Genomic DNA, 288358 nt, shown 5'->3' with positions numbered 1-288358 from the left:
GTTAAAGGTATATGCATAAAAATCATGGTAGGTCATAGCTACTCTTCACTGAGGAACGACTATGGGCTGAGAAGAGTTCTATATATATGTTTGTTTGTCTTTTAAGAGAGAGAAACAGAGAGCAAGCGAGCTCACATTTACAGGAGCAGGGGCAGGGAGTGAGAGCAGGTGGGGGTGGCGAGGAGGAGAGGCAGAGGGAAAGGGAGAGGGAGAGAGAATCTTAAGTAGGCTCCACGCCCAGCATGGAGCCTGACCCAGGGCTCGCCCTGAGATCATGACCTGAACCGAAATCAAGAGTCAGACGCTTAACCAACAGAGACCCCAGGCACCCCAAGAGTTCTATATACTATTTTTAACCCCTACAACAACCTTGCAAGGCCATCAACATTATCAGTGATTCCAGGGGAGGAGCGTCCTCCTGCCCAGGTAGCAGAACCATGAGCTGGAACAGAGCTCCAAGTCCTTCTGACTGGGAGCTGATCCAGTCGTCTAAAGGTTACAAATCACATTTAAGAAGAGATCAGGCAACTGGAAGGTCCTTAGCCATCTCCTAGCCTGAGTCTTTTAATTTCGGAGATGGCAGGGAGAACGCCAATGCTCTGACAAAGACTGTGGAGCTAGGTTGGGACCGACGTCCTTCCTCCCAGGACAGTGATCTTTTAAGCACATTTATGGGTTTGCCTGTCTGGGGCCACAGAGGGGCTTCTTCCAAAGAACATCTTGTATGAAACATCTAAACTCGGAGCCCTTCTCCTTAAATCAAAGGAGGAGGCCCAGACCCTGGCTGTCCCTCGTTCTCCATCCGTTCTCTCTCTCTCCCCGCACTTTTGGGGAGCAATTCAAAAACCACTGGTGTGGAAGCCACCACTGCGGCATTAATCATCCTTGGTGTACCGGGCGACCCCCAAAGCTCCAACTTCTTCCTCCAAATGGCTGCGTAGGCCTTGGAGGCCACCCTTCATGCTTTGGGTTCCCTGGCCCTCGTCCTCCCCCTTGGGGAGGACTTGGTCATGGGCCCGCGGGTGCTTCTTGCTCGCTGGACATGTGATGACCCAAGATGTCCCTAGGACCCTGGGGTTATAACAGCCCACATTTATTCATCCTGGAAGAAAAGGGGGAAAGTAGGAGGAAGAAGAAATAATCAAAACATTTTTAAAACGTGAAACTTCCTTCTGCTGCCTGGGGTGGCATTGGTGGAGAGGGACGGCTGCTAAGCTGACAAGTGTGATAAGCATTCTTGGGCCGGATGCACCATGAGAAGATGGGTAAAAACACCAGGAGCCATGCATCTCTAAAGGAAGCCAAACAGGAAATTTGATGTGAATCATCAGCAAGCAGACTGTACGAGAGAGGCCATGAGGCTCAGTCAGAGATAAAGTACGTGTTGCCTTGTCTAGGGGCGGTGAACAGGAGAAATCACATTAGCCAAATCTGAGATAGAGATGCAGAGCGTCTGGGTTTATGTCAAACTGATATGAACGGATTCTGCTGTTGGAGGCAGGACGGTTTAGGAAATTGGAAATGAACTTCAGCTTTAGGGACTATGAAAAAGGCCATATTGATTTCACCACTGATGCCAGGTGTTGTTTCTGAGGTGCTGTAAAAACCCTCGGTAGACCGTGCAGCCTCGGCTCATCTTGTGTCCATTTGTCCACCTATTTCTGTGTCACCTGCCACCGTGGGGGGTTGGGAGGCAGTTAGCACTGTCACGCGTGCTGGTAGGCACAGAATAATGGGGAGTTTCGCACAGACAAGCAGGGTTCCACTCAGTAAGACCTCCACCGGAAGTGGGGGTTGCCTGCACTCTCAGGCCCTTTGGGGGAGGTCCCAAGAGTTGTCTCTCTAGGATAGGGTCTTCTAGTCCCCAGGCTTCTACTCTAATTGGTCTGTCCCACAGAAGTAGCAAGTGAGAGGGAAAGGTGGGAGTAGATCCCTGAGAACTGTGAAGCTGACTGAAAGCTGGCCAGCCCCTAGCACTGAGAGAACCTGGGGCTCCCTTTCCCTAAAAGGGAATTTTGGAGGCAACACTGCCTCCTGCTCACACCAGCTCCCACTCTGAGCCTCAGAACGGACAACGGTTGTAGGTCCATCACTATGATGCCAATAAGAGGATATCAAGATGGTTTTGAAGATGTTCAAGTCATATTCCATGAGGATGCTAATGGAACACTGCAGGTTGGAATGGAAATCAGTAGAAAGTGTGGTAGAAGGAGCCTGGTCTTGGACTCTGGAGCAGCGGCTCCAAGGGCCCCTCTTGCCGCTGGGCCCTTGGGCCAAACTTTTTGTCTCTTTGCTTTCTGGTTATATACAGAGGCTAGACTAGAAGGGTCTCTGAGGCTATTCCCACCAGCCCCTGTGGTAGGATGCTATCTCCCCACTCTTCCCGCCGCCCCGCACTCCATCCTTCCCCTCTCCAAGCCACCGTGTTTAGTAATGAATCTAACACTTCCTGCGGGTCTGCTATGCTGCTATTCAAAGCGCTTTATAGATACAAACTCAATCTTCATACAATCCTGTGTGGGCAAATACTATTATTTTTGTCTTACAGATGAAGAAACCGAGAGCAATTATGTAACCAGCTCTGGGTCACACAGCTAGGAAGGGCCCAAGCCAGGACAGAAACAGCATACTACCTCAAAAGTGTATGGTCATTCAAAAGTGGGCAAAAGACTTGAATAGACATTTATCTGAAGAAGATACAAAAGGCCAATAAGCACAAAAAAGATGTCCAATAATAACTAATCATTAGGGAAATACAAATCAAAACCATAATGACATACCACTTCACCCATTAAGATGGCTATTATTAAAAAAAACCCAGAAAATTACAAGTGCTGGGTGAGGATGTGGAAAAATTGGTATCTTGTGCTTCACTTCTGGGAATGTAAAATGGCGCAGCTGCTGTGGGAAATAATTTGTTCTTCAAGAACTTAAATATAGAATTACCATATTGATCCAGTAATTCCACTCCTAGATATATACCCAAGAGAACTGAAAGTAAGAACCTAAAAAGATACTTGTACACCAATGTTCAGAGCAGCTTTATTCACAATAGCCAAAAAGTGGAAACAACCCAAAAGTCCATCTACAGATGAATGAATAAGCAAAATGTCATATATCCATACAATGGAATATTATTCAGCCTTAGAAAGGAATGGAGTTCTGACTCATACTACAACATGGAGGAACCTCGAGGACATTATGCTACATGAAATAAACCAGTCACAAAAGGACACCTATTGCATGATTTCACTTACACGAGGTACGTAGAATAGGCAAATTCATAGCTACAGAAAGTAAAATGAAGTTTACCAGGGGCTGGGAGGAGAGGGGAATGGGCCGCTGCTTAAAATGGGTGCAGAGTTTCTATTTAGGATGAGGAAGAGATTCTGGAGATGGACAGTGGAGACAGTTGCATGAGAATGTGGATCTACTCAATGCCACTGAATTGCACACTTAAAAAGGTTCACAGTGGTAAATACCATGTTATGTACATTTTACCACCACAACGGAAGTGTGCAGATTCACCCCCTGCTGCCGCACTGTTGGTGGTTCCTGTCTTCCCCTCCAACTCAGTGCAGGTGGGCGGTCCCCTCAGCAGTACCCTACCCCGGGTGCTCTCAGCCCAGGTCCACCACCCGCAAGAGAAGGGGCTCAGCCCTGCTCTTCACCAAGAAGCCTTTGCCCGTCTACACTGGCGCTCAGGGCTCTTTTAGGAACTTCCCTAAGACTTGGAGCCTGTGCTCCGATCTTAACGCTGAATTACACATTGTCTTGTACCAGCGTCTGCATGTGTGTAATGATGACCCTGTGTCACCATCTAGATTGTACTTTGGATCCGGAGCAAAGGACAGAAGTGGAAATGCTGCAAATGATAAATAAGCGCTTCATGACTTGCCTCGAAATGAAAAGTACTGCTGACTTTTATGTCCACTCTGGCCTCTGTCTCGCCTTTGCGTTGGTCTGTGTGGAAAGAACTGCAATTTCCGAAGTCAGGACCAAAGAAGGGATGGATGAGTGTAATTGGGAGACGCAGGAAAGGAAGAGTAGAAGCTGGCCAGGCCGAGCTCTGGTTCATTAATAACGGCCTTCCATTCGGACGCTGCTCTTTGAGGAGTAGCAGCTTTAGAAATCTCCGCAGCAGGCAAGGCTGTAACGGCTTACAGGGTTCTCAGCTTTTTATTTCTTAGCTGTTTTATATTCTGGGCACAGAACCGGCTAGGAGGGATACAAACCCAGTGGTGTCAGTGGTAGTAGCTAGCCGCAGGTATGGCCTGTATTGAAACCGTGGCTTTGGTTCAAGTCGTTCTTATCGTACCTTCTTCAAATTGCTTGTTGGGTCACCTGCAAAGAAGTGATACAGCTGGGGAGTTGAGGAGGGGAAGGCAGGGGAATAGGGCAAGTGTTTAAAAGGTCACAAATTATGCAGCACTTGTGAAAAATTCTAATTAATTGGAAGCCCCTTTGATGATAGCCCCCTCCCCCCTTTTATACTTCTGTGTAACGAAGGGCAAACGTCCTTGCAGGTGGATGCATCCCGACATACCTGGCCTGGGCGTTACCCAGCAGATTTTCCTGCCGCCAGAGCCCGCAGGTCGCTCCCCCTACGGTGAAGACGTGAGGCGGGCGGGCCGGCGGACCTCACCGGAGGCCAAGTTGGATTGTGATGAACAGCGGCCTCTAGCGCGCGGCTCGGGATTTGCATGCGGCTAAGAGGACAGCGTGAAAAAAGCCGCAGAGATGGGAATTCTTACGAAATTTCCCACAAACAAAGGCGAGAAAGACGTTTCCTCATTGTTTTCCGTGGTAAAGACGCTCGGCACTGACCGGCTGAAGATTTCGTTCGTTTCTGCCGCGCACTACCAGCAGTGCCCGAGATGCTACTCAAAGGTGGCTGGGTTTGGTTTTGTTTTTTGTTTTTTTGTGGGTTTTTCCCCCCCCTCCACATGGATTACGGGGATTTGTTTTTTAAAGCCTTCTCAGTTGCCTTTAGGGCTTCACCCCGGGGAGTTCACCCAGGACGGGGTGTGCGCGCCGCCGCGTGCAGCGGAGAGGGCTGAGGCCAAAGGGGGTGCGGAGGGGCGCTCAGGAGGGGCCACAGGTTGTGTCCCCTGGGAGCTGTAGGGACGGTCAGGGGCTCCTGCTCAGCCTCCCTCAGCGACAGCAGCTTTCAGAGGCGCTACTTACGGTGGCAGGCTGTTGAAGCCTTCTTTCCCCGCACCCTGGTGCTTCCAAGGGCAGTAAGTAGCCTAGAAGGTTCTTACCCTCTGTTCTTCCCTCGCATTGTGCCCCTCCCACTCTTCTGAAGCCAGGTTCTGAGTCTCCAGGGCCAAGTTTAGGCCAAGCTAGCTCACAGGCTGCTGGTGTTCATTCCCTCTGAATAATGGGGCCAGAGGGAGACCTCCCAGCTCTGTTAGGAGCCAGGAGGAGATGCTTCGGAGAAAGGCTAAAATCACAGTTCCTGGCCCATGACTTTGCTGTTTTGTCGGGGGAATAGGGGCTTGGGGTTGGGGAGGGAATACATTTTCCTGTAACTTCAACCGATCAAAGGTCGATAGATTGAAGTACATATTTGCTGAATAACGGGGTTTGCCCTGCTGCTGCTTATTAACAAAGCTTCAGAGTGGAAATGCTGCATTTATTGTTTGTTTGTTTGTTTTGCTGTGGTTTTTAAGCTGCGAGCACATCACTGTGCTTAGGCTGTCCCAGTTTCATGAGGGCTCCCTCCTCCCTACATTATTAGATCAAGGATCTAAGCAGTTGCTTAAAGCAGGACCCATCCTCCGAGTTGACAGATTGAAGCCAGAGATTCACACCGTCCCCGGCCACATGTTCCCCTAATGTCACAATTATGTGCCAGGAGCAGGAGTGACTGGTGAGGGTGGGCACACAGATGAAGGGGGAGGTGGCCATCACGTGACCCGATAGAGCCAGGGAGGCCTGTGGACGGTACTGGATCAACCAGCACGTTTGCCTAGATGGCATGGCTGAGCCTGTGGCCCCACTTGGGAACAGGTTTGGGGCAAAGAGATGGACAAGTTCAGGCCAAGGGGGAGGGCCACAGTGAAGAGGCTAAGATAGGCAGAGCTCCCTGGTTCCTGATCCAAGGGTTCAACAGCCTGGGCTTGGTCTTTGGTGATGTTAGAATCCCAGCCCCAAAAAGGAAGAAAAGTAAAATAAAAATGATGGTTGGATAAAAGCAATACCAATAGAAGTAGGTGATTGTGGCTGAGGTGGTGGGGCTCAATGGGGGGAGGGTAGGTAGAATCAGAGGGAAAAAGTCTGAGGAGGAAGACGGTTTCCCTGGCAAAGTGTCCATGTCTGTTCTCAGGCTGTGACAGTGCAAACAGAAAGATAGGTAGGAACACTAAATATCAAGAGAGGAAAGGACAGCAGGATTTGCTAGCAAACTGGATTAGGAATTGGTCAGGAAGGATTTGGAAAGACTCAAAGGGAAAGGAAGATTTCTCAAAAGTTCTCTGTCAGGGAGTTGGCAAATGGTGGCATTGACCAACTGGGCACTCTGGAAGGGCCAACTTTTTCTGGAGGTAGACGGTGAACCAGGTGAGGATTGTGTCCTGGAAACAGAGTCCCTGCTGGAGGAAGTCCGAGCTCACTCTTGATTCTCGAGGTCTCCCTTCTACAGGACCTCTGCCTCTGCCTGGCACAATTTCCATTCATCTGGCATGTGCAGCCCCCTACCTGCCCCCCAGCACGTGACAGTGGCTGTCTCTCCTTCCTCAAATCTCCACACTGCCTCTCCTTCCTCATCTCATGTTCTTACCACTTACCTGTCAGAGCAGGCTAAGACACCCAGAAGGAAGCTACCATGCCCACCATTGTCTGGCTGTTTCCAGACACTTGCCCAGATATTTACATGGCTCGTTCCTTGACTTCATTCAGCTTTCTGTTCAAATGTCACCTCCATGGTGAGACCTTTCCTATCTAAGATAACACCCCTCTCTTTCTCTATCTCCTTACCCCACTTTTCTTTATGGAGCTTCATTGCCACCTGCTATATGTTTATGTGTGCTTTTTCTTCTTCCCCACTGGACTGTAACTCTTCAGGGGCTCTATTATATTTAACACTGAATCGCTAGCACGTCCAACAGTGCTGGACGCATAGAAGATGCTCAATAAACATTCATTCAGCAAGTGACTTATAGATGTCTCTATGTAACATTGTTGGCATTTCTTTCCTTCTGGAAATGCTGTTCTCTTTATGACATTAGTTCTTGTCCCTTACTCTTTGACTGCAACTTCTTTGTTTTCTGTTCTATTTTTCAAGGCTCAGGTTCATCACCTGTGCTTTTCTCTTCCTCCATATTATTCGCTGAGGACCCCATGTACTCTCAGAACTTTCTCTCTCACGTCTGTGCCCCTGTCTTGGCATCTTATCTGAGACTACCAGACCCATATTTCCAGCTGCCAGGTAGCCATTTCCATTTAGAAATCTTATTGTCACCTAAAGCCCCCAAATCCCTTTCCACTGTCAGAGTCACTGTCCCCTCCCAGTGTCACTATTTCCTTCCACCTAGCTAAACCTGAAACCTTTCCATTTCTCCTTATTCCTATCTTTAAATATTTTTTCCAATCCACACCAAGTCCCATAGTGTCTTCTTTCAGAATTCACTAAGGAAATATTTATTTATTGCCTAGTATGTGCAAAACACTGTGTAAATGCTTTGGGGTTGGTGCTATAAAGATTCATTTTCTACCCTCGGAGAGTTTGTAACCAAAGCCTAGAGGTAAAACATGTTCAGGAAGAGTAATTTAAGGAGGAAAATAATGAGTTACAGATTGATTCGGGTTATGAGGATGCAAAAGAGGGGAAAATTACTTCCACTTGAGTTCAGGAAGGCTTTGAGAAAGAGGGACATTTGAGATGGACTGTGAGAATTAGGTCATGCTTGGACATGACAACCCTGGGGTTGGCCTTTCAGCCAGAAGGAACAGCATGAACAGAACCCAGGAGGCAACACAGCCACCAGTGAGAAGGGAAGATGATCGCTGAGCGGGGCTGGAGCCTAGAGTCGGGGAGGGGGAGAGTGGGAAGGAAGGTGAAGAAGACAGGAAGGGAACTTATTTCTGTTTGGAGGCCTTGGAAAAAGATTCAAAAATACCATGCAGGTAAATAATGCATTGGAGCTGTGTTTCAGGAAAGTTAATCTAGTTACAGCCTCAAAAATGGGCTGGAGATGAGAAATGCAAGAGAGGGCATAATCATCTAGGCTGGAGGTCGCAGTAGCCAGAATGTGGGTGGTAGAAGTAGGAGCAGAGGTGGAAATGCAGGCATGGGGTTGGCGGAGATGCTGGTGAGGTAGAATGAACAGAACTTTGCATCTAATTGAATTTGGAGAACAAACAAGAGGGAACAGTAGCAAAAACGATGCTGGGATGTTGAGCCCAAGTGTCTGATCCCCAAGTCAGAAACAGGGAAGACTAGAGGATCAAGTGTGAGGAGGCCAGCAATGAGTTTAGTTGCAGTCACAGTGAGTGGGAGGTGCCAGAAAGCTCCATCCAAGTGGAGCTTTCTAATAGGTAATTAAACCCATGAGCCCGAAATGCATGACAGTGGTCAGACCTAGAAATGGCAATATGGAGGTCATTACCAAGGTTAGAGTTTAGGTCAAGAGATTGATCACAATTGCCAAGGTATTGTTAAAAAGAGTGGACAAGATGGTCACTTACATTGATGAGCTAGGAGGAGGAAGGATCCAGAGAAGGAGCATAAAGAGAGGAGGGAGGAGAGAAAGGGTCAGAGAAGATGAGGGTTGCAGTTTCAGGAAGGAGTCACAGACATTATAAAATGCTAATATGACCTGGGAAGGGTGAAGGTTGAGAAGGTCCTGTTGGGTTTGTGTGTCCGTCCTTCCGTCATCCTTCTCTTCCCCATGTTCCCCTGGTGGAGACCCTTGCCTCCCACACCTGGGAGCCTCCCTTCTAAGGTCTCATCCCTGCTCCCATAGTCCACCAACTAGACAATCTCTCTAACGCCATTTCCATGATATCTTTTCTCTATTCTGTATGGAGGCAGAGAGGAGTGGTGGGAACAAGGTTAGACAAAGGGTCAAGAAACCTGGTTCTCTGGCGCTACCACTAACTAGCCATGGGCGCTTGGGCAAGGTCCTTGAATTTGTCAATCTCTAAGTTCTCTTGCTTCTAAACTCTAGGATCTCTTCGATAATGTTAAGGTTTAAACAATCCTCCCAGGGTTTATTGGGGTCTCCCCCAATTCCATCCCAGTCGGCCTCTCCAGCCTTGCTTTCCAGGTTTTCTGAATGCACCCTGCTCCACTCAGACTGGTCTCCTCCTGGTTCTGTAAGAAGACTGCACACATGCTTGCCTCTGGGCCTTCTTCTGCTTGGCTTTTCTTGCCTGAGTTTCTTCTGATCTCTCCCATGCCTGTGCTAGTCCTCAAATCCTCCCCGGGCCAGCTCAACCCTCACTTCTTCCATGAAATGTTCCCTGACCCCTCCAGTTCTCACTGATACTTCTTTCGGCTGAACTCCTGGGCATCTGCACAAAACATCTAAACCCTACTTTTATTATTATTTTTTTAAATTTGCCATTGTTTTAGGCACTATTAGTTCTGGTTCTCCCATGAACTGTAAGCTCTTTGGGGGAAATGGACCACATCTTTTGTGTCCTTTGTATTTCTTACAGTATATTGCTCAGCATGTCACTAAACACCTAGTGTGTTCTCTATGTACATGTATCAATCAGGGTTCTTCCAAGAAATGTAAAAAACAAACGCACGCACACACACATACACACAGACTTGTTTAAGGATTGGTGAATGTGATTGTGGAGTTCTGGAAAGTCCTAAATCATTTAGGGCAGGCATCAGCCTGAAAACTCAGGCAGAACTTCATGTTACAATCTTGAGGCAATATTTCTTCTTTGAGCAACCTGTTTTTGCTCGTAAGGCCTTCAACTGATTGGACGAGGCCCACCCACAATATTGAAGGTCATCTCCTTTACTTAAAGTCACCTATTATAGATGTTAAACACATCTACCAAATGCCTTCAGAGAAATGCTTAGATTACTGCTTGATTAAATGACTGGCTACTATAGTCTACCCAAACTGACATAAAACAAATCATCATAAAACACTTGTTTATGGAATCATATTGACGAGTAATTCGTTGTACAGGATTCAGCAAGGTGGAATCTTCAGAATAAGAATGGAGAAAGATTACTGAGACACAATGATAAGAAACAGTGAGTCTCCAGGATGTTCAGAGAATGGAAACCCTGTGGTGCTCCTGGGTGAGCTAGTTGGCCAGAAGTTTGTGAATTAGCAGGAATCTGCAGATTCTGGGTATGTGAGGGTTAAAAGGAAAAGGGGGGACACTACTCTTAGAAGGTACTGGAAATATGTCTGTGCAGAAAATGGAGTGGTGTGGAGTTGGGGCAAGATGGGGAGAGAAGGAAGGAGGAGAGAGAGGAAGGAAGAGAGATTAGAGAAGGAGGGAGGGAGAGAGAGAGAGGAAAGGAAAGAGCGATCAAGTGAGAGACCCAGAATTTTAAAATCCCAAGTCTTTGTTTGTTGTATATGGTTAAATGAAACTGAGGTGAATTTAAGTGGCTTCCAAATTGGGAAGAAATTTTGCTTTCTTCTTAGGCAATAAACAGAAACTAATGAGAGACTGGAAATATGAGAATGAAGTCCATAGGAACCTACAGAAGGCAAAGCAGACACCTCTAGTGAGCAGAGAGTTCTTGACAGTTTTTCAGATGACATAAAGCCAATTTTTATCTGGAAAGGTTTATTTCAAATGAATTTGTGTAGATAAAACCTTGAGGGAATAAAAAAAGAAAAGCCTCCAAACAACCCAAACAAATAGAAAAGCCAAACAAAACTGCTTAGAGCAGAAATCCAGATATTTGCTGCAAAACAATTAGAAACAGCATTGCTGAAGCATTCCGAAATAGATGAGCTTCACCATTAGCCTTCTGCGAATTCAAGCAAAGAAGCATCATTATACAAATTATATGCCTAGAGAAGGGGCTTCTGCCCCAGGATGAACTTGTAAAAAGAACATTTAAACCAAAGGCAATTTCGCCTATCTGTAATTTGCTCTATTCCCCTTGCTATCATTGAAGATATTTAATGCTTGAGCAAATTTCTCACTCTCAATCCGATTTCTCCTTTTTTCTTCATCCAGCCATGAAGTCATAAAATCCCCTGTTTGGGACAATATGATTTGCTGCCATGGAAACAATTACGATATCATAAATTCATCTTGCCCCATGGGATGAAAGAGGAAAAGCCATAATACTGTGATTTTGCAGTTCGATAGTGCCATTCATCCAGCAGTCACCAACTAGTAAATATCGTCAATGTGCAGATGTGGAAAACGGAGCCACAAGCTCTCATGCCTTGTGTCAAGCGCTGGAATTTTAGACCATGGCAAGAACATCCAGATACTTGTAATTCCCACCCAGAGTAGCAGCTAAGGAGCCAAACTCTTCGTCTCCATGACTCTTTTTGGATGAGGATGGAGTGGCGGCTCTCCTCCCAGCCCCTGCACTTCACCAGCTGTTCCTAATTATGAGAGTATTTGATGGAACCTAGTTTGATAAACAAACAAAAAGCTCTTGGTAATTGTCACAGTGGTGAAAATATTTACAGATGTAGGCATCAAGAAGAAGTTTTGGAAAAGTGCACCAAGACTTCAGCACCCACATCCAGCTCCACCTTGGCCTGACACCCCATCCTCCATCCCCCTCCAGATGCTCATTGTCTTGGTTCCCGGCCATTGTTGAATTTACCCAGAAGCTAATGGCATGTCAACTCCCAGGTCTTTCACTTGAACAGACCCCTGCCGAGACTCTCGGAGGTGCCCTAGCAATGTGTGCACCTGGGCAGACTTTTGAAAACATCTACACTCTAACTTCCTCTTGGGTTCGGTGGTGTTGGAATAGCCTTTTGAGATTCTGGTAAGGAGAAGTGAGTTAGGAATGCCTTTGGATTAAGTGGTGTGTAGTCACTTCTGTTTAGAGTTGAATTATTGCTAGCCATTTCTGAGGAAAAGTGGCTTCCAGGAACACTCTTATTGCCTAATTGCCCTGACCCCCATGCCTGGCGGGAGGTAGTCCTGTGTCTCAAGAACCCGTTACTGGAACCAGGCATCATTAGCCTTCATTTTTTGTGGAGACTTGTGCAAGATGCAATAGTTTATCCTTTATTTTGGAACGAACGCCCTGGCATTGCTCAGATCACTGGAAACCTAATTTTTTTTACTGACGGGGTGGGTTCCTCAACCTGCGTACCGTTTATTTCCTAGCGTCCTGAGTGCACGTGGCTTAGTTAGGCTTGCAATGTCCTAGCCACTTCCTGCTCATCCAATCCAATTAGCATAATGCCATTAGTATAATGGACCAGTGTGATATTCTGTGGGATGTTTAATCAGTCCAGGTTTTTATTTTTGACTGTATTATGACAGAAGGTAGGCGAGTTATTATTGCCCTCAAACCAGACTATAAATATATATGTGCTTCTGATCCTCTTTTTTGATAGGGATGGAAAATAATACATTTGCCAGATCAGTGGCTGCATGCCATAGACCCAAGGCTATGTTCATTTGCTCTAGCAAAAATGCCACATCTGGTAGAGCAGCTGCATTTGGGCTCGATTGAATGGTGGCCATCTAAACTGCCATCCTTCAGGATCTGTCTGCTTTTTGCAGGGGCCAGACTGGTGACATAAATGGAGGTAAGATGGGGTTCACCAACCCTCTGCCCTTTAAGTGTTTTTTTCCTGCCATTCCTCCAGAAAGTTATCTTGGTTTTGATTTACTATTTTGAACTGGGTTTGGGAGGAGTGTAGTTTCCACTTGGCTTTCCCACAGTCCAATGTGGGTGTGTGTGCATCCAATTTTTCACTTGGGGACTATGGAAATGACAATTGATGGGTCCTTGGATTCAGTGGGTCCAGTGTAAGCCAGACCTGGGCCATGCTACCTTTATTTATTTCCTGGGACCCATGTGTTCTCACTCTAAACGGAGGGGCATATTGATGCTTTGAGTCTCCAGTTAGCAATGTCGAGTCAGATCTTGTATTTGGTAGACCTCAAAATGTTTGGGTGTCTCCCTTTCCTTGGTGTGCCCGTGGCAAATGGCCACACAATCTATTTGGGGAAGGACTGGAGGAATTGTTGCTGGATACACTTGCCATGATGTTGTGGAGTCCTTCCTCCCAGGACCTAGTCTCTCCTTTATTAGGTTCCAGGTCCACAAAACTTGTTCATTATCTGGAAACTGGGCAAGGGATCGTAGCTTTTGATTGGGATGACAATCCTCAGCATCTTGACCATTCATCCTTGATTACTTTTAATTTCAGATTGAGTAGCATCCTTGCCGGGTGCCCATTAATTTTGTCCTAGGGATGTTAATCCTTAAGAGAGAACAACAGGTGCTTCTGAAGTCTGAGGATTCAGAACAATCTGCGAAGTGAAGACGGTTGAGGGCATTAGCCCAAATATCCCCATCTCATGTATCACTTGGACTGGATGGACTCCAAAGTCCATTTTCATCCTGAAATATCTTTCAAGAGTGACCTTTTCATCCATGTCTACCCTTCCATTAAGGGGCAGCCAGGCACAGGCTGTGAGGGCAGACCATGAACGTTTGAACTGTGGCTCTGCCACTTACTAGCTGTGGACCTTGAGCAGCTTACTTAATATCTGAGCCTCAGTTTCTGTATCTGTGAAATGTAATAACAAAAGACCTCCCCCAGAGGATGACATGAGTCAACATGCGTATAGCATTTATAATAATGCAAGGCACATATTAGGTACTTTTCTCTAAGTATTTTGTCATCCCGGTTCCTTCATCCAACCAGCTCACACTCATTTTCAGAGATGGGCATTGATTTTGGCTGCCTCTGTGCCCCCGCGGCGTGCTGCATTTACCTTTATCACTGCCTACCGTTCTTCTTAGCTCCCGGCCCCAGCTGCACGGCTCTGGGGTCTGTCAGACTTTAGCTACCAGGTCTCCCCAGAATCTGCCACAGTTATGCCTATTATGGGTCAAAGATGACTCTTGGCCTACAGTCCGTCTACCACCACCGTTACTGTACCGTGCCTAGAAGCAGCTTCTCTGCTTGAGGTTTGAAGGAGGCCCAGAGAAGTCACAGATCCTTTCTGAAATGTACCAGTTTCTTTTCTGTACCTGTTTGTAGGATTATCTTTGGGACAGAGCCAGGTCAGATTAATTCAAAGTGTTTTCCCAGGAATCACTCTTGTAGATAGGGTCTACAAGAGGTAATCAAATTAAATGAGGTCATAGAGTGGACACTGATCCAATATGACTGAGATCCTGATAAAAGGGATGAGCACACAGACACAGAAGAAAGACGACGTGAGGATAGTGAAAAAGTGGCCATCCACACGGCAAAGAGGGAAGCATCAGAAGAAACCAAACATATCAACTCCTTGATCTTATACTTCTGGCATCCAGGACTGTGAGAAGACACCTTTCTGTTGTTTAAGCCTCCCCAAGTCCGGTACTTTGTTATGGCAGCCTGAGTAACCTAAGACAGGTGGGGATGGTCTGCAGGGGGCCACGCTTCCCACCACCGCCCCTGCCTGGCCCACTTCAACCATCCCATCACTTCTCTGACCCCTGCAGGCATGTTGCTCGTGATCCAGGCCTCACAGGAACAGAGAGAGTGTTTTTTGCTGGTTGAGGGGAAGGGACCTCCCTCTTCTTCCCTCACAATCTTACAGAGTGGCAGGTTAAGAGATTCTGAATCTTGGCCAAATATCTATACATTTCATCCCAAATAACCCTTTTAGATACTTAGGATTCATTTATATTCAGAGTGGCCTTGGGTAGCATGGTCAAGTTTATGCTTCTTGGACTGGCGGTTCTGGGACTTCTCTGACCAGGTCTGGGATTTAGGAGCCTGAGCTGGTGTGGGGGGAGGTGAGGGTGGCTCTCAGGGGGCAGAGCATGGAATCAAGAGAGATCCAAAGGAAAGTTCTGAGGCCATGTCTGAAATGAGGGCCATGCAGAGGCTACACATGGAGTGTTCACCTGAAGAGGCAGGGAAGAGTCTTGGGAAACTAGGCATGAGACCATAAGACACGGAATGGAGATACAGGTCAGGGTGAGGGAGGAGGGCAGGAGAACTGGCCTGAGCTGGACAAAAGCCACAAGTCATTTGTAGAGCGCCTATGGCTCTGTCCCTGGGATGGATGGGAGCTGTTAAAGGTTCAGAAGAGAGCCCTATTGCCCCGCATTCAGGGAGGAGGAGCAAAGACCTTCCTCTTTGCTTCTCAGTACAACTTACATAGGTTGTAGGTCTATATTTGGAAGTCGCAAACCAAATTAAAGTGTACAAAGTTCACAGAGGACAGACATCCCTTAAGACCTCACCAGTTCACACACGCAGGATGAACAGGGAACTGGTGTTGGTGGTGATAGCATATACCCTCTTCCTCCACCACCCTATCATGTTGTTTTTGTCCTGGAATATAATATTCTTATTTTGATACCTTCTGTGTGAGAGGATAAGGTATTTTTCCTCCTTCCGAGGTTTCTGTGAGGATAGTTTTGTTTATGCTAGTGGAGGAAAAGCAGGGTGTTTGAGTAATAGGTTGAATAAAGGCCAGCCTTTGCCCAGGGTGGAGCAGACCATGCCCATAATTGTCCTCATCGCCTGTTTTCTAGATTTATCAGTGCTCATGAAGCAATGCTGACACCATGCCTTTATTATTTCAACTATCCACTCTGAATGGAGAGAATAAATCATTTTTGTCCTCTCTGTACCCTAACCTTATACACTTAAAGATTCATGGCTCCCCTTAATCTCTTTCCTTACAGACCAAACATAGTCCTTCTAACTTGTGTTTTCTTGTAAGACCTTAGTTTAAAAAAATGTTTCTTGTTCTCATTTTCCTGTGAAACTTCTTTGGTCTACGGTGATTTTGAAATTTGGAGCTTGAAGAAGAATATAGTTAGTGTCCCCACTGGGTTTGTCTTTATGAAGGCCAAATCAAGAGTAATAAACACATGCCTATTTGACCTTGGAGTGAATCCCTGCATCCCAGCACGACACGCCACGGTCTAGTGTTGCGGTGGGGCCCTCTGTGGACCTGCAAACTATTTATTACTCACACTCAGCCAGACACACAGTCCCAATTCTCAACTTGCTTCCATATTTTCTCATATGGGAATCACTTTGCTGTTTTAAAAATTGAGTCTCATTTTATTGATCTGAGCCCAATCTCTAATTTTGACAATGTACATGTTTTATTATCCTCTCTCACACAATAGGCCATTATTTTCAGTGCCCTGATACTTTATCATAAATGTTTTGGCCTGACAAGAATCACATCTTTTGAAAATTCGAATAATAGAATTCCCAACTGCAAAAGAAATGTACCAATTGTGTTTTAATCCCCTAGCCATATCTATTTTTTGAAAGGAAGCATTTGCTTCATTAAATAAATATTAGTTTGAGTTTTAATGTCCCCTCCCAAATCACATCTTTAGAATATGTACTAAGTTGGCTGAAGAGAAATTTTCACTAATTTATTCATACTTTCGGTAATTATTGAGATTCCATTATAAGCAAGGACGTGGAGGACATAAGGGAGATGAGACATGACTACTCAGGCCTTAAGGAGCAGGCTCCTCTTTTCAATTGGCCATGAATGATAACAGGGACTGAGTCTATATTCTCTTCCCTCCTTAGACATAATTCAGATTCGTAGTACTCAAGGCTTATTCTATAACTGAGAACAGTGGGTAACTATTTCCAATAAATTACCCCCCTTCCATCCTCTTCCCCAAACCCACATTACTGCCATGTTTGCCTCTAGGCTAATGCATGGGAAAGGAAGATAAGATAGATGGAGGAGACGCTGTCCCCACCCAACCCAAGGAGCCGATGAGTGCTGTGGTTGGGGTTGGAGGGATACATGTCAGGAGCTGGGGGAATCATTCAGACCGTGGACAGAAGGTCAGGTTACAAAGCATGGCCCCGAGTGGCAGAGGGGAGGGCTACTCTCCTGGTCACACTGGGAATCTCATGTTGTTCTGGAGCTCTGAAGACTGGACTTGGGACCATTAGGAGATAATGCCCTTAAAATGGGGCTTTAGGTTAAGTATGGCCATTTGGGGTATATGGGAGAGGTGAATTATTGCTCACTTTGCTCCCCTCCTGAGAATTCCTAATAAATGTAGGAAATGGGGGTGCAACAACTAGCTTAGAGACTTACTGGGCTGTATTTTGGGCAAGACAGGTAGGAATGGGGAGTAGGAAAAGGGGAAAACCAATATTATCTTAAGTTTACATTACATATCAGCATATTAGGTACTTGACATATTTTGTCTTACCTTATCCACACAACAGATATTGTCATCCTTATTTTCAGATACGTAAAGGGAAATGAAGAGGGGTTAAGTAACTTGACCAAACCAGGATTTGATTATGAGTCTGCTTGGCTCGAAGATTATACTTTTGCCATGATATCATTGGATTGTTGTTATGAATGGGATTCCCTTGTATACTCTTCTGTTGTCATGTCATATGACCTAAGCATGTAAACATGGTCAACTGTGGGAGGGAGGCCTCACTTTCATGACTGTAGAACGATAATATGACTCATCATCACTCTCCCCTTATAGAACATTTCCAAGGAAACAGCGAGAGAGTACATAGTGTGTTAGTATACTTCTTTCCCGTAATAGAAAAAGTGTCCCAAATCTGGTCTGGGGTAAAACTTTTCTATGTGATAAAAATCGATATTCTCCTTCTAGAAAAAAAATACTTATGCAATTTTCTGCTGAATTTTAATGGAATGAAGATTTGGTCTAGGAAATCAGTTACCTACCCACATAGTTGACTCTTAGGTGATTGTAAGAAAGGAGTTCAGGGACCTTTAACCAGCTATTCTTTTTATTTTGTATCTAACAGTGATATTTTCACTATTCTCTTTTCCTGTAAAATATCTCTGAGTTGGCCTGCTATAGGCCTTTCCCCTTGCAAACATGATGTTAGCACTATTTTGATACTTGTTCATAACTAAATTATCTGAAAATTTTTCTTTAACATAAATAATAATAAACATTAATAGTTAACATTTATTGGATTCCTACAACACATTAGGCAAGGTTCTAAGCACATTATATGTGTCATTTTGTTTTCATAACAACCTGATGAAGTAGGTACTGTTAGCATCCCCATTTCACAGATGAGAAAATCGAGACCCAAGGAAGTAAAATAATTTGTCCAGAATCTCACAGCTTGTTATATGGTGGAGCTGGGTTGTGAGTCCAGACAGTCTGAGTCTTACTTCTTTCCCATAATGCTTGAAGTCTACTCACTTTTATTTTTAAAGGTTTGATTACTTTTGCCTTCATGGAACTTTTATGTAGTTATATTCTCTGTCGGGTTTTGTTCTGGCTTTTCAGTTAGAGAGAAAAGAGGCAAAATGTTACCCTTAGCCTTCATTTCCTTATCTGGTTGAAATGTGTCATAGTCATTCCATCTTCTTTATTCTGACCAAATTCAAATTTTGGCTTTTGTTGGGTGAGATGGAGAGGTTTTGAACTGAGGAATGATATGGTCTGAGCTGTGTTTTAAAAGGCTCACTCTGGGGTCTACAGAAGAGATTAAGGAGGACACGGGTAGAATCAGGGAGGACACTTAGGAGACATTCACAGTAATCTACATGAGGGCTGATGGCGTCTAAGACCAAAGTGTGAGAATGAACTAGAGGACGAACTGAAGAATGAACTTCAAACTATATATATTTTGAAGATAAAATGAAATGGATTAGGTGCGTTGGCTGTCAGGTAAAGAGTCAAAGATAGCTCGATTAGAAGCTCTGTCTGTGGATGGGAAGGGGAAGATGGCTCATCCTCTGGGCATGGTTTCTGGACCATCCGAATGAGGAGAAGAGCAGTCTACACCAGCTCCTCTCCACCTACTGGAATCTCTGCAAACTTTCACCTCTACTCTGTTGGAATTCTCCTAAACCTTGGGGTAGAGAATAGCAAGTTTTTAATGGTTCAAGCTAGTCATGGTTCTTTCTTCTTGGCTTTCTCTTTCACCTGTTTCCAGCACTGTATGTTCTCATAAGGCTCATGGTTTTGATTTGATTCTTATTTTTATTAATTTTCCCTTTTTAAGTTGTATTTTCCATATTGCGTTAAACATCTTTTGAGGTATCCTCCCAGGCCATGATCCCCTTCTTCTGAGAGTTGTTTCTCCTAATCTCAGGTGAGGGCCTTGATTGCCATATAATTCTTTAAAGACATCCTGTGTAATCCTTAAGAAAAAAGGAACTATTCCTTAATTTTTAAAAGATTTTACTTACTTATTTGAGAGAGAGAGAGAGAGAGAAAGAACGCACACGTCGGGGGGAGAGACAGAGGGATCAGCAAACTCCCCGCTGATCATCACGGAGCCTGAGGTGGGGTTTGATCCCAGGACCCTGAGATTCGGACCTGAGCCCAAATCTGACGCTTAACTGATAAACCTGGATTTTCTTATGGAGATTTATCCTGTCAGTGGGATAGAACTTCTTACTAATACTCATAAGAGGGTTGCCTTCATGTTGGTAATTAGATAGATAGGTACAGATATATACTTATGTATCTGTATAAGTTCGTGTATATTACACATATATGAGCAGGACCCACCAGTCCGTCTTACTGAGTGCTCGACAGAGGGAGGGAAACCCAGCTGAAGCTGACATAAGCGCAAACATGAATTCATTGGCTTCTGTAACCGAAACATCAAGGGCAGCCTAGCTTCAGGAATGGCTGAATTCGGGCACTCACAGTACATAATTAGGGATCCGTAGCTCGGCTCTTTTCCTCTGTGCTCTCAGGCAGACTCTCCTGACCTCACAAGCCCCAGCAGCCCCAGGCTTACATCCCACTGGCTGGAAACTTTGGTGAAAAGAGAGCCAAGTTGGGCAATAGGGTCTCACTGGGATGACTTGGTTCATTTTCTGAACCCTGCTCCCAGCTCCAACACCCTTTGGCTCTACAGAGTGGGAGTGGAAAGGGGAGAGTTTTCTGATAGAAAATTACCAGAAGAAGGGAGATGGATGCCAGGCTGCCTATCAGCAGGTATCCTCTCTTAAGATTTCACTTCCGTTTCTGCCCCCTTGGGCTCTCTCAGTAGTGGACAAGCATCTCCCACTGGGGCCTGGGTTCCCAAGTGCCCACTGAATTCCCAATTCAAGACAGAAAGTGCCTTTTGAAAGTGAAACAATGAGGTTGTTTCTTAAGGAGCTTTAAAAAAATTACTTCCTCCTCCATGCCCTGCTTGAATTTAATCTTTTATACTTCCATCAGAAATAATTTCTAGTGTTCTTCCATCTGCAAATAAGAGCTGATGTTGTCTTTGTCTGCATATATTATTTATCATTCAATTCATGGTGTGTCTTTGTTGATCAGCCGGTGGGTGTATGTCCCTGAATTTAAATGAGAATTTATCTGTGTGGTCAAAGAAATCGTTTAGGAAATCACCTCCCAGAAGAGGCTGGGAAGGCAGCAGCTTGGCCTTGTGCTGGGTTGTATCCGAACCCTTGGATCTCCAGCGGGCAGGGAGCCCCTCTCAGCTCTAAGATCACCGGGAAAGTGGGGGTCCAGAAGCAGTGAGGGCATTTTATGGATGAAACACAGCCTCAATCCAGCCCAATGAAGGGTTTCTAGATTCCATGATGGTGATGATGCTGGGTGGATGGTTAGCTTGCCTCTCACAACTGATGAGAACTCACCGCTTCCTGCTTTAGGGTTTATAATTTCCCTCAAAAGGGACAACTGCAAGGAAAAGGAGCTGAAATATAATTCACTAATTCTCTTTTACTCTTAAGTGGTTATGAGTTTTCGTAGTTTGTCGAAAAGCTTGCCTGGGAGTAGCCAGCTTCTGAAAATAATATTCTCCCCAACCCCCCATCAAAGGATTTCTATCCCCATGGCAACAGGCAAACTCATGGATAGAAGCTGGAGTGACAAACCCTTCAGAGGCCTTTTGCTCGCTCTGTGGACCCTGGGTTTGGTTTTATTTGTCCTGGCTGGAAACCCTCCACAGGGGCAGCAGCTAAATGAGAGCAGCCCAGACTTTACCTTGATAAATCCCTGAGTGCAGACCTCCTCTTTGGATGCACCTTTAAAGAGATTTTTATTAAAAGGCCAGACGCTTTTTAAAAGAATCACAAGTTGGAAATTTTCCTTTAGCGTCGTTGAAATTTTTAGGTGTCTTTCCCCTCCTTCTTCCCGTCCCCAAATGTTAATGGAGTGAGTGAAATACAAGGCAGAGCTGCCGCCAAACCAGAGAGACCAGACTCGCGCATGAACAGCTACAACCTGTGGCCAGGCGCACTCCCTGCGCCCTGTGGCACACGTGGCAATTCATACCCGGCGTCGTGGCCCAAGAAACTGGAAGGAACGTCAAACAACAAGAATTGCCTTTGTGAATCTCATTCAAGAAAACATTTCGACATCAAACTAGTCAGAGCATTGTGCATTGTGTGTGTTATTGAACAGGCTGTCCCTATAAACGCTGCCAGAACCTGTGCTGCGTGTGAATTATGACTCCAGGGATAGGATTGCCTTTCCTTAGCCCCTTTGTTTCCTTTCTTCCTCCTGCCCCTCCTGTCTTCCTTTTGCACTATTTAGAGAATCTCTTTAGTCCCTCACTTCATGGTGACTTACGTTCATTCTTGATGGAGAACGTCCTCCCCTTAAATTTCACCACGGAGAAATGTTGCTGATTTCAGAACGACTCACTTCCAGCCAAGTGTGGGACCTGACTATGTTCCCAATGGAAGCTCCCTCTTGGTGCTTGGATCACTTGTTTTATTTTCTTCCTTTAGGGGACAGAGTTCACGGACAGCCTTCTCTTTGTCTCACAAACACAACTTTTCTTGGATATAAGATGGGCTGTGCCTTCTAGAGCCCCCATCAGGTGCCATAGAACTGGGTGGTTGTGGTCAAGAGTGTAGATGGAGGGACCAGGCTGGAGTTCGAGCTCTAGCCCTGCCATCGACACACGGTAGTACTTTGGCAAATCACTCCTCTCTTTGCTTTCATTTGCTTCTCTTCCAAACGGGGACAACGCACATCATAGGGTCATTGTGAAAATTCCAAGTTAACTTATGTCAAGTACTCAGAACAGTGGTCGGCACTGGGTAAACTACACATTAAGTGGAGCTATTATAAGTTAGAGAGGGATAATATGGTAGCCAACATCTTTTAAATGTTTACTAGGAGCCAAGGATCTTGCTAAGGGTTTCATAAGAGTTTTCACATCTAATCCACACAAAGCCCCGTGGGCTACGTACTCTTGTTACTGTGGTCTTGTAGATGAAGAAACTTGTTACCTGATGTCCGTCAATGAACTAGTAGCAGAAACTAGCTACTAACCTGATTCTGTGTATGAGTTTGTTGTGTTTGGTGCTGGGAAAGGTTTGGGTGGGCAAAAGCAATCTTTCCAGAGAGTGATTTTTGTCTTAGTAGTAGTACCTCATTTGGGCTTGAAAAACTAACTCCTATTCCATAATTATTAGATCTATGCAGTTCATTTTAACTAACAAAGATATAAGTGGGTCCTCCCCGTGAATGTCTGGGTGTGTACACACCTCTCAGGTTCCCGGTAGATCGCACACAGCCTGTGTAAAGCTTGGCCAATTTCAGAGAAGGATCCGAAGCCTCATTAAGGAAGAGGAGTTGGTAGTGGCTTGAATGGGTGCTTCTCCTCCCTGAAAACACCAGTCCTCCATTCTAATAAAATCAGTTTGGTTGTCACCTTGGAGGACACTGAAAGTAATTGAGTCCAGAATACCAATTCTGCTGAGAGCAAGAAAGGGCAGGAGAAGGGGCTCTCAACGGGGGAGAGGCTGGGCCATGGAGAATACTTGAGGGTAGCAGACATCCTCTGAGGTTGTCTGGGAGCTCCTGCGTGAAGAAGATGTCAGGCAAAAGAACCACTGAGGATAACTTTTGTTTTTTACAACTTTGTTTAGTTCTGGCCTTGGGTAGCCCGGGAAGGTTCTGGGAGCCAACAGCTATTGTCCTCATGTGCCAAATCTCAGCTTCACACGCACCATCTATTCTTTGGGAGTGTTTGGTACTGTTGTGTTAAATTTCACCCGTTAAAAATAACTGCTGTACTAATTAAAAAAAATCCTGCTGGGCACATAGGCTGTCTGGAAATTGAAGGTGTCCTTTGTTTTTTCCCTCTTTAGCATGCATATTCCGGCTAACTGATAACCAAACCCCAGCCTCCTCCAATAAACTCAGTGGACCGCTCTGTCCAGAAATGAGTATCTCTGTATTTACAGGGAGCCATCCCTTACCCCTCACCTTCTATGCCGTTTGTGGCTCTGTCTCAGTTCACAAAGGAAGCATTTCATTATCTTTTTCTAATGGACAATTGCAAAGGATATTGGCTCTTGCCGAAGCATTTTCAGATGCCCGGCAATGAAGCAGGTTGGTTTTCTGGACACCAGACCTCTTCTCCAGCTCCTGGCTCCATCTTCTTTTGTGCCCTGCAGTCATGTTACTTCCATAGAAGAGGCTCTAACTGTCATGCTCCTGCATTTATCTGCTATTCCTGTGAGAATGGCATGAAGCTGAGCCTCGTTTTTCCCAGCTGTAAAATGAGTCCAACAGAAGTAACCAGTGCACAGAACTCCCATGAGGATGAAATAATAATGTGCAGAATATCTGTCCCAGAGGAGCATCTCGTCCCAGAGAAGCATCTCGTCCCAGAGGAGCACTCAGTGAACAACAGCTAGTATTCTCCCTCCAGTCTAGTTGGAGCCTGGTCTTGTGTCTTCTTAAGTGTCATAGTTATGAAAAGGTAAGTAGATTACAGTATCTTCTAGAGACTCACGAGAGAACCTTAGGATTTTCTTTAACTAACTCCTTGCAGGCTGGTGCTAATTTACTTATGCCTCTTTTCATTAGCATTACAGTAACACCTCACACTTTCTCAAACATAGAATTAAAATCAGGCTGTAGCTATTGCCCTCAGTTTTAGGAGGCAAAATAAACTTCTCTGAGAGACTTAGAAACTTGCCTGGTTCAAGGTTAATTAGCTCCACAGCTGCAGTGTGCATAATGGTGCACTGCTCGCACCAACTTAGAAACCTTGTGATTAATAGATCTTTTGGTGCTTGGGAGGAGGCTGCATAGCACATCTCTAAGGGTTAAGGCATCTCTGCTTGTGTTGGGTGAGGGTGTGGTCCATCTGTCCACAGTGATCAAAGGTTTCAAATTCAGGGACATGCCTTCTATGGGGAGTTTTCAGAATGTAGTCAGCCTTAGCAATAACAAGTACAAGGACTCACAAGGCAGTAACAAGTACAGGACTGTTTTGGGCAAAACAGACAGGTAGAATCCTCTTTGGATCCTAGAATCCCAACGAGGACACTTCCAGCGGGCATCCTCTCTGCTGTTCTAAAAGTCAGGGTAGATAAAGAGATTCTTTTCGGGGGGCAGGGAGAGGATTCTTTTCAGGACTGCCTTTTAGGACCAAGCACCTTGTAAAGTTGTCAGTGCGGGCTATCTCCAGTTCCTTCTTCCCATCCTTTTCCAGGACCTCTCGCATCAGATTTGGTCCCTGCCTCTACATCAGACTGTTCTTGTTTGAGAGCAACGGTGACCTCCACGTGGCCAAGCCCAATGCTCTAAGATCTCATTTTACTGGACCCATCAGTGCACTTGACATGGTCAACCACTCTCTGCTGTTTCAGAACCGTTCTTTGCCTGCCTCTCAGAAGCCTCCTGATTGTCCTCTGGCCTCTTCAGCAGCTCCTCAGTTTCCTTTGCTGATTTCTCCCAATACCGCAGACCTCTGAGCACAGCCCAGGTTTTTGGACATCTTTTTTATGTGCACGCCCTCCCTGGGCGGGCCAGTCTCATGACAGTAAATAATACCACCAGGATGCTGATGACTCTTCGACTCCTACCTCGGGCATGTGCCTCTTCCCTGAGGTCCAGACTGTATCAGGAATTGCTTGTGCACCATCTCCACCAGGATATCTTCGATAGGCTGAACAATGGCCCTCCAGAACCTCTCCATGTCCTAGACAGTCCCTGCCGCCTGTTAGGTTACCTTAAATAGTAAAGGGGACTTTGCCCATGTGATTATGTTAAGGAGGGGGAGATGATGTTGAGATGGGAAGATGATCCTGGTTATCTGGGCGGGCCCTAAATGCAATCACATGTAACCTTACAAGAGGGATGCACAGGGAGATTTGACACACAGAAGAGGAGAAGGCAATGTGACCACGGAGGTAGAGATGAAAGTGATGCAGCCCCAAGCCAAGGAATGCCAGCCGCCTCCAGGAGCTGGAAGAGGCAGGGAATGGATTCTCCCCTAAAGCCCCTGGAGAGGACACCTAGATCTACTGACGCCTTGATCTTGGCCCCATAAAACTGAGTTTGGATTTCTGGCCTCTAGAACTATGAGGAAGTAGGTTTTGTTGTTTTAAGCCACCTAGTTTCTGGCAGTTTGTTATGGCAGCCATGGACACCTAACCCTGTATCTACTGGACGTCTGGAAGACTGTGATTCCAGGACCATACTCCTGGGATTCCCCGCAAACCTGCTCTTCTCATAGCTCTCCTTGTCTTAGAAAAACAACAAGTCGGGGCGCCTGGGTGGCTCAGTCGTTAAGCGTCTGCCTTCGGCTCAGGTCACGATCCCAGCGATCCTGGGATCGAGCTCCGCATCGGGCTCCCTGCTCGGCGGGAGGCCCGCTTCTCCCTCTCCCACTCCCGCTGCTTGTGTTCCCGCTTTCGCTGTGTCTCTCTCTGTCAAATAGATAAATAAATAATCTTAAAAAAAAAAGAAGAAGAAGAAAAGAAAACGACAAGTCTGTACTTCTAGTTGCTCAGGCCAGAAACCCTGGAATCATCCATAACTTCTCCCTTTATTGCATATTTCACATCCCACCTGGCGAATCCTGCTTGCTCGATCTTCCAAATAGATCCAGAATCACCGTCACTGTCACTACCATCCTGAGTTGTTGTCTCCCTTTGGGATCATTGCAAAAGCCTCGAACTCGTGTCCCTGTGTCCTCTCCTTGCCCCTGACACAATGAGAAGACTGAGCAGAAGCCAGAGATCCTTCCAATGGCTCTTTCTCTGCACTGAAGGCAGAAGCCAACGTTCCTGTGACCCCGCCCCCCAGGCCCCTGTCACCTCCCTCCCATGCTCCTCGGCTCCTCTCACGCCACTCCAGCCAATCTGACTTCTTGCTGTTCCGTAACACTCCTGCCTTGGGCCTTTGCACATGCTGTTCCTTCTGCCTGGAATGCTCTTCTCCCAGACAGACAGCTCACTCGCTCACCTCTGCCAACGCTTTCAAGTGAGGCCATTCAGTGAGGCCTCCCTGCTCATCTTGTGTAAAATTGTAAATCCTCCACCCCAGTGTAAATCCTGCACCCCACACGTCCCTGCTTTCATTTCCTCTTTAACATTTATAACTATCTGATGTACTATCTATTTTACTTGTTTATTGTGTCAATCATCTTTTTCCCCTCACCAGAATAGGAGTTCCATGAAGAAATGGATTTTTTTTTCAGTTTTATCCTTTGCGATATCCCCGTGCCTAAAACAGCACCTAACCCATAGTAAGTGCTCAATAAATACTTGTCAAATGACTGATTGAAGGAATTTCCTGGTGGTAATTTTGGCCAGGAGAATAGAGAGATTCTCAGTCCTTTCCCAAAGAACTTGTGCAACCCACACAGGCTTTAAGGGAGGTCCTCCAATGACCTACAGCTCAGAGGACTTTTGGTAAGCAAAGGATCCTTTGTTTAAAGTGAAAAGAGAATGATAATTCCTGAATTTTCTTTGGCCTCAGCCACTCCCCCATTTACTGTTTCTGTCCTTCATTCACAGGTGTTTTATTTCTCTTAAAGTTCTCCTACTTTTCTGAGTTTCCAGGGTTGCATAAATTATGAGAAAGCTAGAAATATGCAGCAGAAACTGATAAAAAAACCTAGGATCATTTTGCTTTTTAATGGTTCAGTATTAGAAACAATAAAATGCTATGAAACATTCTTCCCAGCAAGGTCACATCTGGCCACATGAGATCCTTAGCTCTGCACCTGGCATGGAGAAGGTGCTCAGTTAAGTCTCTAGTGAATACAAGTAATTGCAAAGCACTCCAGCCCCCACCACTCTCTCAGTGAACTCTCGAGTCCTTTTATGTATCCATGCTCTACACAGAAGCTAAAGTATGAAATGCCACAACCCAGCAATGAGTTGTAAATTAGGACTCACTATGTCAGAATTTATCACATTTGGTTCTGTCACTGCTGCGTGGAAAAGGCAAGAGTCTTGACCATTAGAAGAACCTTGTTGGTCTTCTGTGCCAGGTATCATTTCCAAGCACCCTCCAAATATCAACTAATTTAATCCTCATAACAACTCCATGAGATAGGGACCATGACTAACCTCATTAAAAAAAAAAAATGGAACCGAGGCGCAGCGATTGATTTGCAAAGGCCACCGTATTAAGTTTCCCAGGACTGCTGTAACAAAGTACTAGAAACTGGGTGCCTCACATAACAGAAATGTGTTGTCTCATAGTTCTGGAGGCCAGAAGTCTGAGCTCAAGGTGTTCACTCTCAAGACACTACGGAAGCATCTGTTCCAGAACTCTCTCCCAGCTTCTGGCAGTTCCTTGGCTTGTGGCAGAGGAATGTCATTCTTCACAGGGGAGTCTCCCTGTGTGTGTGTGCGCCTGTGTCCAAATTTCCCCTTTTTATAAGGACACCAGTCATCCTGGAGGATGAGCCCACCCTATACTAGTGGGATCTTATTGTAACTTAACTAATTGCATCTGCCAACAGCCCTGTTTCCAAATAAGGTCCCATTCTGAAGTACGAGGGAGTTAGGACTTCAACACAGGATCTTGGAAGGGCATCATAATGATCATCCACCAGTTAGTAAGTGGCAGACCTGGGACTTGAACCCCGTTCTGTGTTGTTGACACCACAATGGGCTATGCCCTATGCATGGACGGAGTAGAGAACACATGGTGGTGGTCATACAGGGTGGGCCACTAAACACTTCACTCTGATACTTGCATTTATTGCCATCACACGGTGTTCAGGGTAGCTGCTCTCATTTTCTGCCTTCATGAAAAAAATAGAACTGGGCCAGTTGTTTCATAATTTTAAAGGATTTTATGTGCTATTGACTGTTCATTACATTTCTGACAGTTTTGCTGGTTCTCCTCTGCGATTTTAGAATGTGACAATGGGATGGCATTGAGTAAGGGATGGAGGTGGGTGGGCGTGATTCCCCTTACCCTGGGACTAGCCTGAAAGCTAATGGTTTATTTTTGCATTAATTAGTCAGTAAATAATTACTGAGCTCTCTGATTTTGCTTGGCTGTGTGCTGGGCACAGGAATAACCTGTGACTGTGTCAGACATAAGGCCTGCCCTCTCAGAGCTCACAGTCTTGTAGCAGATGGGCAGCTATGATGGGCGCTGAGCGGAGGGGTTGCTGCAGTCCACGAAGGTCCAAGATCAAAAATCATGCAAGGAAGGCAGCAGTGAAGAGGCAACTTTCATATTGATGAACAGCAAACATAAGTACGAGAAGTTCTGAATATATTTTCGTACATAAAATGAAAAACAATACTGTGGATACTCACGTCGAGGATTTAGATTGCTTTCCTATTACCCAGTGATGAGGAGAACTGAGAGTGTGTGGGGTGATTCGGAAAAATGCAAATGGCTGCCTTTCTGTGCCTCTTCATTGTGATTTTTTATGTCATGCCTTTCATTCCCCTACCCCTACCCAACCTACATGATAGCTGGTGTCAAGACCAAGCTGGAAAACAAGCCACTGGACAGTTAATAGTTACACAGGTAGTGTCTAGAGTCTCGTTTCTGCTCAAGGTAGGATCCATTTTTCTCTCAGTCCCCAAACAGGGGAAATGGCTCTTTCCAACACACCCTTCCCTTCCTCCATTTTACTAAAGGGTGCAGTGGCGCAGAGCACTGGTCGCCATGCCCAGAGGACACACCTAGGACAGCTCTCAGAGCAGTGTGTGTGTGTGTGTGTGTGTGTGTGTGTGTGTGTGTGTGTGTGTGTGAAGCCAGTCCCCAAGGGACAGGGGAAAAACTCTGGGATGGAAGAAGCAGCAACTCCGCCTGGCAAGATGCCAAAACAGGCACCAGCCCTCAGAGGAGGCGTAGTCTGGACAGGGTGACACTAGGAGAAGAGAAATCTGAACACGTCACAACACAAATCAACACACTGTTTTTCACTAGTTCTTGACTGAAAAAGAGGTGAACTGGGTCTTAGGTCCCAAGTCACGCCATCATCTGAAGTTGTGAGATTTCTAAGTGAGCTGCGTGGCCACACACATCTAGTTCCCATTCCAGTATATTGATCAGTCCTTTCCCAGCAAACGCTTTTGGTATGTTCCTGAAGTCCTTGATTAAAGAACCCTCTCGGGGATCACTTTTGAGGGTTGTCTGGATGGAGTGGACCCTACCTAATAATTCAAATCTATTTGGTGGCCACAGCAGGAAAACTCAGAAAGCCCCACATTCCCTCCAGAATGGAGTTTAAACAAGGCTTATTTCAGTCTGAGTCTGTTAAACCTCATACCCTGATTGCACAGCAGGGACTGTGTCTTGATTTTTACCTCCCATCATGCCAAGTATCGTGTATGGTAGGCATTAAATAAATATAAATATATAAGAGATATATGTTGAATTCAACCACATGTTCTGACATTATCAGTAAAGCCTGCACATTTTGGGCAGGGGTTTTCAGCCACCCTGTTCCATCTAGCTTTCATTGGGCTACCGAGACCTACGGATCTTTGAACCTCTAACCACATCCTGTTGTGCATACGTACTTGCAACTAACGTGCTTGTAAAGCAGCTGACTCTACCAAAGTCTCAAGTGATAAAAGATTACCCCCAATGATGTTAGATGATTGCCTCCGGAGTAGCGGGAGGACTGCTGTTACTGTTGGTTCATCGGGAGTGAGCTGAGATGGTCCCTGCTGAATGTGGAAGAGGCAAATTCCAAACGTGCCTCTCATGGAAAAATCTCTACCTTCCAACAGGTCTTTAAACGGTTCTCTCACCTTGAAAGGCAAGATATTTCGCACACAGAGTAGTACATAACCCCAGTTAAAGGACATAGCCAATGGTCCAGGTGTGGATTTTAATTCCTCATGAGGGGGTCAGAGGACTGCCACCCTCCTCATGGGGAGGTTTTAGCATTGTGAGTCTGGGTCGTGAACTGCAGGGTGGTAGGGTGATTATTGTCCTCCAAAAGGCAAAGTCAGAAGAACCTGGCTTTGGTCAGCCTTTGCCCTGCCTTTGCCGCTCCCTCTCTCTGTTCCACCCAACCCTCAGAACTCACTTTAACAAGGAGCGCTCAGTCATTAAGCATCTGCCTTCGGCTTGGGTCATGATCCCAGCGTCCTGGGATGGAGCCCAGCATCGGGCTCCATGGTCCTCAGGAAGCCTGCTTCTCCCTCTCCCACTCCCTCTGCTTGTGTTCCCTCTCTTGCTGTGTCTCTCTCTGTCGAGTAAATAAATAAAATCTTTAAAATAATAAAAAAATTCACTTTAACAAAGCATGGGCTTGTGAGGTCGATGACTCTGGGATGTCTACCCAGGTACACAAGTCAATAAAACTTGGACAGAGTAATGGGTTTGGAATTTGAACTCAGTAAATCTATCTAAAAGTCTCTACTGGAAACTCCTTCCTTTATATTGGCCAGAGGAAGTGCAACCCAACAGCTAAGTGTGCTCCAGGGAAGCTACGGGCTTAGCCAGCATTAAATGATGGTTCAGTCAGGTGGCACGAAGAAAACACAGAAGCATAGGACCTTCGTGGAAAGGCCCAGCTTGAGCCTCACATTGTGAGAAAAAGAAGGACTACTGAAGAAATGCCTTGCTCTTTAACTGCTCTGACCCCTCACGTCCCTCACAGATGACCCTCTGCTGGTACTCATGGCCGACTTCTTGTTCATGAAGATGATGACCTTGGCCCAATAGGTTTTCTTTTGTTATATGTTCAAATTATTAAAGGTTGAGCCAGTACACAAAGTGGCAGTTGCCTTAGGACGGGTCTGAGGGTCGGATACACGTGGGGCCATGGTTTGTGTACAGAGAGAGGGCAGGCGGAGGGATAGGGGAGGACTATAAGATGCCCACAGTTGCTCCATTCCAGAAGCATTCCGATGGGATCTCTGCTGAAGGCTGTTTGGAAGCATGCTCTGTGAACTGGCACACTCTTCATCTGGAAGACTTCCCTGCTTAAGATTCAGAAACCATCCAATTTACTCCTCACTGTGCAGATTGCTACATCTTCTGTGTCTTTGACACTGTCAAGATACACAAGATACCCTTGGGTGCCTGGGTGGCTCAGTCGGTTAAGCAACTGCCTTCGGCTCAGGTCATGACCTCAGGGTCCTGGGATCAAGTCTCGCATCGGGCTCCCTGCTCGGTGAGAAGCCTGCTTCTCCCACTGCTTGTGCTCTCTCTCTCTCTCTCTGTTGAATAAATAAATAAAATCTTTAAAAAAAAGATACACAAGATACCCTAGAAAGGGTTTTAGGGTTAAGAAGGCACAGGAAGCAGAGCACGTAAGTCTCAGTGGTCAGTACTGACCATCGTCTGCAGAGTGCCTGTGCAGGGGTGCACACGTGCATGTGAGTGAACCTGGTTCCCCATCTTTCCATTCTCTGTCCTTGGGAAGACCTGGGGACCTGCTTAGGCAGGAGGAGAATCTGGCCATAGACTTCTTTCCTCTCTTACTTATCATTTCTCCACTATTCTGCTGTTAGTAGGGTTCGCCCATTCCATGCCGAGCACAGTTGTCTCAGCTTCTCGTCCTCTGTTTCCAAGTCATCCAAATCAGTTCAGGGAGCCAAAAGTCACTGTCTTCAGGAAAAGAGTAGAACTCTACCCTTCCCTAATCTCACAATAATTCTATGAGGATGTCAGTATGCTCATTTAAAATCATTTCTGCATGCATGCATTCCATGGATTTGGGCACCTACCTACCCACAAGACTTTAATGATATCTTTTTACTTAAACTCCTCTCTCTTTAGGCCTTTTGTGATGTGGCCCTGCCCTGCCTTTCTGATCCTACTTCCCACTCAGGTATATAGTCTTTCACCGTGTACACACAAGGGTATTATCACAAGCATGCTGCCGGAAACCAGCAAGCCTGTTGTCTGTGATGCTGTTGATCCTCACCATGGTGCACCTCACCTTGGTGAGCTGCAGCACATCCTCAATAAGAACGTGGCTTCACAGATTGATTCATCTGTGAAGCCACAATTTTTGAGCACCCACGAGATCATCAGGAGGGAGTATCTGGAGCTGCCTAGTGCAACAGGAAAGGGAAATATTGAGAAACAGGAATCTAGGGCAGTTTCTGCTTTGAATTTGGGCTTGAAGCTAATTTTTTTCCCCCTAATTTAAAAGGTTGCCAGAAATCTGGAACCACTTTGCTGGCTGGAAGTTGTTGGTGAAAGCACAGAAAAGAGTGTTTCCTTTCCTTGAGGCCAGTTTGTAACATCCTGAAAATGGCCCTTGGATCCCAAGTCGCTGCTCTCCGTGCTCTGATGTCTTCACTGGGGCCACGTCCTCTTTGTTGGGCTGTCTTCTCACCCAGACTGAAATTAACCTCAACCTCAGTACCTTCCTTCAAGTCTTGCCCGTTATCCTGCCACCTCATCCCCCAGTATTTGTTGTTAATCCTCTCTTTTATTCTGGCTCCTGGAATTCATTACCCTCCTTTCCCCCTTCCCCAGAGATGACCTGAATGCTTACCAGCATCAAAATTATCTTCCTTCAAAGTGCTTATTAAACGACTCTTCACATGCAGTGCTGGGCTGGGCAAAGCACCAAGTCAGCTCAGGAAGCGAGGTCCATGCTCCTTGGGGTGTTGCCCTTCTGTAAATGCCAACATGGATAGAATGCTCAAGACTTTTGGTCAGGGGAGCCTAGCTGGCTCAGTCAGGGGAGCGTGTGACTCTTGATCTCGCGGTTGTGAGTTCGAGTCCCACGTTGGGTGTAGAGATTACTTAAAAATAAAATCTTAAAAAAAAAAAAGACTTTTGGTCAGTTATTACTTCCTTTTCCCTTTACTGTTTCTTGTGCATTATTTCCTTTTTTTTTTTTGTCTGTAAAATGGGAATAGGATCACTTGTCTGTTAGAGCTATTTAGAGGAACAAATGAAGTAATTTACCTGAAAGCGCTTTGACAACTATAGAGTCCCATGTACGTGTTTGTCATTATTTCCAGTACCCTGCATAATGCCTGGCACCTTGGCGCTTGGTCATTTTTTTGTTGAAAGAATCAGTGAATGAATGAGTGGAATTAAAAACATAGTCTCTGCACTCTGGTCAGAATCAGGTGGGGAAGAGGTTGCACACACGTGAAATACCATGAGAACAGCATGTAATGATACCTCACCGATTGAGATGCCTTTTTGGGGGTAGCAGCAATTATCTGGAACATAGTTGAAACCAGTGTCCCCAACTCAGCCAGAATCAATGTCCTTAAACAGATACACCAAAGTGCATGCATTTTATTCATTGAGGAGGTCTTCAAAAATAATCCGCTTACTCTTACGGTTTTGTTCCTTGTTCTAACAAACATGTTTCTTCGGGCTCCTAAACTCCCAGCAACATTTTGGAGCAACTGGAACGTGGAAACCTCTTGCTAAAGGGACTTTATTGTGGGTCCCAGAGGTATCACTGTAGTACAGCCTAGTGTCATAATCGATGTTTTTAAGGATGACTCTTTGTGATCAAGTAAAATCTACAGCAGACTTAGTATCTTCTGCAATCATTTAAGTTAAATAGTACATTTTGGAAATGTTACAAAAGAAAGGAAATTTCCATACTTACAATGTTCACTCCAGTGGTCAGAAAGAGGCAGGGTAAGTGGGACATGACCAAGTCATGGCTGGTTAGGTGAGTGTCTCTTTCCTCTCTCACTACTCCATGTACATGGTTGAATGCATAAGTGCTGAGAAGCAGAGGCTTCAAAGCAGAGGCGAATCACAGAGGTTGTCTCTTCTCAGAAGAGAGGATGGAGCAAGAACAGTTGTTTTAGCAGGTAACTTACTCTGTGCTCTGCAATGTTCTAACTTCGTCTGTATTAACATATGAAATGCTTTCGACAACTCTCTGAGGCAGCCTTATTATTGCCACCCTTTTACAGATGATGGGACTGAGACCCAGAGAAGTTAACCTGCCCGAGGTCCCACGGTGGTGGAGGTGAGTCTGGCTCCAGACTCTAGGCCACTTATCACTGTGCTAATTACTTCCCCCTGTTTTAAGAGAGGAGCATACAACTCATTGATAAGGGAGAACAATAGCAGCAATGCATTGCGTGGGAATAATGAAGGAAAAAGAATTATTGAAGTGGTACTTTAACAATCATGAGATCACAAAAGAGCTGCTGTGAAAAAAAATCTGTGAAAAAAATGGTGGTTTGGGGAATTGTCTGAATGATGTACCTGGAGAGACCATCATTCAAAAATAGGGCACATCCTATATATCAGGGAAGACTATGATTTCATAAAGCTCTTGTTTCGTGTGTGTGTGTGTGTGTGTGTGTCTGTGGTCGTGTGTGTGTGTTGGGATGTGATGTAAAAAAAAAAAAATATATATATATATATATTGTGACTGAGAGTCACAGTCAAGAAAGTTTGAAAGCCCTTGCCATATAGAGTTCGGCTGGGGCAGCCAGCAATTAGGTCCAGATTTGCTGTCTTGCTGCCCTGTAGACTCTGTGACCTAACAGCTCCATCCTCATTGCCTGCTCCTATGTCCAAAGGGAGGGACCATATGGGACTGACTTGCTTGGGTTCACCAGGGGCTCCTATGGCAAGCTGTTTCCTTAGGTCCAGGGTGAACTGTGTTGAAAGACCCCTCAGGTGATAAACAAACATGGATTAAGCACCCATTGTGTGAAGACCCCTGTGCTAAGGTTTCTTGGGCTCTGGCATTTTTGGTTTAACAAAGGTACGTCTTATGTAAATGTTAAAATGGCAGAGAGAAAATTTTGTTTTGAAATAGGAGAAAGAAAACAAAGTCCTTTTTCTGTGTGTCTCTGTGGCTTGACAAGCTTCAGTTTAAGGGTTGGCTTTAACTCTGTTTTCATTTCCAGTGGGTATGCTTTGAGTTGGCACACAAATTCAATGTGTGAATGGTGTAGGAGTTGAGAAAGTTGCACTGCTATTTCTCTTCTTAAAATTAACAGTGGAATCCTTATGGGAGCAGTGTAGGCTCCGGAATGGGCCACACATGGCTCTCTAACTGCATAATTAGGGAGTTCTCCAGAATAAAATAGTCCTCATTCTTGCCAGAATTGATACCCCTCCTCCGAGGCCTCCTTTGAAAGGCAACTGACTGACAGTTGCTCTTCAGGCTTGTCCAAGGCCTAGAATTTTGCTGTCAGTGTCATATCCACACCCTGGTCATTAGAATTTCTTGGGTGAGCTTTATGGATGTGTCTGCCCGCTCTCAAGTCCTGCTGACTTTAGCTTCCTGCCTGTTCTGGATTCCCTGTGGATACCTCACTGATCTACAGTATGCTCACATGCACTCCCAGGTGAGGCCAGTCCCCAGGAACTCATGGCTACCTTCAGAGGGAAAAGCTTTCTACACAAACGTGGTCATCATGGAAGCTTGCTAAAAAAAGCACACTCTCAGGCCCCACCCGTGCCCCACTGGGTCAGAGTCTGCATTTAACAAGATGCCCCAGGTGATTTGTGGGCACATTAACGAAAGAGAAGCACCACAGCAGACTCTTGAGAGCAGCTCAGAAGGCAGTCCTGATTTCTCTATTGAGTCTCAACCCACCAATCAACTAACCAACTAGTCAACACCTACATTTCTATGGAACACCCACCATGTTTACCATGATAACCAATGTACGTGATTAGCAGTGCAGAAATCAGAGTAATAACAAAGTACTGTCCTTGGGTTTCCCAATGAAATCTTCCTCATCATGGTCATAGGGTAAGGACAACAACTTAACCCTAGAAAGCAGTAATGTGGGAGGCATCCAACAATTCTGTGGTCCCTGCAAATGCACAAGTTGGAACACAGCTTAGGCTCCTGCAGTTACTATCGTGATGACTTTTTTCTGGGTGGTCAGTGCTGACAGTAGAGAAAAACAAATCTGGTTTTGGTGTTTGACAAAAAAGCAATTGTCAGGGCAGCTGAACAGGCATTAAGGTAGGCACTGTGTCCTGTTGCAGCTTAAAACCTCTTCAAGAAATCCATCATCTAGAAGTTTGTAGTTCTACAATGGTTGGATGTAAGGGTGATCTGGCTGCAACATACATCACCCCCACTGATAGCCAGAGCTGAGCCAGCTCATCTGGCTGGTTAGGTGAGTGTCTCTTTCCTCTCTCACTACTCCATGTACATGTGTCCCTCCCTAAGCTGCAAGCTCTCTCGTTGAAGAGGACGACCTTCCCTCATAGAAGAGGACCGTTCTTCAGTCAACGGTATAACAAATAGCTGTGCTCCCCTTCTAGAACCCTCAAACAAGCTCACAAGGGCCATTTGTAGGAGAATGTAAGGTAGTCAAGCTTCCAAGACTCCAGACACATCCCAGTGTTAGGTGCTGCCTGTGACAGTCTGCTTTTCTTAAAAAAAAAAAAAAAAAAAATTAAAAAAAAATTAAAAAAAATAAAACGGTTATCATGGTCATTTCTCAGGGATATACCCATTATATATTTAAAGCCTTCTTTTCAAGTTCTTGAAGCCATGCTTGGCCCTTCACCTTCTGCAATATCCAGCTTGCCTGCAAGGTTATTAATTATCCATTATTTTTTAAAATTAAAAAAATTCTTTAGAAATGCTTTTCCATTCACTTCTTCCCCCCTCACACCCCACCCCTTCCTGTGCCATCACTATAGTCCAAGCTATTCTAGCTTCTGTTTGTAACAGTTTTTAGATGACTTTCTTGCTTCCAAAATATTTCCCCAAGTTCATCTTGAAAATTTCTTTAGCTGCACAGGGTTTCCTAAGATGATGTTTATCAGGTCACCTCCCTGCTCCATAACCACATTGATATTCCATCTAAACTCTCCTTGGTCTTCAAAGCTTCTGTGACTTGGCCTCATGTCACCCGGCCAAACTTATCATTTATGCTCAAAAATGAATTACAACTTCCTTCCCACTAGCATTTTCTCAGAAAAAAGAAAAGTCACTTTATATTGAAGTCTTTGCAAAGTTTGTAAAGAGCACCTGCAATGTGGGTGTTTTCTGAACTACTTTATTTGGAACTAAAATCACTACCTGGAGGACACATATTAGACTAATGTCAGTGCTAGTTTGGGATGTTTATTGAGGTTACCTGTTAGGATCATAAAGAAAAATGCAAGCAAAAAAACAATTTAGCAAGGTTCAGTAATTACTTCTGAGAGTATGACCTCACTTTTAAGATTTTTAAAGTGATTGTTTTTTAAAGATTATTTAGAAAAACACAGTATACAGTAAGAAGTTACTTGGTGGCAATCACAAGCTTGCAACTATAGAAGGAAGGTTAAAAACAACAACAACTGACCTAAAGAGATGGAACTGGTAAATTACAGCTTGGATAAGGCGTTCAATGACAATTTTGCATGCGGCTTATGTCAAACTGTATGTCCAGAACCTTCCATGACTATAAAGATGATGTGCTCTGTAAATTGTGATGCACGACTTGAAATAGAACTGTTAAGTGATGACAACGATGCATACGAAGATACGTAAGAAGTGTTTCAAAACCTGAGTTATAAAAATTGAGAATGGAGACAAGCATTTGTACACTGTGTGGGACAAGATTCTAGAACAGCACACGCGTTAGAAACAGAGATGTGTTGCCCAGGTTGCCTTTAGGGAGTGAGTTGCATCCAAGCTATCAGCGCCATTGGGCCTTTCCGTGAAGACTGCTCCCCACCCAAGGGCTCACTCTCAGGGCAGCCCACAGCCCGGGACTGAGCAAGGTGGAAAGGCAAAGACCCAGACACTTGGCTTTACCTGGGGTAACTGATAGGCAACATCTCCCCCACCCCTCAGCTCCCTGCAGGTTGGTGGCATCTTTGTCAAGCCTATCTCACAATTTAATGCCTTCCTGCCCAATCCTGCTCCCTCCCCCTTCCTTCCATGGCTGTTAATCTCTAATAAACATTTTGCACCCCAAGCTCCCTCTCAGCATCTGCTTCCAGAGAACTCACCCTGTGACAGTAAGGGTATGATGTTAATAATATTGTGCTAAATATACAATGGAATATTATGCAGCCATCAAAAAATGAAATCTTGCCATTTGCAACGACATGGATGGCACTAGAGGGTATTACGCTAAGTGAAATAAGTCAATCAGAGAAAGACAATTATCATATGATCTCACTGATATGAGGAATTTGAGAAACAAGACAGAGGATCATAGGGGAGGGGAAAAATGAAACAAGATGAAACTGGAGAGGGAGACAAACCATAAGAGACTCTTAATCTCAGGAAACAAACTGAGGGTTGCTGGAGTGGAGGGGTGTGGGAGGGATGGGGTGGCTGGGTGATGGACATTGGGGAGGGTATGTGCTATGGTGAGCGCTGTGAATTGTGTAAGACTGATGACTCACAGATCTGTACCCCTGAAACAAATAATACATTATATGTTAATTAAAAAAAAGTTCTCCTAAGTATCGTGCTAAGATGTTGATTAGTTTGTGTGCTTACAAGTTTATACATTCAGGATGGCGATTAATTTTTTAAAAAATCATCTCACTGGGAAGAAGGGGTATCACCTTATGAGCAAGCTCTTTGATTTGCATAGACTCAGTATTCCCATCACTACTGTATCCAGGCCAGTCCACTCCCTATCCTCACATCTCATGCCGTGCCCCCGATAGCCCATCTCACCCCACTCATCCCTGCTCTGAGGTTCTGCCTCATGTTGTTTCCTCTACTGCAAATGCTCTTCCTTCCACTCTCTTGCACATCCAAATCCTACTCATTCTTTAAGGTCTTAAAGAAAGGGATTACATCCTCCATGAAGATCTCCTTGCCTTACATAGCCCTCTCTTACTATTCCTTTATTTTTTAATTAAATTAGATTCTATTGTGTGTTAACAATATGACTCAGTTAAGCCCAGCTATTCTCTAATTATTCCTGTGAATTAGACACCAAATTTATACATCCCAGTACCTGATATTGCACGGCATATATGGTAGTTACCTTTTCAAATGGCATCTATTAGCATCCCTGTGGGATTGGTGTTGTGTAGAAACACACTCTGGGAGCCACACACCAGCAGAGAGCAGAGTTAGTGTCAGACCTGAGAGCACAATTAGGCTTGATGTCAGAGTGATGGACTCTCCTGGGAGAGGAGCTGATGACTGCTATTCCCAAATCCAAGGTGGGGAACATGGCCCCCCAGGCAGGTGGAGTAGAGGGTCGTTGCAAACATAGGAGGCCAGGAGAAGGAGCAGGGAGAGGGAGAGCGGGCTGTTAATCTCAATGACTCATGGGTAAAGGTTTGCTTTGGGCAGCCAGTCTCAACTCCGGCTGCATGTTGGAATCACCTGGGGAAGCTTTAAAAATCCTGACACCTAGATCTCACCGTGTAGATGCTGATGTCATTGGTCAGAGGTGGGTCCTACGATATTTAAAAGTTCTCCCAGTGATTCTAATTGCAGCCAAAGTTGAGATTTCTCCAAAGCCACGGCTTTAGGGAAATGGGAATGAGAACGTTTAAAACACTTTTTTCTTCTATACTCCAGGGTATATTTATCCTTTATTAATCCTATATTAATCCTTTATTAAGTATAGCTGCTGTACCTGAAATTGCTCTGGGAAACTCAGCCACCACTATCTAAACAGCTGTGTTGCTCACCTTGGAGCCTGAGCCTCCTACTCCCAGGGGGGTCTGAGGACCACCAACACTGATGCCACCCCAGAGCTGGTAAGAAAAGCTCCATCCAGATCCGGAGCCATGATCCCCACACTCTTTGTATTGTTTGAGAAGCACTAGGCTAGAGAGAGTTGCCCCGTGAAAAGCAGCTCCACTCAGCTTCACACCTGTGATCCAAACCAACCAACCAAAAAGCCAACAAACTCTGTGATGCAGCCTGTCAGCCTGTGTGGCTGTGTCTAGATTTATCTTCAGGTCAAAGCACATCTCACCTTGTCAGCAGTCACCCTGGCCTCCTATACCTCATGTCCACTATCCTGGTGGATGGCTGCTATCTCTTGAAGGAAAGTCTAGGGTCCCCAGACTGAATCTTTCAGACCAGTTGGTCAATGTTTTAAGTTAGGCAGTCTGGAATTCATGAAAATCTGTCTAGGTGTGTTCCCCTGATGTGGTCAAAGCAAAAGGAAACAGAAATGTAATTTTACTTATATAGATAACAAGTGGTGTCAGAAATGGTTCTTTTCCTCCTTTGTTTTGGATGAACTAAAGAATAGGGGAAATCAGAAATGTAGTCCCCAAGAGATTAGTCAAATCATCCAAATTGATGTGAGCCGGCTACAGAGTCTATTATTCCAGGTGTTGCTGGAGAGCTAAGCTGGATGACGGAAGAGACAGGAGTGAACGAGAACCCTCAAATGCCAGAGATGAATTCCTCCCTGCACAGAGGTGTGTGTTCGCATATGCACCGCCATACATGATCGTGACTTGCCCCATCACTGAGTGCCTTATTGCTTGAGTCCAAGCCTCCCGTTGGGTGAGCCTGTAACCTTAACAGAAGGACTTAATTGTAAATTTTCCTCACAATGAAAAACAAACAGATCAAAACAGCCTCATATTTTTGCAATGAGTAGATGTTCTGGATCATCAGCCTTGTTCTTTCTTTCTCCATTACCAAGCTCATGGAAGGTCTGTCATTCCAGGGCAAACACAAATAGCTGACTCTTCATTTTCCTCTGGTATACTGCTTGTACACAAGCTCATTAGCTTCCTTATTTATTTGTTCAACAAACGTTTATTGTCACTTTTCTCTAGGAACCATGCTGGGGAGTGGGGCTATATGCCCCTGTCTACCTAAAGGTCAGAGAAGAACACATTGTGGATAAACTGTCAAACTAATTTTTTTCTGGAAGAAAATTATAGGAGAAGGTGAAACTATATTGTGTCACCAATAGAGAATACTAATTTATTAATATAAATGATAAGAATGTTGTTAGAGATGTTCTGGCACATCCACTTTAAATAGATGAAAATTAGATATTTATATAAATTCAGTCATTCTGAAGACAACTTATTTTCTTCTCTTCAGAATAAAACACCAGCCCCAAATCTGATACTGGTAATTTTGAAAGCAGTGTGGCATGCCTGGTACCTGCACGGTCCTTCTGCCTTCTTCCATCACAGTCTGTGCTATGGTATAATAATCAGGCCAAATGTGGCCGAGTGGCAGTCTGAGCACCACAGGATTGTGCGAGAATCACCACAAATGTGACCACCTGGGGTACTGGAATAGTAATGTTAATGGTGACACAGCCTAGGCCCAGTGAGCAGGCTGTGTTCATTTTTGCTCACTTAATTACTCAAGAGGGTGAAAAGGAAAGGCCCCCCCCCTCCTGGCTAGTTTATGCAGAGAAGGAATTCATTGACAACATGTTGGGTAGCTCACAGAATCCACAGGAAGGCTGCAGAGCTAGGCACAGAAAATGGGAGTTTGGACAGGGGGAGCCTGTCTGTGAGGGTCATATGGCAGGAGCAATCTGGTCAGCACATTGCCATTGGTGCTGCCCCCTCCACAGCATGGCTCTGGACATCAATACCACCATCACCATGACAACCACAACTCATGTCTATGTTCTTTCCAAAGTCCCCATTGGGAGCATTCAATTAGCCCAGCCCAAGTTTCACATCCACATGGTAGCTGCCAATGGATGAAGAAAAACATTGTGTGGCAACTTCTGGCTCCTGTAGTAAGAGGTGGGGCCCTCTCTCCCACCACGATGCATATTCTCGAAGGTTTATTCCCAAATAAGAAGGGTATATGGGTTCTGGGCAACCAAAAATGTAGCATATGTCCATTAAGGGTTGTGTCCACCTGAGTTCTCCTATCCCATGGCCCTCCCCTGTGGTCAGAGTCTACAGAAGGTTAGGTACCCTTGGCTTTCTGCAGAGGGAAGAAAACAAGTTGGAATTCCAAACAAATGGCAGATGAGTGACATCTCTGCTGGATACAGTTACCAGAAACCCAACCCAAATCAGATGAAGCCAAATAGAAACACTATTTTAAGAATATGGGGGAAGAGTGTATCTCATGGAGCCCAAGGGCTGACGATTGCTAAGATTTTGGCAAATGCCACAGATCTAGCAACTTGAAGCTGGCAGGATTCTGCCACTAATATTATTATAATTAATAGTAATATTTGTGAAGTACTTATCATGGGCTCACAGTTACTTTTTTATAACGACTCTATGAGATCTGAACGAAAACCACTCGCATTTTACAGAAAAGGAAGCCTGGAGAAGTTAGGACATGTGGCCAATGTCACAGTCCTAAGTGTGAGAACAGGTGCGGACCCAGAACCTGTGTGTGCGATCCTCACCACACTGCATTCCCCTGCCTTGGTGCCGACCACAGTCTTCTGCCCTTCATTCTGCAGACCCCAAGTTTCACACCTGCTGTCCATCAGCCCTGGGAGAGATCACACCTGCCTATGTCCCATGTCCAGTCTCTCAAGAAAACAACTGTGATTGGCCTGGCTTAGTGTTGCCCTGAGGGCTCTGCCATAACCAAGTAAGTGGGGTGAGGGTGTGGGGCTTCAGGGTAAGCCAACTGCTCCCAGAAAATAGGGGTTGCTGGTAGCCAAACAATTGTTAACTACAGATTTCAGTGTTGCCTTTTGCGTGACTTTTCATTTTGCCTTAGTCTCTAGCAATTTGGTCATAAATTTAATTAAAAAGGCAATGACTAATTCCTTCCATGTGTCTGGGAACATCTGTGTCTCTGCTCACTTTTTCAGAACTACTTTCTTCTTTTATTGTTTTCATTAGAAAATCTCAATTTTCTTATTTCATGCTGTGTTTGAGTTTTCGGTAAGTTATCTTAGAACCTTTATGGAAGTGGATGAGGAATAAATCATAGCTCTTTGTGCTGTCCAACACGGTAACCTCTAGCCACACCTATTTAAATTTAAGTTAAACTAATTAAAATTAAAGAAAATATTAAATTCCATTTCTCCATTGCACTAGCCATATTTTAAATGCCTAATAGCAAGCACAATATAGCTCTATAGTATGGAATATTTCCATCATTGCAGAACGTTCTACTGGACAATGCTGCTGCAGAGGGTTCCAACAATGGCATGGATGGGCTTTTGAAATATCGAGCTCCCAAATGAAAGTGGCTTGCTAACCTGGGGTGACCCTCCAGTTCCCAAGAGCTGTGAGTTCCAGTTCTCTTTCCCGCTGCTATGCTTCCTGTTGATTAATTCCTGATTTGCTTCCATATTCATTTTCTCAAAGCCAACATTTGCATCACATAAACTTGAGTTATTTCTTTTCTATAGTAGAAAAGGTGTGCAACTGTAATAGAAAGTTCGTGGGCTGGAGGGACATTTGTTGCTGGTACTGAAAATTTAATGCACTTGCTTAATTACAGTTGGGACAGAAGGAATGTATGAGCTGGAAATGCTGGTTAACAAAATGAAATGTTTAGATGTGGAAATGCTTCAAGAGCTCAACAACAGAAACCCCATGTTCTGCATGGTGAGGAAGTTTCCATCCTCCTCTTTTTAGAACTGTCCAGTTCTAAAGACAAAATATTCTTGGTTGAAACTGCTCTGAATCTTTAACATTACGTTGTCTCCATTAGAACAAAATTTATTTCCATGCAGTGCCAATCCACAAACTCGGTTTCTACCACCTATTCCTTCCTTTAGATCCCGTCTGAAAGGATTTACTGCTGGTACTGTTTACAGTAAATTCTACCCTAGAGTGGGAGGGGAAAGAGGCATGTCTTAGGAGGCAACTGGGCATTGAAGGAGAGACACCCCTCAAAGAGGAGTCAGAGGTCTTTTGAGAGTGGGAGCTGCTCTCCACTCCTTCGTTGTGTGCTACAGAGATGGAAGGACATCCCCAGGGGTGACTTGAGTCAGAGAGAGTAGACCCCAGATGCAGGACCTTCCAGGTCACAGATGATTCTCATACCCCGAGAGTGGGACAGAAACAGCAGACTCCAGATCCAAAGGAACACAGGGGCTGGAACAATGTGGCCTATGGGTTGCAGGAAGTACCCTGACAAAAGTCAGGATGGAGCAGGCACCCAATAATAATTGATCCAATTGCCCATCATCTCTGTGGAAGGGGACTTGGAGTCACATTTAACTTGATTTACAGGATGCTAAAAATATATGCTATTTATCGTGCACCTGAATTTCAGAACTAAAACCCTTGCTTGCTGCAGTTGAATATACTGAGTTCAGACATAAAATCCGAGGGGCCGGTAAGGGCAGTGTCTATGCGACTAGCACACGATGGCCTTCTAGCAGCCAGCAGCCAGGACTGGAGAGTTGCTTTCCATACTCTGAAATGTTGACATGCAACTCACTTTTGGGATGAGTTTTGTGGATGAGCCTCATCAGCTGACAACCTCGCTGGGGCTAAGAATGAGTTCATTTTTGTTCTGCCAGGTCTTAGGATAGCATGTGATTTAGCGATTGATTCAATCACACTACATGTGGGTTTGGCTAAGTGATAGGTTAGTATATGTATTTATCGGTCTTTGGAAAAAATTATTATTTGTCTGGGTTCAAGTAGAAGCTCTCATAACTGACCTCCATGTAACTGATTGGCCAGATTAACTAACTCCCCATTTCCTTTGTGAAACAAACTGATGGTAATGGAACCAATGTTTGTATCCCCTCAAAATTCCTATGTTGAAATCCTAACCCTCAATGTGAGGGTATAGGAAGTGGGTCTTTAGGAAGTTATTAGGTAATGAGCCCTCATGAATAGGATGACTTCCTTGATAAAAGAGACCCCAGATAGCTCTCCCCTCCACCGTGTGAGTACTCAGTGAGAAGGCGGCAGTCTATGAACCAGGAAGGTGTCCTCACCGGAACACAACCATGCTGCCACGCTAATCTGGGGGCTCCCAGCCTCCACAACTGTAACAAATAAATTTCTGTGGCTCAGTAGTCATCTAGCCTATGGTATTCTGTGATAGCAGCCTGAGCTAAGACACTACTGCCCACAGCCCACTGAGGGCTAGAGGCTGCTATGGCAGGAGGATGCTGTTTAGTAGGCCCACTGTGTGTGTTTGCTTTCTTCCTAACCTGTCCGTTCCATCTGACTGCATTCCAATAATTACACACTTTGACTACATATTATTAAAGCTGGCTATACTAGAATGCCCAGAGAGGAATGTGTTACCCATGAAAATTAAGCTTACTGCTCTGGAAAGACTCAATGAAGGGAAGTCGTTTTAAAAAGTGTTGTTGAATTATATTTGGTGGTTCTCAGTACAGTGTCTAGAAGGATTCTTGAATCGAGATGCTTTGAACTGTCTTTGAACTCTCATTTCACTAAGGTAACCCAAATGATAGAACATAGAGGATGCATTATGTGTGTGGTTCACAAAGAAAAGGGACAAGACAGCACTCCAATCAGCAAATCCATATTCAAAGACAGGCACTGGCCAAACAAAAGGATTGGTGAGTGAACACATTTTAAGATTCCTGTTAGAACACAATGTTTGCTGCACATTATGTACATTTGGGTGTGTGATCCCCCTTTTTGTGCGAATGCATTACCGCCCTCTGCTGGTCAGAAGGGAGGGATGCCGCCCATGAATCGCGTGGAAGCCCCACCCACTGTTTAGTTTCAGAGCATCTGTTTTCATATAGAATGTGTAGGTTTCCGGTTAAAATGCTGGCTGAACCTGTAGCGGTAGATACATCAATATAATGTTATTATTTTACATCGAAAGTATTTTCATATATTTGTATAAGAACGTTTCATACCTGGGTGATGAACACCCTCACCCCACCCCCCAAGCGATTTTATTGCCTTTTAATTACACGGGGTAATATTTTAAAATCGATATTGATTTCAGAAGCAGTGGCTTTCACAAGGTACAGCTGCTGTCCTTTGGTGCCGCTATTCACAATGACAATGCGAAAGAAAAATGGTTCTGACTACTGAAAGGTCCGATCCTCCTATGAATGGAAACAATAAACGTGTGCAATCGGGAGCTCTCTCCTCACACATCATAGGACTTTCCACAGGAAAGGAAGAGCTTCTCGAAGAGAAGTCGGCGGTGCGGCAGCCTTGGCGAGATGGCGGCGGGCTCCGCCCACCTCTGCGGCAGCGTAACGATCAATAATGCAGGGCTCTGCGGCAGAGCCGCACCTTCTTTACCCCCGGCGCCCGCCGTGCGCGCTGGGAGGCTGCTAGGTTAGCCCGCTGCGCCATCTAGAGTCCGCCGGTGCTCATCGCAGGCTGGCCCTGGAAAGTCAGAAACTGCCCTCTAGGTTGTGTGTGGAGCCACACTTAGCCTTCAAGAGTGGATCTAATTTTAAAAGGCAAAGAAAAAAAAATAAGTGTGGTGCTTATGCATTTGCATGTAAGATGACTCATTTTTAAGGCTAAAAACGCCAAGTGCCGGTCGTGTAAAGTAAATAACGATTATCAAACATCTCTCTCGGTCATTTTGTAAGTACCAGGCTATGCTGATGATTCTCTAGTCTCCACTGTCACCTGACACAGCCTAGGAGGGTAAATCCATATGGATTTGGTAGGACAAGCGACGGCAGGAGGCTGGGGGGGGTTACCCACAGCACAGCAGTTCTGTGCTGCTAGAGCACAGGGGTGAGGAGCAGAGGGGCCCAATGGGAGCTTGCTGCATCACAGAGGGCCCCTGCCGTGTTACCCAGGAGCTGGATTTCAACCTGTATGCGAGGGGGAGTGAAAGAAGGGGGTTGTTGTTGTTGTCTTTTATTAAAGATTTTATTTTTAAGTAATCTCCACACCCATTGCAGGGCCCAAACCCACAGCTCTGAGATCAAGAGTCCCACGCCCCACCGACTGAGCCAGCCAGGCACCCCGAAAGAAATGTTTTGAGTAGGACTGTAACGTGGTCACATTTGTGTTAAAGGAGGTACATCTGGCAGCAGTGCGGGGGGGGGGGGGGATGGGAGGGGCTAAGAAGCCGGAAGGTGGGGCTGGGGGAAGACTGAGGTCAGGGAGCTCCTAAAAGTAGCAGAGCTTGGATGTGAACTGGGGTCTTCCGGCTCCAAGCCCAGCTCTGCCCGGCACCCTGCCAAGGGGCTTGCGCTTCTAATTGGATTCGGAGTCACGCATACAGTCATTTTTCAGATCAGGAATGACACACCACATTAGGCACGCTGCTCCTTCTCTGAAAGATGAGCTCCACTCGCATGCAGAACTACGGAAAATAACCCGTCCTTGCCCTCTCTCCCTTGCTACTTCTCCTGGGGCGTCCTCAGTGTCTACCTCTCCATTAACTCAGACCTCTTTCCCACACAGGGGTCCCCCTGCAAACCAGACGAACAGGGCCAAGCGACAAAGTGAATTACATCCCTCTGAGCTATTTGGCCTTGTTTTCCTTGGGCCCCAGCCTGACTTTCTGACGCCCTGGGAATGAGGCGAGGGCACCTGCTTCTTTGCAAAAAGACGGCAGATGGCAGGGCCAGGCGTTTTGTGGTTGTGGGGGGGCAGCTCCGTCTTGGATCTGGCTCACTAAAAGCTGGATGGGAGGAGCCAATGGCAATGTCTTAGCGCAGGGCAGCTCCTCAGAGAACACACAGGTGTTGGAAGACCGAGCTCAGGAGGGTTAGGGGAGGTAGCAGAGAGAATACATCAACTCTCTCAGGCCCTAGCACAAAAATCACGGTGGGATCGTGAGGCAAGAGCTTTGTAAAAAGATTGGGTTGCGTTTAAGATGAGGACATCTAGGAAAAAGGTGAGAAGTGCCATAATTAGTAATAGAAAATGAGCATAAAAAATGCAGTGGCTAAATGCATGCAAAATGATAATCATGCTTAGCTATGGTAGAGTGTGATTTTAAAAGGAGTCCTTTTAAATAACCAGCAAGTTTTTATTGAACACCTGTCATGTACATGTCCTTCAGCGCTGTTATGTTTGCATTGTCAATCTGGCTGGAAAAATCACTGAATTATTAGAGATCTGGCTGCAGGCCCTGCTGGGAGAGAGCAGAGAACCAGAGGAGGTCGTACAGAGGCCCCAGCTTTGGTTTTGGTTCTAGGGCCTGTGACTTTTCAGGGAAGAAAACACACACAAGGAGAATAGCAATCTTGTGAGACTTAGAGTATTTGGAACAAGTATGAGTGACTCTCCAAATCATGCAGTAGAGTGTAGGAACTGTCCATTTCTTCATTTTCTTTGAATTAAAATTAAAAATTTATTAAATTTAATTGTTTAAACTTTAATTACAATTACAATTAAACATGGCTCGGACCCCCTCCTCCATCTCCATCTGGAGATCAGTTTGTTCTAAGCTCTCACCGGTGTGTTCCCCGCCCCCGCCCCACCCCAATGCCAGCACAGGCACCACCACCACCACCACCACCATCGGCGGAGGCTGAGCAACAGTCCAGGAGGTCTAGCTGGTGCCCAGACAAGAGGCCAGGCTTTTGGTCTTCACTCTCTGAGCTTTCTGCCCACACCCTGATGCTCCATGTCTGCGCGCAGAGGTCTGCGGGGAGCTTGCGGATGGCAAGCTGGGTCAATCTCCAGAAAGCACCATGGAACACCAAGTCCCTCTGGGCTTTGATGCTGTCACCAGATGGCCTGAGCATCCAGTCCTCACTCAACCCATGGGCTGCACCCGCTTCTTCTTCTTCTCAACTGCCTCACATCCATTCTCCACTCTCCTCTCTCAGCCTCCCCTCTTCAGTGAGATCAGGCCTCCCTAAAAGACAAGATAAAGGCATGCGTGGGTGGCTCAGCTGGTTAAGCACCTGCTTTCAGCTCAGGTCATGATCCCAGGGTCCTAGGATAGAGTCCTGCATCCAGCCCCCACATTGGGCTCCCTGCTCAGCAGAGAGCCTGATTCTCCCTCTCCCTCTGCCACTCCGCCTGCTTGTGCTCTCGTTCTGTCAAATAAATAAAATCTTAAGAAAAAAAAAAAAGATGAGATAAAGCGTTCCAGTGGCTTCCATTTTCTGCTTGGAAGATGGATCAGAGAGAAGTATAAAAGGCCTCACTAACTTCTTGAGGTTAGAGGGAGGAGCAGGAAGAAGAAAAATGTTGAGAACTCAATGCAAATTAATATCTCAATAAATCATCCTGCTACAGATTATCATGGAATGTATAGGCCAGGCTGAGAGGGAGCCGAGCAGAGGGAGTAAATACTTGGAATCTCCGTTCTGCTTCTTGCTACCCATGTGGCCTCATCTTGTGGCTTCCTCATAAGTGAAAGGAAGATGCACCCGCCCTGCAGTGTTGCCTTGAGGATCAGATGAGTCAATATTTACACAGCAGTCGGCACAATGGAGACACACCTGAGCAGGCATTGTTAGCTGTTAGTAGTACATCTCCAGTTCCACTGATGCAAATGCAGACCCTCCCTCAAAGCACACTTCCAGTGTGTTAGCACGCCAGCATGTCTCCCTCCCACAGACAGTATGAGAGGAGAAAAGGAAGAAGGTGTGGGTTTGGACCTTTGCCTGTCTAGGTGGCTGATCCTCCTGGGAGAAGGGAATAGTCTAGCTGTGATGATGTGCCCGATAGCAGGATTTCAGGCATTTTATGCAAAGGTCAGTGGGCTGTGCTCTTGGCAGATGGAGCTCGTCACCATCAGCGGTGTGCATTTCGCCAGTGGAAAGAGCACGGGGCAGAAGTCTTCCCCAACTCTCTAGTTGGTTTCCTCTCTCAACTCATTAAGGGCCATTTCCTCAGCGATGTCCTCTCTGCCCCCTGAGCTCCATTAGCTCCTCCCTGCCATTCTTTGACTTTCTTGCTCTTATTTTTAGCCTTTATTCAGTTTTTAGTGATGGATACTTTGTGTGTTTGTTTAGTGACTTCTCTCCCAGTAGATTATATGTAGCTCTGGAGGGCAGGGATTAAGTGTGTTTTATTGACCAAGTACAATCACTTAACTTCAAGTTTTTAATATGTTAAATGAGGATAGTTAATACTGCTTTTGCCTACCTCACTGAGCTGTGAAATTAATAAAGATAATAATGTGAAACTTCCTCATAAATCATAAAACCTGATGCAAATGTTAACTATGCTCAGTGCCATGTGTATTTGAATGCACATCATGAGCTGAACACTTGTGCAATGGGTTCCTAGCCAGATGAGTATTTTGTTAAATGAGATAATAAAGGAAAGTGCTTGGAACAGGATGCACCCCGTGACAGCTCTCATTGTCAGAAGTCAAAGATGGCAGCCCCAACCTCTAAAAATATCATATTCTCTTAGTCCATCTGTAGTAGGCGTGAAATAGTTAACTAGGAGCATGCCCTGGGGTGGAGATGTGTAAACATGTATGACAGTGAATAACCTGGAGCCAGTCAATTCTGTACACTTCGGTGGGGGAGGGGGCTCACAAGTTAGTTCTCAACCAAGATGTTCCTTCCCCCTCAAGAGGCAAGGATACTGAGTATGACATCTTCTCCTCCCCTTTGCAGAGAGATTACAGAGGGAGGGAAGACATTTCCAGAAAAATGGAGGCTGCTACCAGCGTTTCACAGAGAGTGAAGGGGGAGGAGCATGAACCTCCTTAAACTCAAAGGCTCCACAGATATGGATGGCATCACACTGGGAACAGGGCGCGCAGGAGGGATGGAGTTGACCGGTACACTAGCCCTCACCTGGGTTTCCTCTGCTTTGGACAGACCAGCCAGGAGATGAGAAACAATCCATTCTGATGGCCAGTGTGTGACAGGAATCACTGAGGTTGGGAACCCAAAGATCAAACAGTGTTACACCAGAAAGATTAAAGAAATAGATTGGATTGGACCAGAACAGATACGTTTTCCTTCACTGGGTGGTTCTGAGGTTTTTTCCTATTTCTTAGGGAAGAAGGAGTAGGAATTGACATCACAACCACACTGGGTATTCCTTGCTGTTTTGGTGTGATTATAATTTTGGTTTAATTGACTATTTAGTAATCTATGTAGAGTTTGTTTGCACCTTATGGAATCCCTGGCTCTCCGAGGAACCCCAGATTCCCTATTGTTGGCAGAGAGCCCAGATTTTCCCCAGACCCTCAGCACTAGGCTTTATTTACCGTGTTTTTATATAGCTGGGACTGCTCTAATGAAACACAGGTGAGCAGAGCACCCAGGAGAGGTAAGGTAACAGGAAGAGAGAGGATGTGTAAAGGGTCAAAGAGAATAGAAATAGGCCCTTGGATGGGGGCAAGAAGGTGGACCAGACACAGGATCCACAAGGAGACAAAGCCCCAGTGCAGATGCATGTCAAGAGGCATAAGCAAAGACCAAGGCTGAGAAAGTGGGATGAAGGAAGGTCACACACACACACACACACACACACACACACACACACACACACACACACACGTGAGATTTAGGAGGAGGAAGGGTACAGATCTGTAAGAAATTGTTTTCTTCCCCCAATCTTAATTTGTTAAATGACTCCCACCAGCATAATTGTTTTGTCTTAGCCCAAAAAGATTGGGGTTAATTTTACTTTATCTGTCATGAGACCATGGCCACAGAGAGAACTTCTCTCAAGCCAGATACTCTAGGTGTCCACCCCGTTCCCCCTCCATTTTTTCTAGTCATGAGCCAGCTGGTGTGAGAGATGTGCTGTGAGGGAGGTAAATGCCGGGCACCCCGTGGGCGTCTGAGGCAGAATCCAGGGCTGGGGGAGTCAGGGAAGGCCTTTGGAACCCTGTTATCGCTGTGGAGGGAGAACCCCAGAGCAGGCTGCCTTTGGGGCTGGGGACAGAGAGCAGGCGGGCACTCTGTGCTCTGGGGCCTGGAGGGCCTGGGGCAGGGTGAGCCTAGAGCGAATGGGGAGGCTGAGGGTGAGGAAGGTGAATGCCTCCAACTGCACCATTTTTTTACCAAAGGGCAGACTCTGATCTCTGGGAACTGACAGAACAGCTGCTCAAAGAAAAGTCACCGCTTGACCTATCCTCCTTAGTCCTGGAGGAGAGCACTCACACCCTCATGACGCACTCCACGACCCTGCGAAGGTAAATATGAGGCAAGAGGCAGGAAGGAAAACAGGGTATTAAAGCAGATGCCTGAGAGCGAAAGCAGAGGCTGAGAGTGTGAGCACAAAGTCGGTGGCGTGGGAGGTGGAGGCGTGTGTGTCCTGCTGAGGAGACACAGGGGCCCTTTGTGCGGGGCCTGAGCCGCCTCCTATGTCCCTGCTGCCGGCTCCTGGGGAACATGCCGGGGCTCCTCCTCTCCACGCTGCTGGGCGCTGCTCTGGCGCAGGTAAGCTCCCGCTCCTCCTGCGTCCCCTCGGGAGGCTGCGGCGGTTCCGTATTTCTTCAGGACAGAAATGAAAAAGGAAGAAGTCGTCGGGGGAGGCGGGGGTGGGGGTGTGTGTGTGTGGGGTAAATTCTTTGTGGAAAGACTTCATACCCAACAGGGAGCCATTTTCCTCTCCAAAGAAAGTTGGGTTTTAGTTTATTAGCTTCAGGAAAGAAGTGGAAAACATTTCTCCCTCTCAGGTAATGGCACTAAATCCTACTTTCGATATGTTTGAACAGCTCTCAGACTGGAATAATGTGTATTTTTGAGGAGACTGGGACACACACCACGGAACTGGGAGGCGCAGGCCTGCCTGGTGCGGGCGTGGTGAACGGTGCCTCTGAGCCCCAGGCTGGGGCTCAGCTTTCCATGGCTGTGTGCAAAACGTGCAGACAGCCACTGGAAAAATTGATTCTGACAACCCTCTTCAGTTAAGCCTGTTCTTGTTGGAGAGGAGCACTTCGGATACACATTTATATTTTTAAAACATTCTGTTGCTTTGTCTTTCCTCAAATCATGTGTTTCTCACTTTTCACGAAAGGGAATCAAGTCCATGAAGACTTTGAAATAGTTCAAGCAACAGACCAAAGGGAAGTTTAATTTGATAGGAGCAATTCATTGTCTTAATATTTTTTACCAAGAAGCTGAAAACAGGGTGACTTATTTATGGATTTATTTACACGGTGGAGGTTATTGCTTGCACAGAGGATGGAGCTTTTGAAACCTTCTGGTGATTTGGAAAACCTGGGACGGGTCTTTGAGTTAACAGTTGATTAGGCCAGTAAATTGTATTTTAGGAAACAAGAGATGAAATATGTTGTATTTTATACGGAGAGATCTAAGATTATAAAAGAATCCTAATAAGAATGCTGGTGGTACAGTTTATTTCCTTTGTTACGTGGAGGGCACATTTCCCCAGCAGAAGTGAGATGGGGCTACCTATCTCCCAGTCCACCCTTCTTGAGAAAAGGCCTATCATTGTTGTGAATGGAAAGTCTACAAGGTATTCCCAAACAGCAAATATTCCATTATAGAGAGATGTGTCCACAATTAAAACAAACGAACATAAAAAGGTGCTAAAATACAGCAACAAGAAAGTATTATTTTGCTTACTCTTGCCATTATGAATTTTTGGGAAGAATACCTACCATTCGTTGAACATCTGCCACATGCCAAGCACTGTGCTAGGTACTTTAGTTATTATCTTAATCCTCAAAATAACCTTATAAGGTGGATATTAATAATCCCATTTTACAGAGGAGGATTGAGGCTCAAAGATCAAATAAATGATAGAAAGTCATCGAAGATCACTCTGTAGGTAGAGAGAGCTATACCAAAGCTCAGCTCTGGTTTCAAAACCCTTTCTGCTACACCAAAAGAGCCTGTTGGGTGTACCAAAAGAATTCTGTTCCATTTCTTTTCTGTTGCACCAAAAGAGTCTGCTGACTGTTTTGTTGTTCTGAGATTTTGACTTTGAAAACAGTTAAAATGTCTGAAGAAAAAAGAAATATATATATGTATATATATATCTCTTCATAGTTTCCCACTATTTGCCATTTCTGGGACTCTTCATTTCTTTCGGTATTTCTGAATTACTATCTCTTGTAATTTTCCTTTAGACTGAAGATCTTCCTTTAATATTTCTTGTGAGGCAGGTATGCCAGCAATAACTTCTCTCAGTTTTTGTTTAACTGGAAATGGCTTTAATTTCACCTTCTCTTTTGAAAGACAGTTTCACTGGAGATAGAATACCGGCTTGACAGTCCCCCTCCCCAGCCCCTTTCAGCACTGGGTCTTGTTCTCCTCTTCCTCCTTTTTTTTTTTTTTTTAAGACTTAATTTTTTTTTTAGAGTAGCTTTAAGATCACAACAAGTTTGAGGGGTACCTGGGTGTTGCAGTGGCTAAGCATCTAACTCTTGGTTTCTGCTTAGGTCATGATGTCAGGGTCATGAGACCGAGCCCTGTATTGGGCTCTGTGCTCAGCATGGAGTCTGCTTGAGATTCCCTCTCCCTCTCCTTCTGTCCCTCCCACTTGTGCTCTATCTCTCCCAAATAAGTAAACAAATCTTAAAAAAAAATTACAGCAAATTTGAGAGGAAGGTACAGAGATTTCCGGTATACCACCTGCTCGTACACATTCATAGCTTCCCCATTAACATCATCCACCAGAATGGTACATTTGTTACAATTGATGAACCTACACTGACACATTACTACCTAGAGTCCATAGTTTACCTTGGGGTTCACTTTTGGTGATGTACATCCTATGAGTTTGGATAAATGTATAATGACATATATCCACCATTATAGTATCATAGAGTATTTTTGATGCCCTAAAAATCCTCTGTGCGCCACCTGTTTACCCCTTCCTTCAACACCTGGCAGCTACTGATTTTGTTACTGTCTCCATAGTTTTGCCCTTTTCCAGAATGTCATGTAGTTGGAATCAAACAATATGTAGACTTTTCAGATTGGCTTCTTTCGCTTAGTAATACGTGTGTTTCATGGATTGATAGCTCATTTCTTTTTAGCACTGAATAATATTCTATTGTCTGGCTATATCTGAGGCACCTACTGAAGAACACTGTGGTCTCCTTTTGATGGGGAGTCAGATCTCATTCTTTTTGTTATTCTCTTGTATGTAATGCTTTTTTTTTCTTCTCACTTTGCTTTCAAAGTTTTCTCTTTATCTTTGGTTTTCAACAGTGCTACCTTGTGGCCTCAGAGATTATATAGAAATGTTCCAAGACTGGAAAGAGAAACAGGTGTCCCCAGGTGGGCAGTTTTAAGAGTAGGCATTTCCTTAAGAGGCAGCCGTATGAGGAAAAGTATGGAGGAGGAAACTGACCTGGGTCCAGTAAGCAGCAAGGTGCAGAGGAGAGTGCATTGAGGGTGAAGTCTGGAGAGGAAGGCATAAACCAGCACAGGCTCTAGACAGCATGCTTATAATTTCGGACTGCACAGTGTAACCAGTAGGGGACCACTCATGGGCTTTAAGGAGAGGAGTAGTAGAATCAGATATGTTTTTTAAAGAGATCCCTCCAGCAGCAATGTGGCAGATTAATTTGGGAAGTCATTCTCGAGGAAGGAACGTGTTGCAATCATACTCAGTAGCAGTGCAAACGGCGAAACACCGACTAGTTCTAGGAATATGAGGACACTAAGCATTAGTCACTGAATGGCTATCTGGGAGGTGAGGAAGGTACTTTAGTTATTATCTTAATTATCTTAATTGGAGGTGAGGAAGAGGAAAATGACCTGGATGACTCCTGGCTTCCTAACTCCAAACTTGGAAGAAGCTGTCCAAAGGGGCAGAGGTGGGTGAGGGATGATGAGTTTGGGGAAATGAGCTTTTCCCACAGGACATTCTAGTGGCGATGTCCAGTAGGTAGTGAGCTATATGGCTCTAGAGCTCAGTGGAGAAATCCTAGATGGAAATTTAGTTTTGAAGCTTGCACAAGGTGGAAATGGAAGGCAAAGGAGTGGACGAGATTGCTAAGAGACAGTGTGCAGAGGGCGAAAAGCAATACATTAAGGTCACAAAACACCAATTAGTCCAAATGTAAGTCATAGTTGGGGTAACAGGAATCTGCTTAACCGACTGAGCCACCCAGGCGCCCCCTGCCTCTCTCCTTTTTAAGGATTCTTGTGGTTCCACTGGGCCTACCTGGTTAATCCAGGATAATCTCATCTCAAGATTTTTAACTGCATCTGCAAAATCCCCTTTGCTTTGTAAGGTAACATGTTAATAAGGTTCCAGGGAATGGAATACAGATATCTTTGAAGGGAGAATTACTATGCCTATTACAGGTGGATAATAACTGCTCCCCACTATTCTTATGAAGGTTCAGTGATGTAATCATATAAGGCACTTTGGCACATAGGAGGTCCGATGTTCTTTCATTCAATACGTTTTATTACAGGCGATAAGACAGACACTCAGCAAAGAGCTTGCCCTTCAAGAAGCTCACGTTCTTGATGCATGCTTCAGAAAATAAACAAGTAGAACATATAGCAATAAGATAGGTGGTAAGAACGTCTATGGGGAAAAGGCTGGGGCAGGGTGCTGTTTTATAAAGGGTGGTCAAGAAGGGACTCACTGATAAATGTGAGCACAGACCCAAGCAAGTGAAAGAGTGAGGGTCGAAGGTACCTGCAGGCTTGGAGTGTTCAAAGAAGGAGGTGGGTGTGGTGTGGAGGGAAGCAAGCCAGTGGGTGTGCAGGCCTTAGAGGGTAGTTTGGCTTTTTTTTTTTTTTTTTTTTAAGATTTTATTTATTTGAGAGAGAGAGAGAGAGAGAGAGCGGGTGAGCAAGCATGAGCAGGGGGGTGGGGCAGAGGGAGAGGGAGAAGCAGACTCCCCATTGAGGAGGGAGCCTGATGCGAGACTCAATCCTAGGAAACTGGGATCATGACCTGAGCTGAAGGCAGACCCTTAACCGACTGAGCCTGGTAGTTTGGCTTTTACACTGAAATGGGAAGCCATGAGGAAGCCACCTCTTCTGAGGAAGGACTGACAGGAATTAAAGTATGATTGTAAAAAGATATACATAGTTAATGTATACCATTTGATAAGCTCTGGGATAAGTACATACTCATAAAACCGTCACCACTACCCAAGCCATAAACATATCCATCACCCCTCAAAGTTTCCTCCTGTCCCCTTTATTATTCTTTGTGTGTGGTTAGAACAATTAACCTAAGGTCTACTCTCTGAGCAAAATTTAAGTGTATAATAGTATTGTTAGCTACGGGGGCTGTAGCTTATTTTATTTTAACCATTCTGCCGGGTGGAGGACATAGAGGACAAAGAGGGAAGCAAGGAGAACCTTTAGGAGACTATTATAATCCTCTTAGGTGAGAAATAATAGTGGCTTGGATCACTAGCATAGCAGTGGGGGTGCTAAGAAATGATTAGAGTGGGTACATTTTAAAGATATCACCAACAGGATTTACTGATGGGGTGGGATGTGAAATGTGACAGAAGAATCAAGGGGAACCGCACCCCAAGGTATTCTGAAAAAATGAAATTGGCGGGTGCTCAAGCGGGGGTGTGCGTGGAAGAGTAGATGGGGAGGGAAACTTGGGAGATTGTTTTGGTCACGTTGAGCTTGCTAAGCCTATCAGATCTCCACAGGGAGATCTGGCAGGTTGCATCGGAGTCCAGAAGGGAGATGTGGCAGGAGATACGAGATACAGTGAGGGGAGAGCCTTGGGAGGTATTCATTCACCACAGGGGGCTCCAGTTAGGGTTGAAGAGCGTGCAAAGAACCCAGCAAAGCACACGGAGAAAGAGCCATTAGCGAGTAGAGAGGAGGAAGAAAGTGATGTGCTGGAAGCTGAGTGAAGAAAGGTTCAAGGAAAGATGGATGGGGTCAGATACTGATAAATATTATCACAACTCACCTCACTGTATCCTACCCGTTTAGGGGAAGGCTTCTATTTCTAGCAATCTCTGAAATTAGTTTGAGTAATCTAATGGCACCTGTGTTACCCACTGAAGTTCTGCTGCAGGGCGCAGGGCGGCGGGCCATTGGCCAGGGCGCCGGAAGGAAGGCCCGGAGAGGAACCGGAAGTGCAGCCTCGCAGACAGTTTTGTCACTGGCCCTGTAAATGCCCTCGTCAGAAGCCCAGCTGCCCTCCTGGAGTGAGCTTGCTGAGGGACGGCTGCGGGTGCTGTAAGATCTGTGCCAAACAGCCGGGGGACATCTGCAACGAAGCCGACCTCTGTGACCCCCACAAAGGGCTGTACTGTGACTACTCGGCCGACAGGCCTCGGTTCGAGACCGGAGTGTGCGCGCGTAAGTGTCTCCTGCTCGGACCGCGGGAGACGCTCGAGTCTGGGCGGCAGTTCTTCTCCTGTCGTTGTCCCTGTGGAATAGTCAGCTGAGTTAGGCCACATGTGAGGTGGGTTTCGGCGGGACCGGCTTTGTCACAGTGGACAGCATGGGACACTGGCAGATGTTTACACGTGGTCAGAACCCCCTGTTATTTATATTGCATTGAAGTCATCTTGTAGTTATTCTTAGGTGATTGCTTTTAGGGAGAACAATAGCAAAGATTATGTAAATCGAGTCTGACTTCTAACAGCGCCACACAGTGACAGCTTTTGATAACTGCGGTCAAACGCAGTCTGAATTTAGCCTTCTCTGTAACTAAAAACTTAATCTCGCTTCAGACGTAAGGATGTGTATCTAGTATGCAGACATCCTGCTTCCATCTCAGCCTTTCCAGATAACCAGCAAGTCACTGTACTCTTTAGCTGAAGCAGATGTGTAAAAAGGAAGGTGGGGGGGGCTACTCCAAATCACAGCCTGACCCTCAGTTTGAGGGGCTTTTAGCTCTGGAGACACTTTGAGACCCTCTAAATCTACACCTCGACGACAATTCAGGATCCTGATTTACCTGGGATTAAAATGAAAATTTCCAAGGGAAGAGAAGTACGCATGTCAGCTGGACATTTTAGTCAGTCTGTAGGAAAGACTGCGTGGGCAGGCAAATTACTCCCGGAAGTGTGGGTGTGAGCGTGGACCGAATGTGTAGAGCGTTCAGGTTTGATAGCCTGATACCCGGTTTAGTGCTGACTAACGCTGGGTTCCAACTGTGGGCTTTATATGCTGAGTGACCTACGTCATATATATTTCCTACCTTACAGAAATGCCAGGAGGAGCAAATGAAATAAGGATACAAAACCCCAAACACTTAGCAGAATATCTGGTCGGCAGTAGACTCCTAAAAATGTTAGCTATTATTAAAATTTAACAGGGAAAACATGTCCTATCAGACTCTGGCATGACGATACCTCTTTCTCCCAAACGGTGCTGGGCACGTTATTTTATTAACCTCATAAGCACGTAGTGAGCAGCCACTACCACGGCAGGCACTGTGACCAGCAGCTGGGGAGAAAACAAAGAAAAAAAAATACATATATAGGCCCTGCCCTTACAGAGTCAAAGTTTATTGTGTCAGATCTTTCCACATGTGATGTCACATACAATGTGGTGAGTATTTTAACAGAGCGTAGCCATGAAGATGGGGGTGGCGATGACCTCTAACTGGGGTCACAAACTATGGCCCAGGGGCTATATTCGGGCCCAGAGCCTGTTTTTGGAAATAACATTTTATTGGAGCACAGCCACACCATCTAGTTATATGGTCTATGACCGCTTTATGGTCCAGAGCCCAGTAGCTGCAACAAAACCCCAATGGTCTATAAATGCTAAGATATTTACTATTTGGCTCTTTATGGAACATTTTCTGATCTGTGATATAGAACGATGATTTTTAAACTTTGGTCTGAGGACCCCCCCCTTAGAAATTAATGAAGACCCCAAGAGCTTTTGTTTATGTGGGTTTTCTCTATTGGTATTTAAATGGATTAGAAATTTAAAAATACTAATTCATTTAAAAATAGGAAACTCATTGCAGCTTGGTGGGAATATATTTATGAAAAAATATTTTCCAAAACAAAGGAAAAATTAGAAGAATGAAATAGGTTTATATTTTTGCACCTCTCTCTAATGTCCAGCTTAACAGAAGATAGATTTCCCCATCTGCTTCTGCTTTCAATCTATTCCTGTATGTTATTTTGGTTGAAATCTATGAAGGGAATCCAGCCTGACACAGATAGGTCATTGGAAAAGGCAGGAATATTTTAACAGAATTTTCAGATAATTGTGAATATTCTTTTTGATATTAAAACTGGAGAAGTGCTAATTTCTTGAAAATTAGCTGCATCATGGACTCTGCAACCGTATCAATGAACTTGTCAAACTGTGACAATAAAATGGTCTATCCAAGACCTACTTGGAATGGGTCTTTTACTCATACATAATTTTGTAATACCTTGCATTGGTTATTTGGAAAATGCTAGTTTGGAACAATGGTTATGTAGATGTTCCAAATATTGATATACTTAATTATATAATATTTTTAAAAATCACATTAATTAATACTAATATGATCAGAAAAGTCTGCATATTGGGTAGCTATAAAGAGCTCAGCGGTGGATACAGGTTTTCCAGAATTCTAATTCTGGCTTGAAAGCCTGAATTCTGTCATTGGCCAGAAAGTTGTTTTCCTTGAAGTGACAGGCTCACTGTTGATTTTCAAGGAAACGTCTGCCAAGTGCCTGAGTAATCATGGCTTCTCTGTCAGTCATTTCTTTAGGTGAAATTCCTCCTGAAAAAGTGGCTGGTTCAGCCCAAAACTCAAGCAATAGAATAGGTGCTTCTCCTCAAGATGATAGAATATTTATAGAAATGCTCTATGAATACTTCTTATTTTGTCTCACAGGATATTAAAAAGACATATATTTGATGGTTAAGATTTAATAAAGTTAGTAATTCTTACCGTGCTGTCAGGACATTATTAAGTAAAACTAGCTTTTTTTTTTCCCCCAAAAGTACATTTATGGACAAGTGCAGTGGCAAGGCAAAAATACAGTGATGACCCTGTATGGTCTGCTTCACGCTAAGGTTCCAGCAGCAGTTGTAGCTGCCATTGCTTTTGTACCTTCAGTGCAAATATCAACACAGTGAAAACAGGCACCTCTTAGTATTCTGAGAAAGAGTTTTGACCTTGCAGATGCTCTCGAAAGGGCCTCAGTATTCCCAGGAGACCCAAGGGGTCACACTTCTGAAAACTGTTGATCCAGGTCAAGAATGCCTCTCAGAGGAGTGAAAGTTTCCTCCGATTCTCTTAACGAAAGAAAATAATTAGTTACCATGGAGTACTGTAATTAAACCAATTATAATTTCTTCAACCATTCATGTAGTCTCATTTCCTACGAATATATCCCTGCCTATTGTTGGACAGCTGGGGACACCTCTTACCTGCCACCAACCGATCTCTCAGACTTACAGTCGTTACCTCACTGCTATCCTCACAGTGATAGAATAGGGCCTGTATTTGGTCTTAATTCTGAAAGTGGCCAACTGGGGCCAGTAGCCTACAATAAAATGAAAATGTCTAATTTTCACCTTTTATACATGTTCTGAAAAGGAGGTTCCAGATGGGGCCTAAGAAGTTGAGAACGCTACCTCATGAAGGAGATAGCCATTAACTCTGTGGTTTATCATGGGAGGTCTGGACTATCCGTTATGGCTTCTTTGGTGATTTTGCTCTTCTCTCTTTTCAGACCTTATAGCTGTGGGATGCGAGTTCGATGGGGTACATTATCATAATGGCCAAGTCTTTCAGCCCAACCCCCAGTTTAGCTGCCTCTGTGTGAGTGGAGCCATTGGATGCACACCTCTGTTCATACCAAAGCCGGCTGACAGTCACTGCTCTGGGGCTAAAGGTAGAAAGAAGTCTGATCAATCCAACTGTGGCCTGGGACCATTCCAACAGCAGCTTTCAACAACCTACAAAACAATGCCAGGTGCTTAGAGGCATATTTAATTTTCATGTATGGCTTCTCGTGATTTTCTTTCATGTTCCTTTGATGTATCACAGGTACTCAGTAAGCACTTATTGATTAGTGGTAAATGTGAGATTTAGTTTGGCTGTGCCATTACTCAGTCTGCCTCAGAGAGGTATATTCTAAGTATCTCAAAAGGAAACTTCGTAATGTTTTAGATTTTTCCAGTTTTTAAAAGCTCTGCTGGGTCAGAAAAACTCTTCTATGCCTCTGCTCATTCCCACTCAGCCCCTTCTCAGGAAAGTTGACCAATTATTTATTGTTCACGTCCACCCTGGGAAAAACTTTTACTTGTATTGTTATATTATGGGCAAGAAGTCCGAACCATCCAGTCCCCAAAATTTTCAAAGGCAACTTTGCTATATGATGAAAGCAGAAATGGAAGCCTACTGATTAAAAATATTTAAGAATATGTTTAGAATTTGTAAATATTGTTTCTAAAAACAGAAAATTGCTGACATAAGATTATCCTCTGGGAATGAAGCTCTCCAGTCACCAACCACTCTCTAAATCAACACACGTACAGGTGTTTTAAAGTAGGTTCCCCAGGTATGTGAGTAGTCAGAAACCTATAATGAGACTCATCACTCATCTTGAGCACCGGCCATTTGCGGTGAGTGTCCATATATGCATAAAGGCTGTACTCTCTTCAGCTCTAAGTTAATATCTTATTTAAGTGCCAGGGCATTTTGGGGACAGGAGTTTCAAAAACACCAACCAATGAAGCACAGATGAGGAAGACTCAGAAGGGTCAGTATTCATGCCTGGTTATTATTCACACCTCTGTGTTTTCAACCAGAAATCAAGAATGCCTTTTTAATGAAATTTAGAGCTTAGGAAATGAAAGGTACCATGGAGATACAGAAGGGATATTCACCTACACTAAAAACTCCTAAGTTCACTTCTGTTATGTGGGTATTTAATAAAAGCACCTATCATCAGAGAAATGAGTTTTAGATATCTAAAAATTAACTCTATGAAAGGAACATTCTCAGAGACTTCCATTAAGCCAATTAATTTGAAAATAATTTAACAGGGTGTGGTGAATTTGCATTTACCATACTTAGTTTTTCAGCTAATAGCAAGACACTACTAATGCTCTAAAACCTCTCAAATTATAAGCCAAACTGTTCTTTTTTTTCAAAATGTACAGGAACAGTTGATTTTCTGCATTGGATCTGAGGGACTCAGTGTGAGTTCTTGGGACCCATGCATGAACCTCACCTTAGCCCAACAGCTTCCACAAGTAAAGCCCTTTGGATCAAGTTCAGTCAGTAGTCTCCTTTGTGGAGGTAGAGCAGTTCCAGATGATTCACTCGGAACCTGGTTGGAGGGGGTGTTAGATGGTCATTCTTAGTGGTTAATGCTTTGCTACAAAAAATGGGAACATCTGCCACTGTGCTCTTGGTAGTTGAGATCATAGGCCTAGATAGGTTTCAGAGGAACTGTATGTTCAGTCTAAAGTCTCTCCTCTGCTTAACTTGGAAGCTGTGTTTATGGGCCCAAACAGAAGTTGGTTTTTAAAATTAAGCACAATGACAAACACACACTTTAAGGTATATTTGTGGTAGTAATTTATATACTTAATGCCAGACAGCCTGTGGTTGGAATCTAGCCTTTGTTTGCTCCATATGAAGCATGCAGTGACATAATGCCCCTATGCTTTCCTCACTGCTCACCAAATACTAAATAAACTCTTTAAAAGCTCTTCTAGTTTTCTTGCTTTTTAATGAATGTTAAATTCCTGAACTGCAGCTCTTGGCTTAACTTTAAGGGGGTTATTGGTAATATGATAATCTAACCTTCCTTTATTTATTGCAGATGCGTGCCGTGCTTTTAATCTGCTTCCTGCATTGAGGTCTTTAAACTGTTGTCTACCTTCCAGGTATCTTCATGTTTCTGCTTCCTCTCCCTCAGTTCCTTGTGCAATTGCAAGATCCTATTCTAATAACACCGAAAGCAGTAAAGTATCATTTTATTCCAAGACAGCAGATACTTCAAAGTGACTGATATTTCCTATTAAGAAGGCAGTTTTTGTGGGGGTGGGGTGGGGTGGGGAGTATCTTTTCAGAGTTTTAAATTGGCATTTTGAAGTAATGTAGCCAGTTGCTATGTTCAACTGCAGACTCAAATCACAACCTTATTCCAAGAATCCATTTTAGGATGCATATTAACCTTAAGGAAATACTTTGAGACAATAAACCAATATGTAGTTTGTTTAAAATGAAGCAATGGTCTGATTCATTCATGAGCAGAACAAGAAGCTCCCAGTGGATTTATAAGATGGAAGAATTATTATGCACTCATTGTATTCTCATTATTCATCCCCTTCTCCTCCCTTCTGCTAAGCCGGAATCAGTGGAGGGGGCTCCATCTATCCACCAACTTACCCAGCCACCCAGAGATCTATCCATCTTTTCCTTTGCCATGTCTTTTTCTAGAACTGATTTGAAATGGCTAGCCAATGGAATGAATACAATGGGCCTGATACCATAGTGAATGTAGCAATTAAGCTGAATGAATAAAATAGATTACACATTTGCCATGACTTAGTATATGATTATTTTGATTAGTTCAATGTAATGTAGAGAATTTTCTAAAAGACTAGATTAAAATAAGGGGAGGAAAAATAACTGACCTCAATAGTTTATTCTCAAATACAACTTTTGTATTTTAGATTTTAACATAATATGAAATTTAACGTTAAGACATTGTTCTGATTAATATCTTGAACTCCTTAATCCTACTAATGTCTGTTTCATTGTTGAAAAGAATATCCAGCAAGAGGCAAAAACCAGAGAAAACACAGTAGTTTACTCCTTAGATGAGCTAAGCAGAAGCAAATGGATGCATCTACTCAGATTTTCAAAGATATTTTTATTCTTCCTAAGACATTGGACTGTCACATTTGATTGGAAGGTAATTTGGAAAGCGGGAAAAAGAGAATGATGAATTAGACCTGAAGCTTATTTTGTGCTGAGTTACATTACATAAAACGTTCTGATCTATTAAATATTAGCTGAAAAGTAATGATTAAAAGTGGCCTATCGACATGAGTACATATATGTATACCCGTGTACTTTCCCCCCTTTATTTTAGCTTATAGGAATCTCCCACTTGTTTGGAAAAGAAAATGTCTTGTGCAAGCAACAAAGTGGACACCTTGCTCCAGAACATGTGGGATGGGAATATCTGATCGGGTCACCAATGAAAATAGCAACTGTGAAATGAGAAAAGAGAGAAGACTGTGTTACATTCAACCTTGTGACAGTAATATATCAAAGAGAGTAAAGGTAACATTTAATTAGATTTAACTTCATTATAATTCAATATTAAGAGACTCCTGAAAAGTGCCCATGTGTTTTAGAGGGATAGATGGTATGTGATTCTTATAAAAATAAAATCACCTCATTGTAACCCAAACTATCTCAGAGGAGAATAAAGATTAATCTAACTGCACTTCATGGGGAAAATCTTACCAAGCGGAGAGGTAATGTTACCCTGCTGATTCAAGATACTCTAACAACAGTGTGGGTCTTGATCAGCCTGATTTCTTCTGGTACACCCAACATACATGTTTTTTAAAAGTTGATCCTTTTCAGATTTTTTTAAAAAATATATTAATTTTATGTAGTGGAATCAAGGCAATGGATAAAAGATTTTGGTTGCTACATCGTAATTATAAAAACAGACATTGTGAACATCAGAGAAATTCTGATCCTGGTTATCAAGCTGGAGGGGGAAACCAAGTCCAAAACGCTCTGTGCTTAGATAGTAAACTTGCCAAAGGACTGGGACAAAATATTTACTCTAGACTTGTTTGGTATAACTAGAGCTGGTCTTGCTTCTAGGACAAGGCATGATAACGGTCTCAAGAGTAAGGTTTAGGAATGCTAAAAGGCTTCTCATCTCCAAGTTATTCCCTATCATATTAAGAAGTTGACAACTCAATTTTAAAGGGATTAAGATATGTATTCATTTATTTATCCACTCAAAACTGTCTGAGCTGCGTTAGGGAATTTGCTAAGTCTTAGGTAAATAAACATTTAATAAGACATGGCCCTTGATAACAGAAAAGACTGGGGAGCGGGTCCTTTATTATGATGGAACAAGAACAGGGAGGACAGATCTCTGGCGAGGGGATTTCGAAGGTAGAAAAGAGAGTGCTGAAAGTCACTAAATGGGAAATATTAATGCCCCAGAAATAATTTATCTCTGTGTTTGTGTTTCTATATAGAGTATCACTTTTCTAAACTGTTGTAACCAAATTAAAGAATGACTTCTTAATGTTACGTACCTTTTCAGATCCCCAAAGGAAAAACATGCCAACCTACTTTCCAACTCCTCAAAGCTGAAAAATTTGTCTTTTCTGGATGCTCAAGCACTCAGAGTTATAAACCCACTTTCTGTGGAGTATGCTTGGATAAGAGATGCTGTGTCCCTAATAAGTCTAAAATGATTACCATTCAATTTGATTGCCCAAATGAAGGGTCATTTAAATGGAAGATGCTGTGGATTACATCTTGTGTATGCCAAAGGAACTGCAGAGATCCAGGAGATATATTTTCTGACCTCAAGATCCTATAAAACCTAGTATATATGGGAAAAGTTAAGTTCAGGTAATCATGTCATTACATTAGAAAATTAGAGTGGTTTTAAAAGGGTGGCATATCTACCTTATTGGCTTAAAAAAGGGAAGAATACCTACCTACTCTCAGATGACTCTATTTAAGGCATTAGAAGTTATTAAAAAGGTTCTCTTGGGGCATCTGGGTGGCTCAGTCGTTAAGCGTCTGCCTTCGGCTCAGGTCATGATCCCAGGGTCCTGGGATCGAGCCCCGCATTGAGCCCCACATCGGGCTCCCTGCTCGGCAGGGAAACTGCTTCTCCCTCTCCCACTCCCCCTGCTTGTGTTCCTGCTCTCGTTAGGTCTCTGTCAAATAAATAAATAAAATCTTAAAAAAAAAGTTCTCTTAAAAATACATGTAAAACTTGGTGCAGCTCTTTCTGCTCACAGGTCTTGTCCCTGAGCTTTAATAAAACCTTTTTTGCACCCAAAAAACTATATATATATATATATATATATATATATACACACGCATATATATATGTCTTAAAAATCTTAAAACTGAGCTCTTACTTTAAATGTATAATTATGAAATACACAGATAGTTGCTTCCATCTACATATTCCATACATAATGGAAAAATTATACAATTTATAAGAAAGCATTTTATTCTATAAAATAATCTGGAATACTTTGTTGAAGATGTGTAAAAGTTTAGTAGAACTTTTTTAAAACTTTATTTTTTTTAAAACTTTATCTGTACTTTGACAATGTAGCCAGGATTCCATCAGATGATCATCACTACATGGTGAGCAAGATTCTGGGTTTAATTCTTAAATAAGATAAATTAAACTGCAAATATAATTTCCACTATCCTATCCTGAGTATCAGTTTATTAAGATTTCTTTTGAAAGAAGAAAACAGAACTTCTTTGGCCATTACTGACAACTGTAATCTAAAAGTTTTTATACCAAATACTGTACAAAATGAAGTTTCTAAGATAATTTGGCCATTATTGACAAGTGTAATCTAAAAGTTTTTATACCAAATATTGTAAAAAATGAAATTTCAAAGATAAAGATCAAGAGCAGTATCCTTACTTTGAAAAGGAAAGAAAAAAACTTAGCACTAAAGAAAGCAAAGATTATTTTGGCTTGAGAATAAATTGTTCCTAAAAATTACTTCCTTAAGTGATAAATCCACTTCTGAATTTAAAATATAAATTGTATTTAAAGATAAATTAATGTTAAAACTATAACTGGAGATTATAATAACTGGAACACGTTCACTAGACTATTACAGCCATTTTCCCGTGAAGTTTGGAAGATGTCAAGCTAAGTAATGTTCTGTTTGCTTATATAAATGGTGACAAGCAAAACCAATAATAACAAGCAATACTGTTTAAAAATATGGACATTTATTATTATGAAATCAACTGGTTTAATAAAACATTATATTTAAAGATAATATATATATGTTAAAATAAGTGTAATTTTGATTCTTTTGAGTGCAAACGTGGTTACCCAAAGAAACAAAACCTCCTTCATAGTTGTAATAAAACCTATCCTAGAAAAGTTAGTGGGTATTACACAGAAGTATTTATATTGTGTTCTAATACTCCTTGTACTTTTAAAAAATCAGGATAATTTAAACAGAATATAAAAAATAAATTATAAATATAAAAATATACCTTGTTAAGATTTTTCTTGCATTGTATTAATGCCTAAATAAGAGACTATAAATTATTTTCCTGAAGACAAATGTTTGAAGTTAAGGTAGTAGGACTTCACTAATTTCACAGACTGGTATCACCCACAAATTGTGATGAAATGAAAATCTTTTTTTTTTTTTAAGACAAAATGCTTTCTAATAGGAAAAGTGCAAACTGGGTATTCTGAAACAGAAAAGGTGACAAAATCCAGTGTAAAATTAAGAAAAGTAAAAGTTCTATCTTGGGGTTTCTTTTTTACACAGCTATGCTTAGTCTAGGAAAATCTTCCACAGGCATGCTTTTCGTGGCATCCAGTTGGTTGTATTCCTCTATGAGCCCTGATAAAGATGACACAGCTTCCATGAAACTGCTTTCTTCCATCCCTTCAATTTGTAGATAGTGATGAAGATGAGCCTATAAATAAAAAACTGGATAATGTTGACCATTTTCAGAAAATTTAATACATAAATAACTATCCTAAAACATAAATAATTCTTTATTAAAGTGATACTTCACTCAGCTTTACAAGAGAAAGGAGAACTCAAATCCCATAAACTCACGAGATTTCTCCTTTAGATAGTCTGAGTAAACCTCTCCTCTTCAGTTATAATCAGTACAGTGAATAGAGCAGTCAGGATTGCCTTTGATTTGTGATAGTGTAATTTGTGAGAAGACATCTTAAACAGCCAAAATAAACACAGATAGTTACAAAGGTGTACTGATAATTACCTTTTTCTTGTAGAGCCTCATGAATCTCTCTTTCAGTTCCATGAAGGTAGGCTTCACGCATGTGTTATTTGCTAGAGCTAATAATGAATGGGAATGGCCCACAGGAGGTACTGAACACAGGCTGGTTTTCCAGCCTTCTTGATTCCAGGAGACAAACTGTAGAGAAGGTTTTAATCTGAGATACAAAAACCCAAAGGTGAGAATGAAGGTACTGAATGTATCTGCCATATATGGCAGCAGACATTACTGATGGTACCATTCTAATTGCTCAGTATGTAACATAAGTTACCTACTTTTTACTATTAGCAGTATCATGGTACAGTCTGACAGTGAGCTAAGGGACATTTAGTTAGGAGGACATTAAATCTGGGGATGAAAAAGAGATGAAAATATTACAATTAAAAAAATTACAATTTTCCTTACTTTGTAATTCAATAGAGTAGTTTTCCTAAAAAGACTGTCAAACAATAGTAAAACATAAACTTAGAAGCAGTGTAGTGGTAGTAATAAAACAGTTAAATTTTCTGAACACTTTCAGAAAATAAAGTATTTCCTATATCATTCACTGTTCAAAAATAACAATTTTGTACCATTATTCTTATTTTACATTTGAGAAAAATAAGGCTAAGTAGTTTGCTCAAGGTCACCCTTTAGTTGAGTGGCAATGCTAGAATTCGAAGAGAGGCCATGTGAACTACTATGCTACACTGTTACAAGTAGTACACATAAATTACCATGAAAATATAAAATCAAACCTTTCAATATTTCTGCGAAGATCTGAAACCTGTACATTTCCTCTAACCATAAGGGCACAGGCGAGGTAGAGACTATGTTTGGGGTCAGCCCGAATTAGCTGGTGATCTTTACTAAAGGCATCTGAAAACATCTGATCCAACCTAGAACAATGAAAGAATCACTGTTTATACAAAATATTATTTCTTCTATGTAGAACTACAAAGTACAAAGATAGTCACCTACAGGTAAATAAACTTCACATACAAACACCTTCTACACTTCAGCTATCATTTTCTCAAAACAATCTTGATGAGAAATATGAGAAGAGAGGAGGACATCTTTTATCCTTTATTTAGAGAGGAAGAAAAAGGTGCCAACATACGTATATCTAATAATATACAGGATCCAGGGTCTTTAATATAGCCCCAGCCTGGTTCTTAAATCCCACTTAACTCAATACAAATATAATTAGGTTCCCTAGATAACTCTAGATTCTGTGTGCTGAATCTATATCATGTCTGGGAAGAGCTGCAGAAATCACAGTGTTACCTACTCATTCAAGAGATATTTACTAAATGCCTTCTATGTGCCAGGCACTACTCTTAAGTGCAAGAGACCCAGCACTGAACAACAAACATTTCTACTTTACTGGAGCTTACATTCGATCTTGGTTATGTGACAGCAAGAATAGAAAACTCCTTTAGGGAATGGTGAGCTGTGGGGTGTTCGTAAATCCTCTGCTACTGTGTTCAAAATTTTGGTGTATATGTGCTTTTGGGCATTTTTATAGAGTTAAGGAAACCCAGAAAAGGATAAGAACCACTATACAGCAAGTGGGCAAACTCATTCTTGATTTATCCTCTGCTGCAAAATATAAAAACTAGCAAGGAGCTATGTATAATTTTGGGATACTTATCTTTATTTACATTAGAAATATGGGATTTCAATAAACATATACACACTTCTCATATGTGCTTATTTTCATGTGATAAAAATGGGATGAGGTACAGGACTGACATTAATAAAAGGTACAACAAAAACCATTCTCACTACTAATAAGATATTAAAGAGTTTTAAAACTGACTTTTAATAGTACAATTTTAAAACAAATTATTTTACTCAAGGATAGATAAACGTGTTCATGTGCTGATATGACAGCCTCTGAAATATCTATAGTACAGCAGAAAAAAAAGGGAAAAAAGAACACAAAGAACACTGTGCCAAGTTCCCTAAGAGTATAAAATCTTTAAAGTCCCTTATACATTTTCACAAACAATTTTAAAAATAAACCTTTGTAACAAATTATGATTATATGAATACAAAATGCTGCAACAGTATAATTTTTATCAAAATATGCCAAAAGCAGAATTGAAAGAAGTTTAATTGGCTTTGAAACATTCAGGTTGAAGGACCAAGTCAGACATTTTTTTCTTTATGCTGAACTTAATTAGAAATTCCCTGTCTTTATTTTTTAAGAATTAACTTTAAATGTAAAAATGTCTGGACTATCACTATTGTACAATAAGTAGTTTAGCACCAGTTTACATTCTATGTGTCCACATTTTATTTAAATACACTAATTTTTAATATGCGGGGCTGATAATAACAGTGAACATTTAGTGAATGATTACCATGTTCCACATACAATGCAAGTTGCTTAACTTAAGGTCATCAGCATTCCATGCAGAAAGAGTCCTATCTATTAGTTGGCATAACTGTTTATTTGTTAACAGCTTAAATAAAAGGTAATAGCGCTGTGACATTTACAGTGTAGAATTGTTATTTTGCCAAAATTTAAACTATAGGAAAGATCTTTAATCTGGTTATCATTTACATACTTTCCTCTTACAGAGTTTGACAGGACCTTTTCCCTCAGTCAACTGTGGACGCCAGTGGGACCTTTTCAAGCTTATCACTGTATATGCTCAGAATATTTTTCAACTACATTTTTTTGTTAAGTAGACTAAGTTTTATGCTTATAAATGACACACGGTTACAAAACAAGGTGTTCTGGAAATTATATATAGCAGCTACCATAAACAGTAACACTGGAAAGCCTTCTACGGTGCTGGACTGTGATAAGAGCTTTAAAGATACTCTTATTTAATATACCCAACAAGGGTATGAGGTAAGTCCACCTGCCCAAGGTCCTATAGCTATTGACAGAATTAGCATTCAGACTTAAGTATGTCAGACTTCAAAGCCCTGAAATCTTTTTCAATAAAAACCAAATCTTTATGAATTTCATTAGCTTAAAAATTTAGATTTAATGTCAAATGGTTTAATATTCACTTTTTAAACAATGACTTGTAAAATAAAGGATTCAAAAAATGAAAATGACACAAAGAAAATGACACGAAAAAATACCCAGAGTTACTACAAACTTAAACAAAATTTTTTTTTAAAAAAGTAATTCAAATTATCAAGTTATTAGAATAAAGTTACTGCATCTTACCTTCGGGTAGGAATGTTAACATCTGCCAGTGTATATAGAGGTGTTAGGCTTGACACAAGATAATGCAGTTGAGGAAAAGGAACTAAATTCATGCTGATTTCATTAAGGTCCATATTAAGGGACCCTTCAAACCTTGCAGAGCTAAAAAATTAACATTAAAGCAAGAGAAAAAAATTTAATGTTAAAATTTTATACTTTGAATGTAGCTTTATTCAGCAGGCATTCTTAAATCCTTTTGTACACTGTTCTTCAGTAGAGAATATATGCTCCTTTTTTCTGTATTAGTGATATTTAGTATCATGAATATCATGTATAAAGGTAATTAAAATATAACACACAACATCTATAGCAATTCTTATTTGTGGATTATATGACGTGTAACCAACACACTATCATGTTGCACACTACACATATAAAAATATCTTACTTAAAACAGACTGAGTTAAACACATACAGGTCAATATTTAATAAGTCTATAAACTTCACTAAGTTCTTCAAGGGTCTGCCTAATGTGCTCTATAATTTGGAATATAATAATGCCAAAGCAATCCTCTAGATCAAAGTCAAGGATATATTTTGGACCAACTAACAATAAGGAGGTAAACATTAGCTGCTTTAAAAAATGAGGACAGTCTACAGCAAAGAAAATATGCTTACTGTTATCTAACCAAGTTCTCAAGTGTTTATCTGTGACAAACTTTTTTCATTTAACACCTATTAATATTCTCTGGAATGCACCTGGGAAAATGCTGCTTTGTAGTAATAGAAATGAAAGTTCTGGTGTATCACTCCAAGATCTGAAAACGCTAGACAGAATAAAATAAAATAAAATAAAAAGAAGCTCCTGTGACTTAGGAAAACTGAAAAATGCTACTACAAAAATGCTACTGCAAGTATCATCAGAGGCCAAGTGAAGTTTTTAAACTGTCCTAAGTTTTGCAATTAATAGGATTACCTTGTTAGGTTCAGCAGCAAATTGGCCACGATGTTGTTCATTGCATCAAAGGGCTTCTGGTGCCGCTTTTTAACAGCCCCAGCACTTGAAGTAACCAGACTCTTTGGCTTTATAGTTGTGCCCAACTTTCCAGAATTCACCATGAGGTCAATTTTGCTAATGATGTCAAATAAAGACTTTTAAAGGAAAAATATTGGGAGAGAAGCTATTAACAAGAGCAGACATAGATGACATTTTACCAGGAAGGAAAGAAGAGAAAGAAAAACAATTTAAACTTATTTCTCCTCTTAGATAGGAAGGCTGAAAAGTGAAGAGAATGTTTCCTATGCACATATAAGCATAACACATGACTGAATGTTTAAATACTCATAAATTACAATGTTATTTCTTACTTGGTTGTCAATGGGCAACACACAGTCTGCATGCTCATTAAGTTCCTTCATTGCCAAGATGCTATTGTAAGGTGAGGTTATGACATCATCCTCACCAGAAGGATAAACTGATGTCACGAATCTGTATACTTCTGGGAATTCATCCTCAAGCAACTTTAAAAGAAATGTGCCAAGTCCAGATCCTGTTCCTGAGGATTAAAATTGCAAAAACAAAAACAAAAAAACCCAGCATAAATGATTCAAAATAAAATTGTGAGGAACTTGGAATTTTATGGCTTTTTTGGGTAGGAACATACATTAAAAACCAGAGCATTATATAGAAGACAGTTTTGATTCCATTAAAAATTAAACATATAAACACATACATATATAAAACCTATAAACAAAATGAAAAAGGCAAACTAAGAAAAAAATCTCCAACACATATGATGGACTAAATTTCTTTAATAAAGAGGTCTCACAAATCAACAACCAAAAATACATGAATAATACAACAGAAAAATGGGTAAAGTATGTAAATATGTAATTCATAATAAATGGTGCATAGATGTGAGGATGCTCAACTCTTCTTCTAATCAAAGAAATCCAAATTTAAACAATCTAATTTTGAATGTATTAATGTTTTAGAATACTGTTAGTGACAAGTGTGGGGAAATAAACCTGTGTATACATTGTTTCTGATAATATGGATTGGTGAAATAATGCAGGAAACTTTAATAATATCAATCAAAATTTAAAATGTACATATTCTTTGGTCCCATTTTCCTTTTGGGAATATTACCTATAGCTATAGAGGCATAAATGAGCAGAAATGTTATGTACCAGATGTTCAAGTGGGGACTGTTTGCAATAATAAATACCATAAACAACTTAACATCCACTAATGGAAAATGGACTTCAAAAATTTTTATATATTAACACAATTGAATTCTAGGAGACAGAGAAGATACTGAAAGGCATTTGGGAAAGACATAAAGTGAAAAAATGTTGGAATAATATGCATTGCATGATCTTATGTTAAAATACACACACGCACTTTTAAAGGCATAGAAAATATCTGGAAGGATATAGACATAGGCAAACTTGATTACCCGTGAGGAGAGAGACTAGGATTTAGATGTGGGACAGGAGACCATTTTTAACCTTCACTATTATTTATTTTTGCCAGTGAATTATGAGTATAGTCTTCTGAGATTCTGAGTAATAGAGGGATTAAAAAAGGCACCATAATGAACTATAAATCAAATTGGTTTTTTGAAAACTTATCCAAACCTGCAGGTTAATTATACTAGTACAAAGAAAATTTATTTCTTAATTTAATGATTATGATGGTCCTCTAAAGGCATGGTTACATAACAATTATAACTTTAATTTTAAAATGTTATCACATTGAATAATACGTATAAAAATCAATTTATAGAACTTGCTGAATATAAAATCTTAATCCGAGCTTGGAGAAAAATAGCATGATGAATTTTTCTTTTAAAACTCACTAATCCTATTGGAAATTAGCAAAATACGGTATGTTTCTATTTCATAAAACAGAGGAGCAAAATACTTCATTTGCAAGGTACAGGCTTCCCTGGGGAAAGAAAGCAATACAGATCATTTATTCTAGGTCAAGGTAATTACTATGTAAGTAATGATTTAAAGGAGCTGACTAAAAGGATTTCTTTTATCTATATTTCTTATTGGACACAAGAAAGGTTGGGAAGGCAGTTAAAGAGTACTGATATTTCTTAGCAAGGGTACCTATGAACAAACCAGAAACACTTAGCTTCTAGGTGGGATACGAGACTACACAAGCAAACTTTAGGAGAAAGTCAGCATTCCCAGAAAGCTCTCATGTACTGAAATGCAGCTGGAAATTTTAAAAAAGAAACTAAAAGTGGAAGAAGAAAAAACTTCAGATTCAGTTGTACTGACTCTTAAAAGGCCTTCAATTTATAAGCAATGGTAATAGCAACAAAATTTGACAAGAATTTAAAGAAGCAGTTATATATATACTCAATCACATACAGTGTTAAAAGTTGTACCTTTATTAAGCATAGGTCTGAAAACAGATTACTGTTTGCAAAATGAATTCCCACTTACAACTGTCACATTATTACAGGGAAATGAGTGAGTAACTTTACCTCCTCCCATGGAATGTATTATAAAAAAACACTGCAAACAATCACAGTGCTCTGCCGACTTTCTGAGTTTCTCCAAAATCTGTTCTTGATAAAGACTGCCAAAAACTTTGTGCCCCACAGCCCTGAAAAAAAGAATATAAATCACAAAAACACCCTGGCATTTATTACTTCAATATTTTATTATTTCTGATCTAAATGAAAAGACTACAGAAAACTTGAAAAAGCATTTTTACTATATTAATTCTTGTTTCATATGTATAAATCATATTGTGACATTTCAGAGATACTAGATAGAAAATGTAACAAATATAAAGATCTATAATCCTCAAATGTCCTGATAAAATAGCTCATTATCAATGGATATTAAGCTATGGTTTTCTAAATTTATCTTTTTTTTTTTTAGGTATAAGACTTTACATAATTTTTTCTCATCTCCATTTAAAATGAACTCTGATCACAGTAAGTTTTACATATTAAAAAGCAGAATGTGGTCAACTAGAAAGACATTAAAAATAAAAAGTTTTGAACTAACATATTGGTTTAATACAGGCGAAAACATTGGTCACACCATGTTTTCATTAGTTGAAATGATACACAATAGAAAACTGATACTCATAAGGCTCTGCAAGCCTTTTTGATTAATCAAATTTGCAAGGAGCCCTTTGATGCATTAAAAATTGATGAGAAAATGAATGAATGACGTCCACGGTTGTGTAACTCAAAAAATTACAGAAAAAGTTACACAATTAGTGAAAAGCCAGTTAAGTGGGCAGGTGAATTCATTTAGTGGCTGGTTCTCCCCAGATGGATTTCTAAGAATGCAAAATGTAAATTCACTTTAAAGGTTCATTTATTAGAGTCATCTCTACCCTCAACGTGGGGCTCGAACTCATGACCCTGAGATCAAGAGTTGCACGCTCTTCCAACTGAGCCAGCCAGGGACCCAGTAAATTCATGCTTTAGTAAAATGATATTACTACACATTAGGAACCTGAGAGACAGACTGCAAATAGATAAAATAGTAAATATTAGACTTGCAAATAATAAGAAGCTACTTAATTTTTAAAAAACAGCAAAAACAGTCTCAATGTAAATTTTCAAATGATCATTGTTAAAGCTTTTTACCCCATTAAGGAGAACAGGTATATAATTTAAGAGCTAAACATAGCCTTAGGCTGAGCTTAAATGCTGGGATACTGGTCTGGCTTGCACCTCTTATCAGTCCATTCAAGTCTGACCAGCTGGAGAACTTGAGAGAGTCATATAATACAGGTAAGAGAACAGTTTATAAAACTAGTTAAAAATTTGTTACTAGTATTATGTAAGAATCAATTTACAAGGAATTTAGTAAATCCATTTTTCATGATTTTTTCTTAAAAAAAGGTGAGAAAGAACTATGATACAGGTGGCTTTTCAGCATTGAGAAATCCCATCATTCATCCAGGAAAAGATGATGGGCTGAAAAGCCTAGAGGCAGGTCTGGCAGGTTAGATCTTGCTTTCATGTCAGCAGGACCTATTAGAATAAAGGAAAGATCATTCATTTTTTTCAGATGACATTCAATTTTTGCATAGAGCATATTCTCACCAATTATTGCCTGAGCCAGAAATATCAGTGATGAGCTGCTTGCTATCAAACACATCTCTCAATGGTCCCTGCAGAATTTCATTTACTACCCCTTCCTCCATGTCAATCAAGACAGCCTGAGAAAGAAATAAAAATTGAATTAGCGTATTTTTCTTTAGAGCTAATAACTCTGTAAATAAATTTACGAACTAAAAGTTGCATTGTTCTTTTTATAGTTTAAGCTTAATCAAATCTTTATGTAGAATCTGTTATATGAATGAAAAAGTCATTTCACTCTGCTCAGGAGGTGGAATACAATTAAAAGGTGGGTTCTAAACTCTTATCCTACTCCGAAATACCATGTGGGTGCGGAGGGAGGAACTGAGTAAGCCCCTCAACTGATTTTCTAACAATTCTTTTATCATGTGCCTATGTGACTGTAAATGTTTTGAGAACAAGGTCTCAGAAATTTAAAAGGTGCCCTAGCCAGAAAAAAATTCTCAATAAATGTAGGGTATGTTAATACACTTGCTCACCAGGAACAACCATGCTGCTCTTCATGAATTGCAACCCAAAACTGTCCAATTCAAATCAGTAAACTTACTATCAGGTGCAAACCAAGGCCCTGGATAGAAGTCAAAGATGACAATCGGTCTCTACACCCAAGAAAATCTAATTCATTACCGCAAACATTATTGACATGGGAGATAACCTTTATAACTAAGAAGAAAATGAGAATATAAAACATAAAATTAAGTATGGAAAGAAAAATAGAAAAGATTGAAGGAAAACATAGCAAAATGTAGGCAAGGATAGCTTGGCAGTAGGATTATAAAACCCCTACCCTCACTGTTTTGTACTCCCCATCTTTTCTACACTGAGGAAGATAAGTGAAAAGGTAAAATAAATACTTAAAAAAGCTGAAAAAAGTTCTGAAATAACAGAGTACACTACAAAGCTATAAACTCTTTGATTCAGTGTCACAGAGCAAGTGCTTGGTTTACAGGCTTTTTTAGTTCTTGTGACTCTGTGACTTTAAGCACTTCCAGTATTCTAAGTGCTTTGTTATGTATTACCCCATTTGATCCTCACAACCTTATGCATAGGTACTATAATTACTCCCGCTTTGATCACCCAGCTAGTAGTGATGGAGCAGAGATTCAAACCTGGTTAGTCTGGCTGCAGAATCTTCAGTCTTAACCACCAAACTCTATGCTCTTCTTTTTTGTGTGTGTGTAGTTAACTACGCTACTATAAGCAAGCAATTGAAATAGTCTTACCCAGTATATTAGAAATATTCTAACTGTACAATAGTATATCACAGTAGTATATTAGAAAGACTGTAAAATTATGTATTACAAATGTGCTCTTATATACAGCAAGCAATATACATACACTTTATGTATACTGGACTATATAGGGTTATTTACTAGCAATTTAGGGTTTTTCTAGGATATTTTATGATAATATGCAGTGTTACCTAGATGTTGACCTTAACACCTAATCAACCATAAGAGAGACTTCACTGTGTGGGCAAACTGTAGTATATTACAAGTTGTGTTAAGATTACAAAAAGAAAAAAAAAATTAGCTTATAATGGCCTTGTTCCAAAACAGACTTATTTAAGAGAATTTGTGGAAGATTACCCTCAGTTACCTTGCAGTCTGGCAAAGGAAGGAACAGGCAGAATACAAACTGACATTCAAGCACCTCTTTAAGTCAGTTTTGATAGAATCATCACTGTCATCGTCACTGAGCATTAAAAACGCTGACATGGTATAGAATTTTAATTCTAGTCACATCAAGTCTTTGTTTTTCATTTGGAAATTAACTGAGGAGGAATTATTCTGGGTTCCTCATGCAGCCAACCAAGGTCTGGAGTCACAACTGTTCCAGGATTTGATGTTTATTGTTTTCTGCCAGAGCAACCTGGTGATAGCTTTCTGGTCTTTGAGCTCTCCCTTAAATGTCATATAGGATTTACAAAACTCTGAGTATTTGCCCGTTAACCTAGGATACTGGACACAGTGGAAGGACCTAACCACCAAGTTATCTTGTGAAGCCTAGACTCTTCAGTGATCACAGCCACATAATACCAAGACTCCTAAGGAGAAATGGAAGAGTACCTTCCTAGGACAAGTCAAAGGTGACAGACACACAATGATTTATTCTTTCCCAAAGGCATTTCCTCCACCTCCTACCTTGCTCACTGATAGGGTCCTGGGAAAGAGCTCAAATTAGGAGGGCTCTGGGAAATGTCAATGTCACTTTTTCTGTAAGATTTGGATTGGGATGTTGGCGCTCTCCATAGCAGGCAGGATACCAACTGTTAATCATCTGAACAGCCTACGAGCACATGGTCTCTGCCACTAAATTTTGTTTTCTAAGGACATCAGAGATTACAGATACAAGGAGACAGTTCCGAGATACCACAACATGATTGCTTTTCACTCTTCCAGGCACAATTCCAGGTCTGATCCTTATTGTCTCAATTCCTTCCATCCAAACTGCTTTTCTGTTAAATTTATTGATCTACAACTGGAAAAAGCAGTTTGTTGTAGAGAAACAATCGCGGAAGTGTTGTTGGAATGAGATTATGACTAAATATGGGCTACTGACACAAAGCATTTTTGTTCAAGAGGTCTTACATGGTTATGGTATTCACTGTAACGTGGCTGGATCTGTGCTTTGTACTGGGAATAGTAACTGATGCAAAGAAATGTTCCATTACCTTCAAATGAAAAATTAACCTGCATTAGTACGTGTTTGAGGCTTAGAATTAAGAAAGCTCCTTTTGTTATCATTTGCCCAGATGTGTATTTCCCCTGAAATATTTATAAAAAAATGCTAAAGATAACGGTGTTTTTAATTTAAGCACAAAATTTCCCCCCCAAAGTTCCAGGTAGATATAAATGTCTGCCTAATTATATTTATATTAAAATGTGGCTTAGTAAATATTTTTTAAATTTTAGAAGTTAATAGTTTATTCTGATAGTTACAGAAGTATAGTTATTTTTAAAACACACAGAATATAAGAATCCAAGTATACAGATCTTACTCGTGCTTTCAAAGAACAAATTTTCCCCTTGGAAATACTGCCACCATCACCAACCACTCTGAAAGATAAAAAACGAGAAAAGGTCAAAAGATCTTCCAAGGCTAATGCTACTGTTAGGTAATAAAGTTAATTCCCATTTATATAATAAAGCTACTTACATGCCTGGTGAGGTAGACACAAAAGGCAACGTAGAAGGTGCCAATCCCATTCTTCTCCCTTGTCTACCCTCCCCTTAGGCTGAAAAGTAAGGTACTTTTTTCCCTGGCTTTTTTATAGTTAGGGCTGGCCATGTAATCCAGTTCTTATTAATGAGATAAAAAGGAGATATTCTGGGAAGCTTTTCTGATAAGGACGACCAGATGCAGTTGGTGCCAACTCTTCCCTCTTCCTACCTTGAACATGAATAAAGATATGATGCATGGAGTGGAGGCTGCCACTTTATAGTTATAAAAAAATAAACATGAGGACAAGAAGCCAACACAATAGGAATAATGAAACGAAAGTACCTTGGTCTTTTAAGGCATTTCTCCAAGGCTAAATCACCTGATTTCCAGATTTCTTTATATGGGATAACTGGATACTTTGTGTAAGCCACCATTAATGAGGTTTCCTATTGTAGCCAAACATACATCAACTGGTATATCAGTTATATATCATTGAGTATCTATGGCTGTTCCTAGAATTTCATGTTGAACTAAAGTAACTACATCTATGACCAAACACAGGGTATGAGTCAATACAATTTACAAGACAATGTATAAAAGGAAGTTGAATTGAGCATAGATGATGCTATAGATTGGGTTGGTAAACTATGGTCCTTGGGCCAACTCTGACCAGCTGCTTATTTTCGTAAATAAAGTTTTATTCAAACACAGCCATGCCTACTTGATATGCACTAGCAAGCTATACCTGCATTCCTGTTACAACAGCAGAGTCAAACAGATGTGACACAGACCTTATGGTCTGCAAAACCTAAAATATTTACCATCTGGTCCTTTGCAGGAAAGGTTTGTTAACCGCTAGTATAGGTACATTCCTAGTATGCTATTAAAAAGGTATGGTCATGGGCGCCTGGGTGGCTCAGTTGGTTAAGCGACTGCCTTCGGCTCGGGTCATGATCCTGGAGTCCCGGGATCGAGTCCCGCGTCTGACTCCCTGCTCAGCGGGGAGTCTGCTTCTCCCTCTGACCCTCTCCCCTCTCATGCTCTCTCTTTCTCTCTCTCTCTCATTCTCTCTCTCAAATAAATAAATAAAATCTTTAAAAAAAAAAGTATGGTCATTTCCTCAAATAGATATACAAGTATACACAAAAATGTGGTCTTGTTTTTGAAATTTTTTTTGTACTAACATGGAACAGATGCTGGCAGGTGTTGCTAGTACATAGAAAGAAGAGTAAAATGCCAAGACTCATCTCCCCTTTTTGGATAAACTTGGGATTGGGGAAATAAGAATGCCCTCATGTTAAATTATCAAACAGAGTACAGGAGAGTACAGTTATGTAGTCACCTTATTAAGAAAGACTAGCTCCCTAACTGAGTCTTAACTAAGTAATACTTAATGAAAGGATTGGCCATCAAGAGTAAAGGGGATGAGAGTGGGAATTTACTAAGAAGGGAAACACATAAAAGGAAGTATTACAAAAGCAAATTTGAGTCTCTTAACAGTATTTAGGGGAGAAATGTTCTAGTTCACAAACAAGAGGGAATCCTAGATAGCAGACATCTCCACATAATAAAGATAAATGACACCAATCATTAAGGCAAAACACCTAACTCCCCTTGGTCTGATTCCATGATCACCAAGCAACCTTCTATTATTTAGCTTTTCAGGTAGATTTCCTACAGAAGAGAAAGTGCTTTTGAAGGGAAAGGAAGATCTGGTGCTCTTGAGTTATGGTTCCTACTATCAATTACTACCTTGACTTTCTGCTTTTTAATCTCCCATTCTCTTTGAGTTTGGTTTATCTGCCTGTACTGGAAAGCAATGTACTCATTCTCAAGATGTTAACAAGTTTTCTGAGTTTTCAAGTCTGAGGGTCAGACTCTGGGATTCACCAAGGAAGTGGAGACTAATTAATTAGCCTTCCCTAGGAGATAACTCACCTTAAATACCCAACCAACTAATTCAAACTAGAACTAGAATTTTTACTGAATTAGATAAAGGTGGATATTCATGATATATTATTTAGTTCAAGTCCACCACAGTTTAGTTTTATTAATTATTTTCAAAATACACAAACTTTATGATTAAACATTAAAAGCTTATGGACATACCTTGAATGTCAAAATTACATTCAGATAAAAGATACATATGCTCTTTATTATATAAACAAAAGCAATTTGACAACTGTTGTTCTCCTTTTTAGCACATTCCATTCACAGAACAAATATTCCTGACTACAGATAGCGTCACAGAAGTGTAAAAAATATATTTTTCTTTCAAAAGTTAGTCATTCTTGAATGCATTAACAATATACCCTGAGGGAAACTTTCAGTAGTCCCTCAGTAAAACTTTATTTCAAGGTCATGTTAAAAGAAGGCACATGAGGGCCACCTGGGTGGCTCAGTTGGTTGTCTGTCTGTCTTCCGCTCAAGTCATGATCCTGGGGTCCTGGGATGAAGTCCCGTGTCGGACTCCCTGCTCATCAGGGAGTCTGTTCTCCCACTCCCACTCGTGCTAGTGCCCGCTCTCTCTCAAATAAATAAAATCTTTAAAAATAAATAAAAATAAGAGAAGGCACACTAACGGTTCTTTTTGTTCCTTCATATGGTCTTAAAAGGAAACCTGCTGTCCTGCTCTGCAGAATAATATGAGAAATATTAATGATATGGGAATAATGAGAAAAAAAATATGCCTTCAATAATGAGAAAAACAAAAAAGCCAGACAACTTCTTTATAGTTATCAACTGTTTTACTGTCCTTTGAAGAAGTCTCACCCAATCTGATGACATGAAAAGAATCATGCTACGTGATAGACTTCAATCCCATCTTACCTGGTATCCACATTTCTAAAGAAGCTGCTTATTGCCTCATCATAAATTCCTTTCTAAAAAGAAAAAAGTATATATAACATTGATTAAGTTTTGTCTCTTTCCCAAATGAAATCCTTTCGATTTAATAATCTCACAATACTGTAATGCCTGATATTTGGCTATGAGAACAACAGCAAAAATGCAAGTTATCATAAAGTGCTTAGACTGATTCTTCCTACCTAAAGAATAAATGCCATAAAACCTATGGATTAAGTTTAGCAGAGGGTGCTGAAGAAAGGAGTCCCCATAGGATTGTAGAACAGGTGCGTCAAACGAGAGCTTTGTCTGGATTCTTGGTGATCATTTTAAAGTTGATTAAATTCAGGAATATAATACCACACATGTTACCTACTTTACAAAGTACTTCCCAATACTATCTCATTGCTCTTCACAAGAATCCTGATAAAAATGAGACCCTGAGAATCAGGGAGACTTAAGACTAAGGTCTTTGGCCAGCGTTTGTTCTAACGCCAACAAAGGTTTAAAAACCAGTTTGTTCTTTCCTGAGAAGATCCCATACACCTTATGCCGGTCAGCTAAAAGGTCAAACGGACTGATTCTTGCTTAGGTGGCGGGGCCGGTACCTGGTTGACCGCGGCATGCTCCCTCAGCGCCAGATCCCAGAAGCAGCAGCCGATCTGGTTTCCGCACTGGCCGACTGCGATCAGCGAGAGGAGGGAAAGAGAGTAGCCATTAGGTGGCAAACAAGGCCGCTTGGCTGCGCGGCGACCGAGTGCCCACCCTTCCGCGCAGCTTACCCTGTACGACCACCGACTGGGTCATGCTGCGGCGCAGCAAACCAAGGTACTAGAGACAGCCCGCGCCCACTTTCGTACTTCCTTGCAAGCCCCGCCCACCAGCGGCGCGCCTGGAGGAGCCGCGAAGCCGTAAGTCACGCTGCCGCCGCAAGTCACTGCCGTCGCAACGCTCTTCCCTAGAATGAAGCTAAGTTTTTCCGTCAGAAGGGCGCGCAAAGGTACTTGCGTCCCACCGTTACCATAGCGACTGGGCCTCCGGACCGTAGATCCCGCTGCTTGCCAACATCTTTGAGCTTCTGCAGCTCCGGAGGCTGGGGTAACTGCCGGGTAGCTAGGCTTTGGAGTGGGATTTTAAAATGTGTGTCTTCAAAAGTGTTTATGGGCTATCAGAGGTTTAGTTTTTGTTCACAGTCTCAACCCCCTGGGAGGTGGGTCAAATTCCGTTTAATCAGATTCCTCGGGACGCTCTGCTTTCGTGCGTCTATCCAACAAGCCCTTTCTTCTAACAGAAAACTGTCGATGAGCAACAAAGAAACCCCAAATAGGCGTGTCAGGCTACAACCGAAACTAGGTAGTTTATACACTTTGACAAAAAAGCGCTTCAGAGACCCAGTCAATGTTCGTTGAAGCTGGATACTCCCGACATTAACTTCCAGGCCTTCTGGAGTATTCAGAAGAAATCAAGACATATATCCAGCTCCAGGAAGCCTACCATCTAAGATACACACGAAGTACTAAAACAGTTTTTGTCTTACAATATTGTGTGGTGCTGACTGTAAGTTCAGTAGGATTCAGTGGATGAGGATGTAGATCAGTAAATAGAAGTCTAGTGGAAGAGATGAAATTAAAACTAGGCATTTGATTTATGTAAATTAGATGGAAGGAAGAAGACGGAAAAATCAGACATTCCGGAAAATTACCGAGTACCGAAAATTGTCAAACATTGAAAAACACTCTGAACTCTTACTGACCAATTTAGACCAGATTTCAATTAGGAACTCCATCACTTCTTTACTGACATAATAATTTCCACAAAATTCTGAGGAACTACAAAATCCTAGGAAGGTGGTGGGGGGATGGTGGAGAAAAAACAATTAGGGTTTGTTAGACTCATCTATAGCACATTCAGTACTGGAAGACATTGAAAATATATTGCAAAGTTCTGAGGGGGAATAAAATGTGTCCCAAGGAAATTATACACCCTTGACTCTCCAAGTTGTCACTTGAATATAATTGGAATTTGTGGGGGCTCTATCCATTTTTATTTCTGTTGGCACACTGCGTTTCTGAGCCCATCTCTCTTTCATATAACTTGACTAACACAGCCATAGCAACCAACGTTTTACCAACATTGTCTTCTAACCTCTTCCCCTCGAATTCAAGTTCATTAGTAAATAATCTGTCTTCTAGGTTATCGCAAGAATTTTGCAAAGGTCTTTCCCAGTACATTTGCCACGAATAACATAAATAACTATGCTTTCAGCTTCCAGTAACAGATTTCTTGTCACCTGCTGCCTGACCACTATGCTAATGACTTATATTTTAGATTTTTGTTACGGCAGTTCTTAAGGCTGGACCTAAGTCTGTGTAAGTTATAAATTTTGCTGAGTTATGGTTACAACTAACCCCTAAATCTCAGTGGTGTAAAACAATAAAGGTTTATATTTTTGCACATGATCCATGTCTTTGGGAGGTCTCTGTGGTTGTGCTTTATGTTTACCCCACTTTGGCACCCAGGTTGCTGAACTACCACTATTTGGTACATTCTTGGCTTTTGTGGCATAGAGAAAGACAACTCAAGAGGATCTTGCCCTGCAGTTAATGACTGTTGTTAACTCACTGGCCAAAACTAGTCACATGGGCTCTGAGTAATCATAGGGGGACAGGAATTGCAATTTCCAGAAGGCAGAAAGCCAGAAATGTTTGATGAACAACATTTATAAGTATATTATAAGTATTCTTAGACATGGTATCAGAATACAGCATTCCTTCTCCTTGAGTATGGACTAGACCTAGTAACTTCTTTCTTTTTTTTTAATTTAATTTTATTATGTTATGTTAGTCACCATACATTACATCATTAGTTTTTGATGTAGTGTTCCATGATTCATTGTTTGTGTATAACACCCAGTGCTCCATTCAATATGTCCCCTCAATACCCATCACTGGGCTAACCCATCCTCCACCCCCCTCCCCTCTAAAACCCTCGGTTTGTTTCTCAGAGTCCATAGTCTCTCATGGTTTGTCTCCCCCTCTGATTCCCCACCTTCATTTTTCCTTTCCTACTATCTTCTTCTTTTTTTCCTTTTTAACATAAAATGTATTATTTGTTTCAGAGGTACAGGTCTGTGATTCATCAGTCTTACATAATTCACAGCGCTTACCATAGCACATACCCTCCCCAATGTCTATCACCCAGCCACCCCATCCCTCCCACACCCCCACCACTCCAGCAACCCTCAGTTTCTTGAGATTAAGAATTCCTCATATCAGTGAGATCATATGATACTTGTCTTTCTCTGATTGACTTATTTCGCTTAGCATAATACCCTCTAGTTCCATCCACGTCATTGCAAATGGCAAGATTTCATTTTTTTTTTTTATGGCTGCATAATATTCCATTGTATATATATATACCACATCTTCTTTATCTATTCATCTGTTGATGGACATCTTGGCTCTTTCCACAGTTTGGCTATTGTGGACATTGCTGCTATAAACATTGGGGTGCATGTACCCCTTCGGATCACTACATTTGTATCTTTGGGGTAAATACCCAGTAGTGCAATTGCTGGGTCGTAGGGTAGCTCTATTTTCGAATTTTTGAGGAACCTCCATGCTGTTTTCCAGAGTGGCTGCACCAGCTTGCATTCCCACCAACAGTGTAGGAGGGTTCCCCTTTCTCTGCATCCTTGCCAACATCTGTCGTTTCCTGACTTGTTAATTTTAGCCATTCTGACTGGTGTGAGGTGGTATCTCATTGAGGTTTTGATTTGGATTTCCCTGATGCCAAGCGATGTTGAGCACTTTTTCATGTGTCTGTTGGGCATTTGGATGTCTTCTTTGCAGAGATGTCTGTTCATGTCTTCTGCCCATTTCTTGATTTTTCTTGATTGGATTATTTGTTCTTTGGGTGTTGAGTTTGGTAAGTTCTTTATAGATTTTGGATACTAGCCCTTTATCTGATATGTGATTTGCGAATATCTTCTCCCATTATGTCGGCTGTCTTTTGGTTTTGTTGACTGTTTCCTTTGCTGTGCAAAAGCTTTTTATCTTGATGAAATCCCAATAGTTCATTTTTGCCCTTGCTTCCCTTGCCTTTGGCGATGTTTCTAGGAAGAAGTTGCTGCAGCTGAGGTCGAAGAAGTTGCTGCCTGTGTTCTTCTCTAGGATTTTGATGGATTCCTGTCTCACATTTAGGTCTTTCATCCATTTTGAGTCTATTTTTGTGTGTGGTGTAAGGAAATGGCCCAGTTTCATTCTTCTGCATGTGGCTGTCCAATTTTCCCAATGCCATTTGTTGAAGAGACTTTTTTCCCATTGGATGTTCTTTCCTGCTTTGTTGAAGATGAGTTGACCATAGAGTTGAGGGTCCATTTTTGGGCTCTCTATTCTGTTCCATTGATCTATGTGTCTGTTTTTATGCCAGTACCATACTGTCTTGATGATGACAACTTTGTAATAGAGCTTGAAGTCTGGAATTGGTGATGATGCCACCAGCTTTGCTTTTCTTTTTCAACATTCCTCTGGCTATTCGGGTTCTTTTCCGGATTCCAGACAACTTTGTAATAGAGCTTGAAGTCTGGAATTGGTGATGATGCCACCAGCTTTGCTTTTCTTTTTCAACATTCCTCTGGCTATTCGGGTTCTTTTCTGGTTCCATACAAATTTTAGGATTATTTGTTTCATTTCTTTGAAAAAAAGTTGATAGTATTTTGATAGGGATTGCATTGAATGTGTAGATTGCTCTAGGTAGCATTGACATTAGTAACTTCTTTCTGATGAACAGAGCTCAGACACAACCCAGCAGCCATCCTGGTTGGGGAGACAGAACTGAAAATTCTGTGGGACTAAGGCAGCTATAATTTTCAGAGCACAATGCCAGGAGTGAGTATATAGAGAAAGCTCTGGAGATCTTCAGGGAATTTCTCTGAGCCTTAAACTGAGTACTGATCAGTATATGCCTGTGGGGAAACTACTCAAGACTGAGGAATGAACCACTGGGAAGAAGCAGGCAGAACAATTTTGGGGGTTCACACAAGGCTGGGACTAGTTTACATTCCCAGTATCTTTAGTGGAAGAGCCCTGTAATGTCTGGGGGTGTTGAGTACAGTAAGGATATTGCCTTAGTAGTGGATAGAAATTAGCCATAGATGAATGGCTGTTCTGATCTAGCCTAGGAGAGCGTAAAATCAAGCCTCCAAAGGGCCAAGCTATTTCCAAGTAACTGTGTCCCAGATTAAAACTTGAAAGTGCTTGGAGGACTAAAAATAAAATCCAGCATTCAACAATGTAAAATTCTGCCATTCGATGAAAAATTGCAAGATAGGTGAAGATGTAGCAAACACTCCATATGTGGTTAATAAGAATCAGTAAAAGCAAACCAAGAAATGGCACAAATGAAGGAATTGGTAGACGAGGACTTAAAATAACATAAATATACTTCATATGTTCAAGAAGGCAGAAGGAAGCATGGAAAGATTAAGAAGAGACAAATATAAAAGACCCTAATCAGACATCTAGAGATAAAAAAGAATGCAATGTCTAAGATGAAAAGTACACTGGATGGAATTAAGAGCAGATTAGACATTGCAAACAGTAGAAACTATCCAAAATAGAATGAAAAGAGAATAAAAGAGGATGAGTGAGCTATGGGACAACTTCAAACAGCTTTATATACCGTAATTGGAGTTCCAGAAGGAGGAAGAAAAAATACTTGAAGAGATCATGTCTGAAAAGTTTTCACATGTGACAAAAACTATGAACTCACAGACCCAAGAAACTCAATGAAACTTTAGACACAGGAAACAGGAATAAAACCACACCAAGCACATTATAATCAAATTAATACCAGTGGCTAAGAAAAATATTAAAAGCACCCAGAAGAAAAAAGGACACACACACTACATGTAGAGGAACAAAGTTAAAAATAAAAGCAGACTTAGAAACAATGCAAATCAGAAGACTGGAGCAAAATCTTTAAGTACTTAAAAAAAGCCCTGCAAAACAAAACTGTTGACAGGATTTCATAGTCAGCAAAAATATTGTTCAAAAATGGAGATGAAAAAGTGGAGATGAAGTAAAAACATACAAAACCAGAATGAATTGATTGCTAGTAGACTAGAACTGTTAAATAAAAATCTTCATTCGGATAAAAGGAAAATGATGTTGAAGGGAAATCTGGACTGACTGAAGGGGACCAAGAACACTGAAAATGGTAAATATGTGGGTAAATATAGAAAACAATAAATATGTGGGTAAATATAAATATGTGGGTAAGTATAAAATTTTAAAATTTTCTTCAAAAACAGTTGCTTAAAGAGAAATTTATAATGTGTTGTGGGGTTTATAATATATGTGGAAGTAAAATGTATGATAAAATAATACAGGGTGGGAGAGGGGAAATGGTTCTTTTAGTGTGAGTTTCTTTCAGTGTAAGGTTCTTTTAGTGTATGTGAAGTGGCATGATGTTATTTAAGGCAAACAGAAAAGTTAAAAATGTATACTCTATACCTTAAAGTAACCAAAAAGAAAACATAAAGTTGTGAAGCAATAAGCCAATAATGAAGATAGAATAGATTCATGAAATATACTCAATTGTTTCAAAAGAACAGAATAAGAAAAAAGGGAAAAAAGAACAGCACAAATAGAATACAAATAGGAAGAGGGCATACAAATTCAGTTATATCTATCACATTAAATGTAGATAATTGAAACGTTAATTAAAAGTCAGAGATCATCAGAGTAGATAAGAAAAAGCAAGACTCAACTATATACTGTTTATAAGAAAACCACATTGGATATAAAGACCAAATAAGTTAAAAGTAAAAAGACAGGAAAAGATACATTATACTAACATTAATGAAAAGAAAGTATCTATATAAATTTCAGACAAAGTAGATCTCAGGGCACAGAATATTACTAGAGATAAAGAGGGATAGTTTTTAATAATAAAGTTGTCAATTCATCAGGAGGACATAACACTACTAAATATTTATGTACCTAATATCAGAGCTTCAAATTATATGAAGCAAAAACTGGCAGAATAGAGAGACAGATACATTCATAATTATATTTGGAGATTTCAACATCCTTATTTCAATAATTGATAAAGAAGAATACAGGAAATCAGTAAGAATGCAGAAGATTTGAAGAACTCTGTCAACCAAGTAATTCAATGATAGAACACTTCACTCAATGACAGCAGAATACATATTCTTTTCAAGAGTAGGTGGAACACTTACCAAGATAGTCCATAGTCTGACCATAAGCAAATCTCAATAAATATAAAAGAATTATAATCATATAAAGAATGTTCTCTGCCAGCAATGGAATCTAAGAAATCAGTAAAAGAGAACTAGCTAGAATAATTCCATATATTTGAAAACGAAATAACACAGTTCTAAATAACTCATAGGTCAAAGAAGAAACCAAGAGGGAAATTTTTAACTGAACGTAATGAAAATACAACATTTCAAAATTTGTGGAATGAATCTCAAGTAGTGCTTTGATGGAAATTTATAGAATTAAATGCTTATTTCAAGAAGGTAGGTCTCAAATCAATGATCTAGGCTTCCATTTTAAGATACTAGAAAAAGAGAAACAGATTAAGCCCAAAGTAAACAGAAAAAAAGCAAATACTAAAGATTGGAGAAGAAATCAAATAAAAAACAAAACAGAGAAAAATAAATGAAAACTAGTAAGTTTCCTGAAAGATTAAAATTCTTTTGTGAGCTCCCTTGCTCATAAATTCTTTAACTTGGGTTCATGTGCCTGCTTGGTTTAGCTTCTACTTATTTCTCTGACCTTATTTTTTTATTTTCTCTACCATGGTTATGCTGGCCTTTCATATTTTCTGTTGTCTTCTCTACTGGCACATGATCTTTGCACATGCTGTTTCCTCTGTTTGCCCCATCCTGAACTGTGTCAATGTTTTTACTTCCCACCCATTTTCACCTAGTTGATGTCTACTCGTTCTTTAGACTTAGGTTTGATATCCTAGTCTAGGGCATATACTACCCTACCTGTAAACTCTACTAGGATAGACACTGTGTTTGTTTTGCTCAATATTTTATCTTTCGCACTTAACATATGTCTGGCTCATGGTGGATTCTCAGCAAATATTTGTTGAAATGGGTAATAGATGGGTAATAGATCTATTGTCTTAGGATATGACAAGTTTGAGCATTACTCCTTTCCTACATCTCATAAATCAATATTCTGAGGATTGAAAGATCATTATTACTCTCAGGCTTATGAGGATTAAGAGAGAGTATTTAGAGATTTCACCATCTCCAACATCCCCCGCCCCCAACATTTATACTTCATATATTCATCCATTTCTCTGTGAAGTTCTGCTGGAGAGTTAAGTTCATTTTGTGATGTATTATTTCTCTAGTACTAGAAAGTTTCATCATTAAGGCTACTGTTTGGTTTGTTTTGTTGTATTACCCATACCAAAAAAAGAAACTTGGTGCAACTTGTGCCAAATACCTAGTTAAAAATCATAATAAATTAGAGGAATTTATGAATATTTCACATGCAGATACTTCACTTTGTAGTTTAAAAATATATCAATGATTAAAAAGTGAAATCAATGCTTCAACACTCTGATTTTAAGAATTATGCACAAAGAGAAAATAATGTATGCTGGTGGAATTTTTGTATTTCAGACATTGGCTTTATTACATGTTAGTTTTTTTTATTCCTCAAAACGACTCTTTGATAATAGAAATTCATACCTTTTTTTCAGGTAGACTTTTAGTGATTTGCTCAAAGTCTCAGAGTTAACATGCTGTTAAAATTCAAACCTAATTTTCATGTCAAAACCTACCGTTTTCCCACAGGCACCTCCACTAGAAAATGTAAACTATTAAAAATTTTTGCCATCCTAAGGATCAAATGTTTAGGTCCTAATGATACATTAGCTAACAATGGCTAGCAATTATTTCAGTTTGTCTAACTATGACACAGTCAGTTAAATGGTTTCTCTAAGCTAAAATTGTGATCAACTATTCACACATAGCACCCTAGTAAGAAAAAGAAGGTAGAGGTAAGATTTTGTCCATCAACTAAATTATGTAAAATGCCAACTTCCTGTAATGTAAATCATATAAAAACAGAACAGTGGGAACTTAGAAAATGTGGGTAGTAAAAAAGGTTTTTATTAAATGAAAAAAAATGCTTCATGTCGTTTAATAGTTTGTCATCAACTATGAAAATTGAAAAAAAAGATTAGCTGAAGAGAAATGTTCTGGCTTAAGGGTTATACTTTAGCATTACATTCTGTGAGGTAAGCTATTGCTACAGAAGTTGGGAGAGGGAAGGCAGGGGAGAGAGTTCAGAAGATAAGTTTCATCTTGTTGCTGGGGCTATGAACTATGAGACATTTTATTCTTTAGCAGATAGGAGGAACCTATGTGAAAGAATTATTTTTTTTCAAGATTTTATTTATTTATTTGACAGAGAGAGAGAGAGAGATTGAGAGAGAGAGAGAGAGAGTCAGCACACAAGCAGGGGGAGTGGCAGGCAGAAGCAGAGGGAGATGCAGACTCCCCGCTGAGCAGGGAGCCTGTTGCGGGACTCGATCCCAGGACCCCGGGATCATGACCTGAGCCAAAGGCAGTCGCTTAACCGACTGAGCCACCCAGGAGCCCTATGTGAGAGAATTCTGATGTCATAATTTTGGGGTGTTACTGGGACATTTGATCATCATTCCTTTGACAAAGATGGTACAGAGGAGAGCCTCAGGGTCCAGGGAACAGAACAGAGAAGACAGTATAAGATGTATTCTTGTTTTCTCAGTTGTCCTTATTTCTGTCACTTGGGAATTTCAAGGTTCTTGGGGAAATAGAAAAGAAGAGGTAGTCCAGGCATTAGGGAGATGTAAAGAATCCCACATAGGAAGAGCCATAGGGAAATTTGTAAAGGTGCAGTTTGAGGCCTTTGGTGTGGGATGAGGACATCGTTAGATTGGATTAGTTTGTATTAATAGTTAAGGGAAAAACTGGAAGATAAAGATAATGAAGAAAATGGGATATAAAATGAGAAGAATCTCATGATTTTGTACAGATTAGACTGTAGGCGTAGAATATAAGTAAATTCATTCATAGATTAAAATATTTCATATCATTGGAGAATGAGGCAGTGAAAAGAATAAGACTGTCAAACAAACTTCAGAGATAATTCTTTGCTGAGTTTCAGCTTGCTGCTGGAGCTATGAATTGTGACATTTTATTCTTTAGCAGGTAGGAAACTATGTGAAAGAATCTTCTGATGTAATAATTTCTGGGTGTCACTGGAACATTTGATCATCATTCCTTTGGCAATTCCAACCTTCTATGGAAGGTCAGTAGAAGCAGTTGATTTATTCACCTCTACAGGAATCAGACTCAGCCTATTTTGGTAAGTCTATGTATCCTTGATCGAATTAGCCAGAACTTGGTATCTACATAAATTAGATAGTTATACTAAACCATAGATTTTACTGTAGTTTTACTAACTTGTCATTGAGCATACCACTTTTTTTCCTTGATAAAGGAAACACAGTCTATAAAAACCATTATATATAATATTCAAATTCCTAAACTTTAATAATTTAGTTTTATTATTACCACAACAAACACTTATTAGGCATAGAATACTCTTCTAGGCATAAAAAAACAGTTATAAGACATATTTCATTTTTCCTGTCTTTTGTTGAACACATATAAATTTATACAAAAGTTATTAATTACGGTGTGCCAGCCACTGTTCTAGGTATTAAGGATTCAGTGAGTGGTGACAAAGATAGGTATGAAAGGTGGGAGGGGCAATGATTAAGTAAAAACATTTACAAAAAATTAGGGCGCTGGTTCTCAACAGGGGATGATTTCTTCCCCTTCTCCACCAGGGAACATATTGGCAATATCTGGAGACATTTTTGATTGTCACAGCTTTGGGGGAGGTGCTATTGGTGTGCAGTGGGTGGACGCCTTGATGCTACAAAACATTCTACAAAGCACAGGGCAACTTCTCTCCCCAACAAAGAGCTATCTGGCCCCAGATGTGCATGGTGTCACAGTTGAGGAATCCTGAATTAGAGTGATAACTGTTATAAAGCCAAAATAGAGAGTGCTGTGAAAACTTCTATAATGGAGTGGTTATGGATGGCTTCTCTGAGAAAGTGAACTGTAAATTCAGACTTAATGAATGAGTTGGTCCTAGCAAGTAAGGAGTGGGGAGCAGTGGGGTAGGGAAGAGTTCCAAGTAGAGGCAATAGTAGGCAGTAAAGAGCTTATTTTATATAGTTGTGTGTGTGTTTGTGTATCATACTTATATCTGACATATACATTATGTTATGTGTGTGTTTGTGTACATATATTTAATAATGCCCAGTAGCATCCACTGGGTACTAATAATTAACATTTATGGAGCACTAACTATGTGTTAGGCATTGCATTTTACATGTATTACCTAATGTAATCCACACTATTACCCTGGAAAGAGATACTATTATTTCCAATTTATCCTTGAGAAGCGTGCTTGGTTAAATACCTTGCTTAGGATTACATAGTCTGTCCAACTCTCCCACTTTCTTAACTAATGTGCTGTAAATGTACAGAGGCGGGGGGTTGAATGATCATCAGGAACAGGATTAATGGAACCTATCATGGAGGATGTGAGGCTCGGCTCTACTTATAAGGAAGAGAAGGGTTTGACAGAGAGGCAGTGGGGAGTGGAAGTAGGAGCTCAAGCTTGTTTATTGTTAACACCCATTTCAAGCAAGCTGGGTTTTTTTCACATAGCAGAAATAGACTTCAGTAATGTTAACCATAGGGCACAGTTTACTTCTACCATCTAATGGCTGTTTTATATTTGTTGCTAGACTTCAAATTGTATGTAAAGGGGAGTTGTGTAATATAGCATTTATATACTTCTATAGATACTTTGAAATGTCGTTTCTATATATCTGTATATAGTTGTGTGTGTGTACAAAATAATAACATTAAATAAAAAATAAAACATCCAAAGAACTTTCTGAAGACAACTCAACCCAATGCCATTATTTTAACTTTCTGATCTAGGTTTTCAGTGAATTATGCCTTTTCAGTTTGGGACCCAGCCAAGGAGGTTTCCAGTGGAAGGAGGAGATTCTTCAGCTGGGCTGGAATCGGGGCTGAGCTCCAGTGCTGCCTGTAATGGGAAAGAGATGTCACCAACTAGGTAAGGTCTGCTCATCCTGATGACTACGGAAATGCGTAATGGCTATTATCAATATAAGCTTTAGTTGGTGTTCAATATTAGCAAGAAAAAAATCCAGGACCATTAAATTAATATTAACAAACATTGCTTATGAAATTAGTATTAACAGATTACAGGTTTTCTTAGCCAGTCTGTTTTTGGTACCTTTGTTAAGTCTCAGTGATAGACCAATTCTTTTTTTGGTGAATTTTTAGCTAGATTGTTGTTACGTTGTTGTTGATAGATAGAAGAAAGATAGCATTCATTTAAACAAGCAAACCTTTAGGGCTCCTATATGCTAGGCATAAGGCGACAAATATGAAGAAGACCCCAACCTCAGATTTAGTGTCACTTTGGCTTTGATTCGACTTTTAACAGAAAGATAGTAATATAGAGTATGAATATTTTATAAAACAAAATCATTTTCTGCAAATTGAAGAAAACTATGAAGAATAGGAGTTGTTTCACTTTTCTGCTGCTTACCATAGCAAAACATCAAATATACATTGTTAGATTTCTCATGGCTTAGAAATTTTTAGAACACAGATTTGAGCTTAATAAGGCAGGTACTTTAAAAATCAGAGTTGTTCAAGGATGCACTACTATTTTGGGAAGTACTAAGCACTTGTCTTTAGAAATGTCTGAGGTTAGGTGATTATCTGGTGGGAATGTTGGAAGAGAAATTCAAGCACTAGTTGTATTTTTGGACTAGATGCCATTTAAAGATTCTTTTATTTTTTAAAGATTTTATTTATTTATTTGACAGAGAGAGACACAGTGAGAGAGGGAACACAGGCAGGGGGAGTGGGAGAGAGAGAAGCAGGCTTCCCTGCTTCCCGCTGAGCAGGGAGCCCTATGTGGGGCTCGATCCCAGGACCCTGGAACCATGACCTGAGCCGAAGGCAGACGCTTAACGTCTGAGCCACCCAGGTGCCCCTAAAGATTCTTTTAAACCTGAAATTCAGTCAACATTTGAATAGTGTATGGAATAGCATGTTCAGTTTTATATTTTTCCACAAATATTCTAGTTTTTAGATCACTCAATTGAAGTGATTTTAAGGTGCCTATATGCATAAATTGCCATAGTATTATCACTATGTTTAGAACTATGCACTTCCCCACCCCCCGCCTTTTTTTTGCCATTTAGCAATCACTGCATACCTTTCAAAATGATCATCCAGAGGGTTATTTTATATTTATAAATTTCCTGTGACTAAATGTATGGCAACAATCACAATTTCTTTGCAACATAGGTCTAAAATGTCTGGCTCATCAGTGCCACTGTGTTATAATTATATTGTGACATTCAAAGCTTTCAAAATGATTTAAAACAGTTGATATGCAAACTTTGCTCCTCTGAAAAAATTTCCTATTTAGTATCAAACCACATGTCATTTGCTCTCTTATTCAGGCAACTCCGAAGATGCCCTGGAAGTCATTGCCTGACAATAACTGATGTTCCTATCACTGTCTATGCAACAATGCGAAAGCCACCTGCAAAAAGCAGCAAGGAAATGCATCCTAAATAGCATCATTAAGCCTTTTGTAGAGGTTTGACTAGGTCAAGGGTAATGGGCCAGTATCATCTTATGATCTGATAAACAAATAAAAGTGGTGGCACCTTTGGATGATGACAATAGTGGAAATATTTTCTTTTAGTAGGAAAAGACACAATGTCTTATAAAATTTGTAGTGATAAGCCATCAGTTATGTTTGATAGATAAGACAGAATAATATTTCACAATTAGAAAGTACTTTAGAGATCATTTTGCTCACAGTGGATCATTAATATCAATAATTCAGGATGAAGGTTAATCCACCTTAATTATCAATCATGAAGGGCCTGTTCTAAATACTTAATGTGTTTTAGGCTGGTTTCTTTTGTTTATATTTGGGTTGCCACTTAGCTGAATCCTTTCACTTGAATACCCTAAGCCAGTTTCTGGCTTGATATCTTTTTTTTTTTTTTTTAAGATTTTATTTATTTATTTAACAGAGAGAGAGAGATCATGCGTGCGGGAGAGCACAAGCAGGGGGAATGGCCGGCAGAGGAAGAGGGAGAAGCAAGCTCCTCGCTGAGCAAGGAGCCCAAGGTGGGGCTCGATCCCAAGACGCTTAACCAAACTGAGCCACAGGAGTCCCAATAAATTGTAAACTTTAGAGTTATCTCTAAAAGCAAATAATAACAGAGAGTTAATACCCAATAGTGGAGATAAAATGGAATAAATATCACTCAATCCTAAAGAAGCCAGGAAAAGGGGAAAAAGGAAACAAAGATAATGAATTTAAGCCAAATTATACTGATATTTACATTAATTACAAAAAGTCTAAATACTTCAGTGAATAGGCAGAGATACTCAGATTGGCTAGAGAAGAAGATGCTATCTACTTGAACTTACTTTAACTACTAAGAAACACATAGATTAAAAATATAAAAGGTAAAATAGATATACCATGTAAACATTAATCAAAAGAAAGTTGGAATAGCCTGTATTAGTAATAGACAAGACAATTTTAGAGCAAAGACTACTACCAGGGATAAAGAAAGGCATTTCATAATGTTAAAATGGTCATAACAAATTTAAGTGTTTATGCAGAGCTTCAAAGTATATGAATCAAAAACTGATGAAATTGAAAAGAAAACAACTCCACATTTTAGTAGTTGGAGATTTCAACATCTTTCAGCAACTGGTAGAAGAACGATAGTATGGCAGAAACTGTACATTCTTTTCGAGTACACATGGAAAACTCACCAAGAATGACCACATTGTAGGCAACGAGACAAGTCTCAATAAATTGAAAAATAGGCAAAATATACAGAGTATGCAAGTATATTCCACAGTAGAATTAAGTTAGAAATCAAAGAAAAATATCCAGAGAATCTCCAAATATTGGGATACTTAAATGACAGGTTTTCAAATAACCCATGAATAAAGAAGAAATGGCAGGAGAAATTAGAAGAGTATTTTGAGCTGAATGAAAATGGCAACACAACATATCAAAATGGATGACGTACAGATGAATAGTGCTTAGAAAACATTAAATTCTTTCATTAGAAAAGAAGAAACATCTCAAGCGAATGATCTAAGCTTTCACCTTAAGAAAGCAGAAAAGGGCAAATGAAACCCAGAAGAGGCAGTAAGAAAGAAACAAGAAAGACCAGAGAGCAATAAAATAAAAATAAATAATAGAGAACAATCAATGAAACCAAAAGCTGGTACTTCGAAAAGATCAATAAAATTGATAGACCTCAACAGAATTATCAGGAAAAAAAGAAGACACAAACTACTGATATCAGGAATGAGAGTAGAGACATTGCTGTAGATCATAAAGACATATTAAAAGGATAAACCAATAAGTTTTTTACCAGTATGAATTCTTTACTCTTCTAAAGCCTCTGCCTTGAGTAAATGCCTTCCTACATTGCTTACATTGCTAGATATGGGCTTTATGTAAGGGAATATAAACAGGTTTGGGGGCATCATGCTTTCATAACCTTCCCCCAGGTTGACATCAGCTCATTAATCATTCATCTTTAGAGGTGATCATTTTAAAACATATTTTGTTGAGGTGGCCGATTTAGCTCACTGTAAGTGCACTATGGTCTGGCTAGCTTGGTGAGGCACTCAGTGTTGAGTAGCCACCATTACTATACTTTAGGAGCTCCTTGAGGGATTCAGTTGCTGCTTCTGGCTGGTCATATCATGCTAACTTCCTCTTATGTGGGCTTTTCTGTCCTATGCTTTGGCAGATGATAACAGGCTTTCATTCCTCAATCTCATCTACCTCCCATCCCACCCCTCCACCTGCCACCTGAGCCATTCTCTCCTCTAGCAGTGTCCTCTGGGGATGATGTCCTCTGGTGTTGTGAAGTTTAAAAACTGAGTGGCCTTATCCATGTAGCCAACCTTCTCCCCTACTTTTCAGGACTTGAAAGGTTACCAGAGATCTGAGGGAGTGCTTCTTGTCTCTCTGGTGGGCTGTACCATTTTTTCCCTCATCTACTCCCTACATCCTCAGCAATCAGAGATCCCTGGGGCTCAGGGGATCCCAGGTGGAGAGTCAATACCAGATTTTTTTTTTTTTCCCTCAAGAGTCCTAGGCACTTTACGAGTGATTTCACTGGGAGGTAAGGTAAGGGGTAACTTTTATGGAAATTCTGCTTTCCTGAAAGTCACTCAACAAATATGTATTGAGGATAAACCTAGGTGTCAAGTGCTATTCCATTGCTCTTACAACACATCAGTGAATAACATACACAATTTCATGGAGTTTACATTCTGGATGGTGCCTCATTTTGTTGCCCTTCTAGCCTCTTTATATAGACTGTGTGTGTGTGGGGGGGCATATCGGGGGATTTTTGTGTTATATTGCTGGTTATGCTAAAATGATTTCTCTGAGTCAGTCCTAAAGGAGAAGGGATTGACTCCACACTTCAGATGTGATGTATTTACTGTTTTATGGTCCCAGTTATGGGCTGTAGTCACAGATTTAAGGAAATAGTAAAGACTCTACTTGACACCCTATACTACCATGTTGCATACAAGGATGTGGGGGCCCAGAAAACAAATAGATCTGAGTATCTTCTGAAATACATTCCCTCCCTACAAACTCCAGGCTGAGAATTGAGATGGTTAGACAACAGGCAGGTAGGTGTATTATACTACATCTACAGAATGGGAAATACTAAGTTCTTTTTCTTTCCTTTTTTTAAAATTGTGTTTATAAATGTGTGTGGTAAACACTTAAAATCATACTTTCAGATAGTTTTATTTTGGCTTCAGCTTCTACTGCTAAGTGCTTGATTCTTTTCATGTTTCCCAATTCAGAATTTTAAGAGAAAATATCTGATTGTTTGAATTCATCTTTTCACACCACCAGATAATGGGATATTGCTTCACTCGGAAGCTGTAGTAGAGTCCTCTTGTCCAATCAGCTGTAGTCATGACAGGAGGAGATAGGACAGAGGCCTAAATAGGGCTCCTCCCTCAAACTGGGGCTATGGGAGCCCTCCTCATTTTGAAAGGGCTCTGAACTGGCAGGGAACAAAACAAAAATTTGTCAAAATGCTATGAGCACCAACCCATATTTCTCTATATGAAATCCTGATATACTATGTTTAACTAAAAGAAAAAAAATATGACTTTTTTTTCCTCCCTAGACAGAAGCTGGAAGAAGATGGAGTCCCATCTAAGAGCTGAATCAGGCTCTTAAGAATGGCAAATTCAAAGTTTCAGGTCATCTTGGGGTGGTTAGGAGGTATATGGGTCAGTAGCTTCAGTTGATTCTCATTTGTCAAGTATAAGAATGTGAAATACTAACTCTGCAAAGTGGCTTTGTAAACTGTGGAGAAGGTAGAAGAATTGTGTTTTCAGTCTATATATGTGTGTCCATGAGCATGCCTGCTAGAACTACTGCGTAGGTCCAGACAGGGTCTGCAGCTGGGCTGGTTTTGTTTATTTTGTGCTATTGCTGAGAATGAGGAACTAGGTGGCCCTCTAGGATGCTTCTGTGAAAAATCTTTTGGAAAAGAAAATGGTAGGGTGTTTCAGAACCACTTCTTCCTGTTTGGGTCTGATGGAATATTATGAGGGTGCAGTGTGTTTTGAGCACTGTTTCAGTCTGTACTTGATAAGGCTCTAGACTCTTGGATTCAGAGTTTTTAGTTTAGATGTCACATATGGCTCTTAGAAGGTTTTGTTTGGTCAGCCTGGTATTGTGGTTGCTATTGCTTTAATTTAATTAGTTACCAACTGAAACTCAGGCCATTCTGAACCCCCCAAATTTCACATTTCCAACTTCTGTTGGAAGTTCTGGTCCTTTAAGACTTGAGTTCTTTCATGGTGAGAGTTAGCTGAGTTGAGCACCTGCTGGCTTTCTAGATAAGCCTGGCAAGGGCCCTCTTGATTTTGTCAGTCAGATCCTACCAGCTTTACTCCTTTATTAGGTAACTCACTGGCTCTATAGGCATTTGGGTTTGTGACTCCAGCTTTAGAGAACAGCTGATAGCTGGCAGACAGTTCTCTGGAGGCAGGAAGCAAGGGGATAATCATGCTGCCTCTCGTTTTGAAACCTGGCTCTTCGGCCTAGCTGAATGACAGCTGACAATATATCCCTAACTTTTCTAAGTCTCAGGTTTCTCATCTGCGAATGCCACCTCATAGGATTAATGTAATGATCAAATCAACTTTAGCTTATCATGGAGTTTGGCATGCAGTAACTCCTCTATGAATTGATATTAGCTATTTTCATTGATATCTTCAACTTTATTATTAATGTACCTGAGACTAGAGGGTAGCTGGGGAATATATGTAGATATATATGTATATCTATCTTAGATAATAATTTACATATATATTTTCCCCAAGGTCAGAGATTATTTTATTCCCTTAGTAATTCCTCAAAATATTTTATGCCCCCTTCCCTTGCCCCTAAAAGTTATTCCTTTTACATACCTTTAATCCTATTGCTGTGAGGGCCTATTTTCCCTCATTCTGTCTTCAATGTTGATTATCTTTTCATGTATAATTCTTTTATTTCCGTTTCTGTATTTTAATATCACACCAGCTACTCAAGCTTATTTTTTCTAGACTATAGACACCTAAGAAAATCATAAAATTAGAAAATACTAGTTGTATGTGGGGAAAAATCTTTTAATAAAAGGACTTTTATACTTTTAAATAGAATTTTATGATTATGTCCTACTTTCTTTGCTGTAATGTCCTTTATGATTCCTATAGAACACACAGTAATATCTTACAGGAGCTTCCCCCTCATGCTGTTTTATTTTTCCTTTAAAGAAATAAAAAAAGTGGTTTAACTCCTTTTTTCTTCTCTAGAAAAAATTAAGTTATGCTTCCATTTTTCTAATAATTTGTTAGAAAGTTACTTTATTAAACCTTATAACTGCTATAAACCTAAAATATTCTTGTTATACTGATAGATCAAACAAAAGTACTAAAAGCAAGCCTGCCATCTAATTCCAGATTTTATGTAAATTAGTAAATGTTTTCAGGATAAAGTAAAGTATATGTCAGATTATTTTGGTATAATTCAATTCAAAGTATCGTCCCTCAAAGAAAGATGAACCTGAGAATCTAGCCATACTTAAAAATGTGCGCCAGTGTTTATTGAGAATCCCTTCTATTTCGTTAGAAACAGGAACAGTAATTTCACCAGCAGGAAATAATACAATGCAAGTAAGTGTGACGCTCCTTTGATTGTTGTTCACTGCAGACATTTTGGATCCAAGGTAAGAATCCAAATGAGAAATAATAAACATCCATTCCCTGACGATTCATTTAAGTCCCGCTCAACTAGATGAAGGCTCCCACTGGGAGGAAAAGTGGCTGTTCCTCCTGGCTGGCTTTGCGTTTCTTTCAGTGCTCTAAAGAACTTTGTACGGGGGCAGCTTTGCTCTGGGTGTCAGGCTGCGGGACAAGAGTTGATGCTCACGGCGCCGCTGACCAGGGCTGCTTTGCTGAAGCTCACAGGGCGCCCGTCAATCACAAAGTGACGGATGCAGCCTGTGAAGGGCCTGCCAGGGGCCAAGCGTGGTGTCAGTAGAGACTCTGGAAAAAGAAATGAAAACAAAGATTGCAGGTGAGCCCTTCCAAGCCCAAATGTCACTCTGGCACAAATACACGTAACAACTGCTCACATCATCAAGATGATTTACATGTCAAAAATGGAATATCGTGATAATTTACTCATTTTCTCAGGAACTTTATCTGCCTTTGAAGTAATGTGAACATGTGGTAATTTTAAAGTTTTGCCATGTTTTCCATGATCAAAGTTCTGAGAGTATTTCAGCTTTCTTCCAGGGCTGAAATTTCCCACTTACATATAAAAATTCAATAGTGAATTTTCAGGATCTACCTATGCTTATGCTTTTTAGAGTTAATGTTGTCTGGGTCTCACTTATTTTGTGTGATTTACTGAGAAAAGGGGAAGGAATTTTAGCTTCTACACTATTTTTAGACTTGGTTAATGTTTCTGTTTAATTTGTATCATTACCCTTCACACTTAAGCCTCCACATTTTTGCCAAGCTCATAAAATATAATGAGAAAATAATGAATTCACATAAGCTGAATTTTAATTTTTCTGAGCTCAGGGTTTAAGAACTATAAATAGGATAATGATAACTAGTCTAGTCTTTGTATGGGCATGGGTGCACTCTCATATGCCAGGGGAACTTTCTCCCCTTGTCTTAATTAGAGATCTAGAAGAAGCCTTATGCTTATTAATTGTACAGATACAATTAAATGTGTTGGATGATAGAAGCAATATAATTTAAAGCAATTTAGAGAGCTTAGAAATATCCTGGAATTAAAATCCGTTTAGTCAAAGCTTATTATTATGTACAAACAGCTATGTGAGCAGTAGCAGATAAAAGATGGAAAACACTTAGAAATCACTAACTCAGGGAGGAACATAAAACAGGACAGCAAATTAAATATCATCAAGCAGCTGTAATAAATTTTCTAAGCAGTGTAAATTAAGACTATGCGGAAGCTTTGTAATGAAAATAAATCATAGAAATCGCATTTCATATTTAGAATGATAATTATGAAGTTTTAGATTTGGAAGGGGCTGAGAGATCACTTCCCTTTGTCTCTAGATCAATATGACTATATATATTCTTCAAGGCTGCTCAGTGTACTTCATCATCAGAATAAAAATAAGTGAAAAGGAACGATTATAAGGGGCAGAAATATCTATTTCTCCTGCCCATTTTGGAAACTAGTTTTAGAACATGGATTTTGATTCTGTTCAAGCTCACCACCCTGTGGTTTACGGGGAACATCATCTAGAGGAAATAATTCATATAGAAATTATGGTCTTCATAATTCACCACACAATTTATTGTAGGTAGTGGCAGTAAAGTGGCCCCAGAACCCTAAGTAACTGATTAATAAAATCAACACATGATTTTAAGAGCAAACGTTCCTCAGGTCAAAAGCTTGACTATATACAGAATAATGCAAGCTTTTCCGTAGAGGAATGATCAGATCTGTGTGTATGTATGAACTACATTACCTTAAAAAAATTTTTTATTTCTAATTTTGATTTTTAAATTATATAGTAAAACTGACTTTTGGGGAACATAGTTCATTAAATGCATTAACTTTTTATTGATAGAAATAGTATCAGGGTTCTGAGAACTGGTTGAGATTTCAAGGGAATTCGGTGCCTATTATAAATTTATTTATACCTACTTTCCTTCAGTTACTCTTTTTCAGTTTCTGATGTGATTTTAGTGGAGTTAATGTTGAACAGCTCAAAATGATGTAATTAATGACATTCATCTTAAATTATAATTGCTTTTGTTCTAGGCTCACTGGCATGGCTCCTAGATGGAATTAAAAGCTGTAATGGTGCAGTGGTTAAGCTCCCCCTGGCCCACTAGTCCCTGTGCGCTGGCTCAGAAGCTAAAATTTGCTGTTCATTATATGTCTCAGGCAGGCTGAACTCGGCTTCAGGTACACCTTGCCCACCCAGTCTGTGGCACTTAACAACTCTTGTAGTGGGAGGTGATGGCAGCGTGTAATGCTGGGACCAGACTCTGAAAACAAACAAAAATCAAAAAGACAAATATTTGTTTGAATGATAGAGTAAGTACTCTGGTGCAAAGTAAAGAACAAATGCTGTAAGTTCCATGAAGGAGGGCCATGCTTGTTTTGTCCCTCTCTCGGAGCCTAGCACAGTACTTAACAGACCATAAATGTTTGTTTTCTTTTGAAAGAAGTCATGTTACCAGGCAGCAAGGAGTGGACTATTTAACTTCCATGAAATCCTCTGGTAAGTGTCACAAAAGGGCTATGCAAACATAGCACATTCTAGGGAGAGAGGGGCATGTGTGTCAGTAGAGATCTGTCTGGGCTGAGTCCTAAAGGTCAATAAGGAATTAAACTGGGAGAAGAGTGGGAGAAGCTGTTCCTCAAAAAGGTACCAGGGGAGGAAAGCAAGAACTTTTTTCCAGAAATTGAGGCCCCGTGTGTGATTTAAAGGCCTGGAGCAAGGTGGGCATCATTGAACATTGAGAGCGTGGGGAGACCCCAGAGGCAGGGGGAAGGAAGGGCCAGAGGATCGAGGACCTTGCTGAATTTGATCCTGTAAGTTCTTGGGAACCTGTGAAATATTTTAAATCATGTGGTTTCCAGGAAGAAAGCAATGTACAGAAATATAAGAACTGAGGTGACGCATCTTCCACACTGCCCACAGGATGTTCCATGGTGGCCTTTGCTAGAATCCCTTTCAGAATCGAGGCCAGGAGCAGGAGGAGAGGACTGGGGGACGGAGATGGGCGTGGATAGTGGAAGTAAGGAAAAGGAACGTCTCAAATATTTCATCAGGGAGTTACTGGTATTGTCAATACTAGTATTTGAAAAATTCACATTACAAACAGAGGAATGCTTAGTTGCTACCATTTTGTGAGTACCCAAGGTCAGGTGCTTAATTTGATCTGTACTTTCTCTCTCTCTCTTTTTTCTTACTCTCTTAATTGAATTATTACTTGCCTTCACATGGGTCAGTCTAAAATAATCTAGTTAGGACACAAGGAAAAACCATGCTAAGTTTTTCCTTAAAATCACCACCAAATTCCAGATGTAAAAGCTTGGTTTTCTCCTTTTTATCTCTCTCTGGCTTTAACATTCAGTTTTTCCAAGTTAGTGAAATGCGTGCAACACACACTTTCAACACAGGTCATGGTTCCTGCTCCAGAGGGTTAAAACAATTGTGGGGGGTCCATAAGAGTCCTTCTGTCACCACTCTGGATTATATACAATTCTTGGGAGATGAGAGCAGCAATGTTACTGATGATGTTTGCAGGATGGCATCTGGGAAACTCTCCTGGGGACTGTCACTACCTCGGAACAAAACAACTTATGGTCTGCAGCTGTTTTCACAATTCAGACTAATCGTGGACAGGGAGAACTGTGGATCCCCTTCTTTCTTAGTAAGGAAGGGGAGTATTTATCAGCAAACTTTTAGTCCTCCAAGATTCCCAGATCCTAGAGCAGTATTAGTAAATGAGTTTTCTTTGTGTTAGAGAAGAAAATCGAGTATGTGTTTCACTACGTGGATGTGAGCATATGTAAAGGGAAGAGAGAAAAAAAATAAGCATATATGGCAAAGGAAGGGTAGTATCCACCGGGCAGGAGGATGAAGTGTAGTGCTTATGTGTTACTTTGTTTTGATCCTTGGATAAGGAGTCATAATCACCAGTATACTTTTTCCTATGAAAGGACGTTGTATATAAAATCCTTTGAGTTATTAGGTGAATTATGAAAACACATGGCTCCATTCTTAATACTATAATAACATTGTAAGAACTTATTGTTTTTTGGATTTGGAAACATGTCCCTTTTAAAGAACTCTTACCTGGAACACCTCCAACGAATACAGGCTCCCTGTGATCAACTGGTTTTGGATTCAGGGGTCCAACCACATGGTTCACTTCAGAGTCCACGTCCAACTGAACCACATTGGAATCTCTAATAACTGAAATACCAGGAAAAGACTGGTCATAAATGGCACTTTTTGTGATTAATTTTCACATGAAAGAGACTAATTTATAACAGTGATGGCTTTTATTTACTCCAGAATAAACCTCAGACTTTCTTCTATATCATTGAAAATGTCAATGTCTAACCAAGCAATCCCTGTAACACTTTCCTTTGAAAGGGAGAATATTTAGGATACTCTGTTTTCTTCTTCATAAATTATGCCTTATTTTAAAAAACTCCCAAAGACTATTTTGGCAGTATTCAAATTTTCAAATCACATATGGATTCGATATATACAGTAATATTTGATTCTCTTTTCTTGGCCACTTTTAGACTGTCACCCATCCCTATTTTATCATGTAAGTTAGAGTCTGAGTTCTTCCAAGCCATCATTCCACACGTGGGGATGTAGGCTCACTTTATAAAAGAAGCCCAAGACACTCGTTTTTCTCACCTGTAATTCTGTGCCATTTGCCATCACAGAGACTCTGCTTGGGTGTTACTGAGGTGGAAAAGTCTCTGATGCCATTGTTGACTTTCACTAGGACCTGAAAAAGACAGGATACGTTATATAGTTTCATTTTTCCTCATATAGATAAAACTAGATTTCTTAAATTCACCGCAGAGAAGCAATGTTTTATCTGCAAACGATTAGCTTTGCAATGTGAACGCAAGGGGTCACTCTTCGGTAGGCTATAGACAGTAAACCGTTCCTAGGTGAGAGGACAGACTAGTAACAGGAGAGAAGCTGGGGGAGAGGAACAACAAGAGAATAAAATGAACGCCTTTAATTTTTACGGATTGAATGTGTTCTACAAGGCAGGTTAAGGTATTGGTGGGGGGCGCGGCCTGTGGAGCCAGACTGCCTGGGTTCGTATCCCAGCGCCCCCATCACCTCACCCTGTTTTCTCACTTATGAAACCTACCTCACAGAGCCACCGGAGGGCTAACGAAGTTCGTCTGTATTTAGAATAGTACTTGACACACAGTGAGGACGATATGAGGATTTTATCATTCTATGGTTTAATAGTACCAGAACTCAAATAAAAATCAGTTCTACTAAGTTAGGGGCAGTGATGAAAATATGCTGCTTTCTCCATAATATTTAGTCGAACACTTCCATGAATATTCTTTAGTCATACTTTTTCAGGACGAAAGTGGTGCTTAATTATAACAATTTTTTGATTTCTAGCAATTGAAAATAATATATGTGTATATGCATACATGTATATATACACACCTGGTATGCAAATATAGATAGAAAGATAGATACTTTAGTGTTTGTTCGTTTTGACAGCTGGATATGTCTGCTGCTCTCATTCATTTAAAAATGTTTTCTCCCAATTCTTTCATTAAAACCTTTTAATTCCATTGTTATTGTTGATTTTTTTTTTTTTTTTAGCTTTACCACATTTTCATGGCTCTTTGCTCTAATCAAATCAATTCTCAGTATAGGAATCTGAATCTAAGTACTGCCTGCATTTAAATTTCATGTGTAGCTTCCCCATTATTGTTTCCCCCCCAGTTAGGAAAGACTGATGGAATAACTCTGTGAAATAAAAATGCATCCGACCTAGCATTCAAGGGCAGAGAAGACAGACTGTTAAAACGGTTTTTAACCCACTACCTGCCCCTTCTTCATGTGAACATTTAGGTACTCTCCGTTGACACTGTGGCCATGAACAAGGGTTCCAGAACTGCTTCTGGGACGGACTTCAAATGCAATCTCAAACTTCAGTCCAATATTGAAAGACTCATCTGTGGAGAGAAATATTAGCTCTTAAGAGCAGCAGCCTAAGTTTTGTAACCGTGGTGTGATTTTGTAATTATACATTTTTATAGCCGTTTTTTGAAAGTCTGACACCTTTTTTAATAGACAAGCCGCAAGTGGCATTTCCCACGTCAGACACACCGTGGAAAGCTCCGTGAGGGTCTGAGATAACTAGCACGCCACTCCGGCGGTGGGCCGTGGGGTGGGGACAGCATGCCGAAAGGGTGCCATGGCGTGTCTTCTCAGGGGAGGAGAAACCGATTACAACCAGAAGGACCGTTTACTATTTCACAAGCGAGGAGGAGAAAAGAGCAACCCGGGCAGAGGAAGAAGTCTGAACACGAGTGTGGAGGCTGGGACATTGGGAGAGAGCACTGTGGAGGCCAGTGCGGCTGGACCAGGGTAAAGCGAGGCCCGGCGAGTGAGGAAGGCCACAGGGGAAGGGTGCACCTACTCAAGTATGGGAGGTAGACTTTATTTTGCTGTCACTGAGCAAGGGAGGTGACTTGATCCGATCTGTATCTTAAAATAAGTCTTAATAAAGATCACTGGTGCCAGTGCCGCAGAGCATTTCAGAGGAAAGATAAAGCGAGGGCAGCAGAAGCGGCAGGAGCTGCTCTTGCCATGATGCCAGAAAATGAATCCTGACTGAGAAGGGCCGTGCTCACTCTAGGAGCCGCGTTGCAAACCTGGGCATCCTAATAATATTCACTTGACATGTCTCCTTATCAATCACTTTTCAATTTTTCCTGCTATTAGTTAATGTTTATGGAGAACATAAACTGTGCAGGTTGCTATGCATTTCGAGCTGTCCAAGCCTTTGAGTTCTTATCAATGAAATCCAACGAGAGGCTGAGAAATATGAGCGTAGGTGCTTTACTGTGGATAAAGAAGGAGAAAGGAAAGTAAAATCATGAGCTAGACCAAGAGAGGAAAGACGACCTCCAGTATTCTATTGGACATGGGGGCGGTTTGGGAAGCTACACTTGGCTGCGTTGTCATGTCTTTATTCAGGGGATGTTGCGGGTTCCAATCCCGGTGCCTTCCACATACCTAATGTTTGCTCTATAGAGTATTTGTTGGAATGGCTTGGGTGGTGATTGTGTATAGTCTGTTAGGACTTAATGTATTTACTTTTAGAACTATTATGTTTCATTACTTGGCATAGGGACTGACACGCCAGACGCATACAATAAAAACTTGGTTGAATGAATGAGAGAGTAATAGTTAAGGAGAATACAAGTCCAGAAATACAATTTCTGAAGGATGGGGCAGCAGAGCAAAGGGAGGGAGTGGAACTTGCTTTGGGAGGGACAACGGATCTCGCTGAGAGGGAGCAGAGAAAGATGAGAGCAGGGTGGCTCAGAGTTGACACAGATTAGACCACAGAGCAGCACCGGAAATCCTAAAAGGGCCAAGATGGGCTACATCTACACCAGAGGCGTGGCAGCTGTGGAGAAGCTCTAGTCAGGGAAAGCAAACAGGGATGGGCACGCCTGCCTGGTCGGGTGTGGCAGGAGGAGACAAAGGGGATCCTCTGGAAAGAAGCCATTTTCTAGGGCTGAGTGAGTTTGGCATTCTGATGTTTTAACTCTCAGCCCAATTTCCCTGTCAGCCACCCCTAGGAAAGAAGTATTTCATGACTCATGTTTTGTGCAGAAGTCACTGTTACCTAGAACCACGTATCCTCCTTCTGTTGAAAAGTAGGTCCCCGTTTCCATCGGACCTTCAAAACAAGGGGTCACGCTGAACGTCTGAGAAGCCGAGGTGATGGACGCCCCGTTGAGCTGAAGATTGCCGAGACAGCCACTGAAACTGTAGACCGAGTTGATCTGAGGGAAGAAGACATTTCTTAAAATCCATTTTCTCAACATGCATGGGTGCGCACCAAAGGGAAACAAAATGAAGGGATTCGAGTCCTGAGAGAAACAACGCAGTCCCCTCTCTTATTTATCTAGCTGCCCGAAGGGTCAGTCGTTTTCCAGGTAGTTGCTTCTTTAATGAGTTCTTTGAAGCTGGGATTTTGTATTTGATGATGTCAGCCTGCAGTCATTAGCTATGAACATTTTTACATATACTCTGACAAATAAGTTGCAGCTATGGTTTTGAAATTAAATATTAGAACTATCCTTGTTTGTTTTCCTTCAAGAATGACAGCAGGCCCCCAGATCACCTAATGCTGATGAGGGCTAGCAAAGTTCTTTTTTTTTTTTTTTTAAAGATTTTATTTATTTATTTGACAGAGACAGAGACAGCGAGAGCAGGAACACAAGCAGGGGGAGTGGGAGAGGGAGAAGCAGGCTTCCCGCGGAGCAGGGAGCCCGATGCGGGACTTGAGCCCAGGACCCTGAGACCATGACCGGAGCCAAAGGCAGACGCTTAATGACTGAGCCACCCAGGCGCCCGAGGGCTAGCAAAGTTCTTAACCATTAAATCTACCATGGTTAAATAAACAGCAGAAAGCTTGCATTTCTGGCTCCATTAACTGATCTTGTGGTTGAACATTTATCATACCTCAGGATGTGAAACTTGGGCCTCTTCGGACAACTGATTTCACACTGCTTTGGAAACCTTTCTTTTAAAGGAGTTGTCATGAAATTGGGGCTACTTGCCTAAAATCTCACTATAACATGCGCTCCCCCCTTTTTTGCTTTATCCACATATATTAGCGAATCTTAGAAATGCATCAGTTCTTTCGTGCTGAGGTCAAATCTATATTTATGTTAAGAAAGATTTAGTCCTTTGATGCATTCCCTTTATTGCTAAATATTTTTGTAAAGGTGCAATATTATTAACTTTTAAAGTACAGAAATAACATGCTTTTGACTATAACCCCCGCTTCTCCCCCTCCCCCCAGGGGTAACCACACTTCCTTGCACATTTACAAATCGTGTGTGTGTGTGTGTGTGTGTGTATGTAGGAACAAAAATGAAATCATAGTCTACAGAATGGCCCCAAAGTATTTTGTCATTCAATGATATATAATGGAATGACATTCTTTCTTCTATTTTTTTGGTATTTTTTACACAAAAATCATGTGCACTTGCTGAACAAATAAGCATCTCCTTGAGACATGACTTCTCATGACAGTTTAGACCTCTGAAACTGTTTCATCTCACCTCTACCTTAGAATCAAAAGATCCCTCCTGACTTTGTAATGCCAGAGGCAGACAGACATCCCCTGGGGCAATACTCACTTTGATAGCCTATATCCAGCGAAACTACAGTTCTATTCTTGCCAGTTAGCTGATGGTAAAGCGAGGTCCTGGATTAAATAGTGTTAAGGCTCTAAAAGCCAGTGGCTCGACCTGGTCATGCCTGGCTTACCTGGACATTTTTCACGGCCCTTCCAGGAGCCACACCTCCCAAGTAAACAGGACCCTTGATGTTCCAGGCAGCTCCACTAGGAGGAAGACTCTCTTCTAGGACTCGAAGGCCATCAGTGATCAGTCGGCCACTGCTCTTCTCCCGAATAAATATCACCTGGATGGAGAGAAGGACAACAGGCCATGTCAAGTGCATCCCAAGATTCGGGGGGAGGCTCGGGTGCCTCTTCTCCAAACTTTGCTATTGCAGTGCTGTGGAAAACCTGCAGAAGTTCTTTAAAAAAACTGATCCTTTCTCTGAAGGTTAAGAGATTGTTTTTTCCTTTAAAGCTTGATTTAAAGCTACAGGCTTAATTTCTGAATACAGCTTACATGTATTTAGTAGAGTTCTCAATGAAGTTCTTGGCAGCTGGCCAGCCCACTTGGTTTCTCCCTCTCCTAAATTTATGGTGATTAATGCATCTTATGTTTCTTACTCTTTCCATTATGTAACACTGATTTGCTTCAATATTTAGATATTCTCCCTGTGGTATCCTAGCTTCCTAACAGATTTTTTCTTCACTTTGTATCTTCCATGGCTTAGCCTATAAAAGACACCCAGCAATTGCTGTTGAAATGTAGAAACTCACAGGCACTGGGAAAACAAGTGAAAAATTGTTAGAAATTAAACTTCAGGTTATGTTTGCCATTGGTTCTTTGGTGAAAATAATTACACTAAAAAACATTACATGCAGCCTGTATCTCTTTTTAAATAATATGCTTCAAGATTTTTATAAGGAATTAAAAAATTTTCTCAAAATTGAACTCTGAGCATATGGCAACAGAATTTTAAAATGGGTGTTTCTAGAGAGACCAATAGTGGGCATTAATGTCAGTCCATTTGACAATTGTGACTATTTGCTGGCAATACTCTTCTCTGCCTTCAACTCACATCATGCCACAATCCATCATTGTATTTCTCTTGGCTTCTAATCTTCAGTTTCTTGTGGCCAACATTAAACATGAAAACCAAGCGGCCGTGGGCTAAGAATAGAGTCATGAAGTCATTCTCTTCTTGATCTGAGACATAGAAAATCATCCCATGGGAGGAACGAGTTTTCAGACGAATGGAGAACTGAGATCTGGTAAAGGAAAAGAAAAAGCTTACTATCTGTAAAATGAGACTGAGGGCAATCTCTAGTTTCCCACAGCAACATAGGGTAAGGAAGAATGAGTAGCCATTCTATCGAATCCCAAGCAGCATTACTTCTCATTATACCTTAGTATTATTCATGAATATTGGGAAAGCATGACTAACTTAAAAATGTAAATCTTTCCCTACTTTATAGAGCAGGGCTACATTCCACATTTAAGGAAGCATTGTTTCACTTAAGGACCATAATGTGTCTTGCTTTGAAAATATGGTTGCACTGAGTTTGTTCATGTGGACAAAATACTAGTCGTAATTAATGTGCATATAGAAGTTTGCATAGAAACAGTATGATTTGTGTGCTATCTAAAATACAGGTTCAATTTGTCTTTCCCAGGAAAAATTAATCAGTGGATATCACAGGCCAAAAATAGCCATCAGAATGTGAGGAATTAAACAACACCTTCTAGGCATTTAGCTCCAGGCCACATAGATAAGATACATTTATTAGGCTAATTTCTAGTTTGATTTAACTCTAAATTCTTCCCAGTGAATACAAAATACTGATACTGCCTATTCGCAAACAGCAAATTAGAAAGCATTAGAGGTCACTTACTGACTCTATGGATGTTTGAAAGAGATACTAAGACCTACATAAGAATATTTGGGTGCTAACACTAGGAAAAGAAATCTTCAAAGTGCTAAGTAACCTGGAGATTTGCGGAATACTGGGAGAGGTGCTGGGTTTTACGGATAGCTTGAGGGCTAGCCGAGATACAAGTGGTTTTTGTGTCTTCAGTGTCCCTTTTAACCTTCCAGCGGTTCAGAGGCACCCCCATTTTCAATCTGAAAGCAGTTTATATGGGGGGAAGGAAGGTAATATCAAGGTTAGATGATGACTCATTTGAAATGTGCCCCGTGTTCCTTTTTTTGATTGCCTTTCCTTTTTTTTTTTTTTTAAGATTTTATTTATTTATCAGAGAAAGAGAGACAGAGGCAGGCAGAGGGAGAAGCAGGCTCCTTGCTCAGCAAGGAGCCTGATGTGGGGCTCGACCCCAGGACCCTGGGATCATAACCTGAGCCGAAGGCAGACGCTTAACCGACTGAGCCACCCAGGCGTCCCATGCCTTTCCTTTTTGATAAAAATACAGCAAACTCCTAGGAGACATCCTAAGATGCAACAAATTGATGCATCTTACTTTTGGGAAGAAAGTCGCAGAGAATGTACTATATTGGAAAGTAAGAATTGTATAGTATTTAGCATTTATTTTGGTGATAAAATAATAGGATTAAGTGGCACAGAAAGGAAAGATCACAGGAAAAAGATGGCATGTGGCAAATGAAGTCCAGCCATGGCCTAAAGTTTCTGGAAGGATAGTGTGTTACTTTACTTTTCACCAAAATCTCCTTTTAAGTGTTCAAACTCTTGGCGGCTGTTGGCCGTCCCTCCATACTGATAGGCGTGCTCTATTGCTCTAGGACTGTTGGAAAGGTGGCAGTAAGAATCCCTTGGAACATTCCTCTCTGGGAACTTCAGGCTGGCAGGATCCCCCGAAGGTGCATCTTTACTTTTCTCTCCCTGTAAGAATAGGAAATAAATCATATTAAGGGATAAAACTGATATACTAGTAGCAAATGTTCCTTTGTGATTTCTTTATCATTAATAAAAATAAAAATAAAAAATACTGAAAGTGTATATTATTTGTGCATTTTCCATTCATGAAATATTAGGCCCCTCTCTTTCCTTAAGCAGATGACAGCAGGAGCTGTAGTATTAAACAAACAAACAAACAAATGAAAACACAGTATGTTAACAAATCCAAAATTCTCGTCTGTGATAGTAGAGCAGAGCTAACCTGAAGCCACAGGGATAATTGTTCTATCATTTAAATTAAATGCACATTTTAGCCAATGGTGAAAAATGGAAATACTGACAATAAAATAACCCTGGGGAATCAATCAATAAAACCCTCATATCATAGACAACAATATTTCTTTAACTCACCATTATTATTTATATAGGCTGTTTACTAACATATTTAGTAACACCTTCAAAATATTTAAGAATATTTTTGGTGATAAGTAGTAAACTTTTACGTGACAGGATATAGAACAGTTACCTTGTGCTCCTAAAATTGCACTGCTGATTTTAAAATTAAGAGCTGTGAGACTATAGGCTAATATTTCAGGTTATCTAGTCTAAATTTTTGAAGCAAAATTAAAGTAAATGCAAATAAATCTATCATCCTGTCGTTTATTCATTTATCCAAGCAAATATTTACTGAATACCTACTAGGTAAAAATGACGTGGAAGGACATGAGTATTTCTGCATGCCCTCCACGGGCCGTGTGTGATGGGGAAGAGAAAGGGGAGCGAAAGGTGAGTTTCTTTTTTTTAAGGAACTGAAAATTGATTTGGAAAAACAGGCGAGTAAATAGCAAACTGGAAGACAGACTATTGCCAGATAGAAATGACCTTTGATGCCTTGCTGGAGGATGGGGTTTTGTTTTTCAGGAGGGTGGGGCTGAGAGATTGGTGGGGAGTTAGGGCCAGTCCCCAACTCTGGCGGCTCCTCTTCCTTTCCATTGCTATGGAGAGGATCTCACTGTTTCTCAGTCAGTGCATCCACTTTGCTATGGGAAGAGAGCAACTGTGAATCAACTGCAGGGTCAGCAAAGCTGGGGGCCACTGGACTATGAGGTCTCCGTGACCAGCCCTGCCTTTCTCTGCCTCCGTGTGGGAATCCATTAGGACATTCTCTTGTCTGCGGCAGAAAGTAATCAACTCTGGTATATTTATATGTGGCAACCACTCTAAATCGTCCGTGGATATACGCTCTGAATAATAATCATACCAATACTAAGACAAGTTATAATTCAATTACTTCACTACCATGTAACACAGAGACTCAGTTTACTAACCTAGAATAGCTGTGTATGTGGGATTCTGAACCCTACTAGACTCTGACTTTACCAGTGTATTTTTTTTTCTCTGAGGGTCTGTTTCCTTGTTTTTCCTTCTTTTTCTTTCTTTCTTCCTTCCTTCCTTCCTTCCTTCCTTTCTTCTTTCTTCCTTTCTTCTTTCTTTCTTTCTTCTTTCTTTCTTTCTTTCTTTCTTTCTTTCTTTCTTTCTTTCTTTCTTTCTTTCTTTCTTTCTTTCTTTTTCTTTCTTTCTCTTTCTTTCTTTCTTTCTTCCTTCCTTCCTTCCTTCCTTCCTTCCTTCCTTCCTTCCTTCCTTTCTTCTTTCTTTCTTTTTCTTTCTTCCTTCCTTCCTTCCTTTCTTCTTTCTTTCTTTCTCTTCTTTCTTTCTTCTTTCTTTTTCTTTCTTTCTTTCTCTTTCTTTCTTTTCTTTCTTTCTTTCTTTTTCTCCTTTCTTTCTTCTTTCTTTCTTCCTTCTGTTCTTTCTTCTTTCTTTCTTTCTTTCTTTCTTTCTTTCTTTTTTTCTTCCTTCCTTCCTTCCTTCCTTCCTTTCTTCTTTCTTTCTTTCTTTCTTTTTCTTCTTTCTTCTTTCTTTCTTTCTTTCTTTCTTTCTTTCTTTCTTTCTTTCTTTCTTTCTTTCTTTCTTTTCTTTTCTTTCAGATTTATTTATTTGAGAGAGAGCACAAGCAGAGGGAGGGGTAGAGGGAGAGAGGGAAGCATGCTCTCCACTGAGCAGGGAGCCCAAAGCAGGACTTGATCCCAGGACTCTGAGATCATGACCTGAGCTGAAGGCAGAGGCTTAACCGACTGAGCCACCCAGGTGCCCTCTGGGGGTCTGTTTCAATGCAGTAAGATTCTTTTGTTTCACTTAATAGCCAAACTAGTTGAGCTACTTAAGCAAATGAGGGCAATACATTATAAGGATATGGGAGTATCTTACACAATCCAAGGGAAGATAGTATAGTATAGCGGGATTCTACCAGGGGCAAGAATCAGGAATTGCAAAGCTAGGAAGAATCAAGGCACTCCTGTTCCAAATGTTTCTGGTATCTCAGCTTTGTTTTTCTCAGACTGCTTTCATTTTTCTTTCTCTGCAGGACAGCTTTCTGCCTTTTTCTCTTTCTACATAGCAGCTTTCTTTCTCTGTACATGATTAACATAGAGCATTTAGGCTTACATGTTTTCCATTCAATGACCAGCCTAGACTACTGTCTCTGGGTTCTAAGTTTCTAAGGAAGGAAATCTGATAGCCCAGCTTAGTTCACATGATCTACCCTGGTCCAAACATCTATATCCAGGTAGATGAGGTCACATACCTAAATTACTGGGCTTGCCCTGGGTGTAGGGAATCAATTCTCATAAAAGGAAGTGGTTGGCTGGATACCCCAGAATGATGTCTACTGTAATATATAAAATCTTCATTATCTCATGAAACACCACATGAGAAACCATGTCCCCAATTAAATTTAAAAACATAAAAATTATGAAAAATTTCCAGGCTAGAACATAGATGGTAAGACAGGTACTGTGTACTCATGGGGGGGAGTAGAAAGTAGAGTTACTTCTTTGGAAAGTAGTTTGCCCTGACCCAGTAAGTTTATTTCTAACAATAGTTTGTAAAGATTTATTCAGCAATGCGATCAAAGACTAATGTATAATGATCTTCACCCATAAAGGGAGAAAATTGGAAAGCACTGAAAGTCTATTAATGGTTAAATAAATTAAAATATACACATAAAATGGAATATTAGGAAGTTACTATGAAAATAAATTATTGTAAGCCCAAATTGCTATGCATGGGCCTTGATAAAAGTTTAAACCAGCGGCCACACATTTTTATGGGTAGCTATTTAAGCTATTGATACAAAGGCAAATATGAGAGAAGATTAGCAAACACTTGACATTCTAATTACCAAGAAATAGAAGTGAAATCTATAGTGATTGTGTATCTGTTATTATGAAGTTGAATTTTTAAGGTTTTTTACAAGAAAGGCTAAGAGGTTTCCTATGATACTGAAAAATTTATGTTAATAGTTCCAAGGGCTGTTGATGGCAACCTTGAGAGTATGATATTTGTTAGGAAACTACATTTGATAGACAGCTTCAAATAGAAAACTGCATTCATTTAAAGGGGCAAAGCGTGTGCTCTAGGATGATCTTCCTCATCAGTCTATGATATTAACCTGCTGCATATGATCCACTGACCCATCCTCAAGTTCCAGCTGAAAAATTTCTGGATAAACCTTTTAGCATCAATATGAGAAGGTGATGGTAAGATCTCATCAGAATTTTATAGTCTCCTCTGAAAAATCCTTTATATTATCCTCTAGTAAAAGCCTTCATAAAAGTCATAGGACATTATCTTTCTGCCTGAATCATTTAAGTCTTCCATGTGAAAATCAGGAGAGGATCCTGAAAAATTACTAATTTTAGATTATGCATAAAAAAACTATTCTATTAACATTGACAAATCATGTGTGAACAAAGGAGGAGTTGCAAGGGGGTCCTAAAAAAGTGGTTCCCATAAACTGAAATATATAGGGAAGCACTCAAGATATAATGGCCAGTGAAAAACTATCAGAAGGGAGAAGGTGGTGCAGATGCTTTCTTCTTGCTGGTGGGTCAGAAGCCAGCCTTGGAGGGAAATCAGTTTTTCCTCTAAAAGATGCTCAGCCACATTAGCATTCAAGGAAACGCAGGTTAAAACCACAATGAGATGCTATATCTGTCCATTAGATTGGCAAAATTATAAAAATTTGATCATATCCAGTGTTAGCAATTGTGAGGGACAATAGGTTCTTTCAAATGCTGTTCATAGGAGTGTAAATTAGTATTGCCTCAATATTGACAATACACATTCCCTTAAACCAAGCAATTCTACTTTTAGGAATTGATCCACCAGAAACATTCACAAGGTTCTATAGAGATCTAACAGCTACTATTCATTGAATGTTTTGCTCTATGCCAGGCTTGTAGAGCATTTCATGCATCAACTCATTTAATCTTTATAACAACCCTATGATGCAGATAGCTAAATATGTATTAAACACCTGTTATGTGCATTGTTCTAGGCTCTTAGGACACATCGGTGAGCAAATAAAAAAAGGGAGTTTGAATTCTAGCAGAAGAAATAGAGAGTAAATACCAAACATAAGAAATATAGTCTATAATAAATTAAAATGTGAAAAGTGCTATGGAAAAAAGAACAACTAGGAAAGGCAAAGGAGATGGGTAGTACTGGGGGAGGACAGGAGGCCACTGTGGCATTAATTAGGAGGTTAAGGCAGGCCTCACGGAACACTCGAAGGCTGGGCAATCCTGGAAGGAAGAGCCATTCCTGCAGATGTTTAGGGGAAGAGTGGTCCAGGCAGAAAGAAAGATCTTAGGGCAGCAGTACATGTGGCTTGTGCTAGTGTGGACAGAAGAGTGAGTGAGGGAAAGGGGCCCGGATAATATAGAGCCTCTTATGACATCGTAGGGACTGGAGCTTTTATTCTGAGTGCAGTGTGAGGGGCACGCTTTGAGCAGGGGAGTACCACAGTGTGACATATGTATAAGCATGTGGCTGTTGCCTAGGGGACAGTGTGTCAGAGAAGCTGGTGGAAGCCGAGAGGCCCATCGGGAGCATCTGCCAGGGCTCAGGTGGGAGATGAAGGTGGCCTGGATCAGGGTGGGAGGAGCGGTATCCCAGGGCCTTGTTAAAGCTGGACCAGGAAGATGGGTGGGGAGGATTAGCCTGAAAGAGTGGGAAGGAATTGAAAGTTTCATCTGTAATGAAGGCCGGTAATGTACGTGCCAGAGGTAAATGAATGAGAAAAAAAAAAAAACAGTAGTCAGGGAATGCCCTTTAAGAACTCAAGATTTTGTTGGTGGAGCAGCTCTAGTTGATGCCACGGATCAGCCGTGCCTATGAGTGGTTGAAGTGAAGGGCAAGGAAGGAGGGGAAAACAGGATGAGATCAGAAACTTTAATAATTTCCAGGCCTGTGACAGAAGCCCGAGATTGTTACACAAAAGCAAGTGATACTGGGAATTACAGTACTAAATAATACACATTATATATACAAATGGTTGAGTATGGAGCAATTTCAACCATTGTAATGAAAAGCACTGGACAGTATGGAATAAAAGCTGACTCAAACTGTTTCTTTGGGAATAAAGATTGATACACTAAACTGATAAACAACAATATCAGATAGAAGAATCCCACCTTTCATATGTACACACAGCTGCAAACTGGAGTGAATTTTATGAAGCATCAGTGTCTAGATGTGTGCATGGAATGCGAGGGCAGTTGAGAATTTGGCACAGCATTATCATTTACCTTTTTATTCTGACTTGTTTTAGGCTTTGAGGAATTTTTCCTTTTTTTGTAGAGGAGGAACAAAGGCGAAGACTCAATAGGACACTCATAAAGAGAAGTGTGCACCTTTTCCAAATATCGCTGGAAATCTTCGACTTCCACATCTCTATCCAACCTATGTAGCAGAGGGGAAAAAAAAAACCTTAAAATGTTGTTCAGAATTACATGATGAAAACTACGGAAGTGGAAGAATTTGGCAATTAAAATTGTGTGTGTGTGTGTGTGTGATGGGTCTGTATCTATCAACCACTATCTTAAGGAGAACCTTTTACATGACCATTTAACAATTCATGGATAATTTTGCCTAGCCGCAGCACATTCTGACAGATGAACATCTTTTCCCTCACCACACTCTGGATGATTGGTACTGCCTCGGTGTTACTCGATATGTATTAAGTTTCTCCCTTGCTTGCTCTCGTACTCAGGGAGCACTTACTGTCTTTGTTAAAGACCTAGATTAATGGCTTTGTTTAAAGTGATGCATTAAGAAGACTTTCTTAAACCTCTGACAAGGATTTGGGTATGTTACTCTGTGTTACACCATTAATAAGTACAGATATAATTGCATCTAATATTTATAGCTTGCTGTATGCCAGGTACTTTATGCACATTATCTCATTAAATCGTCATAACAAGGAGGCAGGCATTATTATTATCTGCATTTTGGCAGAGAAGAAACGAAGGTTGACTTAGCCAAGGGCATACAGAAATTTAAAGGCAAGAAACCTACACACAAACCTAAGCGTGTCAGTTGCTCGAGCACATGCAAGCTTTTAATTACTACCCTTTATTGCTTCTCATAAATTTCACAGTTCTCAGTTTTAATAATGTAAACATTCTCATTATTGACTTGATTTTTTTTTTATCAGTCATGCAGACTTACGAATAATAAAAATATCCTACCTGGTAAAGTAGGCATTACTTATACAGCCAGTGAAATTAGCATACTGGGGACTGATGGGTGAGCCACCGAAGTAAAACTTCCTTTCACCAGCTTGTGTCTGTTCCACTTTCCCTTTTGTAGGGTTTTTACTCCCAAGTCTGCTCTTATCTACTATCAGTTCATATCTGCAAAGGAAAAAGCTTCTTTACACACCACACCGCTACTCTTTTACCTGGAGTTCCATTCTAGGTTGCAGGTTTTCTCATGGAATTGACATAGAACATTCTGGCTAGTGAAAAGATAACAATTTGCCGGACTCTTCATGAGGTCTGGGATAAAATAGGTGAATATTTTTTTTAAGATTTTATTTATTTATTTGATAGAGAGAGCGAGAGAGCACAAGTGGGGGGAGCAGTAGAAGGAGAGGGAGAAGCAGGCTCCCCGCCCTGTAGGGACCCTAGGTCCATGACCTGAGCTTAACCATCTGAGCCACCCAGGTGCCCCAGGTGAATATTTTTATATGCAGAAAAGACTCTCCAAACCCCTAAAAACAAGAAGCTCAGATGATTAATTACAGTATTTTTTTTTTTTTTTTTGGTGGAAAAAGCAGAACGTAACTCATGGTGATTATTTAATCACATTTGGGGAGCCTGTTTTCATTGTGAAGCATATGGAGTGGTTTTGAGCATAATTGGAAATGGAGTCTAGAAAGGCTGATTAATGTGTTTTTTTGTAATGGGAGGGCTCCACAAAAGTGGACATAGAATAGCTGCTGCCTACAACAGAAATTTATTTCTTATTCCAGAAATCTTTCTTCTTATGAAAAAGAAATTCATTATTACATATTTAAAAAATAAAGCTAGAGCTTTTAAAATGCCATAAATGTAGAGTTCTCAATTGCTTAATTAAAAATCGAAATGAAACCAATATTTGCGGATCTCCTTCTATGTGCAAAACACTGCGCTCCATTCAGTGAGTACTGTGTGTAGGCACTTCCCTCAAGAAGGTTTGTAGCCTGTGGTTTTATTGGAAAAAACCCTTTATATTCCTGTTAAGTAATTATATAGTGATTTATGTCTTGAAAATTAATAGCAACTTCTTTTTAAAAGAATGAAGGTTGTTCCCTCTACCATTTTTTTTTAAGCACTGGAAAAGCAATAGTCTATTATTCATAGTGGTCATTTAGCAGAATCATGCCCTGTGAACAAAGGCATCTGGTGGGAAGAATATAAAGTGAGGAGCTGTACCTTGCGGGTGTGACAGAGGTAATGACGAAGTGGGACAGCCCGTCATTGTACTGCTTCTCGGCCGACCGCACCTTGATTCCCTTGACATCCATGACCACAGTGCCGTTATCCAACGAGATGGAGAACACATCCGACTGAAATTCAAGCACAGGGTTTTAAATGGGAAGGCCAGGGATCCAAAAGATGGACATATTTACTTCATGGTATTGCTTAAAGGAACACCCAGTGTGTGGCAAGTTTGCTTGTGAAATGATTTCTATGAAAACAACAACGACAGAATATTGCTTATACTGGTGTCGTCGACAAAATTAGAAACATTTCAATGGAGAACTGAAGATTTCTGGTGATTTTGTCATGCTGAGAGTTGTCTCAGCGCTAACGCCTTCCCTAACTCAGGCATTGCTATTCTGTCTTTAGTCTCCCCTCTGGGAAAGGCGATACTCGAATCTCCTTGTGGATGTAGGTAGATGACCAGGCAAGGGTTAATTTGCCAGTTTGGCTTTTTAGGTGTTTTACTTTTCATCTATAGAGGTGGAAGAGAAATAGAAAAAGAGCACAAGTTAACAGTTCTTTTTCTGAATTTGCTTATTGATTGTTTAAAATATTGGTGAATTGATAACCTTGCTTCTCTTCCCTTATAGGGGCACTGACCTCTACAGTTGAGGGCATAGCCCTCAACATAATTACTTTTTTTGTGGACAAAAAGTGTTATTTAACTAACCATGGTAATCTGAGGCAGGTTTGATGGTGGAGGTCCTACAAAGTGCTTTGGATAAATTCTCACAGTTGCTACTGATTTAAATTGAATTCAATATAAATGTAACAGATACAAGGTAGTAAGTATGAAAAGAGCTGCTTTTACATATTATATTATGACCTGCTCTATCAGTGTACATATTGTTGATGACCTTTTCAGAGATAAATTGGTTGGGTCTTGGGGTCACCAAACCTCTGGATATCTTATTTTATTTTTGAAATAATATATCTTTAGAAGGTGAGTTCAAGTGTTCTATAACCAGTCCAAGAACAGAGAAGTATGTTCCTTTTATTATTTTACAAAAAAATCACATACGTATTTGTATATGTACACAGAGGTTCTTAACATTTTTTGTGCTATGCACTTTGGTGATATACACGGCCCTTTCAAAAGTAACATTTTAAAATGCATCAAACAAAATATCTAGGGATACAAAGGAAACCAATTACACTGAGATACAGTTTCAAAATATTAAGACAATAAATCTGTGATATAGTAATATATGTACTTCTTTATCAAAGTGTTAAATTATAAAATCTCTCAACAGACTTAATAACTACTGTAATTTAAAAGTAGCAATGAGCAAAACTGATATTTTGAGATATCTATGGCAACTATTATTTGAAATGAAAAATACCTGTGATTTTTATTAATGATAAAGTAACAGGTTCTGCAAATATTACTGTGGTTTGTTGCTGACATTTGTAATTGAAGAAAATGCTAAATTTTAGTTTGAGAAAAATAAAATTAAAAAAAAAATCTTAATTTTTTCTGACCTAGGTCCACAGACACACTGAATTTTCTCCCTGAACTACTGAGGGGTGGGTCTATGTATCCTAGGTTCAGAACTCCTGATATGCAATATACATAATTATAAAGTGTCTGAAATGAGGCATTCTGTGTGTGCTCATGTGAATCAAAATTAATCTGAATCGAAAATCACTTTTAACATGCTTAAACAGTATTTTTAATAGACAAAACAATTATCGCAAAAAAGTTCCCATAGGGAAAAAGAAATACTTACTCCTGAAGCATAATAGAATAGTAGCCCATTTGGCTGTAATGTTCGGAAATTAAAACCTCCTTCAAAGCCATCGAAGAAAGATATTTTCTGAACTGAAGCAATGAAACTCTGCCCATTGAAATATGCTCTGCGAGATATCTGCGTGGCAAAAAAAAGTGAATATAGTGTTTGTGATAATTGTCAAATGCTTAAAATGTCAATTTCTCACACAGCAAAGCCCTTGTTTACTGGTTTCTATATTAATAGTTTATGTTTTAACTTCCGGTTTATACTGAAATTCAGGCATGGTAACAGGTCCTTCTGTGTGCCTCTAGCTGATGAGGTTTTAGCTTCTCCACTTCCTCCACCCTGACTGAGTAAAGATGCCCGCACAGCCTCTCTGGCCTTTCGAAGCCCCACCCATTGAAAACTGAAGCAAATGGACAAGTCACAGAGGAAGCCCCACACGCTTTTTTAGCTTAATGTTGCTCTTTTTTTTTTTAAGATTTTATTTATTTTTTTGACAGAGAGAGCGAGCACAAGCAGGGGGAGGGGCAGGCAGAGGCAGAAGGAGAAGCAGGCCTCTCATGGAGCAGGGAGCCCGATGCGGGGCTTGATCCCAGGACCCTGGGATCATGACCCGAGCCAAAGGCAGACTCTTAACGACTGAGCCATCCAGGCACTTCAATGTTTCTCCTTTTTGCTGGTGGCAGAAAGGAGTCCAAGGTGTACTTAAGCTCACAGAGAAGCTGAAAAAAGCTCTTCCAGTGTTTGAGAATGATAAGTTTTATGTCTATCTATTTGTGTATGTCTGTGTGTGTCTATTTATTAAAGTGCTTTTGATTGACTGGTACTTACAAGAGGGTCTTCTGGGCATCCATAACCAACTCCCAGGGTTTCTGTCTGCTCTAATAAATTGAAATCTTTCTTTTGGAACTGGAAACCCTTCATGCATCCTCTGAAGTTGACATCTAGGGGAAGGTGCGCTCTGAGGGTCCTGGAAAAGAAAATTAGTCTTCAGTGATATGATGATGTTGATGTTACCCTGCATATGTGGGATATGAAATTTGATTTTATTTATAGTCATGTTTAGTAGCTTTGTAATTATTCATATCCTCATGCTTTCTTTCATAAGCACACAGTAATGTCTAATCTTTGCCTATAGAACAGCTTTATTCTGCATCGAGCCAATTTGTTTACTTCTTTATAGTTTTCAAGATACTTTAACTTACATTAGCTCATTTCATGTTGATAAAAATTCTGTGATATAAAAGGAAAGGCTATTATTTCCCTTTTACAGATGATTAATAGGTTGAACCATACAGAACTGATGTATTTTAGGTCAAAAATGGTCAACTCTTGGCAACTTCACATGGTTTAACCTATAAAATGAAACTAAGAAACATCAAAATCTTTTTATTTGTTTGTTTTTGTTTTTGTTTTTTTTAATGTCACAAGTGGTAAGTTAGGATTTGAATCTAGGTCTTCAGTCTTCCACTAATCCATTCCCAAGTGAATTGGATTAAAGTCATGAACTCATCTTCTTGGCTTTTTTGAAACACACTATAATCAACTAAGGCTAGAGGAGTGTTCTAGTGAATGTTGAGCTTTTGGATTAATAGGAAAGTAAGAAATCTTTTATCTTTGAAATCAGGGATGACATTTTGATTTGTACTGTAATCCCAGTACCTATCATTATGCCTAGTATATAGGAGGCGCCCAAGAGCATATTATCAAATATTGAATGACTATGAAATTAGTTTTGATCGAATTACAATGGTTTCAATGCATTTTAAGTGAACACTGGCAAACTAAAGATTAACAGTCCCACTATATTCTCTTCCATTAAGATCACACCTAGAGGACTGTGGTAACTAACAGTTTGGGGTATACAATGACAACCATAACAGTTAAAAGTCCCATGTGGAGTTGTTGAAGGAGTTAAGAGGGTATCTAATTTGGAAAAGAAGTTTGAGGTTGGGGCCTCATCCCAGACCAATTAGAATTTCTGGAGAGTGGTTATGTGTAATGGTGTTTATAAAAGTTCTCCAGGTTATTCTAAGGAGAACTAGGGTTGAGAATGACCAGGCTGGAATATCCTAAAGTTGCCTCTCAGTTTCAAGGGTGTCTGATGCTATGACTTGATTGTAATAAGAGATAAATTTTTAAATACACGAGAATAAAACTGTAATGATACATAATTCATAACCCCTTGGATAAGCTTAAAAATGTTTGTAACCTCAGATGCTATTTGAGAGTTCAAAGAAGCTTAAATTAAGACTGAAATAAAAGTAAAGGGACACAATTCTTTATTTTCACACAATACACATGCTCTGTCTTTCCTCTTGCAGATAAGAAATATCACATTAGACTTAGACTATGTTCTAAGATTAAAGACTAAAGAAACCTGTAGATCTCATCTAGAAGATGCTAATTTAAGGAGGTCATGAGGGTACATGAGTGTGTGTGCATGCCTAGAAGCAGCAAGTGGGAATGCCTTAAACTTTTACTAGACCTCTCCTGGATGGTGAATACTCAGCCCAGTACATCATTAGGAACAACAACTACTTAACAAAAACAGCTTACCTGGATTGTAAAATTTCTGGGGGAGCCCCTCCAATGTATATGTCTGTAAAAGGTATCTTCATCTTTTCATTGTCCATGCTCTTGACATGTCGTCTGTCAACCACCAAAATCATTTTCTTATCGTTGTGGTAAATGATTGAGATCTAGGAGACATAATATATAGTTAAGTCTTGATCATTGTTTAATAATCAACTTTTTGAAGATGACTATATAGTTTAATTATTCTGGTTATAACAGCTGGGCCCCCATGTTCTTCTGCTTGTTTGTTCACAAAATGGGGAATAGATATGCCTTTCTTATAGACATGAACACTAGTACTTAAATAACCAGAAGCTCACATTTTCTGGAGAAGGATTACCATATGTAGAAGGAGCTAGACCAAAAAATATTTTTGTCAGGAGACCAGTTGTTTTCTTTTGCCCCTTTGAGGGGATTCAGGAAAAAACTATAAACAGGGAACTTTTGGACCCAGACTGCATGTTACCAGGTGTCATTGTTTTAGTGACACAGTGAAAAGCTTTAATGATTCTGCCAAAATGCTAGTCAGCAATATAGTTAAAATACTCTTCTATTGTAGACCATCCTCATGGAGGCCATGAAATTTGAACTGAAAAGAGAAATATAGCCTCCTACTCTCTGCATTTTGTTTTAACTTAAAAGATATGCATTTTATACATTTTATTCAATTGTAGATTCAAAGTAGTTGTTCATGAAAATAGATGAAGTATATTATCAGTACGCTGTACAACTGTTTCAAAGTTAAAGAGCATTCCTTGTGGGCTCTCTTTATAAGGAAATCTGTGCTAGTATTTTCTAAATTCTGGATAAATGCTTTACAAGGAAATTCTCTATTTGCTTACCATCTACTCTTTTTACATTTAGTAGTGCTCAAAGGATACATTTAAAAATGGCTGTGTGTCCACACTCTGGCATTTTCAACAGATGTATAAAAGAATCCTCTGGAGTGCCATTGTAATCAAGACACCGAGCAGGAGTCTTTTGGTCAATGAAGCAATTAAAATGAATCTTCCAGTGACTCTTTCATTAGAAAACATCAATATGACAAAAACATTCATTCTTTTAAAGCAAATGTTATCCTGGAGTTGAGTAGATGGGGTCCTTCAGTTGGATTTTAGAAGTACAGGTGTTCAGTTTAATTACTTTCCCACCTATGTCATTTGACCATCTGATTAGGTCAATAGGTCTAAGTACAAGTAAAACAAAACAAACAAACCACACAAATTGCAATATTTATACCTCATGGTATTTTGCATCATTAATTTGAGCTCTCTTTGATGTGTCCTCAAGATGCACAGGGCCATTGCTAAATCCAAAGTCATAGAACACATGTAGGTAACCATTGCGCATTTCCAAGCTGAAAAACATACTCTGTGGAGAGAAAGAAGAAATTATGAGATACAAACAACTGCTATTATGAAAGTGCAGATTTAGCTGAATTTGAGAATAACACTGTATTCTTTATTATTGAAACTGAAGACTAAGGAAGTCTCATGAAATTCTTATTATAAAATTAAAATCGCGAGTCCATCCCTATCAGCAGTTAGGTCTCACATTAATATACCAAAGTGTTAATATTCATACACAATTTAAAACAGCTATCTTCTGCTTCTTATTTACCTGATGAATTAATGAAATTTTAAGTTTATCTTATTGACCTTTTAAAAATCTTGAAAACGTCTGAAAATTATAACAGGCTAACAGATGTGAATGCATTTCATTTTAAGAGGAAAATTAGCAATACTGAAAAATTATTCCAAGGTTTGCTGAGAAGAATATGAAAAAATTATCAGCAAATATAGATATAAGAAAAAGGACATTATTTGGAAACACTGGATGTATGTAAATAAACGTGAAATGATTATGCACTTGGACCATATGATGTTCAAGAACAAAGTCATTCTGTAACACTCAGGTATCTTATTGGTCAGGCCTGCTTGTTTTGGAAGATAGTTTGCAGACAGAAGAACTGAATGGATTTGAAAAATAAGGTATTGTGGCAAGGTTCCTATTTATCAGAAAGTGATCTCTTGAGTGGAGTTTGTATTCTCCTGAGAAATGGAAAATGATAAATTAGGGGAAAGAAAGAAAATATTTCAACTTCCATTTATACTAATTTAAAAACTCTTAAAATGGAGAAAAAGTCAACTTTTAGTATTTAATACATGGACTGAGCTGGGCCTTCATTTTCTTCTTTGGACAGGTTTTCATGGGCTTCACATGGTATGTGAGGCTTTGAGAGCACAGTTTCACACTTGAAGCCTGGCGGTGGCCCCTCACCCATTTCTTTGCTTTTAGCCCTATTGCGGTGTATTGCAGTTTAGGTGTGCCTGGTTACACAGACTTACATGTGAGAAGACTTAAATAATAGAATATTTATAATGATTTTCTTTTGAGATGCAGTGATGTGAAAATATTTTTGAGACACTGATGTTTGCAAATTACTTCTTGCAAATGACTAAAAATGTGTCAAGTTTAAGGAGGGTTACACATTTTCTTTATAAAATGAGTAAATATAAATTTGTTGACCTTCATTTGTCATGACAAATGTCTTTCAGTACTATGAAACTTACTGGTTATTTAAAAAAATACTTGATCTCTCATTTCAAGGGAGGGGTATTATTATAACACTGCATGAAAAAGTAACTCTTTAAAATTTTTGTTATTTTTTATTTTAATTCCAGTATAGTTAACAAGCAGTATTATATTAGTTTCAGGCATACACTATAGTGATTCAACACTTCCATACATCAGCTGGTGCTCATCACAACAGGTGCACGCCTTAATTCCCATCCCCCATCCCCCCACACACTTACCCTTTGGTAACCATCAGTTTGTTCTCTATAGTTGAGTCTGTTTCTTGGTTTGTGTGTGTGTGTGTGTGTGTGTGTGTCTCTCTTTTCTTTCCCCTTTGCTTGTTTGTTTTGTTCCTTAAATTCCACTTGTGAGTGAAATCATATGGTATTTGTCTTTCTCTGACTGACCTATATTGCTTAACATTATATTCTCTAGCTCCATCCATGTCATTGCAAATGGCAAGATTTTATTCTTTTTTAAGGTTGAATAATATTCCATTGTATATATAAACCACATCTTCTTTATCCATGCACCTATCATTGGACACCTGGGCTGCTTCCATAACTTGGCTATTGTAGATAATGGTGCTATAAACATAGGGGTGCTTGTCTTCCTTTGAATTAGCATTTTTGTATTTTTTGGGTAAATACGCAGTAGTGATCCCTGGATCAAAGGGTAGTTCTATTTTTAATTTTTTGAGGAACCTCCATACTGTTTTCCACAGTGGCTACATCAGTTTGCATCCCCACCAACAGTGCAAGAGGGTCCCTTTTTGTTCACTTCTTTACCAACACCTGTTTCTTGTGTTTTTGACTTCAGCCATTCTGACATGTGTGAGGTGATACCTCATTGTAGTTCTTCTTTCTTCTCATTGTAGTTTTGATTTGCATTTCCCTGATGATGAGTGAGATTGAGATCTTTTCATGTGTCTGTTGGCCATCTGGATGTTTTCTTTGGAGAAATGTCTGTTCATGTCTTCTGCCCATTTTTAAATTGGATTATTTGTTTTTTTGGGTGTTGAGTTGTATCTGTTCTTTATATATTTTGGATACTAACCCTTTATCAGATATGTCATTTGGAAATATTTTCTCCCATTCCATAGGCTGCCTTTGAGTTTTGTTGCTTGTTTCCTTCACCGTGCAGAAGCTTTTTATTTTGATGTAGTCCCAATAGTTTACTTTTGCTTTTTTCCCTTGCCTAAGGAGACACAGCTAGAATAATGTTGCTATGGGCAATGTCAGAGACATTACTGCCTGTTATCTCTTCTAGAATTTTTATGGTTTCAGGTCTCACATTTAGGTTTTTAACCCATTTTGAGTTTATGTTTGTGTATGGTTTAAGAATGTGGTCCAGTTTCATTCTTTTGCATGTAGCTGTCCAGTTTTCCCACCACCATTTGTTGAAGAGACTGTTTTTTCCCCATTGTGTATTCATTTACCCTTTGTTGAAGATTAATTGACCATAGAGTTGTGAGTTTATTTCTGAGTTTGCCATTCTGTTCCATTGATCTATGTGTCTATTTTTGTGCCAGCACCATACTGTTTTGATTACTGCAGCTTTGTAATATAACTTGCACTGGAATTATGAGACCTCTGGTTTTGTTTTTCTTTTTCAAGATTGCTTTGGCAATTCAGGGTCTTTTCTGGTTCCATACAAATTTTAGGATTTTTTTTTAGTTTTGTGAAAAATGCTGTTGGCATTTTGATAGGGATTCCATTAAATCCATAGACTGCTTTGAGTAGTATAGACTTTTAACAATATTTATTCTTCTAATCCATGAGCATGGAATGTCCTCCTATTTAATTTCTTTCATCAGTGTTTTATAGTTTTCAGAGTACAGACCTTTCGCCTCTTTGGTTAAGTTTATTTCTAGATATTTTATTATTTTTGGTGCAATTACAAATGAGATTTTTTTCTTAATTTTTCTTTCGGTTGCTTCATTATTAGTGTATAGGAATGCAACAGATTACTGAAGAGAAAGTAACTTTCTTGAAGAAAGTTGTACTCTGGAGAGATGGTTTTTAAAAAACATATTTGTAAAATTTTCTATTGTTAAATGAATTTGTTGATGAAAACAATGTATACTATCTATAAAAACTCTCATATCTGCACTATTAAAATAATTTTAGAAAAAAATTTCTAACCTGTTTAAAAAATTTTATTTTTATTTATTTATTTATTTTTTAATATTATTATCAGGTTTCCAGTGTTTTTTTTTCTTTTTATTTACTTATTCATGAGAGACAGAGAGAGAGAGAGAGGCAGAGGGAGAAGCAGGCTCCCAAGGAGCAGGGAGCCTGATGCGGGACTCGATCCCAGGACCCTGGGATCATGACCTGAGCTGAAGGCAGATGCTTAACCATCTGAGCCACCCAGGCATCCTAAAAATATTTTAAATAAAGATTTCAATGGTCTTGAGTTCTTTTGCTAAAGTTTATCAAATGATGCAACATCTGATTAGCTAGCAAGAACTGACATCAGAAAAGATGGAAACATACCAGCCAAATTCAAAGAAAACTTTTGCCAATTAGTGAAAAAGACCGAAAAATGGTATTATGATTTAGTAAGCATAGCCAGTGATACACATCTTACATGTTTATTTTTGAGGTACTTTGTTCAGTTTTGACAGTCAATAAAACTTAGTATTGAAATCAACTGGACTTAAGATAAGACTTTTGAGTAACTGTATCTCAAAGACTTAATGAGACTTCCAAAAAACATAGACATATTTAATTACATTGTTTTTACTAACACTGCTATTAATAGTTATACCATTAACAAATAGAAAATAATTTTATTTTATTTCATCTTTATTTTAAAGTTGCATTTATTTTTATTCAATATTTTATCTTTATACAAATTGTCTCTTATTCCTAGTTTTGAATATTATCTCTATAATAAAATATGGAATATTATTATGAAAAATCATTAATAAAGTACATTATTTCACACTTTGATGTATATCATTAATAAAGAAATGCATATATTTATAATAAGCATGCTATTGTTTTTTAACTGATATAGGCGTATGATGTAAAAAAGTCAGTGCTAAATTTCTGCAGACACACTACCCACCTAGATCTTGGTGCTGATTTTCTGCAAGATTCCCTAATTTATTAAAGGGGGTTATATTTAACATACATCCAAAAATGCATTTCAGAGCTGCAGTAATTACTTATTACTGACATCACTTCCCTAAAGAAAAAGAAATCCAATTTTGCTTTCTAAACGAAAACTTCAGGTTGGTGGCATGACATACTCAACCTGGGAAGGTTCCTAGGACTATGCATAGAAGAAAGTAGAGGATATAACAGAGAAGATAAAGGACTTTTATTTTTACTCACTCCATTGACCATCAGGAGCACAAGGCCATTGTCAGCTGGTGTTCGAACTTCTATGTCAAAGCGAGTCACCTGACCGAATTTCCCCCTCCTTGTGATATCCCTTACCACGGCGTAACTAGAGCCATCGAAGAAGTAGCTCGCGGCCCGACTCTGAGTGAAGGCCAGTTTATCTCTGAAATAAAAATGCAAGGATCATAAGAACATGACAGTTTGCATTACGCTTTTCACATGAGGCCTTTTCATCCCAATGTCATGACATCTTCCATGGACCTTACAGCATTTAAATATGTGGAATTTAAGAAACAAAACAGATGAACATGGGGGGGGGGGGGAAAGAGAGGCAAACCAGAAACCAGAAAACTATAGAGAACAAACTGAGGATTGCTGGAGGGGCGGTGGTGGGGGGAGACGGGCTGGAGGGATAATAGGCATTAAGGAGGGCACTTGCTGTGATGAGCACTGAGTGTTGTAAGTGATGAATCACTAAATTCTACACCTGAAACTAATATTACACTGTATGTTAACTAACTGGAATTTAAATAAAAACTTGAAAAAAAAATAAACAAAGTTACGATGTCTACATGGAAGACATGGAGAAGTATTTACAGGTAAGTTAAATGAATGGTTTTATTTTTTATTTTTTAAATTTTTTAGTTTCAGGTTTAGAATTTAGTGATTCATCCCTTACATACAACACTCAGTGCTCATCACAGCAAGTATCCTCCTAATGCCTATCACTCATCTAGGCCATCCGCCTGCCCACCTCCCCTCCAGCAACCTTCAGTTTGTTCTCTATAGGTAAGAGTTTGTTTTCTGGTTTGCCTCTCTCCTGCCCCATGTTCATCTGTTTTATTTCTTAAATTCCACATATGAGTGAAACATACGGTATTTGTCTTCTTCTGACTGACTTATTTTGCTTAGCACTATACTCTCTAGATCCATTCACATTGTTGCAAATGGCAAGATTTCATTGTATTCCATTGTGTGTGTGTGTGTGTGTGTGTGTGTGTGTGTGTGTGTGTGTGTGTACCACATCTTCCTTATCCTAATGAGTTATTTTGAATGGATTTCTTTTCTACCCTTTGTGCTAAGACAACAGAAGTTTCCAGTCTCTGGAATCCTTTTTTTTTTTTTTTTAAGATTTTATTTATTTGTCAGAGAGAGAGAGAGCACAAGCAGGGGGAGGGACAGGCAGAGGGAGAAGCAGGCTCCCCGATAAGCAAGGAGCCCGATGCAGGGCTCAATCCCAGGACCAGGGACCATGACCTGAGCCAAAGGCAGCACTCAGCTGCCTTAGTCAGCTTCACTGACTAAGCCACCCAGGCGCCCCATAGCCTCTGGAATCCTCAATTAAAGCTGCAAACAAGTTGTTTAACACTTTTAATAATTGTACATGATCTTCTGTGATAGAGAAGAACTGATATGATTTTTGCAGGCATGATTATTATGCAATTTCAAGACTGGTTTCCCCAAAGAAAAAATTGAGAACCTGAATATTGATCCACGTTTGTTTCATCTGCGGCTCTCACATGGCTATCAAAGTCTTTAGTACTCTTAACACTTTCTTACCTGGCACAGGGTACTGACTTGGAGGGATCCATGTTATAGATGTGCTTAAAGTTGTACAAGCTGATCACATCATTATTCAAAGTGGCTAATTCCAGGCAGCCAACGAAGCCAGGCAGGTTTAAGCTTGCTGGGAGCTGTGCAACAGACAAAGTCAATTACCCCATGATCGCATTTCACCCAGATGATACAGAACAGACAATGGGATAGATAATGTTGGGTCAAGGGGAACTGCCCATATATATAAATATCTTTCTAGACCTGTGTCTCCTCTGGGCCAGATAATTTAGATAAACAATGACTTTTCAGTTGTGCATATATAGTAGAGAGAATGGGATTTGTTGAGTATATACTATGTATCAGTCACATACTGAACAGCGAATTCAGTACCAAAATCAATTCTTTCAGCAGCTCTTTGCAGTAGGTATTCCTGTTTTCATATTAACAGAAGGAAAGTAATTCTCAGAGAGGTTCAATAATATGCCTGTAACTCATAAGTAAGAGCCTTGGGATCGAAATCCTACATCAACTCCCTATCTCCCTATCCGGGCCTTTCATTTACTTGCCCTTCACCAGGTCTCATACTCCAGCCTAGGTCCACCCCTTTCCTCATCCCAAGTATTTTATTTCATGTCTATATTAGTTGAAATAACTGAGGTATTGAAATGTCATTGTGAACTTAGCAAACCCACAAGGTCCACACACTCTTGCAGTAGTGGGTGGGGGTAACATCAATTACATATACATGTATCTGAATGAAATGAATTGATATTCAAGTGTTAGCTACAGCTTGAAAGCACTTGACACCATGAAAATATGGGTAGCAGAGACCAGATTTATATACCAGATTTATAGAAATATCAAGATTTCTATCCCACCCCCAAATCTTTGTAGGTTTTATGGATTTTTAAAAAGCAATCAGTGTAGATTTTCAGTAAGTCCAAATCTGGCTGGAAAGCTTACCTTGAAGTTTGAAGGCACGCCACCAACATAAAACACAGTGTCCTCAGGGTCCAGATCCAACAAGGAGTCATCTCCCGCAAATTCTCCCTTTTTAATAAACTTTTCCTCTGCAGTGCTACTTAGACTTGGGACTGTCAAAAACACCTTTCCATGTTTTCCTACCCTGTTAAGAATTTTCAGTCTTTATTAGCCAGATAATTTGTAGAAAATATGTTTTTTTAAATATCAAAATGTGAATGTTCCCTCATCACAGAATTGGTGATTTGACTTTATCACATGCGTAAGCTTTTACAGAATGTCAACAATCAATGGAAAGAGGAAAAAGAAGACATTCCATCTTGGAAATAACGCCTGGATTGGCCAGATAAAAAGATCGAGTAATCAGATTGCTCTTTAGAAATGATGAGTATTTTTTTTCTAATCTTTTGTTTTCCACTTAGGTATTTGCGAAGGACTATAGGAATAATGGAGAAAAAGAGGAGCAACAATAAAGGGAAGAAAATGCTATTTAAACATCCACAGGAAGACTGTGTGTGTGCGTGCATGTGTGTGTGCGTGTGTGCATGTGTTCAACAGATTTCTTATGAAATGTGCACAGAAGCCATGTTCACTTTACCTTTCAATCTTGACAATGCTGAAGTAGGCAGGCCAGGAACTGACGGGTTTGGAGTCCAGGGGAATTTCTACATCCTTAGCTCCCAAATTATAAATGTATACCAGGTTATCGTTTTTGATTGCAAGACCCATGTATTCTTTTTTGGCCTGAAATGTCAAGAAGTCACTTAAATACAATCCATATGAATGAACATCATATTTTGTTTTCATTTCTTTAGAAGACAATCATCAATCCAAGTGCTTGGCTGTCTCCAAGGCAAATCCAGCCTGAATTATTACGAAGTTTCTGTTAGATTGGGCAGTGCCTCTTCCTTTCCAGCCTCCCTGTGGCTACATCAGTCTGCTGCCCCCTTGTGCGTGTCCAAGTGCATCCCGGACAGGGAGGCAGGCAACTGCAGGCTTGTGGACATTCGATGGCTTCCAGGAGTGTGCTAATCCTGTCTGGTTAACCCAGGGACATAATGCAGCCTGCTGATACCGATTGCTCTGCCTCTTCAAACAGGGTGCAGCATCAAACATAATAGAGGACTCTGTGTCCCCAGAGTCCTTGAAATGCTACATTCAATGAGCAGTGTGAGGCTGATAATGAAGCAGCCCCAGAAATATCCCACACAAAGAAGGAATTACTTGTCTTTAAATCACTACTTCAGTCTTGGCATTAAAGTGATCTGTACTTTTTGAGTTACCAGAATGGGAATTTTGTTTGTGTGCATAGGTAGTTTTGTTTTAAGGCAAGAGAAAAGCACTTGTCTTTCCTTTGAATATTATTCTCTCTTTTCAAATGTCATGTTCCCCTGGGTGTTATATGCAATTGATGAATTATTGAACTCTACATCTGAAACTAATGATGTACTCTATGTTGGCTAATTGAATTTAAATTAAAAAAAGGAAAAAGTTAAAAAAATAAATAAATTTACTAGGAAAAAAAAACCACGTCCTGCTCTTACATGTTTGCTTCCGAGGTACAGGATGAAGCGGTCTGTAGCCCCAGCCAGCTCTGACTGCTTCACGGGGGGAGGTTTCATGTACAGGCTCAGGGACGTGAAGGTCTTTAAGTCATCCATACTGGTTTTGGGGTGCACCTCAACTGCTGACTGGCCATCAAACATCATGGAGACTTGGATCTGGAGTTACAGAATGTTTCTGTTAAAAGCACCCTGCAGAAATGGGCACAGCTCTCTCCCATGGTTCCCAACGGGCTTTCCTCAGTCTTTATGGGCTCTCTGAGCCCTCCTCCCTTCCTTGTCCTTGTTTTCTGATGTCCTCACCTTGTGGGAGAAAGGGGTCAAGGCAGATGATAATATCGTCATTTAAATTTTAAAGTGGGGTGAAAGGAAGCCAAAAAAGCTTGACAAAGCAGATCCACGATGAGGATAAATACGAACTCCACAGTTAACTACACACTTGGTTGGAGTGAACTAAACAGCTTGACGGGATTCCTGGTCGGTTATACAATTCATGAGGCCCATAAAATTAACAACGACTAATTGATCAGGAGAAGTGTAACTCATCTTGGGTACTAATACAGCTAAAACTTTCTCCTCAGGGTCTTCAAAAGAGGAACATGAAGTAAGGCTGTGAGTAACATCCTTGAGCACGCCTGGACTGTTGGGAGGGTTCTAGACGCAGCTTTGGAGTCTTAGGGCCTTGAAACCTGGTTTTGCCTCTTACTAGTTATGTAACCATGAGCAAGTCACTTAACCTGCAGTTTCTTCAACTGTAAAGGGCTGACAAAAAAATTTGCTGAATGAAATAAGATAACAACTATAAAGTACTTTCCAGCTCCTGGCTCTATCATCATTATAACTGTAAAGAGGAGTTCATTAAGATGGTTCTTATAATAATTCTTAGAAAGGCATCAAAACAAAGCACAATTCAGTAGATGTATTTCTGAGAGTCCCCAAATGATAAGCTGAGCTGATCTAGTTCAGGGTGATTTTCTGAGTATTCAGAAGTGGAGGGACTTTTTATATCCATGCCACTCACGCAAATATTTCTGAATAATTAGATGTATTGACATCCATTATTTAATATAGATTTGGTTAATACTGATGGTCAGTAAACTCAAGATTATATTCCCAAGTGCCTAGAATACAGCTGTCCGTTGCTCGTTGAGTAAAAATCATCATCTTAATAAACAATCAAACAGTTCATGGAATTAAAGCCTTTTTGTTTGGTAAAAATTGAGTCTGAGAAGGAAATATATCTGCACAGAAAGCATCTCACTTCGGGGAGCCAAGTGGGCTCCCAAAGGCATTGCCAAGACTCTCTTAGGAAATGGTTTTAGGTGATTAAGGTCCCCAAATTCTTCTCCACTTAAATCAAATTACCAGAAAGCACTCACAGAAACCTAGCTTTGGAAATAATGTTTCTTTACGCTAAGTTTTCTTGAAACGCTCCCCAAAGTATCTAACAAAGGTAATTTGTGGTGTGGGACCAATTATCACATATCATTTAAAAGTTGGATATATTTACCAATAATAATCTCCTCCATTACAAAATAGTTTATTTCCAACTCTTCTTTCTGTGAGTAGTTAGGGCCCATGGTCTGTTCAGGCCAATTCGCAATTGAGAAAATAAAACCATATAATTCGGCTGTAAAAATGATGCCGTTCTATACATTAATAAAAAATAAATGAAAAAGAGGGCCAAGAATGAGCCCTATTTACCACACTGAAAACGTTAATTGAGTTTTGGTGTCGCCGTGTGGCTTCCGCATCTCAGGACAGGGCTTCTGCTGAGATTGTTCAGTTTAGGTGGTCTGTGATTCCTCGGTGATGCCTGTGGAGGGGTCCTTGAAGGCTCCCTATTATCAGTGTTATACCAGAGAATTCCTTGAAGAGGTAGATGGGCAAGATTATTCCACATAGTAATTGCACTAAAACACCTATTCAAATAATTAATAATAATAACAAGACTAAATCAAGTCTTCTATTGGTGTTCGCTTTACTCAATTTCTTTTGCTCTATGAGCTTTGTTGACTAGGTTAACCCTGTGACTCTTAATCTTGGCTAACCGTAAGAATCACGTGGAAGCTTTTAAAAAATACAGGTACTGAGCCCATCCTCTAGAGAGCCTGATAGATGGCTATGAGGTTGGGACTGGGAACCAGTTTCGTTTTCAGAGCTCCTCGTGCAATTCCAATGAACAGATCCAGATGGTGCTTAGAACTATTGAAGTGGACGGGGCACCTGGGTGGCTCAGGGGGTTAAACATCTGCCTTCGGCTCAGGTCGTGATCCCAGCGTCCTGGGATCGAGTCCTGCATCGGACTCCCCGCTCAGCGGGAAGTCGGCTTCTCCCTCTGCCTCTGCCCTCCCCGCCCCGCTTGTGTTCTCTCACTCAAATAAATAAAATTAAAAAAAAAAAAAGGAACTACAACAAAAAAGAACTACTGAAGTAGAAAGGTTCCAGGCTCTGGCAGCTGCCTGAGGCCTTGCGGTTCGGTTTCACGGTCTCACGATCAGTGAGTACTGACGCAGAGTCCCTTTTACCTTGCTGGCTACGCTCCTGGTCTGAGCAATAAGCTCCCGGATCCTCTGGATGCTGGCAGAGACGTTGCTCGCAGGCCGCTTCTGTTCTACGGTGCGGAGCTGATCCAGGAGCTGAGGGACAACCTCTGTCAGATTTCTTACTGCAGTTAATAAAAATTAATTACTTGAGTAAATATCTCAACTCTATTAACTAATATTAACTATATTTAAGGAATCAGGTGAAGAGACAACAGACACAGGGTTACTTCTGTGAGAACTATAATTATTTGTAATCCTGCAAAATGAATAGTTAAGCCCAATACATAAGCGATTCCTATTTTGTGGCATTTATAATGTCTATCGGTCTACAAAGTATTTGTAGAGTGAGCCAACTTATAATGTACATTTCTGAAGGGCAGGACCCACGACACATATACAGATGTTCCTTTCACCGTGTAGCACAGGGTCTGCTTGCGTTTCTAATGGAACTCATATAACAAGTCTAAAGGAAGGCTGGGCAAAAGAAGGTGGGAAAGTTGCTTCCCAGGGTGCCTATTCCTACATCACACTGCGCTGCAACGTTCCACGCAGAGGCAGAGCTACATGGAGGAAACAACAGAGAACCCAGAAGAGTGGCAGTTGTGCCAAGGAGGGGGTAGGCGCCATGGTCTATGGGCCCAATAAGGGTGATGGTACAGACACATCATACTGACTCTGTAGGTTATGATTTTTTTTGTTTTGGGTTTATTTTAAGGTATGAGGTACACGTAGAAAAAGGAATAGGGGCACCTGAGTGGCTCAGTTGGTTAAGCACCGGACCCTTGATTTCAGCTCAGGTCATGATCTCAGGGGCGTGAGATTGAGCCCCCGCGCCCGCTCCGCACTCAGTGGGGAGTCTGCTTGTTCCTCTCCCTCTGCTCCTCCCCCTGCTCACATGTTCTCTTTCTAAAATAAATAGATAAAATCTTAAAAAAAGAGAGAATAAATCATATTTATACGGCTAGATGAGAGAAACCCAAAACAGGGAGAATGGCATAACCTTCTCTAAGGTTTCATGAACTGGACCAGTGGTTCTCAACGTGTGGTCCACAGACCAGCAGCATCAGCATCATCAGGGAACTTGTTAGAAATGCAAAATCTGTGGCTCCAACCCAAACCTGCTGAATCAGAAACTGTGGGAGTGAGGCCCGGGTGATCCTGAAGTGCACGAAGGTTCACGAACCACTGGACTAGAGAATGAATATCTTTTGGGTATTCTGCCAGCGAAGGGCAGAGCCATGGTCGCTAAGCTATAGCAGCCGGAAAAGAGGACGCCTTTTACTGGAGCCAAACTAAACTCAGATCCAGGAGAACTATGTCAGTGAGGACCAAGGATAAGTCCCTTTTCTGTATTTAGGAAGTAGGGTGCTTCTCTATCGTAAGGAATGGAATTAAGGAAAATAATAGCAATTATCACTTTATTGTATTGATTAATATAGAGATAAATATTTGTTGTTTGCATGACTGACCGCAATAGCCATTTTATAGTATAACAGTCTTTAAAAATTACAGGTAATAATTTAATGTGTTACATTAAATTTTGATTATGGAAATGTATATTTAGGTTTTCCCTGTCCTCAGTTCTCTGAGAAAGGGAGCCACCTTTTATTGGAGTCTTTATAAAGTCTCTTATATTGTGGTATGCTCTTTCATTTACTTTAATTTGAACCACAAAATGCTACCTGAGGAAAATACAGAGGTCTGAAACGGTTTCAATTAGTGGTAGTTCTGGATGCTTATTGGAATCATGGATTGGACTGAAAAAGGAAGAAAAAAACTTAACACAGATTTAGTAAATATTCCTGAGGCTCTGTATCTATAAATGTAAATGTTAGATGTCATGTAGACAAATCTTTGAAAGATCAAGTTCTAAATGTAATTAGGTGAGCGGTTACATGGAAGAACTCACAAATATACACTTAAGAGATGAACATAACAATTGTCTCCTTGTAATGGGAATGAATATTTGTGACCTGGGATAAAATTTCTAGTAACAGATGGATCATATATGGATTAATAAAGTTGTTTCTTAACTCAGGTGGAAGTGAAGGTAAATATGTTCTGCAAAACCATGCTGGAGAACAGAAAGTTCTAGTCACGACAAAGGCATTGATATTTAAGAGGTAGCAGAGATTAAATAAACATGGTAATATGTGATTTTAATATCTGTGTATAACTAAATAAATTAGGTAGATAACAGAATATTTCATTTTCATTGCTATAAATTTGTATTCAAGCTGGCCAACAAACTGTTCTTCTATTTTTTTTTTTTTTGAGATTTATTTATTTATTTGAGAGAGACAGAGAGAGAGCATGCATGAACAGGAGGGACAGAGGGAGAGGGAGAGAGAATCTCAAGCAGACTCCATGCTGAGCAGGCAGCCCGGTGTGGGGCTTGATAACCATGACCCGAGATCATGACCCGAGGGGAAACCAAGAGTCGGAAACTTAACTGACTGCACCACCCAGGCACCCCCAAACTGTTCTTCATGCGAGCCTTCAGTTATGTTTGGCAGTAGTCAGTACTTGTTGGTAATAACCTGCTTTACTCAGGTAAAGACAAAGCAATGCAGTTTAGTAAATATATTTCCTAAAAGTAAACCAATATTTTGTGATTGATGTTCTTCCCCAAAGGAACAGACTTAACATTGACAAAAATCAGTGTTGCCACTATTTCATCTAGAAAAAAAATGATTCTTAACCAATCTCTCTAGTGTTTTTTATGTGAAATATATATTTCACATGCACACACACATACATATATTGATAGGCGAACTGAGCAAAATTTTTCATTTTTTCTAAGCTAACTTCCACAATATTCCAATCTAACATCCAAATGAAAAAAAAAGTGCTTCTTAACGAAAGACGTGTTGAGCTTAATGGCCAATTCAACTGGATGCAAACCGTGATACCTGCATCTCGGGCAGAGTTCACTGCAGTGTTGTAAGCAGAAGAGTCAAAACTCTGAAGATTTTGCGACCAGTTGGTTAGATTGTTAGCCATGGGGGTGGCTGCCTGCTGGACTTCCATTGTGGTCTTGTTAGCCTCCTCCGTGATCAGCTTCGACTGACCCAGGCGCTGCTGAGCGTCACCTTCACACAGAGCACAGGGACACTCACTTTGCAGAGAAGTAGGACATTTGTTGGGAACATCAACATCCATTTAATCACTGGGATAAAACAGACCTCAAGTTTTGGATTTGTAAGCCGCACAAAGATCTTTAAATATATGTTAATTATGGTATAAGTTAGAAAATTGTTAAGGTAGCATTAAAAAATGAGCTTGAAAGACTCTAGAGTCTCATTAAAATAATGTAGCCCACTTAAAACATTTTCAAATTAGAGGTATATTTTTTAAAAAGCAATTAGTATTTCTTCAGGTTAGAGACCTGGTGAGAAATCCACAGAAAACACGTATGAGATTTTGTCTCATAAAATGTTCATGTCTGAAATCATTGTAAATATCACTTTCTTCTATGTGGGACACCTTTTGCCATAAAAATGATGTTCTACTACAGAGGTAAATCAGTAAGGAAAATTATTTTTAAATAGAAAAAGCAAGTTTCAAAATAGTATCTATAGTGATATTCTATTTTTATTAAAAATGTGTATTTAAAATAAAAATAATGTAAGTTTACAACAAAATGTTTTTTCCTAGGTAATGAGCTTATATAAGATTTTTCTTCTTTCATTCTTTCTTTTTCTTATCTGTATTTTCTACTCTTTCTATAATAATCATGTATTACTTCTGTAATAAAAGTCACTCAGGTGAGGTTGTAGCTTTACTTTTTCTTAAGTGGAGAAACATTTAATTCAACCTCACACGATCTGAACTCTGACGGATGCAGCTTTGAATGCTGGGTCTGCTTTTGGGAGCTGTTCCCAAACCTTGACAAGCCTTAGGGTTCACCACCATGTAAAGGCAATGGTGATACTTCCCCAACGTGACATAATGTATATAAAACACAGCGCAGTGCCCAGCATGTGGTAGCTCTGATGGTGCTGCTGACAGCAATTCTCAATGGATGACACCTTCCTGGTTGGGCTTTTGGTGTACTATGATACATTAGCCGGATTTGCTCTGCGTAGGAGAAAACTCACATCCAGCAGTAATGTGTCCACTTTCACTATACCAGCGAAGGCACATCTGGTTCCCAGCCCATCTTTTTAAGATACACTGTAGTCCCAGATTAGGCAAAATGAGTGCTCTTGTGTCTCCATTTGGCTTGGTGGTCTCCCTACCTGTACTATAAGAATGACATGGCATGTAACAGAGGCAGATATTTACAGTTGGGGCCAGAGAGATCCCGTAACAAAATTAGGTCATATTTATTAATGAAGAAGGAATGTTCACAAGGAAGTGGGTTACCAAATAGTATAAGCAGCATGATCTCATTAGGGCACACGCACACATGCACATGCACAAGTACACACACACACACAAATGCTCTCAAATTTAATGGTCACCCCTAGGGTGGTATGATTATAGCTTTTACAATTATTTTCCAGGATGTGTGTGTGTGTGATGAACATAGTTTCTTTTGTCACCAGAAAACAATATTTACTTATAAAAGAATTTCAAGTAAGGGATCATGTGCTCCTTCCTCAAGGGTTTATTTTAATCCCAGCAAAAAAACAGATGAGGCTTAAGTTCTTGTCTGTGACCCTTACCTCTCTCTGTGGCTTGTAGTCGCTTAATGGCATCATTCAATCTGTTTTTGAGAGCACTCTTCCTTGCTAGGGCTCCATCCACACGCCTGTTGGTGTCAGCTACTGCCTCATCATTGCCTATGGAGAAGAAGAAAAAAAAAGTACGAGTAGAGCCAAGATGCTAGGGAAAAAAAAAAAATTTCCATTTCAACAAGGAAAATTCTGATCTGTACCATGGAGTTATCTATAATATTCTGAATCTGGTACGAATGTAGAACACCAGTATTGGAAAGTGGCATTCCAATTAAGAGGTACAGGACTATAGAAGACTAGTAACACTGCTTGGGAGTGATTTAGGATGCCATCAAGTGACTCATAAAAGGTGCAGAGATAATGGCTAACTTCTTTGAAAAATACAGCACTGCTGTGACTTACAACTCTTAGCAGCAGAGTTGATAAAGAGCTGAAAAGAAAAAAGTCTATATTTATTGTGATGACTGTTATATAAGAATAATTCTTTTTTCTTAATTTTTAAATAAAATTTTAATTGATATACAACATACATCTAGAAAAGGGAGCACATTATAAACGAATTTTCACAAACTGAGCACAGAATATAAGCAGTGCCAAATCAAGAAAGTAGAACATTATTGCTACTCAGTTTCCTGGGCCCTCTATGATTACCCAAGGATGACCACTATTCTGAATTCTATCTCCATCTGTTAGTTGTGTCTGTTCTTAAACTTTATTCAAACGAAATGATACAGTATTGTAATTTTTATACTTTTTATATATCTGTTTTAATTTCTGTAGTGTGATAAGTCTTGATATCTGGTGGTTTAATTCTTCCAGCTTTGATTTTATTCTTCAAGGATTGTGCTGACTTCTTAGCTCCTCCCACACTCATTTCCATAGAAATTCTGGGATCATCTTCTCTATTTACATATGGTTCTGGTACTTCGGTTGGTATTATATTTAATCTATAGATAAATTTGGCAGAGTTGTCATTTTTACAAATTTGAGTCTTCCAGTTCATACAGTTTTTATTTATTCTTCTTTAGATCTAAATTCTCATTTTGATCTCCACTTATTTAGACCACCTTTAATTTCTTTCAATAGCATAGTGTAGTTTTATGTGTAGAGATCTTTTCTTTCATCAGCTTTATTCCTAGGTATTTTATGCTATTGTAAATGGTGCTATTTTAAAAAGTAATTTCCAATTTTATTGTACATAGAATTAAACTGGATTTTTACACATTGAATTGGTAATGTGGGGTGTCTTTCTCTTGTTTTTAATCTTAGTGGGCAAACTTTAAATATTTCAGTATTAATATGCTTGCTGACTATTATTTTATTATGCTTTCTTAGATTACAGAAGTTGCCTTCTATTCTTAGTTTGCTATGAGTCTTTTTGAAACATGAATGGATATTGAATTTTGTTAAATGATATTCCTGCATGTGGTGTGATGATCATAAGAAATTTCTGATATATTCTTTAAATGTGGTGAATTACTACTGATGTTTTTAAATGTTACACTATTCCTGAAATCCTGGAATAAACTTAACTTTGTCACGTATTACCATTTCAGTGTGTGTTAGATTTGATTTGCTAATACCTTGATTAGGATTTTCACATCTCTGTTTGTGAAAGAATTTGGCTTATAATTTTCCTTTTTTTATAATGTCCTTATCAGGTTTTGTATCTTAGTTTTGTTGGCTTCAATAGAACACGTTAGACGATACTTCCTCTTTTTCAATTTTCTGGAAGAATTTATATACGAGTGGTGTTATTTGTTTAGATGTTTGGAAGAATTCACTGGGGAAGCCATCTGAGCCTTGAGATTCCTTTGTGGGAAAGGTTTAATTACTGATTAAACCTATACATACATATGTACATATAAGTCTATCAGATTTTCTACTTGTTCTTGTATGAGGTTTGATAGTCTTATTCTTACAAAACAACTCTTGAAAGTGCACTTGCAACATAGTCTCAAAATGGCTTATTCTGGAGCAAATCTAAACAAGTCATGATGTAATATCTTGTTGTCTGAACTGAAGGATGAACTTTCCCAAGGATTCTTGGTTCATGCTTTGTTTACTTCCAAAGCATCAGGAAATTTATGCTTTTTGACAAACAGAGAAATCATTTATTCACTTCCTATTATACTCTTCTCTTTCCCTCCAATAGGCTTGTAAATATATAGTCTCCCATGGTGTAATTTCTCTTTTCTATTATAGTCTTTGTGCACTTGCCTTCTTGTTCGGTTGTCTTTCCCCACTTGGGTGTAGTGGGTATAAAATGAGTGGTGCTGAGTTGATTCTATCACCAAGTACAATGTAAACAAAGTACAGGCACTTCTTTCATATTTCCCCTGGGGAGTGCCAAAAATTTCCCAGAATACAAGGAGGGACTTAAACATACTTTGTATTACACCCCCTTCTCCCTTTTTTCTTTCAATTTTTGAATATTCATAATACAAACAATCTTTTCAGATCTTCCTTTTGGGTTTTGTAGCTGCAAAAAACGCTGACTCGTACACTGAAAAAGAATATATTTAACTTTATATTTGGAGCCCTTGATAAAAATAGGTGAAGAAAATTCTACTTTGGGCTGGATGTTTATAAGAAAAAAATGTTTCTAAAAAGTCTTTCCTATCTGAAACTTATTGTTTTACATAAACATTTTTCATTTTACAAATGAATTCAGTAGAAGATTCCTTTAAATAGCAGCTTCCTGAGTTTATTATAGATTGCTAACTATTTGATATAGATAATGAAGAAAGGAAATCTGGGATATAAAGATTACCGATCATTGACAGTCATTTGGAAATGAATTAACAGTAATTTGAAACTGTAATGTAACTCAGTAGATATAGTTTAATCTGAAAATCTGAATTTATATCACAAATGTGTGTTGTATAAAGGTAGGCAAGTTCTGACCCACGCAGTCCAAACTCCTCATGGATGTCCCTTTTGCAAATAAATATGTGAAGAAATTTAACCAAACAAGATCATGAAATAGGTAACCAGATCTGCAAAATATCCAGAGACCAATGCAGAGAGATTTTATCTGTACTTAAAATACAAAACTTTGAAGAGATATTATTACTGGGAAAGAAAAATTGTTTTCATGAGGTTCAATAACTCAATAATGACAAGACTGCATTGCAAATTACCAAGGAGGATAAAATATTTAAGTCACTGTGTCCTGAAGACCCACATATTCTGGTCTTCACATCACAAGAAACAAAGCAATACATAGATATGGCAACATTTAATTAAAAATATTTTACTTTTAAGAGTATACTTATGATGAGCTCTAAGTAATGTATAGAATAATTGAATCATTATACTGTACGCCTGAAACTAATATAATGCTGTATGTTAATGATATTCAATAAAAATATATTTTACTTTTATATTCTAAACTGTTGCTGCTAATATTCTTTTGTAAAGAGTATGTTCGAGACTAGACTTATAGAATGAATGAATTAGAAGAGAACATTTTTATTGCCTTTGTTTACCCAGCAAACGTTAAATAATAGTTGCTTTATCATAGCTAGTTAAATATTCTGCGTAGGAAAAACAAATGCATTTTTTTCTCCGTATAGTGCTCTTCGTAAAAAAAAAAAAAAAAAAAGAAAGAAAAAGAAAATGCATGGTTAGAACTGAGATTAACTGCTTTGATAAAATTATGTGACGTTTTCTGTTTCGAACTCGGTCTTTGTTTTTAGGTGGTAGTTAGAAGTTAGCTAGATAATGGATTTCCAACCTCATTAGTCAATGTACAACCAATCTTAGGTATGAGTTCATTAGCTCAGAGATGAGTAATGTTTAGTGAAATTCTTAGCCAATGCAATTGTTTTCAAGAGTAGCTCACAAGATTCAAAATTGACTAACATGATTTTGCTTTTATTTTTTCTTCCTTCCCCACTTGGATGTTCTTGCTTTCATAGATGCAAACACTAACCTTTGGAAATGCTTCTTCCCATATTGTCACTGGCTTGTTCTAAATGCAGTAAACTTAGAGAACACAAACTACAGGAAAGTGCCAATAACCACATGGCTCTGTGGTATCCTATCCTCCTGACTCTCCCAGTGCTGACTCATTACTTCATGTAAAATTTTAAAGGGCTTTCTGAATTGTCCCAGAAAGACTAAATTATGTATAATATAGTCTTAGTGTTAAGTGTATTTTATGGCATTATCTCTTGGTTTCTACTTGGTCATGATCTTGGGGTCATGAGATCAAGCCCTGCATCCGTCTCTGTGCTCTGCGTGGAGTCTGCTTGTCCCTCTGCCTCTGCTCCTCTGCTCCTCCCCCCACTCTTGAATAGATAAATAAAATCTTAAAGAAAATAAAATGTCCAATCTCTGCTTTTTTTATACCTTGAATCTCAGCAGGAACAATTAATGTACTATTCAGTTAAAAGATCATTTGTTCTTTAATCCTAGAATTTTGAAATCTCTATCCATATGCAGAAGTACTGTATGAAAGGAGAGAAGCAGCTATAAATCAGAAGAAAGGCAGGAAAGGGAAGATATTTACTAGGATCTGTCTTGGCTTGCAGTTCTCTGGCTTGACTGAGGAGATTCTCACTCTCATCCTTATGGTAAATGATTTGAGTATCAATCCCACTCACAGCCTACAAAGGAATTGCATAGAAAGAGTGAGAATTAGAGCAGGAGAAATCCACTTTTCACGGATTGAGGATTTAAATGACACCGTTTATCTGTTAAACACCAAGCAAAATTCATACAACTTCATTTCCATAGCTCAAAATCAAGGTCAAAAGGGACCACGAGAAAATAAAGTCCATGACGAATTCAAGATACATGTTTTTCAAGGAAAATTCAGTGAGTCTAGAACAGCATCTGGCCAAGGTCTCACCAAAGTGCTTGTCAAATAGAAGCCACTCAATAAACAATTTTTGATTTGAAAAAACGTGAATGTTGCGTAAAGCATCTTCTCTATCAGCACGGACTCATCTTAAATATGTTTTATTCAAGGACTGTGGTTTAAAAAGGCTGTCAAAGGAACTGGCATTTGCTGACAGAAGTATGGCACATTTTGAAGAAGTTGTGCTACTGAAACCTTCATAACAAAAATAAAATGGTCTTTTCTTAGTTCTCTTGGCCTTTCTGCCATTTACATTACAGTGGAAGCTCAAGTGATGATATTAGAAAACAGTAAAGTCATAAGCTGGGCAAAGGCAATATATAAATGAACTTTAAAATAAGGGAATCCTCGGGGCCAGGGAGTGTGCCTGGCTGGCTCAGTCAGTGGAACATGTGACTTAATCTCGGGGTTGTGAATTCGAGCCCCACGTTGGGTGTAGAGATTACCTAAAAACAAAATCTTAAAAAAAAATAGGAATACTCACATCATAAATTCGGTCAGTGATATTCAAAGCCAATTCTGCCGTGTCATTGGCTTCACTAACATAATTGGCAATATTTTCGTAGACATTTGAAGCATCCAAAGCCTTCTGTACCAGCCCATTCATATCTGAACTGTGCAAATTCCTGTTAAAGAACAAACGTGTCATTATTCCTCTTTCTTACTTTTGTGGGAAACGGGGCCATTTTTACTGCTTGATTTGAATACTTCTGGGACCCCAGGGACCTCCTTCCTGTTATTCAAAGCCACCTGGCTTGGTAAGGTTTTCCCCAGCTGCCTTTCCTAAGAGCACATCTACTTTGCTCTCCTCTGCTTTTGGTGCCTCCAGGACTTGACCCCATTTTGGCTCCATGGAAGCTGTTTGCCGGGTAGTGGCCACAGGAAAAGGGAATGATGATTTAAAAACAGTCCTCTGCACCTCTTCAAGCAACAGTTTGTTTATGTGGTGGCAGTCAGGCCCGTGAATGAACCCACAGTCCTCCCCCACCTACTTACCCAAATCAGCATTGTTATTTCCTTTGCATAAGAGAAGCCAAGACTCTCAAAGATGGTGCACAGCCTCAGCACGGTGTTAGGTATTAGTTGGTTTCACTCTATTTATTCAACCTCCTGTTCACTTTAGAAAACATCGTATTTTCCCTTAAGAAGGGGAATGATACATACTGAGTATCTACGTGCAGATTCTGGGCTAGCCTTGTTGTGTATAATATGTCTTTAATTCTCACCACACCCGTGAAGTAGACATTGTTATCCCCTTTTCATAAAAGGAACCAGGGTGCATGTTGTTATGGTCTGTCTCCCTCCTGCAGCCCAGCTCCTTCCTTAAACTGCAAAGCCCTACTCACGGCCATTTCCACCCTTGCCCTCTACACCATGTTCTCTGCCTTGACGCCTTTCTGGCCTCTGTAAGGTTCATCTACTATTTACTGGGTACCCATCATGCACTGGGCACTCTCACATAGTGACTGATAATGGTATATGCCTCAGATGACTGATGTGGGGTACAACAGGGATAAACTATGTGAAATGCTTGGTCCTGTGCCTGTCATCCAATAAACATCAGGGTTTATTATTGTGCCTAAACTATTTCCTGAATTGGAATTTCAAATTCCAAGTGTATCCGTAGAATAATTCACTTTATTGACAAACACTTCTTCTTCCTCTCTAACATAAACATCCCTTCACTGCCACAGCACATCTTGAAACCTTTGCCTCAATTTTACTCAGTTTTAAATACACCAGTTGCATATTTTCTTCTCAGTCCCAGACACTGATGACTATTATCACTTGATTCATCGGTAACTTCCAGAAGATTCTCTGTGACCCAGTGTGTGACACTGCAGATCCCACACTGGCTCATCTCTTCCAACTGCCCTGACCTATTGAACTCAATTGATTCTCAGCTTCCACCATCCAGTTTCAGTCCCTGTGTACTCTCTTAGACTCAGAGTGACTTCTCTGTATTCCCTTGGCTACTTTCTTCTCTTTTGTCCAAGTTCATCATCATTGGGCTCCTTTGCAGGAGGGCTGACTTATCCGCTAGGCATAATAGGGCCCCACAAAGACTTTCTCATTTTCATTTTTTTTTTAATCAGAAGAACAATAAGGATACTAATAATGATTATATTAGTCTCAACAGTAGTCTTACAATGCTATCGTTAGTCTTAACAATAGTCTTAACAATGCTATCATGACGTGATTTTAAATTTTTTTATGGAGGAAGGGGCCAACAGAGGTAAAAGTACCTAGGGCCCAGGAAAGTCATAATGCAACTCTGCTCTGCAGAGGTAATTCTAATCCAAATATTTGCTACTTTTTCCTACCCACAACCTGTTGTTCTGTTGTTCTTAGAAATGGCACAGAGAGGAAAATCTGAGGAAGTTTTAAAAGAAAGGGATACAAGGAATAAAATGTTACATGTATTCATTAATATTTTAAAATTTTGCTGGCTAAGATACAAGAAAGAGATTAAAAGAGTCTTTAATACCCTGTTTTCATTGCTAGGCACAAAACAGGTACTGCATCAATACATAAAATAAAATGTGCTTTTGAAATGAATGTTTCTTGATGAATTATGTTTATCTCTGTTTTACACACAAGAAGCAAATCATTGGGTCATCAGATAGATGATGAAGAATATTCACATTTTGAGGGGAAGACGTTTATAAATTTGGATGTTTCCATGAATATATCCAGTCTGAAATATCCTAGATGCAAAAGGGATGTCAGGGTGATTAATATTTCTGATCATTTTTTCATGTAAAGCATGGGAAACTTTCTTAGAATCATGCTAGAACACTGTTGTTGCATTTAATGAAGGTAAGGATTGGGATCCCAATCAACAGGACATAGTCACTAAGATGACAAAAGAACAATGAAGAGAGCCACAGGAGTGATCTCAAAAACAATTATTATATCAATACAGCATATTGTCCAAATCGTATTTTTTTAAAAGATTTTATTTATTTATTTGACAGAGAGAGAGAGACAGCAAGAGAGGGAACACAAGCAGGGGGAGTGGGAGAGGGAGAAGCAGGCTTCCCGCAGAGCAGGGAGCTCGATGTGGGGCTCGATCCCAGGACCCCGGGACCATGACCTGAGCCAAAGGCAGACGCTTAAAGACTGAGCCATCCAGGCACCCCAACCAAAATTGTATTTTATCTAAACTTCATTTTATTGGTTTGATCAAAAGCAAATTTCCTGGAAGCATGACACTAAGTAGTTATAATGCCAACTCGGACACCCAGATTTTACAGAACATCTATTTCTCTCTGTCTGTCTGTCTGTCTCCTCTCTTTCTTCCAATTCTCAGAAGATTTGGAGGGATATTTGAAAATTTTGACAATCAGGAATAAAAAGGTAGTTGAAGTTTGAACAAGAGTTATTATTGGTTCTTATTTTATTCATGACCTTTACTGATCCTTGTTTCTAATTGCCAGATTTGTAGTCTTTCTCTATAATTATCTCAGCATTTACCTATCATTTCAAGGTCATGAATTCAATTCCAATCTTTCAGTACATTTCAATGAACGTTAATTAAGTGCCCAAAGGGTATGTGACTCTCTTTTAGATGGTGTGAGGAAAACTGTCAATTGATTTTCTCTTAATCAGGTGTTGAAATCAAACATTTCCTGCTGGGCACTATAGAGTGTCTAGAGTATTTACCAGAAGTCAATTGTATTGCCAACTTCCAACCAGCTTTATTTAAGACCCTTGGGTATGGAAAGCTAATGCTGTCTGTGAAATAAATATGTGATGGTGGTAGAATTAGACCTTGTAGAGGGATCTGATTTACTTGATAATGTTTTTTTTTTTTTTAAAGATTTGTTTATTTATTATTTGAGAGAGAGAGAGAGAGAAAGGGAGGGAGGACAGGGGGACAGGGGGAGAGAGAATGTCAAGAATCTCAAGTAGACTCTACACTGAGTGCAGAGCCAGACCCAGGGCTCAATGTCATGACCCTGAGATCATGACCTGAGCCAAAATCAAGAGTCGGCTGCTTAACTGACTGAGCCACTCAGGCGCCCCTTACTTGATAATATTTTGTGCAACAGTTATGTCCTTAACCAAAATGCCTTAGGTCACCCTATTAATAATTATAGAGCAGAACCACCCCTCACAACATAGGTCTCTAACCTGACAGATTTTTTTTTTTTAAACCAAAAAACTCTCCCCAAAGCAATGACAATAAATAATGATTGGCTGGCTCTCAGACTGACCAACCAAGCAACCTACAAATGAACAAAAAACACAACCCAAAACCTAACCTGCCAACCTGTATCCCAGTAACTCTGGCAAGTGGAATTGAATAAAAATGAGTTATTCAGCCTATGCAGATATTTGCATTTCTGAAACCAGGATATTACCTGCTCAATTCATCAGCCTCTTGTTGAAGGTTCTGTGCATGGTCAACAGCTTCTTGGACTAAATCATGACTAAGGTTACTTAGGTTGGATAGTTTTCCTTGTAGTTCAGTTTTGGCTCCATCTATTTCCGCATAAATCCCTGATGCATTCTAAAGAAAATATTTTAAAAAGTGAATTGAATATAGAATAACTTAAAATCTTTTCCCCAGGGAGCACCAAAAGATAATCTGTAGTCTTCCTTATTATGAGGTTCAGTAAATTTCAGGCCAGGTCTACAGGAGTCTAAAATACTTTAAGTAGACTTTTGTCTATTTCTCTTGTATCTTCAACAGCTCCTTTTCTACTATTGTTTCCCTAGCTTTCAGACATGCTCTGCTTTCTCCCATCTGAAAACAAAACAAAACGAAGCTAAACCAAAAACCTCCATTACCCATACATCTCCCCAGCGTTATTACCTTACTTTTCTATTCCCTCCATAGCAATATATAGCCAAAAAAGTGTTTATGTTAGCTGTCTATTCCATCACTTTTTAATTCACTCTTTGACCCACTCCACTCTATTTTTTACTTTACTACTCCAACGAAACAGAAATTCAAATTAATGATATCTAAGTTACTGAATCTAATGAGTATCATTTTTCCCCCCAGTCACTCAAATAGTGATTCTAAACATTGGTACCGTTCTTAAGCCAATCATATTTCCTTCCTCCATAGCCATCTAATTCTAGATAGATCACTTTCTTTTTCTTTTTTTTATTTAGGAGACAGCAACTAACTGTAGTGGGGATCATTTTTTCTGTACTCCTGAAGTTTCCTCCCTATAAAGGGAGCTCAATTGGGAAACCTCAGACCTCTCCACCCCTTTCCTCACTCTGCTCCTGAGAGGGGGACCGGTTTATTTGATTGGTAAATTTTGGGGGAATAACTATGTAGGTTCTGTTCAATTCTGCCTTCTGCCTCTTGGTAGCAAGCTGCCAGCAGAAAGCCTGAGTTTTCCTGTGTTTGTCCCTAATGAAAGTTGTTCTGGGCAGAACCCCTACATGAACCCTGCCATGTTGCCCACCTGAGTGGGTAGCTCTGCCTAATTCTAGGATTGAATATTAGCAACCCCACTTGGCTAAGAGACCTAAAGCCATGACCTCATCTTAACTGCATCAGAAACGAGGGTTATATTCTTGGACTTTATATTTACTATTTTATTTATTTTTCAACTTGTTTAGAACTTGGGAGCTGAAAGGGGGTAATATTCTCCTCACAGACTCTAATACCAACAAAGAAGAATTGCAAACAATTCTTTGGCACCATCCTCCGGTCTCTCCCCCCACCAAAAAAACCCTGTACAGTTATTTATAGCTACTTCTTTATGTACATCTTCCTCATACTTTAAGAGGAAAAGTGGTTCCTTTTCTGTATAAGGCACACTGCCCTATTTTCTGTTCTTCTTGCTCCCTAGCTACTGGCTCCTCTCAGATGTAAACACGCCCCAGTTAATCTCGCCCGTTAAAAACAAACAAACAAAACCTATTCCTCGACTCTAGCTTCCCCTCCAGCTTCTTTTCTTTATTGATGCTGTGTCCACAAAAATGGTTCTTGCCAAGGTCCCCAGTGTCAGACACCATATTGCCAGATCCATTTGACACTTGCCTGTCTTTATTTACTGGATTTATCTCTGGTTTGTGACAGTCTTGGTCACTGCCTTTGCCTTAAAACTCTCTTTCCCTAGCTTCTGTGACATTGCTCTCTCCTGAGTCTCCTGTTTCACTGTCTAAGAAGGAGACTTTAAAAGTTGGTGTAGCTCAGACTTGACTCAGCCCTTCCCTTTCTGAATAATCTAACTCCTCTCTCCCAGCCCAGACTTTGAATCTTTTAACCCACTCTGCACCATCCTACAGGAATGGTAATCTTTCTAGTAAGCAAATCTGATCACGTTATTTTCCCTCTCAGAATCAGCCAATTGCTCTACGGGAACAAATCTGATTACTCAGGTGGCTTCATCAACTGATCGCTCCGCTCTCATCAATCTTACCATTTCTCATGTCTCCCCACCACATTACGTACCATGGTCCAAACTTCACTAACTTATGTTTTAATGCTCCATGATTTTTTCCTGACCCCCTGTGCCTGTTTCACATAATATTTTCTCTGTCCAGGATAACTTTGTTTTCTTTTTTATCTGACCCATCTGGAAAAGTTCTACTCATCCTTCCAATTTCAGCTCAAATATCAATTCCTTTATGAAGCCATCCCTAATTTCTCTAGGATGAGTTCAGTGTTGCCATATATTTCTATTGTCCATGTGCCACACTACTATAATCATTTTACCTGATTTTTCCACCCACCAAACTACATGATTGTAGAAGGCAAGAACTGTGCTAATTTATTTTTGTATTCCCAGAATGTAACACAGTTCCTAGCACAGAGGGTTTATTTCTATGGAGAGAGTATTAAGTCTCTACTCATTTGGTAGGTCAGCTGGGGAAAAATACTTTGAAAAAAATTATATTTAGTTGTATAAACAGGAAGAATACCATGGACATTCCACCTTTACTCATTAACTCATTCAACAAATATTCATCATATGCCCACTATGTGTGAGGCACTCTTTTAGGAGATAGAATACATAGCTATGAATACAGTCTCTGCTTTCCAGTAATTTAAAACCTAGTGGGAATTATAGATGATAAATAAGAGATCAAATAATTGAACAAGTTAATTTCAGGGAGTAAAAAGCATTTTGAATAAAATACAATAGGTGGGATGGGTTGGAGGGTGATTGAGGGTAAGAACCCCCTCTGAATTGAATGTTCACAAGGATAACAGCCATTTGAAGAGCTGGAGACAAGGAAAAGTATGGTGTGTTTGAAAAACAGAGCAGAGTTGGAGGGTAACAGAGAGGAGTGGGCTGGAGGATAGTGAGTTGGGGAGAAATATACAGAATGAGGTAGAGAGCTGGGCCAGAGCCAGGTCACTTAGGGTCTCATGACCCATGGTAAAATGAGCTTGTTTCTGACTCTAAATGTCACTGGAGGTTTTATGAAGGAGAAATAATGTGATCTGATTATGTTTTTATGAGATTGTTCTGCTACTGCATAGAGAATGAGTCTTGAGGGGCAAATGTGGAGGCAAATGACTCAGTAGGAGGCCCCTTGGGTAGTTCATGCTGGCGATGAGGTGGCTTGGACTACAGAGGAGTAGCAGAGAAGGGAGTGGTCAGGAATCAGGACTCATTTTGGAGTTAAGGTCAATAGGTCTTGTTGAAATGGGAGGGAGGGGAAAGGAGAAATCAACAATGACTCCAGAATTTTGATTGGAGCAAAGGGGGTTGTGTCACTTACTGGAGTGGGGAAGACTAGGGAAGGAACAGGTTTTATTCAGAATATGTTAAGTTTTTTTTTTTTAAGTTTTTATTTATTTATTTGAGAGAGAGTGAGAGAGAGAGAGAGCCCAAGAGGGGGTAGGGTCAGAGGGAGAAGCAGACCCCCCGCTGAGCGGGGAGCCCGATGTGGGACTTGATCCTGGGACTCTAGGATCGTGACCTGAGCCGAAGGCAGTCGCTTAACCAACTGAGCCACCCAGGTGCCCAGAATATGTTAAGTCTGATATGTCTATTACACAGCCAAGTGGCAGGTAAAATTATGATTCTGCTATACATCACACGGAGTTCTTCCTTGAAAACTTCAAGTAAGCATTTGGATATAAGAGTTTGGGACTCAGTGGAAGTATGAAAGTTGGAGGTATAAATTGTGGGACCATGCATATAATTGTTCTTTAAAGCCATGGGATTCAATGGGATTAACTAGGGAGAAAGTGTAAGTACCAAAGAGGGCCCAGGACTGAGAACTGAGCCAGTCATTATACCAGAGCGGGGATGGACAGAGTTCTGGGCCAAAAATGGCTCAAGGCCTGTTTTTACATAGCTCCTAGCTAAGAATATTATTTACATTTTTAAAGAGTATTACTTTTTGTAAAAAATAAAAACAAACAAAAAATAAAAAAGAAGAGAGAGTGGTTAAATGTAGCCTGCAGAGCCTAAAATATTTACTACATAGAAGATGTGTAGAGATGAAGCTAGCAGAAGAGGCTGGGAAAAAATGGCCAGTGAGATGGGAGGAGGACCAGGTGAGCGGGGTACTGGCAGAGCCAGGGTGAAAGCTCTCCAGTGTTTAAATAAGGAGGAAAGGTTAATCAGCAGGGAGGCTAAGAACGCTGAGGAGGGAGAAGCAACCACAGTTTTGGCTTATGTTGAGTTCACTGATGACCAGGATAACCGTCTCAGTGCATGGGCATGAAATCCCATTTGGAGTGGGTTGGGTACAAAAGAGAGTGAGGGGCTGGGAGGTAGAAATGACAATGGTAAATGACTCTTGAGGTGTTTTGCTGTGAAGCTGAGCAGAGTAGAGTAATGGGGCAGAGATTAGAGGGGATATAGGCAAGGTCTTTCCTCTTTTAAAGAACAGGAAATCCTTAGAACATGTTAACATTTTGGTAGTAATGGTTCAATAGAGAATAAGAATTGGATGACACAGAAGAGAGAGGGGATACTTTGGGGAGTACTGAGCTGAGGAAGAATGGGACTCAGAGCACAGGTGGGGAGGTGGAACTTCGATAACAGAAGGGGCGCTTCGTTACTTATACGAGGAAGGAAGGTACAAGTGTGAATACAGATATATGTGGGCTGGTAGAACTGGGGAGGAAAGATTAGGGAAGTTCTCTTCTCTTTGTTCTTATTTTTTAGTGAAGTATGAAGCAAATTCACCAGCCAGATTGATAGATGTGGAGGTTGGGCTGTTCATTATGTTGGCTTCGCTGGTATGGCCATGATGCTGGGATACTTGGGCTTATTGGGGTATGGGAATAGAATTCTCACGTGAGTACAGTAGGGGAAGAGGTGGGTATACAAGTTAAGGGTGTTTGCAAATAATGATTATGCAAGAGTCCCCTCTTATCTACGGGGGATAAGTTCCAAGACCCTTAATGGGTACTTGAAACTGGGGATGGTACCGAACCCCATATATACTCTGGTTTTCCTATGCATACAAACCTATGATAAAGTTTAACTTATAAATTAGGCTCAGTAAGAGCTTAACCACAGTAGCTAATAATAAAATAGAACAGTTGTAACAATATACTGTAATATAAGCTATGAGAATGTGGTCTCTCTCTCAAAATATCTTATACTGGACTCACCCCTCTTGTATTGATGTGGGATGATAAAACGCCTGTGGGATGACATGAAATGAGGTGACTGATGCAGGCATTATGCTGTAGCGTTAGGCTACAAGTGACCTTGTGAGGATACGTGAGAAGCAGGAGCATCTGCTTCTAGACAGAGGTTGACTGTGGGTAACTGAAACCATGGAAAGTAAAACCATGGATAAGAGGGACAACTGTATTGATCATTTTAGCTACTTAAGGAGGGAAGAGAGGATATGAGAAGAGGGTATGAGCTGGAGGAGCTCTCCATGTGGCCAGAGAATTGTTGGAGTGGGTTTTCCAGAGTAAGTGAGATCAGAGAGGGAGGGACTTGATACCAGGTTTTGGGAGGAGGTGCTGTTATTGATGACAAGACCTGAGTATGGCCATAGGAGGGATAACCAGGGTGGGCTGGAGGAAAGGCTTGTTGGGCAGGAAAAGTCATAGGAACTGGAGGTCTGAGAGCTGGCGGGCTCATCCATCTGGATTTTGAGGTCACCAAGATAGTGATGGGAGTAGGGATGGAGAGGAAGACAGAGAGCTTGGTGCTGAAAGAGTCAAGGATGAGATGGTGATCAGATGACTTTAAAATGGTATCCTTTCAAAGGTAATAAAAACGAGCTAAGAGTAATTTGGGGATGGTCTGGCTCACTGCATTTTACTAGAAGATTTCTATGTTAACATGTGTCTCTTATTGATTTGAATGTTAGCCTTATTAAATACACACCTTATGAGTAAAGAGTGAGTAGGATGGGTCTAAGTCACACTTTCTGCAAGGAGATCTGTGCTGTCCAATTTAGTAGCCATTAGCCACATGTGGTGCTATGGAGCACTTGAAATATGGTTAATTCGACTGAGGAATTCAGTTTTAATTTATTTCATTTTAAGTCATTACATTTAAATTTAAATAGCCATATGTGAGTAGTGCCAACATACGATGAAGGAAACTGAAAAATTCAGTCACCTGATCTTGCTTCTATAGTGCCAGTGAACTTGACAGATTTGAATTGGATTCCATCATTGTTCTGTGACACTGAGCGGCTGTTCCAATCTGCTATAAATACAAACCTACATGTCACATGCATCCCTACCTTTATTGTATCATCAAGTTCTGAAAGGGTCAGACGAGGCGTTGTCAGAGAATCCAAAGACGTCTTCAGAGAACCGTTCACCCCTTCCATTTGTTCCCTCACTCTCTCGTGTTGTTTCTATGGGAACGAAGAATAAGTGGGAGTGGAAGAGAAGGTCACTTTAGAGGAAGCATCAAGGAGAGCGGTCGATGTCACCTCCTGTCTCTGCTCCGATAAATCTTGGTTCCCATCCCAGCCCTCCCGCCTAATTGTTGTGTGACTTTGGGGAATTCTACCCATGTCATGCTCAGTTTTCTCATTTATAAGATGGAGATACCAAAAGTGAGCACTTTGGGAGTTTTGAAGCCCTTAGTTATGATTATTACTTATCACATCATCACCTCAAAGAGAGTGACCACTCCGGAGAGAGCCGTTGGCTTTGTCTCCATAAACGTAAAGTGGAACACGGAATGCAGGATTTCACAGAGGCTCTATATCGGCAGTAAGTGGAAAATGAAGTAAATCAAAAAACTGTTTATCATGTGCTGACTTTGAGCCAGGCACAAATAGCTCATCTGGATAGGAAATAAAGCATATACAAAACAATTTTAAAGTCCTTTAAAAAAATTTAAACGGCCCAACTATTAAAGTATAAAATTGTGATCTGTCCTAGCACTCTGAGTTCTTTATGTTAGATGCTCAGACTTTTTGAGGAGGGAAATGGCCCAAGGGTTTTTAGATGAATGCCCTAATTTCTACCTTCACTGTTGGGTTCTAGAAGCAGGCATGTTGTGATTCTGAAGAAATATTAGAACACTTCAAATGAGTTTGGAGTTTGAAAGCAACCAGAATGATACTTCAAGAGGGAAAAGTAAGACTCATTTTACAATCTGAGTAAAAAATGAGTTGAAGTTAACTTTAGAAAAGGTAATATGAATGGGAGTGAAATATATGACTTGTGGTATTATCTAAGATATCGTGGGAATAATTACAGAAGCCCAGGTATAGAAGGACATACGTTAAAGCTTCCAAAGTTCATCTTCGTGTCTTTCACGCTGCCTGCAGTCTTTTCTAATTTAGCGGGAAGGAAGATGGAAACCATCTTCTCCAAACGCATTGCTACAGGGGAAGATACAGGTCCAAGGACAGAAAAGAATCCCATTCGAACATCTTAATGCAAGAACACTACAAAATCAATTTCCCCTCAAAATCCATCAAGCTTAATACAGGGTGACTATCTTGGGTTAATTATTCTTGTCTCTTCAAGGAGAGGTAGTTATACAGCTCTACACAAAAGCAATATTTTAAAGCATGGGTATTGAACTATGTAAGGAAAGGAGGTGAAAAAAGGTTGGTATTACTTAGCTCCTTCAGAGCGGTTTTCCTTTTAGAGAGTCTGAGATATGACCCCTGCTGGAAGCTCTTGTATCTGGTCGCCTTAAGGGAATATAGCTAATGCCCTGAAGCCCTAGCCAGATTTCAAAGCCTTGCGGTTAACAGCGCTGAGTGGTAAGTTCATTTGCGGTAGTTGGAAAATGATATGCTTCAAGGGAAGGGGCTTATCACTTATCATATACTGTACTCGTCATAGATAGCATTAGACGGAAATGAATAAAATTAGCTTTGAAACAAAGATACTCCCACAGAAAGAAGGTCAATATGAACAATTAGCAATCATCGCGCCTCGGATAAACCTCATTGGCTACGATACTGCCACTGCGCAAAGCTAAGGTCAATATGAACAAAAGAGAGTTTTGAAAACCAATGATTATGAAAATGACACACAATTAGCACTATTAGGCATGTTCAGTATCCATTTCACAAATGCAACGAATAATAAAAGTTTCCTGATCCTTACAAAAAATGATAGAAACAGTCCTAGGAAGGCAGAGCTTTGGTTTAAGGGCTTCTCTGAACAGTGCCTTTTAAAATATAGAATCTTACACTCATCTGACAAAGATTTTTATCATTCTATTACCCTTTGGGGTGAGAGCAGGATGGTGAGATAAATAATGCAATTATTAGTCGTGTGGCTACCATTTGCACATATCAGAATGATTAAACTGTGTGGTTATTTTTGGTTTTGTAAAAAGACTGGAAATTTGCTGTTACTCTTTTCCAAGCTGTGCTGTAGGTCTGTGAAGTGTGAAATTGCAACACTCAAGCTGAGTAGGGAAGACAGGGCCGTTAAGGGATGATCGCGATACAGAAACGGGAATGTCACAAGGTGCATTATGGGGATTGCTGAGGAGAGCGCCTGTTCACCTGGGAATGGGGGGTAGGCCTCCCGGAGGAGGTGACGCCTGGGAAAGACGTCTGTGTTGCAGGCAGACAGGATTACAGGGAGTGTGATACTGCCTGAACTGAACATGGGAGGCAGGGACTCCGCAACAGATGAGACCAAGGAGGCTGGCAAGGGTGGATCAGACAAGGTCCCTCATGGCATGTGAAGGGGCATAGGCTGTCCTATAGGACAGGGCGTCAAATGTTCTTAACCGTGACCCACAGTAAAAAGTGCAATTTATGCTGCAGCGCCGAAGCAGAAATGCGATGAAACCATACTTTCTTACAGGTGATGCGCTTTGACGGTTTCTAATCTATTCTTTCTTTTCTTTTTAGAAAATGCTAGTTATTCAACTATACTTCAATTGAAAAAAATAAAAGGCTGTTTACAACCCTCCAAACTTATTTTATGATCACTCCGTGGTTCACAAGCTGCAGTGTCAAAGGCACTGCTCTAGGGTCAGAAGGAAAAGATGAAGGGTTTTAACAGAGCAGGTAATGCGGTCCGAACTGTGATGGGGGCGGCTGCTCAGGCTGGTGGGTTAGGGGTGTGGGAAGGGAGCAAGAATGGAGGGGAGAAACCCGGAGGCTGTTTTGGCCGCTATCCTGACCATTGTTATTCTAAAAAAAAAATACTGGCTGAGCGGTTGCTCCTATTAGAAAATGGTGGTGATAAGGGTAATTCACTTTTACTTAGGAAAATTTCCAGAGGCTTACTGAGAGATGGTTGAAATTTTTTTCAGATTTTTGATATTTTTTCAAATTTCATCATTTTCAGATGACTGAAAATCTGGGTGGAGAATCTCACTTAAGTTGGCTTTGCAGACAATAAAAGCGAACATAACTGAATTACGAGCATAACTGAATTATTCTCATAATTGCTTCCTAGTTTTTGACATTGCTATTTCACTCTGATCTTTATAAACATGTCCAAAGATGCACGTGTCTTTCTAGCAGAAGATGGCTCCTCTCGATGGTGGTGGTTTTGAATGCCTACACTGCTTGGAACAGCCGTGACCACCACCAGATCTAAGCCCCAAAGGTGGGCATGCCCAGATCCTGGCCCCATAGGGATGCCTGCCTTTGCAAGCTGTGGCTATGTCTGGGAATTTCTCTCACCTCTTTGTATTTGCATGACCTTTGGCTTGAATTAGACTCCCTTTCCCTGTGGCTGCTGACCAGCCAGGCTGTGGGATTTGCTTATCATACCTTTCCAGAAATTACACATACCCTTCTTAAAACATGGTTCTGGGTTGCTTTGGTGTTCCAGTGCTCTCAATTAAAAAAAAAAATGGTAGACATAGGAATAGCACATTGCTAACTTACTTGCCAGAACAACATATCCATACACACAGACACAAGCACCAAGAACAATTGCATTCTTATCAATGCAGAAGCTAAACAATTATAATGCTTTCAACTCGATTTTAGGTGCACACAGTTACATTAGCAAATTACAGTGGCAAAAATGCATAAATATTTAAAAAATATGAATGCTTGAGTATATCAATATTTTTATAAAATTGCATGCCAACCGTTCCTTCTTGTTAAAACTTTGTGTTGTATATGTCTGAAATGCATTTACAGGTAACGTGTCCACTGTACCTCGTGGTCCCGCTGCTTGGCTGCCGTGGCTCTGTTCATGTCTTCAGCATCCCTGATGTGGTCAAGAGCCTGGTCCAGTGATTCCTGGAGGTCTGACAACTTAGCACTGTAGTCATCCAGCTGCTCCAGAACGACAGGGAATAGAGAGCGAGTATCATTGGACAGCCGCTGCCAACTCTCAGCCTGGTTCAACACTGGGGAGAAATGGACACAGAACCTCAGTCTGGGCTTCTCCCGCCTCCTCTCATTCCATCTCAGTCTGGGCTTCTCCTGCCTCCTCTCATTCCATCTGGCATTTAGCAAAGACACAAACTTGTCAGGCCCTGCCTTCCTTAGCAATAGAGACTGAAGCTATTGTTCATAAAAATAGCCACATGCTTTATGTTTGAAGAAAGAAAAACTATGTTGTAGGGTTTGAGAGTCCCTGGATGACAGTTAGCCAAAAAAAAAGAGTTTGATTAGGTTTTCCATCGAGATTATGTTTTTTGTGGAAACCATGTCATTATATTATGTTTATTATTTTTTTGTGGAAGCCATGTCATTATATTATGTTTATTATTACCCAGATTATTAATAATTTTACCAGACAAAGGGGTTTGGATATACTATAGTTTTACTCTTAAAAAAATAAAAAAAATTATCTTATCTGTTGCCGACATTTTCTGTATTCTCTTCAGGCAATTGCTTTTAGGTAGCTTCTTCAGATCAAACCTAAACCATTATTTTGGGTGGTATGAAGATTCAATGGCAAGGATATATTCTTAAATTCTGTATATGTCTTAATTCTCTGATCAAAGTAACATGCATTGACTACGTGCCTTAATTCTCTTTTTCTTCAGGGACTATCAGTCTGACTTTTCAAGGTTTTGTATTTTCTTTCATCACTGCGAGCAGAAGATACACGTTCATGACTGAGTAAAGAAAGTGGTTAAACATGCATTGACCAGGTGGAAGGTGGCTAAGTGGGAGATGTGATTGGTTTCATTTCCCCAGGGCAGACTCATTACATTCTAAAACAGGCAAGAAGTGTGAAAGCATTTGTCTGTGACATCAGAGCTCCAGGCTTCCCGAGCCCTGGCTTCATCCTGACCCAGATATGGGGCCTGAGATTCCTCTTGAGTTCTTACTGTTTCTAAGACTTTATACATTTGTTATGGTAACATGCCTTTAGGTGAAGAATGTTCCTCTTCTGGAATAGTCACAATAATTTTTAGAAGTTGATAGTAATGATGGTAGGGAAATAATGCAGAGCAGGTGTTCTTAACCCTTTTTGTGCCATGGGCCTCTTTGCAATCCAGTGAAGCCTTCAGGCCCCTTCTTATCATGTATTTTAAAATGTATAAAATAAAATACATAGACTTCAAAAGAAGACCAAAATATTAAAAAACTAAGTGGTGATATAACAATACATGTGCTTTTTTATTAAGTCTGAAATAACAAGATCTAGAGGTGGGACAAATAACTACATAATTTTGAATTACTGATGAACTGAATGTTGTGAGATCAGAGTGCAGCTAGAATCCAATACCCAAATCCGTGGCTTCTTATGTTGATTGTGTAGATTAAAATGGACAAAAATTCTTTGCAGCTCTTCCCATCAGGAGTAGAGTCTATTTCCTCACACCATTAATCTGGGCCAGTGTGGGTCAGTAGGATAGATTTGACACAGCTGAGTTCCATTCTTGCCTTCCTGGAAGGCTGCTGCCATGTGAATGAGCCTGGGTGAGACTCCGTGAGGGTCACACCCCACAAGGGGGAAAGGCCCAGCAATCCTCGCCAAGGTCCCAGACATCTGAAGGAGCCCAGCTCCTGCTACATGGAGCAGAGATGAGCTGTCCAGGTTGAGTTGAGCCCAAATTGCCAGTGAAATCATGATCAAATACATGGTTATTTTAAATGAAAACGTTTGGGGTGCCTGGGTGGCTCAGTCGTTAAGCGTCTGCCTTTGGCTCAGGTCATGATCCCAGGGTCCTGGGATCGAGACCTGCATTGGGCTCCCTGCTCAGCGGGAAGCCTGCTTCTCCCTCTCCCACTCCCTCTGCTTGTGTTCCCTCTCTCGCTGTGTCTCTGTCAAATAAATAAAATCTTAAAAACAGAAAAATGAATGAATACGTTTGGAGTGAATTGTTAGATAGTCCTTGATAACTGAGTGACCAAGTCATAGGTTCGCTAATACTACTGTGGTTTCTTGCCTACATTCATCATTAAAGGAAATGTTCAATTTGCACTGGAGGTTAAAAGTTCATTAAAAGTCATTCCCAGACCTCAGAACATGAATGTTGCTGGGCTTGTAGCTTTACTGCCTTCTTGATACGTGATTTCTTTTATTGTAGTTCTGAAAAGTGGTTCCCCTTAGTTTTTCTTCTCCTGTTTTATACATTTTCACCAACTGTAAAGTCCCTATATCTTCTCCTCAGGAGTTTAAGGTCTATAGATTCTATGTGGAATCTCAGCTGTTTTTCAAAAGCTCAAGGTTGGGCCTGGATCTAAAAATCTTGATCATACAGGTAAGTTGTCCTGACTGAGTCCCTGAGGCCATGTATTAAATTCTAAACAGCTGCAACTAGGGGCACCTGGGTGGCCCAGTTGGTTAAGTGTCTGCGTTCGGCTCAGGTCATGATTCCCGGGCCCTGGGATCTAGCCCTGTGTTGGGCTTCTTGCTCGTTCGGGAGTCTGCTTCTCCTTCTCCCTCTGCCCCTCCCCTCAACTCATGCGTGCTTGCACGCGCGTGCACTCTCTCTCTCTCTCAAATAAATAAATAAAATCTTTTTTAAAAAATCTGCAAATATTGGGCATTGCTTGCTTTGACCAAATGTTCCCCTGTGGCTCAGTATCCTCTCTTGGACCCACAAAGGAAGCCGACACATGCTGCGTCCTAGGAGTTGAAAACACCTACGTTCATGGGCTTCGTCTGCTTCTTCATCCACTAGCTCCCTTTGTGTGAGAAATGGTTGACGGCGTCTGATCTCCTCAAGCATCTTCTGGGCCAACACCAGCTTCTCAGAGATTTCCTCAGAGGTAAGTTCCTGCTCTTCTCCATAATAGAGCATCTTGTTGTTGATCTCTGAAAGGAAGGACACAGTGAGAGAAGAAAGCAGGGTGAGGTGTCTGGGCATTTCACAGTGATGCCACTAAATATATGGAGAGTGAGGGCAAAGGGCAGGGCTGATCCTAAAATGGAAAGAGAGTTTCATTCAAAGACAGTGTACTGATGTTCACACTGCAAATACCGGTGTCAGCACTGGAATTCACCATATATTCCAAGGAGAAGTAAAACTTGAGGAAATAACTCTGTTTCCCATTCATTTGGTGTCTTCAGAATGGGATTAATACAAAGCTTGTCCTAACTTCAGCTGTGTCTGGTTTCCATAGCAATTCCCGAACATTAACATCAAAGGCCCACAAATCTGGGGTCTTTGATCAAACTTTTATATAAAATACATAACTTGGAGAAAATCCTCTGACGTATCTCCTGTCATATGTAGGATGTGTCAGAGGTATTAATTATATTTTAGCCAAGGATCTGACCAAAGCTCTAAACCAAAATGAGAGTATATTAATAGTTGTTCAAGTGGATCTTTCATATTATTCTACAGACCAGATATAAAAATAAAGGTTTGTTATATTGTGATGTGAGTTTTTGTTCATTAATACATATATATATATTTATATATTTTGTATACACACACACACACACACACATACTTTGCAATTGCTATCTGCCTTCTGTAGTATGACTGTCAAGATTGGGCCATTTTGATTCTGAGTCATTTTCACCCCACTTCTGGAGAATTTTAGAACCAAAGGGATTGCTGATGCTCAGAGGGATTAGATGCATTGTCTAAATACCAGCAGAGCTGAGTTGTTCTCTGACTTTCTCTTCCTACTAAATATGATCAGATGAAAGTTATGTAATTGCCACCTTGTCCTCTGACAGCTCTGGGAAGAAGCATTTTATCTTCCTGGCATAAATGAAATTGTGTGTCTGTGGTTTACTATGATCTATGCGGTTGGCCAGACAAGATGGGTAAACAAATACTGGTGTCACATAAATCATACCAGATAAAGGCTCGTATTTTATATGGATAATAGCCTGAAGGTCACTAGGAGTTATTTTACAGACGGTTGGGAAAAAGGAAAGACACTCTCTTGGTACTGTGTAGCATCCCTGAATTCTGAAGGAAAGGAGATGAACGGGGTAAGAGGTTTTTAACACTGTAAATATTACTGAGGAAGTTATGGGGAAACCAAGATATGCTAGAAACAAAACTATGAAGGGATTAAACATTCACTTTTCAAGTGAAATCTATAATCTTAACTCTGGAAATAAACAAAACAATAGAGTCCCTGCACCCGCCTTAGATCTATCCCTTGCAGCGCTGACTTCTCCGGCATTTTGATCCAAATATTACATTTTCAATTCTGGCCTGTTTTATTTTAGCCATGTCTGGTGTAGATTAGAAAAAGGAAATGTAGACAATAACATTTTTGCCTTAGTCTTTGGAGACTATTCATACATTATTTTTAAAAGGTAAACTGATGGAAATTATTGTTTCCCATTTACATTTTTTTTGTATGTCTTTCACCTTTTCCTATGCTTAAAGGGTCAAATAGAGGGCTTAGATTCCTTCCAAATGAAACACATTAGAATAAAAAATTTGTAACAGCAAAGGTGAATTATTTTCTCTGAATGGCTTACTAGGATGCTGGCTTTATTTGCTGCCTAGAGGGGCATTTATTTCTTAATTAGATGAGGTCAGCTCATCTAGGTTCAATCTTACTTTTTGAAAAAAAAATAGTAACTCTAAAATGAAAAAAAAATTTTATTGGCAGATGCAAAAGCATGAAACAGTGAGAACGGGGTTGGGGGAGGTGTTTGAAATGAATGTTATTTATTTTTATTGTGTATTATAGCCACCAAAGGAAATATAGCAAATGTCTCATCTTGGCTCCATTCATCCCTCTGCCCAGAATATATTCCCTATACCTCAGGATAAAGATGCGACTTTCCCACTGTGGGCTCCTTTGCTGCCATTGTGCCCTGAGATGCACTTGGTGTTGTCACCCAGCTCTTCATATATAGGATTAAAGCTATGGAAACACACAAATATTGTATCTTCGCAGACTGTAAGCCAAGGAAATTCTCTTTATTTTAGAACAAGTGAAAGTGCCTGTTTTCTGTTGGTAAATGGGAGGCTGGCTTTCAGTGGGCTATTAAGGTAGTCTTCAAAATACAGCCAACACTTATCAGAAGTTAGAGCACAAATAAGTACTCCTCTAAGAGGGAAGGTAAAATCTGCCACAGTGCTTTAGGGCAAAGAAATCTCACACGACCCCTCCAGGCTTTTCTTCTGGCCTGGGGACCAGAGCATGTTGCTTGCCTGGTCTTGGGGAAATGGCATCATAGAGAGAGCTTAGGACAATTTGGACTAGTGGACAGTTTCCTGCCACTCTAAAGGCAGTGTTTTTGCTGCAAATAGTCCAGAAAAACATGACTCCTACTCAACTTTTTCATTTTAGAGACACCATAGCATTCCATTTCTTCTGCTGAAAGGGTATTCTGGAATTCCACTTCCTTGAAATGCCTGGAAAGGGAATGATTCTACAACCAATGGATAGTAAGTAGGGGTGAATGCTCAGAAATCCTAGATGGACAAACTGGAAGACCTTATATGTAATACATATAAAATATCATAAATGCATATATAGTACCTTATATATAACACTATAACAACAGTTTCTGGCACATAGTGAACACTAACAGTAGCCATATTTTTGTTGTTGTTAACAACACGAATGAGTCCTTGACATTAAGCTGCATGAGAAGAGAATATATTTACCTTGAATTTTATCCCTCATCTCATGAGCTTGCTCCACAAGCTGAGTTGCGTGGTTAATGGTATCCATGCTTTCCTTCTCGGTCAGCTTGCCCCTTCTTGAGAATTGACTTTCCTATAAATAATCCATATAAACAGCAGCTTAAATTTATGAGAAGGGAATGTTCTATCTGTGCATGTAGTGGTGGGTGGGCCTAATATGTTCCATAAACATAAATTTCCTTGGCATGTGAAAGTTCTATAACATATAAAATGGTCCCAGAAATCATGCGTGAAGGCTGGTGTCGCAGAATGCTATAAAATCAGCTGTGTTCCCATGCCATCAGTCACAGTTCAGTCCAAACCAACCGCCTTTCATATGGAATTTACTCTTCGGTTTACTGTATCTCACGGTTCCAGACTAGGAAATTACCCGTGTCTGCTGACCACTCTGACATTGTGCTGACGGAAGAGCTTAGAGTTTCACAGGGGAAATTGTTGAGAAAGTAGGCAGACCTTGAAATGCTCCTTGCGTCCAGTAGCTCCTGGGTGGTCCAACCAGCGCTGACACTGAATTACCACAGAGATTTAAAGGATTATGCTGACTGGGCTCAATGCTGTTTTCAGTGCTGCATTCCAAATTCCCATCAACACTGATGGCACTTGGGTACAAATAACTACTCAAGCAGATTTGGCTCGGAGTGAATGAGACTCTTCTCTGAGAAGCGGACTCCCTTCTCTCCACAGGGGAGCTTCTGTTTCCGAGCTCCCACGTAGTATTTGTCAAGATGAAATCCCGACTCAAATGCAGGTTCTGGAAGCACGTGTGGGTGTGTATGTGGACGTGCATATTTCTGCGTGTGTAAGGACAGAAGCTCACCTAAGAAATGGTTCAAGGCCAGGACACTGGCCTGTAGGCACGGCGGTGGGGATGTGTACTGTGTACTTCCTTTTAGCACTAGAAAGATTGGCTCATGGGCTATATGTAAGCAGAGAAGGAGTTCTTCTGTCTGACACTTGGTAGATGCCTGTTCGCCTTATCTGGTGCTTTTCTGGCTCGGTTCTCTAACAAAGTGCTGCCCCATCTGAGTGGACTGCAGGGTGGTCTGCCCCCCAGCGTGCGCGTAGACTCACTGCACAGTTTCACCAGGACAGGGGAGTGGCTGTGTCAAACGCCTCTCCTCTCCTCCAGTGTTCCAGTCAGACGATTATGCCATGGTTTTACCTGGAAAAGCTCTTATGCTTTCCAGGCATAACCCACAGAAGTGGCCCTTAGTCAAGGAAGACAATGCAAAAATGGTATCATAGCAAACACGTGCCCTAGAGGTTTTTTTTTATCAAGCAAGTCCCAAATCTCTTCCATATAAAGCTCCCTGTGCAGCAGTAATGCGACCATCAGACGCTTCCCGGAAACAGTGGGCTGTCTGAATGGACACCTGCGTTCTGAGTCATGGGTGTTCCTTCCTCCAATGCCGGTCTTCCTCTTGCCTTGTTCTCATGCTTTCCAGAGACACGAAATCTGTGCCCATTTTAAAATTATATGATGCAGAAAATAAGATGACTCTTATTCTGACATCACCCCTCCCTGCTTCTAAAAATTATGAACACAAACATTTAAAACATCTAGAAATTTTCAGTTTAAATTATATTTGCAAAACACAACACTTATTATTATTATTTTTCTTACTTTGGCTTAATCCTTCAAAGAAAAAGGCCTATTGTAATTATTGTCGTTTAACGTTATTTCTTTTTAGGAAACTTTGAATTGAAGCAATGAAAGGCAAAGCAAGGCTGGAATACGTCTAAGAAGACTTCTTTCTGACAAACACCAGAGGGCGCTTAGATATACACGTTATGTTTGACAAAAGAATCAGTGGTAAAGAGCACAGCCTATCACTTTAAAATTGCAAACTTACTGGCTCTAATAGATGTGATACCTTATTTGAAAGTTTTATTTATTTTTTCTGTAACTTTGCTCCTGGGAGAAAAATAACGGTATAGGCCTCTGGTAAAACCGGGGCACCTTGCTTTAAGAAGAGCTGAAATTAAACAATCAACTCACAGCTATAAACCGATTGATGGTTTACATTACAAATAGATGAATCATTTACTCCCCTCAACAGCAAATTCACCTTGTACATATTTGACATAAAAAGTGGCAAGAACTTTTCGGTAATACAGGGCATGAAGAGTAGTGTATCTAGATTACTGATTTAAAAAAAAAAAATCAACCAGACTAAGTGAGGATGATAATCAGTGTCTAGGGTGATCATATACATTATTGCTTAAGCTGTGACACTTTCGAAAGTGAAGGGGGAAACTTTTAGGAATCACTCTGGGAGACAAGCGTAAATAAGAACATTACTGGACGAAACACTGCTAGAATACTGGTGTGCCATTTTCAGAATGTGTATCGGGATACCTACTGTGGGTTTCCCTATCTCCTGAACATGGATGGCTTCTAAAAGCTTTTCCAGACTGGATCTCTCCTCTGAGCTACCGACTCAAATCTTTCTCTAACTACCCTCTGGGCATCCACAGAGAAATATCCAGAGTAACCCGTTCTGTAACTTTATTTTTTGATATTTATTTATTTATTTATTTAAATGTAATCTCTACCCCCAACGTAGGGCTTGAACTCACCACCCTGAGATCAAGAATTGCAGGCTCTACTGACTAAGCCAGCCAGGGGCCCCCATTCTGTAATTTTAGAATAGGCATTTCTCCAAGCCAGAGCTTTCCTCCTTATTAATCCTCATGTCAATTGGTCACCCAATTGTTCTTATTCTGCCTGCCATTCTGGCCTCTCTTCCTGTTCCATACAACCAGTCTTGATTGATACCTGATCACTGCAAATTCTTTTCATATGAAGGCAAGGTAGCAATCAACCACACTTGTCTAGATTACTGAGGCAATTTTCCAGACTACTGGTGTCCATACCTTCAGAGTCTTCACTCACCAATCCATCATCCCTCCTGTAGAGGAATGTTTTCAAAATTTCAAATCTGATCAGTTCATTGTTCTATGTAAATACTTCAATGTTCTCCAGAGTCCACAGGATGAAGGCCACATGTTCCTGAGTGCGGTGGTCAAGGTTCCTCATGATCTGGCCTCTGAGAATTTCTTCAGCAGTATCCCCTGTTCCTTGCCTTGCAGCTAATCTTTACTAGGTCAAAGGTTTTCTAGTTCTAAGAACACACTATGAATATCTCTTTGTTCTTGTGGTATTTTCTCTTGCTTGGAAGTACTTGATAAACTAGTCATTTTTGAATACATGGGTCAATACTCAACTTCTCTGAGAAGCGTTCCCTCATGTACCCCTAGTGAAAAAGTTCATTATTTCTTCCTTAGAGTTCTCTCTTTAGCTTGTACCATGCCTCTCTTATTGAATGCTATGTTATAATTATTTTGTTTTATGTATCTGTTTTCCCTGCTAGACTGTGAACTGCTTGAGAGCTGGGTTTATGCTATATTATTATTTCATTTCAGTATCCCTAGCAGCTAGCACAATCACTTATACACCAGGTTGTAAGTCATGCTTTCAGAATCGAAACATATTCTTATTTTTTACCCTACCTTTCTGTCAGGATCAGAGATGAGGCTCAGGTGATTTTGATGTATACAGGTGACCTACTTTTCTTCCAGTCCTAAACATCTCTTTGATGCATTGATAAGCAGGGAGCTTTTGTTGTGGCTGAAGGAGTGGGGTGGAGACAGAGGAAATGGAGGAGATGGAGAAGTGGAGGGGATGGTGCAGCACCTCCTGAACCAGCCCTTAGAGACTGGGCTCTGTGACTTGGGGCTCCGCACTGCAACTTCAAGGTCCAGTTGGCAAGGGGCAGCCCTGAGATCGAGAGAGGGCCACCACCTCCACTTTTGCTTGTAGCCTAGTACCACTCTGACTTTGAGCATGGTGGCTTGGGATTGTGGGAAAGTGGAATCTTGACATTGTCTTTGGCCTTTTCTTACAGACACGATCAGCAGTGGTGGAGGTGAGGTCATTCTGAGCGGTGGCTATTTGTGAATACAAACGCATGGACATCCTTTAGGGGGTTCCCAGAAGTAAGCGGGCTGTAGAATTTTCCTAAAAGGGGCTATAGGAGACTTGGTTATAAAGATTGGGACAAAAACTGGTCACTTTAGGTTAATGTGAACTGTGAGATTTGGGTCTCATGAGATTTGTGTGACAATTTGCAAGCAGGTATTTTCAAGTTCAAGAGGCAACATTACTGTGATTTAAAAAAAAAAAAATCACTGTGGGAACCTGCAGTGAAATCCTTCACTCTATTTAAAGGCAAATATTAGTTACTTACGTGGTAGAAGACTTTCGAAGGTAACTCTTTTCTTAAATCTTTCTAAGAATCAATTACAGACTTTTCTAGATAAAAGGATTGAAGGATGCTTGAGAAGTCATTAAGACCAGCTCTGGGCATTTGTTTCAAAATCTTTTAGCAGGTTCTTACACCATCTGGATGGCTGTCATAGTTAGAAGGACCTTATTTTCAATAAGAGTCAGTGGAAACAGCTGAAAGTTTCAAGAGCTTTATCATCAACCTCCTGCTTTGGTGGTCTGTTCTTGGTCCCCAGGAGCCTTTTCTATTGTGATGTCACTTTTAAGCTCAGGCTATTTTCTCCCTATGAAAGTCTGCATTTAAGTTACACTGGAAATGGAAAAACTGTACAACAAAAGGATCAGTAACTCTGTGTCTGAGCAGTGAGAGGAACTAATCTTGGGGAAAATATTTTCTCAAGAATTGAGACATTTTGGGCAAATTCCAACCATGATACCGAAATGAAAAAACAATGAGTTTTTCACAGAGATTTCTTTCCTGGTATTTCCTTTGAAACTTAAGAGATCTCACTGCTTTCTACATATGCTTGTGGTTGGATTAATATGCACGACCACATGGGAATGGAGGACACAATTTTCATACATATTTCAAAGTAGTTGAATCTTCCAAAGATGCAGTTAGAATAATTCATGTTTTTAGAAGCAAAATCTCTTAAAAGTTTAAGAGGTACAAGGTCAAAAGAGATTATCAGAGTTTTTTTAACCTTTATTTTTGTAAAAAATAAGAACCGTTTTGGAAAAGAACTTCAACAGTTTATAATGTCAAACACCAGCGTCTGAAAGTAGAAATTCCAGAGTACTCTGGTCAGTACTGGTAGAACATAATCAGGGGGAAAAATGTGTCAAACATTTTAATACATAAAATATGGCACCTTGTGACTTAGTTGTATTTTTCTTTATTAGTACAGATGATGGATATTTTTTCCGTTAGGCTCCTGGGGAGTGTATTTAATAGTCTTTCATGTTGACTCTGCTCCTGTTTTCATGTTTTTCTTGTTAATTTGTGAGAGCTATTACAAGCCATATTTTCCTCAATATTTTTCTTAGTCTAGTCGATTTTTTCATTTATTTAGTTGTTTTACTGGGTATTTGAAATTTTATCTTGTCAAATCTATTACCTCTTTTTATTATAATTCTTCATGCTATATTTAAGAGTACTGTTATTTCCTTTCAAGGTTTAATGATTATTTAGTTCTGCTTTCTTATGGATTTGAGATTTAAGCTCAAGTCTTAATCTGTCCAGAATTTATTTTAGTATATGGTATAAAGTGAAATTTGAAAGTGATATTTTTTTTTCCTGTCAACCTGCAAAATTTTTTTCTCAGCATGGTTCTTCTTTCTTTTTATTATTTAAGGCAACCTTTAGCAAACATTTAAATTTTATATTCTATATAATAAAGTTTATTTCTGGGCTCTCTACAGCTCTTAGTCATAAAATGTTATGGCAAACAGCTGACCAACTATCCTAACTGAAACCTATATCAACCATATTAACCAGCAGCAGATACCAGGAAATTTCTCCATAAACAGTTTTCCAGGGAAAGCAATCAAAATGGGAAAAGACTGTAGAGACCAAGTATATTAACTTTCTCCACAGATCTTCCCTTGATTTATTTTAAGGCACATGGGTGACTGCATTTTTCCTGCACTGTGTTAAGCCTCAATCGTTTGTGACCAGCCAGGCTCACCGTAGCTAAATCCTTTCTCTGAAGGCAGTCCCAGAAACTGAATACATACCTTTTCAGCTAATTCTTCCATGTCAGACAGAAAGCTTTTCATTGTGTTCTCAGCATTGTTGATTTGTATCTTTCTTAGGACATACTGGTTTTCTCTTTCTGACAATTTTGTCTGTGGAAAAAAAAGTTTTGAAAATAATCAGTAGATGTGCAGAACAGGTTTTTAAAAACTATACATAAAGGGGGGGGTGGAGCAAGATGGCAGAGGAGTAGGAGACCTGGATTTCTTCTGGTCCCAGGAATTCAGCTGGATAGGGATCAAACCATTCTGAACACCTACGAACTCAACAGGAGATTGAAGAAAAGAATAGCAGCAACTCTCTGAACAGAAAAGCGACCACTTCTGGGAAGGTAGGACGTGCAGAGAAGTGAATCCAAGGTGATATTCGGGAGGATAGACGGCGGGGGAGGGGGCCTCCATCCGCCACTTCTGGCAAGTGATAGAACCGCGGAGCACAAAATTGGAACTTTTAGAAGTCGGCTCCACCGAGGGACGTTGCTCCAGTGGCTAAGCCGGGGGTGGAACCCTCACTGGAACAGTGTGGTCTCAGGACCCTCGGGGTCACAGAAAGACCGGGGGTGCCTGAGTGAGGCAGAGCTCCCAGGTATCAGAGTGGGGAAGCCGGCTGCAGAGACGGAGCCGAGGCGCGGGCTCTCAGCTCGGGGTTGCCATTAACCGTGATCCGCGGCACAGTTGGGCCACTGCTCCTCCAGCACGGACCCAAAAAGCGGCAGATCCAGGAAGACTCCCCTTCCTCCCCCAGGAGGAGTGGCACGGGTGTGCACCGCAGGGATCTACTGGGTTTGGAGACTCCACATGGGGTCGGGTGCCTGAGATAGAAATGCTCGGTCACAGGCTGGGTGAGCATGGAGTGAGGCCGGAGACTGGGGAGACAGGAATGACTGAGTGCTTTTCTCTGGGGGCACACTGAGGAGTGGGGCCCTGAGTTCTAGGCTCCTTGGGGAGGAGATTGGGAGGCCGCCATTTTCACTCTTGTCCTCCAAAGCTGTATGGAAAGCTTGCAGGGAACAAAAGCTCCTGAGAGCAAACCCCAGCAGATTACTGAGCCTGGCCCTGGCAAGGGCGGGGCAATTCCACCTCCAGCAAAGACATTTGGGAACCACGGCAACAGGCCCCTCCCCCAGAAGATCAGCAAGAACAGCCAGCCAAGACGAAGTTTACCGATCAAAGAGAAAGGCAGAACTCCAGCGCTAGGGGAATACTGCACATAGAATTCATGGCTTTTTTACCATGATTCTTTAGTCTTTCAAAGTTAATTTTTTCATAACTGTCTTTTTTTTTTTGAATTTTTCTTTTTCCCTTTTCAACCAACATCTTATTAATCCCTTTTTTAAAAAACATTTTTTTTTCATTTTTAGAGTCATATTCTATCCCTTCATAGTAATTACCCTTATTTTTGGCATATATATGTAAGTTGTTCTGTCTTTAAAATTTTGAGATACAGTTTCTTCTAACAGATCAAAATATACCCTAAATCTCTAGTGTATGGCTTTGTTCTAGTCTCCTGCCTGATCACATTCTCTCCCTTTTTTTTTCTTTTTTCTTTTAAATCCTCTTCTTTCTTTTTTCAAACAACTTCTTATCTTATCAATTCCTTTTATAAAATTTTTTATAATTTTCATCTTTACAGTCATATTCCATCCCTTCATTGTATTAACCCTTATTTTTGTACATATATAAGTTTTTCTTTCTTTAAAATTTTGGGAGGCACTTTATTCTAACAGACCAAAATATGCCCAAAATCTAGTGTGTGGCACTGATCTATGCACCAGCCTGATCATATTTGATCATATTCTGTTTTTTTTTTGTTTTGTTCTGTTTTTGTTTGTTTTTATCTTTTTCTTTTTTTTTTTCTTTTTTCTTTCCCCCCGGTTTCAGGTCTTTTCTGATTTGTTTAGAGTATATTTTCTGGGGACGTTGTTCCCTGTTAGCATTTGTTCTCTCATTCATCTATTTTCCTCTGGACAAAATGACAAGATGGAAAAAAATCACCTCAACAAAAAGAACAAGAGACAGTACTGACTGCCAGGGACCTACTGAATATGGACATTAGTACGATGTCAGAACTAGAGTTCAGAATGATGATTTTAAAGATACTAGCTGGGCTTGAAAAAAGCATGGAAGTTATTAAAGAAACCCTTTCTGGAGAAATAAAAGAACTAAAATCTAACCAAGTCAAAATAAAAAAGGCTATTAATGAGGTGCAATCAAAAATGGGGGCACTAACTTCTAGGATAAATGAGGCAGAAGAGAGAATTAGTGATATAGAAGACCAAACGATGGAAAATAAAGAAGGTGAGAAAAAGAGAGATAAACAACTACTGGATCACGAGGGCAGAATTTGAGAGATAAGCGATACCATAAGATGAAACATTAGAATAATTGGGATCCCAGAAGAAGAAGAAAGAGAGAGGGGGGCAGAAGGTATTTTGGAGCAAATTATAGCAGAGAACTTCCCTAATGTGGGGAAGGAAACAGGCATCAAAATCCAGGAGGCACAGAGAACCCCTCTCAAAATCAATAAAAAATAGGTCAACACCCCAACATTTACTAGTGAAACTTACGAGTCTCAGAGACAAAGAGAAAATCCTGAAAGCAGCTCGGGAGAAGAGATCTGTAACCTACAATGGTAGAGACATTAGATTAGCAACAGACCTATCCACAGAGACCTGGCAGGCCAGAAAGGACTGGCATGATATATTCAGAGCACTAAATGAAAAATATGCATCCAAGAATACTATATCCAGCTAGGCTGTCATTGAAAATAGAAGGAGAGGTAAAAAGCTTCCAGGACAAACAAAAACTAAAGGAATTTGCAAACACGAAACCAGCCCTACAAGAAATATTGAAAGGGGTCCTCTAAGCAAAGAGAGAGCCTAAAAGCAACATAGACCAGAAAGGAACACAGACAATATACAGTCACAGTCACCTTACAGGTAATACAGTGGCACTAAATTCATATCTTTCAATAGTTAACCCTGAATGTAAATGGACTAAATGCCCCAATCAAAAGACACAGGCTATCAGATTGGATAAAAAAAACAAGACCCATTGATATACTGTCTGCAGGAGACTCATTTTAGACCCAAAGACACCCCCAGATTGAAAGTGAGGGGGTGGAAAACCATTTACCATGCTAATGGACACCAAAAGAAAGCTGGCGTGGCAATCCTTATATCAAACAAATTAGATGTTAAACCAAAGACTGTAATAAGAGATGAGGAAGGACACTATATCCTACTTAAAGGGTCTATCCAACAAGATGATCTAACAATTGTAAACATCTATGCCCCTAACATGGGAGCAGCTAATTATATAAGCCAATTAATAACAAAAGCAAAGAAATACATTGACAACAATACAATAATAGTAGGGGACTTTAACACCTCTCTCACTGAAATGGACAGATCATCTAAGCAAGAGATCAACAAGGAAATAAAGACTTTAAATGACACACTGGACCAAATGGACTTCACAGATATATTCAGAACATTCCATCCCAAAGCAACGGAATACACATTCTTCTCTAGTGTGCATGGAACATTCTCCAGGATAAATCACATCTTAGGTCACAAATCAGGTCTCAACTGGTACCAAAAGATTGGGATCATTCCCTGCATATTTTCAGACCAGAGTGCTTTGAAACTAGAACCCAATCACAAAAGGAAAGTCGGAAAGAACTCAAATACATGGAGGCTAAAGAGCATCCTACTAAAGAATGAATGGGTCAACCAGGAAATTAAAGAAGAATTTAAAAAAATCATGGAAACAAATGAAAATGAAAACACAACTGTTCAAAATCTTTGGGATGCAGCAAAGGCAGTACTAAGAGGAAAGTATATAGCAATACAAGCCTTTCTCAAGAAACAAGAAAGTTCTCAAATACACAACCTAATCCTACACCTAAAAGAGCTGGAGAAAGAACAGCAAATAGAGCCTAAACCCAGCAGGAGAAGAGAAATAATAAAGATCAGAGCAGAAATCAATGAAATAGAAACCAAAAGAACAGTAGAACAGATCAACGAAACTAGGAGCTGGTTCTTTGAAAGAATTAACAAGATTGATAAACCCCTGGCCAGACTTATCAAAAAGAAAAGAGAAAGGACCCAAATAAACAAAATCATGAATGAAAGAGGAGAGATCACAACCAACACCAAAGAAATACAAACAATTACAAGAAAATATTATGAGCAACTATATGCCAGCAAATTAGATAACCTGGAAGAAATGGATGCATTCCTAGAGATGTATCAACTACCAAAACTGAACCAGGAAGAAATAGAAAACCTGAACAGACCTATAACCACTAAGGAAATTGAAGCAGTCATCAAAAATCTCCCAACAAACAAAAGCCCAGGGTCAGACGGCTTCCTAGGGGAATTCTACCAAACATTTAAAGAAGAATTAATACCTATTCTCCTGAAACTGTTCCAAAAAATAGAAATGGAAGGAAAACTTCCAAACTCGTTTTATGAGGCCATTACCTTGATCCCAAAACCAGACAAAGATCCCATCAAAAAGGAGAATTACAGACCAATATCCTTGATGAACATGGATGCAAAAATTCTCACCAAAATACTAGCCAATAGGATCCAACAGTACATTAAAAGGATTATTCACCATGACCAAGTGGGATTTATCCCTGGGCTGCAAGGTTGGTTCAATATCTGCAAATCAATAAACGTGATACAATGCATTAACAAAAGAAAGAACAAGAATCTTATGATCCTCTCAATAGATGCAGAAAAAGTACAGCCTCCTTTCTTGATCAAAACTCTTCAGAGTATAGGGATAGAGGGTCCATACCTCAATATCATAAAAGCCATCTATGAAAAATCCACAGCGAATATCATTCTCAATGGGGAAAAACTGAGAGCTTTCCCCCTAAGGTCAGGAACGCGGCAGGGATGTCCACTCTCACCACTGCTATTCAACATAGTATTAGAAGTCCTAGCCACAGCAATCAGACGACAAAAAGAAATCAAAGGCATCCAAATCGGCAAAGAAGAAGTCAAACTCTCACTCTTTGCAGATGATAATGATACTTTATGTGGAAAACCCAAAAGACTCCACCCCGAAACTGCTAGAACTTGTACAGGAATTCAGTAAAGTGGCAGGATATAAAATCAGTGCACAGAAATCAGTGGCATTCCTATACACCAACAACAAGACAGAAGAAAGAGAAATTAAGGAGTTGATCCCATTTACAATTGCACCCAAAACCATAAGATACCTAGGAATAAATCTAACCAAAGAGGCAAAGGATCTGACTCAGAAAACTATAAAATACTCATGAAAGAAATTGAGGAAGACACAAAGAAATGGAAAAACGTTCCCTGCTCATGGATTGGAAGAACAAATATCATGAAGATGTCAATGCTACCTAGAGCAATCTACACATTCAATGCAATCCTCATCAAAATACCATCCACTTTTTTCAAAGAAATGGAACAAATAATCCTAAAATTTGTATGGAACCAGAAAAGAACCCGAATAGCCAGAGGAATGTTGAAAAAGAAAAGCAAAGCTGGTGGCATCACAATTCCAGACTTCAAGCTCTATTACAAAGCTGTGATCATCAAGACAGTGTGGTACTGGCACAAAAACAGACACATAGATCAATGGAACAGAATCGAGAGCCCAGAAATGGACCCTCAACTCTATGGTCAACTAATCTTTGAAAAGCAGGAAAGAATGTCCAATGGAAAAAAGACAGTCTCTTCAACAAATGGGAAAATTGGACAGCCACATGCAGAAGAATGAAACTGGACCATTTCCTTACACCACACACAAAAATAGACTCAAAATGGTTAAAAGACCTAAATGTGAGACAGGAGTCCATCAGTATCCTAAAGGAGAACACAGGCAGCAACCTCTTCGACCTCCGCCGCAGCAACTTCTTCCTAGAAACATCGCCAAAGGCAAGAGAAGCAAGGGGAAAAATGAACTATTGGGACCTCATCAAGATAAAAAGCTTTTGCACAACAAAAGAAACAGTCGACAAAACCAAAAGACAACTGACAGAATAGGAGAAGATATTTGCAAATGACATCAGATAAAAGGCTAGTATCCAAAATCTATAAAGAACTTATCAAACTCAACACCCAAAGAACAAATAATCCAATCAAGAAAAATCAAGAAATGGGCAGAAGACATGAACAGACATGTCTGCAAAGAAGACATCAAAATGGTCAACAGACACATGAAAAAGTGCACAATATCACTTGGCATCAGGGAAATCCAAATCAATACCTCAATGAGCTATCACCTCACACCAGTCAGAATGGCAAAAATTAACAAGTCAGGAAAGGACAGATGTTGGCAGGATGCAGAGAAAGGGGAACCCTCCTACACTGTTGGTGGGAATGCAAGCTGGGGCAGCCACTCTGGAAAACAGTATGGAGGTTCCTCAAAAAGTTGAAAATAGAGCTACCGTACGATCCACTGATTGCACTACTGGGTATTTACCCCAAAGATACAAATGTAGGGATCCAAAGGGGTACATGCACCCCGATGTTTATAGCAGCAATGTCCACAATAGCCAAACTGTGGAAAGAGCCAAGATGTCCATCCACAGATGAATGGATAAGGAAGTGGTATATATATACAATGGAATATTATGCAGCCATAAAAAGGAATGAGATCTTGTCATTTGTAACGACATGGATGGAACTGGAGGGTGTTATGCTGAGTGAAATAAGTCAATCAGAGAAAGACAAGTATCATATGATCTCACTGATATGAGGAATTCTTAATCTCAAGAAACAAACTGAGGGTTGCTGGAGTGGTGGGGGTGTGGGAGGGATGGGGTGGCTGGGTGATAGACATTGGGGAGGGTATGTGTTATGGTGAGCGCTGTGAATTGTGCAAGACTGTTGAATCACAGATCTGTACCTGTGAAACAAATAATACATGTTAAGAAAAAAAAGAAGAAGATAGCAGGAGGGTAAGATGAAGGGGGGGAATTCGGAGGGGGAGATGAACCATGAGAGATGATGGACTCTGAAAAACAAACTGAGGGTTCTAGAGGGGAGGGGGTTGGGAGGATGGGTTGACCTGGTGGAGGGTATTGGGGAGGGCACATACTGCATGGAGCACTGGGTGTTGTACACAAACAATGAATCGTGGAACACGGTGTCAAAAACTAATGATGTAATGTATGGTGATTAACATAACAATAAATAATTAAATTAAAAAAAAAAACTACACATTCAGGGGAGCCTGGGGGGCTCAGTTGGTTAAGTGTCTGATTCTTGGTTTTGGCTCAGGTCGTGATCTCAGGGTCCTGAGATTGAGCCCTGCATTGGGCTCTGCACTCAGTGTGGAGTCTGCTTAAGATTCTCTCTCTCTCTTGCCCTCCGCCTGCGTGCTCTCTCTCTCTCTCAAATAAACAAATAAATCTTTAAAAAATATATATACATACAATGCTTTCAGTATAAGAGGACTCAGAGTAGAATGTGAGCTTCTGTTACCAAAACCGTGGGGTCTGAAGGCTGCTGTAAGCTGGTATGAAGGTTGGGGTCTGCACAAAGTTTCCAACGGCCTTCAGGCTGAAATTCTGCAAGCTCTGCTCACTGGGTTGTGCTCCAAGAAAGGGCATTTTTCTAATTTCACAAAATCACCCTATAGACTGGTGGGTGCCCAGGGTGTCTGGCCTTTACAATTTCAATTTCAAATTTGGCAGAACCTGGAGGAAATGATCAACCCACAAAGATCAATGTAATGTAAAATGTAATGTAAAATGGAGTTTGAAAATTAACTTTCTTTCTTTCTTTTTTTTTTTTTTGGAGAAGAAGAGCAATTCTCTTTATTTCAGACCATTTGGCGTCTGTTTTCTGTTTTCGAGGAGTTTGGTCTCATGTAGCTTTACCTGGATTACTTTTGAGTAAGCCTTTCAATCCTGACACTGACTTCCTGTCAGCTATAATTATACCTATCTTGAAGTTGTGCTATTGAGGAAAGAGAGTTCAAGCAGTATCAAGAGGCCTGAGTCTGGGTGACTACTCTGAGAAGTAGTGCCTTCATGTGTCTAAACAGATGAGTGTGGATAAGAATGATTCCTAAGTTTGGGATAGAATGCTCACTAGGAGTCCACCCAGCTCTATGATTTTGTGATTCTTGCTTTACTTTACATTTTGCATATTTGGCCAATTGCTGTGTATATCATTTATTTGCACCTCTAAAAAGTAGAGTAATGAGCACTTTCTATGGTAGGTACTGTTGCAACTGCTCTACATACATATCGCTTGCTGAATTCTCTCCACAACCCATGAGGTAGGTGCAATAATGATCCTCAATGCCAGTGGAAAAAATTGAAGAATGAGCAGGTCACATAACTCGTGAGTGTCAGAGCTGGGATCTGAAGGTAATCGATCTGGTTTCAAAGTTAGTGCTCTTAACTATTATGCGAAATTGATAAAGTAAAAACCTGTGCTGATATTAATTCCATTATCCTTTCATTTAATTATTATTGTTTTAAAAAATATCTGTTGGTTGTGACGGACGCCCATAATTTAGAGGGGAAAAAAAGACCTCTTAAAGTTTAGATACAGCATGGGGGCGCCTGGGTGGCTCAGTCAAGCGTCTGCCTTCGGCTCAGGTCATGATCCCAGGGCCCTGGGATCGAGCCCCAAGTCGGGCTCCCTGCTCCACGGGAAGCCTGCTTCTCCCTCTTCCACTCCCCTTGCTTGTGTTCCCTCTCTTGCTGTCTCTCTCTCTGTGAAATAAATAAAATCTTAAAAAAAAAAAGTTTAGATACAGCAGCACTGTTATAGTTTGTTTTTGACTGTTTATTAGATATTAACCACTAGACCTGTGAGGAGACACTGAGCATGTATGTCTGTGTGCTTCAGTGTGTGTGTGTGTGTGGGAAGATGAGAGAGACTGTGTGTCAGTAAGAAGGAAAGGTAAGGGTGGGAGAGAGAGCGAGCAGGAGAGAGGTTTCTAGAGAAACTCCTCAAAGCACTGCAAATTGAGGTTAAGATAACGGTAAGTTTGTGGTAAGGACCTGAATAACCAATGCACATTTTTGCCGAGGAAATAAGAGTGTTTTCCTTCCCTCAATAGATTGGTACCTAGATACTGCTTGTTTTAGTTGTTATGTTCTCCACATTAATTTCTTTTATAGATGGCCACTCTTGTTTTGGCCTGAAGCTCATGGTTACAATAAACTTTTTCTGATTTCCTAGTCTAACAACCCATCTGTAATACAGCCGTGGGCCTCAGATGATAGAAAGGATAGGAGTTCTAGGAGCAGTCCTGTAAGACCAGCATGAGATACAGCTGAAGGTACAACATGGCCGCCTACTTTGAGGAGGAAGATGGTGGAGTTGAGTTCATTCACGTGCCTATGAGCAGCCGCACCAGATGAGACACTCAACAGACCAGATTTGCTGTCTTCAATCGAGAGGGCTGCTAATCGAAGGTCATCAATCAGGTCCCAGATGCACTTATCACAGCCTGGAGGTAAAACGGACATGTTATTTCTTTAAAACTGAAAGTCAGCCGGGAAGCATGTGCTCTAGTAGATCATTATGTGTACTTCCTTGGTTAATATTATTTTTATGTTTGTTTCCTGAGGAACTGTTCTGGGTCACAGAACCAGTCCTTACACTCAAAGCACACTGCAGTCTAAGATGACTCAAACCGTACATTGGGCACTATCCCCACTTAAAACATAACAAAACGAACAAGGCGTGCAACAGGGCAAGTAGGCTGTTGTGGACACAACAGGTCGCTGAACTGAGAAAGGAAGGAAGCATAAAAGGGCAAGGCATTTGCAAGGTGGGTGGGGGAGGAGAAGCCCGCTCTCCACTTTTCCTTAGTGGTGGGACAGCCCCCTGGGATGGCTCTCTTCATGTGAGGCTTTTGCTTAGTGCCCACTGGCGAAGCTGGCTGTTTGGTAGGCACCCCCTCTTTCCTATTCCTATCCCAGGGGTGGCTCAGCGCCTCTGCATGGCCTGACCTCCTGTCTGGATGAACACTTCAGCCAGAAGGGGGTCTGTAGAATGTCACTGCTTGTGCATATCTGCTCAGTCTGGGCACGTGGTGAAGTAGGTCGTAGTTTCTGCCCGCTCCTTGCATTTCACATTTGAGTTCCGCTTACCTCTGTCCTTCCCCTCACCCCTCCCCCCGTTTGCTCCTGGGGGGCCCAGTGCCCACTTGCGGCGTACTCAGAAGGACAGCAGACTGTGCTTTGAAACTGGTCTTGACCGCTCTCTGAAACTTTTCTGTTCCCAATCTCTTTTCCTCAGACTGTGCTCTTTTCCAGAGAACCAATAAATGAAGACTGAGGTGTTAATAGTTGTTAATGTGTTAATTTGTTATTTGAAGTTTAACATGGGCATGCTATCTTAAAGGAATGGCTCCCCAGCCAGCACATCCTTTAAGGACATTAAGATGTCCTTAAAATGACCTTGCTGATCAGTGTGTGAACTTTGCCCTGCTTGTGTCTCACATCCTGTGCCATCTTCTAAGATGTGAATCATCCATAACATTAATCTCCTGTGCTCACAGGCACCGAGAGACCAAGATACTCTCGTCTGGGGGAGGGGATACCTAAAGTTAAAATTGTCTTTAAACCACTCTACTTAAAGGCAATTATTAGTTATTTTCTCAGTAAAGGGCTTTCTAAGGCAAACCTTTCCTTAAATCCTAAGAATCAGTCATAGCCTTTTCTAGACAAAGGGCTTGAAGGGTGCCTGAGAAGTTGTTAAGATCAGCTCTGGGCATTTGCTGTGAAGTGTTTCAGCAGTCTCCTGCACCCTCAGGGCTGCTCGTGATTTGATTGATAGGAATGGCAGAGAAATCGAGGAAAATAAGACAATAGCTCCATCCCATAAGGCCTGAACATTTTCTTTCTGCTGCCACTTCCGTTTTGGAGTGATTTGGGAAAAGCCACTTAAGTGGCTTAGTGTCTTGGTTTCCCTGGTGTTGTAAAGCATTGTCTGTATATCACATTATCTGAGGATTTGAAGAGATAATATAGAAAGAGGAATTAAATTGAACTTGGTCACTAGGAATTGCTCTTCTGATTCTGCCTTTACCTGCGAGGTAAGATGCTGAATTTAAAGGCTTCATAAAATAAATTTTCTAAAGCAGAGTTGTTTCAATGTAAATCACCCATTTTACCAATTGGAGTCAAGTAGCTTCCGCTTAGGGTCCCCTTGGTGGAGGCACAGACAGAGTTAAAGCCGGGAGGGGGACTTAGGGAGTTTCTAGAGAGGGAATTGCATAGCTCTTCTTAATCCTACACCTGCAGCACATTAGAGAAAGTGGGGTTAGTCAATCATGTACTGTTATTTTTACTTATGGTTGGGCAGTCCATGCCTGTAGGGGGTTCAAAACCTTCTTCCAAGCATTCTCCGGTTACGCTGTCACATGGGCCTCCCCCACAATTGCACACTGTGGGAAACAAAAACAAGAGGTTAGGGATTTGTTTCTTAATGCTTAAAATATGGCAATGTTTTCCTGGTTTCTAGAAATACTGGCTATCAGTATATAGTTCTTCCAACAAGGATTAATTATATTCTTCCTTACGACGGTGTAGAGTCCGTGATCTAGAGATTATGCCCCTCACCCAATTAAGCCCAGCCCAGGGAGATTTTCCAAAGGTGGCCCTGGGGCAAAAGTAAATCTACATTTTCTAGGACTCCTCTCCCAACTTTCTGGGATTCTGACATGACTGTACAATTGCTTTAGTCCAAAAAGATCCTGGGAAGTTTCACAAAGTACAAAATGATCCCGGAACCCATCATTCAACTGGAATCTGAGAGCCCTCCTTTCATCACAGACTGATTCTCCAGTTTAATCCAACTCCAGCGTTGATCATTGCCAGGTGTGAGGAAGGCGCAGTGCAGCGGGAGGGAGGGAGGAGTCTCAAGAGCAATTTTTGGCTCCCACGGTGCTTGACCCTTGGCAAGGCTGACTCCAAACCCCCAAATGATAGCTATCAGTGGGATGACTAGGAATAATGTCGGGGAAAGAATCGGGAACACATTTACGTGAATTTAGAAGACCTGAGAGCCCATTATTAATCTACCGATGATTTTCAAGAATGCCTTTTGGAAAAAAAACCGAAACCCCGATCTCATCAGACTGTTCATTTTCCATTGAGTTTCTCAGTAGCAATTCATTTGTAATATTTAAAAAAGATTTCCTAAGCCATCTATGCTAGCCGTGAGCTGGAATAGTATTGTGAATTCTCCCCCACCTCTTAACTGTTTCTACAGAATAATCATAAAAAATTAGCTTCATGAGGGATGTACATTTATTACATTTCAGCTGTGTAATGTTCCACAAAACGTAGATTTATTAAACAATTCAGCAAGATCATACTTTATTGCTTCTAACATTAGCGTCTTTTCTAAGAGTGACCTGCATCTATGTAGTTTAAGTTTAGTAAATGTTTTGAGAATTGGAGCATCGATGTCTAAGGCTTTGATTTTGCCAATACTCTTTCGGATGCCTGCCTGACTGGACATAGAACTCCTCTCTTGCCTCTGGTTTTATGCCTCAGTGCACTTGGCTTTCTTGTAGACATGTTCACTTTTATTGTGACTTCTGCAGCTCATATGTGCCTTCTTCTCAAATTTAAACTCTTCTTAAAATCTTTTCAGGTGGGAATCTGCTTCAGTGAGGGGATTCCAGTAGAAGCATGCCCCAAGAATACAATGCCTCTTCCTCACCCTGTTCCCTCTCAGTCACGAAAGAGTAAGAAATATTCAGTCCCAACCCTCCTTTGCCCCGAGGAAGGCGCTTTAACTTTATTTCTAAAGAGCTTCACTCTCTGCAACAAATGGATTAGAGAAATCATGAATAAAATTTGTACATTTTAGTCTAACTGAAGTTTAACCGGGAAGATTTCCTATAGTGTCCCTGCAATATTTGCCCTGACAATTTGAGGACATTGGGGGTTGACTAAACTGTACCCTTGGCTTGCTAATCTATTTCACTAAGAAGTCAGTTTTACCAAACACAACTGGTAAAAGGGACAGAGCTTCCAGAATAAGAAAACAGAGGTAAATCTTGCAAGTTTTCATTCAAAATTCTGGTCAATGATAGGTAATCCATGGACTTCTGATTTACTTCCTTGATCGAAATTGGAAGAATGTAAGATAAGGTGAAAGCTCATTTGTGTGACCATCTCATGGTCTATCCTACCCATGAGCTAAGTTATACTAGTAACCTTGATAAATCATCTACTTCTGGTGAGTTTGGGGTACACATTCCTAAGAATGCACATTACCCTGGAAAAGTGACAAGGGGACACTTGCAGTATCTCTCCAACACCGACCCATCTAGATTCGTTGTACGTGCTGGCCACAACCTCCAGTGCCGTACCTGCACAGCTCTTGGCTACCCTGGCATCCCCATAGTAACCAGGGGCACAGTGTTCACACTTGAATCCCGTGGTGTTGCGTAGGCAATTCCTACACTGGCCGGTGACCTCATCACAGTCTTCAAAGATCAGGTTGGGATCTGAATTTCCACTGCAGTCACATTTCTTACAGGTGCTTCCAATCAGCAAGGGGTTTCCATAGTAACCAGGGGCACATCTGAGGCAGAAATCACAGGTTAAAAATTTAGCAGCCATAGTTTTTCTTCTCTTTTATCTTCCCTCCCACCTAGAAGAAAGTGTAGTGAACGTATGTGGATTACCCTCCCAGGATTTTTTCCTACTTTCCCATCTTCCTAATAAGGCCAGACTTTGTTTTTAAGGAACCACTCTTCCCTATTGCGTTGAAGCCCATTCAGTTTGGTCAGACCTCCAGATGCACAAATGTCTAGATACAACTAGTGTGTGGGCATTTTTAGTTACCTCAACAACTAGGGTACATGGCTGGTACCTAATCGAGAGATGCCAGTTATGCTAAATGTACGGCAGCGGATGCACTACTAGGGCACAGCTAAAAATTGTCCTGGCCAAAATGTTAATATCTGCATTGAGAAACACTGGGATAAATCACCAACTGCCTTGCCATAGTGAATTGTTCAGAGAACCTAAACCTGAGCCAGTTAGTGCCTGCCATTGTCCTGGCTAAAGTAAGTTGGCTGAGAAGTGATTCATTCAGAGTGTCGCTCAGGGCTCTTACTTGAGGGGTATGTGAAGACATTCTGTCCATCTGCAGGTGAATGAAGAGGCAGGCAGCACTCAGCTCTGGCAGCCATCTTGTGATGGAGGGAAGGCCGTGTGGAGACAAAGCAGATGGCAGGGCTGAGAGTACCACAGACAAATGAAATTGGAGCCCAGATGGCCATTACTGTGGACATTTTAATATGTGAGGCTACAGAGGCCAGGCACTTAACTGCCTTCGTTGTGGGGACAGAGCTGGTGTCTGTGGTCATGCCAGCTGGGTTATTAATGAGAGATTCCAGCTCATTTGGAGAATAGAGGCCAAAATCCATCCAGCCTTTGCTGGGCTTGCCAAGCTGTGCCTTCTGGGTGGGGCTGCTTCTGCTCAGAGGAAGAAATGCTTTTCTCTACTTTTCCTGAAGGTGCCTTGTGGGCCAGTAGAGGCCCTACTGTGAGTGGTGGGACCGCAGGCCCCAACCAAGGGGGGTAACTGCTACTCAGCTCCTGTCAACTGTTTCCATACTGTAGCCTTGAAGGAACGGAGGATCTGTGTTGCCAGATGTTCCTATTTTTAAAACAAAAAAGTTGAAGTTTGGGTTTTTATCTGAAATCACTGTTTTTAAACTTTGGCTCAAACTTTAGAAGAATACTGTGTGAGCCAAACTACACATGTTTTCTGCTGGCAATAGCCTCCTCTTTGCTGTGACCCTAAACTAGTGTCAAGATTGGCCGACTGGAGCTGAAGATGCTTTGGGAGTGGCTGGAAAGAATGTGTAGTCACCCCTTCATGGAGCCGAAGGTCAGGTGCAGGAGTGGGTTCTGAGGGGAGAGAGAAAAAGAAAGGGAACCGACGGAGGTTTTTGTGATGATAGCAGAGGTGGGGGAAGCCAGGGCTGGCTTCAGATGCAGGGTGGACTGCGGGCTGGAATAGGGAGACCGGGCTGGGGTGTGGAGGGCCTGGGCTGGGGCGTTGGCCTTGGAGGGGAAAGCAGGAGAGGACTTTCCAAGGAAATCAGGAAGACCTGGCCAATAATAACAAGACATGACAGTTTTTAAAAAAGGATTTCATGATTCAGAATATTTGAAAAATGGGGAAATGAAAAAAAATCACCTATAATCCCAAGATCCTAACAAAATCACTGTCCGACATTTTGCATACGTTCTTCCGGGCTTTATTCCTATGTCTCAGTTTTTTGGTGTAGTTGTAATCTTTATCCCCTCTACTTGCATTGTATTCCATAGCTTCACTGAGGTGAGTTTATGTAGTTAACCACAGACACCCAGGAGGTAGGCCACACAGGCCTGGTATGCTGAGGCTAGGAGGCTACTTTGGGTTTCCAGGCGCATATAGCAAGGAATTCACAGTGCAAGACCCAGACCTTCCGACCCTGATGTTCTTTCATTCACTCCACCCTGGACCACACTGCTGCTGCTATAAATGAACGAATGAATTCATCCAACAGAGGGACAATTCATGTCTATTTTATGTAAGGCGTGGAGAGACAGGAAGAGGAAAAACACACGGCCCATGGCCTGAAAGAACAGGAAGTGAATCAAGCACAATTATATGTAAAATCATGAATTCTAGAAATCGAGGTCCATGAAAAAGATAAGAATGAATGTAAGTGCCACACAACCCATGGAGAGACACCCCGCAGAAGGAAATGTTCAATGAGTTTTGTTATTCATACTCATGTCTTTGCACCTCTGATTTATAGGTTCTCTGGTTCCCAAGCCAGCACAAATCATTCCTTATGGAGTGCATGGCTGGATTAAGTTGCTATCCTTCACTGCAGTTCACCAAACAGAGAGTATGAGACTCTTGGTCCCATTGAAATGGGACTCAGACCTGCCACCTCAAAGTAGAGCTGGGAATCCTGAGGTCTGGGAGTGAAGGACCCTGCCCAAGCTCACAGAAGTCAGATGCCACTTACTTTCTTTTTCTGTTGAATCCCACTGTATCTGACCTCCATAGGTCGTCTCTTGGTCTCCCACAAGAGAATAACCAAATTCTCCATTCTGCAAGTCAGAATCTCAATCACAGACACAATCTACTTTGCCTTTTGGTGGTCAGTTCAGAGGCAATTCTGAAGTCATAGCCCAAACTTCAACCCTACAGATTTTATAGAATAAGCAGGCAAAGGTTTTTTTCCCATAGCACCCTATAATCCCTTACCTTTATAGATAAGAAAACTAGAGTGTGGAGAAGCTAAATAATTTGTTCGTTACTGCAGGGCTCAACCCTATCATCGGACTCCAAGTTTAAAGCTCTTTGTATCCTGGGGCGCCTGGGTGGCTCAGTCGTTGGGTGTCTGCCTTCGGCTCAGGTCATGATCCCAGGGCCCTGGGATCAAGCCCCGCATCAGGCTCCCTGCTCAGCGGGAAGGCTGCTTCTCCCTCTCCCTCTCCCCCTGCTTGTGTTCCCTCTCTCGCGGTCTCTCTCTCTGTCAAATAAATAAATAAAATCTTTAAAAAAAAACGCTCTTTATATCCCACAAGTCTGGCATTAAATGAATTAGCTAATTAATCAATTAGTGATTCTAACAATTGAATAATGAAATGCTGTCAATGTACCCAATTCCTGCCCTCAAGTAACAAATAAAAAAGGTTCAAAAAGACCAGCAGTTGGAATTAGAGTGAGCACTGGAGCCTTGGTAGCCAGTAGTCTGGTCCTATCTGTTTTCTTCCCCCACTATCTCATTCCTAGCTTTATTAGTGACTTGATTCACTCATAGAAAATAGAGCTGATAAATTTACAGTGTAAACAAAAGAACTGTGGCTTATGAACACTGTCATTTCAGTTAGTGATCATATTGTTTGGGCAAAATAGGAGACAAAGAAATATGTTTTGGGGAAAAAAGCTTTTGATCAAAAAATGTTCTGGGAATTTTTGGAGCTCTTTTTCTCTCCTCTGCTCTTTCTCCTTTGCTTCACTTCCTAGGGCCATACAGCTGTCGCTGAATACTTTTACCAAGGTTGCCAAAACTCCCAGGTGGCACAGAAGTCTTTCTGGGAGGGATGCCTTTCTATAGCCGTCATTGGGGTTAAATTAAACTCTGAAAAAAAAAAAAAAAAAGCACCTGTTACATCGTAGGTGCCATTATAAATGCTTTTTACTTCTCTATGAAAGACTGATAAATAAGTCTAGGAAAATGTACCCATTCAAGGTCACAGGGTAAGAATCCAGAACGGGGGCAAGGTAGAGAGTAGGGAGTCATAGAAGAATCCTATACAGATAAGAGAGTTGATAGTGTAAGTTTGAAAAAGCATGGTGCCTTCAGAAAGAATCAGACTAAACCCTGGAATCACAACCCTCAATAAATGTTAGCTTTCTCTTCCTACCCCTCCTCTTCTTTATTCTTTTCTATCAAGGCCATCGTCAACATCATTATCACTGTCATCATCATTATCTCTGATGATACTATATTCAGCCTTTCCTGTTAGGGTTTTAAGGTCTCCTTGGATTTGCTTTAATTTGCCCCATTCTTCCCTCTTGATCCTTAAGCAATAAGATCCACATGATAAATCCTCATACTGTCTTAGCATGTCTCTCACTCTACTGCAAAACCGAATGGATGAAGGAATATTATTAAAGCTGCCATGGGAGAGAATGTGGAATACTGAGGTATTGAGATCATACACACTTATGAACTGAAAACTCTGGATTGAATGTCAAAGCTCCTGGGTTTTGGTTTTGGGTTTACCCCTAACCAATTGTGACTTGGATTAAGTCTAATGGCTCTGGGTACTACTTAGGGGGCGCCTGGGTGGCTCAGTCAGTTGAGTGTCCGACTCTCGATTTCCACTCAGGTCATGATCTCAGGGTCCTGGGATGGAGCTTGGCATCGGGCTCTGCGCTGAGCATGGAGCCTGCTTAAGATTCTTTTTTCCGCTCCCTCTACCCCTCCTGCCACCCCAGCTCATGCTCATGTGCTCTCTCTCTCTCTCCCTCTCTTACAAAAAATAAGGTAAAAAAATAAAATGTACTACTTAGAGCAGATGGAAAGTCACACTGGGATGAGAATAAAAATGGCAAAATTCCTGTCCATAAGGCCTGCACATTTTATAATTATTTGCATCAGGTGATAACTTCCATTTGCAACCTCTATTCAGCCAGAGGGCAGTGTTTTGACTCACTCAATTCGGTGTCACCCTCTTCCATTTTCCTGGCACGAGGAGGAGTGGAGTGGGGGATCAAACAAGGCAAGCAATGACTGACTCTCATCACTACAGGTACCTTTCGAAAGGAACATTAGCAGTACTGTTATTGTCTTTTCATTAAAAAAAAAAAAAGAGGTATTACTTAAACAAATATAATGGAGTGTCTACCATGTTTCAGATACCGTGATGGGGGAAGAGCAGCAGAGAAATGAATGAGATGCTCCTTCTGCTGAGGAATTCCTACTTTAATAGTAGAGACTGAAAAAAAAAACCCCAAATGTGTGATTGTGAGCATGTGGCTTAATCAGTCTGTCTCTCACTTTCCTCCTCTATAAATAAGGATGAAGATGGTATCTCATAGGATTTTTTTTAAGGTTTAAATGTGTCATTGTATGTGAAGAGCTTACAACAGCTATGTGGCACACAGTAAGCACTCCCTCAATGTTACTATTTTTATCATCTTTGTCACAGTCTTCATCTTAATACAACACAACGTGGTGAGCTCTACAGTTGATCTGGTGGATTTGGGGGCCGCAGCTCCCACACGCAGAAGTTAAAGTGTGAGGTGGGGAAAAGGACTTTGGGAAAGAGCCAGCCAGGGGCCAGGGCAGGCTAAAAAAACATGGACCTCATTGTAAAAACAAGGGTGCTTGCGCTGTTTTACATGGGACAGTAAGAAGTTAACGTTTTGTGCTTTAGATCAATGTTTCTCAAACTTGTGCGCAGCATGGATCCCTGTGAAAGGAAAAACAGTCTCAGAGACTACCTCTCCTCGTGTTCATCTAAATTATCTTTAAATCTTTAAATGGTTCGAACATAAAATGAGGTAGAAACTCCTTGTACCTGTGGCTTTTATACATCTTGAAAACCAAAATAAATTTTACAAATAAAACACAAACAAAACTGTGAAACTAATGATTTCAAAGTAATAGTATCAATTCAAGACAACGGATGATGTTTTCTTGTTGCAACTGAAAGGCTACTTGCAACATGACATGGTAGAGGATTGTGTGAGCTCAGCATCCATGTCCTGCCATGTGCTAGGTGATGACTCAGTTTGCTTTGATGTCATGCCATTTGACCTCCAATTGTCTGTAATGTGTCACTGACACACCGCTGGCTGTTACTTTCTCCTCTGCTCTGAGGCAGATCTCCCTTTATTATAAAGTGGTCCTTATATAAAGTCCAGACGTGTTTCAAGTAACTATTTCCTCAAGATTATCATTGAAATTAAACACAAAATTAAGAAAATATTCACTGGGAACTCATGAACCTCCACGAATATCTGTGTCCAAGGTCACAGATACATTGAAAATATAGATTCGATGAAGCTTAACTGCGACAGTTTAACAACCTGGCTGTTAAACTCAAAACAAAACTAAACCTCTGCCAGTCCCAAGGTCAAACACAAAACAAAATCAGTGAAGGTTACCCCGTCCCCAAGGACCCAGCCCTCTCTGTGGGAAAGCAATCACTCCTTGCACTGCCCTCTTGAAGAGGCTTTGCTTGTCCTTCTATCAGGCTTTCTTTCTTCCCTTGGAAGAAATGGTGACATCCTTACCCCTCCACCAGTCTGCTGTAAAAACAAGGGTGTTTGAGCCCTTTTACATGGTACGGTAGGAGGTTCATCTTTTATGCTTTAGACCAACGTTTCTCAAACCTGTGTGCAGTATGAATCCCTGTGATTTCCATTTTGAGGAAGAGTCCCCTGGATGGTAAGGTCAATTTTTGATGTAAAAGGCCTCAGTTCATTCCCTTTAAAACAGCAGGGTGTGAGGAAGGGTGGATGGGAGAGAGGAGATGAAGCCGAGAAAGTTGCTCAGCGCGCTCCCCCCCCCCCCCCCCCCCCCGGTGCTAATGACAGGCCTTTGAAGGATGCTTATTTCCCGCACATCTGTTGATGCAGCCTCCAGTCAAAGGGAATCTAGGAGCAGGTTCACTGTGCTTCTCCTGAATTTCAGAGACTCCTTTACTTCATTAATTGTCAAAGTTTAAAACAGAAGACCTTTGGGAAGACGTTTAGGAAAAACAGTATGGGCACAGGGAAAGAATCCAGATTTTTCAGCCAAAACGTGTGAATCCTGGCCCTTGCACCCCCCCTGCCCCCCGACTTAGGAGTGTTGTGACTGTGGACCAGCCCCATCACCTCCCTTAGCCTCAGTTTCCTTATCTGCAATATGACAAAATAACACCTGCTCTCAGGGCAATCATCAGGCTGAGAGATGAGGAATGTAAAGCAGGGAGGACACAGGAGATAAGCAACAAGGGGCACTATCTAGTTCAAAGCTATCATTTCTGGCTAAGGAAACTGTGATTCAGGGAAATGAGCCAACTTCTCCCAGGCACACATTATACCAGGGGGTGGGAACTGGACAATGGCCACAGTGACTCCTACTGTCACCAGGCAATTTTTATCGAGCATTAAGTGCCACGTGCCATACTAAAAACCTCACAGTATCACCTCCTGACCGCCCAAGGAGGTGAGCATTTTCATTTTCTCCATTCTGGAGATGTGGAAATAGGCACTTAGAGCTCAAAGAACTCCCTCAGGAGGATCCCCAAGGGCTGGAGCTGAGCTACAACCTCGGCCAGGCTGAAGCGACATTTCCTCAATATTTGACAACTAGTGCTCTTCCCTTGACCCTGCTGTTCCCCCAGATCTGACCAAGCCTTACAGGGCAATGGCAGGGCCAGGAGGCTTATCATCTACCATCCCACATCTGAGGCAGGCATGCTGTCCTGTGCTGGGCCCCCTGCACTCACTGACAGAACCTGGATCTGTGTCCTGGTGCAACTTTGCAGGACTGAGCCCAGAGGGACAAAGATGACTTCACTTCTGGGAGGCCTTGCATGTGGTCAGCAGTCTATCCCAGGGGCCATCGAACACCCGTTAGCTGATAATACTGCCCAATCTCTGTCAGACTAAATGGAGTTCAACCTCAGACACTGAGGAGAAAAAGTTCCATCCCTGGCTGATGAACAGTCCTCTCTGATTCACAGGGAGCCAGATAGTGAGTAAGTCAGGGGTCTCATATTACTGGGTCCTGGAATAAGAAAATACGGAATGAGTGTGTCACAAACATTAATTAACCAAATCTCTATTTGTCCCTCTCGAAGGATGAAATTCATATGCACCATGGGCCTTCACGTTCCCTCTTCCCTCATAGCAAAAAGAGAGAAAAATCCCTTAAAAAAATCTTCAGTGAAGGAATTATCTACGATTTGTACATTTAATAATCATAATAGCAATGCCCTCCAAGTATAGAGATTTTCTCTGCACCATAGACACTGTGGCTTTTTAAAAAGGGTTCCAGAATGACTCTTTGAGAGGTAGAGGGTGTTTTCTGAGGAAGTGAGATGGCATATCATTTAAGATTGACATTTGGAGTCCCAGGCTTTTATGCCCACATTCGGGGCAGTGGGAGTACGCCACTGGGAGGTGAGCATGTGTAGATGCTGGACCAGAGGCTTGAGAAGTCCCCTGGTCCTTCCCTCCCTGTCTTTATGGCACCCACATCATCTCGCTGCCCAACCACATGGAGAGGCTGATGTTAATGCCATTTCTGTTAAAAATAAGAAGACCTTTCTGTGAGACTCTTTTAGCAAAAGCCATTTGATTTGAGAAAATTGAGTAACTGACAGGTGGGGAGGATGGGAAATGTCTCGCCAGGAAATCATGCAGGGGGAAGCTCACATCTTTAGTCGCCAAAGTCTTTCTTATTTGAGCAAAGCCCAGAGCAACTTTAAAAAAGGGTGTTTAGGTATAAATACAGATAGAGATTCAGAAAACCCAAACGGTCATGAAATTTGTTTACTTTTCAGGGGAGGAGATGGTATGAAGAATGGACTAAATAATGGGTTCGTGCCTTTGTTAGTGTATTGCTTTACCGACTGATAGAGCATTCTCCCCCACCTATTTTTTCTATTGAGGAAGACTCTCTATTAATTACTGGCTCCCAGTGATGGAGAGAGAGAGGAGTGTTACCAAAACCATCTAGAGAATCTTTCAAAATATACATATTCATTTTCCTCTTCACCTGACCATTTGTCCTAATCTGGACCCACGGGGAGCATATTGTCCCAGCTCTATCTGGGGCATGGGATTTAGGAAAGCCTCCCCAAAGCGTTCTGAAATGTAGTCCCCATGCTCTCATCTTAAGACCCAGGGAATGGGAACATGGCAGAGCTGATGAGTGCAAGAAACAGAAAGTTTCCTTCGACCCACACAGAAAATAGTGAATTATATTTGCCTACCTTTCACAGTTAGGTCCAGCATAGTTTTCTTTACAAATACACCGAACGGCTCCATTTTTCCTATAGCAGGATTCTGCAAAACTAGAATTATAAGAGAATATTAGAAGTCAATTCCATACATCACTGAAAAGATTGTCTTAACTAGTCATCTCTACCTTGGTCTCAGTCAAGTTCTAATGGGTGTCATCATTTGCTTTACTTAAATCAAATCTTCTTCCTTTCAGGAAAGTTTAGACTAGCAGGCCCAGACAGAAAATGCCAAAATGCTCATCCACTGGTGAGACCATTTCCCAGATCCACTCACTTATTTTGCCATAGCGGCACTTAATTATTTTTACTTGAAGCAGTGGGAATTTCTAGAATATTTAACACAAATCTGGAACACATACTTCAAAGCCAGAAATAAAAAAATCAAGTTATTTTATATGTTACCTGTGATTTTGATGAAATGAGAATTTCTTTATTCTCACCATTTTCTGTGTATACATTTGAAAGTTGCTCCCTTTTTTTTCTGCACTAGATCTCTTCCGCTCTTCAAGGTCATGAACCACCTCTAAACTGTACTCTATAATCCCACTGAACCCTAATTTCTTTGTTGGTACCTTAAAGGTTGGGAATAAAGGGTGCAGGGACTGACTCTTTTGAGCAAATTCACAAAACAAGTACACAAGCAATAACTAGGACCTGGAAAATGATTCTTGTCCACAGAAACCCTTCTCTTGATTTACTGCGGTTGTTGTTGTTGTTGTTGTTGTTGTTGTTTGTTTGGTTGGATTTTTTTAGATAATAAAGATAGGGACACAGGACAGAAAAGCAATAAAAATATTGTTCAACTATTAAGGCAGGGGAAATGGAATATAAATCTTCACATGTTTGGAAAATTGTACATTGACACATCAATCCATCCATATGGGGGGGGTGAAAAATTTTAAAGACTTACAAATTAATTGGCTTAGGTATTGTGCCATCAGTGGAATGTGACTTGCGGCTCTCTCACTCCCGCATGTATTAGCAATTTTACCCTAGTGGTCTTTGGAAGGAAGCAAATGGATTTGTTTGCTTTGTTTGAAGACCTTTATAAAATCAGTCAGAAAACAATACATACTTTGCTGTGAAAGGCAATAGCCACAATGTATTTTTTCTGTCAGTTTGGCTAAAAACATTTCAGTAAAATTACACTTCTTTGGCCTTTATTCTTCATTTTGCTTGTTCTTATTGTTTAGCCTACTTCAAAAAAACACTGTCAGTTAAGAGTCCAGAATGTGGACAAACCCTCATGCATGTTTCTTTTTTCTTTTTTTTTTTTAACATTCTTAGTTTATTGATCCTCTCATGAAAAATCTGCACAACCACCACAGATAAAGCCACTGCAGCATCTTTACTCCTTCTGTTGTCCAATCTCCAGCTCACTTTTTGCCAGCACCAACGTTGGCTTTTGCAGTCCCCCTGACTTTCTTCATTCTGTTCTTGCGTTCCTTTCGCTGTTTTCTTGATGTCTTTTTCTTCTCATACAGGCCATGTCTTGCAAGTCTGTGTTTGGATTCATTTTTCTTTGCATAATCCAAGGAATCATAAATCATGCCAAAGCCGGTTGTCTTGCCACCACCAAAATGGGTTCTGAATCCAAACACAAATATGACATCTGGCGTGGTCTTGTACATTTTGGCTAGTTTTTCCCGAATTTCTGTCTTAGGTACCGTTGCCTTTCCAGGGTGAAGAACATCAGTGACCATCTGTTTCCGCTGAAGTAGTCAGTTAGTCATGAACTTCCTGGTCCGGATAGTTACTGTGTCATTCATGATGGCGGCGAGGCTTCAAGCAGCCGGGGAGGAAAAGAGAACCACTCCTCATGCATGCTTCTTTGAAGATGTTTCTCCCAGCAGCCTGCCCACAGCTTGAAGGACTGAAGCATCTGCCTGTGTCTGGAGTTGTCTGCCTTTAGCTAATGTCCTGCTGCTTCAAACAGATGACATTTTCCTTAATTGGAGCGATTACCATAACTACTAGTAGATGGGGAGGATGTCTGGCCAACTCCAAAATAAATAAATGAACTCTGTGCAGATTGTCCCTGGGAATAGCTGTATGACCAGTGGTCTCAGTGGAGGGAGACTCAGAGGCAGTGCCAACCACTGAGATTCCTTTTTTGTTTTTTTTATCAGCATTAATTGTTTATATTTTGCTTAGGGTAAAGTCTGTTTTTGGCTAGGGAAATGAAAACACAGAACCTTTCTCAGCCCACATTAACAACCCTGGCACCCTCTCCAAGTGGCAGGGAGCCTTTTGTTCTTGGAAACCTTTATGGAACCTAAAGAAAGAATAGACTCAACACTGTTTGCTTGCTTACCTCCCTCAAGATAATTTTGTTGCTTTCTGATGTGGCTACTGTAACTGGAAATCCAAATCCTGGTCTGGAGGCTCAACTAAAGGATCTCTCAAAGCATAATTTGGATTCCATATTAGGTGACCTTGTGAGCTCAAATAAAAGTCCTGGCACTTTAATTTTTATAGAAAGTAACAATATGAATTTTTAAAAAGCCAAAAGAGGCAATGGGTATTTGGTTTTTGATAAGATATTTGAAAATAGTTAACTAAGTCAGTAATGAAGCCATATCGAAGGCTAGAACCTTATAAGACCTAGGCAAATTTGACCTGTTCTGTGGGCACAGATTACACCTGCCCCCATACCCCCATCCCAACCTCCCTATTTGGAACCAGTCTCTTCCCCCAAGTAGGACTGTTGCCACCTCAGGGAAAGCAGGTCTCCCCTAGTTCCTCCACACTCCCACATAATGTTCTTTACTTCTATGCGGGGGTATTTTTCTTTTGTGTCAATTTTCAGCAGGCTTTTCAACTTTAAATGTGTACTGTTAGAGACCTCAATTTCCATATCTGTGAATATGTACCTAACGGCAGAGCACATTGCCTGAGACCTTCAATTGCCCTTTGAGCCCAGATCTGCTCACACACCCAGAGAGCATGAGTGGGAATGGTGATCCAATAGAAACTGTTTCCTCCTTCAAGACAGGAAGCTCATCACCCAATTGGCAATTTCTCCCTTATTTATCTATTTGAAAGATCCTTCAGAAGAGCTTCTTGATCAACTGAAATATTGGATAACCTAGCTGAAAAGGTGAAACAGTCATTTGCTTTAGGAGCTTCAAAATGCTGCTGTATTTTGACCTATTTTAATGAAGGCAGGGCATTTTGATTGTTTTGTTCATTGTTGTGACTGGCGACTGGTAGTATATGACTGGCATGTAATAAGTGCCTGATAAATATTTGTTGATTGCATGTAGACAAAACTTCTCAGTCCAAAAGTTTCTCATCTCAAGAAGGTAAAGTTAAAGTTTAGGTAATAAAGTCTTGTCATATTGATGTGGAAATGCTGGGGTTTGGAGTGAACAGTCAAGAAAGAATTCTTGAGACGTCTTTGGTGCAAATAGGTGGTTTCATTAAAGCATGGGGACAGGACCCGTGGGCAGAAAGAGCCGCACTGGGGTTGTGATGATTGACTGATCATATACTTTCAAGTTGGGAGGGGGTTAGGGACAGCACAAGCCTCCAAGGAATTTTGGAAACAAGGTTTCCAGGACCCTGAGGGGGCTAGCTATTGTTAGGAAAAGGTCATTTATTACTGTTTAGTAAACCCTCAGTCATGAGACCCTTCGGATGTATATCAGTGGGCCATATGCTTGGAGGATGATTGCCCACATGTGTCTTGGGGGTAGAGGTAAAGGAAGTTTCGAAAGGAATTTCTATATGTTTAGAGTAGACTCACAGGATCCTGAGGGGTCAGGATAATGTTAAGCTAAGACTGAATTTTGTTTGCCTTTAGGAAAGTGTCAACATCAAGGCAGCTGAGCTCTCAGAGGAAGGTCACTCTGGTTTCAAGGACTTGTCAGTGGGCTGTAAGTAGTATGGAAATTTAACTTTTTCTTTTGCCTTTGTTTCCCACATCAACATGAATGGGGCAAAAAGTGTAAAAGCCAGACAATACAATTTAGAGGATTGCTTTTCTAATTCATCTTCAGTTTTCAAAGAAACTGCAGCTCAGAGCTTGTAAACCTGCTTTGAGCAAATGATGCTATATAGCATCTTCGTTTATATGGGAGAATGAGGGGAACCTGTTATTGAAAAATGGGCGGCCGGTATATTTAACAAAATAACTATAGCATGGCCAGAGAGTGGTATGCTGAGCATCTCATCGGATGTGGTTAAGACTAATGTTTGAGAGCAGAATATTAATGAACAATTAAAGAATATACCTAGATGAGACAAAGGGAGCTCATAAATCAGGACACACTTGCGTGAATATAACAGAAAATTTATTTTTCTTTTCTTTTTATTTTTTAAAGATTTTATTTATTTATTCATGAGAGACAGAGGGGGAGAGAGAGAGAAGCAGAGGGAGAAGCAGGCTCCCTAGGAGCAGGGAGCCCAATGCGGGACTCGATCCCAGGACTCTGGGATCATGACCTGAGCCGAAGGCAGGCGTTTAGCCATCTGAGCCACCCAGGTGCCCAAATATAACAGAAAATTTAATGTTTGAGGTTCCTACTCTCCCTCTCAATACCATCCATTTTGCACACATTGTTGATACCATGGGACATGAAAAATCCAAAGTAAGGACTGAAGCGGTTTAGTGGTTTCTAAAGAAAAATGGGGGCTGTAAAACATTTGACTTCTTCACTGACAGACTCATCAGAGGATCTGAACAAATCACAAGCTTTTAGGTGAAATGTTAGTTGATATTGGTGTTCAATTAAGAAAAAAATAGGGGGAGAATTGGTTGTCATCTTTGTTCTCTTTATAAGAATGTGTGTGTGTGTGTGTGTGTGTGTGTGTGTGTGTGTGTGTGACATTCAGGCCTTTTAAAAGTTAGCTATCAACTAAATATTACATCCAAACACTTAGAACATTGCCTGACACAGAGTAAGCAAAATACTAGTGTTAGAAAAAATACAAAGCATGTGTTCAATAAAGCCAGTAACCAGCATACACTTTTCTGTCTGTAAGGCACCAACTCAAATGCTCCACACACATATCCTAGTCCAACCCTATGAGGCAGATCCTTACAACTCAGGAAAAAAAAACCCCGAGATCCAAAGTAGATAAAGGAATATATAAATTAGCCAAGATCTGAATCTAGTTTCCTTGACCTCAAATCCCATGGAAAGTGAGACATGGAGAGAAAGTATCTTGCCTGAGATCACACAGCTATTTTGTGCCAAACCCTGGATATGAACCTAGGTTCATTACTCTTTCTACTTGTGGTATAAGAAAAAATATATATTTGGTTTTTGTCCTGCTTCCTGGCACAGAGCTCCTAAAACTCTTGGAATTTCCTGAGTGATAAGACTGTCTTTTGTTATTCAGAATGAGCCCCTCTCAGGCAGATTTGAGTTTATGTTAATGAGGTGACTCTTGATGGGCCCCTAAGCAGCTTCAGGATGGGGGCTGGTCTGTCTGAGGTGGAAACTACGTGGTTCCAGGGTTGGAACTTTGAACCCCATCCCCTTCCTCGGGGAGGAAAGAGGGGATAGAGATTGAGTTCCAATCACCAATGATTTAATCAATCGTGACTGTGTAATGAAACATACATAAAGTTCTTAAACAACACAGGAGGCTTGTGGAGCTTTAGGGTTAGTGAACAACCCAGAAATGCACAGAAACTCTACTCCCTCCCATCTCCCCCTCCACACCCTGCCCTATACATCTCTTTAATTTGGCTTGAGTTATATCCTTTAGAATAAAACTATAATTGTAAGTATAGCACTTTCCTGAGTTCTGTGAGTCATTGTAGAGAATTACTGAACCTAAGGCAACCCCTGAATTTATAGTTAGCTGAGCAGATATGTGAGTAGCCTAGGGATCCTATTTGTGGCTGGTTTCTGAAGTGGGACTTAATGTATGGACTAACTAACTCTGGGTGGTTAGTTAATGTCAGAAATGAAGTGATTGTAGGACACTCACTTAGCTTCAGAGAATCAGAGAAATGGTTGATATTTGGAAAACCAATGACCACTACACCATTTTAATTCTACGTTCTGTCATTTTTAAGATAATAAAATGGCCAGTCATGACTTGACTATTGGATTTATACATATTATGCGCCTGAAAAGAATTCCACTCTTTCCATTAAGATGTATGTCTATTCTCTTCAACTTCTCACTCAGGTCAAAACATAGCCAGAAGCGAAAATTAGTTTTCTTAGAAATCTTTTATGAGCTGATGGGCCTAAAGCATGCATTCTGTTTATCTGTGTTGTAATTCTGATTGAACAGTTTGCCACCACATGTAGGAAAGCCTCTACTCTGTGAGAGTAAGAGGAAACACTGCTACGAAAAGTCCTGGATTATGAGTCTGTTTGCATTACCAGTTGTGATCTCTCTAGGTCAAGGGACAGCCAAGAAACTAACCTTGCTTATAAAATCCTTGAAGACTCCATTGGCCTTATGATGCTACCTAATATTTTGGGAACGCGGTGATCACCCATACCACTTATGTTATGCTATGCTTATGTTTCCCTGACAGTGTATTTAGGCTAAAGAAACTTTCCTATATCTTTTCCCATCTCATCTCAATATGAGGTACTCAGTCTTTCCACTAATGTGGGAAAACCTGAGAACTCTGGATGGAGTAAAAATGAAAAATACATAATTAAGGGGACAAGCCGCAGAAGAGAACCTCTTCTCTCAGAACTTACTTGGCCACGTGGGGTAGGGGACAGGGACACAGCTGGCAAAACCGGGGTGGTCCTTTGATGGAATCTCCGATGTAACCATCTAGACATTTCTCACAGTGCTCTCCTGTCGTGTTCCGCTGGCAGTGCTGTGAGGCAAAAGATAGGAAAATTGACAAAGACACAAAAGAAATGCTGTACGCAACGTATCTGGGAACCAAACAGTACTCGAAGGAAAGGGGATGTCAGGCTGATGGAATTGATTGTGTGGTCAGTACTGGTCAGCACAAAATAGCCATGTTGGCCCCAGTCAGTCCTAGAAAGTGTGGACAGTGGTGGACGGCTTCATCCTGAACTTCCAGGTGCGCACTAGCAGCCTGAGGAGTTTAGAGTTTGCATGCAGAGGGGATAATTCATCATCAGGCTGATTTTTCTGCTTAGAATGCCTGGTCATCTTTCAAGATCTTTAGTAGGCCTCGAAGCCTCCAGGAATTCCTTCTGATGTCCCCTCCCTGTTCCTACCCCCATTCCACTACCCACGTGGTACTATTATCATTGGCTCCCAACCTCAGCAGCCCTTCTGCTATACATTATGCCTCTCAGTACTGTACCAGCTCAAATAGAGTAGGTACTGAGTAGAACGGAGTCAACTCAGCAGTGACACGTTCATGGATTAATTTCTGCCAAGTACTCTAAAGAGGAAGTGATGCTAGTCTGATAGTTTTCTCCAACAGGACTGAACTGGATTGCACAAGGCAATGCCATTAGCACTGTAATATTTTCATCTTTACGTTCACCAGAGTGTATAAAAGTTGAATAGGATTTTCAGTGAAAAGTTATGCCATTAGAATTAGAATGTCATCCAAGAGGATGACAGCCTCTTGTTTGATCCATTCCCTTAATAACATCTATGCACAAGAGCTTCAACAGACACAACTGTTTTCAAACAGTGCTCTGTGGAAGCACCTAAGGAAAGGCAAGATGGAGCAGTAGCAAGGTGAACTCTGAGCTCTTGATTTTTGTCCTTGTGTTCTACGGTGAAGTTCAAAATAGAATAACAAAACAGAATAAAGGCTTCAAACATTTCACATGGGTTAACTAATTTAATTGTTATAATAATTCTAAGGTAAGTTACTATTTTTTACCCCATTTTACATATGAAGAGATGGAGGCACAGAGAGGTTAAATAAATTGCCCAGTAAATTGTCACACAGATGGAAGGAGGCAAAAGTGAGATTCAGACTCAGGCAATCTGGTTCCAGCAGCCAGGCTGTTAATTCCTGTATTATACCACTTCTCCAGTGTGTTAGACAAAAGGCTCCTTTCCCCAAAGAGTCATAAAATGACTACATTAGAAGGTGTCATACTATTTTACCAACAGTTTGGACTTCAAATCAAAAGGGCAGAGTTCTAATGTGGGCAACAGGCTATCATGGTTGAACGCTCTTTGGGCATTTGGTCAACCATTAGGTATGGACAATCTCTGGCCCCTGATTAGAATTATGTTAACAGAACAGAATTTAGAGGCCAGTTCCGAGTGCCTGACAGATCAATGAGAAACTGAAAAATAAAGTATGATGTACAGGCGACAGGTTGTTAACAAGTATGTCCCCCAGTTCTTAACACTGTATCTAGAACTAAGTCAATCTTCAAAAAATATTTGTGGGGGAAAAAAGGAAAGAAAAAGTGGGAAAGGGTGAATTAATGTCTGGAGCACATAGAGGAAGGTAACAGGGACGCCAATCGGCTCAAAATCAGTGGCAATCTCACATTCCAGGGAAAACTAACAAGCCTTGCCCAATTACCAGGAATCTAAGCCATAAGCAACCTGGTATGGCTGCTCATAGGCTGAGGTCAAATTTGTCTGAGTCCTCGTTGGATGGACAAAGCTCATCTGTGCAGAAGAAAATAGGCTTGTTGGAAGATGTTAGATCATTCTTCCTGCCTGAAATGCCTATTAAGCTGCAAAAAGAAGCTGCCTCCTTATGGCTTGTTGGGTGCTTTGGACTCCTTGTCAGGGCTCTAATTCTGCCATGGCAACCACGGGGAAAAATTACCCTCCAGGGCAAAGCCACCAGATCTCCTGGACCTCTAAATGCTCAGGGAGGGAATGCTGACTTTCCTCATCTGCCTTCCTTTCAAGGGTTTGTTAGGGAATTCCCTAAAAGGCACTGATGTACATTCTGGAAGATTGGCAGAGATAGTTAGCACTGGAGGCAGGGACCAAGGGCCCTACTGCTTCTATTTTCTAGCCGGTGGACTTTGAACAAGTCACTTGACTCTTTGGGTCTCTATTCCCTATCTGAGAAATGAGAATCCAGTTGGGATGGCCTGTAAATTTTCTTCTAGCTCTGAAAACTTTTACTCTGGGATTGCAAATATGCCTTGACCTTCAGTGCTCTGACATTTAAAAAACTAAAAAGAAAAATGACAATGACAAATAAGTGTGTCGTTGAGGGTGGGGGGAGAATTTATTTTTTAATAAAACTGACCCCACTTAAAAATGAAAAAAGCCTCTGAATCTTTGGCCAGTTGTTAAGAAAGCTACATGGAGACAGTGAGGCAGATAAGTGGATAGGTGTGAGGAATGGCATTTGGGCATCAGCTGTGGTTCTTCACATGAGAAATGCTGTCTGGATAACTTGGCCACAGAACCAGTTTAATGGAGGAAGAAGGCCTAAGAGGATCAAGTTGGCCTTCATGTAGTTTGTCACATGATTATGCAAGACTATAGTCTACCCAGATCTGTGATTCCGGTGTCTAGGAAGGTCAAAACCATTCTCCTAATAACAGTAAGATTTTATTTATCTTTTGGACTCTCATTTTCTCATATGTGTAAGGTAGAGGCTGGGGCTTCTGGGGCTACATGACACGGACATATCACCACAGATATGAGATCCAGCTGTCTTCTCTTAAGCCAAACATGAACAATATTTTTAATTTGTAAAATATGTTTATATTTTATAAAAGCATATTACTTATGCTAATATGCAATGGATTTATTGCTATTTTCAAATAAATTAACAAGAAAAACTAGAGAAACTTTCAGTTTTAAATTCCCTTTTAAAAAAAGATTTATTTATTTATTATAGAGAGAGCGAGGTGTGGGTGCAGGTAGTGGGGAGAGGCAGGGGGAGCAGAAGAGAGAAACTCGAGCAGACTCTGTGCTGAGCGCGGAGCTCGATGCCAGGCTTGATCTCATGACCCTGAGATCATGACCTGAGCTGAAACCAAGAGTAGGTCGTTCCACTAACTGTGCTACCCAGGCGCACCCCTCCCCTTAAAGATCTATTTACAGTTTTATTTCAAGTGCAGTAAATATGGATAATCCCCACAAACAAAACTCTTTGGCAACTTGAATAATTCTTATGAGCACAAAGGGCTCATGAGACCAAAAGTTTGAAAACTTCTGTTCTGTCTAGATCAGTGCTTCTTAAACTTCATGGTGCACACCAGTGCCCTGGGGTTCTTGTGAAAATGCAGATTCTGATCCAGGATGTCTGGGGTGGGGCCTGAGTACCTGCCTTTCTAACAAGCTCCCAAGTATCACCAGTGCTGCCGGTCTAGACTATACTTGGAGAAGCAAGCTCTAAATAGAAACACCTAGAATAAGTAACACTGTTTGTTAGTTCCTCAGCATTGGGCCTGAGCCTGAGTGTCTAGCATAAAGAGACCGTACATTTTACTGCAATGAAGAGTGACCCAAGAGTCTCATAAATTATAAAATTAAAGGTTTTTGCATTTGTTGGTTTGTTATTTTACTAATTCATTCATTCATTTAACAAGCCTGGATTCAGCTGGTATCACGACAGGCAACGAGTTGTGACTGTTATTAAAATGAAGAAGACCAGATTCATTTATGTGTCATTTTATGAAAAAGGCCTGGTTCATGCCTTTGAGTAACTCCCAGGCTTGTGAAGGACACAGAGAAGCCAACAAACAATGATATAGTGTGCTAGGTGCTATGACTGAGGTACGTATAAAGGATACACCTACTATGGGACGAAGAGAAAGCAAAGGTTCTGGCTTTCCCTAAGAAAGTTGAAGACCTAATGGAGGTGATGACATTTGAACTAGGCCTTGAAGGATCAACAAGAAATCCCGGGTAGAGAGCAGGGGAGCACAAATTCAGACACAGACTCTGCATGTACAGAGTTAGTTTTGGTGGCAGTGAGTGGCTCAGTGGGGCAGGAATAGAAAGCCCTGGAAGAATTTAGAAAGGAGAATGCCTTGATCAGGTTGAAAGATGTCTCCACTGCTGGTAAGGAAGACAGATTAGGGGAAGGAGCGTCTGGAGCAGGGCATGATGAGTCATTGAGAAGTCATGGCTCTGGTCTGGGAGGGATGTTGTGGATGTGAATTAAGGCAGTGGGATGGCAGAGAAGAGAAGGGGCTTTCTCCGGGGTTGAATGTTGGGGAAGAGGAAAAGGAAGTTGATGAAGCCTCTGGGACATCTTAGTATTTGGCAGAATGATGCTGTCATTAACTGAGATGGAGAACATAAGAAGAGGAACACATTCAGGGTTGGAAGAAGAAACATGAGCAATGTATAGGGAACTTATTTGCGTTCAGTTCCTATTATGTTCTCATGTGACTGGGCACAAAGCAACAGAAGACTCTAAATTCTTTGGATATACAATTTTCTGACTTTGTTTCGAAACTTCAGTTAGCATGGAACCAAATCCATCTCTGTTTGCAAAATTTGGGGGTTTCCAAGTTGCACTATATTGGAAAATTGTCAAAATTCTGATGTAAGAATTATGCACTTGATCTAGATACCAACTTTATAGTTGCAAGTAAAACAGGAAAAAGAAGTCTCTATAACTCAATTTTTTCTTGCTCTGGGACGTCTAATGAATGTGCTGGTTTATTAATCACACATGTTTAGTCTTACAGGAACTTACATTGGTTGATTTCTGTCTTACACACATAATAAAGGAGAGTTTGAAAAGCATGAGAAAAATGCTAGTGTCTGCAGAAATTAGAGATGTAATATCTTTGCTTTCCTGAATGAAGTTTTAATTAGGCTTTGAGAGCAATAAAAAATTCATTAGCTTTCAATATATTGGATTACTTCCCTTTCTCCATTATGCTTAGGGTAAGGTAGAAGTCCATTTGAATATCAATATCTTTTTAACTACAAAATTACTACAGACAGTTGCAGAGAATTTAGGGAGGCATACTGTAAAGTAAAAAGAAAATAAAAATCCATCCATGTTTCCACCAGCCAGATAACAGCTTGATGGGCGTCTCTTTAGATTTCAATGATATTTTTGCTGTTCTTTTAATAGTTTTAAACCTGAATATTCTTATTCAGATTTAGAAAAAAAATTTTTCCTGCAATGCTGGGACAGACCCTGAAATCTTTTTAATTTTTCATTTGGTTGTCACTGAGCAGATAGGGATTTCTACATGTGTTTCTCTGTGCTGAGAAACACATGTAGAGGCTCCCATGGTCCTCATACCTTGACCTTTACCATATTGGTCATGTCCAGAAGCACTTTCAAGTAGGTGTTTCTGTTCCTACAGTCCTTCAACCCAACACAGTGGAAACCACTTAACCCAAATCCTAGAATAGTGTCTGGCACATAGGTGGAGCTCAAAAAAAAAAAAATGCTTATTTGTTAAATGGTTAGATGAAATCAATAGACCAACCAATCCTGAATCAAAAAGGAACCTGAGGAGCCCTGTTTCTATGGTAAACTTCAAGTCAGATTTTCTCCACTCTAGTTCTGGTCAGTGGGCTCCTGGCTTTCTCCTAATGATGAGAAGATTCTTTAGATGGGAACTGGCCTTAGTCAAGGCCTCTTCTTAATTCTCTGTACCTAGCCCATACACTTGGGATAAAATATGGGTTATTAGGGACCAAACATTCCTACCACCAGCCATTTGTCTGCTTTTACCTGTTTCTTCCCCTAATTCCTTTCTCATACCTCCTTCTGGAGCTTTCCTAGAGAGTCTGCCATGTCCACAGGAGTTGCCTGGCCTTTGGGGCCCTGTCTGGCTGACTCAGCTGAGAACGCTTTCCAGTGCATTCTAGTTCTGATAAGATGCAAGGTAGCTTTTTGGAAACACCGCACACATGTTAGATTTCATTCATGAAGCCACTTTTCACTTAGCCACTTTTCTGCGTTAGAAGAATTAGTATCCCTCTTGTGAAGACAACTCTAAGTTTCTTTGCTATGTCTAAAATGGGAGCCTAACTTTGTCTACTCTGTACTTTATTGTCAAATGGCTTGGTTCCTTAAAATCAGTCTGTAAAATATAAGGTCAAATTGAAATTGGACATTGGAATGGAGGAAGAATTAGAAACACCTGGGGGAGGGCAAGGTGGAGGGAGGCGTTATAAGCTTTCAAAATAAAAACAAAATTAAAATGAAATAAAAGGCCTTTTAATTTTGGCTGTGTGTGGAAGATGGGAGAAATGAGTTAGTCAGGCAAATGGTGAGAACTGATGGAAACCCAGGCCCACGGTCGGCTGCAAGGAAGTGTTCCTCTGATTCACTGCTTCTTCTCTGGTGCCCTGACAACCAGATGAGCTGGATGGAGGAGCTACAGGGCAGGAACTGATAACCGGTCCCACTCCACCAGGAGGCCAAAGCGGGGATGCCAAAGGAAATAGGAAAATCTGAGTTTGATTCCAGTGGGATACCACTGGCAATACATTTACCACCTAAGTGACAAAATATTCTTTCTATGTTGGCAAGCCTCTCTGTTCATTACTTACATATAATTCAATACAAGTTACATCCTTTTTTGGTCTTTCTAAATTAAATGTATAAGAATATACATATATATATTTAGCTCTGGGAGATAAGAATGTGGGTGATTTTCACTCTGAATTTCATGTACAGTACATAGCTGTATTATTGTTTTGTTTGTTTTTTATGTTGAGCATATATTACTTCAATCAGGGAAAAAAGCTATTTCCATCTGTGTAGAGTTGGGGTGGGGGGCTCCCCATTAGGATGAGTAGGATGGCTATTTCTTTCTTTCTTTTTAAAATATTCTGTCTTAGAACAAAGTAATTGCAGGAAGATGGGCAGTTTCCTTGAGTGGGCATGAGTTTACACCCCAGTCCATTCCCAAACTTTTATTAGAACTTCGTATGCCCAGGAGCTGTGAAGGAATCACGTGAGGACCGTCCTCTCAGAACTCATGTCTAGGTCATAGATAAAACCACAACAGTTCCTATGTAAGAAGAGTGGCTTTGTCATAGCTCTTCACAGGCACTTGCAGGAAGGACTTTTTAAAAATTTAATTTAATTTAATGTTTTTATTATGTTCAGTTAACCAACATATAGTACATCATTAGCTTTTGATGTAGTGTTCAGTGATTCATTAGTTGTGTATAACACCCAGTGCTCATCACCACACGTGCCCCAGGAGGGACTTTTTGCCCTTCTATTTCAGTCTTCCATCTTACTGGCTTCCTGATGGCAGCTGATGGGTCTGCCAGTCCCTATTGTCTTCTCTTTCAAAAAGCCAGATAACAAAGAGCCTTTAATTGGTCAAATTATCAGAGATGTACATTATTAGTTCAAGTGCATCCATGGGATTTTCTTTTCAAATGTCACTGGGATTAAAATAACAGGAAACCGGAGATGGAAGCATTAGAAAGGGGCAGGCTTCGGCAGCTGCGTGTGCCTACACGGCTACAGAGGACATCCTGGATGTAAGGTTATTTAAGAAGATGGGGGGAGGGGGAAGACAGAAACACCAGGACTAAACAAACACTACAAAGAGATGGCCCTGTCTAGTGTTTGCCACTCCATTCTCTCTGTCTCTAGAAAAGTGGCAACTGCTGGGTTCAAAGTAGATGAAATGTTCTAATTTGCATCTTAATGTAATGCATCTACAATGGGTAAAATAGCACCTCCGTGCGCACACCTTGGAGACCACTTACAATCAAAATGATCTGCTTAATAGGGATAATTATACTAATTTTGAGGTAAATAGGGTGTGTTTAATTAAGAATTCTTGTAGTTTATGCAAAAATACTCTTGCAGTTTTGGAAAGCCTCTTCTGCCTCATAGGATCTTGAAGAATCTAATTTTCCTGCCGTGTGGTATAGCTCCTGAAGGAAAACATGATCATAGGACATAAGTCTTTAGAAATGCCTCCTAGGACTTCTACTAAAGTCATTTCTGGTAAATATTTCAATAGCCATTTTCACGAAGCTGTCAGTCCATTCAGTGAACACAGAAAAGGTACGGCAAGCCCTTTTTGCTAGAAGTCTCCCCAGTGTCCTCCACAAGTCTCTATGATACTTCAACAGAAGAACAGTTAGTTGGGGAATTTGTTGCAGTTAAGGGGAAAAAAGTCTTCTGGGGGCTGAAACACAGAATTACAAAGACCACAAGGCCAAAGTTTTCAGTTTTATTAGCTATTTGGTTCAAACCTTTTTTTTTTAAAAAACAAATCTTGGTCTATAGACCTAACTTAAGTTGTAAAATAAGCTATGAAACAACAGTTTTATTCTTCTGGTTTATGTAGATTGAAGCCAAACACATGGCAAACTATACTATTACAGAGGAATTTGGATGGATGATTTCCTCCTCTGTGTCCAGTTTTCAATCCCTTCACCCTTGGCCCTGTGGTAGACACCAGCTGCCGAGGCTGCTAGGTCAGTTCCCTCTAGGAGCACATGCACCGTCATACTTACGCCTTGATGGCCACTTATAGTCACCAGTAGTTTCTATGACGTGTCTTACAGGAAAAGGTGAGGGTAAAAAGAGAGCTTGATTAGCTCTTTCCTAGGGAGCTCAGACGTGCAGGAAGAGTATTTGGTTCCCGCTGAAGATGCAGAAGCCCAGTGAAGTATATGAAAAGTGACAGGTGCCCCGACCTACCATACAGAATCCAGAGCCGTCCAAGCACTCATCAGAGTTACCGTTGCAGCCACAAGGCATACATTCTCCTGACTGGGCGAGAAAGAATCCAGCACCACATTTCTGAAACAGACACAACAAAAATATTGTCTTTATTGGAAAGACCTCTTTGGTCAATATTTTCTGACAAGATTAAGAGGAGATGCTAATTAAACTACTTAAATATTTCTTTACAAAGTGTACTAGAATGAACCATTTATACTGTGATTCAGTGATGTATATTAATTTTTTTGGTTATATTCCCCCCTTTTTATTTTTTTAACTTTTCAGGGGAATAGGAACATCTTTAACACTGTCCTAATATTATAAGGAAGAATAAGAAGATTTTCGGGAACAGTGAAGGAGAAAGAATTTTTCTAATGTTTTCTAACCAAACCAAACCAAACCAAACCAAACCAAACCAAACCAAACCAAACCAAATCAAACCATGACAATTGGTGAGGGTGAGGAATTGTTTCATGCTCCCTATAAATAAAGACTTACGGTTTCAGAAATTACTGGCTATAGCATAACCTCTCAGAGATGTGTCTTTCATGCTTGGGCTCTTAAAAAATTGTTTCTCTTCAGATCTTAACATTTGAAAGGGAGGGGCAGAGAAGTTAATGAGTTCTTGTACTTGTCAGGTCTGTGTGGGTGCTGTTCCTATATTTCATTTATTCTCATAGCTCTGTGAGGAACACAATATTTTCCCTCATTCTTATGATGAAATCATTATACCTAGAGGTGCTAAGTGGGTTGTGGTGATGTTAAACCATCTTGAGATGCACCAGTCAACCTGCTCAACGATGAATTGCCCCCCGCCAATGTCCTTTGTGCTCCAGTTGAGAAACTTTGCAAGATTGTTGCTGGTTTTCTTTTTTTAAGATTTTTTTTTTTTTTTTATTTACTTGACACAGAGAGAGAGACAGCTAGAGAGGGAACACAAGCAGGGGGGTGGGAGAAGGAGAAGCAGGCTCCTGGCTGAGCAGGGAGCCCGATGCGGGGCTCGATCCCATGACTCTGGGATCACAACCTGAGCCGAAGGCAGACACTTAATGACCGAGCCACCCATAAATTGCTGGTTTATGTGATTGGAGTTGTGAATATGTAGCTTATGTTTCTTCAGAATGTCTTAATGATGCAAGGAGGCAATGGCATTAGAGACCTGGAAGTCCACTCCCTGCCTGTCAGACAGATTCACTTCTAAAGAATTCCAGACAGATAAGGATCTGGGTTGTTTCCACAAACTTACAGAGTAGGAGATTTCACATCGCCCCCTCCCCCCCATTTCATTGACTCATTGTACTTTGTACTATCTTGACCACCAGGAAATTTTTCATTCTATCTGGCTGAAGTCCCTCTGACTGCTATGCAAACCCATTTCCTCTTGCTTTTTTCTCTGTAAAGAAAGAACCACTGAACACTATTCACAGTATAAAAACACCATCAGTTTGGACCTGAAATCTAAAATCTAATATATTCAATTGGGAGGAAGTTGAACAGAGAATAATGGCATTTGTCCATAAAGAAAAGGTGAAGAAATTCCATCTTTCTAAGTGAGAGAAAGTAAGGCAGAGAGGGGACCGATTTCTAATTTATATTGGAGAGTTTGTGGTCGATAGGAAACCTTTTTCTCAATTTCCACTAGGGAACAATAGAGAGGGGAAATTGCTAAAACTGCAGCAAGAAGCATTTAATATAGACTACCTAAGTTTATGTGTTTTTGAATTTTGTTTCAAAATATAAAAAATACTTGTTTAGGGCACACCTGGCTGGCTCAGTCTGTGGAGCATGTGACTCTTGATCTCTGGGTTGTAAGTTCAAACCCCACATTGGGTGTAGAGGTTACTTAAAAAAAATAAAATCTTAAAAAAAATACATGTTTTAACCGTGATGCAGTACACAGATATACATATAACTATGTAAATATATAAGGATATACATATATATCAGAAAAAGATTCACAAAGCAATAATTAACCTATGTGCCATGTACCTTAAACTTCTCTATTTTATTAGAAATATATCCTTGTTATAAGACATAAGATTGATGCCGCATGAATGTGTTGCATCCTGCAGTTTGGCATGAAGAGGGTTTTAATTATCAGAGGAATGGATAAGAATAGCAAGGGGCTTAGTTATCTCAGTAGTTTCCAAAACAGGGCTTTCTGTGATCTCTAACTGACCAGTGAATGGACATATGGGGAACCTCTCCTTCAGGAGTTCTGACAGAGGAACCAAAAAAAATCTGTATTTTTTATAAAATAAATATTATATTTAAAAATTACTTATTTAAATTAATGAATCCTTTTACTCCCTCCCCCGGCTTTATTGAAATAATAATTGACATTTAACATTGCATACGTTTAAGGTGTACAACGTGAGATTTGATACGTGTATATATTGCAAAATGATTACCAGCATAGCTTTAGCTAATACCTCTGTCATGTCACATGATTACCATTTCTTTTTTGTGATGAGGACATTTAAGATGTACTCTCTCTGCAACTTTCAAGTATATAATACAGTATTATTAACTATAATCATTGGGCCATGCATTGGATGTTCAGAACTTGTTAATCATTAATCTTGTAACTGGAAGTTTGTACCCTTTGATAACCTCTCCCCATTTCCCCTGCTCCCCAGCCCCGGCGACCACCATTCTGGTCTCTGTTTCTGTGAGTCCCAGTGAGTGGGGCAAAGACTGGAGGTGTATTAGGAGGGGAAAAGCATGCTGGTGGTGGCAGGGAATCTGGTAGTGATGCCTGGAAACAGAATGTGAGAAGATCTACTTGTATTATCAGCTATAGTAAGGACCTGCCTCTGGCCCAACGGATCAAGTTTCAGTAAGGGTGCTCGAAACGGATACTAGTTTAAGTCTTTTAGGCATTTTTGCTGCTCTTTCATCTAAAGAAGACAGAGAAAATTAAGATTTGCCCTGAAAAATGCATCATTTTGAATATGACAGCAGTTAATCCCTTATGTCCTTGAGGGCTTAGTTAAATCAAGAGATTCATATTCAAAGAACAAAAATTAAAAAAAAATTGCACAATACAGAAAAAAATCCCAAATAGCCATAGCAAAAAAATTTTTTTTGATAAATTCTGAATTTTAAAATAGCTTTGGATTTACAGAAGAATTACAAGGATCTGGTTTTGTTTTTTATTTATTTTTTTTAAAGTCCCCTGAAGATTCCAATGTGTGATTAAGGATTGCCCTAAAGCATCTCACAGTGCCTTGTTCATATTAATTGCTCCACAAATGCTTGTGATTTCAACAGTTTGGGACTAGGATAGGAAATCTGAAGCATATGTGCTGTTGGGAACCAATGGTTTATGCTGCTAATATAGCCGCTGCTCCCTACTAGGGCTGGATTTGGTCTCCAGTCTTTTTCAACACAGGCCAGGCAGCCACTGCCTAGACTGGACTGTGCTCAATGAAATCTCTATATTATGCCAAGTTTAGGAGGTGACTTCACCCAGAGAGTCTGTCATTATCCACTTACCCACTCCCCAGGCTAAGGCTCTGACGTTGTGTGAAATGGACTTGGCTCCAGTCTCTTAAACTGTGGCAGATGGGAAGGAAAAGGGAGGCAGGGATAGGGTCACGTGGCGCACCCTATGGAGAGGGTGACGTGGGGCGGAAACCCGGCCAACTTCTTTCCTGCTGGGCTTTGTACACCTGAAAGATTGTGTTTTCTAAGTCATCTGTCCAGAGGGGAGCCACCATTTTTAAAATTTGTGTAAAGGCACCATTTAGGCTAATGAAAGCCTTGGGCATAGGTGCTTCTGATGCCACTATGACATGCACCGGATATCTTGGACGCTCTGTGTTGCAGAACCTTAGAGGATTTCTTAGAATGGCAAATAATTAAGTGGTTCAAGAGAAGTTTGAGTATCCTCAAGGAAGAGCTCTGTAATGTTGTTCCTTTTATTTAGAAATGTTTTGTCCTGGCTCCAGAAAGTTCTGTTAATTTTTACTAAATCTCTTCTTGAAATTCTGTAGGAACTGGCAAAACTGACCTTTGTTATAACATTAAAAGGCAGATAATTTCAAAAATGAAAGCAGAGTTATTTTTAGTTTTGTTCCTGGTTAGCAATCTCTTGGCTTAGTGATTCCAAGACTTGTGTTATTTAGAGACTTTGAAATCTGAGTGGTCTTCCCACAGAGAAAATCGATGTCTGCCCGGTTTCTTTTGGAATATTCTCCACAATTTATTAAATGAAGATGGTGTTTATGTTTATATATGTGTGTGTGTGAGCAAGAGAAGTGTTACAATCAATTTTTAGATGACACTGAACACTTTTGCCCATGTGAGAAGACCTGACCTATAGCATACAACTGTATAAACACATGGGTAGCTGAACTGAGAGCATTCAGAGGGCTTATACTGCTTGGGATGGTGCCTAGGCCTTAAAATAACAACAACAACAACAACAATAATAATAACAACAATACAGGGCCTATGTACCAAGCGTTGTAAGTCCTTCATCCACATTATGGTATTTGCTCTTTGTAACAACTCTGTGCATTAGGTATAAGTATCTGCATTTTGGAAATGAACAAACTGCTGGTCAGAGAAGATGAGAAATGTAACCGGTGTCACACAGCTTTATAAGGAGTTCTAAATCCAAAGACAGATCTAAATTTTGTCCTTTCTCTAGTATAACATGCTACTTCTCATAAAAACAAAAAAGAGGTAGGTAGGAAGGAAGGAAGGAAGGAAGAAAAGAAAGAAAGGAAGGATACAAATTTATTTAATTGAAACTTTAATTAATTGAACATAAATATTTACCCTGTTTAAGTCACTGCATTGGTCATGTTGTGACCTCACCTCTCTCATTTTAGCCCACAATAGCCCTATGAAGGTAATAGCTGTCACCTACAATTTACAGATGAGTCTTTGTAGCTTATAGGGTTTGTTATGCAGACCAAGTAACGCAGATGAGAAAGGGTGGACCTAGGGTTTAGATTCTTCGTTTGACTCCTGGGTTTGAGCTCTTAACCATCTGGTGTACTGTTAATATATATTAACCCAATCCCTTTTATTGGACATTTAGGTTATTTCTAACTTTTTGCTGCTACAAACAGTCCAAAGCAGCTGAAATGGATAAAAATGTAAAATCTTTCCTTTAAACTCCAGAAAAAAAAATCTTAAAAAATGGATACATACTTAAAATATATAAAGTTACTAATATATGAAAATCATTGAATGGGACTATCTACTCTTTAAACAAATATTTCAGCCCAGTTATCATTTTGACTAATTACTTTCCACTAAATCATTTGTAGACTTTTTACAGCTCTCCTCATTAGCTACTATATTATTACAGCTTGACTCCTGCTTGAACACTGATTGGATTAATCAATAACATTTACTTCTGCCTTCAAAGACTAAAAGTGGAGATTGTCATTTGCTTACTTTGTTATCATCAGTATGGTGCCTGGCTTTGAGTAAAAATCAATGTGTGTACTTGACTAATTTTACATTTATAGAAATTAGAATTAGATGGAACTTTAGGAAGAAATTGGTATGGTGTACCCATATGCCACTTATATTTAAAGGAACTGGGAGTGACAGCATATGTCGATATTATTGCAGAAGGCGTTATTTCCAGAGGTCATATGATCACAATATTAATTATTATACTAATTATTTCATAAGATAATAGAACAAAGTGAGACTGTTTCTTAACAAAGAGGATAGCATTTATACAGCTGATTGATAGTTTTTGTCCTCATATGAAGAAGTCCTTTGAGAACAGTGACTGAAACTAATAATATTGTCATCATACAGAACATTTTTTGAATTTTCTTAAGATTCTGAAGTCATGCTTTTTTGAGGTATAGTCCAGTCTGCATCCCTTGAGTGTAGTAAACTCAAGCTAAGTAATACCATTTTAGGTTAAAAATGTTCACAAAAATCTCACTGGGTTTTCCAAATATTGTCACAGAGGAGCTAATTAATTGGCCCAAAGTCACTACTTTTGCATAGATATTGAATCTCCAGAATCTTCAGAATTTCTGTTGCAAAGCCTGATAGACTAAATAATTTAAATGCTCAAATAGCATTCTCTGGGAATCTGAGGTCCTCAACCACCCATTAAAACAAACAATGGTAAAAATGGATCAAATTTAGGAGGAGTCTGAAGTTGTAATGTGAGACCCATCTTGAGATCTCTCTCGGAGAGAATCAGACCCTAATCTCCAGCTCCAACAAATGACCATAAATTAAAATTCCATTACAAAAAGCATACTATACAGCCCTGTGCCTATTCTAATCACATCTAACCTATAATAAAGTAGTCCCCACCTTATCTGTGGATGATACATTCCAAGACTTCCAGTGGATGCCTGAAATTGCAGACAGTACTGAACCCTATACGTACTATGTTTTTCCCTATACATACATACCCATGATAAAGTTTAATTTATAAATTAAGCACAGTAAGAGATTAACCACAATAATAAAATAGAACAATTATAACAACATACTGTAATAAAAGTTATGTGAATGTGATCTCTCTCTCTCAAAATATTTTATTGTACTGTATTCACCTGTTTTCTTTTGGATGATGTGAGATGAAAAAAATGCCTGCTTGATGAGATGCAGTGAGGTGAATGACGTAGGCATTGGGTCGTAGGCATTGGGACCTGACAATACATCAGAAGGAGGATCATCTGCTTCTGGATGGAGGTTGACTTCAAGTAGCTGAAACCACGGAAAGCAAAATACTGCACAAGGACGGGGGGATCACTGTAGAAATTTGCTTTGTATCTTCAACCAAGGATTTGCAAACATTTTACAAATATCGACTCATCTTGCTTTCTGAATTAGACTTCTAGAATTTTGATTCATCAACTTTTGCTTTAATTTACTGAGGCTCGATGTAGAAAGTATAAAAAAAACAAAAACAAACCAAAATCTCTCTGAATTCATTCACTTGTGTCCAGAGTCATTGCTACCTCCCAAATTAGTGTTCTTCAAATTTAACAGCCCACATCCAATTCTCTTTCTGCTTAGGTTTTTGTATGTATATAATGACTCTACTTTTCTCCTTGTTTCCAGGCAACAATGATTTTAGCTCTAGTTTTAGTTTTAGAGAATTTCATTTTTTAAAGTGAATAATAAAAGGCACCTTAAGATCAAATATTATGCTCACCTAAAAGCTAAACCTTTGTGCCTTTACACTGAGTCTGTGGGTCTTGCACAATGCTGACTTCCATCTGCTTAAAACTTGGGCAGACCTAAGAATCAGTATTCAGAGGCTTTTAATAGGGACCAATGGTTCAATTTAATGTATTTAAAAATACCAATTTAGCCTTTGCTGGGGAGGAGTGACATCTGAGAACATATGAATTTATGACATGGGTAGGCATCTCACAGGCTATTTTTTCTGTGTCTATAAAAATAAAAGATAAAGTATCTGGGATGGAAAGCAGTCCTGACTTAAGCTATTGGTAACATTTGACTCTATATTTTTTCAGGGAGGGCTTAACACATCCTGTTTGTTCTTATACGAAGCTACGTCAAAGTGCCAAAATAAGTTAAAGGCATTATGCAATGTGTAACAGTTAGCAAGAAGTTGACCTCTTGATTGATTTTACTTGAATGTGGACAGAATTACCCCCTGGATCCTCCCTTGGGTCTCTTTAAGCTCTTGTTTGCATAATTGAAATTCCCTACATTTCAATAGGTGAAGTCAATTTTTAGATTTTGACAGTGATTTCACCATAGCTTTATTAGGAAAGTAGTTTCAAAATTCTTCAGAGGTTTATCCAGTTGAAGGTGTTTCTTCTTATAGTTGGCGTAAGAAAGCTAGGGCATCACTAAACACAAACTGGGGTGCCAGTTTCTCCTAGTTGGCTCTTGGAGCTATGGTTGTGCTTATTGCTTGGGACCCATGTCTGCCATGCCTTGGCCAGCGTGCCGAACACTCCAGCTCTCAATACAATCACCAGTGAAATAGAGACAAGGATTTAGGTTCTGAGGAATTCTGAGAAGCACAGAGCTGTCTTGACCAGAGTTAAGGCAAGTCCTTTAATTCTGTAAAGTGGAGATGTATTTATCATGCCATTTATGTTGCATCAGCGTGGCTATTCCTCAGCACTTTTTATGGGCTTCTTGAGTATTCCTTTGGGCAGGGAAATCAGTGCTCCACCCAAAGATCTCAAATAACTATTTACACACCCCGTACTCCATCGAATGTTATTCGGACTGGAGATACTAACAGACTCGGGCTGTGATGAACTACGTCTCACTCTTGGCTCTCTTTAGTTGTGTAACTAAAAGGATCAAACGAGAAAGTTTAGAGCCCTAAAGCCATAAAGATTTTCTTTTTGAAGTGTTGGATTTGGGCATGATTATGTTCATTAATACTGATGAAAATTTCTTTAATCGTCTCCTTGAAAAGTTACTTTAAATACTTCGTAAGTTGCTCATTTGTAGTAGCGATTGTGCTTATATAACATAATGGGGCATTAGTGGTGCCTTTTTGCCTTTGATTTTCTTGAAAAAATCTGCTAACATCTGGCTTTTCTGCTCTGGGTCCTCGTCACATCATCTCATGTAACTTGTTCTTTTCACTCCCGGCCTTCCGAGCTACGGTTACACAACATAGCCTTGGCCAGATTTTTTTTTTTTTTTTTTTTTTAATATCTCAGACCTGACTCAGTTTTATTTAATTTACTGGGGCAAATGCCATGGACACATTTCCAAGAAAGGAAGAGATGTGGTGTAGAAGGGCTAGAAGAACAAGCAGAGAGGAATGACTTCAGAGTTACAGGCATTTGGGGGATTTTTACATGACTCCTTCACCACTTGGCAGGAATCAATGTTGTGAGATGACAGACATTTCTGTCATCTTCCACTGGGTTTTTATGAATAATAACAGCTAATATTTATTGACGGACACCAGGCACGGAGTTAAGTGCTTTTTATAGGCATTCCAATGTGGTCATCACCCTTTAATGGCCCCATGGTCTTGCAAATGTCTGACTAAATTGCTTTTTCTTTTCACAAGGATTCGGGAGGCTTAATTGTCTATAAACTTACAGTGGCTTCCTTTCAGTGAGCCCAGGGAAGGCGGTAGTGCTTCCTTGGGCAGTTTGACTGGTTGGGATGTTCCATCAGTTTCCTTTGCTAATAAATGTGCCTTTTCTGTCGTGAAGCTGTCGCAGTTCTTCAGTGCTACCCTTACCCTGGATCGCTCAAGACGCAAAGCACAAAGGGACTGGCAGTCCTGTTTTTCTCTCCTTATACTCTTCCTCACGGGTTTATGCATCACTGCAGAAATGCTACTGTGAATTAGTAGGAAAGGAGAAATACATCCCAAAACCTCTACTGTACCCATTTATTCTCAGTAGATAATCTTGCCTCCTCTTTTAATGAGAAAATGGGGAGGTCATTGGGTGGAAAAGCTCATACTATTGTTCTTCTCCTCAAAATTCATCTTAATCTTTTTTTTTAAGATTTTATTTATTTGAGAGAGACAGCACATGGTGGGGAGGGGCAGAGGGAGAAGCAGACTCCCTGCTGAGCAGGGAGCTTGATGCAGGGCTCATCCCAGGACCCTGGGATCATGACCTGAGCGGAAGGCAGACGCTTAGCCAACTGAGCCACTCAGGTGCCCCTCATCTTAATCTTGACTCATTCTAATTTCCTCTGCTCATCTCGGAGGAGATAGCACTCTTCGTATTAGAAGAGATTAGCCCTCTCTCTGTGCTCTGGGACCCATACAACCTGACCCTGTGCCATCACCTGGCCTCCTTCTCTTACACACCATCCAGCAATTTGCACCCACAGGGTGAGGAGGCAGAGCATAATTAGGTTCTGGGTCCTGTGGTGGATGAGCTGTGACTTCTTCCTTGGGGCTCAGATTCTAGGAACACCTTCCCTCAGCTCTACCTCCTTTTCATTCTCCTCCTCTTTTGCTCAGCCAAACTTCACAAGTGAGAGAATTCAATCACACTGGCTCTGCTTTCTTCATGCCAACCCATGCCTCTATCCATTGCCTGGCTTCTGTTTCCATTGTGTCACTAAAGTGCTGCCAGAGGACCCAGCACAGAGCTGATAAAGCTGTTGGGTAATGTCTTTGTGGCTTTGCGTTTCCAGTCTTACTTGTTCTCATTCTAGTACTATTTCATTTCATTTCTCATTTCTACGTGGTTGAAATTCCCGCCTTGAAATTCTCTCTTCTCTTGGTTTCCAGGACAACTCTGCCTTCGGGTTTTTCTCGGGCTTATCTTTCTCAGTATTTTGGGGGTTTGGGGGAGTGGCAGGAGGGGAGGGCTGTTCATCTTCATCTGCTGCCTCCACACTGTTGATGTTCTCCAGGATCACCTCCTTATAGCTCTTTTCTATCGACACACTTTGTGATGTCATTTGGCAGTAATGTAAGTTTTGGAAATGCTTCCACAAGAATGAACTCGGCAAAGATCAGAAAATGGTTTGCACACAGAATAACATTTAAATACCCAAGTTCTGTCTCTTCCTTTTCACAACCCCTGTGCTATCATTGTTTATTTCAAATCCATGGCTTAAATGGAGACAGATGGAGTGCCACAGAGCTTAGAGTCTCAAGTCAGAAAGGGCCTTACACAATTCTGAACTGTTATAAACTTACTCTCTAAACTAATACCTCCATCTGTACTAGGGGGGCTGTAGGACTGGAAGTTCCCCGAATTAATTTCTGTGTAGAATGCAATGTTTATTAAAGGTTAAGTAATTGGAATGTGCTAATTTGAAGCTGACATATTTGTTATATTATTTAAACTCAACAGTAACTGCAGCAACTGTGTAGAACTTAGACAACAAAAGATTTTTTTTAAGGGACGAGAATTTTCTCATTGACATTGTTTAGAAATGCTGGCACATGAGGATAATAAAAAGCAGACTGTGGTTCAGCAAGTTTTATTATTGTTTTAAAATTCTCTCTACACAAAGTGCCTCTCATTGCCTCCACCTGGGTTAGACTTTTCCCACGTCCAGCCACCCTTTGTATGCTGGACCTCATAGAGTTTATACTCTATCTCTGAGATGCTAACCAAGATGAGTCTTCCCCCTTGTTCCCACTACCACTATTTAGTTCAGGATTTTGGCGTTTCTCTCCTGGATTATTATAATTATCTCCACCCTACTCCCTGGGTCACCAGAACTTCTCCCTTCCAGTTCATTCTTTATTGCCAGAATTAAATTTAAGAAAATTGTAATACGACTTGTTTACTTCAAAACTCCCAGTGGCTCTTCATTCATTGCCTACATGAGTACATAAAATTCTTTAGCATGATGTACAAGGCTCCTTTTTCATACTCCAACCCCAACCCGTCCTTTAGGGTCAACTTAAACACTGCTCCCTCTGCTCTACTTAAACTACTGGTTTCCTTCCTTCCCCCAAATATTCTTTTGACCACCTTGACCTTGCCACAAGAGGCTTGCAGTGTCTTTCTCCCTTCCATCACTTATGAATCCTTTCCTTTGTCTCAGACCCAGTCGCTTTTCCTCTGTGTTCCCATACCACTCGGCACATATCTCCTTAGAGCACATGGAACATACTATTACAGTTTTTAATTTGCACTCCTGCCTCTCTGAAATCACTGTGAGCTCTTTGAGAACAGGAATAGTGCCTTGTTCATCTTTGGATCTTCATCACCTATCAGAGTCATTAGCAAATAGCAAGTAGATTTTGAAAATATGTTAGTTGAAAAAAGTAGATTTGAATCTGTGAAGAATGAACAAAATGAGGGCATATAGTGTAGAAACTTTGGAGAGCATTTGGACAAATCTCACAAGTGAAGATCTTCAATCATGAATGAATCTTTTAAATATAATATTGAGAGTAAAAAGCCAGCTGCAGAACAGAAACACTACATTTATACGACATTTAGAAACATGCAAAATAATATTATACTGTACATTATGTAGGGACACCCACATATAAAGAAAAGTATAAGATATGAATGGGAATCTAAGAAATCAGGCTGTTTAAGGGTAAAAGAGGGGAATGGGATTGAGGAAGGAGATATATATAGGCAGTATTTTATTTCTTAAGCTCTATGGAGGGCACACAAATGCTCATGAAAGAAAAAAAAAATGAAAGAAAAACAAAAGATCCCACTTAGGTTGCCTGGATATTGGATTTCCATGTCTAGACCTGGTGAGGTCTCTAAAACATCATCTCTGGGAAGTGACTAATGTGGTCTTGACAATAGATTCAGATGCTTGTGTATAATTTCCCTAACTTCCTTGTTATTCACTATGTACCGTGATCATTACACAGAGTTAAAAAAATAAGCACAAGAACATTCCTTTCCTAATTTGTTCTTCCTTTGTTTTTCATCTTACAGCTAGCAGCTACATCATCCCATGGGAAAACCCTTCCCATGTCTATAAGTCTTTCTTAGTTAAAGCATGTATCAGCTTTTAGGTTTTTCTAAAAATATTTAAAAGACTACTTAATTTGATTTCCACTAATTTATTCCAGCAGTAAAGTTACATGTCCTGTGCTACCTGTGCAATCTGTAGTACTTTTCGAAGGCTTATTTATTCTAATTGGGATGTACTAATTTCAGGCAGAGGTAAATTCTCAGAATAGTGCACAATACTCCCATTTTCCGATGACTGAGAAACTAAATTTTAAAATTCAAGTGAGAGAGTTTATAGGCTAGTTTTCTGTTCTAAAAGGGGAGCTGGGGTCCAAATCCAGAGAACCCTGTCTCCTCAGGGACCAAGACAGCTAATAAGTAGGAGTCCCACCCACCTCTGGCTTTAGATTGGCAGAACATGGCAGAGTGACCCACAAGCTGAGGCTAAAGGTTGGCTCCTCCAGCTGGCTTGGAGTTGAAAAGGGGAATAGGGAAAGATTGAGCAATGTTTCAAACCAAATGAAGTGGAATTGTGAAATTTAAGATCATGCTCTCAGAGTTTGCTAAATTTTTTTGGTATAATCTCTTCTTTATTGTTCCCTTACATGAAAGTCAAATAGTTTGTGAATTAAAACAGCTAATTGCAGCAGATGCTTTTGGAAAGTGTTCCCCCACCAGAAAGGAAATAGAAAAAGCCGTGAATTTCAAAAGAGAGCTTGTCCACTGATATAGTCAGTCAGTCAGGAGCCCAACAGGAAACAGAATTCACTTTAGGGGTTCAAGTGAAGTGTGGGGAAGTTAAGGCACAAGGAATGGAGAAGCAATGGGAACACAAATCTACCACCTCTAGGGCCCAAGGAGTCAAAAAGAGTTGTTACACTAACCCAGGTGGGGGCCAGAGCTGTGGCTAGGCCACCATGAAAACCACCGTCTTACGGGGGCCACAGCTTCTGCCCAGGAGGCAGTGCCTAAGGCAGAGAGGGAACATGGCAGAACTACCCCACCTGTCCCTTCTTCCGTTTTCTAGTTCAGCGAGGAAGCATGAGTAGTGCAGTCTGCAAGGCTCAGCAAGCCTTGGCCTCTGCAGGCAGAGTGAGGCAGGGAGGCAGGGGCCAAGCTAGGATCTGGGGGGGAGTGGAGGAGAGCAGGTGCGGAGTAACCAGCCCACCATCACCCCCAGGAGCATGGCAGGAGAAGGTACTCAAGCAATGGTAGAAAATAATTGACCTGCCAGCTCTTTATCTGGGGACCATTTAATGGTTCAGCACATGTGTGAAATGACATCTGGTTGACTTTCTTTTTCAGCCAGTCCTAGGCCAAGGCGTCTTTCAAATATCCAAGTCGTTTTTACCGAATATTTAAAGGCTCATTAAAAAAATGTTAATTGACCAATTAGGATGGTTTTAAAACCCTGAAACAGAAGGAAACTCAGCTTTTGTTAGAAAATTATTAAATGAGATACCAGAAATTACCGTGGCTGTGTGAACTGAGCTAAAATTAGGCCAGAAGTTTAAGATTATTTATATCCAGTTGTTTTTTAATCACACCTGCCTCATGGCCCCCTCCTCGCTGTCTTTGCTGGTGGGGAGCCGTGCATCTCCTTCCTAGATAGCCCTGTTCCTCAGCCTTCCTCGGCCATCGCCTCTGAGAACAGGCAAAACTATGATAATACCGATTATCTCCTCCAACATCCTGAGCTCAACTTTTCATTTGATAAAAATTTAATCAGCTCTTAGGAGAGAACTATTCCTTGTTGAAGGGGAAAGGTCTTTTTAGCTATAATTATTCTAAACATTAATGTGGCAGTGTGACAACAGATTTTTAAGTAGTCCCAGTAGGGGCCATAGTCAGGAAAAAGCATGGATACAAATGCCTCTTACAAGATATAGTTTTGGAATAGCTAGTAACAGACTGAAAAGAGCTAACAAATTGAATTCTATCCATCTGGGGATTGAAACTGCAATATCTAAAGATAGACTGCCCTTCACATATTCGGACCCCTTCTATCATAATTTATAACAATCTGGGAAAAGTGACATTTCCCCCCTGTTCAGTCACTGGAGCACATTTCCAGGAAATCCAAATAGATAAGAGTTTGTATTCAAAGGTAGGATCCTTTTCAAGTAGTCGATTTTGATAGGTTTCTCAATATAATTGCAATGAATCAAATGTTCAATGAGGAAATGAAGAAAATTTCATAGGCAGAGGGAAAGTTCCCTCAAATGTGTTCTCATTTCTTTCTTATTCTTCCAACAGTTTACAAATTCTCTTTCCCTCTCTACATACAAATATGTACCTTTAGGTAATCTTTCTTTAGATTTTGCACCCCCAGTTGTCCGAATATGGTGAAAATCTACTCTTCGGCATTTTTAGAAATGCACACATGTGTATTCATTTGTTAACTCTGCATCTGGCAACTGTTAAGGAAGTATTTGTTGAGTGAGTGCGTCAATTTCTCCTCCAAATACGCTTGCATGTAGGGTACCCCCAGCTTCTAGACCTCACTGATTGACCTCCCATGTGCACTGATGTGATACACTACCATCTACTCCTTACAGCAGCCATAATTCCCTGTAGTTACAGCCTTGGGAGACAACTTGGAGGAGCGGAAAGCATGAGATCATCTGGATTCCAGTTCCAGTTCTACCACCCAAGCCATTTAATGCGAGGTCTGTTTCCCTTTCTGAAGAATGGATAATATTAGCTCCTAGAGTAGCTGTGAGGATTAACTAATATTGTGCATTTAGAGTCCAACAGAAGGGTATGAGAGGGGTTCAACAGCTAGTAGCTTCCTCCTTGCCTTTTAGACATGTCTGTGCGAGGATGGTCTGTTTTAACTGGCGGCCCCGCAGGGGGCCATCACTCTTTATGGCACGCAGCTCAGCAGCGACACCCGAAGTTACCAGTTCACTGTCTTTCCTCCCCAGAAGACTGAACTCCCCAAGAACAGAAACTGGATTTGTCTGATTTGTCACTGTATCCTCAGTGCCTTGCATAGCAGGTGCTTAATACATATGTACTGAACATATCTTGGTGTTACAGAATCACAGGACTCAAGAGCTGGTGAGAATCTTAGTGATTACCTTGTCTTACCTCTCATTTTAAATGTGGGAAAACTGAGATCTAGGGAAGTAAGGGACTTATCAGAAGTTGTTTGCCTAGAGCATGTTAATGCAACCCTCAGTGCTCCTTTGGCTAAAACACACTTCTTGATGATGATGAAGAAAATGGTATTGAGAATTGCAGGGGGTATTGCGGAAGCTCATGTCTCTTCTGGGGGCTGCAGGAAAGCCCACTCTGTCCTCCTCTGCCTTTCACAGGTCTATCTTGGAATAAAAATCAACTCTGCTCATGGTTGTCAGTTATGTCAAGAATCTCATTTAAGTTATTCCACTATCTTCTTGTTTCACAGGTGAATGCCAAAGTCATCAAAACGTCTTAATACCACTCCCCAGGCAGGGCGGGTGAAGGGGTTGGGGTGGGGTGGGATGGAGAAGTGGGAGCAGGTGATGGGAGAGGACGCTTTTAAGCCTTTTTCAGGTTTGCTTTGCGTGTGGTGCTCAGTCAAGATAGGAAACATTGCCCGTCAGTCCTCTGTAATTACTTGATTTGGCATGTGGCAATTATTATTAATTTAAATATAGTAACTTGTAGCTGGTGTTTCAATTTTTAACAGTTTCTACATAGTGCAGATAGAAATGGACTGTGAAGCAAATAGTGTAGATTATTCGTTAGAGAAGTGAACCCTCCTAACCCTTGTTAGAAGCTGGTCGTATGACATCCAGCTGTGTCCTTGACACCTCTCTTGTTCCATTTGAGGGATCTGACAATGGGCCTTGGGAAAGGATGCCCCTTTGTGTAATATACATCAGCATGTGTGCAGGTGTTTCCCCTTATGAATCAGAAGCAGATGTCTGGTTAGACAGAATGTATGGCAGGTTGATACGTCTGGCCCCAACTAACAGGAAGACTATGGCCCATAAATTGTATTAATAAAATACCGTCACTGTAATTTTGACAGAGCCATGAGACCAACACCTTTGTCCTTCAGCACTGAAGGAGGCTAAATCCCACAGAGGGCTTGGAATGGGCTCAAAATTTAGGATTGTTTGTTGAACCTACACAATGCCATCAATATATTTTATGAAACAAATTTTAGGAGACAAAGGACAAAGAGACTCTACCCCCAAGTGTTCTTATTTGTAAATTTGTAAAATGTGAGTAGTAGAATTCATGAAACAAACATTTTATGTCTCTGCTATGTGTCAAACACCTAAAAGGCTCAGAAGAATGAATCTTCAAGGCAAGATCAAAGTCTGTTCAGGGACTCTGATGACAGGGACAGTTTCAAACAAATATATATAACATATATATATATATTGTCAAACAAATATAAATAAACAAATATATCAAACACAAAGTGCTTATAGAAAGCATGGGAAAGGAACATTTAGAACATGCTGAACATTTAGCTCCATGATGTAGGGAGTTAATTTAAAAAGAAACAAAACAAAACAAAAACTTTTCCAACAAATGGTGAATCTATACTAACAAAATTTTAACTATAATATCATGAACTGTCCATAAACTACTGCAATTCTTTTTAGAACATGAATGATACTCAAAATTGGTATAGAATTTCCACTCTTTTCATGTTATTTGGGATTGTTTCCTATGATTTTTTAGTCCCCAACTTCCCTCCCCTAAACATTTTATTTTGTAATTTGGGCAAAACGCTGCCTAATTTAAAACTTTACTTTATTCAAGTTTACATTTATAAATAGCACCAATAATCTGCACATTTATTTTTAGTAAAAAAATTGAGGATAGTTCCAGAATCACTTTACAATCTGATATTATCTGTAGCGTTTAAAATTTGGCCCCAAATAACTACTGTAATCCTGATAACTACTCTGTTCGAGCATAGTTATAAAAGTGAAGGTAAATTATACAAACTACCATGAAAAGAAAATGACAGCAAAGGAGCGGGCGATGCCTCGAATGCTACAGATCTATTCTGTGCGCAGCCACGCTCATGACAACAAAATAATACAAATTTATGAAAGGAAATAGAGGGGGAAAGCTGAGTGTGTTTGATTTAAAGTAATTCTGTTATCTATCATTTGAGGGGGAAAAATTGCGCTGATTTTAAAACAATACTTTCGTTACAGATGTTTCCAGACCCCTTCCCTGATCCAAGGAAACAAAATACCATTCAGCAACAAGCACAGATTTAGAGATGGGGCTTGTTCCAATATAAACATTTCTTCACTAGACCTTCTCTATGAAAATGCATAGTCAATTTTTCCATATACAGTGGGAAAGACAAAGCTTTTTAGCTTAAAAGGCATTCTCCCCCGCAGTGCAGAGCTCCTGGAATGAACAGCCTGGGGACACCATGGTTCACTATTGATGTCAAGATGAATGCCAATTTGGCCATCAGGATTATAGACCAAATTATGTCAGAATGTACACATGCCACAAACAAAAGACTCAGCACTGTTTTGGCTTTCAGCATTTGGTACAATCATTTATTCATTCTGTCTTTTTGTTTCATGTACCACTGTTCACCTGGGGCCCAGTTTAGGATATGGCAGGAAGCAGGCATTTAAGAGTACATGAAGGATGCATAAACTTTTTTTTTTTTTTTTAAGCACTTCAAACTGAAGGCACTTGGCTGGGCAATTTGGGGATCAGAAGATGAATCACAGCCACTGCTGGCCTCCAGGGTTTCATGGGGGCATATGTATCTTACCATAAGGTAGGGCAGAACGTACTAAGAATCACAATGTAAGAGGAGAGGTACAGAGAGATGCTGAGAGCATGAAGAAGGAGAGATTACTTTTAACATGGGAGTGGGGGGACGTACATCAAGAATGGTTCTTCAGAGGAGGTGACTATTGTGTAGAGTTGGGTTTTGTTTTTTTTTTTTAAAGATTTTATTTATTTATTTGAGAGAGAGAGAGAGAATGAGAGATAGAGAGCACGAGAGGGAAGAGGGTCAGAGGGAGAAGCAGACTCCCCGCTGAGCAGGGAGCCCGATGCGGGACTCGATCCCGGGACTCCAGGATCATGACCTGAGCCGAAGGCAGTGGCTTAACCAACTGAGCCACCCAGGCGCCCGGGTTTTGTTTTGTTTTGAAGGAGGAAAGCTAAAGCTGAAAGGCTGGAAAGCATAGGGCATTTTTTAATCATTCCCCATAAGATGCAGAGGCTCAAACTTCTGTGCCTTCTATTGTTTTACTGCTCAAAGCAGACATCTTTCATTCCTGGTAATCTACCTCAATGAAGGTACCAGATGGACCTACTATTTGTCTACTTTCTGGGACCTTCTTTGGAAAGATTAGCTAAATATCACAATTAAACTCAAGTAGCATCTTCAGCAACCTTCTTGCTTATACTATATTCCCACAGAGATACTTCTCTCTCTCTCTAAACATCGTAGATAATATTGGAGGCATCCCCAAAGTAAGTGTTAAGTACGCCTAAAAGCCTCAATAATTCTTAGTGCTTACCAGAACTCCAAGAGTGACTCTCATGTGGCTTTAAACTTAGGAAGCTTGGATTTGACAATAATTTCCAAGTTATAATTTATGCATAGGGAGAATGTCATTAAACTATAAAAAGAGAATATTTTTATTTTATCGTTTTTCATTCTATCTAGTGAAATTTGCCCAAAGTGAAATGAGCAGAAGAATGGTGGTAGAAACACTTGGTTTTCTGGCCCTCTGAGTAGTTATAAGATTGATTTAATTTACTTAGAACCCATCAAGAATTAAAGCAAGAACCTGGCACACTTGTTTTTCAATACTCTATTGTCAGTAGCCCAGTCTCTGAGCAGCTGAAATGGAGCAGAAAACTATCCTCATTTAAGGCCTCAACTACTATTTCAGTTTTTTTTTTCCTTTTTGAAGTCTGTAAATTTCTTAAGATGATTTGAACTATGCTTGAAAGAAATCTATGCTGACTCATGAACTTGTGGAGAAAGCAAATTTTCTAGTTGAATATGAGCTTATGTTAGCAGATTTAAAAAAAGGGAGAGAGATTGTAATCAAAGGAAAATCAAAACACAGTTTAGATCATCTGAGATGAAGATATAATGTCTGAAAACTAAAAAAAGTGTCCCACACTTGTTAGTTTTCAAAATAATTAAAATGGAAGAGCAGATGAAAAGATGTTCTACAGAAAAAAACCCCACCAAAATGCTTATTTCCACTGAACATTTTGATATATTACACGTCCAAAAACACAGGAAAAATGTGCTTCATCTGCCAAAATAATCACAAATACTCTTTGAGATTAGGAAGAATCCAGCCCTTTAATAAAACCAAGAGATTTTAAACACCCTACAAAGAACATTATACTTCCCCCATAAAGATTATTACTCTAACCTTACAAAGATGTTTGTATCACCTTAAATACAATATTACTCTCACCATACTGATGATCCTCCTCACATCAAATACCAGGGGAGAGGACAGGGGATGACGGTGCCTGCTATTTGGAAAATGGACCATTGAGTGGGCAGCAGTTAAGAGCTGTCCTGCCTCCCACAGACCTTCCTATTTTGCTGACCACCAGGTGCTGCTCCAACCCCCTGAAATACTGGTTATTAGAGTCAGGGCATATCAGAGCAGATACTACTCATGGGACAGTCCCTGGATTTCACCAACTGCAGTTCTGCTGGGCATTGGCAGATTTTCTTTGAGAAAAGGTATTAATTAAATGAAGAGGCTGAAACTCTGAACTGTTCCAAAGCAGGCTGGGAAGGTCCCAGCGGGGTATGACTGCCTGAGTAGACCACTTTGGTGCTCTCCCACATTTCATTTTCCTCATTAATTTCTCATGTTACTATTGTTTTGTTTCATGACAGGGGAATTTCTTAAAGTCATGTGGAAACCTGAATGACGATCGCATTGCGGGGGGGATGGCAGACACGATGTGGTCTGGGAATTTTTTAAAAAATTAACTCTTCAATTGTTTTGAAACAAAAGGGTCATTGTTCATTTTTGAAATAGATCTTTTTTTTCCTTTCTTCCGTTTAAGATCCAGAATGTGTTGTTTATTTTTTATGACCATCAGAAAACTCTAGCCAGAAATTCTGAAATCTTCTTGCGCTTGAAAGCCTTCTTTCTAAGTACAGGTGCTAACAGCATAATTGAAGGGGTCAATAGCCATATGGGGCCAATGCAAAAATCTCTGAAATGAAAGAAAAGGTATGAATGATATGGTTATAAATTAAATTCAAAATTGGGATAAGTATCATGATCAAAAGGCTAAGAGAACTTCTAATATTTTAGTACTTAAATTACTCAGGACTAAGGCATACGTGGTAGCATAAGACATAATAAGAAAGTAAACACGGATATGCTTTAGTCTGATCCAGCTCGTTTCATGTCCCAATGCACAGGTCAACCAGGTGTTCCTCATCACTCTTCTTTGTCCTGGTGATGGCACCCATGCTGTGGTACAGAGCAAGAGGACTGCTCTAAGAGCCGGGGAACTTGGTTCTGGCCCGAGTTCTAGAAACCTGCTGTGGGACCTTGAGGAAGTGACTAAACTTTTGGCTCCAGTTTCCTTCTCTTTCAGTGACATTGGTGGCACAATGATTCCTAGGCTCTTCCCATCTCAACAGTCTATAATTGTATAAAATTTCCTGTGGTCTCAATAAGGTTACATGCTATGAGGCTTTGGAAAAATCACTTGACATCTACATGTTTTCATAAATTAGATCAGTGATGCCTGGTCTGCCTGGTTTGTAACACAGTTTCAAGGAATAAAGATAGAAATATGCAGGAATACACCTTGTAAACCATGGAAGCTTTGAAAGTATTAACATTGTTTTTCAAATGAGTTAGTAGTCATTGGAAATTCCAGTATTTGGCACTTGTGAATAACGTTTGTCCAATATCAATAGATTTTTTTTAAGTTTATTTTTCTTAGTAATCTCTACACCCAATGTGAGGCCCGAACTCATGACCCCAAGATCAAGAGTCTCATGCTCCTCTGACTGAGCCAGCCAGGTGCCCCTAATATCAATAGCTTTTTAAAAGTGGAACTCTTCAGGCTATGGGATGAGAGCTATAGAGAGCTTTCCTAACTCCTTGGAAGATCAGTTCTCCCTCGGTGTTCTGCATATATGTCATAAACAAAATAAAACAAGCTGAAGTTTGCCTTCATGACACTGTGAAATTCTTAAGGTGTCACTATTTTTAGTCAAGTGAGAAAGTAAAGATAAAGTACAGTTTTTAATAGTGATTTTCTCCCTTTTCATAAACATAACATTCACGTGGAGGCACTTTGGCCCTTGGAGATAAAGGACTGGCGATGGGTCCAATACTGCGCGCAGGGAGGGAAGAGTAAGACTAAGTAAGAACCATCTTTTTTAGCTCAGAATGTAGGTTAGAAACTGTAGTTTGGAAGAAGATGATGTTTATGGAGATGGAATAATTGGATTAAAAAAAAAAAAGCAACCAAGCAAACATGTGACCATTCCTGTGAGGATCAAAAGATACCAGTTAGCTGGTCTACTCACTACCACCCTATCCTCTTTCCAAAACTCCTTTGTTTGTTGTCCTCGGTACCCCCAGGTAATAACCGAGACAAAAGTGGAATTTCCTTATTTCCTAGGAAAGGGCCAAAAATATCATCAGACAAGGAACAGGAAGCATAAAAATAACTCTCAGAGGAGTACCAATTGTTTAGAGATTTCGAGCTCCCGTTCGGCGCTGCTGGAGAGGAGCTCAGTGCATCAGGGGCTCTGCGAAAGCAGCAGCCTGTCCTGGCCCCGAGGCAGGTGTGTGCACACCGGACAACTGCCTAGGAGACAGGGATTGGAACAAGATTTAGGGTAGCATTTCGGAGAACTGTCATGATTTGGAATATCAACATGGGAGCCCCCAGTCAAATGATTCTCAAACGTGTTACGGTAGAGCTCTCCTTTTTTGTCCCCAGTGAAATATCATGTGGAATTCATCTATAAAACAGATAAAAAAAGAAGATGCTCTGGCTGAAGGAAGCAAAGCCCCAACTTCCTGCTGCTCAGCCACCCTCACCCCAAATTATACCCAAGGCATTTCGGTAAAGCCTCAGCTTGAAAGTCACTGATTTAGTAGGCTTTATGTCAAAAAGTCTCCAAAGAGATTTTCTTGCCATGATGTAATACATTTCTACAAACGTCAGCAGCACCTCTGACTTCTCCCTCACCCTTGCTCTCCAAACATACAGCAAGTCCTCTTGAGAGAATCTCTGCAACGACCCCGGCATCTGTTCTGTCCTTTCCAGACTACAGCCACCATTCCAATCCAGGCCCTTCTTACTCTCTTCTGGATAATTACCAACACATGACATAGATGACTCTGATTCCAGGCTCTCTGAGGCCTCCTGTCCAAAGTATATCCAATAGCTTGTTTCCAGATTAATGTTGACCCGGAAGCACAACTCTCACGGGGTTTCTTTTCTACTCTGAAATCTTCAATGGCTCCCTGTTGTCTAGTCCCACCAGCTGAGACTATGTCTTTCTAGAAGAAACCCACGTCTTTTGTCCTTACTCATCCTGTCCCCTCACCTTGAATTTCCCCCAATTTTAAGATTGAACTCAAATACCAGCTCTCCCATGAAGTCACCTGGGAGCTTCCCACCAGGAATGAGTCTTTCTTCTATATCCTCGAAGACTTTTTGTGACACATCAGTTGTGCTGTATTACACTGCTGGTGTACTTGTTTCCTCTCTTCGACTGTGTTTCATTTATCTTTGTAGCATACGTGGCACTCCCTGAAGAAGCAGGAACTTTTTAAAAAATAAGAGAGTAAAGATATTGATGCTGATCAATCAAATGTCCCTGGATACCTAAGGGATGCAGGATGGCAAGATAGAGCCTGGCATACTATTTCCGTATTTCATTAAAATTAATTCTGACACACTCATAAGAAATGTACAGCTAAAATGAAATATAAAATTTTTGTGTTTGTTTATGCTTTGGGCTGAAGATAGTACAAAGTGGTAACACTGATTATCTTATTTTATCAGAGGCTCTCTTTTGCAGTTATTAATTAACTTGTCCCATTAAAAATGAGTTATTGCTTAACACACTGCCCTTGGTAGGTGTTATGGACTCAATTATGTCTCCCACCAAGTCCTGTTTTGAAGCTCTAATGCCCAATGTGACTCTATGTAGAGATAGGGCCCATAAGGAAGTAATAAAGGTTAACTAAGATCATTTAAGGGTAAGGCCTGCCAGACTGGTGTCTTTATACAAGAGGAAGAGACACTAAAGAGCTCTCTCCCTCTCGGCACATGCACAGAATAAAGGGCAGGTGAAGACCCAGAGAGAAGATGGCCATTTGTGAGCTAGGAAGAGAGGATTCACCATAAACTGACTCTGATGGCCCCTTGATCTTGGACTTCTAGCCTCCAGAACTGTGAGAAAATAAATTTCTATTATGTAAGCCTCCCGTGCAAATACCACCTCCGTGGTATTTTGTTATGGCAGCCCTAGCAAACTGATACAATAGGCAACCTATTTCAAAACACGAAGCCAGAGGAATAGGAGAAATAGTAGATGTTCTTGAGCATGAAAATTTGGGGGCCACTACTGTTGTACATTCCATTCTCCCACGGTAACAGTGTACTTCCTCTGACTACTAGTACAGCTCTTCTCCTAGTCCACGAGGGCAGAGACCTGGGTCTGTTCCAGATGGACCCATCAGTGGCTTGATGGTGCTCCTCAGCATTTGGCTCTTAATCCTTTTGTGCTGAATGAATAACTCCCTTTTTCCAGACAAGTTGTTCGCTAGAAAAGGAGTTAATAGCTTATGTTTCTTTTAAGCCTGACTTGAATCCTTTCTGTTGCTAAACTCCCTGTTAATATTGCCATTTATAACGAAAAATTTTAAAGGGTGAACTGTTTCTAAACCTTCACTTGGTTTTCCTATGATTGACATACTTCGTCTAATCATTTCCTCCAAGGTCCTGCTTTTACCACATTTCGGTTTCTTGCCTTATCCTTTTATCGAGTTCTTTTCAGTCGTCGATCTGCAAGGTAAACTCAGGATCCCACTGAAATGATTAGTGCTTCGCATAGCTGGAGAAACATGAAAACATACACATTCCGAAATTATGTCAATTTTTATTCCTGTTATGTCCAAAGAAGAGCCTCTCATTGTTACTGAGGTGATGATGTTGGTTTACTCTCTAACTAAAAAAAAAAAAAAAGCCAAAATATAAACATACCAGTAATTTAAATATTCTTTATAGACTTGTCAACTACTAAGACCTCTCTGGCATTCCTGCATGATACTGGGGACCCTTCTTAGTTGAGCTACTGTCAGGCTCTCTGAGATTTAGAAACCGATATTAAAGGGTCGTTATAGGACAAAGATGATGAGCTTGGAGTCAGATTCTAAACTGTGATCTTGAATAAGTTACCCAACTTCTATGTGACTCAGTTTCCTTGTCTGTAAAATGGCACTAATGGTAGTGCCTTCCTCATTATGTTATGAGGAATAAATGAATTAATAATACACATAAAATGCCTAAAACAATGCCTAGGACACAGCAAGTGCTGATCAAATGCTTAGGAGTTAAAGCTAAAAGGATCTTTGAAACCAGTCAGCTGGCTGTCTTGAAGGGGTTCAAAGCTGTTATAAAACAGCCCCCCTCAGGGCTGAGGCTGCATCAAGGAGATTTGGAGTCTGCCAGGAGGATGCAGATGCCCCCTCTGATGCAGGAGAGGCACAGAGCCTGACTCAAGAGCGCTTCCCTGCAGATCTCAATCCCTGTAGAGGAGGACCAGCTTGAGCGTTAAGCCTTGGCAATTTTCATTTCGTGGAACTAGCTCTTTTATATCTCTGAACATTATCTTTCTAGCCTAGGACAAAGGCCACACTTCTCACTCCCTGAAGACACATTATCCTGAATTAGAAAGCTTCCCTTATTAGCAAGGGGAACATTACAATTCCACTATTTCCTGAAGAGTCTGAGCAACACCCTATTTTCAAGCAGATGCCACAAGTGAATTCTTCCCCTTCCTCCCCTCCATTTCCCTCAAGGACAAAGAGTCTCCAGGGTCCTGTTTCTAGGGTAGGTGTGCCCGGAAGTAGGGGGAAGTAGGCAACCTTCCCTATCAGTTCATAAAAACCCCTTCCTGAGCACCTATGCTGTGTGGGCCATGGTTTCAGCTTCTCCACATTTCCTGAAGCAGCCGTTTGCTTTGAACTTGTTTTTTATTCTATAGGGCAGCATTTCAGGCCAAGGGCTACCTGTGTGGGCCTGTGAGCCCTCTCCCTAGCCTCACACAGCCCTGATCTGGGTTTCTATTTTAGGCCTCCCTCTAATTACATGAAAAAACCTTCCCTTTTCTGGATTCCCCATTTCCTCTAAGTCCATTAAAATTCAAGCCCAGCTGCCTTTGAGAGGCTCACATATCTCCTACTCTACCGTGCATATGAACAAGCTGGGGGTCTGGTGAAAATACGGGTTCTGATTCTGCGGTGTGACTCCAAGGCCAGCCTCTGTGGTGCAGATGCTTCCTCCCTTGGGCCGCGCTTTGGGTTCTGGTGATTTAGACACCTGTTCCCCATAGCCAGCAACAATCAGGGCATTCACACGCCAGGGTCCCTCACACAGGGACGATTCTGACTTCCAGAAAGGTCCTCCAAAATATTTGCTTCCAAAGGTCGCGTTTTGCCCAGTCTAGAGCAGGTTATCAAGTCAGGCTTCCTCTTTACCTTCTCACGAAGTCTCTGTTCATAGCTGTACTGTGCACACAGCAATGCAGCGACTTCAGCTGATGTTTATAATGAATCAGTAATCCATCGCCGACTTTCCCTTCCTTTTGCACTGAGTGAAAATACATTCTCCTCTCTGGACCTGGTCACGTGTCCCTTAACTGTTGAGATGCGAGGACATAGGCCTTCCCTCAGTAGTTCTCCCTGCCCCTCATGTCTTCCAATGTCATCCTTCCTGTGCTCTGTGTAGAGCTTCAGTTTAGGGTCATCCCAAACGGTCTGGATAGGGCAGGTGGCAGTCTGCAGGAACCTAGGTGTGGGGGACCACTGGCACTCCTCGGACCTTGGTATGTAACCTTGGAAAGGCTCATAACTGTGGCCGGGCCGGTGCTCTGTCCTGTGGCCACCCTCAGACCCACACCTGCAGTTGTTAGGAAGCAGGGAAAAGACCCACCAAAGCCCCCAGATCAGGACCCTGTGTTTCCCTGAAGCTCTAGGCTCCTCAGGCTTGGGGTACTAACTAGGACAGCAACTGTGACTCTGAGTGATTCTGTTCCTTAAACAGAAAGCTTCCTTTCAACAAGCATAAATTTTGACCTATTTATGAGATAATTATAGAACTTTGTTGCTAGAAATAACCTTGTTTTTGTTTGCTTATTTTGTTTTATTCTTTTTAAAACCCTAGAAATTGAGGACCCAGGAGGTGAAGGGGCTTGCCCAGATCCCTTTAACTGGGAAAGGTGAGGTGATCTGGTTGTTAGTAGCATGGCCAAGAACCAGAATAGTTGGTTCCAGACTCACATTCCAGGGCTTGTCCCTCTGCACTGAATTCCATGGGACTCTCCTATAGACCATTCATCTTAAGGATAACTAGAAACCATAAAGAGTAAAGTGAATAATAGTATATTAGAAGCAAACATTTTTCTCTTAAAGAGATATATATATATATATTATTGCAACAGTGTGAAAGAGTATAAGGCTGGAAGTCAGAAGACAGAGTGCCTGTCACTGCTGCTAATGAATGAGCTTTGTATCCTCAACCGCCTCCTACCCCGAGACTCAGTTTCCTTGTCTACAAAATGAGAGGGTTGGATCTCCAAGCTCTCTATCTAGATTTAACGTTCTGTGATCCCTTTGATTTTACGGTTCGCACTGCAAGGTATAATAGAGTTATACGCCCAATAATAACCACCCACTGGCTCTGCATTCACACAGGCCTCCTTTATGCTGAATTCTGTGCTGCAATAGGGGCTTCGGGGCTTATCTCTTATAGATGGAATTTCAGGGTGTCTCCTGGCGTTGATCATGACATACCAAAATTCCAAGGGAACAATACAGAACGAGGCAATTATTCATGCACCGCAAACACTGACTCATCTCCAGGCGTTCAGACTCTCTTCCGTCTTCCAGTAACGTGCATTTAGCACCTCACCTGTGACCAGGGAATTGACAGAATCACAGATGACAGAATCACTCTGCTGCTCCTGGGACTCATGACATATCAGCAGGAAGAGAGGTTACCTTTAGGGCACTCTCAGCTTGTCAAATTGTGTCACTCTTCCTCAAGGGGGAAACACAGCCTGTGTGGCCTTGAAGCTTGAAAGGCATCGTGGAATAACTCTACTGTGGAAGAAGAGTCCAGCCACAATTTTAAGCCTGGGATCCCGAATGTGGGCTCTGGCTCTTGCTGTCATGCTAGACGGTTCCACAATCCTAGGATCCCACAGTATGAGGCTCACTAGACATTTCTTTTGCCTTCTGCTGGTGTCTCTATTACACATTCCTTTGGGCCGACATTTGGCTTTACAGAGCTGTCGTGCAGTAGGACACGTTGCAATTCACTGTGTAAACAGACAACATCACTCCATGTACCAGTCACCTCTGAGGCCAGTTTTAGTGAAGACATCTCTGATCTCTAGACTCCCTAGTTTCCTTTAGAGTAATCATGCCACTTCAACGAATGGAGGACATGATTTCAAAATAAACACAAATGCATAAAGTCTACACTGCACGAAAGGGTCCTTTTAGCTGTAGTATACAGCATGGATTACTGGTCTGGTCTGCAAGAGACTTGTGCTCATGCAGCTGTTGGTGGTATGGGATCTCTCCAACTCATCAGTTCTCATGGAGCCATAAATGTAGGTATTCCACTCCACTTAGGTAAACACTATATCTTTAGCTTCTTCTAAAACACAACGCACAAACTAAGAAACTCCTGGATGTGAAAAGAAGGTTAAATTGCATATTCCTCAAAGTATGTCTGACCACCCCCTCTCCTCTTTTTTAAAAACAGAATTTATTTCTTTATGTATATTTTTCTTTATGCAGGGGATTTGGGCTTGAATATGGACATTTTCCCCCTACCATTCAGCCTCAGAATGCTGTTTTCCCCAAGTTTCTCATGATAAAAAGACTCAGATTCAGAGCCAGCTGCTGGCAGCTGAATTTCATTAAGACTTTGATGGGAAACTTAAGTTGGAATTACAAACATCTGTGGCTAAGCTTCCCTTTAGTAAACCATTTCCCAGAATTTAACTTTACCACATTAGGAGCAAAAAAGAAAACAGTTGAAAAAAGAATGCTTCTCTCTGGCAAATACTGGAGTAGATATTTAAATATCCTTCTCTGTGGTCACTACATCTCAATGAACCAGCAGATTTACTGGTTCCAGAAAACAAGTAAGTGTTTGGAAATGCCAACTTCTGGAACTCAGTAATGTACTGGTGGTCTGATTTTAATGATTTCTAATCTATCAGATGTCTCAAAATTATGTCTGGCCATCATTATATTTATATGGTTACTTTGAGCAAGGAAAAACCCAAAAGGAGAGGAGTGTTTTTTGGCATTACATATTTCAAAAAAAACCATGACAAGTCAGATTCGAGAATTTAATTGTGAAAGAAAAAAAAAGTCCTTGTCATATCAATGATGTTGGGGTTTTTGTTTAGCTTTTTGGGGCTTTAGAAAAACTCATTCATTTCTCTTTACTGCTCAGATCATCCTATCGTTGATGAAAGGCTATGTTTAAAGAATCGTTGGGGATACAATAATTACAAAAGTTCAACGACAGTCTCCTCCAATGTTGGATAACCAGCACATTTGTAAGGAAAAGTTGGAAGTAATCAAATTTAGATAAAGAAGTAAAAATTTAGATAAAAATAAACTGATAAAACAAATCTTAACTTGCAGATAGATAAAAACAGTGGAAGAAAAGTGGAGAGGAGGTAGAAGAGACAGGGAACTGAAGGCAGACTTTGTGAGGCAGCTTATATCTATTACTTCACAACAGTCTTGCAAGGCAAATACATTTCTATTCATTCGACAATCAAACAAACTGAGCTTCTGAAGGATGGACTAATTTGTTCAAAGTCAAACAGCTAGAAAATAATGGAGCTGAATTCACAGCACATCTGTCTGGCTAGATGCCCACATTGCACCTTTGATGAAAGGTGAATTTCAAGTGTTGTTAAGCAGAGACTGCAAATAAACAACCCTTGGCCTGAACGGGGCCATCAGATGTACATCCCACAGGGTAGTAAAAAAAAATTGAGTCAGCAATTTTACCTAAGAATCCAGATTCTGTTTTCTCTTGAAAACAAACAAACAAAAAACCAAAAAACAGAAGACCTGGCAACACAGAGGTGGCTGTCTCTCTGGATGAGACAACCCTTCTCCTGTCACTTTGGCCTTAACCACTCCCAGGGTGTATTCCTTTCACTGCCCAGTAATGTTTTGTTTGGCCTTTATAAGAATCCAAGTTTTAATTTTATTCCCAAACCATACGATTAGCATTTCCACTTCTGGGTATATACCCCAAAGAATGGAAAGCAGAAACTCAAAACAAGTATATGTATACCAATGGATACAGCAACATTATTCACAGAAGCTAGCAGGTAGAAGCAACCCAGATGTCCATCAACAGATAAATGGGTAAGCAAAGTGTGATATATACATACAATAGAATATTATTCAGCCTTAAAAAGTAATGAAATTTGAACACATACTACAACACAGATGAACCTTAAAGACATTATGGTAAGTGAAATAAGCCAGGCACAAAAGAACAAATATTGTAGGTTCCACCTACATGAAATATCTATTATCGTAATATTCATAGAAACGGAAAGTGGAATGATGGTTGCCAGCCTCTGGGGAAGGGGGTAATGGGGAATTATTGTTTAATGGGTATTGAGTTTCAGTTTGGGAAGATGAAAAAGTTTTGGAGATGGATGGTGGTGAAGGTTGCATAACAATGTGAATGTACCTAATGCCACTTAAAAATGGTTAAAAGGAAAATTTTATGTTACGTATACTTTACCACAATAAAAAAAGAAGTTATGGTTAAATCCAAGAACTCTGGAACTACAGCAAATGGAATTCTTTATTTTCCAGTAATTTTATAAAAATTCTGTGAGATAGACCATATATTCCTGTAGGTGGTGCTGTTCTGGATTCTTTCCCTATTAATCTAAATCAGGAGCTTCTAATGTAGACTACAGCATCATGAAGAGGAAACACACTAGAATACACGTATAAAAGGAAAATGGGATGCAAGAAAACTCTAGAGTTAAAAAAAATCTATCAGGGAGACCCAGTGATTTGCTAGAAAAAGAGAATGGAATTTGGAAACTTTGGGCAAGGTACTTAACCATCTCAAAACCTTCATTTGGTCATCTATAAAATGGGTATAAATTTCACTATTGAGCATTACAAAAGATGATACATGTAGTTACATGGGACATAGTAGAAGGAAGTGTTATTTTTTGTCTTTCCTATACGAGTAGTTTAAAAAGTAGCTATCCGACGGGTCCAGAAAAGTAAGTTATCTCAATTCTTTGGTAATCCTAAAATGTTATGCAATTTACACTACTCATCAAGCAAGCATTGCATAAATAGTCTTTGAGTGGCATTTTATATATCTTTATTTTAAGAAATTCCCGCAACTTTGACTGAAATTATATCAACAGATAGTTTTAGTTACCCAACCACTTTTTCCTAGATACTCTTGCACAACTGAATTACTTTTATAAACTCCTTCCTAGCTGTGCCACTTTTTTGTGCCAAATGCTCTGTGCCTCAGTTTCCATGTTTACAAAATAAGACAGTAACTATATGAGTCCCACTGAGTTGTTAGGAGGGTTTTTAAAAAAACATAACTCGCAGAGAATGCTTAGACTAGTGTATGGCACGTGGTAAATACTCAGTGAGTGTGTGCCACAAGCCATGCTATTATTATTATTACTATTGCCACTACTATATTTAGTCCTTCTAAAATAATGTTTCCCAGGAAACTTCTTTGGTATTTTGTGAGTAGGTGATTGTGTCCTACTGATCTGGCTCAAGAGTAATCTTTTTCCACATTACCCCCATGGTCCGTAACTTCTAGCCACTCTCACAGAATATTAATTCATTCTGCTTTATAGAGTGGCTGTGTACTTATTTTTCATTCTAAGATTGCCTCCTCCCTGAGGGTAGGGATGTGACTCTGCCTTCCTTCTGTCCCTCCTGGTGCCTACTTATTGCTCTGTACAGGGTATGGCTCCAAACCTGCTTGTTGGATGATATTGAGTGAAGGAAATAACGACTGCACATGGGGCTTCACATTACCTAAATGCACTGTTGAGCAGCAGTATAGAATGATGGCCCAGGCCAGTGACTTAATGTGATTCAACGGGGCCATTTTCTTTTTTTTTTTTAAAGATTTTATTTATTGATTCATGAGAGACAGAGGGAGGGAGAGAGAGAGAGAGAGAGAGAGAAGCAGAGGGAGAAGCAGGCTCCCAAGGAGCAGGGAGCCCGATGCGGGACTCGATCCCAGGACCCTGGGATCATGACCTGAGCCGAAGGCAGATGCTTAACCATCTGAGCCACCCAGGCGCCCAATGGGACCATTTTCAAAGTAAGGGCCCAAGATAAGGAAAAGGAATGAAGATAGTGAAAGAGATCTAAGCTGCCTTTTAATAAACATACTGCAATCCTTCAGTGGCAAGGCACCCGCTATATTGGAGCACAGGATCATGTATCAGCAATAAAAAAAAGTCTAGAGGAAAAGTTACTCAGAATCAATCCAGTTCATAGTGCCTTTTTTAAAGCCAGCAAATAAGTGTGTCCAGGGTGGGGTACCTTTGCACATGTGGTTCATGGGCCATTGATTTTCTCTGAGGGCAGCTAACAACAACAACAGCAAAGCCCAGTCAGGTTACCAGGAGGTAAATTCCCGTTTTCCTCTCTGAGAGAAGTTTGCTCAATATTGTCACTTATTTCTCTTAATTTCTCAATTATCTCCCAAAAGGCAGTCACAGCACCGTCGGCCCCCCACCTCCCATTCTGCCCCTCTAGCGGAGCCCCCCAACTCTGCTGAGTCTCTGTGCAGGGCTTCTTCCCAGCCACACAGTGGCAAACTCTAACCTAGTGTTCTTGACCTTATATAATGCCTGCTTCTTTTTGACAGACAAGACTGTCCTTCCTGCCAAGGACATTCTGATACCCTCTCCTTGGAGACTGTCCCTGTCTCCATTCCTGTACCCCCTCCAGTTCTTTCGCATATCCATATTGGTTAAGAGGACTTTTGCCTAATTTTACTTGCTAGAGTGTGTGTGATAAAAATCAAGGCTTTCTTTTCTTAAATGTAAAATATTAGAAGAGTGAATATACTTTTTTGAAAGTACCCAGTCTCTACTTTGCCCACCCCCACCTACTGAGAATCATTGCTTTCACCATAAACTCAGCAATAATGGACTCAGGAAATTGCTTGTAAAAAAACAGAAGGGAAAATCCTACCCCTTAGCGCAGAGTTACTGGTGGGTGCTACCTTTTCAAACTCTTTGCATCCTGGGGGACATTGGGGCTTGTTTGAGAAGGAAAGGAGGGACCCTTCTTGGTCAGCCACTGCTCCTCATCCTTTTATTCAGTGTGCATTTAATGTCTTTGATCCCCTAACTCACACTGAGCAGTGCAGTGTGTGGAGACTGGGGTCTGTGTTCAGAGCTGAGGACCCAGGGGTAGGGAGGGTACAAACCTTGCCGTCGAGGAGCTTGGGAGAGCCTTTGGAGGGCCATCAGCCAAGCACCTCCTACTGCTCCATGCTTGCCTTAGTATTTTCCTTCCTTCACTTTGAAGGAAACTTGAGGAAAAACCATTCATATAAATCCAAGTCAAATAAAATGAACGTATTTTTAAAATGTCGCTCCAGCCACATCTCGAACCTCCCACGAATAATGTGTCATATGAGTCCATGGTCTCGTTCTCTCTGTCTATAGATGTAAATACAATCTCCTGAACCAATTCAGTAGAGTGTCTCTACAAAGTTATTACATTTCCAGAATGTATTTGGTTTATGGTCTCCTTACTGGCTATAAAGAGCATGGGAATCTAAATGCTGGGGCCCTGGGATCGCCATGGGACCGCAGGCTAACTAGAGGTATTATGTGAAACTATGCAGTGGGAACATAATTACTCCAATCCCACCCTTTCTACATCATATACTTTGACCCTTCTGGAATGACTAATAGCTTCTTTCTGTTTTCCTAAACCAAAAGCCTCAACTGGCATTCTGAACCTATTAGACTCTGACAGTATTACAAATTTAACTCACTATACGATATTCTTCCTGGTTGGAAAGATACAGACAAACAGAGATATAGCAATATTAAGTAAAATAGCACCATAAAAATAACATTCTGAGAAATATTCCCAAATAAGGGTTTCTTTTAATCCAATCATCTGCATATTTTATACTGATAGTAAGATTCAGAATGTATAAAGCATTTATGCTATTATACCAAGTACTGTGTTAAGCATTCTTTCTGTGTATTTTATCTAATTTCATCATGGTAACTGTAGGAAGTATGAAGTAGGCATCAATACTTTCTCTAAGCCTCAGTTCCTTTCTCTGTAATTTGGGCATCTGTGATTTGCCTCAGGTAAGGAGCAGGAAAGTTGAAATTTGAACTTGGGACCATCAGAGTGCAAAGCCTGCCATTTAAAATACTCTGCTGTGCTGCCTTCCAATTATTTCACTGAGCATATGCGTATATAAGAAATCACTTAGGGTCTCAGCAATAAATTTAAGGTTCCCTGAAAATCAAATAATTATTTTCTTACTTTTTGTGGGATGAGCGTTACAAAAAGTTATGTGTGCCCATATCTCCAAAATCAGCAGATAAAAATACAGAATGCCTAGGTAAATTTGAATTTCAGATAAATAATAAATAATTTTTTTACTATAAATACATCCCATGCAATATTTGAGACATAAGCAAAAAAATCTATTTGTTGCTATCTGAAATTCAAACTTAATTAGATGTCTTGTATTTTATCTTAATAAAAGGGCAACCCTACCCTTAGGCATTTCACTCTGAGATTTTCTGTGCTTAGAGCAACAGGTGGAAATAATGCTTCCTCGGGGAGGGGGGTTAATTCCTAGCCTGTGGAGAAGCAATGCCTTCCCATTGGTGTCTCTCCTGGCCTGGCTTCTCTCCACGCCTGGGGAGTACGAAGCTGAGCAGAAGCCTGCCGCCCTCTTTCACACAGAGGTTACTTTTTGCACCACAGTGGGAGGTTGGTATGCTCTGGTCCTACCCACCCTCCCTCTTTTTTTGGGGGGTGTGGGTGGGGCTCACTCCTGGAGAAGGACCATCTTCATGCACCTTATTTTGGTAGTGATAATTAAGAACTACCATTCTACTAACAATTAGCAGGATTAATAGCAATAATACAGACTTCAGTTCTGTTAGAAGTGGTGTCAATCCACATAACTGCTTTGGTTCTATAGTTGCTAGAACCATAGCTACAGCGTGTGTGTGTGTGTGTGTGTGTGTGTGTGTGTGTGTGTGTGTGTGATGTTAGGTCCATTGCTCCTTCCTTTCCCATGAACTTAGGTGACTTCATTTTCCTCCTACTTAGCATCTCCCACGTACTGGACATGCCGTTGTGCGTCTTGGCTCAGGGGACTCTTAAATCACTTATTCTGGATTCATCCTCCTTTACCCAATTACTACATTTTGGTTGTGCTTTCAACATAAAAGCTATTGTAAGGTATTCAAACAGCAGCTCTTTGCATAACCATATCATCAATAGCATATCCTGATCATTTTAACTTTTGGGATGGGGCTTGATTTTCATCACAATTTCTTGCTTCGGGAATATGATGGCTCCCGTCTATTTCAAGTATCTGCTCTGCAGCTTCTCAACAGATTCTGTAGTGTCCCATCACCCTCAGCCACTGGCTCACTCTCCCCTGTTGCAGAGAACCTTCTGTTTGATTTATGACAAAAGGATTGGTCCCGCAGTATTGTTTCCATTGTCCCAACATCACAGATGAGCAGGAAGCCAGAGACAGGGCACACGCATTAGGAGCCGTGGCTTGGCAAAAATGACTCTCCTGGGACATGCAAGTGGCAGAAAGTCACAGAAGGGCCACTGCAGCCCCAGGTGAGAGTCTAAGCAGCCTCACTCGGAGTACACAGGACACATGCACTTCTGCTAGTTTGAACAGTGACATGTTCCAAAGCCTCAACCCTCAACTCACGACGTCGCAGTCCAACTTAACAAAGTTAAAACTCTTCAATCCAAGTTTCTGAACGGACCTGGTGCAGGTGAAACTCTCAAGGCGGATGGGGGAGGGAAAGAGGAGGGGAGGGAAAGAGGAGGGGAGGGAGGGGGACGCGAGCTTGGCGCCCGCACCCCGCGGGGCGCAGGTGCCGCGGCAGGATGACAATGGCAGGGACAATGTACCTTGGCAGCAGGCGGCAGCCTTCCGGGAGCCACGCGGGGCTCGCTCGTCTCGGGCGCGTCTTGTCTGCCGACCGCTGAGCTCCCTTCAATGTCAAAAGGAAAAGCGTTGTGGTTCCCGGTCGCCACGGCGGCGCACGCAGCGCCCCAGAGGAGCCACAGCGGCAGGACTGAGCACCGGGCTGAGCTCACGGCCATCTCTCCGCTGACATCCAGCAGGGCTCTGACTGGGGCTCGGCGGCGGTTTGTCCTCGTCGGTAGCCCCCCCGCCGTGGGGCGGCGGTGCGTCGCTTGCTCTACCTTCTCGGCCTCCGCCGAGTCCAATGTGGGAAGTCAAGGCTGCCCAAGGAGCAACTTAGTCAAAAAGGGAGAGGGAGCGAGTGAGCGGGAGTCCCCCTTCCCCCCTTCTCTCTCCTCTTTCCTTCTTCCCCCTCTGTTTGCCTCTCGCACTTTTCTCTCCCGCTTTCTCTCTCCCCAGAGGCTCTGGCTGAAGGGCGTATAGATGGATGAAGCTTAAGGCTGAGCATCAAAAGGCAGACGGGGTTGGGGCGAGCGCCGCCGGCCACCTCCTGGCCGGGGCGGGTGGGGACTGAGGGCTGCGCTGTCTTGCCTTCCTCCTCACATCCATTCGCACCACTCCCTTTCTACCTTCCACTTCCAGGCCCTCCCACTCCAACTGGCATTTCACACACGGAGCTCTGGGCCTTTCCCTGGCCTGCCCTCCCCGACCCGTCTCAGTTTGGAGCCCCTCCAAGGGACCCCGTGAATATTCAGCTTTTGTGATTGCTTCCTCACATCTCTTATTTATTTAGTCAAGGTGCCCGGTGTCTTATCTGTATCTATGTAGATCTCTTATGTGGCCCCCTAGTTTGCAGGGAAGTGAGTGGGAAAGGGATTCCAGGGGCGGGAGCCAGAGGTAGGCAATTTCACTTGATGGCAGAGGGGGAGGGCACCCACTTTTTTGAGCAAGGTTTCTTCTCATTTTCTAAAGATGGAATGCTTCACTCTTTGAGCTATCTTCATTGAGACTGGCTGGCCGCTGTCTTCCTCTTGACAGTCCTCACCCAGGGGGCTTGGGAGAAGAATATCTTTCACTGCAGCGCTGGAAAATGACTTCATTACGCAAATGCATGAACTTTTATTTACAAAGAACATCTTGTTTTCATCCCAAAGAGGTGCTTTGTAAGGGCTCCGAAACAAGGCTTGCAGTGTATGAGCCTGTCAAATATACTACCCACAGCCCTGGCCTCTTCCTCTAGGCCTGTAATCTCATGCCTACTACATCTGTGTGAGTCATGTAACCTTTCTTAGACTTTGGGTGAAGTTGGCTACAGTTGTGCGGGGGTGCCCCTGTGGATAGGTCAGTGGTCACTGCAGCCGATAGGTACCTTTGCTTACCTTGGCTTCATAATGGAGCTTTAAACATTCCCACACGACCTGAACATGGCTTGAAAAGGGTTAGATGAAGCAACCTTAAAATAACACCCAAGTATGTCTCTAGATGTTCACAATTATCCATAGTCATGCAATAAAGCATTTTCATAAAACTTAATCATTAGCTCTATTTTATAGGACAGAAGTTACTTTATCTAAGAAAAAAACCCACTCATTTATTTTGCACCTACTATATGTCAGATACTTTGTATACGTTATTTTGTAACATTCCTGGAAAAGAGGACTATTATTTCCTTTTTACAAAAAAAAAGGGGGTCCTGGGAGACTAAGACATTTGCCCAACATCACACAGCTGGTAGAAAGCTAAGCTAAGGTTTGTCCTGGGGCATCACTGATTCCAAAACAGTCTTTCACATCTACACCGCACTGAAACTCATGAAATAAAGGACACAAATCTGGAATAGGAGAGATGACATTCTTATTTTTTGAGTACTTTCTATGTGCCAAAAAGTTTGTGTAAATTATCTCATTTAATTTCATCATTGGTATAATCCCATGAGACAGGTATCGTTACATACATTTGGTAGTGGGGAAATGGTGAAAGTACTACTATCTGATGGTAAGGTCATTGATTTTTTTTTTAAAGATTTTTATTTAATTTATTTGAGAGAGAGAGAGAGAGAGAACACAAGCAGGGAAGAGGGGCAGAGGTAGAGGGAGAAGTAGATCCCCCCCGCTGAGCAGGGAGCCCGACATGGGGCTCTATCCCAGGACCCTGGGATCATGACCTGGACCAAAGGCAGACACTTACTGAGCCACCCAGGCGCCCCAAGGTCATTGATTTTGGACAATAAAATGATATGAGGCAAAGGTGTCAAAGCTGGTAGAAACAAAAATTTCTCATACAACCCCAAGTATTTGTAATGTTTTCATTTTAAGATATAAAGATAACATTGTAATAAACCAGTAAGCTAAACTATGATCATTTGCCACATAAACTCGATAACCCACTAAATTAAGTGAAAGTACTTAAAAATATGTTTGGTTGGTTCTTGAAGAGACTGGTGTTGGGAGGCAAGATGGCTAGGAGTCTAAGAGGAAAAAATGATGTTCAATTATCCTGTTCCATTCTCCCTTGAAAAAACTTCAAGTAATAATAAAATAATAATAATAATAGCAATAATATATGCATCCTATTCTGACCTCAGAGATAGACCTCTTCAGTACACAAAAATTGTTCACGTTTGTTTTCTGAAGGATTATGTCCTGTTCTTCACTCACTGTCAATCAATCACACACTTTGTATTTGACTTGGGCCTCTTCTCTCTACCTACAAGGCCATGTTCAGGTTTTGGGAAAGGCCTGAATGGTGGGGGTGGGAGTGTATTTGTCCAAGACCCATAAACTTTTGATTGTTGATTAAATATGTGCTTCCAATTCCTCCTCCTCATCTTCTTTTTGCAGATAAACTATTATTTTTGAGGCCAAAAGCATAACACATAAGAGCATGGGTTTTGTATGAAATAAAATAAGGTTCAAATCATAGGTCGGTTTACAGTTCTGGGAGCTTGGCACACACATAGTCTCTCTGGATGCCAGTTTCCTCACCTGTAAAGTAAAAGGGGTCAATGATACCTCTTGCACTGAATTATTATGAATAGTAAATGAAATAATGTAAATAAAGCATTAACAGCCTGGCATATAGTCAGTGCTCAATATAGACTACTTAACTAGACTGTATTTCAAAGTCTTAAAAAAGAACAGAATAACTATTTTTAAAGAGGAAAAATAATCATGTTTATTTATCCTGTAGCTTGGGTAACCTCACATTGGCTGAGAATAGCCGTTCACATTTCTGGGCTGCTACGTGGGCCTTCCGCATATTAAGCATGAATGAGGCGGTCATGGATGATAGAGTGATAGGGCAGGGCAGGCAAGAAGAGAGCGTGGTTGACTGTTGCATAGAAAGTTAGGAGGCAGTAGAACAAAGAATCATCTCCTCCCAGAGGGCCGCCCCCAGACCCTTAAAAGCCAGAGTGTGGGAGGATTTTACTCCTGCTACAATGGAAGACTGAGAACAGAACGAGCGTCTTCAGTGTGGCTGCTTTCTTATCACGACCCTCCCTCGTGCTCATCTCTTGAGACTGGGGCTGGGCATTGGCCAAATACTTTCACGTTCATTATCTCCCTTGGGACTTGCACATGCCCCGTGATCAAAGGAGTGCTGCTCCATAACCCCTGATGCACAGAAGAGAGCGCCGCCATTGGGGAGGTGAACAGGTTAAATGGCAAGGACATGAAGCCAGTTAATGCAGGATGAGGACCCCACACCTTCCCACTTCCAGACCCACGCTTTCCCAACTACACTCAACTATTTTTAGTTCTGGCAGCAACAGATCTGGTGGCTTGGAGTCTTTATCAAAAGAACGTTCTGGAATTCCCTTCTGAGTCCCCCAGTGGGTGCACTTATCAGCAGATAAATATCAGGGCTGCCCACTCCCTTCAGCACTTGTCGGGCCTGTCCACAGCATCCAAAGATTCAGCAAGGGTGTTGTTAATGCATCCCATATGCCCTTCTGTAAATAGAAAGTCACGTCAGATGCTATTTTGGATTTTTAGGTGCTAATCTGGGACATAATTAGACAGGATTGTTGTGGGACTGTGTACTAGTGACAACAATTTTGTGATGAGGTTGGTCAGAGAAGCAAGGGTGAACCATCACTTGCCATGAGGTCTCCGGCAGTCAAGTGGCAGGAAGGAAAGGTAGAGAGGGGTGTCTCTTATCTGCTGACACCCCTCTCCTCTCAGGCTGCGCTTCTCCTCTGTGGACGACTCTGGTGGGAGTCCAGTCATGTGAGGAGGAACAACAGCAAGAGAGCTGGGGCGGGGGCGGGGGGGGGCGCCTCCTAAAAGCCATTCTTCCTCCCATCTGTTTTCTCAGACGTTTGTTCAGGATGTGGACAGCCTGTGCTATCTACGCTTCCTCTCTGGGCTCTGACACTTGTCACAGCCTCATTTGGCTTTTAACATGTGCTTTCTGCATTCTTTCCATCCATCCATCCATCCATCCATCCATCCATCCTTTATTAAGTTATTCATTAATTCATGTTTTCATTTATTTACTCTGCATTTGTTGAACACTTCAGTATGGCAGGTTGGACGCTGAAGGAAAGATAATAAACACATATCCTAACTCTGAAGGAATTCAGAGTCCGCTGAGGCAGACTGTAAGTTGACCCCATAGTGAATGCAGAGTGGTTAACAGGAATTCAAAGGCAAAGTCCAGATGAGCTGCTAATAAACTATGTAGAACAAGGCCTTTCTTGGGACTCTGCTGGCTGGAAGAAGGGGGAAACCCTGCTGAGTCCTCTGTGATGAGAGGAAAGAAAGCTGCCATTTGCAGAGGAACAATCACTTCAGAGACTTGCTGCCACATGATGGGTGAGAGAATCATGGGATTCTGAAGGCTCTTTGGGTGCCTGTTCAGGCCACACAGTCGTTGCCTTCAGGGCCTGGGACAGGCTGAGGGAGAACAAAGAGCTTCCCAGCCTCCTCTCATCCCTCAGCTTTTCCTCCATCCAGGTCATAGTAGCCTAGGACTACAGGGGTCTTCTCGCCTGCCAATCTCAACCCCGAGACCCTTGTCGCAGTCACATGGAGGTCCTGAACAAAAGCCTGAGGAAACCCATGGGGGAAGAACAACTTCTTTTAAGTTAACAAAGTGTTTACATTTCATTGTGGTGAGAACTTAACAGGACATAGACCCTCTTCACTGGTTTTGAAATGTACAATAACACTATTGTTATGTATAGGCACAATGTCCTGTGGGGAAGAAAGACACTCAGAAGTGCCCACGCTCCCCCAGCTCTCTTGCTGTTGTTCCTCCTCACAAGTGGTGTCAGACACCACTCTCCACCTTTCCTTCCTGCCACTTGACTGCCGGAGACCTCATGGCAGGTGATGGTGCGCCCTTGCTTCTCTGACCAACCTCATCACAAAACTGTTGTCACTTTTTAAACTTTAAGTGAAGAAATTGAAGCCCAGGAATGACATAATCGTGGTTGCATTTAAAGAATTTAAAATGTAGCAGATGTAATTATAGTCAAATTGGAAATCACAGATAGCAAAAAATGAGGAAATAGTGGTCACCAGTAATCATACCTCCCTGGGATATAGATTTACAACACTGGAAATGTTTGGGAGTAAATACCTTCAGACTTCTGCTGCATCTATATCAATTTTTTTTTCGCATCTGTATCATGTTTTAAATATTTTATGTATTCCATTTGATATATATTTTGTATATGCATAAATATATTTTATATATCCATTTTATATATTCTATTTTTTCATACAAAAACAAGTTGAAATGGGACATCTGGGTGGCTCAGTCAGTTGAGCTTCTGCCTCTTGATTTTTGGCTCAGGTCATGATCTCAGGGTGGTAAGATCTAGCTCTGCACTGGGTTCCATGCTCAGCAGGGAGTCTGCTTGAGATACTCTCTCTTCCTCTTCCTTCGCCCCTCTCCCCACACGTGCACTGTCTCTCTCTCTCTGCAATAAATAAATAAATCTTTAAAAAAGAAACAAAGCAAAAACAAAAATGAATCACAGTGTGCATAGCATTTTTAAGCTTTTCCTCCATGTCAGTGTAACCTCAGTATGTTACTGTGAAAAACTCAGGGTATTGAGATTTATATTTGGGGAGGATTCTCGGGTATGGATGGGACCTTGACTAGAGGGCCTCACTGAGACACCAGTAGGAGGTTGGGAAGCCCTTTCTTCTCGCACTGGCTCTTAAGCCCCTAGGGCTGGGACCCTACAGTGAAGAGGAGGGCCCGGATTGCACTGGGGAATGATAACAGCAATGAGGACATCCTGATCCTAGTGGGTCAGCCTGATGGAGAAACAGGTGGAACCAACAGATGAGAGAGAATGGTTCTAACGAGGATTATCGACCGCCTTGGCTGTGGCCATCGCTTAGGTCCACCAGGATAATTACTTCATCAGGCTAAAGGGAAGTGATTGCTGCTCAGCGGTGAAGTAATCAACGGAGAACAGAGGTTACAACATCCATCAGCTCAGTGATGAGATCAATATAAAATAGGAGCCCCTGGGACACGATAATGAAATGATACAATTAAGAATTGGGCAACATTCAAAAGAAGAGGCCTAAGACACTGGGTTCTTATATCCTTGCACCCACCCCAACCCAAGCACCACAAAGGGAAGAGAAGATTCCTTAAGAGAAGGATTGCTTATACACCCCGGTGGGTGTATAAGCAGGGCGGGGGGTTAAAATGTGTTCTAACCTGCTTTGTGTGAGCAGTGGCAGAAACTGGTCTGTAAGAATCTAACTCAAAAGCTCTATGCAGTCTAGCTCTGTATCCGTTGCATTATCCCCTAGAAAACGCATGCTGGATGTGCTCACCTTAGGAATCAACTGGTCTTGGAAAAAAATGTCAGAACTAGAGCATAACCATAATAATGTCTCAAATTTGCACTGTGCTTTACAGTTTGGAATTGAAGTACAGTTATTGCTTCTCTAACAAGTGAGAAACTGATCTGGTTCTAAAAGTTCAAATGTACAGATTCAGACCTTTCGGAGAAAGAGTCTCAAGTCATTGTCCACCACATCTGTTAGGTGGCCTGTAGCTCCTGAATATTTAACACTCTAAATAAGATTTATTCACCGTCCATTCATTCAACAAACATTTGCAATGTCTACTTGGCAACTGGCACTTTTCTCAGCCCTGAGGATAGGACAAAGTAGAAATCAGACAAAAATTTCTGCCTTCATGAAGTTTACATTCTAATTGAGGCAAGTGTAGGAGAGAGAGAATAAACAATCAAGCAAAAGAAATACGTATGCATGGAATACAGTGTGTTAAATGGAAAGTGCTATGGGGAAAAAAATAAGCGGGGTAAGGGCGATAGAGCGTGCAGGTTGCAGAGGGTGGAAAGCACTTGCCTTGTTGAGGAAGAGGCAAGAATGAAGGGGTGGAGGCAAAGTAGCTGGAAATAGCCTGAAAGGTAAGGGGCTGTGTGGGGTGGATTATGTAGGACCATCAAGATAATTATAAAAACTTTGGTCTGAGTGAAATGGGAAATATTTGGAGGGCTCTGTGCCTGAAAATAACATGACTGGACTTATTTTGTCTGCCATGTGGGAACAGGGGTAGAGGGAAAAGATGAGGGAGGAGCCAGGGAGACCATTTCGAGGCTATGGCAACAATTCAGGTGAGAGACGATAGGGGCTTGGTCCACAACGTTAACATTAGAGGTGAGAGGTCATCAAATTCTGGGTCTATTTTAAACATAGAACCAGTAAGATTTTCTGGGTATGGGGAATGAGAATAAGAAAGGACTCCATCTTTTTGGCCTGAGCAGACTTGAATGATTGATTTGTCATTACTAAAGGGAAAGGAAGAGCCATTTAGAGGAATGTAGATGATGAAGAGTTTAGTGTGGGAGGATTTTTTTTGAGATGCCTCTTAGATCAGATTTTTCTTTACTTAAAGACTTTTTTGAAAACATTACATATTCATAATACATAATACATAAAACACACACTGTCTTTTTATGGGGATCTACTAAGTGCAAGGCACTGTGGATAATAATAGGTAATAACTTTGTCTTATAGTCTAATAAGGGAGATTTATAGCATTCAGGTAAGAGCAACACCTATAATTCAAGTCAGTAGGTGTTCGAGATGGGCACAAATCCATTGCTCTTGAGGGTTAAAGCAGGGACGGATACTTTGAGCTCATGAGAAGAGAAAGCATTATAGATTGGAGCTGGATCTCCACACAGTTAGAAGAATTAGGTATGGGGAGATGGGTGAGGGAAGGGCACGGAGAAGGGAATTTCAGGCAAATGGAACAGCAGAAACGCAAGGATCGGAATGGATAGGAACGGGAAATCACATGCATATTCAGGTAAGAGCAAGGGCAGATTAGCTGAAGCATCGTGCAGAGGTTGTTTGGGTGGATAATGGGAGATAATATGGAAAAGATAGATATGGATTTGATCACTAGTTTACTACTAGAAGGGAAAGAGAAGATCACAGGGGGAGTTAAGAAGGGTTAATCAGATAACAGTGAGGAAGGCGCACTGGAGTGGAGAGACAGGAGCCCAGGGAACCAGCCAGAGATTGTTGCAATAACAGTTGAGGCCTCAGGTGACAAACCGAATAAATCTTATGAACTGTCACTGTGTCCCCTGAAAGCAACTCCTCATTCCTGGGGCAATGCAGATGTAACACAGACATTTCAATTTGTAAAACCAGTATTTCCTTGAAGCTGAGATGAATTTTAGCTTGAATGGAGTCAGCCCCTCCTATTGGAGAGAAAGAAAGCAGTGTTTGACACTGTGTTTCCTAGCCAGCACACACTGTAGCGAATTTACCAAGCCACAAGAAGTTGGCTCTTTTGTCAGTGGAAGGTGTCGCCTGACAGTAATCCCTATGAGATAGCTTCTATCCATCGCATACCTCATCCATTAGTAAAGTTCATTAATTACTGGCCCTGGGTCTCCTTGGACTATTTTGATTACTTCCAAATAACCCACTAATGGTTTCTCCCTTCCCTTCTCTCTCAGTCTTGCTTTATTTTCTTTTTCTTCTTCTTCTTTGTTTGTCCTGCCTCATTTATTTTCTCAAAAGTCCCACACTAACTTTAATTACATTTATGGCAAGCTAAGTGCATAACTTATTTCCTTTATTTAAAAAAAGATAATCATTCCAGGGTGCCTGGCTGTTTCAGTGGGAAGAGCATGGGACTCTTGATCTCCAGGTTATGAGTTCAAGCCCCACGTTGGGTGTAGAGATTACTGAAAAAAGTAAACATTAAAAAAAGATAATATTTCCTATTAAATCAACTCCCAAGGTCTTTTTTCCTTTTTAGTAATTAAAAAGAAACATATATATTATATATATATAATACATACATATGTCAAAACAAAAAAATATAATATTTGGGATCGTAGTCCATGCAGTTTCTTACTAATAAAATAATGCATAAACAGGTTATCACCTTTAAATACAACCAAATTTCTCTATTCAGATTTCTAGACTGATTCTTACCCTGACATTGTTGGGACCCTAGAGATGATGATGGGAACTCTAGAGGACATTAAAAGAGCTCCTGGTTACAACTCTTATTTTCCATGGAGAATTCATACCTCCTCCACACAGGACTTATGCTAGGGTCTCATTTTTCTGGGTGTGGGGCATCTGTTTCAGATCTAAATGAATCACTGGAATCCCAACCCATAGTGGAACGTAATTATAGGGTCAGAGATTGTCATATGACCAACAGGTCAATCAGATGGAAGGAGAGGTTTGTTCGGGTCTTCCGGAAAGAGGTTTTCTAGGGGTTTTTTGGGGAGAGCTTCTAGAGGTTGGCAGCTTTTCTCTTTTGTATATGGAAGAGAGACTTTGTTTCCCTTGGAGTAATTGGCAATCCCAAGGGAAGCCATTTTTAAGAGAAAATGACCCCACAGAAGGCAGAGTAAAAAGTGGAATAAAATGGGTCCTGAAAGATGTTGTTTAGCTGTGAAATCAAACTGACCTCCGAACTTTCAATTTCAGGGGTGAAGAAATACCTTTTATTGCCAATTTGAGTTAGATTTTCCCTTACTGACAGCCAAAGGGATTCTGAAACAAGAATAGTAGGAATTTGAGAAACATGTGATTTTGAAAGAGACTGTGATGAGTGTATCAGGGAGAAAGAGAAGATGCTGGTTTGCAGAGCAGCCATGTTAGTCTTCTGGAGGAAGTCATCATAAAAGCAAAATTTACGTATGGAATATATTGTTTTTCCATAAGTTTGTCAACCTGTAGATCTTCACTAAAAGAGAAATTCGATGCAGTTGTTAAAAAGCCAGTCTACAGATTCAGATTGTCTGTTTGTATCCCTCAATTTTCCTACTTACTAGCTGTGTGATCTTGGAAAGTGATTTCATGCTCAAAGTCTCAGCTGCCACATCTATAAAGTGGGAAGTATACCTGTCTCATAGAGTTTTTGTGAGGGTAAAATAAGATAACATACATAAATTTCCCGGAATAATGCTTGAAACATAGTGAGCACTCAATAAACTTTAGCTGCTATTATTGTTATTACTAATAATACTAATATTATTACTGTTATATGACTAACGTGTTCTGGAGAAAACTGGAAAAACAGGCTGATAATTATAAAGTTAATAGAATTCTTTGTTATCTATAGCATAATTCAGTAAGTATTTTTCACTTTTCTTTCAGTAATTTTAATATCTGGAAGCAATAATTTAATTGCAGATGTTTTATTATCAACACAGTATTTAATATTTGCTAACCTTTCTCAAAGAGGCTGCTACTCAGGCTAATACATGGTTCTGGTCTCATTATCAACCTAACACAACATCTAGCCCTTCATTACAGGTCCCATCTTAATCCTTAGCCCCATCCAGATAATTCATGGCTCCAACTACGCCATCCTTAATTACTTTACCCTTTTAGTCCAAAGCGATTTCAGTATGAATCATGTCCTTAATTGACTCAGTTCTCTTTTTGAATTTTCATTTGTAGACTCAGACTTATTCCCTAGGAATAAGGGACTAGAAGTGAACAGGCTTTTCTAGGGAACTAGACCATAATTTAGGGGCCATTTTCCTGTCTGGTATTCTCAGGCATTCAAATTCAGACTCTATAATTACTAAAGGCTTTTAGAATTATGGCATTTTTACATTGGTTTTCATTTTCCATCATTTAGAGCATGCAGAATGCTGTCACCTGCACCGTCCAAAGCAATTCCCCCGACAACTCTGTGGGGTAAGCACCATCATCCAACTCGAAGCTGGGAGAGACGGAAACGTCAGTGAGAGCAGACCGTGACCCAAAGCTGATCTTCAAGCTTCTCAACCTGGCCTGATTTCTTCCCATCCCCTCTGGCTCCCAAAGTCGTCAGTCTTTGACATTTGTGACGTGCACAACCCAAAATAAGTCATAGCTGAGCAGCATGCATACAAAAAGAGAAATGTTCAAGATTACTGCCCCTCAGATTTTGAAAAACAATTCACTTATTATCATTCTTAAATTAATATTTATTTAAAATGAAAATACCAAGGACAAAATAATCGATTATGAGGTAGGAAGAGAGAAAGAGCCCGTATTTGGAAGGAGACACATTTAATCATTAAATGACTGAATAAAAGTGAAGCCTTGTTCTCTTTCTTTATTAAATGGTTTACCTGAGCACAGAAAACTTGAGGATTGCGTTTGCCATAGCTCACACTTGTATTCTTCTTCTGGTTGGAGGGCCCAGGAGAAAGCACAGGGAGGAGAAAAGGCTCTACACTACGGGCTGGAGACCTGGTATTCCCATCCCAGGACTGCACCTCACTAGTCTCAGCCTTGAGCTAGTCTTCTAAGCTCCCTGGTCTTCACTCCTTCCCTCTATAAAATGAAAAGTGAAACAAGGTGTACCTGGGGTCCCACTCAGCCTCAAGGCTCTTATGTTCTAGGAAGGGACCTATCCCTAGACATTGACTGTTCTGAACATGGCCAGGAGCAGATGGATGGCTTAGAAAGTAACACTAATAGGACTATGCCATGGCCTTCCCTGCTGGAATAATTAAACCCAGGGTCTGGTGATTTGTGCCTGAAGCCATATTTTAGGTGCCTCAGGAAGGCCTGTGGACAGTTAATGTAACAAATCAAATGCAACAAAGGGAAGAGAAATATGAGTTATTATTTTAAACTCTGCCAGATTCAGAACTACAGGCCAGAAAAGAAATAATGCTGCTGGAGACCGCAAAAGGAAAAGAATTTAGAAATATGTTTTCTGTCCTCAATTCACCCCTCTGTTATACAGCCCTTCACTGGCCCTATGCTATGTACTTCTTAGAACAATAGGCTATCAAATTGGTAGTGCTGGAGATGGAAAAAGACCAGGCAAACTACACAGGATACTGCAACAGGAAATTGTGACTCTACTGGAAGAATAGGGTGGATGCTCCCAGTCATTAGGTCACCTGCAGGGCCATTCAAAAAACATTTATTGAGTTATAATGAAGTAGAATTCCATTCCTTTCCTTTAGTCCATGTTTTTTCTTAGCTGTGAATCATTTCATCCTTGCCCTGTGTGAATATGTTAAATATATGATCGCAATTGGTAAAAAGCAAAAGGGTAAGCTGTGAACAAAATGTGTATGAAATTCATAAGGCCAAGGCCAAGTGTAGACACAGGCTTGACTGAACTATATAGAAGAACAAGGAGTATCTGCTTGTGTGCAGGATGATGAGGGACATGGCGAATCAGTATGATGTAATTTGGTGTGTGGATTCCTTAGTTACTAACAGATTTTATGCAACCTACTACTTAGACTAAATAGAACTCAATCTTTCATGGAAAATGTTCTTATTTAGCCCAATAAAACAGCACAGACTTTGAGACCATTGACCATTACATAGCTTTTAGTAGCACATATGGCCAAGGTAGAACACAGGTAAACTCAATCCTTCGGTGTATGCATGGTATAGATATAAAGATAAATCATAAAAAGAAAAGAAATTTAAAAATAAACAAAAAGCAAAAAGCCAGGAGCATTAAAACACAAAGCAATCACAGAGAGATCAGAAGAACATTGTGCCTTTCTTTCTCCTCATACTCACCCCTTTTAATAACTTACATGGTTGCCTCTGACCCCTCCTTGGAATGGTAAACAGTACCATATGCTGTGGTCTACCCTCCATTCTGACAATTCCCTTACTGTACCGTGGCTGGACATCATGGTAATACATCAATCTGGCAGGAGTCACTTGGATCTAGGAGGAAGGTACACTATGGATAGGGTGTCCAGCAGGCTGGCTAAAGGGCTGAGCCTCTATTCCAGAAACAACTTCCAGGATGCTTAGCCCTAACCAGCCACTGCCTTAATGAAAGGCTGAGCTGCTAGCTAAACCTACTCAAAAGTGGTAGGTCAGGATTCACCCCAAGGATTCTGGGAACTGCCAGACATTTTGATTCAGTGATGAGACTTCATGTTTTATTAAGTCAGTGGGTGCTGCCTTTACAATTGGGGCAACACCTTTACCCCACTTAACTAATTGTAACCCCAGCATAGCCAGGATTCCCTGGATGAAAGTGGAGCGATCCAGTGGACCATTGCTCATTTGAATCAATCAGTCAGTTCTAAAGTCCTGTCTGTCAGTCATCCATGCAATAGTCAGTATCCTGGGATTCATCTCTACCTACCACACTCTCATACTCCACCCACTTCTCTCCTCTGCTCCAGCTCACAGGCTGCGTATCATTGACACAGAATGCCATAGTACAGTGCAGGCTCTCAACCACAAGTCCTTTCTCTTTACCCTATCAGGGTCCTCACAAATGCCTCGCAATCCATTTATTCATATGTTTTGAATACTTTTTGCATATTTTTAGAGGCCATTGTATTGAACTGTCACCAAACTGTGTGTTCTTTGGCAAGGCCTTGTGTAAAGTGTAAAGTGGGTGGTTATATTGAATGGTCTCCAAGGTGCCCCCAGCTCTAACACTGAGTTTATGTTTGAACCTTCTCAACCTCCCTCAGATGCCAGTCTGTCACCACTGCCTTCCCTTTCATGGATGACACCGGCTTCTACTTTACTGAGACACATGACTAGGTTCCCTAGTTTTCCCTCCTTTCTGTAACTTCTCCATCATCCACTACTGTCTCTCAGGAAGATGAGGCTTGACCCTTACCAAGATTAACCCACCCTTACTGCACTCTTCTTCCCTTTTCTCCGGTGATTTTATATCTTTTATTGACATATGGAAATTATAAAACAAATTCATGATGGTAAAAATTTAAGAAGATAGAATTAAAATAAAAATGTACTTACTTCTCTTCCTCTACTTCCCATCCAATCCCACTCTCCGAAGATAACTACTTTAATTTGCTGAATATTCTTCCAGAATTTTTTTCTATGCATATACAAATGTAAACACATATATGTGTATATAAAATAAATGTGAATCATTTCATAATCAATGTACATGTTATTCTGCAATATGTTTTTAAAACTTAACATTCAAGGGTGTCTGAGTGCCTCAGTTGGTTAAGCGTCTGACTGTTGATCTCAGCTCAAGTCTTGATCTAGTGAGTTGAAGGCCCGTGCCGGGCATGGAGCCTACTTAAACAAACAAACAAACAAACAAACAAACAAAACTTAACATTCCATGCAACAAGGATTTATTGAGCACCTACTATGGGTCAAGCTCTGTGCTAGGGCATGGGTATACTAGGGTGAGAAAAAAAGACATGGTTCTTGCCCCAGGAAAACTTAACAGTTCGTTGAAAAGATGTTTTGAACTTCATTTCATTTCAGCATGTACATATTTTGTTCATTATTTCTAATAGCTGTATCATTTGTAGAAGAGGTCCATCATGATTTATTTAAACATTCCATTGGAAAACATTTAATTTCTCCAATTTTTTGCTATTACAACTAATATTATAATGAATATTCTTGTACATTTGCATTAGCTTTTCTGTGGACAGAATTGTATTATGAAATTGCTGGGCCAAAGGGTATACACATTTTAAAATTTTGATATATTTTCACATTGCTCTCTAAAAAGGCTGTATTAACTGATCTTCTACCAATAGCAACCAGAGTCCTGACCAGTCTACCAAGCTCTTAAGAAATTTGCTTTATCAGCTGTCCCCCTTTTACTTGTAATCACTTCCTTTGCCTACAACAAAACTTAGTCCATCCTACATCCTAGAAATGTGAGGATTCCCTCTATTCTGCTACTTCTTAAATTTACCAACCTAGCTTTCTCATCTCTTTTGTTGCTGACATACTAAGTCAGTGCTCCTGGCCATCACTCTCTGCATGCCCTCAATTCTTAACACTTTCCATAAGATTTAGGTCCTTACCATAATGCCAACGATGTCCTCTGGAAGATCCCCTGTCACCTCAAATCAATATATTTGATGACCTTATTTCAGGTCTTCATCTTTACAACATTTGGGCAGCATTTCTTCCTTGTTGAGACTCTCTCCTCTTCTGGCTTCAGTAGGAACATCCATCTTTGATTCTCATCTCAACTTTCTGACAGCTCCTTAAATACAGGGAGATGCTCTCCCTTTCACATTCTTTCTTCTTTCCTCATCAGTTCCTTCCCAACCTAATCTACTGCCCTGGCTTTAATTATTGCTTCTGTATGTGCCTGTGAAATCTTCATTTCTGGTCAAGACCATTCTGGTAAGCTCTAGTCCTGAATTTCCAACTGATGGACAGTGATACCCCAAAAGGGATCTTGGGATCAAACTCAGTATGCTCAGAATGGAACCCATCATCTTTTCCAACCCAAAACTTTCTGCATGCTTCCTTTCTTGTTTTAAGAATTGCCATTCTACCAGTCATTGAGGCTCAAATGATGGCATACCTTTAACTACTGTTTTTTTTTCTTGAATCTCATTTCCCATCCATTTCCAAGTCAGTAGACTCTCCTAAAGCAGCATTTCACAAACTAGAATTCTACAGAATTAAACAAAGTTTAAAAAAATAATACTCCTCAGAATCTTACATTGTGAATCCCATGTCCTATGCATTTCTCCACTTATAAGACCAAAGAACACTTCCCTTTTTCTTTTCTGAAGATTTTATTTATTGAGAGAGAGAAAGTGAGCAAGAGAGCAGGAACAGGGGGTGGGGAGGGGAGGCAGAAGCAGATTCCCTGCTGAGCAGGGAGCCTCATGCCACAGAGGGGCTCAATCCATGGACTCCAGGATCATGACCTGAGCCAAAGGCAGATGCTTCACTGACTGAGCCATCCAGGTGCCCCAACACTTCTTTTCAGGAGAAACCTCTTGAGGTCTCTCTGGAAGTAAAGGAGTATATTTTGCTAAATGCACGCATAGAAAGAATGTCATTCTCTACTGAAAGTGTTTTGATGTGTTATTTCACTTAATTCATTCAGAAGTGAGAAGTATGAGAAGGCCAAGTTTGGTGAGATCCATGCCGAATGGATGTTGGGCTTCTTGCCTGACATTGTCCCTGATTCCTGAAACTAAACATTTGTGTGGTTTATTGCTGGCAAGTTCCATAATCAGTGTGAAAGTAATCACAGATGCATAGGCATTTTTAATAAAAAATGGGTAAAAACAGTTCTATACTTAGTATCACCTTGGCTCAAAATTCTTTTTTTTTTTTTTAAAGATTTTATTTATCTGTGAGATGCCTGGGTGGCTCAGTTGGTTGGGCACCCGCCTTTGGCTCAGGTCATGATCCCGTTGTCCTGGGGTCAAATCCTGCATCAGGCTCCTTGCTCAGCGGGGAGCCTGCTTCTCCCTCTGCCTGCCACTCACCCTGCTTGTGCTCTTTCTCTCTCAATCTGACAGAAAAATAAATAAAATCTTTTTTTAGAAAAAGATTTTATTTATTTGTTTATTTGAGAGAGAGAGAGAGCGCACATATGTGAGTGGGAAAGGAGCAGACCGGGAGGAACAGAGGGGAAGGGAGAGAGTCCCAGGCAGACTCACACTCACACTGAGCGTGGAGCACTAAGTGGGGCTCGATCTCAGGACACTGAGATCATGATCTGAGCTGAAACCAAGAATCAGTCCTTAACTGACTGAGCCACCCAGGCACCCGGCTAAACGTTCTTTTAAGTGATCATCAGACATCTTACTCTGTCTCTCATTTAGTCCTGCTTGGGTTTACCAAAACATTGCCTTTTAAGTGGTATCTATTAATTTCCATTAAAAGTTATTATTTCTATGTATCACCAAGTGGAAAAACTAAGCTCCAAGACTATTCAGATAAACTGGTAAATTCAGCCTTTATAAAACGCTAATTGATTCAGATGAACAAATACATTACACTTCCCTTTAGGTCCTGAAACTGACTTTGGTTATATCTACCCTAGTCTGTGTATAGTTCTGAAATTATGTCCCAGAACCTACTATAGTCACTGCTTTTATAGCATTGTTTTTTTTTTTCCACATTAAAGGGTATTTCCAGAATCTAATAATATCAAAATATGTGGAATTATGAAAAATAAATATTTTTTTTCTTTGTGTGTATGTATGTCAGCAGCAAGTTTTAATTTTTTTTTATTGAGGTATAATTGACATAACCCTATATTAGTTTCAGGTGTACAACATAATGATTTGACATTTATATATTGTGAAATGATCACAACAATAAGTCCAATTAACATCCATCAGCATATATAGTTACAGAATTTTTTCCCAACGATTCCTCTCTTATGTGCCTTCGCAGGAGAAATCCCCACACATGTGCATCAGGACATGTGCTTAAGAATGTTCATAGTGGTGCTGTTTACAACATGGAAAACAGAAAACAGTCCAGATGCCTGCCAATGGGAGACTGGGAGGATAAACCGTGGTCTATTAATACAAAGGAAGATTATGATGTAAATGAATGGGTTGATCTTAGCAACATGATATTAAGTTAAAAACATTAAGTCCCAAAAGATTACCTATAGCATGATACTCTTTTTCTAAAGTTAATAACAAGAAAAGTTGAAATACACATTTTAGAATGTGTCTAGACATAATAAAACTGTTTAAAAAGGAAAGCAAAGGAATGATCAGGACTGGATTCTAGATGATGCTACTTTAAGGGGGCTGGCTAAGGGGATGAGGAGGAACCATATGGATAAATGTAGATATTTCCAAAGGTCTAGCTTTTTTGAGGGGGTAGTTTTATAGGTGCTTATTCAATTATTTCAAATATTCAATTAAGTAGCTAGTTCAGTAAATAAAATAAGGACATGCATTTATCAATGATGAGAATATGTCATCTCATAGTGCATCTCATTTTTTGTACTTGAGGGCCGATGGAGGGTCAGAGAAGAAACTGGTACATTAGCAGGTGAGGTCTCCAGGAGTCGATCTGTAAGAGATCTGTCCTTTAGCTGCCACCACATCTGCATGCTCCTTGCTACCATGAAGTTGGATTTGCAAGGGTGCCTTGAGGAGACAGTGGGAAGGGAAGGGCATGGAGCCTTTCTCAGACATTGCTCCCTTCCTTGGCTTCACAGATGTGTGTCCTGACCTTAGGAAGAACGGTTATTGCAGAACTGAAAGATGATTTTCAAGAGGAAATTTAAAAAACAAGTACCTGAGCATGACTGCTTTGGCATCCATGACAAGGTACAAAACTGAGTGGGTGATAGTGGCATTCTTCCTGCCTCTGCTCAGAATAGAGCTCTCCGTGGCCTATAGAAGGTCACTTCACTTTGAGAGCACTGGGCACGAGACGCTTGGCAGGATGATCAGTGCTCTTACAGAGTGTCCAAGAGTTAGGGCTGAGATGAAATGCTATATAATTCAGAAGTCAAGAGCAAGGGCTGGAGGCAGTGCATTCTTTTATATCCTGGCCCTCTACTTACCTGTTGCATGCTACTGACTTTCTGCAGGACTCAATTTTCCCATCTGTAAAATGAAAATAATAAGAGTATATACCCCATGGCTTATCATGAAGGTTTAATGATAAAATCTAGTAGGGTGGAATATGTAGTGCCTAGCCAGTAGATTTTACATGCACCCTCTTAATAGGTGCACGGACAAAAGATATCAGAGAGCAAATACATTTGGTCAGGTCCTTAGAAGGGCCATAAGAGGTGCAAGTGAGCTAGAGCCTGTTAACACGCAATGCCTCTGCCTCTTAGTAATGGCAGCCCAGTCAGTGTCTATGATTGGATGGATCAGTTTAATAAAGGCCTTCATTTTTCTTCTTCTTTATTTAAGATTTTATTTATTTATTTGACAGAGAGAGTGAAAGAGAGAACATAAGCAGGGGGACCAGCAGGGGGAGAAGGAGAAGCAGGGTCCCCACAGGATCCAGGGATCAGGACCTTTTGGGACTTAATGTTAAATGTCTGAGCCGAAGGCAGACACTTAACCGACTGAGTCACCCAGGCGTCCCGACAAGGGCCTTCATTCTTGAGAAAGTGTTAGAAAGGAGATGAGCTAACATGGGGAAAGAAGTGGGTTAGAAGGTGAACTTTTTAATAAAGACCTGGGTCATCAAAAATTAAAATAATTCAAATGTCCTCTTTTTATGAAGACATGGATATATGTACATATTCAAAGAGTTCCATCCAAAAAGGATTTACAGGCACACACAAACACGACTGGTATTTAAAGCAGTAAGTTCACAACTATTCCCACAGCTGTGCTCCTCAGAAGGCTGGCTTGATGAGCCCGGAGGCAGACTCCATTTTCTCTACTGCACATTGGAAGCCCACCAACATCCATTCTGGGTGTGACTGTGACCCTAAAACCCAGCCCATTTCAATGCATTCTGAACATCCTCCTCTTTGAAGCATGAGATAAAGAGAAACATGATAAGCAAGAGCAAGTTTAATTAGCACACGCCTTACAATATTTACCTCCCTGGGGATTATCTGTGCTTTTCTGGTTTGGAATAGACTCTTAAATCCAAGTTTTTAAAAGCATTTTACTTTCTGAATATATTTCTGGGTAAGTTTTAAAAGTCAGCACATAATGCAGGGATCTAAAGAATAGACACTTTGCACAATCCAAGGTAGAGAAATGAGTTGCCTTTTTTTTTTAAACTCTTTCCATAGTTTTTGAGAGTTATATTTTGAAGTTATGATCGCCAGAGCAACCTTCTAGACCTCTGGGGAGAAATGTTACTGCTAAAATAAAAAGCAAAGACTACAGGATAAAGAGAATTCTGAATGTGTAACCAAGATGCAACTCTTGGTTATGTCCATCCATGCCCCCACCCTGTGCGGCTCCATCCCTTGGGGAGGCTGCTAGAGCAAGGACCTGTCACTTAAGGAGCCTCAGCCTGTGGCCTGGTAGTAGTTTCTCCTGTCTGGCACGTTTGATTTACAGGATTTGGGATGAAAGTTCTATCTTTTCTCTTCTCCACCCAGATGAAATCATTTCCTTTCGCCATCCTGCAGCTTAGTTCTTATGGAAGAGAAGGGTTAGGGTTATAAAAGAGACAGGGAGGGAAGGACAAGGAAGGAAGAGGCAGTTTATAAGCCTGCCAGCCTTTCATATGTGAGCCTGAAAGAAGGCTCACACTTGCAGAAAGACAATGGTGCTTAAATGCCTGAACTTGCCAAACTCGTGGGGATCACCTTTCCCATCTTTGCTGAGCCAGATGCTAGAAATGTACCACGTCATTCCCTGAAAGGAATCCTTGTTAATTAGCTATATTTTGTTGTTTCTTTTTAGAGATTATTAGGGTTTTACAACATCAGAATCTTGTTGGAAGTTAACAGTTTTCAAAGTCATATTAAATCATGGGGTGGAGAAAATACTCCCTGATCCTCATAAACTCGCAAAAATGGAAAATGGCAAGCTTTGTCTTTTTTCCACAGCACATGAAATTTGAAAAATAGCATGAAGGCTGTATCCAAACCCTCTCTGCCCTAAAAATGGCACAGCAATCTAAAGAATGAGTACATGCGGTGACATATGTTGTCAGCTGTCTCAATAAAAGGATGTTTCCATTATATCATGTTATTTCTTCAAGCCACATTCAATATTCTTGGCTGCCAGATGACAAGGGGAGAAAAAACAAGACATTTTTAGGGCAAAGGACAAAGACTCAAGGACTGGAGGGCAGGAGTGAAGAAGGGAGGGATAAGGTAGTTTGAAATTTGTGGCTCCTCTCTCTGTCCTATTTAATTTTTGAGATGGGTGGGAAAGAGACACATAATATAGGAGTTTGGGAGACACCAGGTGCCTCAATGCTGACAGGTATCGGGAGAGTATTGTATTTATTTTTATACTTGAATGTTCCATTAACCAAAGGGCCAAAATTGGGTGAACATTGAACCGAGGGCAGGAGAGAAAGACCCTGCTATTCTTGGGTTGTCCTCAGAGAATTGCCAGGGTTGCTGTTATTCTAAGGGCTAGCTGCTCACAGAGTTACCCTCCAAGGAAGGCAGTCATGAATGGAATGATTATTGGCTTAAGATATTTAATAAGGGCATGATATAATCTCTGTAGTGTTGTAGTCAAGCTCTGGTCTTTCTCAATGTGTGCGTGTGTGTGTGTGCGAGCACATGCACGTGTGCATACACACCCATTTACACATTCCTAAACACATCCATACACATACCCTCCCTAGCCTCAATTCTGGCTAAGAGAATTTTGTTTTTAGTTTTGTTATATAAAGTGGCAAAGATGAGTAGCTTGAGAAGCTGGCCAGTGGGACCTTTGTAATGTCCCCTTCTGTTGCGGACTTCTGAGCCTTCAGAGGATTTGCAAATTGCTGATGGTAATAATAATAATAATAATAATAATAATAATAATAATTAGTTGAGAATATAAATTCTTAATCATGTTTCTTACATGTTCAAGGATTATTATTCCTTTGGCCTCTTCATCATCCACGTCAACATCGTTTAGATTGTAAGTCGGTTGAGGATAGGGGCAGTGGACATATATGCCCTAGAATTTGCTAAGACAACCCTGACTTCAGATGTTCTGCTCTGGGGTTCCCTGAAATACCTTGAAATCTATCAGAAAATCTGCCCCATAGCTGCTCTGTCTACATGGGCTCATGTTCAGAAAAGCTGTTAGTTAAAGCTTTGTGATGAAGTAGCGAGTCTTAATTCAGGCTGGTGAGTGGTGACATGCAGGCCAGGGGCTCCTCTCTTGTCCTCCAAGAGAGGACACCAGGGTTGTATTGTCCTCAGAGATCCAGGGGGAGGGGAAAAGTCCCTCCATAGCATCTGCGATCATTTTTATTTAAAATTGGGAGCCTAAAGCACTTTGCCTGATACAGTGAAATTTACTCCAGCGTTGGCAGTGACTATACGTATGACTGTCCTATTTTCAGGAAATGATCTGCAGCTCTTAAGTTCTGCCAAAACATGAATAAAACTAAAATATCCCTAAGTGAACTTAAAATCATTCTGGAACAGAAAAGCTCCCCAGTGGGATGAGAATTGCCTTTTTTTCTTTTTTTAAAAGTGAATCTTTGAAAATGATATTTTGCTTAATTTTCTTCCCCTCCTGTTTTCTCAGTTAAATTTTTCCGCGGTTCAAGTGAGGAACCCGTCTCCTTTTGGTTCCAGGGGAGTAGCTGTAGCAAGTTGAACAAGTCCTTCAATTTGGATCCTATGTTTTAGTCCCCACCACCCCCTGCCAGATACACACACACACACACACACACACACACTCTCTCTCTCTCTCTCTCTCTCTGCTGGGGGAGCAGCTTCTGGGAGCCTCGGACCCCAGCGGGACCATGACATCTGCTGTGGACACTCAGCAGCACAGCTGACACGTCTTTGAAAACTGAAGTGTGGCTGTCATTTAGGGAACAGAGCAATTTCCTCCGTCAGAGCCGAACACTTGGACTAAGAGAGCGTACTTAGTTCTCATGGAAGTTAGCATCTGAAATAAGTGTCAGGAGCAAATCTCTTGACCCTGAAGTTGAGGTCAACCACTCTTGGGCAGGGTCAGGAGCTTAAAAGAAAGGTTGTTAATAGAGTTCAATGGGGTGAAAGCTATTTCCAACTGAATCTTCAAAAGCCCTTCAGGCTGCAATTAGAATTTACTGTTTGCTTAAGAAAAATGACTCTACCTACCCGTCCACAGCCATTGATTCTTATTTATTGATACTACTTAATTAGTGGCATTAAAATAATATAGTTAAAACAGTCCAACATTCGATGTTTATCTTTATTCCTTTCTCTTGCGGCTCCAGCCATACCAAAGGTTTTTAAATTTTCTGAACAAGCCATGTCATTTTGTGGTTGGCCTTAAACATTTGTTTTCTCTTTTAGGAAAACTCTTATCCTTTCATTTGTCTCTCTGCCTGGCTAATTCCTCCACATCCTTTGAGTCTTGAGCTGCTTCTACCAGCAACTCTCTGGCTGGGTGGGGTGCCATTCCTGTGAGCTCCCTGAACCCCTCGATTTACCTACCCACATGTCACACTTCATCTTGTCTGCTAGGACCTCCCACCTCTGCACCAAAGCCCTCCAGTGCCTGGCACACACTAGGTACTCAATATCTGTTGGATGAATAAATACATGAAGACTAGAAGAATGGACAAATAAGCAAAGCGCTTGGCAATCAGTGGAAGTATAGTGTCTTTTAAATGTTATTGTGCATCAGGATCACTTGGAGTACAGGGATTTTGCATGAAACATAATGATATGTGTGGTAAGCTACAAATAATTCATTACTGCTAGAGCATAAAATGTGAGACAGAAGTGGAGGTTGACGAGACCGGAAGAATAGGCAGGGAACAAGATTTGGGGGAAGTGCCAATGGGCTGGGGTTTTATTTGCAGTACAGGTTATGTGGAGTCAGCAAAGGGCTGTAAGTATGATTAGATTCCTGTCATCTGTAGAAATTAGATTGAGCACTGGTTCTCAACCTTGGCTGCATATTAGAATTATCTGGGTAATTTTAACAAATAAGCAATAAAGCCTGGGTCTATTCTGAGAGATTTGAATCTAATTGGTCTGAGGGGAGGCCTGGGCTTTGGGTGGTTGCAAAGCTTCCCAGGTGATTCTAATATAAAGTAGAAACTGAGAACTACCAAAATAGAAGAGAAAATCTGTCCATACAATTTGGCAATCAACTCTCTTGTGACATCTCTTAAATTATAGTTGTGTATTGAGGAAAAGCAAATTGAAAACCACAATGAGATATATCACTATACACTTACCAGAATGGCTAAAATAAAAAAAAACAGTAATGAAACTAAATACTGGGGAGCATGCAGAGCAATTAGATCTCTCATACATAGCTGATGGGAATGTATGATAATTTCTTAAAAGCTAACGATGCAACTACCATACAGCCCAGTATTTGTAGGCCTGGGCATTTATCCCAGAGCAGTCGAAATGTATGTTGACAAAAACACTTGTACACAATTGTTCATAGCAGCTTTAGTTATAATAGCCCCACACTGGAAACAATCCAAATGTCCTTTGATGGGTGAATAGTTATATAGATTCTGGTATGTCCATATGATGGAATACTAGTCAGCAATAAAAAAAAAACCAAACAAACAAACTATTGACCCATGCAACAGCTTGGATGGATCTCAAGGGCATTATGACTAGTGAAAAAAGCCAATCTGAAAAGGTTACATGCTACATGAGTCTACTTATATAACATTGTTGAAATGACAAAACAATAGAAATAGAGAACAGATGAGTTGTGCCAGAGGACAGGGATGCCAGTAGATATGCTTACAAAGGGGGTAAACTTAAGGGGTCCCTTTGCGATGATGGAATAGTTCTGTATCCGGATTGTGGTGGTGGTTACACAAATCTATGCAGGGGATTAAATTGCATAGAACTACATCCACACAACAAGCACACAGTTGAGTGACTGGTAAAAAGTGGTGAAAACTGAGTAAAGTCTGTAGTCTAGGTATCAGTATGGTGCCAGTGTCAATTCTTTGGTTTTGATATTTGTACCACAGTCATATAAGATGGCACCATGGAAGCCGGGTAAAGGGTTCATGGGAATCTATGTTCTATTTGTGCAACTTCCTGTTGTCTACTACTATTTCAAACTAAAAAAAAAAATTATAGCTAATAATGATATATATCATTATTCATTAGTTGTATTATTTAAAATTTCATGCATTTTTATTTTAATTCTTTAGATAGATTGGAGATGTAAGTATAGTGACAGTGTCTCATAATTGTCCTACTTCAAGTCAATATTGTAATTCAATGCAGTTCAGCTCCATTCATTTCAATAAACATTTGAGGGCCTACTAGACACAAAATTAATGAGTTTTGCTCTGCTCACCATTAATATTATATTGTCAATCCAGCCTAGCACAGTGATGTGTATACAGTGAGATCTCAAAACATGGTATCATTTGCTAGCCTTATTAATTTTTATGGTGATGTGTGATAGACCCCTTATTTACATAAACACTGCATTTTCTTTGTTTCCTTTCTCTGAAAAATGGAACATAATGTAAGGAAAATACATTTTCCAAATTAATTTCTGTTCTTTAGATTTCTAAGCCACAAGTACTGATGAAAATATGGATTTGATATATGTATGGATTTGATCCATGCATATATTTTATGTTTTAAGTTGCAAGTATGTTTTAGTATCTTTCAAAAGGCATAATATATATTTCTATTCTTACCTTGAAATCAGGAAAAAAACAGCTTACGCTACCAAATGACATTCTTGGTTTTTTTTTTTTCTTTAATAATCACTAAGCTTAAATTTGTGGGGAGGAGTGCAATTTTCTTAATGTTTTCTACGTGGTTCAACATTCCCAGACAGCAATTACAAGCCAAATATCATTTCAGTAAATGAGAAATTCTTGTTTTCATGTACTGATTGGCTTTATTACACATGAAGGTTAATTGGGAGGCTTCTGGAGCTTATCTGGGTAATGATGAACAGCTGCAACAGATTGCACTTCCCCTGCCCCCACCTCATTTTGACCGAACTGCACCCAAACAAAACCTCCTGCAAAGGGAACATGATTAAACGGCACCACAGACCCTGGTTGCAGTTGTATCTGAGTGAACATCACAGGAAGCCGGAGGGAAACAGAAAGCCCGAGAGGAAATGCTCAGTTTAGCAGTGGTGCCCCCGCCCCTCCCCAGACCACTGCAGCTATCGGATTTGACTCCTGGGGTTCCTAAGTAATGTGCTTAACTAGATCTTTATCCTGCACGAGTAAGTGGTACCACCCACAGCAAAAATGTGCTTGATAACAGAGGCACTCAGTGGCGGATTTTTCTAGCCCCACTGTAAAAGTCACCCTGCTGACAATCAGTAGCAGAGAGAAAGGATGGCTCTGACTGCTTTGAAGAGCTTCTAGAGTACATTACCTGTCTCATAAGATCTTTAATAACAACAGCTAATGTGTTTGAGTGACTTGTCATGGGCCAAGCGTTGTACTAAGTATGTGTCATGTGCCGCCTCAGCTAATGCTTCTCTATAACTCTAGGGTAGAATTATTATGTAGGTGTTAGAGGTGATACCTAGAGGACTTAGGGGCTTGTCTAGGGTCACAAAGCCAGTGGTTGTTTGAGCCTGGGCCTAAGTCCAGGTCCATCCTTCCCTAGAGACTCACTTTTCCTCACGGGTAGGTTAACAGATAATGCCGTTCAGAGAACTCATTCAGAGGAAGAGTTGCCTGGTAGAGAAGTTATTAGGGTGGTAGATATCTTTCCACTTCAGTTATCAATTGGCCAAGTCACCAAGTGGATAGCCAATACTCTCTCTGGTTATCTACATGCGTATTTGGGGTGGCCTGCTTTTCACTGGGTGGTGTTGTGATACTGCCGTGTGTGTTTAGGGAGTTAAAGTTTTCAGGTAAAAGCAACTTGCTTAGTGATAAAGGAAGAGTTAATAATGCTTTGGATGGCAGATGGATGTGCGCCATTGGTGCCCTCTCTTGCTGGCAGGCTTTGCCTCATCCAAGGCTCCTCTAGCCCATGTGCTCCGCTTTGACCCTTTCTACACAGCTTGGTCCTGTCATGATCTTCAGCTGAGGCATTAAGGGGCTTCACAAACAGTCTTTCATCTCACTGGTTTTCAAATGATTTCCTCTACCTCTCTTATCTTTTCAGTTTATGATAGCAAGGAAGTGTGGTAATAGCTTAAGAGGGCAGGTTTGGAATCAGACAGAACCAGGTTCAAATTCTAGTACAGGAACTTGCTGATACTTAGACACATATTTTGGTCAAGTCACTTAATTTCTCTGAGCTTCAGTTTTCTCATCTGTAAAATGTGAGCAATGACACAATATTTTTGAGTTGTCGTGGGAATTACATGAGAAGATTCATGTGAAGCCCTATTTCTGGCACAATGGAAGTGTTCAAATGTTAGTCAAAAGTAATTATCAACAACAAGAACAATTCAACCCCATTCATTTCCAGTCCTTTATACCTGCTCTTCCCATAATTTGGAATTCTTTTTTTCTTCTTCACTAATCTCTGAGCTTCCTTAGGCTCCAATGTGCCATTTAGCAAACATGAAGACCATGCATGTGTAGTTCTGTGCAATTTCAAAACTTACATTGCTCTGTATTCTAGCTGCCAAACACTGTAATAACCACCACTGTCTTAATTTTTCTTTCTCTGATACATTATTTAGCACCTGTGTAAACCTAAGCAGCTGTGCTCAACTACATATAAATGTTTGCTTATATGCTTCTGTTCCACTTATTTATGTGATTCTGTGTACAGCTAGTTTCTTTATTAAATTATATACTCCCCAGGGCCAAGGATCACATTTTCTACTTTCGCAACAGGTCTGGGTGTCCTTCCAAGAACAGATTTTTAGGAAGGCTGAAACTAAAACATATAGTTCTGCTTTAATGAGATGTTAATGGCAAATTTCCAAACATTGTGTTTTTATCTAGGGCATTATTTCTTGAAGAAATGTCAGCAATGCCCAGCATTCTATAGAAATGTTCAATCTGGGGGCCTAGAGTTGGTGACTTTTGACATTTAAAGAATTAAAAGAACAAGTCTGTGATTTGAGAAATAAGTCAACATTAACAAAAAGAAAGAAAGGGTTTAGGGGCACCTGGGTGGCTCAGTCCGTTAAGCGTGTGACTCTTGGTTTCAGCTCACATCATGATCTTGGGGTTGGAAGAGTGAGCCCCAGGACAGCTCCGTGCTCAGCAGGGAGTCTCTTTGGGATTGTCTTTCTCCTTCTACCTCTGCCACTCCCCCCGCTTGTGCTCTCTCTCCCTCTCTCTCTAAAATAAGAAATACGTCTTTTTAAAAGAAAAGAAAGGAAGGGTTTAGTAATTTAGTAATTGTTACTTTCAAGAAAACTTTAGACTATATTTCCTTTGATCAGTGAAGTGATTGATACATTGGATTAAGAAAATCTCAAGTCATGCATAATGGTCATAATAATAATTGTTGCACTTTTCGAGCCCTGAGTAGGTGTTGGTGCCTTGTTAGGAGCTAGGTTTGTCTTGTCTCAACTAGTCTTCCCAGCGCTCCCAGGGGTAGGCATCATGTTCCTCCCCATGTCACATACAAAGAAACTAACGTTTAACCCATTGTCGGGAATGCAGCTGAAAAGTGATGGAGCCCGGCCACGCTGACCACTGAGCGACACAGCCTCCTTCACGCGAGGGAGTTTTACAGATGAACTATAAAGATAATTCCAGCAGTCCTCTTTTCTGTCATCCACACCACCTCTTCCTGCCCCCCCCAACAAAGGGAAAGAAAATTCTATTAGTATATTTATGATTGCTTAGTGTAAATAAATAATGACAACTGCAGGGGTTTTGGACGGTTTGCAAGAAAAACTGAAGAAAGAAAAAGAAAACTCTCTCCCTAGTTGTCTGCCATCATAAGCTCTTGCTCTCCACTGGGCTGGCTCTCTATTCCCTGCCTGCTGGTGGAGTCCTCAAGAGAGCCTTGCTTGTCCTGTCAGAAGGAAGCCATTAGGGAAAATGCCTCACTGCCTTTCAGAGGACAGACAGGAAATATCTTTTGCTTTCTTTCTTTTACTCTTATCTTCTTCCTTTTCCTTCCCCAGCTCTGTTCTTTTGGAATAAGTAACGGCTAACTTCACCCAGGCGTTGGGTAACTTGAGCCCTCCCGGGGCACAGTCCCAGAACGCTGGCTCTGAACACGCACCACACGCAGCTGCTTGGGGCCCTGCTTTTTGGCAGCCTTACAGCTCTCATCTGCTCCTTCTGGATCTCAGGACCCGGCAGTTATGGAGCTGGCCTCTGGGCCTGCACGTAAGGCATGCTTTAATAAGAAAAACATCGAGTTGGTCTCTTCCAACTTCAAACATTCTGTGAGTCTCTCAGCCTTGAGTCCTACGGGATCCAAGAACTTCTCAGTGGAGTCAGGACGACACTGAGGCTAGTTTGTGGGAGAATCCTTTATTTGTTCTCTTTTACAACAGGGGTACCTAGAGAGTTTCCAGGTCATGGCAACATGCTACATTCTACCCAATGGCAGAGGGGAGAGGGCCAGGGGGAGCATCAGGCTCCCCAAAAGCCTGGGCTCTGACGGGTGCTCTGCTGCATTCATACTTTGTAATTCTGTGCCCTGTTTCTTAAAGAGGCCTCCCAAATTGTATAATTTTCAGGCCACTTAAAACCTGGTTGGTCGCTTTTTGATCAGTGGTTCAATCTATTACCATGTTTGACTAACAAGTTTAAACCATTGACAGTTAAATATGAAGAGGTTAGTGCAAATACTATGAACAACTAACATTTCTTGAGTCTTCATGTGTATCAGGCACTGTTGTAAATATTTTTCTTGTATTAACTTCTTCAATCCTCACAAAAAGCCTAAGCAGTAAGGTCTACTATTAGCCCATTTTTAGGATGGGGATATTAAGTAACTCACCCCAGGGTTCCTGCTAGTAAGTAACAAAGATTGTACTTGAGCCTATCCAGAACCTCGCTGTCAGCCACGGTACTCTGCTGGTATGAACTGAATTTTTATTTTACTTCTGGTTCATTTGATGTCTTTGTTCTTTGTCTTCACTAAGTCAATGCATTTCTTTTTGCCTTAGTTTCCTCATCAGATTTTATCTCTCTCCTTTCCAGAGATAAGAATGGATTTACACATTTGGTATAGGAGACTGGAATCAAAGAAGCTGCAAATCTCCAACCAAAATCCAGAGAAGGCAAATGACTTGCCATTTGGCAACAGAAGTGGGATGGGGACTTCAATGCTCTATTTCCCACTCCTCTAAGTAAAGGCTCTTCTACAGAACATACTTACTTCGTAGTGAGTATAGTATAGTGTGGTAGTTAAGTACCGAGCAGAATAGAACTTCTATCTGTATTCAAAGTTTGGCTTAAATCAGTGTTCTTATCTTAATTTTAAAAATTGAAAAAGCTTTTTTATTTTATGTGTAAATAATTGTATCTTTGTTCACTTCAAAAGAAATTCCAGGCTGTATTACAAAAGGGAGCAGTTAACTTCTGTGACTCACATTATCATTACTTTTTAAAAAGAGCCATTCAATAAATAAACAGCTCATTTTTCAGTTCAGTGTTGTTTATGTTTTCACCACATTCTTCTATAACATCTAACATAAATATATAAGTTGAAGTTGTTTGCTTAGAGGAGTCCAAAACATTTACTCCCACGTGTGGAATGAATGTAGATTTTTCTCTTGAAGCTTAGAGGTTTCTCACAGTATTATGTGGTTAGCTGGAGTTTCGTCCATACTAAAGGTCATTGCAAATCTGAAACCCTCAGGAAACACATTGTATTACTGTTCTTGAACCACTTGAGCATTACAGATTGGTTGAGTTAAAAAACCATATAATGGATAAAAAGCACAAAGTTGTATTATTATGGTTTTCTTCATGTAACACCAGATTTTTTAACTGTTGCTTTAAATGTGTATGACAACAGCTCCCTCAAATTTTAAATAAATGACCTTCTCTATTATTTCTTCTTGCATTTTCTGTGTGTAACACATGAAGGCTCACAATATTTTCTGCCCTCACCTAACCCACACAAAGAATTTCCACTCTTCACATTTTGCAATAATTCCTCGCTAAGCCTTAGGGCTATAAAGGTAACTTAAATGTCAGGAGACCCAACTCGCCCAGTCAGACCTCTGAGACTTCTCACCTCCAACCCCTGAGCCTGTCAGTCTCCCCAGTCCTAAATAAGGCGAGAAAGAGAGGAAACAATGCCTCTCATCTACTCTAACTTCTCCTCAAGAGACCACACTGCGGTTCTGGTTTTTTTCACTTTCACATTCTTGGAAAGAGAGTTGACGTGTGTTACCTCAATGTCCTTACCTCTTTCAGTCCTTGGAAGCCTCTTCATCTTCGTGACTGCAGCACGAAGATGGTTGGCCACTCCATTTTCTGAACTCTTCCCCTCTTTACTTTCTAGACACTACCCGCTTTTGGTTCTCTTCTTAGCTCTTGGACTACTTTCCCCCCCCATGTCCCTTTTAATGATTCCTCTTCCCCTGCCCCAAACCTAAATGGTATCTAAATTTCTCATTGTATTTGTTGTTCCCTTCTTCATCTTTACAAATCACCCTGAGTGATTTCTCCCACTCTCTTGGCAAGAAGTCTATCATTTTTTTTCTACAAGTTCTACAAGTTCGAGCCTCCTGCTTGATCCTCTTATCTGACCACCAGACACAAACATCCAGCTGACCTTGAACTGCTCCAGCTGGAAGAACCGAAGCACCTTAAATTCAACATGTACAAAAAGAAAACTATCATCTTCTCTGTAAGATCCGTCCTTTGCTTTGTAGTCTATATGGACATGGGTAAATGTCATCACTGTTGATGATCTATTCATCTTAAAATGTCAGAGTTCTTTACCTCCTCCTCTACGTTACTCCAGTAGCCAATCGTCCACCAAAATCTTGGCAAGTCTATCTTGAAATGCCTCTCAAATTCATCTACTCTCCTCTCTTCCCATTGTTATTCTTTTAAATATGTCACATATAGTCACAGATAATTCTATCTGCTTAGCTGATATGTCCGATTGCAATATCTCCCTCCTTCCCTTCACCTCCACTGTATTCTCTTTATGTCACCAGGATGGTCTTTCCAAATATGCATCTTATCAGGAGATGCCTCTGTTTACAAACCTACGGTTCTTTAAAGATCTGTAGCATTAGGTGGGAGAACAATCATACAACAGAATATAAGGAATAATCTCACTCTTAGTAAAAATAACACAAAGGACCACACACACACCACCACAAAATATGAGTAGTGCTTATCTTGTTATTGCTGACCCATGGCATTGGGATGAGTTAAATTTTCTTCTTTTTGCTAGCTCTTATTTTCTGTACTGAGCGTGTGTGACTTAAGTCACAAGGCAAAAATACTATTCAAAAACAAACTGATGGGGTAAAAAAGAAGCTGACTTAAGTAACTTTAGAAAATAATGTTTTTACTAGATACGGTAAGGCTGAAAACAAAAAGAACTATACATAAACACTCTGCTCTGGCTGGTAAATTCATTTCTCACAGGGTTATGGGTTAGTAATTTTGTAACTCTATAAGCACACAAGGGCTAAATGAATATGTAAATAAATTGTAGATAAAGGGAAGGTTTCCCACTGTCAGGGATGGAAGTTATAAATAAGCAGGAAAGGCTAGAATAAGCTCTGTAGTGCGGAATTAGCATTGGAAACATCAGTTCAAACTCACATTTAGTTTATTATTTAGACAGATAAATACAGAAATAATTATAAATATGTGTGTATATGCTTAGTATACATGTTTATATTTCCCTGATCTATCCTTAGAGAGGGCATAGAAGCAGTAAAACTCCAGCAGCAACAATCATACCCAGCACCTAGATCTTGGTTTCCAGATGTCATTTTCCAACAAAAGAACCAAGCCTCCTTGAAGAAATGTTTGATTTCAGTCCTGGGTCAGGGAAAATCCAAGGTAAACCTGGGGCATTTGTGATGTCAGAATGAAAGGAAATGCATTTTTTTTTTTTTTTTAAAGAGGAAGCATGTCAAAAGGACATAGGAGCCAACTTGAAAGAGCCTGAAATGGCCAGAGGTGGAATGATTTGAGGAAAAAAAAAAAGCCACATTGGAATTGGATTAAAACTTGAAAAACAAAACAAAAACCTGGTTCTGTTCTAATATAAATAACTGATTGAATAAATAAATAAATACATAAATAAAGGAGAAGAGGCAAATCTTTCTTAAAGGGTTCCAAATAATACATGTAGACGCTACTTCCCTGTCCTGGGAATGGTGGGGGGCGGTGCGGGTGGTTGGTGGTGGAGCTTGATTCCTTCTGTGCAGGCTAGACTTAGCAGCTCTCTCCTAATGAATTGCCCTGACTTGCAAGTTTCTTGTGAAACTGAAACACTCTAAGTTTATTTCAGGAACATGACAATTCATTAGAAGAGGGGAAAAGTTGTCTCCACCTCATGGAGAATCCTGACAGAGGCACCTCAACAGTGTGAGCAGTCTTGACCTCACTAGTGATAAGCATTTTTTTTAAAGCCAAAAATCTCAGCAACTTTTATTGACTACCTTTTAAAAGCTCTATGTTGCTGTTTTACAAGGCGTAACAGACCAGCTCACCTGGTCCAAGCATTCTACATCATTAGTTGGAACTAACTTGTACTGAAACAGCTACAGCATCAAAGGAGTTAAGGCAAACTGGAATTCATAGAAAAGGAGAAGACACTTCACACTACGCTGAAAGAAAAATGGAAAAGCTAAGAAGAGAGACGCGGAGGGCAACACTGAATACAGCGACACTCACACTGGCAAGCACGGAACACCATGGGAAAGTCGGACTACTTCAATGTCAGAGTCCATTGCATACAGCGGAAGAAAACGCAAATTAAACACAAAATGGACAAAAACCACAAAAATCCGGTCATGTACTTGGATAAGTCTTCATGGTCTTTGTGAATACCCAGAAAATTGAAGTTTTCTTTTTCTTTTCTTTTTTGCATCGTAACATTTGATAACAGTCTTTTTTTTTTACTTTTTTTTTTGCTTGGGGGAACAGCTACTAGACGAATTTAAGGGTTTTATGCACCTTATAGAACTTACAGCAAAAATAGTTTTAGTTGATTTCATTATAAATAACATTTTCAAGAACCTGTGCAAAACTGTCAATAATTTCCTAAAGCACAATAGATCAGAAAAATCCAAGATTTTTCAGCCTTCACACCCTTCTTCCTGTAAGAACGCCCTTCTGTACATCTCACAGTTACTTATTAGGTTGAAAGGTATATGGTGAATGGTCATTAGACGTCTCGACAGCCACCTGCTGCTGACCACTCGCTTCCTCAACGGGAACCGTCGTGGTCTGCACATGTGTATTCTGCGGCAAATAAGCTCCTTGCGTGGCTGATGTTGCAGGCATGTATGTTCTGGTGCTGCCTAGTGACAGATGACTCATCTGCTGGGCCAGAGGGCTGATCATAGATGCTGGCTATAGTGACATGGTGTGCTCATCGAGGGAGTTAACACGGCCCTGAGGTGCTGTAGGATATACGGTTGAGGTTGCATCCAAGAAGGACTTTGCCCCTGGTAGGCAGATACAGGAGATGCAATATAGGGTGTAAGAGAAGTTTGAGTGATCATTCGGTTTGTAGCAATACTGTATGGTGAAGGAAAAAATCTGTTCTGTATAGCAGCTGTGGTTGGGTCATAAGTAAATGTCATTCCAGCAAGTCTCACTTCTCCTTCTCTATGCCACGGTCTTCCATTAGGGATGTGTTTGTTTGGGTTCTGCCTCTTCTTCTGTCCTCTGAGACCACAAACTTACACAATAAAGGTTCTGTAGGAGCAGAAACTCCAGGTGGTGTCTTAATGAGTTTTCCATTAAAATGACCAATAACGGCTTCACACTTATCTGTCGATGCCATCCTAGCAAAGCCAACACCACGACTTGTACCACTGGAATCATGTAGTATCCTTGTAGAAATAACTTGTCCAAATGGTCAGAGCATATTTTCAAGTTCTTGCTCATCCATGGACAGTGGCAAATTAGAAATATATAGGTTAGTAGGGTCTTGTTCCTGTTGCTTTGCCATTTAAGCTTGAACCCCACTAGCCTTCAGGGCAGACACAGCTTTCTGGGCTGCTGCAGGACTGTCGAAGTCGACAAAACCATAACCTTTGCATTTGTTTGTTGTCTTACCCAAAATTGCCTTTGTGGAGACTATTTTCCCAGATAGCTAGCACAGCTTCACAAGGTCCTGGTCTGTGGTGTTGTGAGGCCGTCCCCGGATATAGAGGTTCGCTGTGATATGCAATTTTGACATCATGTCCTCACCATGTAATGCAATGAATGGGGCGTGTCCCCTCTGAAGAATTCTTCCCCAAATCATGAGAAAACATCAGACAGATTGAAACTGAGGGTCATTCCACAAATATCTGACTAGTACTCCTCAAAAGTGTCAAGGTCATAAAAAACAAGAAAGGCTAAGAAACTTTCATAGATGAGAGGAGACTAGGAACAGGATGATTAAACCTGGTGTGGTGCCCTGGACTGGCCTCGGGACGGAGGAAGGACATCAGCGGAAGAAAGGTGAAACTGGAATGAAGACTGCAGTTTATTTTTTTTTAAGATTTTATTTATTTATTTGACAGAGAGAGACACAGCGAGAGAGGGAACACAAGCAGGGGGAGAGGGAGAGGGAGAAGCAGGCTCCCCGCCGAGCAGGGAGCCCCATGCGGGGCTCGATCCCAGGACCCCGGGATCATGACCTGAGCCGAAGGCAGATGCTTAACCGACTGAGCCACCCAGGCGCCCCAAAGTCTGTAGTTTAATTCATAGTAATATATTAAGGTTAATTTCCTAGTTTGATCAAATGTTCCGTGGATATATAAACTGTTAAGATTAGGGGAAGCTGGGTGAAAGGCATATGGGAACTCTCTATACTAACTTAGGAACTTTTGTATAACTCAAATATTAATCTAAAATAAAAACAACAAAAAAGCGGAAAGGAAAAGAAAGAACATGGCTTCCCATTGCTTGTGCAACGCTTGTCTTGAAAAACTCATCTTGGAAGTTTTTCAAAATGACATGCCTGGGCTCCACCTGGAAGATCCTGATTCAATAGGACTGTCAGTGAGCCAGGGAAGCTCAGAATTATAAAGTGCCACAGGACATTCTCAGACACCACAGGTGTTGCAAAACCACTTGTCTGCAGGACGGAGCTGGCCGGTGACACGGCCCCTACACAGACTTGGAAACTTTTTATAGTAAACAATTGCTCGGAAACTATAGCCAGAAATGCTCTTTACAATTACAGTTAAGAACAGACTAATAAGACAGACATGATTCTGAGTTGAAGTAATAAGATTGGTAAATTGAACAATTTTTCGCTCAAAGAATTGTGTGTATTCTATTTTTAAACACAGTATATTGTAAGTGTGCCACTTAACAACTCTAAACCCAAAAGCTTATTAAATATTTATGGACCCAGGAATTACTTCCACATCTTCATTTTGCATTCCATTCACTCTGAAGTGAAAATTTACACATATTTCCAGCAGGATTTTCAAATGGCTATCCTGCATTCACAAACTTTGGGTGAAACTGAAACACTCTAAAGTGATTTCGATAATCAGAAACAACAACAATAACAAAACCCCAAACCAACTTGGTAAGATGTAGGGGAAAGTTAAAAAACAAAACAAAACAAAACTGATTAAAAGAAGTTTCAAACAAGATTAAAATCAGAGAGGTCATGTAAGTTCAATCTCAAGTGGATGTACGTGTCTGTGTGAGTGTATATGTGTGTGAAGCCTCTTACTGGGGTCCACGAGTACCCAGAGATTCACGAGGAAGTGTCAGGGCTTCCTTGGACTCTGGAGGAAAGAATTTATGTATGTAAATTTTCCTGGGGATTCTTTCTCCCTCTTCTTTAAAGATTTTATTTATTATTTATTTGTCAGAGAGAGAGAGAGAGAGCACAAGCAGGGGAAGCAGCAGGGAGAGGGAGAAGATGCTTGGGGCTGAGCAAGGAGCCCAGTGCAGGACTCAGTCCCAGGACCCTGGGATCATGACCTGAGCCGATGGCAGATGCTTAACAGACTGAGCCACCCAGGTGCCTCCCCAAAAATAAAATCTTTAAAAAAAAAAATAAAACGGTCTTCCTTTAGTGGCCTCGTCTGGCTACTGTTACTTGTCCTGCAGGACTTAGCCTTACTATCATCTTTTTTTTTTTAAAGATTTTATTTATTTATTTGAGAGAAAGAAAGAGAGAGAGAGAGAGAATGAGTGTGGGGAGGGGCAGAGGGAGAAGCAGACTTCCAGCTGAGCAGGGAGACCTACTCGGGACTTAATTCTAGGACCCTGGTATCATGACCTGAGCTGAAGGCAGACGCTTAACCGACTGAGCCACCCAGGTGTCCCTTCCTGGGGATTCTCAATGAGGACAATGAGCCAAAAATAATAAAGAAACACTGTGTGTGGGATAGTCTTTTGAGAAATGATAGCATACTTTTATATTAATTAAATTACACTTTTAAATCAAATAGCAAAAAAAAAAAAAGATGCACTGTGATCTGATCTCTTAACAAGAGCTATTATTTTTTTATTTTTATTTTTTAGATTTTATTTATTTATTTGACAAAGAGAGACAAAGTGAGAGAGGGAACACAAGCAGGGGGGAGTGGGAGAGGGAGAAGCAGGCTTCCCGTGGAGCAGGGGGCCCGACGCGGGGCTCGATCCCAGGACCCTGGGATCATGACCTGAGCTGAAGGCAGACGCTTAACCGACTGAGCCACCCAGGCTCCCCAAGAGCTATTATTAATGTAGATATTTATTTTTCCCAACAGAGAGTTGAGAAAAGTCTTACAATGCAATGAACATTCCCCAAAAGCTGAGCAAGATGGAAGCCTCGGTCTAAGGGAAGGTTGTTCATTTGTCAAATGTTTATAAAGTTTTACCATGGGCCAGGCACAGTCCTAGGGTTTTGGAATATGTTAGTGGAAAAACAGATAAACACCTGTCTCTCACAGGATTTACTTTCAAGTAGGGGAGACAGACCGCAAAGAATAAACAAAGTAAGTAAATCACATAGTATGTTAGAGGGTGATATAAACACTATGGAAAAAAAGAAAAACACTGAACAGGACAAGGGGGGTTGAAACTGCAAACCGAGGGTGGGGAACAGTGGTCCATTAAATAAAGTGAGAGGGAAGCTCTCATCGAAGAGGTGAGACTTGAACAAAGATTTGAAGGAGGTGAGGGAATTAGCCAAATGTATCCTGGAGAAGAGCTTTCTGAGCAGAGGGGGTGGTTAGAGCAAAGGCCACGTTTGAGGAGGTACAAGGAGGCTCCTGGCAAGAATGGCATGAGCGGCCAGAGAGGAGGGAAGGACGGGGAGAGAGGCAGTGGGGGCTTTGCAGCCACAGTAAGGAGGTGGATTTTCTCTCTGCATGAGATGGGACTCATTACAGGTATTTTTCCTTTTTTTTTTTTTTACAGATTTATAAGTATGAACCTTAATGTACATACCTTCATCAGAAGTTGACAGATCGAGGCAACACAAAATATGGAAGGCTAGAGGGCATTTGCTAAGCCAAATTAATGTATTAGCCAGGTCTGAAAGTAGTGAACGCATTTGCTTTTCACACAGGAAACAGTTAACAATGTCCATGTATTAGACCACAAATAGAATCTTCATATGCTCAAGAAAGAAGAAACCATACATAACACATTATCTCACAACAGTGCAAAAAAAAAAAAAAGCAGGCATTAACAAGAATAGACTATTTTAAAAAATATATATATGCATTTAGAAATTTAAAAGCACTCTTTCTAACAACTCTTGGTTTAACAAGGGTATCAAACCCAATTACAAACTAGGCAAAAATTAATGACAAGAAAAACACGGCATATTGAAACCTATGTGACCTAGTCAATATGCTACCCAGAAATAGTAAACTGAACTCAAATCCTCTTATGATCATTTATATTGAGGTTATGGCATTGATTGGGAAGTAGTGGGCCCTGAAAACCGGGGTGGGAGCACACAGGTGGATCTAATATATCTGAAGAAATTGAAGCTTCAAATTCTGCTTACTTTGCCAGTAGAAGGAGCTTTTCCTCTCTAATTGAGGAAGTGGGTCTCCCTTAGCCTGAAGAACTTGCCGTGTGGCCTCCCTTGAGGCAATTGTCTTGCAGGGGAGCACTGAGAACTACAGGGCTCC

The 288358-nt window shown here is 40.7% G+C and overlaps 4 protein-coding genes, 1 long non-coding RNA gene and 2 pseudogenes across 25 annotated transcripts; 2 read left to right on the top strand and 5 right to left on the bottom strand.

Annotated features, from left to right (window-relative positions):
• Positions 1-52195: 52195 nt before the first annotated feature.
• CCN6 (cellular communication network factor 6) lies at positions 52196-77115 on the top strand. 6 transcript variants are annotated; one of them, XR_003521392.1, is made up of 7 exons: positions 52196-52407; positions 57948-58245; positions 61584-61826; positions 63687-63750; positions 64638-64784; positions 64965-65158; positions 66171-66447. XR_003521392.1 is itself a non-coding variant. In XM_027601995.1 (6 exons), the coding sequence occupies exons 1-5, from the start codon at positions 52360-52362 to the stop codon at positions 66450-66452; spliced, it is 1065 nt and encodes a 354-aa protein (XP_027457796.1). In that variant the 5' UTR covers positions 52215-52359; the 3' UTR covers positions 66453-66484; positions 77097-77115. The 6 variants fall into 6 exon arrangements, 4 of the variants coding, with proteins under 4 accessions (XP_027457797.1, XP_027457796.1, XP_027457795.1 ...); XR_003521393.1 differs by lacking the exon at positions 57948-58245; XM_027601995.1 differs by lacking the exons at positions 63687-63750; positions 64638-64784 and adding an exon at positions 77097-77115 and having other exon boundaries at positions 52215-52407; positions 66171-66484.
• TUBE1 (tubulin epsilon 1) lies at positions 66753-84055 on the bottom strand. Of its 5 annotated transcripts, none has more exons than XM_027601988.2 (12): positions 83959-84054; positions 83785-83858; positions 83162-83214; positions 80169-80226; positions 77132-77247; positions 75545-75666; positions 73410-73597; positions 73018-73193; positions 72063-72203; positions 69628-69768; positions 68873-69047; positions 66753-68557 (listed from the first exon to the last, which is right to left on the bottom strand). In XM_027601988.2, exons 1-12 carry the CDS (start codon positions 83981-83983, stop codon positions 68399-68401), a joined length of 1428 nt encoding a protein of 475 aa, XP_027457789.1. In that variant the 5' UTR covers positions 83984-84054; the 3' UTR covers positions 66753-68398. The 5 variants fall into 5 exon arrangements, with proteins under 5 accessions (XP_027457789.1, XP_027457791.1, XP_027457792.1 ...); XM_027601992.1 differs by lacking the exon at positions 66753-68557 and adding an exon at positions 69166-69238 and having other exon boundaries at positions 68920-69047; XM_027601990.2 differs by lacking the exon at positions 83162-83214 and having other exon boundaries at positions 83959-84039.
• A 75-nt stretch (positions 84056-84130) lies between these two features.
• Positions 84131-97031, top strand: FAM229B (family with sequence similarity 229 member B). Of its 9 annotated transcripts, none has more exons than XR_003521396.1 (5): positions 84216-84274; positions 90596-90725; positions 93426-93582; positions 95244-95382; positions 96812-97028. XR_003521396.1 is itself a non-coding variant. In XM_027601997.1 (4 exons), the coding sequence occupies exons 3-4, from the start codon at positions 95258-95260 to the stop codon at positions 96927-96929; spliced, it is 243 nt and encodes an 80-aa protein (XP_027457798.1). In that variant the 5' UTR covers positions 84133-84274; positions 93423-93582; positions 95244-95257; the 3' UTR covers positions 96930-97028. The 9 variants fall into 9 exon arrangements, 6 of the variants coding, with proteins under 6 accessions (XP_027457798.1, XP_027457803.1, XP_027457801.1 ...); XR_003521395.1 differs by having other exon boundaries at positions 93423-93582; XR_003521394.1 differs by lacking the exon at positions 90596-90725 and having other exon boundaries at positions 84131-84274; positions 96812-97031.
• Positions 97032-102504: 5473 nt separating this feature from the next.
• Positions 102505-250111, bottom strand: LAMA4 (laminin subunit alpha 4). 3 transcript variants are annotated; one of them, XM_027601984.2, is made up of 38 exons: positions 249345-250111; positions 213503-213604; positions 204675-204799; positions 197969-198049; positions 188821-189035; positions 186787-186882; positions 184787-184938; positions 175459-175569; positions 169395-169506; positions 166451-166618; positions 163555-163748; positions 159688-159804; positions 153405-153553; positions 149522-149663; positions 148687-148783; positions 144159-144275; positions 142401-142580; positions 139471-139610; positions 136925-137101; positions 135979-136124; positions 135363-135525; positions 134403-134536; positions 132834-133005; positions 128152-128283; positions 126895-127037; positions 125167-125305; positions 124330-124467; positions 122549-122682; positions 121322-121486; positions 120380-120533; positions 114529-114716; positions 112940-113129; positions 112010-112165; positions 110355-110514; positions 108539-108669; positions 107366-107459; positions 106787-106906; positions 102505-102971 (listed from the first exon to the last, which is right to left on the bottom strand). In XM_027601984.2, the coding sequence occupies exons 1-38, from the start codon at positions 249537-249539 to the stop codon at positions 102826-102828; spliced, it is 5475 nt and encodes a 1824-aa protein (XP_027457785.1). In that variant the 5' UTR covers positions 249540-250111; the 3' UTR covers positions 102505-102825. The 3 variants fall into 3 exon arrangements, with proteins under 3 accessions (XP_027457785.1, XP_027457788.1, XP_027457787.1); XM_027601987.2 differs by having other exon boundaries at positions 186826-186882; XM_027601986.2 differs by having other exon boundaries at positions 186808-186882; positions 249345-249539.
• On the bottom strand, positions 161280-161394 carry LOC113928213 (annotated as a pseudogene).
• Positions 233882-236747, bottom strand: LOC113926707. Its single transcript, XR_003521397.1, has 2 exons — positions 236508-236747; positions 233882-234081 (listed from the first exon to the last, which is right to left on the bottom strand). It is a non-coding gene; the product is annotated as an uncharacterized LOC113926707 (long non-coding RNA).
• Positions 250112-283189: 33078 nt separating the features above from the next.
• On the bottom strand, positions 283190-284457 carry LOC113927880 (annotated as a pseudogene). Its single transcript, XR_003521759.2, has one exon. The product of XR_003521759.2 is annotated as an RNA-binding motif, single-stranded-interacting protein 1-like (transcript).
• Positions 284458-288358: the final 3901 nt, after the last annotated feature.

Source organism: Zalophus californianus, chromosome 7 (assembly GCF_009762305.2).
Source record: "Zalophus californianus isolate mZalCal1 chromosome 7, mZalCal1.pri.v2, whole genome shotgun sequence".
NCBI lineage: Eukaryota > Metazoa > Chordata > Mammalia > Carnivora > Otariidae > Zalophus > Zalophus californianus.
This window is presented reverse-complemented; position numbering and strand designations above follow the sequence as displayed.

Bases quoted from the DNA above. Each gene is read 5' to 3' on its own strand.
- CCN6 (XM_027601995.1), top strand. From the start codon at position 52,360: ATGCCGGGGCTCCTCCTCTCCACGCTGCTGGGCGCTGCTCTGGCGCAG. The intron at 52,408-57,947 runs GTAAGCTCCCGC...TACCCACTGAAG, and splicing joins TGGGCGCTGCTCTGGCGCAG to TTCTGCTGCAGGGCGCAGGG. The intron at 61,827-64,964 runs GTGCTTAGAGGC...CCTTTATTTTAG, and splicing joins AACCTACAAAACAATGCCAG to CTTATAGGAATCTCCCACTT.
- TUBE1 (XM_027601988.2), bottom strand. From the start codon at position 83,983: ATGACCCAGTCGGTGGTCGTACAGG. The intron at 72,204-73,017 runs GTAATCCTATTA...TTAATTTTTTAG, and splicing joins TTGCTGCTGAACCTAACAAG to CTCTGCAAGGTTTGAAGGGT. The intron at 69,048-69,627 runs GTTTGATTTTAT...TTTGTATCTCAG, and splicing joins CTTCGCAGAAATATTGAAAG to ATTAAAACCTTCTCTACAGT.
- FAM229B (XM_027601997.1), top strand. From the start codon at position 95,258: ATGCCTTTTCAGTTTGGGACCCAGCCAAGGAGGTTTCCAGTGGAAGGA. The intron at 95,383-96,811 runs GTAAGGTCTGCT...TCTCTTATTCAG, and splicing joins AAAGAGATGTCACCAACTAG to GCAACTCCGAAGATGCCCTG.
- LAMA4 (XM_027601984.2), bottom strand. From the start codon at position 249,539: ATGGCCGTGAGCTCAGCCCGGTGCTCAGTCCTGCCGCTGTGGCTCCTC. The intron at 184,939-186,786 runs GTAAAAATAACA...TTTTACCTCCAG, and splicing joins CATGGACTGCCCAACCATAA to GCTGTGATAAGTGCATCTGG. The intron at 108,670-110,354 runs GTAACAGTGACT...TTCTCTCCACAG, and splicing joins AGGAGGATACGTGGTTCTAG to ATGAGTCTTTCAATATTGGA.